The sequence below is a fragment of the Melospiza melodia genome, chromosome 2, assembly GCF_035770615.1.
Source record: "Melospiza melodia melodia isolate bMelMel2 chromosome 2, bMelMel2.pri, whole genome shotgun sequence".
Classification (NCBI taxonomy): domain Eukaryota; kingdom Metazoa; phylum Chordata; class Aves; order Passeriformes; family Passerellidae; genus Melospiza; species Melospiza melodia.
The window spans coordinates 102,391,395-102,679,752 of NC_086195.1; the positions used below are offsets into that span (position 1 = coordinate 102,391,395).

Consider the following 288,358-nt stretch of genomic DNA (forward strand, 5'->3'; position numbering starts at 1 on the left):
ATCTTGGAGGGGACAGAGACTGCTCAGTTTTAAGTGTTTCCCCCCCACAGTCCCCAGCCGTTAGTCGAGGTTCTTCAGAGATATGGCATTTTTTTTCTCTGCAGGTAGATCAATTGACTCACAACACATTTTTGAGTTATTCTAGTACCTACAAGGTCTTAACAGAACCACCCTGCATGCCTCTGCAAAGGAGTGGAAATTACCCTCTCATTACACCTACAGCCAAGAGGATAATAATACATTCAAACAGGGCAATAATACATTCAAACAGGGCAAACAGGAAAAAGAAACATTTTTCCCCCAGTTTATCACCTCTCTACCTTTGTTTTCAATTCATCCAAGGCAATGTGTCTTCATGTGCTCAAATAGAGTGCAAAGGCTTATAAGAGGGAAGGTAAAAAATAAACGGGGTGGGCTCACAATGAACAGGAAGGTCACATACCTTCAAAATGTGGTTTAAGAAAGGCAGTACAATTTTATGGAAGCAGAGACACGCTTTTACTTGGCCTAAGTGTGCAGAAGCTAAATATAAAAACCACTAATGCACAGACGTAGTCCAGCCATTTGTGCACTCCTCCTGTGGAGCTTTCTACAAAATAGCTTTTTGCAAGTGTGCTGGTGTGTTTGAACTGTATGGAAAAAAAAAAAGTCAAGTAACGAAGACAACAGTCAGGGCTAGGACATTCCTTCATTATTCCCTCCTCTGAATTTGTTGACTGTGCAAGACACCACCCCCCTCCTTCCTTCCTTCTGCTCTGTTCTAAGCAAATGTTGAAAAAAATAAAATGTTTACTTGTCTCCTAAATACAGCTAAGGAAAAAATCACTTGAATGTAATTTCCTGCAAAATTTCATTTATCTCACATGTCCTCTGCCTCTTCCTGGTTCAATACAACATTTTGTCTAGCTTTCAGTAATTGATACAAAGAGTCCTTGCAGCCTGCAGTTACCCATTAACTCCTTGGTAGCTCATCACAGAGAAAGACTGCATATGTCTGATCTTCATCCTAATTTAATAAGGAAAGAAATTTAGTCACTGTTGAGTCCTGAACTTTACTCATTGCAGTATCTGCTAGACAAACTTCCATGCAGTAGGCTTAAAACAAAACACAGACAAGCTTTGTTGTTATTACCTACATGTTTAATCACTGTCTGTGGACTTACAAAAATATTCATGTTATACAATTTTTATTAATCAACAATTAGAATAAGGAACACATAAGGACTCCTGATTTTCTTTGAAAAGATCTGGTTTCTGCACATATAGACAAACAAATCACCAGCTTGTTTGGACGTATTAGTATTGCTACCCTTAAAACTCAAGTTTTTTGTTTGGTTTCCTTTTAACAAAATACTTAATTCTTCCATTACTCAGTAGAGGAACTCCTGCTGATAGTGATCAGGACACATTTCAAAGGTTTGAGTACACAGCCAACTTTAAATCGTAACTCCTCTGAAAATTCTCAAGACAGTAAACTAGTATAGTATACATGTCCAAGCATCTTCCAGCCAGAATTACAACATGCTGGAATTCAGGGACATTTAAAAAAATATTCATCAATACTTCTAGAATATCTGACTTGACAAAATAAAAGTCTTTACAAAGGCTGACAACTTTCTCCCCTCACTGATGGAGCAAGCAAAACTGCTAATTGGGTGTTTCCTCATTACCTTCCAACATCTACTGAATTGTTAAGACATGATTAATTAAATCTTTTTTTCCATGCAGCTCCAATGAAGGCACAAATATTTCCAGCTATATGAAGAATTTATGTGCATTAGAACACAGAGGAAGTTATTTGTAAGGCTCCAGCTTTACTAAAAAAAGACAACCTTATTTTTTTCTGGAACTCTTGCATTGATGTAAAACAATTAATTCACTAGGCCAAAGCATGACAATGTTTTCCAGTTATAGCAGCCTTACACTCCAACTTCTGCAAAGTAAAAAACAACAACAAAAGAAATCAGCTGCTCACATCACTTTTCCATACACATTTGTTTGCTCTATCCTTCAGCCCTGAGCCTTACAGAGAGACAAGGGAAGAGGCAAAGGGGAAGTGTGTTCCCAAGAGCATTTTGTGACACTGTACCAGGACCCCAGAAATGAGCGATCTGCACTCCCTAGCCACAAAGCAGACACCTCAGACTTCAACCAGCATAAACAAAGTATTATCCAGATCCATGGACATGGCCAAAAACTTTTGTCAAAGCCAACACTGTTTCACTTATCTGGGCTTCTAATAAATTCCAAGTACTGTTTATATGCATCATGCACAATGCCTAAAATAGGGGCATTCCTGAAAGGATTGTAGCAAATGCAGCACACACAATGTGCTGCACTTTATTTTCATAGCACAAAAAGGCAGGCATAACCTGTCTCAATGACTTTCATCCAGCTCTTAAAAATGTTAATTTAGAAAACAGATTTGACTTAGAAAGTAAATGTAGAGTAGATGTTCACATTTTAAGTGGGCCTGAAATAATTTGAGGAGCTGTCCCAGCAAAGCTGGGGAGTCCCTGCCAGCCTGAAGTTGAAGCAGAAACTTCAATCTGCATATCAGTGTGAATTAGCTCTCTCTAGATTTACTTGTTCTAGTATACCACCAACACACCTGGAGATGCAACAGTATTGCTTTCATCACATCCCACAATATTTGCAGTGTGTTTTGTTTTCTGGAATATTCAAGGAAAAAAAATTAAGGGGCGAGCATGCAAGCGCATTGGATTAATCACTCCCCTTTAGAAATGCCCCCATTTTCAACATCAAAGTCAAAGTTTTGTTGGTCAGGACACCTTCTTAGGGCAACATGCAGAACACAGTCCAGTGGCTGCTTGTTACAGTGCAACACCCAGAGAAATCTTTTAGTGTGGTCCTTTCTCTGATGTGCTTGGCTATCTCTCCAGACAGAATTTTCAGGTTTTCTCTTGACTTTTCTAGTTCAGAGGTTGAAGTGAGGTAACTAAATCAGTATTTTAATTTCATTAGAAAGAAGACTTTAGACCAAAACATCAAGGAGAATGCCACAGATTAACAACGGATTAAATGAAAAAAAACCCAAAACCCATTAAAATACTTTTGAGTTAATTTTCCTTTCTACCTTTAAGTAAAATTAGCCTCTAGGCTTCATTTCAGAGAAGTTTGAAATGAAAAAGTCTCTGAAAAAACTTAATGTATTAATTCAGTCATTATAAGCCCAGGTGGTGGGAAATAAATATTTGAAATCAACAAGCTGTTAGGACAAGTACAGTCTCCAGTTAAAAAGACTGGAAGCCAGATCTGCAAACCCAACAATGCTGTTCTTCAAGAGTAGCTGAATGCCTGTAACTTTATACTCTCCTTATATGTGATAATACTGTTGAGTCCAAGTCCATCCTAATTTTACAGATAAAAACATTAATGTGGGATTTATACTTCTGTCAGTATCTTCCCAGTCAACATTTTCAGATGTCTTTATGCACCACAGAATTTAGTGTGTAGTTTATTATGTGGGTATTAGGAAGTCTACAGAGATGCTTCTCCTTGCACATCCTGATCTTTTGTCTACCAGGATGAGCAAAGCTGGACACGTTCTCACAAACACTGCAGAGTTGACTTCAAGTAATCAAAAGCGCAGAAATCTTCACAGCAATGCAAGGATGATGCTGACCAAGTCCTGTCAAGAAGACAAGGATACATACCTTGCTGAACAATGGCACTTTATTCCCTATGCAGAATGGAAAGTTTACTTGATCTTCCTCCAACATGTCACTGGAAATAAAAGTTCCCTTCAAACTGTTTCAAGAACAGATGCCATTTCCTTGAACTGTCTGACGAAGTTCTAAAAAGCAAGAATTGGGACAAATTTCAGTTGCTTGAAGAAAAGCTCAAACTGCAGTTCGAACTAGTGTGTTAGACAAAAAAATACTGTCCATATTTCTCACTTTCAATGTACAGCTTGAAAATATCTGCTTTCCTTTCTGTGTGCTGGCTGGCATTTGAGCACATTAACTATGAAACCTAAAAAGGTGATGCCTTATTAGCATGGCATTAATAGGAAAAGGTGCTACAAAAGAAAAAAAATAAAAAGTAGCTCTCATGCCATAAAAATAAAAAAAAAAACCCTTTCTCACATGAATGTTTCTACTCCCATCTGAAATAAACCAGACTTCTCAAATGTAGCATTCATTTCCTGAAGTAGCCAAAGAACAAATTATCAAACAGGCTTCAACCAGAATAAATACAACATTTTACAACACCCAAGAATTCAGAATATCCTCAAATTTCTGCTAATCAAATTCCAAGGATCTATTTAAGTTGGTATGATATTCTAGGTGATGTATTGACCCTTTAAACAGGAATGACAATACAAGGGCCATGGTTATGCAAAACTAAAGTTACATACATTCATAGATGGAGACACAGCAACTAAGAGTCAGTCATGATAAAGCAGACTGTTCTCCATTCCTAATCATTAACAATTGTTAGGCTTAAGCCAAGTTTTAGATTTTGAGGCTGGGGAACAGTTCCGTAGATCAAAAACATTCTATGAACTCTTAATATGGCAGAAGGAGAGCTGGCAAGCTCTAAAAGATTTTATGTCTTTGTTTGTTAGTTTATTTGTAGGAGAAATGATCAATTACTGCTCAATTGACATTTTCAGTTAAGTGAGGTAGAACTAAATACTATGAAGTAAGTATTCTGTGTTTTAAACAGTTATTTAATGCTTCCTGTTTGCATGACTGTACAAGTAAACAAGCAGCACAAACAGATGCACCAGGGTACACAGCTGACCCTCCCAACAATGGCACTGCTGTTTTCAGGACACTGAACATTCAAGTAACACTCAGAACAGACCTTGAACTGTGGGATCGTCATTTCAAAAGATTTGTCTGTTATTTGTCCTGAAGGGTCTGCCACTGTTAGTGTCACTGTGACATAGGGGTACTTCAGAGACCTGCAGGTGTCAGAGCTCATCGCAACTCCCAGCTTCCATTTCATATCTACAAACTACAAAGATGAAAATCGTTGGAAACAGTGTCACAGACAGAGATCTACCATTGCTATTCACAGACAATACAGGACATCTAGAGATCTTATCCAAATGGAAAACAAACATAAATATTCAGGTTTTATTATGACGACAAATCATCTGCCCTTCCCTTTAATGGTGAATAAATAAGTAATTTAATAAGTTATTTCACTTTATCTGTTCTCCTTATTCAAGTACAATCAACAGGCAAGTACACTCTTCTTAAAATTCTAGTAAGAGGAGCTTAAGCCACAGAGTTCACCCAGCTTGTATACCAGGCAATCAGATTTTTGACGGTTTTTTTTCGAAGTTTCAAAATCAGAAACTTCTAAGTCTAAACCAAGTAATTCAGAATAGCAATAACAGAGAAAAATTATGGCATTTAATAACTACGTTTTAGATAAATCAAAGTACATAACAGATACATTTCAGACAAGCAAGTTGTAATTTTTAGCCTTTTGTGAAGAAAAGCCTTTAGAAGTTTATATCAAGCCTCAGAAAAAGATTCTCCTTTCCTAAGTCTATACTCATTTAAACTGCTGTCAGAAAAAAAAAATCTTAAAATGTAAACAAATTGCTACTTTTTCTAGTAAAAAGGGGATGCTGGAAATTGACATAAAGTACCTTTAAAAATAATATTTAAATTTAAGGGAGACAAAAAATGAGCAGTCAAGTGGTGGTGTTAACAACTTTAAAGAACAATTTACACTTAAAACAGATTTACATAATGAGCTAATAGAATAGTCTGCCAGACTGACTGCCATTCATCTTCCCTAAGAGTAGTACAAAACATGAATTTTTAAAAAGGCAGAAAATGTGACTTTATAATCCAAACAATGATATCAGAAAACTGTTCAGCGCGCAGACAACCTTTATTGTATATGCTGCTTTAACTGAGTAGGTATTTGGCAACACGTAACTGTGCACACAGGTAGGAAAGCTTTCAGCAGCCATCTACCTCTGCCTGCCTGACAACACAACACAACACACACAGTGAGACACTGACATGTCTGAAACGTTCACCATCAGCTCTGCTGCTCTTTGTCCTTTAGTTACCTGCCCCACTGTGGCCGTAGTTGTTGCATCTTCTGACACAGCGATGGCTTTGCCCTGCTCGTTCCACACGTGCCGAATAACCTGAACCGCGTGTTTTGGCAGAGTGCTGACGCCACTGCCCAAGGAGGTGACGAGTTCCTCTGTAGAGAGGTTGTTCCTGGCTGCTGTGCTGTAACAGATACATCCAGAGACCTCTGCATCAATTTCATTCTCCACCACCGTAATACAATTCCTCATTTCACCCCAACGAGACAGCTTTTATTTCTACCTTATGTGTACTTTAAAACAATTCAGCAGCCCATGATTACTTTTTTTCCAGAACCTTATTGATCTTCTATATCCATGTGCAGAAAACAACAAGACCTTAATATGCCTTAATAAGCAGAGGCCTAGCCTTGCTGGGCTTGCACAACATCCAACATCAAACCAAAAATAATCACCGCCTCCAAGTGCTGCACCAACTGGAAGGCTGAAGTCAGTGAGGGCTGTGTGTGTAGAGAGTTAATCAGTATCGTTATTTTAGAAACAACTCAATTTAATTAAACACGCAGGTGGAATTGAAGCGCCACCAAAAGTAAGGACTTCAAGGTCACAGTATAATGGATACACTAAAGGGAGTCAAATGATGCCACGAACCCTTCAACTGAAAAGGCAGCCAGTCTAAAGGAAAACTGCCTCTTGATTTCCTCTACAGAAACAAGTACACAAAAAATCCTTCTCTGTGTTTGCTCATGCAGGTTCACTCCTCCTAAAGAAGCATCAATACAAGAGAAAGTGAGTTAGTCCTCCAAGTAGCATGGTTGAATATAACTTCAGATATTCTATTTTACAGATGGAAAAGTAGTATATTAAATTTCTACTGATATTTTCCTGATCTGTATTAATGTTACATAAAACATTTAGATACTATATATTTAAAGGACAAGCAAGATCTTGAAAACTTTATCTTTCTAAAAATAGAAACATTTATCAACTAAAAATACTCCCTAAAAACTTAACTCATGGCAGAATGCAATATTTTAAGCTCTGTATCCTTCAAAAAAGCACCAATGCCGATTTCTGATCTCCAAGAAACAAGAAGTTTTTAAAATACACTTTTTCCAGGATGAGCAAAAGCCCATCTGACTTTTGGCTTTTTCCAGGATTGTCAAAAGCCCAGCTGACTTAGCTTTAAAAGTGAGCTTAACTTCCTCTATCTTGCCACTTAGGTCTAGAGCTTGCAGATGGCATCTCAGAACCATTTCCTCTTTTTATTTTTAATTACAAAACGTGATACTATATATTAAGTAACTACACTTTTTAATAATCAGACTAAGCCCAGGTGCTCTTTTCTGTGTACTGAGACTTACAAACTTTTACCTTTTTCCCAAATCAGTTCATTTTATACTGACATTTGATATAATTTTCTCTACCACCATTAAGTTGTGATGGAAGGGAAAGACATGGTGAAAAGTAAATTATTTTGTGCTTACCTAAATAGAAATGAAAGAGTGTTAGCTACTTTTGCCAGGTCACCAATATTAATGTCAACCCCCGATGTTTGAATTCTCTAAAAACAGAATGTTCAAATAATTACAAATAATAAATAATGCATTAGTAAAAGCATCTTTGTATATACAAACACACAAGAAACCCCACATCAACTTGGGAATTCCCAAGGGCTGGTGTGCCAACTTACCTGACACAATTCAGCTGTATTTATACCTGGGATCTTATGGTTCAGATGCTGAATTATTTGTTCACACTGTGAAAAAAACATGTTTGAAGACATAATTTATACAAAAATGGACAAAAAGAGTGTATAGTGCAGAGTAAAGACTGAAGTAATTGAAATAACTGATTTTAAAATTCCATCAAAGCCAAGGAAAGAAAACGAAACAAACCAAGACTTTAGTTTCTACCTCACTATTGCTAATTAACACACCATACTGCTAATTAACACACCAGTTTCATATTAACTGTTCAAGTGCACACTACAGTAAACAAGCTAAATGTTTTTTTAGACGAATTACCTTGGTATAGCATTTAAATGACAGACAAAAATAGATGTTTAGAAGTCTTCTGTGATAAACATAAATTTAAATCAAACCCATTGCTCTTAGCAGGACAGATCTGTTTCATGAGTCAATTCAAGGTTCCCTCTGCATCACACAAAACCTAAAACAGCTTAAATAAAAAGGCTTCCTGGAGTGCTAGAAGCCCTTCCCCATCCCATTTATCGCCCTACTTACCAGCTCTGCAAAAAAGTCTTGAGGTATTAAACGAATCTTATCTGCTGCACCACCACCATCTGAAAAACAGCAGCGATCAGAAGCAAATACATAAATAAAATGTTACAGTAATAAATCCAATCTTTCCCTGAAGAATGCCTAGGCCACCACGCACGCGTTCCCGTCACTGAACTCAGTCAATTTTAACTTACATGTCCCCAGAGAAAGCCGCGGCTGCCCTCGCCCCCCACTCCCCTCCCCGGCTCCCGCCGCCCTCACCCAGCGCCACCAGCGCCCTCGCGAGCGCTCCCGCGGAGCCGCCGGCCATGGCGCCGCGCGCCCGCCGAGCCCCGGCTTCCGCACACGGCGCTCGCCGCGCTGATTGGCTCCCAGCGTCCCCAGAGCGAGGCGGCGGCAGCGGCGCCGCGCTGATTGGCTGCGGCGCGGGGAGCACGCGCTCCTCCCGCCGCGCTGCTGCCGCTCCCGCCCTCACGGAGCGGCCGCGGGAGGGTGGGGAAGGGCAGCACCCCCCCCCGAGAGCCGGGCACGCTCGGCTGGCGCTACACGGTGTGCGCTGAGAGTGGTTTGCTGACAGGGTTTTCTTGGTGCTCGTTGTCAAAGGCGCAGGCACGCAAATCACAGAACCATAGCATGTTAACCGGTTGGAAGCGGCCCTAGAGATCATTCAGCCCAAATCCCCTGCCATAGGTAGGGACACCTCCCACTAGACCAGGTTATCCCATCCAACCTGATCTCCAGCATGTCACGGATGGGACATCCACAACCTCTCCGGGCAAATATTCCAGTGCCTCATCTCCTTCGCAGTAAAGAATTTCTTCCTAATACCTAACCTAAATTTCCCCACTTTCAGTTTGTACCTATGCATTCCCCCTCGCCCTGTCACTACATTTCCTGACGAAGAGTCCCTCTCCGTCCCATGTATGTCCCCTTCAGACACTGGAAGGTTGCCATGAGATTTCCACGCCACCTTTTGCTCTCCGGGCCGAACAGCTCCAGCTTCGTCAGCCTGTGCTGGCAGGGGAGCTGATGCCTGTTCCATACAGGGTGTGTGTTCCACATGGGGTCACTTGGTACCGAATGACCATGCTTTGTACAGGTGGACTCTGCAATCAGCCCATATGCCTTCAAATAAACTGTGTGGTTTGGGGGTGACTTGTGTAGGTAAACTATGTATAGGTAAACTTGTGTAGGTAAACTTCAGCTTTATGGGGAAATAACCACCTTTTGTAAAATTACAAACAGTACTATGTTAAATAAGCGTTTCATACTGATGTTAATGAAGTTTGGACTGTGGCTGGAATACTAAGGCAACACTAACCCTTCAGCAGTTTCCCTTATAAAAATAATACTTTTACACTTCTCTAGTATCAGTTTTACATTTGCTTTTAGCCTTTTTAATATATATAGAAAGAATAATGTTATAATCTCAGTAGATCAATTCTGAGGCTGTGACAGTAGTAAACCATAACTCGTCCCACAGTAGTGCTGACTAAGCTCTATGCATTTTCAGTAAGTGTTAATGAAAGAATTGATGCCTATATAACTTAGATCAAAGTTACAAAGTGCTTATATAGCTTGAGTTATGAGATATCAATATAACATAAACCATGACGTTTTGTATATCCATATAACTTGATATATCTATATGACCTGATATATCTATATAACCTAAATAATGACTTTTTATATGCCTATATAATCTGAATTATAGCTTTTTTAAAATAATGTAATGCTAGTATATGGTCAACTAGTTGCTTGATGCTGAATAGACAAGAAAAAGAAGAAAAAGCTCACCACGTGAGTAGCTTTAGAGATTGGTAAGTATAGCATTAATGAAAAATTGGCTACTACAAAGCCAATTAGCCACAAAAAAAAGAATTTAGACCAGTTCAGACTAGACAGACCAAGGTACACCATAACTGTGCATGCTCCAAAGACAAAGCTGAAAAGTTCAGATGTGAAGAAGACCTTGGAAGCCTTCATCAAAGCAAAGACCCCTGACGACCCTCAAACTGGGGAGACGCAAGCACAGTGCAAAAGAACAATCTAATAACCATGAGATCATACTGTGTAAATTAATTCTGGCGTGCATGTGATGATGCTGTAGTGACATAGTGCCACTAAGCCATAAATACACCCCAGCACTTGACAAAGGTGGGTGAGTTAGGTGGAGAAATCCCCCTCACCACCAGCACTGCAACAAACAAATACCTGCTCTATTAGACATAGGTCTGTGGGGATTTATTTCCAGCCTATCTTTCAGGCATCAAAATCTGTAATATATTTCAGAAAAAGACTAATCATTAGGGAACATGGCGTGTTTTTATGAGCTTTATACATTTATGACCTGTCTGATCTTGGCCTCTCCCTTCTAAAGTATCTAATTAAGTGTGCAAATGATTTTGAGCAGTCTGTGTCTTTACGATCTCATGGTTGTTAAAATACTGGCAATGTATGCATCACTGAGATCTGTCTCTGATGCTGAGGACTTAACAATCTCTTTGTTCTTAACGTACCAAACTCTTAATACATACTTTGTTATCTAGAGAACTTTACATATTACTTTATATTACAATTTCATTAAGTCTCTCAGTAGTGCCCTTAGCACTATGACTAATACTCATTATGGTACTTATCTTTCTTACTTTCTATCTCCAACATGTGGAGATGGGAGCTGAAGTTTAATATCTTGGTGGTTAGGTAATTACAAAATAATTTGCCAAAATTTTAAAATATTTTGGTTTATTTTAATTGGCAAATAAATATGCATTAAATGTTTTAATTTGGAAGTTGGTGAAATATGAATGGATTTTGGCTTGTCAGCCTATCTGTGAAAAAGAGGCTGACCCCAACCTGTCTACAATCTCTTTCCAAATAGCTGTAAAGAGTAATAAGGTCCCCTCCCACCCTGAGCCGCCTTTTATTCCCTGTTAGGCAAGCCCAGCCTCATGGGATGTGCTCTCCAGACCCTTCAACAGCTTTGTTGCTGTTCTCTGGATTCGCTCCAGCACCTCAATGTCCCTCCTGAACTGTGGATTCCAGAATGGACACAGTACTGGAGGTGTGCCCTCACCAATGCCATGATGTGTTCCTTTTAGCCTTTCTGAAATAACTTGAAAGAAGGCATTAACACTAAATCTGGTATGTGTACATATATGAAATGTAATCACACTGTACATATGTTTTAGATTGTGCTTCATCTTAGCCAAAACACCAAGAAATGCCATGTTTAATGGGATGGGAAGTATGATGGTGTTGTGGTGCGCTGTATTGTCCCATTTTGGCCTTCCAGGTCACTTTCCCAGGTGTGCCTATACGTCTCTCCCTTCCCCCTTGCCCCCATGCTGAGTGAGTCCTGTCAATCAGGCTTAACATTCCCGCAAGGCATCATGTGGTTGGTCAAGTTCAAAGGATGCCCCTATGCCCAGGGGTCATTGGCCTGTCTGGGTGTCATCTTCCCCTGAGACCCTGCCCCTCCCACCTGGTTGGTGGCTCACCTGTGCCTCCCCTCCCCCTGTCCCTGAGCTTAAAAAGGTGATCAGAGCATGCGGTCCAGTTTCTGTTGGAGCAGGTCCTCACGTTCAGACCTCTGTAACCATGGAATAAACCTCTGGACATTAAACCCTCCAGCAGAATCCATCTCCTTTTTCTCTTCACCATTGCCTGAAGCTATCCTCCTGAGGTATCGGGGTTCCTTACAAGCCTGGACTTGTTCAGTGCCCAGCTGCAACCACCAGCAAGCCAAGGTATCTCTGCAGTGACACACCGCAGTTGCTGCTTTGGCCCAGCAGCGAGGGTCAGACTGGCCCAGGCACAATCGAACTGATAATATTGGGAGCCTTTTTTTTCCAATATGATGGGATTTGTAGCTACAGAAGATAAATGTTTTTTAATCGTGTTTAACACATCTTGCAGTAATTTTCAGGAAGGTGTATGGGGACCTCACCACCCAAGTCCTCGCTGCTACACTGAGGTCTTCTCAGGCAAGATGAAGCCAGGGGAGCAAGCACTGACCTTTTCTCTCTGGCAATCAGTGCTAGGACCTGGGGGAATGGCCTGAAGTTGTGTCAGAGGAGGTTTAGGTTAGATAACAGACAAAGGTTCTTCATCCAGGGGGTAGTTGGGCAGTGGAAGAGGCTCCCCAGGGACGTGGTCACCAGCCTGGCAGCGTGCAAGAATCGTCTGGACAATACTCTCGGGCACATGGTGTGACTCGTGGGGACGTCCTGTGCAGGGCCGGGAGCTGGATTCCATGATCCCTGTGGGTCCCTTCTGACTCAGAATATTCTGTGATTCTGAGGGGTAATTTAGTGCCGCTGCTGCTCAGCAGTTCCTCTGGCTCCCTTTGTCCCGCCTCGCCCCGTGGCCTGCCCCGTCCCCGGCGAGCGTATATCGCTGAACGCTGCCTATGCCTTCCCGCAGCGGTTCAGCTCAGCTGCTGGAGGCCGCTTCGGAGGGGCCGGGCTGCCGGGGCGCTCGGCGGGCGCTCCCGCGGCCCCGCCGTGCCCAGCTCCGGCTCCGGCCCCTGCCATGCCCCGACCCCGAGCGGCCGCGCCCCCCGGCGGCTGCAGCGCGCCCCGCAGGCCCCAGCGGCGGCGCGGGAGAGGAACCACCCGTTGCCCTGTTGGGAGAGTCCATTGCCGGGGGAGCCAAGAGGGCGGGGAGGGGGGAATCTCCCGGGCCTCGCCGCCCGGAGCACTCCGGGGACGGACGGCGGCCACTGCCGAGCGCGCCGTCCCGGCCATCAGTGCGGAGCGGCGCAGCGGTGCGGGCGGGCGCCGGGCGGTGTTTCCTCCTTCGCCCGCCCCCCCTGCGAGGCGCGGCGCGGTGACGCGGCCCCGGGTCAGGCTGAGGCGCGGCGGCACGGTGAGGCGCTGTCAGAGCCGCGCTGAGAGGTCCGCCCAGCTCCGCACCGGGATCCGCCGCCGCCGCTGCCATGGAGCCCCATCGCTGGCTGCCCCTGGAGGCCAACCCCGACGTGAGTGCCCGGCCTGGGCAGCGGGGCTCTGCCGTGCGCGGGGGCTGCCCGCCCGACAGGCTGCCTGCTGTGGGGATGGCGGGAGGATGGCGGAGGGGAGAGGGCAGAGGGCTCCGGGCCGCGCCGGACCTCATCAGGGGTGGCTGGTGGACGTAGGGATGGAGGAAGGTCTCATTCCTTGGATCCGACTGAGTCTTAACTACCTTCTGTTTTTTGCTTTCTTTTCAGGTCACGAATCAGGTAAGAAGCTTTTATTTGAGATAACCTTTAGTCTCTGCAGCTTTGGGCCCGTCTCCTGTCGTTTTCGTGTAGTACAGGCTCGGTCTTGTCCAAGGAGAGTGCTCCCTTCCTTCCCTGCGCGTGTCTGCGCTCGTCTTCGCATGTCCGACCGTGCTGGAACCTCTCCCGTAAAGATATGTATGAAAGAAAAACGAACAGTAAAAAGAGAATATTTGTGGCCTGGCTGTTACTGTTATGAAATTTCTGGTGTTTTTCAAGGTGGGTTTTAATACATTAATTAGTGGTTAAAACATTAATTTATATATAATATGTGCCAGGTGTGGACCTGTATGTGATGGCTTTGGGCACATTAATTTATACATAACATGTGCCCGATGTGGACCTGTACACGGTGGCTTTGGGCACATGTATGGATCTGCTTGCATCACGGTGTTGTAGACTCATACTTTTTTGGCTGACCATAAAAATAATGTAATTTTACCATATTTGCGCTTTCCTGCTTAATAATGACAATATGTACATGACTGGTTGTTGCTGTTTTTGTTAGCGTGGTAGAACCCACGCTGGAGAAAGGAAGCTTGTTCTAGTACACAAAACAATGGTCCCGCTAAATAAGCTCTGGCTGAAAGGAAATCACACATACTCTAACCCTGCATCATGTTCTCAGTGACAACTTTGAGCATAGTGTTAATGGTCAGTTGTTGATTTCAGCAGGCCTCTTGGTAATGTTAAAGATGGTGTTTAAGCCAAAGGGCTCTGAAACTTCCATCAGCAAAATTGTATTCTTAAAACTATATTGTTGAAATATTTTGGAAACTGGGAATTTCTGTGTGTGAAGAATGTTTTGTTTGGTTTTTTTGTTGTTGTGGTTGCTGTAATGTGCAAACTACATCTGCAGGAGAGTGAAGGGTTATTTGAAACTGGGTCATTTTGTGTGTTATAGTTTCCTAGGGCAAATAATTTTACAATTCTTACAGTGCTGCTGCTGTGGAGCGATTTGAGAAGTCTGTAATCCCAGTCTTCTGAGTTAAAATTGACGGCCTTTCCTGGGAGCCCGTCTTGAACACATGCTATAGTTTCCTCTTTTTCATTTTGAAATTCAGAGGCTAAATTCCAGAAAATAAGTGACTAAATAAATAACTGAATAAATAACTTCCAATTATCTAACTTTTTCTTCTGACTTTCCAGATGGTGAGATGAGCTCATCGTGGTACAAATTAAGACCACCTTTAAAGTAGAAATTGAGGAGGAGAAAATAGTGACATTCTTTCATCTGAAATTTCTTGTATCCCTATATTTTTATGGTGTATGGAGAAAATCCTAAAAGGATGTCAAATGTACAGTTTTAAGTGTGTTTAAAATTCACCTCTTTTGCCCATTGGTGATGGATGTAGCTGTTGTAGATGATCATGGATAATAGGAGTTTGTACCCCACAAGGATTTTCTTGTTACTGTTTCTGTGTAGAAAAGGCCACTTGAAAGCAATTGGATTTCCTCCTTCACTACCAGTCTTGACTGAGCAGGATTGTTATTATCTAGAGAGAGAGATGTATATTAAAAATAATAAATAGGTGGGTGTTGACTATGAATACAGTTTGCATTATTAATCATTGTTCTTTTAATCTCATCAGTACAGTGGTGAACTGTGTAGCAACAGGGCTGTTACTTATAAGTTATTCATATCCTGCTTGTGTTTAAAACAACAATAATAGTAATTAGAAATTCTAATGAAGTTGGTAACTAATTTTTGGAAAATCCTGTTGAGTTAATTGCAAGGATGGGCATTTCTTGTAGTACTCTGTACTGTGCTCTGTAAAATATTCTAGAAGTCTTTAGCATTAAAAACCCCAATGATCTACATCTATAAACTGCAATATTCATGTCCAGTAGTAATTTAATAGATGTTTTTAGTCAGACATCTAGCCAAGTGCCAAGTGTTTCTTCTTGGGGTTTCTTATTTGGCTTTTTTAGTTGAGTGTTAGACTGTCTCTTATGCATACTGCTTTTGTTAGTGTTAAAATTATTGCTAGGAATGGTAGTGAAGTCTTAAACAAAAAAAAAATTCCAGTGACCTGTAAGATGCATAGATTCTTTGTGTTAGATTGTAATTAGAACCATCATCAAGTGCTTACCCGTTTTGATTATTTTGCCAATAGTTTTATTCCCCTCATTAACAATAATTAGTAAGGAAATGTACTAAATGTAGGTTCATTTACTTTTAGTATGTTCTTACAATACTGTGTCTTCTCTGGTTTTAAAATATAGGCTGTAAATTTGAGGCTTTCAGTCTTTGTGGTAGAAATTCTGATGATAATGGGAAAAAAGGGTATTTCTCAGTTAGAGGTATGTGAAGTTGTTCAAAAATATGTCAGAAGTTTTTCTCTGTCTGAAAGTGTTTATATTATAATACAAGTCCAGGAATTTCTAAGTCCTTAATCTGTATAGAACCTCTCTTTGTACATGTGTGTTAAAATTATTTGAAGGTTCAGAAACTGGCTGCTGAGGGTAAACAAGAATATTCTTTCTTATCTCTAAAGATTTCCAGTGGCAGTGGGAATGTGCCACGTGTCTGTAATGATGTTTTTAAGAAGAAGACAGTCATTCAATGCAGCACACAGTGCTGGTTGTAATGAGTGAAGGCAAGAGTTAAATGTACCATACAGTGCTAAGTTATTGTCACAGTACTTCTTTTTCTCCTTCACTTCTACAGTCTGATAGAATGAATTGTTGTCTACCTCTGATACAGAAAGAGTTGATGATTCAGCATTCACAAAGCTCCATTTTGTGTAGAGTGATGGCAGGGAATGAATGGTTTCTTCTCTTTGACCTTCCTTTGGCCAGGGCCTGATGTGACCAGCACTACCCTCCTTCCTGGCTATCTTATGGGATTTCTTGCTGAGAGAAAGCTAGGAAATTGTTTTTCAATTACTATCTGTGTGATGTTTGTTATCTTGTTCTCAGTTTCTTCTGAGAAAAAAAAAAGTAGACTGCTTATAAATTTTTTGGAGTGAAAAGATCAGAACACAAGCTGATTGTTCTTTCTCATAATGTTGCTTCAGTCTGCCTTGCAACCCACAATTGATTGTTTAGGAAGTGTAGATAAACAAAAAGTATGGGTGGATATTTTTCTTGATGTCCCACCATTTTTCATTACCTCTTCCCTTTTTTCATCTTACACATTGTAAGAAAGATCCCTGCTTCTTGGATAAGATAACATAAGACAGCTACTCATGCCTTCATTGGATCCAGATAAGGATAGAGTAATTGAGTGCATCCGATTATGAAGCTCAAGCACTGGCTTCAGAGTTTGACTACTAATTGTTGGCCGTGGCTTGAGTTCTTTTTGCCCCATAGGGCTTAGTTGCTGGTTCTTAGTTGCCTTCCAGCATTATTTGTAGTCCTTTGATCCTACTTTTTGGGGGGGCTTTGGAGTTTTGAGTTTTTTAAGCCATTAAGGTATTGAGAGTCAGCTGCATAAAGAAAATTATTTTAGGTCATGAAACCGTTGACAGCTGTGGCTTGAAAGTTACAGGGACAAAAATGCTCACAAAGCATAGAACAAATGGCAGAAACTGGATACAGCCAGTCTTTATCCATTTATGGAGCACCTCTCTTCAGGGTGTCAGGCAAATACAGAGAAGAATTAAGTATCTTGGAAGCAGGACTTAGTCTTCCTGAAAGATCTTTTCATTTGCTGGACTCTGGAACACTGTCCCACAAGCTTTCCCAAAGAAAAGCTGTAGTGATCAAAAGAATTGAAAATGTGGTGTGCACAATTCCTGAAATGCATTGGAAGGTAGTGCTCATAGATGAGGTACTGAGGTGCTGTCTTAGTGTGAAAGGATGTTGGATGTGGAGAAACACACGTCCTTCTAAAATGCCTAGCTAAGATTACTACTTTTTTTTTTTCAGGTGAGGGAGTGGAGTTTAACTCTTTTGTGGTAAGCAGAGAGAACAATAGTGGAGGTAGTGTACATGCTTGGAAAACAGCCTGTTATTACTCATGTAGCCTCAGAAAGTTGAAGACCAGGATTCAGTTTGTGTCTTTCTGTAAACACAGTATCTCAGAAAGGCTTTCACAGAGCCAGCAAAGAGGGAATGTTGAGCCTGTGTTGCTGCATAGCCAAGAATAAGCACAAGGATAAATATGAAGGAATTGTAGGTGACCACTGTGAGAACACTTTGTGAATGACTTCTTCTAGTTTAAAATATCCCCAACTATGTAGCCCTCTTACTGATGTTTATATTTACCTATTTAAATAGGTAAATCTGTTGCACAGGGAAAATTGTTACTTGTTTGGGGGTTTAGAGTAGTATTTATATGAATAGTTGAAAGGTTGTCTTAGCTCAGTCTTCGTATGTTCTTCAGTAATTGAAAGTTATGAAAAACATATATTTCATTCATCTACTTGTATTTGCCTCTTCTGGTCCTTCTTATGATCTTTTTTGCTCAGTTTTTTAGTTTTTGTTACGAGGGAACCCTTACTGTCTTGAAGACAAAGGGGAAAACAGGTGACAGTTATACATCATATATGTTATCTCGCTGCACTGAAATGCTTTTACCCACTTTGACATTTTCCTTGCTTAAAGAACCAGCAGAGTCAGTAGAATTCAATGGTGGTTTCAGTAAACTGCAAAAAATGAAATGTGTGTAACAGCTTATTTAAAAGACTGGATTGATCCAGCTAATTTCTGTTATGAGTAACTTTTTAGATCATGCAAACAGGTCTGTTAAGTGTTTTTCACAGAATAACACAGTATTCTATTTTGAATCAGTGTCTCAGTATCAACACCTCAGGACTCTGCTGGAAGCATTTTGAAGCTCTTGCTCACTGGTTTTGGAGGAGGCCCGGGTCAGCTGGTTTGTCCAGATTTCTGAGTGCTTTTTTTGCATTGTTGCCTGTGGGATGCCCTGGTTGGATATGTACAGCAGTGCCTGGGCATACTGAGTGTTAAGTTTCAAAACTGCTTTATGGATATGTGAAAAATATATACCTTTCATTTTGAAGAACAGCAACACTAACTGTGAGTTAGTGTTGCTCTTCTAGATACCATGATGTAATGAACACAACTGGAAGGATAAGAATTTTGTGGATGTAAGTTTTCTCACATTTTTGAAAAAAAAAATTGCGATGGGCTGTATTGTTTGAACTTTATTATGGTGTCCGAAAGTACAGAACCTGAGGATATTAAAGTATTTGTAATAAATTTTGATTTTCCCAAAGAAGTCTATTATAATGGGTCATCTCTTGTTTGGACAAGATCACACTTGTTCAAAGAACAAGATCATACTTGTGGCCATTGTAAGTGAGAAGGAGTTGGTAAAGAAGAATAACGCAGCTTATGTAAGTTCCAGCTATCTCTTTGCTCCTGGTGTGCCTTTTGACCTGCTGTACAGAACTGAAGTTTTTACAGCTGCTGCATATCACTGAAATGATGCTGTCTCTAAAATGTACTGAAAAATTACTCCTTCATTTTAATTCCATAAATGTCATGGTCAAAGAATGAAGAAATATATCCTTACAATGCTCCAACAGTAAAATACTGTTTGAGTGGTTCCCTTATTTCTAGAAAGGAATTTCACTTCTCAGAGAGACTTGGTTTTGTTACGTGCTGCTAGAAATTACGTGTAAAGAATTAAAAGCAAAATATTGTGCAATTGTATTTTTAATACAGATTAATAAGAATTGGATACTTTAAGAAATGAATAATTTTCCCTTTCTTGATGATTATTCAATCAGTTACATTTTACTCAATGTCTTACTACAATTTAGGGGAAAAATTACCTTCAATTCAATGAAGTGCCAAAAATTCTTGTGCTTTAAAGAAAAAGTTAGACAATATTGATTGGCTTAATTGGTTTATTTATATGTTGTCCTTCCAGTTTCCTAAAGCCATAGGAGCACGTCATTTTTGCAGAGGAAAGTCCTAACTGTGTTTTTATTGTGATATAGAGATGCTTTAATGCATTCAGCAGAAGTACAATAAAATGTAGATGCTGTGGGTGTTTGGTTTATATTTGTGCTTAGAAGAGGATGGCAGTGGTTGGTTCTTCTCACAGAAGCTCTCTTGACTTCTGCATCTGAGAGTCTGGAAATGTTTGTGCATTTTACCAGTCTTACATTTTCATGGTTCCAACTTTTATATAAATACCACAGTAAGATGTGGAAAAATCCAGGCCTTGAGTATAATGCCTTAGTATTTAAAATGTGACATTGCTGAACTATTTGCAGAAGCTGTCCAACTTCAGTTGCCCTTAAATGTCAAGCTCCTGTTTTGTTTCAGATTTTGTCCTCACTTTGTTTTTACATGCAAGTGACAGAGTAGAAAAGCCCATTGCTGCTTAGACAGTATTTCAGTTGTGCATTTACTACATAAGTTTATAATAAATTTCACCCTTACACTGACTTATCCCACTTACCCTTTCTGCATTGCCATAACCCTGGTACATCTAATCTTCCTACTGGCTCTGGAACTGTTGGCAGAAGTAGGATTTTAAATTGACATTAAAGATAACTGCTCTGTGCTTTTTTTTAGTTAGTAGGCTGAAGTAGTGGTACCAGCAAGGAAAACAGAATAGCTTATACCACATGCTACGTAGGTAGAGTGCCTAGAGGTGCCTATTGTAATGTGTTTGCTGTTAACCAACATTTAGACATACAGATTTACAATTTGTGATCATTTAGAATAGAGTGAGGTAGGCTGGAAGGTCTGGTCTGCAGACCAGCCATACTCTGTTCAAAACAAGTTGTTCAGCAACCTGTTAAGTTCTGTATTTCTCAAGACACAAACTCCACAGTCTCCTGGACAGTTTGTGGTAATATTTTACTATGTTTCTTATTTTTTAAATTTATTTTTAAATTCCTTCCTTATGTAGTTCCATTTCCCTGTGTTTCAGCCTGTTGTTTCTCTCTGTTTTACTGTGTGCTGCTGAGATGAGTGTCTCTATCTTCTCTGTGCTCTCCCTTAGCTAGTTATGAACACTAGTAGTCAGGTGAGAAAGAAGGGCCTTCTGGAATACTGGGGCAAAAAGGATAGATTCATAGCAAATGCAGATAAGGGTGAGGGGTGTGTAGTTGTATCTAAAGTGGCTTTTTGTCTACTAGCTAGCTGAACCAGTGAAAAACCAGAAAGTGTTTTTCAGCAAGGTCCTTTAAAACAAGAAGAAAAGACACAACAAAAACGATGACAACAATCTGTAAAAATAAAGTTGTGAAAAAGTGAATGCTAGATGTGTGGGAGGGTTTGTGCTGCTGTTCTTCCTGAGATCCTCTAAGACTTCTGTAATATAGCCAAGAATTTTTCTTTTTTTTCTTTTATTAGGTGAAAGCTCAAAGACCTATAAATTAAGAATTGTCAGCAGTGTGATAAGCAGTGTCTGAGAAAAAGATTCTGATACTCTCTTGTGCAGATCTAGAGAAATATGAAGCTGCTAATTTATGTTATCTTGCATACATATTATCAAAGAGAAAGTGAACAGCTGAAAATGAGTGAGCCCTCAAAGAACCATAACTGTTCTTTACAGTAGGTATTTGTAGATTAAAATTGCTTGGATAATCTCTAAATAATTGGAAAGGAAAACAGCAGAGATCTCTCACCTTTTTAGACAGTGACGTTGTCTAAAAAGTGTACTGAACTTCCTGCTGTCCTAAAACAGGAATGACTTTGTCTTCCCCTCCAGCCATCTATTGTTCATCTGTTACCCATCTGTCACTCTCTCTTGCACAGGGACTTAGCCTGCACAGTTTTTAAATCTATTTAATAATTTTCAGAAGGATATTTCTATCTTTTTTTCCAGGCCTGAGTGAAACCCTCTTGACGCACAGAGAGATATTTTCTTTGCCTATTTTGAATCTATCCTTAGTATTTTATTTTTGGTTTATGATTCTACAGTAGAGTTAGTCTGGTTATGTGTTAAGATCACTGCTTGTCATACTAAGCCTATGCTCTTGCTGTTCTCTGTAGTGTTGACTATCATTTTTCATTGTCACTCTCATTGTTTACTGGAAGATAAAATTTCTTGGATTGTAAAGTTTGTAGGTGGTGTGGTAGCATGAATAATGAAAGGTGCCCTGTATCAATGCAGTTTTAGTTCTGTTAAATTCTTAATTCAGGAGTTTGAGGAAACCATTCTTGGGTTTGGTTAGCATTTTGTTGACGTTGGGTTTAAAGGGGTTGGTTTTATTTTTGTTAGTTGGTTGGTTGGTTGCTTGGTGATTTTTTTTTTCCCCAGTGGTGTAGAACAGGACAAGAGACTAAACCACTTATTTGTCCAGTAACTTAATGAGATTCTTTATTATTATCTTTCTCTAGGTGAGTGTCTTTTTTATTTTTGGGCATTTGTACCCTTATTTCATGTAATATTGCAAAATATCAAATTATATTAGAATGGAAAATGGATTTTTTTCAGTTGTAGTACTTATCCTGCAATAAAAATGATAGCTTAATCACTGGCTTAATAAGAGAAGTACTGGAAGTACTTATTAATTAATATTTTAATGCACCCATACATGTAATCTCTTCTCTTTTGAACTTTTTTTTTTTTTTTTGGCTATTCACAAAGTGGTAATTATCTTCACAATGTAGAAAGTTAGAATAGAAGTTCAAAGTACACTGTCTTCTGTTTCATCAGTTACTAAATGCTTAACCATCTCTGTGGTCATTGATTCTGCAGCTGTTGTTGAGGTGCCTAGTTTACTTAAGTAGAAGAATATCCCTTTAAAAAGCAAGCATCCAGTCATCAAAATATTACTCCATCAATATATTGCACCATCATAGTTTGAAGGGATTTTTCTTGTAAAAGCTACACTTACTGAAGCGTGTGTCTTCTATAGTTTTGCTCCTGACATCTTTTTGCTTGTAGGAGCTCCAATATGAGCCCTGGTGCCAGGTATTCTGAACTCATGGAGTCACATAATACCATATGGAGTCAAATAATGCCATAAGTTTGTTCATGTGTGCTCTGACTGATGGCTCTGATAATTTCTAGTTAACATAAATATTCAGTAAAAACAGATTCACAAAATCTTCTGTTTTGTGACAGAACACTTTTTAGGTGGTTGAAATGCTTTGATGCTTCAGTAAATAGTGCTGGGAGTGTTTCCACTTCCCTTCTGTAAAGACTATTTAAATACATAAAACATGGGAGTTTGTGATTTATTCAGCCTTAATTATTAAAACTTATATCTCTTTTATTCTCCTTAAATTTTAGAAAGCATGGGTTGTTTTAATGTATTTCACATTGTGGATACTCTGTTATGCTTCTGAAAAGATAGATGTTTGAGTGTTCTTGTTTAATATTATGTTTTTTTTTCCTCTTCCAGTTCCTGAAACAGTTGGGTATACATCCTGACTGGCAGTTTGTAGATGTTTATGGTATGGAACCAGAACTGCTTAGCATGGTGCCAAGACCTGTATGTGCAGTACTACTTCTCTTTCCAATAACAGAAAAGGTAAATGTTTATTTAATAATCAGTTAATTGCTTTTGTCAAAAGTGAAATGGGAATGTAAGTTTGAATCTTGTACTTGGCTGTCATATTAGAATCAAAATGAGACTCAAGCTTTATTTGAGACTTCTTCATTAAAAATAACACAAAAAATGCTTCTTTTGATAACCTTGCATGTATATTTCTGATTTCAAATCAGAATGGGAAAAGCTAATGTAGAAGCACAAAGAAATATGCCTCACACTTTTCTATTACAGGCAATTTAAGGTATTTTTTATAATAAGTGCTGTGAAATGGCTCCATTTGCTAATTTTAGCAGAAAGCTCCAACAGCGTAAGGAAAATAAGAAATAAGGTGTAGGACAATATGCTACTCCTTTTTGAGTTTTTGTCCTGTTACACTGACAGTCCTTCAGTCTTCAATCCACTTTCAGTTTGGTCATCAGTATTGATGTGGCTTTCACTTCTTGGGATGGGATGTACTATTAAGATGAAAGACAATTTTCCCTCCATCTTTCACTGTGTTGGACTTTGATTAAATCTTCAATGTGCTTATTTTGTGTCATCACATGCCTTTACTAGTGTGATTCAATTGATCTTTCAATTTATAAGAGTATTACATGATTGTGATAAGGTCAGCCAAAAAGGTTGAAGTGAATCTGTCCACAATTAATTCTTTTAATATATCTCTCCAAAAGAATATGCAGCTTATAAGGACAAATCACTTAGCTATTGATGCTTAACTTCTGAACACAAGGTGTTTAAATAGACAGGAGTGACAGGTCAGTCTTCCTACACATTATGTCCTGTAAACCTCTGCATTCTCAGTTTCTCCAGAGCAGCTATGCAGGCAGTACTTCTCAAGCTTGATTTCAGCCACCTTGATAGTTTTGAGCTTAAACAGACTTTCAACTCACCTGTCCTCAGGAAATGTCCTTTTTTGTCACCTTTGAGGCATTGTTTTCTGTGTACTGCCATTTCTGTGTGGCTGTTGGAGGTACAGGTCTGACTGTCACTTTTCTTTTGCCTCCCTGCTTGTGCAAACCATTTTTTTGGATCATGCTATGGGAGCATTATCCCGTAGGAAAGAACCTTGCTCTTGTCCAGAAGGTGTATCTGATTTCATCCTAAAGAAGCATATGACAAACAAAACCAGAGAAACAACATTTGCTCTGTTGCATCAATCAGTCAAATCTGAGCACAGGCAAATGTTCAGCATGTTAACCTTCGGAAACATCAGGGACACAAATGTTTCTATCACTGTTTAGCCTGGCTGTGTGAACAGTGAATGTTTCATGGGAGGTCCCAGTGTTATGAAGCTTTTGTTGGTCACTGTGAACTCCACAAGACCCTTGAGCATTATTTGGTATTTCTAGAGTAGTTTTTCCCTCCTCAGTCTCCCTTTCAAAATGGCCTGTAAAATTACACTTTTATTTAATTTATGATTTATTTGTTTCTTGGCTGTGTCTAGAAGGTGCCTATTAGTTTTGCTGCCTATTTATGAAAGTGCCTATTAGTTTTGCTGCCTTTTTTAACACTTTTTTCACTGTCTGTTCTTCTGTCTGGAAGTTCAGTGGTTCTGTGGTTCCTGTATATCAGTTTCCTAGAACTTGCTTTTAGGGCAAGCTACTCTTGTTAGCATTCAGATACTTTTAGGGTTGTTGTACACTTTAAAGGTCAATGCTTTCTTAGTCTGCATAGTATGTTGTAGACAAAGTGAATATTGTGGCTGTTGGCATTGTGGGCCTAATGAATTAATAGATCCAAATGAATCTAAATTTTGGGATATAGCTTAGCTTAGGAAGAATCTGTTGAGATCTGGTCTATCCCTTGCTCAAAATTGTATTTTTGGTATTCTCAGCACTTATATATTTATTTTTTCTGTGGATTTTATTTTAGTTGGGAAGGAATGAATGGCAGCTGTATTGTTCACTTCCCTAGTCTTAACTTTTTGTCTGGTTGAACTCTGTGAAATTTTTATCTCAATTAAGGCTATTTTTTTTTTGCTTGTAGATAAACCAAATTAAAATGGTTTATAATGCTCTTGCTATTAGTTAGCCTATTCAGAACATTGAGGCAACCTACAAAAGTGAAATATGGTGCTGGAAGTTTTTAGTTTTGTTTGTCATGACAGTACAGACACGGGAAATTTCTCAGGAGTTTGCAGGAAGAGTTCCTTGGTAACATTCTGCAGTCTTACTTTACTTTCATCATACTTGTATAAAAAAGCCCATCTACTTCAGAATTCTTTTTTTTTTTGTCTGCAAAATTACCTAATAAAAGAGGCAAAGGAAGAATCATTAACTGGAACATTTGTCGATTTATTTATTTCTTTTTCTGTTCGAAATTAAAATTTAACAAAAGAAAATAAACAAAAATCTCAAACAAATCCAGTAAAAAAACCCCATAACAGAAATCCCCCGCAAAAGATCCAACAAATCACAGCCAGCGACAACAAAAAAAAAAAGCACAAAACTGACACACTATTGCACAGTATAACAGGTTTTAGTCACATATGATCGTTATAGAACAAGTATTTTAGATTGTTCAGTCAAAGCAAATTCTCTTTTTGCTACAGAAAATAAAAGTTTACTTCATGAATATTGCTTCAGAAAGGCCTGTTTTGATGGCTTGGGTGTTATATAGATCTTATTTTAAATTCCTGGGAAAAATGAAATGTAACAGTGGAACATTTAAAGAATGCTTTATGATGATTAATCACCTGAAGTATTATGGCTTTCTTGATAGCACTTTGACACTTCTGTCCTTAAAAAGCCATTAAAGTTGCATTGAGGAGAGATGGTGACATGAGCTCAGATAAAGGAAATACTTTGAAAATTTTTAAAGTTGTTTTAGATTACACATATTCAAAATGATGTTTCAAGTGTGAAGGCATTGGGTTAAGAAACAGCATAGAGCAGTTCAGGTAAGTTTAATACACTTGTTGGACCACATGTGTTAAACATTTCAAATGGCAGTAGTAATTAGCTGTTGTGTTTTATAAATTGTTTTGTCTTGAATGATGAAGCTATTTGTACTATTTGTTGAATAATTGTAACTATTTGTGTCTAACTTTCCTTCTAGTATGAAACCTTCAGAACAGAGGAAGAAGAGAGGATAAAAGCTAAGGGACAAGATGTCAAATCATCAGTGTATTTCATGAAGCAGACCATTAACAATGCTTGTGGGACAATTGGGCTCATTCATGCTATTGCAAACAACAGAGATAAAATGAACTTTGGTAAGATTTTTTTGGTTTGGTTTTGCTAGCTTCTCCCTTTTTTTCCTCAACTGTGGGAAGCCATGGAGGGAAGGATATGTTTTGTACTATTTTCTCTGAATATAACCATTCATAAAGGCTGAAAGAGTGCATTTTTACCTATAATTACAAAATTATTATTTTATACTAATTTACGAGCTAAAGCACTTGAAACATTACAAAGTGCAGTCAGCCTTCTGTGTCTTAAAAATACAGTGCAATTCTATCTTATCTTCAGATCTTTTGTTGGATTCTATAAGCTGTGAATGAAGTTGGAATTAAAACATGACACTAATTATGTCTTTTTAAATTTTTTTAAGAAACTAATTCTTCACTGAAAAAGTTCCTAGAAGATTCATTATCTATGACTCCTGAAGAGAGGGCCAAATACCTAGAAACTTATGAAGTTAGTATCATGTGTTTTTACTTTTATTTAAAATGGTGTAAGAATTACTTGCATGAGCAGGTACTGTCCTTGGGGGTTGACTCAGTGAAGCAGCTAAACAAATTTGATTTTACAGTGAACTTGTGATCAGACAGTTGCTACAAAGGAAACTCTGCTTTGGTATTTTAGAATTTTCCTGCCTGCCCATAGCTCAGTCAGCAGAACGGATTTTGTCAATGTTCTCATCCACATTAATTCCCTGGCTTAGTTTAAAATTACTTTGAAATGCATGAGAAATGTGTGCATAATCTTTTCTTTTTATGGGTTCAGGATATAGTTTAATGGTCAATTTAAGCTGATCTGGGACTATTGCTGAAAGGATAGTCCTTTTGCTGCCTCTTTTAATTTGTGCCTTCTGGTCATATCTCCATGCTCTTAGCAGTTGAGGCACACAAAGAGCTGATTTGGCTGAAATATGATCTCCTTCCCCTACCAAAGCTGATAATGTGGTTAGCCACATCATTAGTGCTGTTTGAAAGGATGTGGCTGAAACATCTGGCCAGTGGTGGCTGGAGGACAGTGCTGTTGCTCCTGATGGTCATGAGGGTCCTCTCTCAAAATGAAAATCTTGATGATTTTTAAGTCAGAGCACAGTGTGAAGCCCTCAGGAATAGAAGTGTTTACATGTGGCTAAAGGAAGTAGTAACAAACAGAAACAGCAGAGATTTATGACATTTTCCATGGAAATGTTGGACACAAAATGACTGATGGGAGCTTCTATCTAAATTATTTTTTCTGCTCAAAATGATAGCTTAAAAAAGCATTTTCTGTGTGCAAAAGTCCCATTACAAACTGAGATATTTGACCTGAATTGACTGTTACGAAACTGAAGGAGTGGTCTTCTGAGATCCTTGGAAGTGGAGACTATCAATTTATTAACTTTCTTATTTATTATAAGCACTGAATAATATAGTTACATCTATGTAATTGATAAAATGAAGTGCAAGAATGGTTCTTACAACACTGAAAGTCTCTCATTTAATGTCTGATTGAAATATATTTTAATTTTAGGCTATTCGTGTCACTCATGAATCCAGTGCCCATGAAGGTCAGACTGAGGTATCCATTTTTTTAAAAAGTCTTTGTTTATATCTACTTTGAGTTGAATATAATTGATGTGAAAGCAATCACATGTTTAAGGTTTTCAGTGAAATTGAGATTATTGCTTGGTTTTCAAATTGTGTCATTAGTCCAAAATTAAGTGACATTGCTGAGGGGGAACCAAACTTGAAGCCTATGGGCTTTTTGTTTGTTTGTGGGTTTTGGAGGTGGGAGTTGTTTGCATTAGGATTTTTTAGCTCTTAAATAACATGAAAGATATTTCTAAGCTTCATTTCAGAGTAAAACAGACAGAAACTTGAGGTTTTCATGTTACACATTTGTAGTAAGATTGTAAGATTCATAGTAACCATACAAGTGTATCGAACATTTAATGAGAGTTTGGAAAATTATAATTCAGGAAAAGAATTAGTCCAATAGTTGGTTTGCAGCTGTGTGTGTGCCGTCTGTATACAATACAAATTCAGATAAATTCTCATGCCTACATACATTTATAAGCATTTATGCCCCAACAGATTATGTGTGATATGGAAAAAACAGCTTAGTAGCTGACAAAAGAACCCTGAAATAGCCATAAACTTAAACATTCAACATTTTTCTGCTTCAGTCATACTAAGTCAGTTTTCCATCCTTCCGGTTCAGATTTCACTATCTGGTTGACAAAAAAAAAAAAAAGATTATATTGTTGCTAGCATTGCTTTGTTTGACAAAAAGAGAAACACTTCTATGTTTGGCTGTGGCTCCAGTGACTCATCCATTCTCTCTTTTTGAAGTGCAGTAGGTAACATTTTCTTTTTTTTTTTGTGCAGTGTCTTCTATACAATGTAGGAGAAAGCAAATCTATCCTTTCTGCTCCCCCTTGCCCTGTCTGGAAATGGAAATGATGAGAATTGGTTTAACTCTTTCTGTTATAGATACTCAACTTCCTTTGTAGTGTTTTATTTAAAAAACCACACCACTCTCTCTTTTTATCTCGTTCTCTAAATTAGCCAAGGTTCTATATTTCAAGAAGAAGGATCAGAACAAATTTGTTGTTTTTTCCTTTTCTAAGTAAGAGACTAAAAAATATGGTCTGTTTTTTTTTTTTTTCTCAAATGAGTTCATTTCTAGATATTCTTGGCCAGCTCAGAAAGAGTGATTATCCCAACAAATTGCTGAAGACTGAATATTTTCCTGAGATCCTTGTGAAAGAGAAACTTGTGTAGTTATTTTGATGTACTGTAAGGTTCATGTAGGGAACGATCTGTCTCTGCCTTCTTCTGGCAGATATTATGGAATGACTGAGAAAGAAAATACAAGGGCTGCTTGTTTTGAGTGTCTTCATGAAGATTCAGGAAGCACCTAAGTGATGATGGAATCTCCTAATAATGGACAGTTAACTTCTTGAACTTCCACTAATTAATTTGTTTCCTGATCGAGATAACCACCATACAAAAGATTAATACTTGCATGGAAAGATGAAGACTTCTTTTCATAATAAAAAATTACAAGATTGTCTTAGCAACCATGCCTCAACACAGATATTGAATAGCCAGTTTCCTTGCCAGTTATTTATTATTCCATTTTTTATAACTCTATCTGTAAGTAATTCAATATGGGTATTCCTTAGACTAGTGAAATGACTTTTTCCTGTCTTTTTGTTTCCAAAGTTGAAATAGTACAAAGACTGAATATATTTTGCAGGATCATTTTTTCAGAATAGTTCTCATCCATCAATCAAGGAGGGAAGAAATAAACAAGTTTTGTTACTGGAACATCAAATTGCCTGGAAATCCTGTCCTACCAGATGGTAGTTAAACAAGGCACCAAGGCCTCCCCATTCATTGGTACCTAAGGACTTGCTTTACTTCAAAGTAAAATTCTTTTTAAGTGAAACAACATATATATATATGAAACATGAATATGCTGAGAAGTGTAACTGAGAGATAAAGTGAGTTAATCTCTTCTTCCTTCCATGGGTACATTTTAAATGTCACTGTGTACTCTCCCTGTAGGGGTTGAAGGGTCTGATAAGCAGCATGATCTTGCAGCTGCTGAAGTTACCATAGGTAGATCATATGAGGTTGTTGCCTTGTCCTTTGGGGTAAGTTGAGGATTTCTAGCACCTTTTGGGAAAGAAAGAAGAGAATCCTATTCCTCCTGCATATCCATTACTTGTTAGGATTACTTTCCTGAGAATTTAAAGTTCCTATAAGAGCACTGGAAAGGAACAAGGTTGCCTTCCTATGACTGTGGTTTTTGACCTCCATGCACCTCCTCCACTGTCCATATAGTCAAGGCATGTTCCATAGAGATCTTTCCTTGAGTAAAGTGGTTTATTTAGTTGCTTAGTGACAGTAAGTGCTGTATAGTTAATGCTTTGTGAACAAAAGCACTTTCTAGATCTTTACAGATCTTTTCTACGTCTCTTATGGATGTAAAGATTGAGAAAACATGCAGGCCTACTTTTTCTTAGGATGATTAGCTTGGCTTGTGTTCTTCATGAGAAAATCCTGCTGTATGGGTGGTTCTGTCCCTTAGATAGGTATTGCATACTACTGTCCACTCACATTTATAGAAAGTCTTGCTAAAACTTATCTGTGTTAGACAGGGTAACTTCCAGAAGTGGGATGGATAGCAGTCAACTCCATTGATTTGTTTAGGAAGGAAGGACATTTCCTTCCACCATAAAAAACACACCATCATATGATCAACATAAATTTTCTGGAATCATGAGCTGCAGAAGGTTTAAAAACAGCTCAGAGTACAGACAGGCTCTCTTCTGATAATTCGGTTTGGTAGGTTTGGGGTTTTTTTTCTATGTTCTGATGTTTCAGATATTTGAGGATTCAATCTTTAATACTTCTAAGTAAAGTCTTTATTTGTTGATTGCCCTTGACAGTCTTGCTATGTCTTCACAGACTTTTTTATAATCTCTATGATGACTTAGTTTTTACAATATGCTCATGCATTTTCTGCTTTTTTCTGTGTCATGTACATAAGTATTTCAAACCTCAAAATAAAGTAAGTCTAGCTAGAGGTAAAAATCAGAAGTAATAGCATAAAGCAGTGCTGTCTTCCTAATATTTCTGTATTTTGTCATCCTGTCGGGTGGTTAGGATTTGTTTCTGTTTTAGTATAATCTGTAATTAGATTTTTTTTCTCCTAAATTTTGTTTGTTTTAAAGAGCTCTTCTCAGGGGGAAAATACCCTCACACTAGGCAAGATATTACTTGTAATGGGCTTCTAGATTCCAGATGATGACTGCTAGAATTTACAGTGATCACTTTGCTTGTGGGATGTGTCATTACTGTGGGATCTATTTGGCTGAACATGAGGATGAATTGATAAGCAAGTGGATTGAAGCTGAAAACTATAGAATGTTCTGCCTTGTTGGGTGCTTTAGCAGGCTTCCCAGGTTTGATAGCTGTGATTCATTTGCTTAGTTAAAAAAAACCAACCACTTTTCTTAAAAGTCAAAGAGATTTTTTTTCCTTCAAGGAGATTAAACTTTCAAGAACTGTTAAGCAGTTTTCATTTTGATAATTCATTTCAAGTGTGCTAATTAAAAGGGTTGTAAATTTGCACTTAATCCTTCAGGCCAGGTTTTGGACCAGGTTCTGTTAATGCTTCTGGGTTGTGTGGCTCCATGTCTCACTTTATTGCTACAATAAATAGCTAATGCAGTCTTACGGGAACTTTTTATGGATACTTCTGTGTAAATAATGTAGGTCTGTTTAAAATTACTTTGGTAGCTAGTAGTAAGACTGGGAATGGTTCCACAGAAGAATTGTCTTGTTGGCTTCAAGAGTGGTTTGATTCTGGTTGTCTGTTCAAGTACCATAATGAGGGCAATTAATGTAAGATTCCTGGAACAGTATTTCTGTTGAAGTTTATGATGATGAAGCTTACACCTTCTTAAATGACAGGTATTTCATATCCAAAGCTGCCAAAAAAAAAAATAAATCTAGGTCTTTACCTTAAAGCTTCATAGATCCAGTGTACTCTTTTCTGTGTGACAGCTCCTGAACTGCAACTATTGTTGAGAGTAGAATAGGTGCCAGATATTCAAGATTCTCTTTATTCTTCCATGAGTCTTCTGCTGAGCATGCACTTCTATTTACAATATCTAGGATGTCTTAAGATGTGGAAAATAGAACCTGTTTCTTTGCCCAACTGTACACACTTTTAAGCTGATCCTTATTTTATTGCTTTTGGCTGAGCCATCTTTGAGTTTTCCCTTTTGTTTTGCATTTGGGGTTTTTTACCTTCTTGTTCTTCTGATGCCTCCTTGAGGAGCTCATAAGCTTTGAAACCCTGTACTGCCACACACCTTAACATTTCTGATACCCTTTTACAAAAACAAAACCACACTCTCCTTTGAAAAACCACAACCCTTCAAAAATATTACAATGACAGATTGTGGATCTACATTAGCTGTCTTATCAGCAGTGATTAATTAAAACTAAGTTATAGCAATATTTGAGGGAGGAAAAGTACCAATTTATAGCAGTGATCAGGATGAGGTTCATCCTTACTTTCAAAACAATTGTAGTAACTATTTGCAAGTAACAGAGCAGAAAATCTATAGGGAACTTTTTTTTGAAAACAGGAAAACGTTATTAAACGAGAGTGACTTCCAGGTCTAGAGTCTTTGCAGAGTAAATAAATTTTGAAATTTGAAATGGGGACGAAACTTATTTTGTATCCTACCCCTCATTTCCATTAATATTATAAAGTTACTATATAGCTGCCTGGGAGAGTAGGAGAGAAGGAAATGCAAAGGCACACTTTGTGTAGAAATAAGCCAGTAGAAATTGTTTAACTCAATTAAACAATTACATGCTTCAGGGAAGTTTTTCCAGGTATAAAATAGTACCTGATTCTTGAAATAATTTACCTTTTTAATATGTGAATATAATAACATGAGTAGAAGATACTTTTGTTCTGCTCTCATATTACTGGCATCAGTATCCAGTAATTTTGCAACTGTGCTTCATTACAGCTCAAGACTGCAGTGAGGAAAATGGCAAACTATGCCACAAAAATCTTTTAAAAATATTAATTGGCCTTTAGGCAAGGAATTAGATCCAGAGAATAATTTGTATTCAATTTCTACATTTCTCAAGGCTTTGACATGCTTAGCTCCTGTTCAGGTGCTATTTTGGTAATACTATCTGAAGTTTTAGCCAGCTGTGTGTATCTGTGGCTGTAAAAATCATTCTAGATTGGCAAGTTTCCTACAGTGTCTTCATGGGCTTCCCACACAGCTTCCTGAAACAGCTGATCCTGTAGCCTTGTAGGAGCTAATGCTGGCACAGAGGGGTTACAGGCACACTCCTGGAAAGACAGGAGAAAGTTTAACAGACTAGACTTAGATCAGCTTTTGTGAACAGCAAATACTCCAATAATTGTGCTGTTAAGTGATTGGTAGGCTCTTTGTGTAACATAAGGTATCACTAGCTGCTGCCAATGGCTCTCCATATCACTTTTTGATGTAAAGTACAAGTGATGGAGTGAACTTTCTGTTATGTCATGTGGTCCTTGTGGCATATGGAACCACTTTTGTGATGGAGGTAGAAGTTATTTTGGACCGGGGAGTTTCAGCAACGTTTATGCATTGCTGCTTAGCAGAATGTGATCTGTGGTCCTTGGGAAATTCACTTGTTTAGGTGTTATTACAGCATGGCTCAAAATGATGTTTCAATCAGGTAAATAAACACAAGTGATATGGCCACTTGAAATACCTGTGCTGGATATTGGTTACAGAGTAGTAAGAACTGTGTTGGATATTGGCTGGAGAGTAATAAGAGCTTTTGATTTTGTTCATGACCTAAATTCTTAGGAGAAAATTAAGAGCTCTGACATTCATGTATTTTCTTTCCTCTTCCTTTGAGGCTGATGAGAATGTCCATCTAAACAAAGTTTACCTACAATGTTTAAGATTAGTTGTTAAGAAGAGAAAGATAGAAGAAAACAGAACTGCAGAATAAAATATATCAACTATTAAGGGAGGGCACAGAAAACACTGCCTTTGTTCTGTAACTCCTCCTGTTTAGGTTATTTTAGTACACTTTGTACATCTATCTCCCATGACAGCTTTGGCTACTAGAACTGTATGTTCTAGTGAGATGAAGCTCAGACTTGAATGGACTGAGGTGCAGCATCTGAGCTGCTACTTCAAATGGAAACAACATTCTTGCACCTCATTAGACTCTTATCAAAAACATTGATTAAAAAATCAGCCTTTGAAAATCAAAACTGGTGTTTATACTGACAGAGTCAAAAATCACAAAAAAGGTCATGTCTCAGATGTTCACAAAAAGCTGAAATACTGGCACACATCAATGTGTTTATTTAGATACTCTTTTGTTCACAAATTTGATCAGGAATATTTTTAACACAGATTGAAGTTGGCAGCCTCTAAAAACACTACCACAGCTTGATTTCTTCTTTAACTCAAAACATAACTGCAAACTGTAGTCTGTAAACTTGTTTCATGTGCCTGGAGAACTATAATCTTGCTTGGAATGCACGAAGTTAGACTTTGATCACAGTAACAGTCGTTAACATTGGCAAGAGCTAAGTAGAATCAATGCACTCTGTTCCCAACTGCTATAAAACTTGAACTTCCAAAGATCTCTGGTCCCCTGGGGCATTACAATTTATTGTTAGAGAAGAAACATAAAGAGCTTCCCTTTTGCTCCTGCCAAGAGCATATGGTGGGATTTTTTTCTTAAATCACCCATATTCCTTGATGTTTCTTCTGAATAATCCATAGTCCTCTAAAGAAACATTTGCATCTTGAGAGAATATAAAATCAATGATGGAACTGTTTCATACATGATTTTTAGCTTAGCATTAGAGAACAAGCATATAATCTCTCTTGTAAAGGTGGTGAAGTTCCTAAAAATTTTAGCTATGGCCTTTTTTTTTTTTCTTTTACAGTCTACAAAGTAAAAGTGTGAAAAAGAGCTTACTGGAATCATGTGAAATGTTTTAGAAATTGTGCTTGGTTAGTCTGTGACTCATTGCATTGCCGTGTTACCTAATGTGTTAGTGTTTGAGACATGCCTTAATCTGATTTCTGTACTGAGCAAATTGCTAAAAAGGTATTAATACAGTAGAATTGTTATTCTGCATCCTATGCTTAGCCATAAAATCTGCATGAAGGAATTCTGATTCCTAGGATGAAACATAACTATAGAGGATATTCGCACCCATAAAGCCACCCACAGATTTAAATAACAAGTTTATAAGAAATAAATAACACAAGTGAAAAAATATTTCTACAGTTTTGCATCCCACATCTCTACCAATCAACTGCCATAAGTTTGTTTGTTTGTTTCTTTATTTTGCTTGGTTTTTTGCATCTCTCCAATCCATAATGCTTCCTGTGCTGTTCTTGCACTATCTGTAAGAGACAGCAAGCAGCAGGTATAGCCAAGTGTGACAGGTGATGGCTGAGGTCACAGTCAGCCTCTTGCTCTTAGGCAGAAGAGAAAATTATTTGGCTCTCTCCTGTTTGTTTTTTTTTTTCCTTTATCATACCACTAATTTGGAAGGAGAAAAGAAAAGAGTTTACAATTCTTAAGACTTGCAACATTTTACCAATATGGCTGAAGCGAGACAGTGGGCTAAAACCCCTCAGAGAATTGATATTGCATCAACTGACTTTGCTCGAGGAAGCACTCCAAAAATACAGTATTTGGTGTGCAACAATGCTGTTCAATTTATTTCAGAAAAAAAATCTTGTGAAGGAAAAACTATTTGAAAAAAAAATCTAGTCATTTAGCCTTTGCAGAGCTCCCTAACCTTTGAAATTTTCTTCTTTTTGTTGTGGTTACACTTTTTTTTGATCACAGAAGTCACCATTGTGATAATCTAGCTTGACTTTTGCCTAACATAGACCATAGAACTTTAAGTCTTCAGGGAGAGATAAATGACCACTAATTTTGGAAAGATTTTTTTGGGGTGCTCTAATCTCACCATTTTTCTTGTCTTTACCCTTATGTCTAGCAAAGTAATACTCTTGGGATATTGTCCATTCTTAATCATGGGTTAAACTTACATGGAGAATACTGTAAATATTTTTTAGTGGCTGCAGAAGGACTAACTAAAATGACTGGCTCAGATGTTGATCTGCTGGCAGATGTAGCCCAGTTTGGTCTGTAATCTCAGTCTCAATAATATTGGTGTTGATAATTGTAATGTTGGAAAATGAGTAGATCTGTGAGGACTGGAGTTTCTGAATCTTAACTTTCTAAGAATTTGCATGTTGGTCAGGTTTTTGTTGCATGTAAGGAATATCTAGTTTGGAACAAGCTTTTCTTGCAATCGAATTGCACACATCTCTAGTTCATGTGAATTCTGTAATGTTGGAGATGAGCTCATGAAGCATCTTCTGCCTCTGTGGAATTCTTCCTTTGTCAGATCCCTCTCCTCTGTCTGGCTGCTTATCTTTTTATAAAAATTTGAAGGAACTTAATGTCTCTCAAGGTTTCACCACCACCACCACCAAAGGCTTGAAATGCTGTTGAGAAATTTAAAACCCTTGTGAAGGAAAGAGGAGGAAGAGGGTTTTTTCAGACAGTGTGATACATAGATTTAATATGCATGTTAAAAACCCCAGTAATGGTAATGACTAAGGAAGAAGAACACTTAGTTTTAACTGTAATACAGACCCTTTAAAATACTGTGTTTAATTCAATAATGAGCAATTATTTAAGAAAAACAAAGTTGCAAAAGGTGGTGGGGAAAAGTGATTGATAGATACTAAATACACCCTCTCTGAGAATAATCTTAAAGCTGTAATAACCCTTATATTGCCCACTTGGCTGGAAAAGTTGTACATTTTATTGTTGCTTCAACCTTCTCCCACCTCTGCTCCAGGGATTACTCTATGGGAACTGTATAATGAGCAGCATGTTGGGAGGAGTCCCTGCATGCTTATGGAACAATGCAACTGGGCAGATGCAGAACATGTGCCAGGGCCTCTGATCCCAGGCTTGTGCCTGTGAAACAATGACCAGGACTGAAAGCTATCTCCTTCTGTTTCCCAAGTTGCCAGACATGTTGTTATGTAGTTAAAGTTCATTTTGTCTCTGTCCCAGTGCAGCTGGTGTTTCTTTCTACACAGTGACACAACCTCAGAATGGAGAAAAAGAGAAAAGCCCCTGTCCCAGCACAGGTTGTGAGCTGATAGGCAGGGAAGCTTCCAGAGAGGAAGGTAGCATGGGCTTGAACTTCTTGCTGCAAGGATGCTCTAGACCTGAGTTTCCAGATAGATGAATTTTTGTGGCCACTAGCAAGGTAATCAATAATATGTATTTCTGTTTAGAAGTGGTCATGCAATACCAGGTACTGCTTTGTCCTGTCAGGTCCTCAGTGCATTACACATGGACTGAAATAATTTGCTGGATTGGGTTCCACAAACAAGATGAGCAAACAGGTCCCTGTTTCTAGAACCTGACAGGTTTGGTGTGAACCAAGCCACGAGCTCTCCAGCACTATCAAACTTAGGCACTTTTAGGTATGTGCAGAAGCACAGCTCTTGGTGCCTGACAAACTTTGTATGTGATTCCTTTTAGATCTTAGATTTTAGTAACAGCTAGGAGTGCATTTTGGATTGGGGCAGATGGTAATTGCCTGAACATTTTCTGGACCTACTCCATGAAGCTTTTAACTTCTTTATAATGTATTTTTTTGCATTTCAGACAATAAACTTTATGTGGTTACTGGTTTATATGACAATAACATTGAATTCTCTTTCAGGGCTTTTGTTTTACCACTTCAGATGTTTGACCTATTATAATTTTCAGCACAGGAATATGCTTCTGTGATCTTTTCTTCTTGTGAAGTCAGACTAGTTCTTGCTTTTCTGCAGTTTCTAGCTGTTAATAAATTTTGTTTGAATAGGGTGTTTCAAGTTAGGATTTGTCTTTCATATTTTAAATTAAATGTGAAATGTATGAATTACCATTCTTTTTTTTTTGAGATGTATATTTAACATTAATTTCATAGTAATGTTAGCATGTAATTCTAATTTAATTTTAATATTCATTTTAAAACAACCTCAGTTCATATAGCTTAATTTGTGCTTATTATTAAAACCATGCATAGAATTTTCTGGTTATTACAACCTTGTTAATTAGTTTGTTAATCCAGTATTAAGTTTGCTTTTTCAGAATTCCTACATATTGTCTGCTGAAATTCTACTCTTACAGATGCAAAAGTATATTTTAAATAGAGGGAAAGTTTCTCGTTCTCTTAGTTGATCTCACTAGGGGACCCACTAGTACAGGAAATAAAGGATAAAAAGATTCAATGAATGGAAGTAAAAATCAGGACAAATACTAACTAGAAATACTAAAGTGTTAGTTTCCCCAAATAGTATTCTATGGTGTAAATTCAGTTTTGAAAAGCTAAAGTATTTCTTGGTCTCATTACATTCAGGCAAGGGGTTTTTTTTATATTTTCTCATTATTTTAGCAATATTGGCCAGAAAACAAAGAAGTACAATGTAGAAGAATGGTAGAAGTATAGACTTGTGGTAAAAATGGTAGCAAAATTAAAACAAGGCTCTCTAAAGAAAATATTTCAATATTGTGGCTATCCCTCTACTGTTGAACAATTCTTAAATTTGGTATTGTTCAAAATCTTATTAACAATTTCACAGTAATTATACAGGGGTCCTTAAAAAGTAGGATTTTTTTTCAGAGCAAAAGTATACAGTTTAACAGCTTCCAGTCAATCTTTTAACTGTTTCTCACTAAAAAGATACTACAATTCAGATTCTTGGAAGACTTATCAATCCTGTCTGTTTTGATGGCAGCACCTTACGAAATTGTAAAACATAAAAGTGTCTCTTGCCTCTTATCATAAACTGTCTGGTCAGCAAAGCTCTTAAACTTCTGCCTGACAGCAGGTTCTAATCTCACAGGTTCCTCCCTGCATTGGAAGGTCTGTGGACTATGAAGAATTGCAGAAGCAGTCTTTTATCAATCATCTTTTAAAATTTCCTTAAGCAAGCTGATAACAGATCATTTCTAAAGCCATCTGATGCATTATCTAAATGTAAAAAGTCTCATTTTAGATCAGTTCTTCAAGTGAAGCATATGAAAAAACCCCAGTCAGTAGTACAGGTAAACTGTAATATTAAGCTATTGTAAGACATTGCTGAATTCCTTTTTATTCATGTAGTTCCATTTTTGGATTGGAGGTTTTCTAGTTTTCTCCTCTTTTATTAGGAGCTGATGAGATGTAGGTGGATCAGAATGCTTGAAATTAAAGGAAAAAACCAAACTGTGACAACCCTGTGGAAAATTGTGTTCTCTGGACAGTTTGAGATTTGGTAAAGTTCCATGTCTTTGAGCTTTACAGTTTCTACTGTACTTGATGCTTGCTCTTCATGAAAAATCCTTAACCCTATCTTCCTTCTTTAAGGTCAGCAATATGGGAGCAGAAAGAACCAATTCATTGTCCCTCTCTTGATAGGAAAAAAAAAAGAGAACTAACATTAGTTGCTTCAAAAATAATAAATAATGCAAAGAAAGTAAATAGTTTTAACTGGCATTACAGTGACTTATTTTGACTAATAAGAGTGAAAATTATTTCTTTTCAGAGAAGCTATCTAATGCTTGGGTTTTCACAGCCCCTACTGCAGTCATTCCATTGAATGCCCCATTTGGGACATACCTTAAGGAATTGCAGTTTCTGTTCTGGCTGCCCTAACTTGGCAGGTCTCAGGGCAGTAAGTGGGGTGTCAGTGATGAGTTAGTGTGTTAGCTTGTGGGTCTCTGCAGAGACTGGTTCTAAGACCTGTACTATCAAGTAGTCTGTCAGTGACATGGAAGACAATAGCAGGGTGACCAGGTTGCAGCTCCCGAGGAGACAGACTATGCAAGGGCTTGTCCTGACAGGACTAAGGGCAGTGACTTCGAACTTGAAGACAATGGGCTTAGATTGGACATTAGAAGAAATTCCTTACTGTGAGGGTGGTGAGGCAATGGGAAAGGTTGCCCAGAGAAGTTGTGGATGACTCATGCCTGGAAGTGTCCAAGACTGATTTGGGTGGGGCTCTGAGCAACCTGGTGTAATGGAAGGTGTCCCTGCCCACGTGGGAGTTGTAACTAGATGATCTTTAAGGTGGGCCCTTCTAATCCAAACCATTATTCTGTTATCCAAACCATGATTCTGTTACTAAAATACACCTCAAAGCTTACAGGCAGTGGAAAAAGATCAGCAGATATTAAAGCACAAGACATCAACACAGGACAATCTGGATCGCCCTTTAGATTAGCTTCAAACAAAGGAGTGTTTTTCTGAGGCCAAATAAAAGCTGTGTAATTAGCACAAAAGATTAACTTCATTTCTTGACAGAAGGCAAGGGGTTCTCTGAGAGGCTCTAGGTAACACTAGGGATTTTTATATATTCCAGGATAATAGTGGATGAAATGTTGAAGATGAGCTCCTGGTTTGGCATCATGGCCAGATGAATGATGTAATCTATTGTTCATGTTATGTCATCATTGAACAGGACTAAGAAGGTTGCATTTTCATTTATTATGAATTTTAGTAAACTGTATGAATATGCTGCTTATTGTCTCTATGTAGCTATAGACAGGATTGATTGAATTTTTTATTTGTTTTGATTTTTTTCAGTAGTTAAAAAATTGTTAAGCTTGAATGTTTGTTTTTGTTTTATGAGTATGCTCTGATCCATGCAAAACTTGAACTTGTTTGGTCCTGTGGCCTGTGTGGGACAGAAGATCAAAACTAAATCATCACAATGGTCCTTTCTGGTCTTAATATATTTACTATAACTTTGTCAGTTGGAGCTGAGAGTCATTTTTAATACTTCTATGGTCTTTCTTCTAATAGTAACAATTTGAATGGTTTAACATAGTCCCACTGCTTCCACGGATACTAAAGGGATCCTGAGTGTTAATGGCAGTACTGCCACTGGCCTGCTATTTTAGAAGAATAGGTGAAAAACTTAGGAAGTTGCATACCTCACCACGGTAAGCTTCCCTTTTCCTTTGCTTTCCTTTTATGTTAGACATGAAACAGTAAAGAAAGACTCTGGGTTCTGTTGCCATAGTTACTTGATTCATCTTAAATCCCAGAGCAGCACAGTCTAGCTATCCCAAATTGCCAAAGAGCTATTGCTCACAGCCCTTGTAGCTGTAGACAAAACTGATTCTTTCTCTTTCTGAAGGATTTCTTCTATTAAATGATGCTTAAATCCCCTCCCTCCTCACTTTCCAACACTGTCTCTTGAATGAGTCAGTTATTTTGTGTTCATGTTGTCAAGTTCCCTGGGTGTGAATAACCTCTAGTTTATCTGTCTGTAAACTTCAGATTTGAACAATGTCTTTGCTTATTTGCAGTGTTCTTTCATCTTTTCATTCAAATTCAACACATTCTTGATTATTATCTGTGTGATTTGAGCAGTTGAAGGACAGTATACTCAATAGTGGACATTTCTGCAGTTGCTGTTTGCTGCAGTTGCAAGGATGCTATTTCAGGTTTCAGTGGGCTAAGTATGTTCTTTTTTAATGTTTATGTAGTCGTCATCGTCCTCGCTGTCTTCACCACCATGCTCATCGCAGCCTCAGGTTAGCCACAGCAGAACGAAGGCCTCACCATTGTGTCACTCAGCATCCCTCTCCTGGGCCAAACGTAATCATGTAGGTCCTGCAAAGGCTCCCAGTCCGTCAGTCCGTCTGCGCCGGTGGCGGCCCTTGATACGCCTTCCATCTGTCGGGCTTCATTCTGTTGTAAGTGTAGTCCATCTTCAGTCTTTTCTTACTCTGACACACTGGCCTTCCGCCATGTAGCTTCAGTCTTCAAGGCATCATGTTTTGTTGGGGTCTTTTCTCAACCATTCCTAAGATTTCTTTCTTCCTGGTTTGTTTTTTTCCCTTTCCACCATGTCAGACAGCAAAAGTACATCATTCCACGCTTTGCTGTCCAGGTATTTTTGATTCCATACATATGCTAAATCATTTTCAAAGCATAAAAGAAGTTTACCTTTCATGAACTGGCACTTTTTTTTGCCATAGGCTCCACATCCAGCCTCTTCTTTTCACCTCATCTTCATGATCTTTCATTTGGATCTGCTAAATCAAGGGGCTTCTAATTTTTTGCCACGTGGTATTATTTCTTCTGTGTTTGAGACCTGGTTTTAAGTTCTCATATCCTAAACCTAGTCTCCTTTTCTTTGCTTAACTCTTGGTTAATGGTCCCTGGGTATTTCAATAATGATAAAATATTTCCTATAATCCCAAGGGGCTGGTTACTTTCTCACTTGACATCTTGTTTCTTCATATAGTTTGTACTCAGACATTGCAGTTGAAAGGGAAGATGTTCCAATAAGAAAAGCTTGTCATCAAATGAAAACTTTATTCCTCCTTCACTCACTGATCACAAATGTATCTTGAAAATCTGGAAAAATAAAATTATATGTACAGAGTAGCCAATGTTTCTAAATGGCCTGATGGCCACCAGCAGAAACATCAAACTGAAGGAGTCTTTTAGTGCTATTTCATCCTGCATTTAAGGAGTGATCACACTTCTAATGCATACATGAATAGAAAAATAAATCTTGATGTGTAGAAGTTAATGCTCTTAAATGCAGAATTGGGACATTGATTTTGTTTTTATCATTCTTTGATACTGATCACATTTCACCTGTGTTCCTGGAAATTCTTCTTTGAGATAGGTGGGTTTTTACAGAGGTGAAATAACTACTCTAGCTGTGGTCCAAATAATTTTCTTTTTCATTCAGATGTGCCTTTGCACATGTGGAAACCCTTAATGTTTTACTGCTATTAAAAATTAGTGTCAAATGCTTCCACTTCTTTATCACTTTTTTATTTTCATCCTGATAAATATCTCAAGATGAGGCCTTTTCCCAGACTCTTTTCTCTTCATGCAAATAGTAATTGCTTTTATTAAGTATCTAGCTCTCATGTAATATTCAGAACTATGGACCATTCTTGATGTTATCATTTGGAGCTAGTTAAATATTTTGGGATCTGAGGAGTTGTGAAGTTAAGTACTGACTTAAATTCTTCCCAACTCATGCTTCTTACCCTCATTTGTTTTGCTGACATTAACAACATCTGACATTTTACCTGGGGATTTTATTGTTTAACAAACCTTGGAAAATTCCATGTCATGTTTCTGTAATTTGAAATTGGGATCATGTTTGAATTTGACTTATCTGTGCTTGTTGTTAAGAAAACTTCTTGAAGGAGACTTGAGCTTGAGTGTGCCTGCCTAGAACAAAAGCATTAATTGAACATGAGTTTACTTCAGCAGTAAATAAGTGATGACTTATCTAAGACATTACAGCATAATCTGTTGTCATTATATCAGAAAACCAAGCTGAGAGTTTTGTTAACTTCAGAAAATGTCTAAAAACGAGTCCTCATCCACTAGTAGTGAACATTTCCTTTAAAAATGTTCAGAAAATTAGTTTAGCTTTCAGTACAACTCTATTTGGCAAAGCAGAAGCTTGCTTCTAAGAGGTTTTAAAATATTATACCATAATTCCCCCGATGTCCTGTCTTCATCCAACAGATTAAAATTTCAAGGCCTATACATAAAGATTCATCAGTGAATACTGATAAATGCTATATAGTCTGGTATGTATTGGTAACTAAATGTTGTTCTCATCTTTGCACATTTGTATAACATGCCTTACAAGAAAATTAAGACCACCTTTTTGTAAATTAGTTTATTATGGAAGAAACCAGGCAGCATTTTTGGCATTAAAGCTGTCTCCGTTGGCTTTGTAAAATTTGAGTGACAAGGTGGTATTTAATGTCCTGTCAACAAGTAGGATTAGTACAGCTCTGATATTCTCCTAGCTGTACAAAGAGGCTGAACTGCTCAGCATTGCATGAGACCAGCATTGTATGAGAAATGTATGAGCACTTCAGTATTGCTTTTATTAAGAAATCTATGCTCTTGAATTTAAAGGGGTGGGAACATCCTGTATATTGTGTTTAAAATATAGTTGAACTTTCTTGTAGTTTTGAGTACATTTCTACCACTAAAACATTGACAAACAAAAAAAATATTGTTTCAAAATCTAGAGCAAAAGTTGTGATGCTGAGAGGCTTTTTCTAGGCTCCTTAAATAAAAGCAGTTTTCCTAGCTGAAAACTTTCCTTGACTTCAATGGTGGTTGACCTTGGCTGGACACCAGATGCCCATCAGGCAGCTCTGTCATTCCCCTCCTTTGCAGGCCAGGGTGGGGAGAAAATAAGAGAAAAAAACTTGTATGTCAAGATAAAGGCAGTTTAGTAAAGCAAAAGCTTCACATGAAAGCAGGGGAAAACAAAAGATTTATTCTGTACTTTCCATCAGCAGGGGATGTCCAGACACTTCCTGGGAAGCCAGTCTTGAGTGTGTGTAGTGGTTGGCCAGGAAGGCAATTGTCACAATTACTAATGTTATTAGTTCCTTTTCCCTTTTTCCTCCTCCTTTCTCTTAGCTTTTATATCTGAGCAGACCTCATATGATACAGAAAAATCCCTTTGGCCAGTGTGGGTCGCCTGTCCTGGCCGTGTCCCTCACAGGGCTTTGCCCGCCCCTCTCCTGCTGCCCAGGGTGAGGTGTGAGACAGGGCAGTGATGCAGGGCCAGCGCTGCTCAGCAGTGCCCACAGCACTGGGGTGCCACAGCCCCTTTCCAGCTACCAGTGCCAAGCTCAGCACTGGGAGGGCTGCTCTGGGGAAGCGAGCCCCATCTCTGCCACACCCAATACATCCTTTTAGAGCAGGTCTCTAGATGAGTTAAGGACATATATTAGGGGGGGGGGGAAATTGAAAATACTGTCCTGAAGCGTTCTGTACAAATCTGATAAATTGCAGTAGATGTGGCAAATTTTTAAGATAAGCTAACAGCATGCTTGTTTAGTAATGTTGACTTTCCCTCCATCCTCATCACTTTCTCTTCCAGATCATCTATTCTTTCAGTGTTTCTGTTTGCCTTAGGGTTGCTGCCTTTTATATGACAAACTCACTGCAGTATATTGAGCATGAATAGAGATGTCACTGTTTTGTGAGAAAAAGCCAGAAACAGTCTTACTGAAAACTTGTGACCATCATTCCAGTGGTCTTTGTTTTAGTTGCAGTACTTTAACTGAGACCCAAATGCCTTTCACAGTCCTACACAGTGTATTTGCCCAAGCACATCCCATGCTGCAAAACAGAAGTTACAGATGTCTGATCTATTCAACAGCAATTGCATCACTTTTTCCATTTTACTTCAGAATTTATTGAATATAAACCTAGTAGTCTTCTTTTTTGGCTCTGTTTTCCTTTGGCTTCTTGTAATATCTGGTGTAGATAAACCTCTAAGGTTTTTTTCTTCTCTTAAAACTGTAGATGCTTTTGTCATGATCTTTCAATTGGATGTATCTGTATTTTTTTATTCTCGAAGGTTCTGCAAAATTGCCCCTCCCTATCAGTCTTCAGTACTCTTCCATAACTTAACAGACTCCTGATGCCAGTTTCTTGACTTAACACCAAGTGACTTTTTCCTTTCCCAGTCACTACCTGTATTGCAAAGCATTCTACTAAACTGGTTTGTGAGGTTTCTTGCTTTGCTTCTCCTTTCAAAAGCAAGCGTAAGGGAATAATAAAAATACAAGATATAGTTGAAAGAAATTGCCTGAAAACTGTCATGTAACACTGCATCTGCTCTTATAATGTGGTCTTTCATAAATACATTTTAAGCAGGCTGTGGTAAGGCTTGTTCAGTGGATCCATGAGAGCAAGACCATTTTTTTTCTCAGTTTTAAGTTTGTCACAGAAATGAAGTTCTTAGAAAAAGAAACCAGTTGCACATAAATTTGACAAACAGTTATGTCTTGACTGAGCAACATTTGAAGATCAAAAGATTTAAAATGCATGAAAGTTGAACACCAGCTTTTAGATTGGGATGATGGTCTAAGTGCATTGCAAGAGAAACTGTGCAGGTGATGAAATATACTTTATTAGACAGGCTGACATGATTGGGCAAAGAGTGATGTGGCATGTACCACTGAGTTTCTGAAGGTTAGTGCAACAACTGGAAAGACTGGTTTAGTTCATGAGGAGAGGGCAGCATGCACTGGTGAAAGGTAAAACTAAAGGAATTTCTTAGTACAAGAAGGCATAGGAAGGGTTATCATTTATATTGTGAAAACTTTGGGAAATGCAGTTTTAATTATAGATTTGATTCCTGCTAGAGGAAGAAATGTAGAGGTTCTGTTTCAACTAATGGGTATTGACCTGAGACAAGTCAATTCAAATTGATTTCTCACAAAGGTCAGCACTTGTTTATTATTCAATTTGAATGTCCAGGTTAACAGAGAAGGCAGTCAAATCCTCTGAAAAACAGGGACTCTGATATCTAAGTACTTTTAATGTGATATCCAGAATTAGAGGGCAGACAACCTTGGCTGTCTCTTTTGTGTGTGCAACTGAGTATTCATGAAAATATTCTGTGTTATTGTCATTGAATGTTACCTTAATTCCTTGGAAAAAAGTTACATTTGAGATGATGTTCTCAGAACCATCACTTTGAGCACTGAACTTATATTTTTCTTCTTTAAATCAGTTTTGAGTCTTCTGGTTTTTATTTTTTAGCATGTTTTTAGTTTGGAGAAGTAAATTGGAAAAATTATATCTACTGACCCAAATTACCAAAACTTACTTCTTATACTATGATTGCAACCATAACAGAAGTTTTGTGAGCTACTCAAGATGCTGGTATTCTTCCTCTTTATGTCTTTCCTGGATAGGAGAGAAGTATACATTTCCAGTACTCAGCATGACAGCTCTTCAGAAGACTTGAAAAATGAGTCTTGAATCCCATAGGTCAGTTCCAAATCCTAATTAGACAATCGCATAATTTATACTCCCACATCTTTCTCCTTGTGGTTCATACACACATGTGGTCCTTCAAATATGCTTTTTTCCTTTTGCACACTGACTGGGCTGTTAAGTGAAAAAAATTAGAGGAACAGATAATCTGAACATTTGATTGATGTCTGTGCTACTGTGGTCTTTGACAAGAAGAGCAGTCAGGAGAAAATCCTCTGTAAGTGTTCTAAGCAATACTTCGTGATTAATGTGCAGGAAGACTTCTTAAAGCTATGCTCCTTGTTCTTTTAAACATTCACATAGACACTTTATTAGAAACTTGAAAACTTGGCCAAAGGTGTAGCTTTTTGAGGAGACCACAAAAGACATCTCCCTGGAGGTGACATTCCCACTTTTTTCCATTCCTTTGAAATTTAAAGTCTTCTGGTTCAAGTGTTAGAATTTTTAGGGCTTCCCAGTGAAGTGGAAATTGGCCTGAGTAGGCTTTTCATGTGGTGTCTGTGTGTGTTTGAGTGTGCTTGCACACATATGGATGTGTTGGGGGCTTTTTCCCTAAGGAGGGGAGGAGTGGAGGGATTTTGAATCAGGTTCATCACATTGGGAAAGATTAATCCAGTTACTTGTTCGCTTAAGTTATGAGCAGCAGATTTTTATGATACAAAGTTTTAGGTCATTGTGACTATTTAGATCTTATTGTTTTGTTGTGCTTATGATTATGCAAATTTTTCTGTCAAAAATTATTGAAATCCTATTTTTTCAAGACATATAAATATCAACTTTACTGCTATCTAGATTAGATGGAAAGAAATCTTAATGGAAGGAGACTGCATACACTAGAACATATGGTAGAAAACTTAATAATGGCATGGCACTTTCATTCTCTCTGGGATTGGGGAATCAAAAATGTAAAAACACAGCATTTCTCACGGTTTATGGCAATAGCACACTGAAAGCATGTTATTTAGATTAGTCTTGTACAAAAACTCAGCAGGATTCTATAGCAGTCTGTCTCTAAGTAAACTTTATGAAAAGTCAATCATGCTTTTTTTGATGGCTTACTTATTCATCTTCTTTCTATATATAGCCTCAGCATTCCAAGCATGCCAATGGTGTCTCTCTAGAGAAAGGGTGTTTATTAGAATTTGACAAAGAACTTAACATCCAAAATGGTCAAAAGGGCAACTATATGTTGTTTCTAAACGTAGTAAAAATCAATTCCTGAACATCTCAAAGTCCTCAGAAATAGTGATGTACTCTCCTGCTTCATGTCACCTTGAGCCCAGGTAGGCTCAAGGTAGATGTAGGCTTTAAATTGTTAAGCCACCTCCTTCCTAAAGTGACACTAACTGGCAGTGGTCTTCTCCCTAACCACGACATTTCTTAAACCCAGATTTCTTAGTTGATATGTTTAATTGATAAGTGAACAGCTGTGAAGCGGTATGTCTATGAAGGGAATTAGGTGACAGTGTGGGATTTTACAAGCCTTGCCTGCCTGCACATTTTTGTAGCACTACAGTTTAGATGTCTGTAAAAAGTTGGGTGGTCAATAGCAATAACAACAATTGGACATTACCTGCTGTCTTGTGTGGTTTTATGGAAACTTCTGGTTTCCATAGTTTGCTACTGGAGTAGTCAAGTTCTTGGGGCTGTTTGGTTTTGCTGAGTCCTGGCTCTGTTTGGCTTTCTGTGAAACAAAATTATCAAAGGCCATTTCACTCAGACAGCTTGAATTTCTGGTGGAAAGATCCTCTTGCCCCTTTGATATCAGATGCCTCATCTTCAGTGGCCAGAATGCATTTTCTCCATTCTAGGCTCTCTGAAACAGTGATGAAACAGGGTGTTTGTGCCTTTCACACTTCTAACTGGTCATGGAGATAAATCTTAAATGAGAGTGAAGGGAAGTTGTGTGGTATTTTGTGTTCTTTTTCTTTTTTTCCCATTTTTGAGCTTGCTGCACAGAATTTCTGTAAGCTGTTGGCATTTCCTCCACAGTGCTGCATTCGTTGGCCTTCTTAATGTATTTGAAGGACTTGTGGTGACTTCTTGTCCTTCACTCTGTTGTTCTGGTTGTTTGCCAAATTTCTTCAATTTATATCATCTTTTAAAGTCTTTTTTCATGGCCATCATCAAAAAGGAAATTTTGAGCCCCGTCTTTAGAAGATGATACAACTTTGAGGTTCTACAGCTTATTTTACACTCTAATCTGTTTTTAGCAAGTTTTTACATTTTTGGAGTCTTTTAGAAAATTCATGCAAGCCTAGCAGTAATTAAAAGATGAAAGAAAATTCATGAAATACATTTTCACACAAGTCAGGTTTTTGATAATTAAGAAAACCTGAAGTCCTTTTTCCCATTTGATCAAAACAATATCATCTTAAATTGTGTTCAGATGCAGACTGGACAGACTGATAAGGAATTAACACCATCAGTTGCTATTAAACACAACAGTGGTGATAGAGCTTTTGGCTCAGAAGTGATGAATGATCTTCTGGCTTACAGGTTCCAACACCACTGCTCAGCAGGTGCTGGGAACGTGTGTTGGTGGAGCACCATGCTCTGGATGCCCACAAACTTCTGCAAAAGCTTTTGCTGCTTGCTGTAGTTGCCAGCACAGTACTGGGCTAGGTGGATCTTTACTCACTGTAACCATTTTTTATGTTGCGTCACTTGATGCTGTCGCTGCACTTCAGTCCTTACTGGGTATAATGAGTATGATGCCACTTGCAAAATTCAGTCTGGGCACCTCTGGCTATTATCTTTCCTCCTCACCTAAGATGTGTTTGTTTTGACTGCCTGTGAAGGGGAAACTGGTTAACTGGGGTTGGCTTATGAGGAAAAAATTATTTTGACCGGTGAATATTTTCAGTTCTGAAATATTACCATTTCAGAGTTGAGTCTTGCATCACTTTGTTATGGGAGATAGATTAGTGAAGGATTAGTTATTTATATGAAAGTCTATTTTTGATGTTTATGTATTTGAGCTGATTTTACTTCTAATTCAGTAATGAAAAATAGAGCTTTTATGTAGAGCTATAATCAGAAGTATTTCCAGATACTTTAATGCATGGATTCTTACTGATGCATGCATTGCAGACAGTTCTTTTGTATTCCAAAATGTTCCTCACCTGACTTCTGCCATTCTGTATAGATCCAGAATTACAATTGCTTCCCAATTGTAATCTCTTTTGTCCAGGTATATTTTATATTATGATGATACATGCTCATTAATCATATAGCAATAAGAGTTCAATAAACACAATTTCTTTCTGTCTTGTTTTGTCTTGCAGGCACCAAGTATAGATGAAAAAGTAGATCTTCACTTTATTGCATTAGTTAATGTAGGTGGTCATCTCTATGAATTGGGTAAGAACACTTTTTATCCACTCTCCATTTTTTAGAAACAAATTCAAGTAGTGATGCTGTTAACTGTCAAAGTTTCAGAGAGATTTCTTGATGTTATGTTGGGCTTAGGTTCTTTTCAGCTGCATCTTAGGGTCTGGGGATTTCTTTCAAACAACTGCAGCCTTCTTAGTTTTTTGGGATTTTTTTGGAGGCGGGGGAGTTTGTTTATTTATTAGGATTTTTGGTTTGTTTTTTGGGTCTTACTGTTTTCCTTCCCTTAACTCCATCCTATTAAGGTAAAATGGTACAGAATACTAGACTGCATCCAAACTTCTATGGGCATTTATAAGGACAGGAAGCAAGAAAAATGGATAAACACTCAAAATTTCACAGGACATTTGTTATGTTTATGTTCCCGAGCTGCTTGTGGAAGTATTAAGTTAACTGTGTGCCAGAAATGTTAGCTGTATTATTAAGCAGCTGTGCTTAATAAGCACAGCATAAGTGATAATGTTTAAACTCAAATTATGTAGTCAGGTTACTAAGAGATATTAACACTCTGCAACTTGTTTGTAATAGTCTGGTATTTTTTCCTTTACTTTTTGTGGTCAGTAGACAGTTAACTGTGCAACAGTAGTCCTTATTTTTTGAAATACACCTATTTTTTCCTGTTCAGATTGTGTAGCACTTAGTTTTGCTCAGATATTCTCTAATGCCTCCAATCTTAAATATGTTGCTGGGCAACTAGGTTTTCCAGCAGGCTCTTCAGAAACCCAACAAGCAGATCAGCATGTAAAAACTGCAAGTCACTGATCTTTCCTAACATAATTTTTGCAGTATTTTATGGTGATAAGACTTTCATCTTTTGAAAATCAGCATGTAATTAAGCAATGCCCTTAACAGGTGATAAGTAATCACAGCATGGGGCATAAGCAATATATAAGAAGTGCTTATGGTAATATTAAGTTGATCTAAGGGGTATTAGCAGGGATAAGTCATAACCAATAGGCACACATTTTTGTATTTTATGATGCTGTCTATCTGTCAGTGGACTAGATCAAAAAGGTAAGTACTGTAGGATGCAATAAATATTTTACGGCTCTAGATTTCAAGGCATAAGGGATGACTTTCACTTGTTCTGGTTGTGTGCTGTGATACATTTTCATTGTCCATGAATTTATGCTGCTTGAAAAGCTGACTACATACTATGATGAGCATGTTTACCCAATTTCTGTAGGTATGATGTGAGAGAAGCGCCATTTGAATTTTTCCTAAAAATAACAAATTAGAAGGAGAAGAGCATTTAGCTCTGATGTACAGTAGAATGTCAATAGTACTATTTCTTATGTTCTTAAAATAACTTCTCTGTGTACCAGTGGAAGGAAGCAAAAAACCCCCAACTTAAAAGTAGTAAAATGGAAGGTTTTTCAATTGATTCACTGGCTTCAGACAGTGTGGGCAGCATGTGGGCTTTGGCATGCAGAAAATGCTAAGGAAGCACATGGATATTAAATATATGTGATGTTTCAGTCATAGAAAACACATTCTTTATAGACATGTGAAATTAAAATGTTGTTCTGCCAGTAAGGACTCAAAAAAGCCCCAAAATTAAGGTAAACTTGCAACAGTGCAGGGAATTCAGTTCTGTTTCCCTGGCATTTTCTGAGGGTTTTGCCTTGTATCTGCAGCCCTGGTAGTTACAATAATGAACAACATCTTGTTCATATAAATCCAAATGTTTTTCAACATCAAATCTATTTTTAGTTATGGAAAATGTAGTTTGGAAGTGTTGTCAACTTTGGTGGCAACTTTGGGGAGGGAAAAGCCTTTTACAGGGAAGACAGAGCCAAAAGGATTTTGTTTTGTATTTTTAAAGAAGTATTTCAGATAACCTGACATAAGTTTTCATACTGTTAACTCGTTGCAAGTAACCTGAAGCATATTTATATGAATGAAATTCTTTTTTAAATGCTGAGAATGACAAGCTTTATTCTATTGGAAATGCAAGGAAAAAAAAATATAAGAAAAATAACCATAGCAATCCTGTTTAAATGCTGTGAAAATACTAAATATTTAGAGCTGTTGGGTTTTGTTTGCTCATCTATTTTAAATGACAGAAACATTTTCAGTGGTGCCAGACTCTTCAGAATGGTGGGTTTGCTACTCTGGTCTGTTGTGGAGTCCCTGATCACAGCTGTCAAACACCACAGACATTCAGTTGTCTGTCTGTGTAAATCCATCAAGCGTAGCTGAAATTTTTCTGTTCTGTTTGAAAATTGAAGTACTATACAAGCACTAAACCAACAGCATCTTACAGTTTTGAAGTTTTCAACTTAAATACTGAAAAATATTTCATTGTTTTTATTGGATTATTTTTTAAAAGCAATAGACTGTGTATAATGATACTGGTAGAAGCAGTCAGCAGTGGAGAGACCAGGGAACATCTAGCTGCATGTGTGAACTTTATGAAAAATGTGATAGCATTTTGGAAAGCGAAGTACAAAAGATCTGCTTAAATAGTTTTAACTGGAAAAAACAAAGCTTTTATAATTTTATAAATGTGTTATTCAATCCCACTTTGTCTTCCAACAGATGGGCGCAAGCCATTTCCAATAAACCATGGGGAAACCAGCGATGACTCTTTTTTAGAGGTAGGGATACAGAACCTCCTTAAATGGTGCTATATGAAATTCTTGCTGTGTTTCTACAAAATTTATAAAGTAGATCTATGAAAATACCTATACAAGTCTAGCTATATTTATAGTTGGATGAGGAATAGAGCAAGTGGGATGGTGAGGCCAAATTAGGTTTGAAAAGAGATACTTTAGAACACTTACATTGTGGCTGTAGATGAGAGAGTATCGTAACATAAATATCATAAGGGTCGACTACAAGATCAGACTGACTTATCTTCTGTGCTTAGATTTTCATATACTCCTGCTCCTTTCAATTAGTACATCTAACAAGAAGTTAGCAGACTGAAAACTTACAATTTTTCATCCTCTTTCCTTTGGTTTATAGTTTGATAGGTGTCATGCTGACAGAAGCTGATTTCCTTTCTGACCCATGCTAATGATCGTTCTTCTCTACTTTCACAGCTTCTTTTGGGTGCTTCTTTGTGTCATGAGCTCAGAAAATAATTAGAAAGGGATACACTGAGTTGGGAGGATAAACTGTCATCCCCACAGAATGATGCAAAGTTGAAGTTGAGAGAAGTCAATGCATAGATCTGAGTTTTATGATATCCAGATTGGATTAGTATTACAAAAGGAAGAAACCAGAGAAACTAAAACAAACAAAATAGAAAATTATTTTGTAGTCTAGAAGCATAGACTAACGTCTGTAAAGTTTGCAAATAATTTGTGCTTGCTTGGACAGGGGAAGAAATTGGATAAAGCTTTCCTTATTCTTTATGTGTCTTTTTCCTGTTTTTGCTGATAACATGTGTTCTCCAGATTGCACCCTAAAGCTAGATGAAGGAATTACTTAAAATCTTTCAATCACCCCACCCAGCTTAGATTCATCTTGAAACAAAGGAAAAATTTCTGAAGACTGCAGTACTAGTTAAGGCAAACTTCAGAGATGCATTTAGAAAGTCAGAAAAGCAACACATCTGCTGCACAAAGTAATATTCAGTCACAAAAATCATCATTGCTAAAGGTCCTTCATAAAACTTTTTCTTTTAGGCTGCCCATATGAGCACTGTAAGTAATCTTGAGTCATGGTAACTCACATCAGAAATACCATTTATGTAGGTTCGTCACACTATTTAGGAAACCTTTATGGAAAAATACATTTTGGGCCTAGTTTGGATAAAGCATATCTTCGTTTTCAGTTGTGTTTTGTTTGCTTTTTAATAACAAATATGATTTATATTGTTTTTCATTTTGGTTTTCTTTGTACTTTTTCCCCCTAGGATGCAATAGAAGTTTGCAAGAAATTCATGGAACGTGACCCAGAAGAATTAAGATTCAATGCAATTGCACTGTCTGCAGCTTAAAAGCCTTTTCCTGTGAGGCAACTCTATTGCAATGTATTGTAAGAATAAAACCATTGCCATATGTTAATAGTACAAATTTTGATACTTCCCTAACATCTTGACTAATTGTAGCATACGTGGAATAAACTTTGCATTTGTCCTTGCTATATTTTGCTGCTTGTTCCTACTGCAACTTTGGGTATTTCTATACAGGCATGCATTTTGTGCAAGATTTTTATGTGGTGGGTTTTTTCCCTTCCACCCCCTTAAAAGTTTTGGGACTTACTATCTGTGATATTTCCTTGTAATAATGATGAGCTGCTTCAGAGCAGGATTGTCATTTGTATCATGCACAGGTAACATTCTGAGTGGAGTATGGTGATATGGCTGAAAACTTGGAGTATGAGGTTATCTCCATCCTTTATTTATAATGGTGCAAGAATACTATAAGAACTTCTTCAGGTGACTCAAGTGAAAAAAAAAACATTTTTTCAGTGCATTATTTTAAAATAAATGTGTGGAAGAAAATAGGCAGAAAAAGGACTATTCTTACTGTTGGTGAGCACTAACATTTTAAAATTATCTTAATGTTTACATTTTGAATAAAAACTTCACTTTGTTTCTCAAGTCTAATAATGTTAATAAATTGTCAAAAACTAGTTAAACCAATGCTTGCTATTTATATTATATGTGGAAAAATGACATGGGTTTTTGCCCCCGAAAAGGCACATTAAGAAATTCAAATGGTAGGACTGTGGAGGGCACACACATTTGAATACAGCAATGTGAAGTACCTCACCTAACTGAAATAAATGATAGAAAAATGATGATTGTTGTAATGAAGTTTGTTTAGCAACAACAAACAGACTGGAGGTTTTAAGGCAGCCATGATAGTCATGTACTTTTCTCCCCTGTTGGAATATGTCTTGTAAGTTTGTCAGGTGGCATTACTGAATGCTATCTGATAGCCTTCCCCTGTGCCATCCCTCCCACTCCACCCACTGATCTTAAGGTACTGTTGACCAATTTCTATACCTGAATCAGTAACATTGTGGTTGTTTTGAGTTTGATCTTCCTGTTTGGTTTTGGGTTTAGTTTTGGTTTTTTAGCTAAGCAATCTTAACACTTTAGGATTCTTGTGAAGATTGGTTTGGGTTAATGTGTGTGGTTTTGACATTCCAGAACAATATTCCTTATTCACTCCTTTGAAGTGGAATTATTTAGGTTTGCTTCCAATCAAACCCACTGCCAAAGGAAACTGAGCCCTCCACGTCCCAGAGGGTGCTTTCATTCTCTATCAATTGTCATTGCAGGAAAAATGAATGGGGTTATGCCAGAAGCATTCTGGCAGAGTTTTCCTTCTTTATAGAAAAGAAAGAGGCCTGGCCTCTGTCTTATCACTTAAGAACATCTCTTGCACTCTAAAGAAAAAGTTGGCGTGTCTGTCTAAAACATGTCACCTGGAGAGTCCAGTAACAGCAACAGTCTGTTTTCTATAAGTGAGCTGCTTGGAAAAGCAAAGGAGAAGAATAACACTAATGAGCTTCTATTTTTGAAAAGCTTTTGCTTTTTCACCCTAATAAAATGCAGTATCATTAAGACTTGGTTTATGTTGCCATGCTCATTAGTAAAGCCCTGAAACTTGCTTTTAAATAAAAATCAGAGGCTTTAGTAACCGAACCAGCTGTGTTGTCTTCTTGCTAATATCAGCAAAATCAAATAAAGGTTGTCACCACTGAATTGGGAAATTGCATTTTTTAAGCTAATGATGACTTGGAGGATTGCCTTTCAAGTAACCCATAGTTAATATAGATAAGGCCCTTTTAGGATAGGGGAGAGGGTGAGGACAGAGAGGAAGTGCAGTTCAAAGCTGTTAAACAAGATACATCAATTGTCTACTCTAGAGAAATGTCTCATCATATATGATCTTCAGTGTTCAAAAGTGGGTTTAAGTAATCAATGGTGTGTCTCTGTTTTTGTGCAGCTGTTTATTGCAAAATCCCTTCAGAAGTGGGGATACCTTGTTGGGTAAAAGGACTGACTAGACAAATTAGGACAAACATGATAAGGTTAGAATAGTAAATTTGGGGGGGATTTTCTGTGGTCATGCTGAAAAATACATCTTGACTCTTAAGTAAAAACCTATAAATAAGAATTCTTAGTATTTTGGCAGTATTGCAGTTTTGTTCAGCATCTATGTAGTCTTCAAATCAGTTGTTCTGCAGGGTAAGGTTTCCCTCTTTTATTTGCCCTGTTAATTTCTGGTTTATTAAAATGTAAGATGGTACATTTTGAGATGCCAAAGGAAGAGCGGTGCACTAGTTTTTGTGCTGAACTGTATCTGCTCACTGCATGGTCTCTTGGAGAAACTGTGAAAGACTGCACTGCAGAAATTCATCTCACCCAACATGTACAGTGTAAGAGCCCTCCAGAGCTTGTGAGGCCATGCTTTGGCACAGGCTTTGGCACTGTCTCAAGGAGCACGGGAAGTAAAGGGATCTACAAGCTGCTGGAATATCTCTCTCATGGACATAACCTGTACAACATGGGTTAAAAAAGCAAAGTATGAAGACTTGGCTGACTTGTAAAGCTGAGCAAGGTCCTGCTAGAGGCTGATAAACCCTGTAGACCCCATGATGCTTTTGGCTCTGTGATGCCCCAGTGTCTGCATCATCGCCTGAGCTGTACAATCTCTGCTTATTAGCTCAAGCTCCGTGGGCAAATAACACTGTATGTTCTATCTTGTGCATCTCTGCCAGAGCCTCAACACCATTGTGTGGAGGAGTGTGGCTTGGCCATGGGCACACAGTGCAGGAAATCCCTCTGCAGTCTGGGCTGCCTGTACACCCCATTTTATGGAAATGGTGTGTGTAGGAGTGAGGAGGTGATGCATGCTCCACGCTTGCATTAATTTTAGCTGAGTGGAGCTGGTGTGCTATTAAGCAGTCAGGATTGTTCAAGCTTTTTAAGTATATTGGTGCAAGTTTTCCTATGTTATTTACAGACATTTTATTAAGAAATGATAATTTAATAGCCAGTACAATGCCCTTTCCTTTCAGTCATGGCCGCATGATTCATTTAAGGGAAGAAGAAGAAAGTTGTTTTCTGACATTGAAATGTATGTTTGAAAATAAAGAGACTTAACAGCCCACACTTACAAAATAAGTACAGTCTTCCCTTAAAGAAAGAAGCCTGCCTTGGTAGAAAATATTATTGTGTCAAATATTTGTAGAACTCTTCTTGAAAAGAATATGACATAAGCTGTTGCTTGATTTATCCCCAGGAGCACACACATTTGAAAGGGTTTATTTTTGTCTGGTAGAACAATATTACATTTGCTACTTTTGACAGCAACAATTAGCAGTCATATCTGGTATATGTAATCTTTCTCTGATCTAGGACTCTGGTGACTTACATTGTTAGTGCAAAGGAATAATAAAACTATTTTGGTTGCTCAGGCTCACATAGATAATTTATCTGTGACAGTTGATTTAAAATTCACTTTGAGGATGAGATTTACATGTTGGAACTTTTTTTACTTAGTGAGGAACTTTGACTTGAAAGTTGCTGTGATCCATGCAGTATACTTAAACACTTAATCAAATTACATGATTACTCAAATTACTTGAATTACTTGATCTAAAACATTAAACTCTTCATTTGTAAGAAAAGTTACTTGATTTGTTATGAAGTGAAATAAAGCAACCAGAAATAAGTGAGAAATGTGATTTTTTTTTTAACATGACCTCTTTTGAAGCCTGTTTTATAGAATTCTTAGTTACTTTCTCCTACTTAGGGACAAGCACTGTACTCTTAAATGAAGTCAAAGTCCTTAAAAACCGGAGAAAGGCTGCTGTAGTTCTCCAGAAAAATGTTTGGTAACCTCAGGTAATGCAAACTGATGTCAGCCAGCAGCAGTAGCTGATACATGTTTTATTTAGACATTTTTAAGCTTTGTAATCATGGATGTTAAATAGTGAGATGAGAGGGTTTTTTCTGATGTTCAGGCTTCCCACTCAAGAAAAATGCAGATTCTTCATTTGTATCTGGTCTTGTGGCTGATCTGGCTTGGAACAGGAAAAAAGGGTAAGAAAAAACCCCTTGAAATTACAGCTTTGGTTATCATATTATTCCTTGCTGACTCCATAGCATAGATGTCTCAAATCATACCATGATGAGGAGCTAACTACATAACTTCTATACATTTGTAACTTTAATAAAAGGCCAAATTTCTCCCGTGGAACTTATTTCAGCAAGAGTCACTGCATTTTCCCTCCTGAGTCTAACACCAGCAACACTGATTTCCATATACCACAGAAACTGATGGTTCATAGCTTCTTGGCTTGTTGATCTCCTAAAATTCTTATTCTCCATTCTGAGAAGGTTTTTTGTAAAACAAGATGTGTTCCCAAGTCAGCCTCTCAGGAGAAGTGAATTTGCGTGTAGTACAACAGCTTTAAGTTATCTTTTCTCAGTAGTCCTTTAAAAATTACATACGTTCTGCCATGGGCTATAATAGCAAAAAATGTGTGCAGCAACTCAGTTTTACTTACAGAAAAGACATGGAAAGAAAAAAATAATACAAAAAGTTCAAGTAGGAAAAGATCATAGAATTGTGAAGGTTGGAAAACACCTCTAAGATCATTGAGCGCAATGTTAAACTAACATTGCCATGTTCACCACTAAACCATGTCCCCAAGTACAACATGCACACTTTTTAAACACTTCCAGGGATGGTGATTCCCCTACATCCCTGGGCAGCTAGTGCCAATGCCTGAGCATACTTGCATTGAAAAAATTTATCCTTATATCCAATCTAAACCTCCTCTGGTGCAACTTGAGGTCATTTCCTCTTGTCCTGTTGCTTGTTACCTGGGAGAAGAGATTGAGCTCCACCTCGCCACAGCCTCCTTTCAGGTAGGAGTAGAGAGCTTAAATACAATGTCAAAATGAATTCTAGTACTCTGAAAATCCCAAATAAACCAAAGCCAAAACACAACAACCTAATCCTGTGGATTAGTATTCTAGAAAACGGCTCTTTTCCCTGATACTTAACTTTTCTGCTTAGCACTTGTCCACTTCTGTATTGGAAGAAAGGATTTCACTGTTCAGCCAGCAAACCATCTCCCGGCTGCCTGCCGCGCTCCGGTTTGCTGCAGCCCCAGCGTGATCCCAACCTGTGGAGCCGTGCTGAGACCGGGCTTTACCTCTGAGCCTGGGATAGCGCGTGCTATGGAGGAGCGGCAAAGAATCTGTTGCACTGAGCCGGGCACAGGGACTCGAATGAGGCAGAGTAATGGGCACAAGCGTGGGTAGTGGGAGCTAAACCAGAGCTGAGGCTAGCGGGGCTGGGGAGGGAAGCATGGAAACCGAGCCGTGCGCCTCCAGCTCAGCCAGGGCACCTCCGCCTCGGTCACTTTGTAGGAAAAGCGCTGGAAAACAGAGCGTGGGTGTCTCACGCCTCCCGTAGCTGAGGAAAAGGCTCCTAACTTAGCCCCCAGACGGGACACGCTGCAGAGCGCGGGGCCGCTTCCCCGGGAGCGCTGCCCGTGGCTGGCCGGGGAAGCCCCATCGGTGCGGAGGTGAGGGAGGCGGCCCGGGCTCCCGGGGCTCCCGCGGCCCCGCCGCAGCGAGGGAGGGCGCTGGGCAGTCCCGGCCGGGCGGGGCGGCAGGTGGCGGGGGCCGGGGCGGCGGGGCCGGCCCTGAAAGGTGCGATTGTCCCCAGCTATTCCTGGTATGCGCCGGGGCGGGAGCCGCCGGGGGCGGCCTCCAGCGGCCGGGAGCGCGAGGGGCGCCGCGTCCCGGCGGGAGGGAGCCGCCAGGCCCGCGGCGGCGCGGCCCCTCCCGGGCGTGCGGCTGCCCCGCGGGTCCCGGCGCTGCCACACGGCCCGCGGCTCTCCGGATTCCTGCGGCCGCGGAGCGCCAGCGAGCTCCCGGGAGGGGCAGTTCCGCGGGGAGGAGGCAGAGGGGGAGGAGACGGCGCGGGCAGCGTTAAAAGGAGGCAGCTGAATGACAGCGGCCGCCGCCGCCCCCCGCTCACTGCTGCTGGCCATGGACGGGAGAGAGGACGCGGAGTACGACTTCCAGGCGGCGTTCGCCGAAGCCCGGCGGTGGCTGGAGGTGAGGCGTCTCTCGGTGCTGCTGGCTGCCGGCCCCTCGCTGCCCCGCTCCCAGCCCGGGGTCCCGCTCAGCCCCGCACGGCGCTCCCGCGGGGCTGCCCCGCTGGCCGGCAGCGGCTCCCGGGACGCGGCCCCGAACCTGGGCTCCCTGTGGGCACATGCGGACTGCTATTTTTAGAAAGTATCGTGGCAACTTGCAGGAGTCTGTCTGTGCAGTATCGCCACCGCCCCCTCCTCGCAATCCAAATTAAAGGCTGGCTTGGTTGCCCTCCTGTCGTTAAGGCTTATAATTTCTTGCCATCTTGTAAATTACTTCTGTAGCGCTTGCTCCGAGACAGTCTGAATTAAAGACACTCCTTCCTGTCTCGAAAGAGTTCAGGACAGAGAGCAACCTGAAATTAACACTCATTTTCTTCCCTCCTATTTTTAAACATGACTGTCTGACTGCACACAGCGCTTGACGTAAATATCCGTGTTTCTGTGTGACTAGCCCGAGTCACACCGGGGCGGTACGTGCCACAGCTTGGGGAGAGAGTTGTTCCTGCAAGTACCTGAGTGCCACCAGGGCAGCATCGGCAGGGCGAGAGAGGCTTGGGAGCTGAGAAATGTTAGGAATACTGAACAGCCTCCCTCAGAGTTGTGGTGTGCTTTTAAAGAGGAGCTTTAGAGTGCTGGTTTAGATGTTTTTTAACATATTAAGCTTATTTCTTTGTTCTTAGTCATTTAAGGTGAAACTTAGTGTTGTCAGCACCACTATCGCAGTAACTTTGGAAGGGGGAAATATTCAAAAAAAGGATGTTTGTTAGTTTTTTACCCCTCATCTTTTAAAGCTTGTCAAGACCTGAGTTCAGGTTTCTTTGTTTCCTCTGTAAAACAATGACATCTAGTGCTTAAAATCTATTGAGGATGTTGAAGTGAGCGCACCAAAGGCAAGGGTATTGTGAATGACCTCCACAAGTGTCAGTTTTGTGTCCTCTGTTAATGTAGGTAATTACAGCAGTCCTGGCTTCCCCATGTGTCAATTCTGTAAGAGCTAGCTGTGGGTTTAAGTAATTAAAGCATTCCTCTCTCACATATACCTTTCTTACATTGCTTTCTTTAAATTGGCAAAGCTCACTTTAAAAAGCTTCATTAAGGTGTAATGTTGACTTTGAAAATCCTACTTTAAGGGGTTGGAGATTTGTTTTAATTATTATTAGATTTCATATGATACTGGCTGGTTGTACCATTCCTACAAAAGGTTTTGTGTCTTTGCCTGCCAGTAGCATGTGGGAGCTCTAGCAAAGTAATGTATGTAGTGTGCACTGTTTGTGTAGGGGGAAAAAACATATGCTCAGCTTCCCCCTTGCCCAGTCCAATTTGTGTGGCTATCCTTTGATATGTGAAAGCTGTTCTTATTTTAAAGTAACTTTTAAACTTCCCCCTTGGAGAAACATTTTACTGTAAAGAGAGTAACTTGCAAACCTTAAGGTATTGATAAACAGGATGCTAGGAATTCCATAATGTTAAAGGAAGATGTAAATATTTATTTCCCAATGAAATGAGGTTTGTGTTTCAGAAGAATTGTTGTGTTTCTCTGCTCTTTACATCCAGATGGATTAAAGAGCCAAGACTAACCATTTCCGTTGTATGGAAGAGTAATGATATTTTTAGGGTAATGAGGCATGTCCCAAGGTTGTGTGTGTCTTGGTGAAACAAAGTGGTGTATACATGACAGTGAAACTTGGTGAGTCCTAATGATTAAACAATTAGTTTTGAAGAGGAGGCAGATTTTCAAATATTTATGAACTTGAACTTCTGATGTTTTGGTAAGTTTTTGTGTACCAGCTTCTCCCTAACATTAGAGGAGATGAAAGCATACAGACACCAGCTACTATGTATTTAAGGGAACAAGCCAAAATATCTTTGTAAACTGTTACTCTTTCCCTTTGCTAATGAAAGCTTTGTTAACATATTTCTGTATTTCAATGGAGAATTTTATGGACTCTGAGACTTTAAAAAAAACCTCCAACCTTGAAGCTGAGGGCTTTTTAGTAACAGGAATGAGCAGCTGTATTTGTCAGATCCCAAGAGGAGTAAAAAGTACCCCAAAACCATGAAAAAATGTTACCCTGTATTTTTTGAAGTTTTTGGTGAGAGGAAACTGTGTCCTGGTCAGGTTCCTTTTCTGCCTGTTCCCAGCTGAATTCTCCATGCTGTAGGGCAGCCACTGGCTCACTCAAATATTTGTTCCTAGTCCTTATGCTACAAAAAAAAACCCCAAAAAGCCAAACCAACAAAAAAAAACCCAAAACTGAATAAACCCCAAGCCTCCCCACCCCCTGCAACCTAAACCTCCAAACAACCCTAACCAAAAAAGCACAAGAGCTTGATTAAGAATAATAACAACAAAAAAAATTGCATCTGATATCTGGTGTTACTTAAAGAAAGACTTTGTTCTTTAATTCAGGTTCATGTTGAGACATATTTTATGATAATGCAGACAAGGAATGTCTGAAGCCTTCACAGTGCAGAGACCTCTTAAACTGTGGTCCCCAACCTCTTGTGTTTCATGTGTTGGGAGCTGGGAGGAAATGTTGCCTGTAACAAGAGCTGGAGTCACTGTGGAGCTGCCTGTTGAGGATGTCTGCTTCTTTGGGGGAAGGAATGGTCATTTTCTGGGCAAAACTCAAGCTCTTCTCAGGTGTCCTTTCTACAGAAGGCAGCAATGTTTAGTGGTGTTGGCTTCTTGCATCTGAGACTTTTGGCACTTTCTGAGCTCTGCCTGGAGCAAGTGGTGCTGATCAAACTCACCCAGCCTTCACCTGGCACCTCAGCTGGCCAGATGGTGCATGCTGAGAATAAAACATTGGAATACCATGACTTGGCAATAGTTTCTCAAAGAAAAGACTGAGGAGAGGCCTCATCACAGTCTCCAAATTCTCACGAGGGGAAACGGAGGGCAGGCACTGATTTCTCTCCAGTGACTGGTGATGGGACCCCAGAGATTAGCATGGAGCTGTGTCAGGAAGGTTTAGCCTGGCTATCAGGGAAAGGTTTTTCACCCAAACGTGGTGAAACTGGAACAGGCTCCCCAGGGAAGTAGTCCCAGCACCAAGCTTGGCAGAGTTCAAAAAATGTTGGGACAATACTCTCAGACACATAATGTGACTCTTGAGGCTCTCCTGTCCAGGTTAGGAGTTGGACTTAATCCTTGTGGGTCCCTTCCAGCTCAGGATTTTCTCTCATTCTATGAAAGGCAGAGCATGTTTGCCAAAGCTAGAAATAGCTGGGTTAAAATGTTTTACTGTGTTCTGTTCCATATTATAACTTCAGCAAGCCAAAAGCTGTTCCTCCAAACCAAAGCATTCTTCCCCCAGCTATTAAATATCCCAGACTGCCGGGTCTGTTTTCCTGCCTCAAGATGTGGGAGGGCAGTCTGCCTCTCCCTTTCTGCAGTCCACCACCAAGTTCACCCTTGTGAATGAAGGGGAGACACAGTACCTCTCCCCCAACACATGCTGCACTGTTTTAGGAGTGATGCCCTTTGAAGAGTTCGAGAGGAAAGAAGTGTATGCTGTTTTCTTGTAAAATGTCTCAGCTTCTGATTCTACTTCTGTGTTTTAATCAAATTCTAATATTCTGGTAAATGTCTATGGTTCGAAATTGCTTGCTAAAGCAACTTGAAACCTGACCCACAAAGTCTGTAAATCTTTAGTTAAAGTGCCTTGAGGCAAATAACGCTTGGATTTTTTTCCCCCTGAAGTAGTCAAATGTACAGATCCAGTCTGTGGAGGGTGGCCAGCGAGCGTGTGCCTGAATGAATTGTTGGAGTGAAGCTGCAGAGCTGTAGGAAAGCATGTGGAGCAACTTCAACAAATCCACTGAAGTGAAAAAGGGGTGTTCAGCCAAGTAACTATTAATATTGCAAATTATTACAGCTCTTCTTGTGAGCTGAATTTCTTTCTCTAATAACTCCTGTGGAGTTGTAAGTCAGTTATTCTGTGAGGTACTAATTTCATCAGAGTGTGTTGAGATTGTCAGAATCAGGACCCTGGAATCCTGGAATTGCTCCTCACGCAGGGACACTGCAGCAGAAGTTCTTCCTGGTGCTAACACTACCCAGTGATGATGGAGAGAGCTGTTTCACCATGAAGATTTCTATAGCAAGATAAGGTTTTTATCAATTTTAATAGACAGTGTTAGCAGAAGGAAGCCCAGCTTATCTGGACAGCGACTAAAGCCACTCCTCTCTGTCATGACCATTAAATAGATAGTGAAATTGTTTAATTATTTATTTTGAATGCTGATGTGTATTGACAGCTGCATGCATTATTGCATTACAGTGGATGTTGGAAATTACTTAGGGCCTTTCTTTTCCAAGAGATAACAAGTTTATATGTATGTATATGTGTGTGTGTGTGCACCCCCTGCACCCATCCTCTCAAACCTACTCAGAAAATTGAAAAAGCAGATTTGCAAAGTAACTTCATAGAAAGAGTCTGCTGGAGGATAAAACTTGAGAATCAGGACAACTTATTGAAATCTTTTGGTTTGGAACCACAGTACAGCAATCAAATTCAGGGAATGGTCTCCGACATGTGGTCACCAAATGTTTCTTTTTTTTTTTTTTTTTAAGCTGTTTGGAGTTTGCATTTCTCCTGTATATTTTCATGGCTTTTGCAAATGCAGCTAGAGGTCTAGCAGTGATGTTTTCTCTGTATTTGCATAGAGATCTTACCTCAGTGATTATTTTGTTTTGTTTCTCCTCCAAGCATGAATCTAATGCATAGAGTCTGGTATGGGAAGAATAACTGTGGAAATTGAACACTAATTCCACTGTTCAAATCCTCTTCTTTTAGGTACCTTTATTTAAGTTGAACTAATCAGTATGAAAAAAAGAGTAGTGTTAGAATAAAAGATGTGTGAATGAGAAGGCAAAATCTATATATTCTGTTCCCTAAACCATGTTTAATACTGGGTAATATTCTGTCAAGTCATAAAACCTGGGTGGGCTGGTTTCTGGAGAACTTCCTACAGCACAGCTGCCAAAGTCCTGGCTCACGTTTACATAAGGGGTGTATTTAACCCTGCTTTAGGTGGATGCATCAATATTTTATTACTGTGTGTATATTCTTGGCAATGTGTATTTCATGGAATACATCTAAGTGTATCTAGTTGATGTATAAATATTAATTGATGTATAAATGTGCATGTTGTGAACTAAATATTGTGGGAATTTTAATCCTGGAAATAATATTCTCTCCATTGCCTGCAGACTATGAAAGTGCTGTGGTAAAATGCCACATAATAGGGCTAGCAACAATGTGTTAGAGAGAGAGGGTGACAGTAATGCCCTTTGATCTGGCTGAACACTTTTCTCTGTTTCTTTGTCCCCTTGCTTCCAGATCTCAGGAAAGGTGTCTGTAATATGTTTGAGAGGAAAAGGGGACTAATTTTTGCTTAGAGAGTAAAATCTATTTCCTGGTTTCTGCAAGGTGGGTTTATATATTTTCAAGTCTGTATTTGGAAATTCTCAGGGATAATCAAAAATCTGTCTTCACATAGTCCTGTGTGATGGGCATGCATAGCTTTGAGCTGAGTTCACAATGCAGTTTCCTTTATGAAGTTTCTCTTTGTAGTTTTGAGCGTTGTATTAAAATTTTGCATGAAAGCAGCATCTGCAGGCACTTTGAGAAAGAATTCACTTGTTGACTGTAGAAGTGGGTATGTCTTCTATACTGGGGAAATGCATTGTAGTTTAAGGGGAACTGCAGACAATTCTGACCAGGCTTTTGTTTTCTTCCAGTCTGTATTTTGTGGTGAGCAGCTAGAGTTAGTTGTGGCATTACGTTGTTTGTTTTTTCTCCTGTCCTTTAGTTTATTTTTTTGTACTGTGTCCTGATCCTTTCTGCAGTTTTGTGGGTCAAACATTTTTTTCTGCCCATAGTTTAGGGAGAGGGTGAGATGATGATAATGATTTCCATGTTTAGCATGCATTGCCCCCTCCTCCCCCGCTACTGTGGACTCACTTTTATCACCTTTTCTTTGTCAGGTGCTTTTTTTGGTCTAAATTTTTAAGTTTATAATGAGCACTTGTGCATATTATGTTAGACAGTGACCTTGCTGAGCTTTGGAAAACACTTGGGTTTTATTGTGTTTTAAGAACCAGATACATTCCAGCTGTTTCTTGTACCTACCACTCCTCCACTTTAAAGTTCCTTTATCCACTCCTGCAGGACATTTTTTAAAAACAAAACAAACCCCGACCTTTTCTGCTTAACAAGACTAATACAGCTCTTAACTATCATTTTCTAAACAGGCTTTCCAGCTACAGCAGTTTAATGAAAAACAGCATGTGCTCCCAGACCCAGTGTACTAGAAATGCTTCTGCTGGCCTAAGGTGTGCTTGACACACCTCACTTATTATCCAAATTATCTTGGGAGGAGTGTTTTGGTTTTGCTGTTTTTCACATTTCTGAATGCTGTCGATCCAAGTGAAAATCTAACTTTAAAGGAATGTAGTGAATAAGTTGCTTTAAAATAGGTTCTGTTGCTCTTCATGCTGTGAGCTTCTGCAAGGTGTTGTGAATTTAGTGTTTATTATTAGTGCTAATTTTTTATTTTTCCAATGAAAAGAAAGATGTATGGATCTGACTCACAGCATGCTAGCTTCCAATTGGATACTTAGCTGTAAAACTTTCATTTGTGTTTTATTGAATAGAGAAACCTAATTTCAGCAGTGTTTTCCATTCGTGGTACAAAACATCTGGGATTATCTTGGAAGGGCATGAAGATTATAAGACTTGCTTTATATTTTTTTGCCAGTGTTGGCACACGTTGTGCAAATGTTGGCACATTTTTTTAGTACCAGCTCATGTGAAAGTTCTCAGTTTTGTTTCTGGATGTGATTCAGCTTTCAGTTGTTACTATTAGAAAAGAACACAATATACTAACTTTGGGCAATAGTTATTACTGTGTTGGCCAAAAAAGTCAAAATCCTTGTAATGTATCACAGATTTAAAGGAGTTAGTGTAGCTGAGATCAGTTCAGCTAGCACAAACAGTGAAATCTGTTGTTTGGGCCGAGCTGTCCTCCTCTAGCAGATCCCACGACAATGTGGTTTTGTGTTAGTGCTGAGATGTTATCCCAGCAGGGTGTCATTGAAACTCCCGTGCTTGGCCTGTGCTTCCCCTGCCTCCTTTTGCTGTGTCAGTGGTGTTCCTCCGATGCTCTGGTGAGCTGGCTCGGGGGAAAATCAGAGTGTTTTGTGGTGTTTGGTATTTGCTTGGCTCCTGAAAGCAAGAAGGACACCAGTGCTCCAGCCAGGGAAGAGGTAGTGCTGATGGGGTGGCCTTGTGGCAGCAGCTCGCTGTTGGGCTGCAGCTGACTGGTGGGATGAAGAGAGGCAGGCACCTGAACTCAGACAAGCTATCTCTCTCCCTGGAGGTTTCTCAAGTCACCTGCTGCTGCCATTGCCTGGCTCTCTTCCTTACATGACTCAGGAGCTGTTTGCTAGGTGCCCAGGGTCGAGGTATAAGCTAGACACCTGGATTAGGGAGGCTGGCTTCTAGCCATAAATAACTTCTTCAGGATGAATTTCATAAGGTTTGTAAATACAGTTGGAGCTGTTTTAAATAGAAACTGCCAGGAGTTTCTGAGCCAAAGCATTTGATATGCCTGTGCACTGACTTCTACTGTGGAAGAAGCAGTCCTTGTGTCTCACTGAGGCTGTGTTGGTTGGGAGATGGTCCTTCAGAGGTACTGGGATATCTCGCCCCTAAGTTCTACAGTCATCATCACCTGCCCTTTGCAGGGGCAATCTAATCCCAAAACCCATTTCCAATGTTATTTGTAAATTCTTTCCTGGAATTGCTTTACTGACCCTGCTATTTGTTATTTGTTTATTATTTTTTCCTTCAGGAAGGAATTGAGAAGTCTAGCTTCTGAAGTTTGATCTGAGATTTTCTGTGTGGTCAAATGACCATGTCAGCTAATAAATCAAGATGTGGTAAAGAGCAGAAACAAGTGTGGGATGTTTTTTCTTCTTAGTTTAAGGAAGTGGATGAAAAAGCAGCCAGTACACCATGGGGCTCCAACATGCCTTTTGTGCAGCTGGTGTCAGAATTTGGGGATGCTGGAAGAGGTGGATGGATGCACTGTGTCAAGTTTTTCTGCCAGTGGTAACCACATAGCCTGGGTCAGTCATGGCAGTACTGTGCCATTTGCTGAAGCCTCTAAAAACAAGTATCCCATTTCTATTCATTTGGCATTGAAAGAAGCAGAATGTTAAGCTTGATGATCTTTAAAAATATTTTCCAACATTATTGATTCTCTGAAGCCAGATGTCAAAGTGGTTGTGGAGGAGGAAAAAATAAAGATCCAGGTTTGACAGTACAGCATTGGAGGAGTTTTGTAGCATTACCTGTTGCACTGCCTTGAAATGTTTCTTTGGAAACTATTTAGGATTAGGTGAAGCAGGGGACAAAGGCATTACTACATTTTTGCTCTAGGAAAAACCTTTTCTTCCGTGTGTCACCATGCTCTGTTTGCCTAAACAGTGCCATTGGCACTTGATGCACCTGGAAATGGAATCCTAAATGAAACAGGGCCAGACATTTGGTTGCAGGTTCTTTTGCAAATATAAGGGGTTGTAAAAAAAATTGACATTTGACTGTCTTAACTAACTGCAAGGGTCCCACCTTGATGTGTATGTGTGTATGGGGGGTGAATTTGGTTTATTGGTTTTTTTTGAATGTCAGGTGGGCATCTTCATTGTGAGTTCTCAATATTGAATAAAAAGGCTGCTTGTAGTTGATCTTATTCAGACTGAATGGAAATGGAGTGAGGATGAAGGCGTGAGCTCCAGGTACAGATGGATATCTTTCACAGACATTTGCCTGATGCTGTGGAGGCAAAAAAAATCCCTGATATAATAAACATCAACTTGATGATTATTCAAGAGGGTATTGCTTCACACTACAAGTCTTATGTGTGGATGAAGTTTTCAAAGCCAAATCCCCATTAAAATGCACAGACTGGGTTGCTCACTAATGACCTAGCTTTCATGTGTCTGATAAAATCCCAAAGTCCTCTGTGTCTTTGGGGTAGGTCTGGCAAAGTGATCTCAGACTCCAGGAAGGTCTGCATGTCAGGTGTCAGTGGAATAGGGCTGGGAGCTGTGCGCTCCGAAGACATGACAGAGAAGAGAGGCTTGGAAAGGGACGAGGAGAAATGTGCACCTGAAGTTACTTGTAAATAACTACTTTTTCCTTCATTAATTTCTCACCTTGTAAGTATTTAAATAGTGAAATTTCATAGAATGTGCCAGCTTTTTCAATCTGTTGTTTTCTGGTGTTTTGCATTTGTTTTGCATTTAGCCATTTAAAAGATTGGGGGAATCCGGTCTCAGACTATTCTAAATTTCTGAATGTGTTACTACACTTATTTTAATTTTTCACATATTTTAAAATTAGTATCTCATCTGCTTTACTTACCATGGAACATGGAAGCCTATTGTTATACCTGACTGAAAAATGCTTATGTGTTCATGCTTACGGTTCCTTTTTTTTTTCTTCTCTTTCTTACCTCCAAGCTAAGAATTTCTAAAATAGTTTTCTTTTCTTTAGTGTGGCAACTGAAATCTTGTGTCATTCCATTTCCCAGTAGAATCTTTGATCTTTCCTTGTGAAAACTCTCTTCCTTTGGCAATGATGGTAAAAACGCGAATGTTCTTTCCCTAAACATACTTAGATATACCATAGTCAAGGAAGATAACGCTGTTGTGTGATTCTCAGTGCAAGGGTTAATTTTTTTTGTCAGAACACAGGGTATTCACTGTGCACATTTCAGCACCAGGGTTTGGCGTGTGCAGGCAGGCAGGTCTCTTGCAGGACCCTTGCAGGCTGTGGCAGTGCAGCGGCGGCTCCCGGCAGCGTGGCAGATGTGGCTGGGATGAAGCTGGCAGCAGTTCTGTTTCCTGTGTCTGCTGCAGTGGTGGCTTAGATCTGATCCAGCCGTGCACATTTCCAGTGGTGACTCATCTGATTATTCTCTCTTCCCCCTGTGATTAGCTGAGGAGGTAGGATAGAGGTGGAAAACTTCTTTGTCACGCTACATTTCCGATATGGGGGAATGGAATGAGGAGAGGATATTGGTGTGTCTTGGCTGTTCATAGAGGTATGCCAGCCTTCCTCACCCTCCTCTTATTTTTGTTGTTTCCTTAGAGTGTTATTTCTAACCCAGCTGTGCTGTGGCCGTAGCTTGGCCATGTTCTTACCTTTATTTTTGCACTGTTCTGGAGTATGGGGACAGGTGAATCTTGTGCACACTCAGCTGAACACACACTGATCCTGGGGGCAGGACGTGGAGATGAAATCTGGATCTCCAGGTTCTTCTCATCTCAACCTCAGTGTTTCTACACTCAAGTAAAGTAGTGTATATGTCTTTTTTTTGGGGGGTGTTTTTTTTGGTTTTTTGGTTTTTTTTTGTTTTTTTTTTTTTGTTTGTTTGTTTTTGTTTTTTTGTTTTTTGTTTTTTTTTTTTTTTTGTTGTTGTTTTTTTTTTTTTTCCTGGAGGCAGGAAATATGTATTCCCATTTGGGCAGGGGCACTTTTCTGCAGACTGCTAGTGGAGGCAGATGTGAAGTGCACCAATTTTACTAATTTTTTAATCTACCAATGCATAAAATGTTGTTTAGGTTGCATGTAGTGGTAGTAATTTTTGATGAGCTGAAAACTGAGACTTCTACATGCTTTGATTGTGTCTGCCTACCTGATGTAGGCTGGAAATTGGAAGCAGCATGGCTGCTGTCACACAGAAGTCCTTGTGAGCCAGTATAGGTCTGGCAAGAATACCCACAGCATTATGCAATATAAATATCCTTTGAGCATAGATTGCTATGCATTAATTGCAGCCAGACATAGCTCATTGTTTCTTCATCTAAAGAGCCTGGATCTTGCTCACTTTTTTTTTTTTTTTTTAATGTTTTGTGAGAGAAGATATGAAATATGAAACTTGCTTCAGTGCTTTTATCTGTCAGGAAGACCTGTTTACCAAAGTACTGGTACACAGGTGCCTCAGCTATTGTTAAAATACAATGGCTCTTCATCCTTTCAAGAGCTTTATAGTCTTAGTTAGGGAATGCATCATCCTTATAATGAGAAGTGTCTGTTGGAAAAGCTGTTCTTGAGAAAGCTGCTTCAAACCCGTTCATGTTTAGAGATTTGTGGATTTCATGTGCCCTTTTCTTTCCTTTATTAGATCTTAATGACATATGATGAGAATTAAAGTCTCTGTGTAAATGTTAGTATTATGTATCCCCTCCTGTCTACTTTTCAAGTGGTTTTAATCCTGGGATTTGGAAGAGAAATAGGAACATAAGGGATATGCACCTAAAAATCCATCCCATGCCTGGGACCACTCTGATAGACAGTGTGGTGTATTGACAATCTTGGTGCACAAGAAGGAAGATTTGAGGTTTGAAGGTTATGGTAGCACCAGCAATCAAGTACTGAACACAGCTGCCCATTAGATGCATGGTGGTGCCTCAGCTTAGAAGTTTTGGTCATCATCTCAACTTCCACCAGCAGCTCCTGTTTACTGGCTCTGTTTAAATGATCATGTCTTTTTTAGCATAGGTTTTATGGTAATGAGGCTCTCTGGTTTTCTGCCAAGAAAAATCTGGTTTTGATATTGAATTCTGAGCTGTGGGTTTTTGGGAAGTGCTTAGAAATAGCCATGAGGTTTCAGTATGAACTAAAAGTTCAATTGTTTCCTGGTTATGAGTTCCAGGACACTTTCTACTTTACAGTGAATTTGACCAGGATCTGTTGCAGTAGCTCCCAGTGGTCACTAAAACATTGCCTCTGCTGCTGTTGTTTCATTGCTACATGAAATTTAAGTGACGTGGTTCAGAATATTTGCATAGTGCACTTCTCTGTATTTAACTTTTTAGCATAATTAGGCTACAGCACTGTCACAAGAACACAGTTTTGGTAATGTGGGATCTTTAATGACCTCTGGAACATTGCATAAGTCATAGCTGTCAGGCTGCAGTTGTGAAAAAATCTCTGAAGCAATGGCTAGTTTCAGGGAGAGCGTTCAGCAGTCAGAAAATTGGCATAATGCTGTTTTAGGCCATAAAACCCCTTGCTTCAATTCATATTTTAGGGTCAGTGGGAGCTTGCTGATGATGCTTGTTGCAGATATCACATGCTGCAGTCACAGACGATGGGGAAACTGCTGCATAGAGCAAACAAGCAGCTCATGCTCTCCCTCTGCATAGATTCATTACTGGAACCAAGTTACATATATGCAGTCTGGAAATACTAGAGGTCTTTGATCTTTAAAACTTAATGTTTGAAAATGTAAATGATGCGCTCCTTTTGATCTGCTTCTTAAATTAAATGGTAATTGTGAAAATTACATTTGGCAGTTTTCCACTTAAGGGCTTGTACTTCTCATTCCACACTATGTTAATTTTAAGCTGTATGTCCTTGCTGGTTTTCTGTCAGTGAATTCTGGTGAGGGGGCATTCCTTATGTTTCTGCATGGCCTAATTGTCAGCAATGTGTGTATTTGGTGCTATGACTTCAACATGCAATTCCTCTAAACCCAGATGCCAGGGATTGCCAGTTGTGCCTGTATGTCCATGACTAGGGCAATGGGAATCACTGAGGCTGAGCAGGAGGGCACTGTGAGGGTTTGAGCTGTGTGTGCCCAGGATGGAGGCCCTGGCTTGTTCACCTAAGGTGTCAGGAGATGCTTGGGCACGTGCTCCTCTGCAGTCTGGTGATGGGTCCTCACAAACATCTGCTGATAGCAAAGTAGCAGAGGCTTTTTATCTGTGTGCTTCTGTGCTCCTGGACTACTTGCCTTTCCAAATTACTGGCATCATCTAATCAAAAAACTACTGGATAATTTAGGGCTCCTAAAATGTTGATGAAGCTCATGCAAAGCTCAGTCTTTTCCTTGCATCAGCTTTCTAGTGTGTAGAGGATTTGTCTCTTATTTACCATAAATGATGATAAAGACTTCTCTGTCTTTGTCCTGTTTTCTTATGAAAGGGGCCTTTGAAGTCTGAGGGCCACATCAAACTGCAGCAAGTAACTCACAAGTTTATTCAGAAACTTATCCCTGTAATAGGTTCTTTTAAGCTTCTGTTGGTTTAAAGCCAACTCAAAATCAGCTGCTGAACTGAAGTTGCTAATTACCCCCTTAGCAAAATCACTTTGTGTACTTTTCAATTATTAATATTTGTTTCACTCTGCAGAGATTAAATTTGTGGGGGAGAAGGTTCAAGGTTGTTAGTACTGAATGTCTGCCACAACTTTAAGATGTATTCATGGCTGGAGGAGGTTTTCTGTGGGTTTTTGTTTTATTGGGTCTTTTTAGGAGGAGGTAAAGATTCTTTGTTTCAGATCCTAAACAGTCTGTGGAGTGAGGTTTTCTGTTTTGAATATCATCATGTGAACCTTCTGCTGTAACTCATGCTACAGTCCCCAGATTTGTCTTGCTTCCCATCTTCTGTTGAATACCTTTAGGGATGTTTGCATTAAGTTCAGCATCATGCTGAATTAGCATATTGCTGATTTTGCTGATTTCTGTTTGTCTGTGTGCTGGCAGATTGGAGCATTCATCCCCAGGAATTTGCATAGGATGTTAAACAATCTGAGTGCTTTAGTGGCGCCCATCAGAGTGAGGAAATTGCCCAGCTGAGGTGAACAGGAACATTGCAACTCAGACCTGCTACAGCAGCCTGCCTGGGAATTTGAATTTTTTCTTTTAAGCCCAAAATAGAAAATATTTCCAAGTGGCGATAAAAACAGTTTCCAGGGAAAGTAAATTTTAAGTATCTTTCTGAGGTTATGGGAAGCATTTACCTTGTGTTTGTGCTTCAGAGTAACCTTTCCTTATTAATTTTTTTAGTAAATAATGAATTTAAAAACCTTCCAGATAAGTGTTCAAAATTAAAATGAGCTCTTACATTTTTTTAAAGTTGGAAATTGGATGCTTGATGCTTAAATTTTACCTCTCTTTGTTGGGGTGTGGAGGATTTGGGATCATACTATTTCAAAATTTGTCCCTCCTAAAATGTTCCTTTGGCTTCTGCAACATTTTAGGTAAGGAAGACTTGTAGAATTATTAAACCCCTTCCTCCCCCCACAATTTCACTTTTATATGTGAATTTAAATTACCCGATGGAAATATTTGTGTGGGAAGCAGAGGGTGCCACAGAGGCCTGCTATCCCTTCCTGCTGTTAGCACAGAGACCCCCACCAGAGAGGGCTGGCTATGAGTGGGACCATGCAGTCTGTGCAGCGCCATTTTAAAGATGTTATTTTAAAATATCATGTGATGCTGAACTTTTTGTTTTCACAGTTCCTTCGTAGTGATTAAATTAATTTGAGGCCTAATTAAAGCGAGTCATTAATTAAAGCAAGGAATTTTTTGAAGTCCAGATTTTTTTTCTCAAACTTGAAGAGCTTGAAACAAGTGAATTTCATAGTTTGAATTTCATAGGTGCCTAAGAGCAGAAAACTTGTATTTCTGGTGAATGATGTAGCCAGTTTTAAACCTCTCTCACTGCTCCTTAAAGGCTAGCCCAGAAGTAAATAAAATAAAATAGAAGACCTTAAGCTTCAGACCAAAGCTTTGATTTTGAATGAATTGCTCAGGATGAAAAAAGAAGAGGTGGGTGTGTTCTGTTTCATGGAATTTAAAAAACAAACAAACACAAAGTAGTGTCTGCAGTCAGGAGAGCTTCTTTCCTGGAGCCAGACATTCATAAACATTCTGGAGGTCTTCACTTGACCCAATGTAATTTCATTTTTAGCCCTGTTTGGGGGGGTCTCACAGCCTCTGCAGAGTGGAAGGTTTTCCTAGAGACCAGACTACAGAGCTGCCATGGCTCTGTAACCCTCAGTGCAGCTCCTGTGCCAGAGCTTGCTATTCCTGTAAAACTCAGTAGGAACAGGATCCTGATAGGACAAGTCTCCTTCCTTTTTAAAGTGTGACAATCCCATTTCTCTTGTAACCAGAAAAATAGATGGTTAAACAGCATTGTGCCTGGTTGTGTTCTTCTTGCCCTCCCTTCCTACTGGCTCTATAGGAAAAGGCTTGACCGTGACATCTCAAGCTAAACTGGCTCCTCAGGGGCTTGGTTACCAGCAGAAATGTAGGTCCTTGTTTGAAATCTTAGGAAACTGAAAGGGCCAAGATTTAGGCTTGCATAAAAATATAATAAAGTTGTACTTATATGATGGCTTCCTGTACCTACTGGAAGCCATCAGATGTCCTTCCCAATTTTATGATAAATAATATATGCTGGGGTTTGGCATTAGATTATAAATAGTGTTTAATTTAAACCCTCATGGTTGGATAAAATTGGCTTAGTCAGGCTCTACTTTGTTTTGGTTCTCTAGAGCTAATCATTTACAAATTGCTGAGCTAAGGGGCACAAATTAATGACATTCCAGCATCTTAAAATATCTCTTACTATGTCATACTGAAAAAATGTATTCTGCATTCAGATGTTATGAATTTCACAGATGCTTCATTTATGTGAAAAATTAGAATCAAGACAGAAGCTGAGTTGCTGTTTTGTGTCAGTTACTTTGTTTATGAACTGCTGTGTATTTTTGAGTAGCACAGAGATCTTTATAATGTTTGCAAAATTGCTTTCTAGTAAAAAGTTGCAAAGAATTTTCTGCCATAGTATTTCCCCCATGTAGGGTTTTTTAATGTTTTTAATGGAGATATGGGTTTCACACGTTTATTCACAAAAAAAATCTCTCGATGTCAAAATGTTTACATCTTAACCCAGTTTCACTTTGTGCTGTTTTCAGATTTGTTAAAGTAACAATGTCTTCTATTGAAGAGTGTTGCAACTTTCCAAGGATTCAGAAGAAATTTTGCAGGGATTTTCAACTTACCATTGCACTGTTTATGAAGGAAATCTTTTGTTTCATAATAGGATGTTTTCAAATAATGTTAAATATATGTTTCAGAATTGTTTTACTGTACCCCTTTGTTTTTGGCTAAATGTGTTTTGGGTAGTTACGTTGTAGCCTTCTTCCTGCATGTAGGTAAGAATGTTAACAAGACTTTTGATTGTTTTGTTGGATGTTATTTAATTTTAATTTGTTTTTTCTGAGTAATTAATGGACGATGGGTAATTTACTTTATTGACCCCAGATTTGTTCTTTGACATCTATTAATAAATCTAATGCAAAGACTGACAGTGACTTTTCACAGCCATATCTTTTGATAGAGATATCCATTGGTATGAGTTTTGTACATTTTAAAGTGTGGCCTTGACTACTACAAATCTTTGTCCAAACAAAACCTTGAAGGGCAACCTCCGAATGTCAAAAGCTAGTAAATCATATTTGATTTTTTTGAGGTTCTGCTGCCAAGTGTCATTACCATGGAATATTTAGTCACCAGGCCTTGGGGTATTTCAGTTTGCCAGGTTTCTGTGTACTTTCCCTGAATTCAGCAGTGATGTTGCCCAGGATCACTGGAAGCAGCAGTGGAACTGGAATTATCCAGGCTTGCAAGTTTTCCAGCATGTGTGGGTTTGGATGAAGGCAGGAGACCAAGGTGCAGCAAATGTCATGTCCCTGTTGCAGACCTGAGGCAGGGTTATGTCGGGCTGTGCTGGGTGCTCTGCTGGTCTGGGCTGGAGGGGATAGGGCAGAAATTAAAGTGGCTCTTCTCATCTTCCCACCCCCCATTGCTCATATGCAAACAGGAACAGCACATCTTCTAGGGTTCTCTACTTTTGTCCTGTGCTTCTGTTTGCACCTCTGGCAGCAAGGCTATGTTCAGGTTTGCATGTTCTCATGTTCTTCCTTGAGGTAGCAAAAACTTGATTTTTTTTAATTTTTTTTTTTTTTTTTAATATGTATCTTAAGTAATACCTTGAGCAGGTGGATTCATGTACCTATAACCAAAAGCTATGTAATGAAGTCCAAACCTGCTTTTACTTTGAATATTTCCTCCCCTAAAAAATAAAAGTTATTTTTCTTATGTGGTTTCTGGAGGTTCTTCAAAGAAGACCCTGCTGTGGTTGTAACAATTCTCTCCACAGGTATCTGCCTTATTCCCACATCACTGTCATTGCAGGAGCCCTTTGTCCTTCAGAGCTTATAGGTCAGTCATTTTTACTAGCTCAAGACATCAAGGAAAGGGAAACCAGTTTTTTAATTTGTTACCTGACTATAATGTAGTCCCTGTGGAAGTGCAGAAATGGTGCACAGGCATCCTCAGCACCACCACCCCCCCATCTCTGCAGGCATCTCCAGGGTCACTGGAGAAGCGCAGGTGGGCCATCCCTAAGCGGTGTAACACTAGTAACCTTGCACGTAAAGACCAACCAGTTTCTTCCTCCCTACCCCCAGCAAGTGATAAGAATTAACAGACCATACAAAAGTATTGATTAAAGTGCTCATTAGAGAGCGTAAATTGGATGTAGCCTTCAAATTATAGTAAATCCTATCTCTCTGTGCATCTTTTACCACAACATTAGTTGCAGAGCCTGGTGTTTGGGTAGTGTAAGTGCCACTTAAATGATGTTCCCTCAGAGTTGGCAAGTATCCTGATCTGAATAATTAAAGATACTTGTGTCAGTCCCTTCCACCATGCATATACAATATTTCTTTTCTGTTGCTTTAACAATGCCATGCCATAGCAGGTTCAAATTTCTGCTTTGGCACTTAAGAGTGTATGTCCTAAAATAAACTGATTTATTTTTTGTAGATTTTTTTTTTACATCTAGGTTATTGTGTGTTTCGAGCAGCTGCTGCAAAGTACCTGATTTCCAAAACACCACCAAAACTCTCCCTGGAACTCACTTTGCTCTCTCTTGTGCCTTAAATCATGGAGATACATCTTGCTTAACTAAGAATTTTTACTGGGTTTGATATTTAGATGATGAGACTGAGTGAGTAATAAGTTCTTTTATGTAGGAATTGCATATATATGCCTCAGAGAAGCTGAGGGGTCACATAGTTCTATTCTTTTGTAAAATGAATATTCTTATACTTGGACCATTCCTGGCATGTCTGTCTGTCTGTCTGTCTGTCTGTCTATCTATCTATCTATCTATCTATCTCCATATATTTTAACCTCTTAAAAACTGGTACTTAACTTTCCTGGTTAACTTTTCCTCCCTGATGCCTGACAATCTTCTTTGCTGTGAGGTAAATCCATTAGTGCAAATTTTACTTTGATACATTTGGAATCCTCTTTGCAATAACTAGTCCTCGTACTCCTAAGTTTTCTTGAAGCACAATACATGAAATGGCATGACCCAAACTAAGAGCAGGACACCTACTGCACCAATACAGACTGGTGAATAACAATTTAAAGCAGAGTCATTGCATAAAAGAGTATGAGGATGGCTGAAGGAAAACTGACATTGTCTGTTGAAAAAAAAAGTTGTAAAAGTTGTAAGAGATGTACAGGAATATCCTATTCATATGTTTGGATGCCCTGTTTTAAGAGCAAGATTTTATAGCCAACCCTGAGTTTTTCTTGCTGAACTTTTGCACCAGTGCTCCAACTTAGGACTTGAACATGGAATTTTTGTTTCATACAAGGTCTCAGGTTGAGTTGGTAAATAAATGGTGGTTGTCCATCACCTAATTCTGTTAAGAACACACTAGAGTTATTTAAAATAGTTTTTCTTGCGTCCAGTTTAGTACCTTATCCCAGTGAACACACCATAGAAACCTGCTCTTGACATGTGTTGTCTTCCAACTTTCATGTCATGGCCTTTTAATCTCCTTACCTAGACTGCATTTCCACAGTCTGCCTTTAAATAAAATAACAAGGGTTTTTTGCAGTTGCATCACTTCAGTTAATCTATTGCACACTTGCTGCTTTTCTTGTGTCAAACCAGTTTATTTGCCAAGGCAGGGAAAAAAGTGTCTTTTCAGACCAAAATGTTCCTCCCTTTCAAAAGTTATGTCCTTGTGTTGGTGATGTGTCAGCAATATTTAATACCCTTCTAGAAGCTAAAGTTGGGGAGAGTAGTCTAAATGTTTTTCTAATCCTTTTTCTGCTTTCTTTCTCATGTCATCATGCCTCAAAAGGGGATCTTTATTTTTAATTTTTTTTTCCAGTCAGTGAGGCCTTTCTAGCCCTTTGAGTTGAAGATAATTGTTAATGGCTTAGAGCGTGCTCTAGAACAGACAAGAACTTTAATTATGCAAATTCTTCCAGGCTTTGCCATCTCAACACTTACACTCTCAGTGGTTGTTTTCCCAGTCCTGTGCTTCTCTGAAGCATCTGCCAGCTCTTTAACTGAACATCATAACCATCTTTTCATTATCTGTTTATTTACTTTCCTCACGCCTGCTCTGTCCTTTCTGTTTCCCCTAGTAGGACCATAGAATTTCTTCTCTGTATGTTGTCTTTAGTTACTTTTTAACCTAAACTTGCCTGACTCCTATTTTTGGTAGTTGTATGAATTTTATTCACTTCTATTTTTGTGAATTGATTTCTCAATCTTCCTGATTAATCATGCTGTACTTTGGCTTAGGCTATTCAATTTCTCATCCTATTTTTTTGAGAGAATACAAAATTAAACTAACCATAGTACTTTATTTTTTCTTTTCAAGGGTATTACAGAATCTGACAGATGTTCAATCAAATTAATAAAGCCTTGAGACCACTTGCAGTAAGCTGCTGGGTGGTCTCTCTATGAAGAGAACGCAACTAAGGCTTCTTCCTTATATCGTCCAAAACTCTTATATTTATTAATAAAATTTTTGGATGGGAAGCTGAGGTGTTTTAACATGTCTTATTTAAAGTAGTTCCATATTTTTAAAAGTCCGCTGTAATGTTAAATCCTACAGCACACATGTGGAAATGTGTATAACTCATTGTTTACCATCCTTGCTAACAGTCTAGGCATCAGTCACTGACATTTTGGGGGTCCACACCGGTTTGGTTTCCAGCCGATGGTGGTTTTAACTGGGACAAAACAGAATGTGTGGGGATGTTTATTGAAATGGGGAGTGTGTGTAAGCTAACAGGCTGTCTTGGGACGTCTGTATGGTGGGACAAGGTGCTGTGCTGGGCTTTAATGGCTGCTTGTTTTGTAGCTGGAGTTGAGGATCCCATAAGAGTGCGTGGTTTATCTGCATTATGCAGTTGCATTTCCTGTGTTTACTCCAGCAAAAGTGTGAAGGCAAATTTCCATATGTTTCTCTCAGTAGAAGCAAAGTATTCAAAGATTAAAAAAAAAACAAAACCAAAAAAACTATGCATGAAGGTGAAAATAAAGTTGTTGCATGCAGAACAATAAAAAATTCATTAATTTCAGTATTGCTTAGAAAGAACACAGTTAATGGTGAAAATATACTGAAAATATCTGAACAAGACTATTTCTTATGTTTAGAACTACAAGAGGTAGGTTCTTAGCATAAATGTGAACTAGCTGATTTTAGATTAGGGTCTGTTCCCTAGTTAGACATAAAGATAAAATTAGCATTTGGTGCTGAAACGCTCCTTTTGCACTGTGTTGCTGCCTTTCTATTCCTTAATCAAAAGGGTATTCTGACTGGGAGATAGTCTGAATTCATACTGCTTATAAATATTTGATCAAGTACTTTATCATCTCTCAAACTGTGGGGAATCAGCAAGTCTGGTGGAAATCATGTAAGCTGCACATGCAATTTTATTTTGAAGTGTGACAGGTGTTACGATAGGAAAAGGAGAGGAAATGTTCTTTGAGCATTTGTGATAAGTACAGTACAGGTTCAAATGTTCAAATTCAAGATAAGGTCTGAGAGGAGACTTCTTATCCAAAGGGAAAGAGAAGTTTAGAAGCAGAGAATCATGATGGACACCCTCTCTTTCTTCTTTTCACCTCAAAGTGTGCCTATAACTTTAAAAAATTGTTTTGCTGCTTTCAAAAGTTTACCAGCCAATATACCATCCTTCATTCACATTCACATTTTTCACTGATGTTAATGTATGGCATATTTAGAATATGATTTCTTTCCTATATACAGGAAAGAAATACTGTCAAAATTCAGTGCAGAGTCCTAGACTCGTACATGATTTAGAGCTTGCTAGGCTACTGTAGAGTATTTTGGTGGTGAAAGTGCAACTGGCACTGGAAAAAAAAAAAGTACTGTCTAAAATTAGTATGAATGATTTCAGATTAGTGGTAGTCTCTGTTTTGGTATGTGCTGGGTGTTTTTGCTGGTATCTGTCACAAAAGCCTAAAACAATTCATTCTCAGAGAGATGTGGGAGCATACAGAGTGTCTAGATCCCAAAAAAACACCAAAGTATGTGTATTTATGTAATAGTCAAATGATGCAGTTTACAGTAGATGACAGGATGGCAGAAGCATGAGGGGGAGGGAAAAAGTATGGAAACTTTGTTTATGTTTTATGGTGTAAAATAAATGTGATTTTCCCATCATTTCTTCTCCCTTGATAATCGGAGATATTGGAAGTTCTTATTCAGCTGAAGGAAGTGTTATAAAGAAAAAAGTTGTCAAAATAAATTCCACTTTATAACAGCAGAGGTCAGAATATGTCAAGAGATATGAGATCAGTTTTGCAGTGACTCCCAGCTGGTGTATGAATTCCCATTTGATACCAACACAGGCTCTCAATCTGAGGCACCAGGCTTGGAGAATACTGTCCTGCATAAGATGCATGAGTTTTTAGTGGGATATTCATGGGTACATGCCTTAGTTAAAAAGGCATTGCATACATTTATCACCTTGGACTCATCACAAGTTAGACTTGTGTACGGGTTCTTCTGGATGCACATCTCCATAGTTGTATAGTGCAAACAAAGACATCTTTAAGCAACCAAGTATTTTAAAAAGCTTGGCATGTCGGCACAGGAGGAAGTGGTGGGTGACATTTCTCCTTTCTGTAATGATTTCTGATGCAAGAGGAGTGTTTATGAAAAGATGTATTGCTCTCCCTATCTGTGTTTTTTACTATTTAATTATAGAGAAGGCTGGAACACCACTGCTCTAAATATGAAAGTGCTGGTGTCCTCCCTCCCCACCCTGCAAACGCGCTGACATACCTGCTACGTGTCACTGCCAGGCTGAGGATGCTGGGTGGGATGGACAACTAGTTTAACTCAGTGGAGTAATTCCTTTGTTAGTCTTTAAATGTTGTGCAAGTTGTGTCTGGATGCTTCAAGTTGAAATTATATCCAACTTCTTGTTCTAACAAATGATCTGAGTATGTATGACCAATAAAAGACATGGTTTTGTGATGCCCCCAAAACCAGAATTGAATCTTGCATTGGAAATAGCATCAGTGCTACCAAGTATCATTCCTTTCTCTCTGGAATTTTGAATTAAAAAATCCACAGAGACATAATTCTGCTTTGATAAAGCACTGGACCTAATGTTAAAGCACTTCCCAATTTTGTTTTTGTTTTTGTTTTTTTTTTTTTCTTTTTTTTTTTTCTTTTTTATGGTAGGAGAAACATCTTTATGAGCTTCAAATAAAATGGTAACATTTTTCATGTAGAAATCCCAACCGCTTTCTAGATCAAGCAGCAGAAATTGGCATAACTTCATGCAACATGTATAGAGTAAAATGTTTAAATTGGGGGCAGTCTGTGCTTTGTCTGTTGCTAGGCAAAGTTTCAGACATTCCTGGAGTTTGCATGCCCTGGAAGACAGCTGGTCACAGAAACCATTGTGGCTCAAACCCGAAATGCTTGAGGCATCTTGTCTATGAGAAAAGAAAATCTCAGTCTTCCAGGGCATAGATAATTCTGTCTATGAAAAAACTGTATGGATTACTGATGGTATTTCTCCATTTAATGCCTTGTTATTTTTAAAGACAAAATAAAGTTAAGCTAAAGACAAAAAATGCCCAAAGAACATGCATCTGTTTATAATCTAAAAAGAAGATTCAAGGTACAAACATACTAAATGTGTAGAAGAGAGTAGTCTTTGAAGACTGTTTTTATAGTTTTCTAGTGCAATTTGCCTGCTTGTGTGTCAGAGCTTTTTTGTGTGTGTTTTGTGGAGCTTTTTTAATCACTGTAGATGTATCATTAGGGGAGATTATGTGAATGTATGTGAACCAGCCCACTGCTTATTGAACACTCTGTTTTTCTACACAGGACTTAAGGTCGGAGTGTGTCTTTGAGAAAGGATGTATTTGCCATATGCAGATAAATTGTTTAGTACCCTGCTGACGTATTTTCCTCTTAATAAGAACAAAAAAAAAATTCATCAACATGGAATTTTCTAATTATATAAAAAGGTGGATATCAAGGATTCACATTTTAAATGCTTTATGGGTTGAATATAGAGACTGATGTAAATTTTTGCCTCACCCATTCAGAATATGGAATTGTTTACAAAGAGTTGCGAACATTTCTGCAAGGATGTCATAATAAATACAAGCAAATTATAATTTTCTTATGTAATCAGGGGGAGATAGACTGCTTTTGACTGGTAATTAAATCCTACCTCTGGGCAGTGTACGTAGCAACTCCGGGTAGCTGCTGTGATAGTCAATCTTATCTTGGGTTCCTCTGCACACCCAAGCAAGGAGGCAAAAGCACTCTGTCAAACCAGTTTGGCTCCTCAAATAATGAAATAAATAACGCTGCATTTGCAGAGGAGCAGTGAAATGGCTGGAGGAAGTGTCATGCTGGAGGTGGTTGAGTAACACCTGGGTCATGTGCAATGCTCACCTGGGTCAGAAGGGGAGTGATGAGTGATGGTGTTGAAGAAGAAAGGGGGATGGGAAGGGGGGAGTGTTAAAAGAGTTTGGGAGAGCAGCAGTGCTTTCCTTCTGGACCTTTGTGCTCTTCACCTTAATTCTTTAATTGCAGTGCAGCGATTATCCCTGCGTGGGGCTGTGTGTGACTGGCAGCTGGCAGTGCATCGGCTGTCTGTGGTTTTGCAAGCCATGCATCAGGGATCTCTGGAGAATAAGAGCTGGCTAGTAATGCTTGGCTTAATAAATACTCCATCAGCTTCACCAAAACGTTCAGCTAGGAAGGACACGTGACAGGGCAATGTGGTGCTTAAAGAGGGACCTTTTCAAGAAATGTTTAATTGTAAAATAGTGTGAAGTCATGATTTTGAGGTTGTTAGTAGCCTGATCCCTGATTTCTGCTAGCAATGACCTTTGATTTTTTTTTGTAAAGGCAATATATCTCAAACAGTGAAGGAGTTTGATTTTTTTTTTTTTTTTTTGAGAGAGTGGGGAAATATATCTATAATTATGAGTAATGTGTGGTTACTGTTCAGGGTGGCACTGTGCCTGCTGTGAGATGATGGAAGGGTCTTGAAGGAGCTGTAGCTACAACAGGATCCTCTTAAAAGCTGAAAGCTGTGTGGTTAAGCCCAAGAACGTAGTCATTTCAGAGTTCTCAAAGTACAAAAACACTTGACTAGCTTGCTACTTGTTCACCAAATATTCTCTTTTATTTAAATGCTCTGATAGGGCAGATTCATATTTTGGAACTCTGCAAACACCTAATCAGTGACAAGCGTTGGGCAGCACAACTTGCTGAGCCTAAACTTCTTTATTCCTTTGCCCCACTGATACTCTGCCTCATCTAGTTGTTCTCCTGTCATCATTTCATATGCACGCCATCCTTTTGTGGCTCCCTTGGACTTCAATTTCCTCCACAGCCATTCTTCCTCCTCTGACTGCAATGATTTAATTTCTGTGCCAGAGGCCATTTCTTTCATGTGCTGCCAAGGAGAAGGGCTGCGCAGGAGCGCAGAGCCCGTGGTCATGAGTCGTTCGGGATGTCTCCCATTAGATGGTGCTGTGCAGCAGCGGCGATGGCCTCTGCTGGGATACAGGAGCTCACTCCTGGCGGCATCATCCCCAGGAGCCTTGGGAACGGGAGCGTTTGAAAGCCTTGCTCCCAGTGTACTAACTTGGTCCATGCACAGTGCTTTCCAAATAGCCCGATATAGTTAGTTGTATGTGTTTGTATTCCTTTCAACTCCATGTCTTAAAATTTTCTAAAAAACACCTAGGAAAACCCTGAAATAATTTTTTTTTCTTGGTGTCACTGTTCTATGTAGCTTCTCTCACTGTCTACCTGCTATCATATTATAAATTGTAAATGTAGTTAAGAAAGTCCCCAGCTACCAAACAGAAGCTTTGAAATCTTGCTTTTATTGTTACTTAGACAGGTCAGATCAGTGGAGTTCTTTTAAGCTAACTCTTCCCCTCAAGTTGTTAAAATTCCAGAGAAGAGTGTAGTATTTCTCCACCTGAAGTCAGCATTAATTTCAGTGACTTCCACCTGATTGTTTATTTCTACATAACTGCTGCTAGATAATATTGACATTTCCAAGCTGCATTGTTTAAGACCTGCAGTTAATGCCAAGTGCCATAGTTTACTGGGAAGTGATGTTGTGACTACTTTTCCAGGGTCTGGACATGCCACTAATTGCCTTTACGGTGTCTTTGACCCCGTTAAACGTTCGCTTCCGCACAATTTCTTTTTTCACTGTCCATCTGTTTCCTTGTTAATGAGCCAAGAGAGCCTGGTGAAATGGCTTGGAAACCAGTGTGTGTAGTAGAGAGAGATGTAAAAGTCAGGGGATGTGGGGGCAGGAGGGAAGATGCACAGAGAAGGCTGTTGGTTCCCTGAACTCCATGTGCAAGCAAATGGGTGTAGTGTGAGAGAGGGGGGGGGAGAGTTGGGAGAGAGTGCTTTGGGCTGCAGTGGACTCAGTGCACGTCTCAGTATGTATGCTGCTCAAAGTACTGCTTACAGTAAAGGCTGAAAAATTTGAAAGGCTTGACGAATCTCTATAATAGCAAGAAACTACTTTTATGCATGAATAACCTTGCTAAACATGGGAAAACAATTGTATCTAAAGGATTTCCCCTCTGTGTGCATTTTCTTTTATCTAATGCCTTTTTTCCTCCTCCTGCTGAATGTCATTTCAAGACCTTGTGGTGAGCTCCCTAGTTTGCTCATGGCGCCAGTGCTGGTCTCTGAGGAGGCACGGAGAAGTATTTAAAATATATGAAAAATCAGAGTATGGAACACACCCAGGATCAAAGCAGTAAACTTGTAAGAGATAGCTGTAGTCTAGGGCAGAAGCATGCTCTGGCTCTTGGCCCTTTCATCTGGTATCTCTGTATGTCTCTGCCATTTATATAAATAATCCCAACAGGGACCTGCTTGCAGGTAGCACCAGAGTTTTAGCATGTTTTTCTTAATCAGCATAAGCAAAGATATTGTTTTCTTTAAGGTCTGTCGCAGACATTTTTCCACAGAAATCCTTTCTTTCAGATTTCTGCATTTTCTGGGAAGCTGAGGGCCCCCAGAAAGAGAATGTAAACAATTGTTATCAGCTGCTGTGGAATGCAATAGGATTCACCTTGATTGGCTCATGTTCTATGTTTGTAATTAACGGCCAATCACGGGTGCAAGCTAGGGACTGAGTCCTTGGACACAACTTTGTTATAGATTCTTTCTTTCTATTCTTAGCTTAGGAAGCCTCTGCAACTTCTCTCTTTATCCTATTAGTATAGTCACAATGTATTATATATTATATATCAATAAATCCAGCCTTCTGATCTAGAAACAAGATTCACCGTCTCTCTCTCACCACCAGCGACCCACTCAGGACGCTGTAATAAAGGTCCTTCCTGTAAAAATAGATGCCAGTGGATTGAGAGCGTGTATTGAAATTTGCAGCATAGACTCCAACCAGGAATTATAACAGTAGTAAAACTGAACTTAGAAAATACAAACATCCAAAGGCATTTTACAGTTTGCATTTATCTTTTGTTCCAAATGAGCAATACCAAATATTTAGAAATTCAATTACAGTGAAATGAAGACATAATTTAAAATACTAAATATAAAAACATTAAAATGTTAGACAAATGTTATTTTATTACATCTACAGCAAAAAGATCTAAGCTGTTACTGGCTTTAGTCCTTTTTTATGTTTGCCTTAGACAAATATGATTTTTATTATCATAACGTTTTATCTGTTAATATTGCAAGTAATGCCTCTATTTGCATTAAAGCTTTTAAAGACTTTTTTTTTCCTTGTTCCCGTGAAAGAAAACTGCTGCAGTTGTCATAGGCCTTTTATTCCCCTCCTTTAGCAAAAGAAATTAGACAAAAATTTTGCACAGAGGCTTTGGGGCAGAATTTTTGACTGCTGCTGTCTGAACTCGAAGTTCTTCATGAAGGCAAGTGACTCCCTGTCCCATTGGTCACATACTGCCTGGCTGCCAGGGCACTGAATCATTGGATCTTTGGGTATGCCAAGCTTCTCAAGAATCTGCATAAAATCTGAATGTTGTCCTTTTCTTATCTGCAGCATGCTGTGGCTCCAGCCCTTCTCTGATGCTTGGCCCCCCTGTTTCAGCTGATATGCTCATTTTTGGGGAGTGGGAGAGGTGGTGGGATGTGTGTGAGGGAGTTACATGGAGATGGGGTTGGGTTTCTTTAAAATATATTTAGTACTATACTGAAGCACAAATGGCCTGGATGATTGCAGGATGCTTCATAAATGCAGACCCTTCACATGGGCTTGAGGAAGAGAGTGGGAATAGAGGGTCTGGTGCAGTTCCAGGATAGCAGGAAGATCATGGCTTTCTCCTGTGACTGGACTGCTCAGCCAGCCATACAAAGCCTTGTGCATCTTAAATCTGGAGGGAGATATTGAGAACAGACTGATATTCTGTCCAGGACAAGCTTTCTTTAAGGCCCTGGTGGACACTACACAGGAGGTATCTGTGCATGTACTCATTTTTCCACCTGCAACAGCTATGAATGGATTTGTCTCTTGATTGCTTATCCCCCAACTTGGAAAGGTTTTAACAACTTGAGGTCAGATAAGAACCAGTGCAGTGATGAATATGTAGATGTTTCAGAAAAAAGAATAAGAAATGGTGTATGGAGAGACTGACTTTTACAGTGGGCAAGTTCAAAATCTGTCTAGCATGAGAGCACATATATTATAAAACATAGTCATTAACAGATATCTAAGTAGTGAAACTGCAATTTCTCCGTGTAATTTCTTCTGTTATCTCCGTTTATGACTTTTCTGGAAACCACTCCTTCATAATTCTTGTTCTCAGGGTATGTTTAACCATTTTCTATTAACTATTGTCAGAAAGAAGCACTGAAGTCTAGTACACCACTGTTTTACTGTGAATTAATTGAAAAAGGCAACTTTCAATAAAGCAGGTTTTTACATACTTATGGAATTCAGTGCTTGCTTTTTGCTTATTTCAAGGGTGAACAGAATGTTTAAATGTCTTTTTCTTCATGAATGCTTTATCCTTTTCTCTGTTTAATAAGGAACATTTATGGTTTAGGGGCCCAATACCACTATTCTTTTACCACAAACTACTAAATTAGTAGGGAGCTCAACTGGAAAATTTTAAAATACTAATGTTAGTATTCTGTTGCCTTGGGAAGGTGAACAAATGCCCACTTTTATTTAACTGTAAATATGAGAAACTGAATGTGTGATTAAAGTTGAAATCAGCATGCATCACTTAAGGTGGCAGTTTTAGAGCTTGTGTGCATTCAAATGGTGTTTGCAGAATTAATAGTTTCCCAAGAAATCAGATGTAGCTATGTAATTAAAAATAAAATGTCAATGATTTATTTTTTTCAGAGATGTCTAGTCATTCAGATTTCACTTTGCATTGGCAAGCTTTGTGTTACTGGAACACCTACCTCCATCTAGTTGATGCCGCCCATATCTGCACATACAGTAACACTTTCTTGTCACACAAAGTAATGTATGATGGTTTTCCCAGTTTGACACCTGTCAGTACAGTCATCAGGATAAACAACAGTAGGCTTATTCATCTTGTTTTCCTTTATGAGATGGATGGTCTTGTTTGTGGGGGAGAAGCTTGATTGAGTTTATGGGTCCCAAATGTTTATCCCTGCTCTCTTTGCAGCATTGTTTCCCCAAGCTAGGCGTTCCGTGAGCCATTGGAAGGAAAATTTTCCTTTCATCCTTCAGATTGTGTTTCCACATGTGGTTTGACAGAAAAGCTGAAATGAGCAGAGTATAAGGATCTGATGAGCAGAGATCTGTGTTTTTCACACCTACTGCAGCAGTAATGCTTTCCCTTCTTGCTCACCCCTTACTGTTTTTCTTCATCTTTTGTAAGAATGTAGCTGTGTGTTATTTCAGGAGTCTTGGTATGTTTGTCCAGAAGGCCTACCACAATAGGACCCCATCATTATGTTGATGATAGAAAATAACAGTTAAGACCTTTTTTTTTTCAATAATGAACCATTTCCTTTTATAAATATCTGTTCTGGTTTGCTATCAAAGGCAGTTTGGACTGAAGACTGAAAAATCTCTACATTCTCTGAAATGTAATGATGCCTAGGGATTTGGGGTATGGGGTTGAACAGGGGAGTACAGCCTTGCATTGAACCAGAGAGAGTGAATTATTCCAACTGAAAAATAGAGATAAAGAGGAGCATTCACAGGGCCCAGCATAAGTGATCAATGGCAAAGATACTCATCTCCTTCCCTTTTCTTACTTTTGCTACATTTATTTGTAGATATTTTTCTTAGTCCAGCCATCCCAGTTCTTTTCCTCAGTGGCAGCATGCCTGTCACGGATTTTAGCTGTGAGTGTGGGGATTTGAGTTAAAGAGCTTTTTTTGTAGAAACCTAGGTCTTGCTCTTGACTCTTGTGTAGGTTAGCTTGGGCAGTGTCATGCTTTCATTGCTGGAGAGCTGACTGGGAGAGCTTCTGGAACACTTGTTGACTGACCCCTTAGGAGTTTGTTGGACTGTGAATTAAATTGTTGATCAGGAGGGAAGATAGCAGCATTTTTCCCACAATAGCAGCATTTTTCCCACAGTGACCTTGCCTGCTTTGGGCCTGGCATCCCTGCTGCTACCAGAAGTGAAATGCCAGTAGTATTTTCCCATGTATGGGAACTGTGAATGCTCATTCTTTCTGTACATTTTCTTGGGGCTCAAAATTCAGGGAGACAGATCCTGCTGACTTCAAAAACGAGCTGCTGTTTTGTACTGCTTGACCTTGAGAAATCCAGTCATTGCTATAGTTGGGCTGATAACTGCAATGTCAGAAGTTTTCTACCCAAATGGCTGATTTTTCAACTTCTGTTCAAGACTGTGTACAGCAACCCTCTAAATATGGCTCCTACCACCCTATGCCCTTTGGGAGGGATTTGGATAAAGAAAATTACCACAGGAGAAAATTGAGGCAATGTTATTGTTTGGGGGGTTTTTTGTTGGCTTTTTTTTGTTTTTTTTTGTTTTGGTTTTTTTTTTTTTTTGGTTTTTTTTTTTTTTTTGGGTTTTTTTTTTTTTTTTTGTTTTTTTTTTTTTTTTTGTTTTTTTTTTTAAAGAGGGAGGAGATTAAAAAATTTGGGAGGAGAAGACTGTATGGGAAGACTGTAAATGCCAGGCAGCACAAGCCATTTACTTCAAAGCATAATGACAGCATTTTCTGGTAGCTACCACATAAGCTGTTCAAATGCAAGCTCATGTACTGCATGGCATTTAAATGGAACTGCAAATAGCCATGAAAAGGGGAGGCAGGACTTTGGGTAGTGCCTCTGAACGTAGAAGAGGGAAAAAATCCTTACTGCCTTTTTGTATTTCTTTTTTTGATGTTGCTCTTCTTCCGTGATGGACAAGAAAAATCTGTCAAGCTGAGATATACCATGTTTTGACAATTGGATATAAAATGCAGTGGACTCAAAATGCTACTTGAAAACATTTTGTGAATCTACTTGCAGACCTGGTTATGCTGTACAGATGCCAGCACACTGGGAGTTGTCTGCATGCGTCTTGCAGGAGCAGTACCATTCTGCACTGCATGAAGGTAGTTATAGCCAAAGGAATTCTGTAAATGGAAGAATGCAATGCTGGGGTTATTTAAAGACAGAGCCATTTGCCATGTAGCCTGATCCAGATTTGTGGTAATGGGTAGGGAGAAGAAAGGCCATTGGAAAGGTAGGAATTCAGACATTCATATGTACATGGGATGATCTGCTCAGGCAGGCGTTGTGACAGGAACTGGCAGGTGTAGCCAGAATTCTGTACTGGGGATGGCACCATTGCATCACTGTTGCATCACTGTCCCAGTTCCCTGCAGAAGACAGCCAGTCCTCTCTTCAGCATGCAAAATGTGTCTTTTCTTGCTGCAGACCATGCTGGGGACCTGAAATTGATAAATCAGTGTTGATCTGATTAATTGCCCTCTGAGTAATTGTTTGCCTCATGGGATCCTGGTATAAGCCTTCCTTCAGGCAGTTGCTGCCATCTGTGGTTCAGTATCTTGCATCTTCCTTCCATCCCTAACCTACGTCCTTGCATCAGGGAGCTGTGTGCTTCTAGCTGATGCAAGCAGCATTTCTCTCAAGTTGAGGCATAGGGACCTTGCATGGTTTGAGGTGTTGTAGTCTAAAGGAAGGGTGGCAGAGGAGCTCTGAATGAGGTGGAGAGAGCAGGCTGGATGGCTGTGCCTGTGCCAAGGCATTGCTGAGATTGCAGGCTGGGCGTGGTGCAGCCCTGCCTCCTTGGCTCTGGGCAGCTAACGCTGTTGTGATGGAGAACTGGTCAGCCAGCATGCCTGGGTACATGGTAGGATTCTTGCATTGGTTGGGCAGAGTCTACTTTGGCTGTTTCCATCACGGCAAAGTTAAATTGAGAAACCTACCAGTCTCTTCACTTTGAGTTTCGTGTGGTGGTAAACATTGACTGGCCTGTGGTAGAGCTGCCTTTTTTGCTAGAGCCATTCAAACTTGTGTAAACCATGGAAACAACTTGATATGAACTCCCTCAGTATTTTTTTTTAATATTAACACTGAAAGAATCTTTTAACTTGGGATAGATTGTAAGGCAAAAGAGCCCTGCCTTATGATCAGCTATATTTGGCCTCCAGTATAGCAAGCCAAAGAAATGTACTCAATGATTATTTTGGTACTTAGACATACAATCAGCATATTGTGTGCTATGTGCTTTTTGTTCAGTTCATGATGAGCTTGATGTCATGCCATGCTCAGAATGGTCATCTTTGGTTATTCTTGATTTGTCTCCTGTTACAGGAATCACAGCAAACCTGAAAATAAACTAGCCCTCTGTGTGTAAGCATTTTTAAAATGTCTAAATTTAAATAGATTTGATATGCATACTCTTTGAAGAAAATTGGTTGGACCTGGCAATTGCAAATTACCTAAGTATTAGGGGACGCTGTCTTTGAAAAACAACATTAAACTGTTTTATAGCAGCAAATAAATTTGATTTTATTATATAGCCTTTAATTATGTCATTGCTCTCATTCTATCAAAAAAAGCAGTGATCGAAGCAAAATATATTCAACTGAATGGAGGAGAGAAAAGAGACCTATAATTTGGAGAAGGATGTTGTTCAAAGATGGATAGAAATCACTCTTGTAAGGTATTTTCTTTATTATTTGGTGGCTCACATGGCTAAATGGTTGAAAAATTGTTCAAAATCAATTATGCCTATTACATAAGAGTACCACACCCAGTATAAGCAGTTTTCATGAACAAACAATGACTCAGAAACCATAGACATAGTTTGAAGATGTAATATCTTAGGGTGGAATTCACTTTGTCTTACTTAGGTTCACCCAGGGAACTCTGAGGCAGTCTGTGTCTTTGCATTTTTTTAATGGTACCTGTTTCCTGGTAGACTATCATAGTTAGAGCTGAGCTTGAAGCTCTGCACTGGGTATAAGCCAGATGAAAATCCATAATGAGATAGTCCTCTGTCTCTGTACAAAAACAGATTTTAAAATGGAGCACTTACTTATGTGACATCAACAAATTCAAGTTGTTGTGCAACTTGGAAAATGTTTTGGTTTCATGCACCAGTGTTAAATTGTTCTTTGAGAATACTTCCTAATTACTTAATTATTAGTTATCCTTTGAAAGTCAATATTAATGAAACCTAACTTGGCAGAACCAATGCTTTTATATTAATATCAACAAGCCATGTAGTTGTCAAAATCAGTGGGTCACAAGATCAGTCTGACAGTTCCATCCTGTGTAGCAAATCAGTGTTGATTGCTGCAGCAGCTGCACAAATAGCTTAGTCAAAATGCTTCCAGTGTAATGTCTTCTAATGTAGTTTTAAGAGGTCTGCAAGTCTAATAGAGGCATTCACAGCCTTGTACTCAAATTGGACTCTTGCTGTTCAAGGAAACAGGATTATGCATTGCAGTGTGGCATTCTTGTGTTCTGGAGGGGCTACTCTGAAGTGTATTTTGTCCCAGTGGCACATGTTTCTTGTCTTCCTCTGAATGATTTTTGAGGAGATTGGGCCTTAGCTACATACTCAATTCTAGGAGACCTTTTTCTTTTAAAAAAAAAGGAGGGATTTCACTGTGGAGGTTGATTGTGGGTTTAGAAGACATTGCAGGCTTGGGATGGGTTCAACTCTTGTTGAAGGGAACACCTTGTCATCATTGCGTGCATGACTTTACAGTAAACTCTCTATAAACACAAACATTTTGACTGTGTAGTCCTGTAGATGTCAGTGACAACTCCACAATAAGAACAACTTAAGGATTCTTAAGAATTTATTGGAGATTGAAGCATAGCTGTAAAGCTAGATTCCAGAGCTACGACCCTTATTACAGTACAGTTCTAATGTATGCCATGCAAATGTCAAATTTCTAACTTGCAGAATGAAGGGCATAATTTTAAACTAGGTATTCCTATTCCTCATATTCCCTATAACCTAGGGAACATAAATATTTATTCTTAAAGTTTCTGTGCTGTTGTTGTGTTACATTGGCTAGCTTCATCAAAATCATTATCACAAAATATACAGGTTTGGAAACAAAATATGCCACATATGAGATAAGGGTAGTTCTCAGATTCTGTGTTTTTAAGTGATTATTGACAATTATATTTCTAAGATGCAACTTCTAGTTTTCTGTAGGAACAGACTGTTGTTATATGAATATTGTATAAAGTGCAGTTCTCCTAGGGGAATCATTATCATCCTTTCTTTCCCTGAATTTTTCTTATCTTGAGTTGCCATGCCATCATTCATTTTCTGTCACTATGTGTTACATTTTAGGAAAAAACCTTAAACACAAAAGAAGATTTTTGTAATATCTAATTTTCTTCTCAATAGGAAGATTGACCTTTTAGCATTTGAATGAAAAGAAAACCTATGTTAAAGCTAATTACTTAATTTTTAGGATTTCTGGTGTTAATGTGCATCCCTCTTGGAATTAAAAAAACCGATAGGGTGGTAATGTAATAATTTTACAGATCCTGAAACAGCTTCATCCTGTCCTTTGCTCTTTTTACCAAGCAATTTCCTTACTTACTGTGATAACCATTAGCTTTGCTCTGGATGCATGCAGGTTCCACAGCACTTTGAACTGTGTGCCTGAACTCCTGCACAGGATTGAGAATGGTCAGGATCCCCAGAGGCTGGCTTATAATTAGCTGGTGGCTGAACATGGTGACATCTAAGCTCAAATAAATACAATTCCTAGTATTTGATTTCTGTTCCCAGCTGGCCTAAAACCTCTCTTTTGGACTGATGGCAGAATTGTATAAAATTCCTTTTTTGACTTGCATGTGGGTTATTAATCTGGGTGTTTGGAAGAAATCTGCCAGATTTGGTCCCTGCAGCAAATGTAGGCACAGGGGGGGATCTAGTAGTGGCTCCAAATGAGTACAGGTTTGAGCAAATGCTTTGTTTTTTGGGGTTTTGGGGTATTTTTTGAAAACTACTTTGCTGAAAACTTGTAGTCAGTTCTTTTGGTTTTGGGTATCTTAAGTCCTTTATAAGACGTTGTTCTTGCTCACTGTTTTTCTCCTCCGAGTATACAAACAAGTCCCATTAGTATAGTCCTGCCACTTGCCAAGGAATGGGAATTGATGTGCACGTGGTAATGCAGACTTGGAATGGTTCTTTAGTCACAGTGCCTTAGGTGCAAGTGGCACAAAAACACCCACTATTAAAATACTTTGTGCTAGATATCATGGGTATACACGCTGTAACATGAAGTAGGAGATAAAAGACTTTCTCTCTCTCTTGCATTTCTGTTTGAAATTTCTTTTATGCTTTTCAATGTGACTGGTATTGCTTCAGAAAATAAGTATTCCCACAGAATTTAGCTGAAGATTGACTTACACTAGAGGAAACTGTTTTAAGATGTTGGATCTGACTTCTTTTGAGGCATAAAGAACCGCCTTTTAAATACTTGCTTCTTTGAAATTAATGTAAGAAAATAATAGTATGAACTAAGCGTTAAATCAGGGTTTGTTTGTTTTTAACTACTACTACTACTAAGATTTTCTTTCTAGTGCTGATTTTGTCTGTGTGTCCAATTAACTCTCAACTCTGATTCTTATAGGCAGTTACCAGGCAAAGCTTTGGAACTAAAGACTTTCGAGCAGCTCTAGAAAATGGAGTCCTGTTGTGCGAGTGAGTATTGGCTTACTTACCTATATAACAACCCTTCAGGTTAACATCAGCTGGCCTCTCTCCTTCCTGGCCTCTGAATTTTTTTCTTTTTTTTTTTTTTTTTGAAGTACCAAAAGTATTTTGTGGTAAATAACTTAAATTTATAATACCCGTTGTTTGTCATGGGAAGTAAAAGCAGGTTTTGGACATACTCTTTCCAGATCGAAATGTTCACTGTGTTGTCCCACACACTTCTTTGTCTGATACTGAGAGGACCGTGCTGTTGTTGATTGGTTATATTGGTTTTGGTTATAATGCCCAGGATATCTCTGGGCTTTTTCTTCAGCTTCTGCAAGGTGGTGTGGCTGTAGCTGGGATCAAAGCACACAGTTACCCCTCTACCCACTGCTGTTGTTTGGGTTTGGATTTCTGTCCTCCATCCCCTGCCCTTTAGTGTTTATTTCATAAATCCTGAAACTACCTATTCCTGTCACAGAACTTTACACTCAGCTTGTTTTGGAGCACTTTCTGTAAGAAGCTTCCTCATGCTTATATATTGTAGGTTTGGCAATGATGGGACTTGCCTGGTTTCGTTGTTAGACTGAGTCAGAGGTGTAAAATGTCCACTCAACAGGTCTCATCCACATATCTGTAATTGGCTTGATACCTACTGGAACAGGTTTCCAGGACTGGAAGTGGTGCTAATCCCTTAGTATTTTAACAAACAGCAGTTGTAAATGTCATTAGAACACCAGTGCAAGAGCAATATCGTTAGAGAACTACCTGGGATGGTAAAAACGACAACAAAACCAACCAAACAAACCTTAAAGAAACCCAAACCCACAAATCTCAGGACCACTCTAAAATCAGTTCAGCAAAGCTGAACTTTTAGAAAATATTTGTGCAAGTTCAGTTGTCTGAGCTTCTTTTCCTATACATAATTTTTTCCTTCTGTGTATATCACCATGTTTTCTGTCCTTACCTTTATTTTGCTTTGGACTCTTTGCCTTCCAGTCTTAACTTTAGAAGCATCTAGCAAGATATCTGTGATATGAGGCATTAATTAGTTTTCAATAATATTGTAGAGCTGGATGCTCTATTTTCATTACTTATGTAATTAAATTTTAATGAGTGTGAATGTGGTAATAAAAATAGTTTGTACTTTTAATAAGAAAGTATATGTTTAGTGGGATGTATATATTGTATTCAGATGTTTAAGAATTGGCTGTTAACTGATACATACTAATCTTCTGGTATCTTCATTGTTGATACTTACTTGACAATAGAATGAGGATCCCTCTGTAAAATGCAAGTCAGTTAAATTTATCTGTAATTAATAATAATGCAAGAAAAAACATCCTGCAATTTCTTCAGTGTCTTGGTTTGAAAAGACAGGTGTCTGCTAAGGAAGGCAGGAGTCTCTCTTGAAATGGAAAACGTAAACCCCTCCCTCTGGATTATTATAATTTTGAAATTAGGGGCTCTCAGGCAAAGATATGGGAGCAGGAATAACTGTTCTTTATTAGGAAAAAAATAATTAATTTATACAAAACAACACTGACAAAGTCAGAATATGACCTGACACCCTGTGGCTCAGGGTGTCGGTAGCAGTCCCATTCAATGGTGGCTGCAGTCCTCCTGCAGTGACAGATGTGCTTCTGCTGAAGCAGTGATCCTGTAGAAGGGTGTAGTTTTCCTCTGAAGGTCCAGTGGTGGTGTTGATGGCCCTGGTCTTCCTCTGGGAATCCAGTGGGAAAAAGCTGTCTCCTTTCTTCCAAATCTCAGATTATATCCAGGTGGGAATGCTTGGCTCCTCCCCCTGGGTGGAGCATGTCACAATGGGGTGATGTAATTTTATCAGGGAGACTCAATGGCCCATTAAGAGAAGATATTTCCCAGAGGGAGGATGGGTTGTGGAAGAGGTAAAGAAAACTGCCCCACCTGGTTTTAACAAGTGGCAGCCACATCTTGCATTGCAACCCAAGACATTCTAGTGACCAGCTTGCCTTAGGAGGCATGCAACTTTCTTTAAAGCAGAAGATGCCTTATTATGTTGTACTAAAATAGCTGTTCTCTTGTGTCATAATTTTCATAGAATTTCTGTGGAAACAGGAAAGAGCAGATGCCAAAAATTTTCACATGCCCAGTTTTCACCAACGACAATATAGTGGAAATAATTGAGACAAACTAGAAATTAGAGCGTCCATTTCCTTGGTTCACCTGTAGCATGGCTAATTTAGGTGGATGTATTATCTCTGTAGATTGTAGATCTGACTTAAACCACAGCAGATAAGACCTGTACTTGCACCACATATTCCTATAGCATTCAGTCAGTTTGTTTGTCCTACTCAATGAGTAAGTGCACACGTTGGCTGAGTGATCAGTAGTTGACAAAATAAAGCCTTTTACGTTTTGCCAATTCTAGTGTGCACACACTAGAGAAAGAAATTTACTGAAATTTTTCTGGTCACATGCTACGTCATGTTCTTCAGTAAAATAAATTTTAAAATTATGCATATGGAAGATTTAAAAATAAAAGGGGAGGAATTCAAACCTTTTTTTTTTTATTCCACCTCAACAGATCACTTTTTTGGGTAGGAAAAGTGATCAAATGTGTCTTGTTTGCTAAATAACTCAGTGTTATTGAAAAATCTCAGGACCTGGAGTTCTTTTTTTTTTTTTTTTCTGTTCCTGCAGGTATTTAGAAATATATCCTTCATTCCAGTGTATAGGGGTCAACTGTTCTTTGTGTTTATTCCGAAGTACATTTTCTGCTTGAGCAAAAGACGCTTTTCCCCCACAGAGAGTTGTAAACTCCAGGTCTTGTCTCTGCACCGGTGTGGGCAGATCACAAAGCCTTGCTGATGCTTTGTGTAGGCTAAAGGGTCTGGCCAGAGAAGCAGCAACAAGAAATGAGAGCAAGTAAAAAAATCCTCAAAGGTATAGAGGCAGATGAAGTCTGCAGGGTGTCCTGAGGTCCCTGTTCTCCACTGACCCTCTGGTCCAGTGTGTAATTTGGTGATCCACAATATTTCAGTAGCTTCATAATTGAAAACTTGGGTATGGACTTGCAAGGAATCCTGTGCCTCATCTTTACTACAGGATAAGGTATGCATTTGGGCATATGTATTCAATAGTGATGTGTTAATCTGTCCTATCTTCTCAGCTTAATTGTGAATTTTATGAGAAGAATGATATCAGGTACAGTCTCTTCTGACTGAAATGGAAAATGACTTGTGCAGGTAAATTGTGTGTGCCAAAAATGATTGCTGCACACAGCATACTGGACTTGGTAGCATTGTGAAAACTGAGATTATTTCTCACCCTTTCAGGAATATTAGTGCTATCACACTGAACTCTGAAAATCAATATTCTGGTACATTTTGGACATCTGCTCAGAACCTTTATGAGAAGAAAAGCTATAAATAGGAAATCTGAATCCAATTAACATCACCACCCTTGTAGTAGAAACACAGATCCTTTTCTGCCCACGCCTCCTCAGGCATTTTCTTTTCTTTCTCGCTTTGCTGTTCCCAGAAACCTCTTTGTGTGTGACTTGTTTCATTTTTGCTTCTACAATCTGTTCTTGCTTGTCACTTCTTGGGAGTGTTAATACATTCAGCTCAAATTCATTCAAATGATGTTACGTTAGGACCACATGCAAAGTATTTCTTAATAAGCATTGATGCTCATGCTTAAGTTCAGTAAAATATTTAACAGAAAATCATATAACTTTTTTTTAGTTTGATTAACAAGATCAAACCTGGCATCATTAAGAAGATCAATCGTCTGCCAACTCCAATAGCTGGCTTGGTAAGTAATGGCATTGAATCTAGTATCTGGCGTATGAACCAAGTGATCTCTGTTTTTAAAGAATTTTCAAAATTTTATCTCCATTTTCTTTTTTTGTTCAAAATTGTACCATTTCTATGTTATCTTAGACCGCAAAGCATACCTAATCTGTCATTTGCATCTGTAACTTCAGTCATCCTGTCACTGCATCAAGCTTCATCATCCCCAGATTTATCAAGCACTGGCTCCTGTGCACAAACCTCTGTGGCATTACTTGTCTCTATTTAAAGGCCACCATCCTGTCTTAACATTTAGAAGCCACTTCTGATATCCCTTTCTTAGGGAATGGGCAAAGTAAGAAATGTTCTGTGTAGTTAAAGTATTTTTAGAACCTGTTTCACTCCACCCACAACAAAGCTTCAGTTGCATTAAAATAACTGATGATGCAAAGATCTCTCTGCAGGCTTCAGCTGAGGGATTTGCCAATGTTTTGGCTGTAAATCACATTGCTGGGGGTAGAGGTGGGAGATGTATGTCATAATTTTTACAGGAAGTGTAAAAGATTTCCTGTGTGCTGTTTGGAAAATTTGCTGCCCAGAGCCTAGATTAAGTTTTCTAGCCATTTAGCATCAGAAACCCTTCTGTGGGCAAAGGAGTTCAAAGAATTCCTTCTTCATCACTTTTTCATTACAACCACCTTGTTGCCTGTTCATGTCACTTAGGGTGTCAAGGCTATTTAGCCCTGTCACAAATGCCATTGGTCTCATATTAAAAGATCCAGGATGAACAGGGACATATGCGTGATTCCTCTGACAAATGAAGAGCCCACCTTATGACAAACATGCAACCTTAACATTAGGGAAAATTACCTGGTTTCTTAGTAGGAGTAGAATGCAAAAGTTCCCTAGATACTTTTATTTATATGTTTTAATGGGATGAGCCAACAGAACATTGGCTTTTGCTGGTCACCCATGCGGCTCATTAGAGAATAAGTGTAGTTAACTTGGCTGGAGGTCATAAGATTAGGTTAAATTGCCATAAGTTATTGCATAAGTTGAGAATGTGCATTTCCACATCAAATGAATGTAGAAAGTGTTAATTGCCTTTGTCCCAGACAAGCTCAGGTATTTAGGCTTGTGAATATGACTGCTGCACATTCTTTTCCTGTGAGGCATACAAAAAAGAATTCAAATGAAACCAAAATAATTCTGGGGAGGACAGCACAGTTATTTGATCAGTGGTTTGATTCTCTATGTGGCCTCTGAAGTAGCCATTAGATTCAAGACAGAAAACCATAAGCTAGATTTCATTTTTGTGGTTAAGTGCTGTCTTGAATCATAACTGCAGGCACTTTTGTTTTTATATGCATTTTTTATTTCCAGATGTAAAAATGCAGAGTATTCACTTGGTGTGTAATTTATATTTTCCTGGTAGTGTATTTCTGTTTTTTGAAGTTGCTTCTACTTCCTACAAGTCTTCAAAAATAAAGGAAAGAGGAAGAAAGGCAAATGTTTCTTGTAAATAGAGCTCACCCAGTGTTATTGTTAAAACACAACTTAAAGGTAGTAATTGAGAGAGCTGATGTTTTCTGTTAACCTGTGGAAAACGTTTTACACAAACACTTCAGTTTCTGAAGACAACAATTATGAAGACCATATTGGGATGGTTTCAGAAGATGGTGCTTATGGTGATGATAGTGGAAGACTGGGTTTTACACACTTGAGAGGAGCCTTCTCAGTTATACCAGCTTTGAAGAGCCCAGGTTTCATCCCAGCATGTAGAACTCAAACTAAAAATTATGGGGATTTGCATTTATAAGAAAGCAGGCATTGATACCTGACAGGCTCAGGATACTATGGTTGAAAGATAGGTTTTAAAGATAGAATAAAACTTACTAGGAAATTCAGTGGTAGGCTTGCTTGACATGTTCTGGAGACATTTTCATTGTTTGTAGGTTGCTTCTGCCACCAATTTGCTTCTAGTATTTTCTGTGGCTTCATAAATGTTACATATACTTCTGTGGCTCTCGCTTCTGCTGTCTTCAGTGCCTTTGAGTCTCACACTAATTGCTCCCTAGCAAGCTTTCATGAGATCTAGAAATCACTGTTGGAAGGGCTGAATTTGGTTGCCATTTTTCATCTTTTTTTTTTTTTTTAATCCAGATGAAAATTTTAATATTGAGAGATGACAGGGTTTTTTTCTAAAACAAAAAGGGATCGGATCATGTTCTTTCTACAGCTTCTTCATGCTCATCTAGACTCATATCCTGAAGTCCATTTCCAAAACATTTTATGCCTTTATTGCCTAATTAGCATCCATTTCTCTCCTGAGTTTTCTGATTCAAAGGAAACAAACCCCCCGTGGTTTTGAGAGTTTTATGGCTGTCTGATTATCAGAAGGAAACAAATGCTTTGAAAGACATCTTGTTTCTCTTCCCCCTTCCCCCCCCAGCTTTCCCCCCCCCCTTTGTTTTTCTTCCCCTCCAGAAATTCCTTGAATTTTGGTTTTGTTCCCTAGGGAGTTAATATATTTCATTTCCATTAAGTATGTTGTTTAAGCATTGTGTTCACTTCAACTATTTGACAGGCTTTTTCAGCTGTACAGAAATGTGGTGTTGAATAGATACCTTTGGTTGAATCTCTAGAAAGGTTTTGTTATGTCACTTCTTTGTATTCATGGTTATTTTGAAAACAAACTGTTTCAGTAAATTAGCAAGTGAAGGCCTATAGGAATAATTAAACATTCTGTTCTATATGGAATATTGTGTGCTAGAGTTCTTTTGCATTGAGTTAATGTGAGGTGCTGCTTTTAATGAGGTCAGTGCATTATTGATTTGTTGGGTCTTGTTTTCTTTTATGACACATTACTTCTCATAAGATCTGATAGGGACTTTATGTTAGTAGGAACATTTTACAGAACTTAGATAAAGCCTTAGCTTTTACCTTTAGTTTGATTGTAATACTGCCTAGTGATTTTTAGGTGTGGATTGCAGTGGTTCAGGTTCATTCTAATCATGACAGAATGGAAAAATAAATAGATGTGTTTTGAGGATTAAATACTAAAATGAAAGTTGGTATTCAGTTAATTAAAAATGCTTAATTGCTACCCGGAAAGTTCAGAAAATTGATTAAACTTTTCCCCCAGTATGGCATGGCATGGGAAATCTGGGCTGCAGCTTGTGTGGGAGGATTTGTAAGAAGTCTTTGGCAAGAAGAGTTGTATCTGGCTATAACTTGATATCCATAAAACAACTTTTTGCTTTAGCCTCACTGTTCCAGTTCTGTCCTGAGGCACGTGTGTGAGATGTAGCCATTGTCTTAGTGCCTGTTCACTTCTGTTCCAGTTTGGAAAATGGAACTTCTGGGGGTAAGGCAAGTACCAGAGTGGCCGTAGGGACGCTGTGGTCAGGAGCAGGTGACTGAAGAAATGTCCATGCAGATTTTATGGTGGTTTCCCGGACAGTGAGGTATGCCAGCTGCAGGGTGCCAACTTCTAACTCCAGCAGTAGTTGCAGAAAGTTGCCTCTTGCAGCAGGTTGATTTTAACAGCATGTGGCAGATTTTGGAGCCCGTGATGTTCCCATATATTTCCTGAAGGGAGTTAACTGGGAGGTAGCTGTTGGGGTTTTTGCTTTAATTTTGATGATTTTTTTAAAATGCCGTTTAGGACCTTTGTGCTAAAATAGTTTCTAGAAAATTAAAATTTAATTTCTGATAATACGTAAGGGGATAGAATATAAGAAAATAAAGATAGTATAGAAAGTAATCTGACCCCTAAGGAGTTGCAGCTGGGCCAATAATCAAAGATTAGGAGCAGGCCTGACTTTAACAGGCCACAGTTGTAACCAATGAGAAGAAGAGTGCTATAAAAGAGAGGGGTGGCCGGTTGAGAAGGGAACTGGGGTTGGCTGGCTGCTGTGAGAAGAAGAAAGAGTCAGTGCTCTGAGGGGTTGACCACGAGAAACCACCAAGAAGGTATGAAACTTTTGTGATAAGGAGACAACAATGTGGAACCCCTGAAATAAGATGACAACAATTATATTTCAGACTGTCTAAAATACGGTTTATATAAAGAGCAGTGCACATATTTTTTCCCAGTACAGCAGAGGGGCAAGCAAACTGGTGGAGAGTAGGTCCTGAAGCCCTCAGGTGTTTCTGGGGGGTATTGGAAGGGTAACAGAAAGGTCAGAGCATTGTGGAAGCTGAGATTTCATTATGTACAGTAGAAAAAGTGCAGACTGCACTTTGTTACTATAAAGATCCAAATTTTTTGGTCTTTATTTGTGTGAAACAGAGATGGTGTTTAAAGAAAATTACTCAAATTGATAAATCTTGCTGGGTTCAGACCCTGCAAAATTATTTTGATTACAGTTCTTGGGTAGTGGGGTGGTAAAATAAATGTTTAGCAAAAGCAAACTCAGAGGAATTCTTTTTTCTCAAAAAATATAGCATTTTCAGCTGGAATCCCAGCATGTAAAGATGGTTTGAATATAATCACAAGGGGAAAGATTTTGTGGTTTGACAACGTATTTTCCAACAAGGCTTTGCTGAACAGTTTCAGAGGTGCATCTTTGTCTGCAGCACCATTGTTCCACAAAAGCCTCCTGTTTTCACCTCAGTTGGCTGAACACAGCGAATCATAACCAGGAGTGAAAGTCACCAGATGCCATGAGACAGCTGGAAGATGAATGAGTTATATACAGTTTATGCAAGCTGAACATATCTCTCAGAATAATACATTGCTTGTTGCTCATGAGGAACAAATGTACACTCTTCAGCAAGGCAGAATTTCAGTGAAGGTATATTTCCAGCCGAGACCAGGTGGTGAAGCAAATTCTGAGGTAGACGCCAGTGTCTCCCTTGGAGAGGGGGAGCAAATGGAAATCTTGCTTGTACCAATTTTTGCCTTGCAATATCCCAATTTGGTCTTCTAAGACCATCTATTTTTGCTTGCAGCTCCTGTGAATAAGATGGAAGTGCAATACTTTGCACTGTTTGGGAAGCTTTTTCTCACATCCCAGACATGAGGGCTGTGATCATACAGCAGGGCAGAATAGGAAGCTATTGGGTTTTTCAGAGCTGTAAATGAAATGACATTAGCACCTTGGTTTCAAGTTGGTCTGTGATTTCAAACAAGGTGAGATGTTGCTAACTCAGTTTTCTCTGTGTGTGCTGGATGAACACAAGCACAAAATATCATCTTCATAAAGTTCTTCAGCTTTGGAAAAGAGATTTTTTGTGAATTTATGTTTCCTGTTCAGACACACAAAAAAAAAGTTGTGCATCTCTAGGCAGCGGCAGGTTTGAAAATGTTGATCTGAAATACTGTAGCGTGGGATTTTTTTTTTTCCTAGTGGGGAATTAGGGTTCCTTCAGGGTGGAGAACATCTTGATGCTTTTCCATGCAGATTTTTTCAAATGTTTGTTGTCCTGATTCAACAGGAAACATATCCTTCTGACAGCTGCTACTCCAGCATCACTGCTTCTCTTTAATGCAATGCAATATAATGTCACTCTAAAATGTGCTTGTTGAATGTATCAGGAGGTATTAATACCACTTGCACCAAGGCAACCACCTGAAACAGTGTTACTGAGGCCATTGGCATATACCTTCTAAGCCAGGAAAGTGGGGAGTAATAAAGGTAAAAAGAGAGAAATCAAATAGAAAGCTAAACTAAAATGAAAGGGGAGATAAAGAAAGGGGTGGAGAACATGAAAAATAAAAATATTTTTCTGTGCCTAACATTTTGCAAACCGTGGAACCGCCCTGGTATTTCCTTATCTTTTGTCATCAAGGAGAGCTGGCCAAAATTTCCTTTTCTGTGGGAAAATTTTCTCACCAGGGTAATGGGGTTTTTTGGTGGTGTGGGTTTTTTTTTTTTCCCTTCTGTAGCAGGGGAATGGTATGCAGATGACTTTTTACTTTATTACTGGACAATTTCAAAACAAATTTTCAGGCAAAGTTCATACTTGTACATATTAGTTCAGTTCTATGCTTTACTTAAGACTTTGCTACAAACTTCCTTTTCTAGATTACTTAGAATCAAATTAGTTGTTTTCTCCACTTAAATTTAAGAAATCTAATGATATATGAAAGGCTTAATTTGATCTAAATTAATTTTTTTTCAAAGCACCACTACTTTCAAAGTTCATTCCTTCATGCTGATTGTTTTCTCTTGCTGTTCACATTCTAGTCTTTAGTATAGCCTTTATGTTGGTACATTCTTTCTGTCTTTCTGCATTATATATTTTTTAAATAATTATTTTTTCATCCTAAACTCCTGCTCTGTGAATTTGACTAGTATGCGCTACAATAGTAATAATAAAAATAAATATTAATAATAAATAGTAATAAAAATAAGAAATAAAAATAGTAATAAAAGATAAAATGCATGTTTAACAAAAGCAAACACAGAGGGAAACTTTTTTTCTCAAAAAATACAGAGTTTTCAGCTTGAATCCCAGCATGTGGAGATGGTTTGAATATAATCATGAGGGGGAGGATTTTGTGGTTTGACAACATATTTTCCAACAAGGAAAAGGTATCTTGTCTGCTATGAGCAATTGATTATAAAAACACTTCTCATTTCCATTCCTCATGAAAAATGAGGAAGGGCAAGTACACAAATACATGAGGTAAGTTATAGAAAAGCTGCTGTTGCTTGCTTTGCTTCACTACAAAACACCAGAAAATATAGACTTAAGTTTCCTGGTTGTACAGCAAAACTGCTTGTAAGAAATAGCCTCATAAATTTTGGTCAAGATCTGACTAATGAGCTGATAAGCATTTGATGTGCTCTGTTTGCTTTTTCTGACCTTTTTCTTGTTTTTTTCTTGGTTTTTTTTTTTTTTCACCGATGAGGGGGTAATACTGAGTGATGTGGAGTGCTGGTATTTCTTCTGAAGGTTTAAGTCACCTTTTTGCAGACTAACAGAACACATCACAGCCAATGTGGGAGCTGTGGGCTCTGCTTCCAGCCCTGCTTCCATGGCCCTGTCTTGTGGCTGATCAGGGTCATGGGGTTTTGATTTGTCAGTGGCATGTACATTCAGAGGTACAGGTGAGTGCACATGCAGCCCTGCTAAGAGTGAAGCTGAGCAAGTCCTGTTTGATGTCATTCTCCAGGAAGCTGATTAGTCTGGTAATGTTTTTCATAAGGCAAGGCACAAGGTGATACCTGTATTATTTTTTTGGTTTTTTTTGAAAGTTGTTAATTTAAACATGTAAACAAAAATAAAGAGGCATCCTTACCTGTTTTCTGGATGGCTATGCTCAACAAATTTTTTGGAAATTCAGAAAGACAAGTATTTTAAGAGACTTATTACTTGGCATAATCCTTACATGAGGGAAAACTTCTGTTTTACAATAGCTTTGTAAAATTTACTTCAATAAATCTAAAACCAAAGAGGAAGAAAGTGAAAGTGGGTATGACCTACCCAAACTCATGCCCTGCATCCAATGTGCTCTTCTTTATAATGCAGTTTATATGTTTAATACAGGCTCAGGAGCACTTTGGATAGTAGGAATGAGGACAGGTTCCTCTTTATAGTTCAGTAGTCTTATGCTGCAGGTAAAAATACTTACCAAAACTTTCCTTTTTCTTGTGGGAAGCAAGAAATCTGTGGGGAAAGAGAAACACTATACCCAGCTTTGAAAAAGGTTGGAAGGAGGACCCTGGGGACCACCGACCCATCAGCCTCACCCCTGTGCCTGTTTAGAGCATGGAACAGCTCCTCCAAAAAGCTCTGCTAAGGAACATAGTGAACAAGGACATGATTTGGAACTGCCAAGGATAAGTCCTACCTGACCCAACCTATTGGATTTCTGTTACAGAGCGACTGCATCAGTGGACAGGGGAAGGAATGTCACTTATCTGGGCTTCTGTAAAGCCTTTAATACAGTCCCCCACAAGATCCTTCTGTCTAAACTGAAGAGAGAGAGATTTGATGGGTCGATGTTTGGTGGATAGGGAATTGGTTAGACAGTTGCATGGAGAGGGTAGTGCTCACAGTTGATGTCCAGAGGGAGATTAGGGACAAGTGATATCCCTTAGGAATTCTTGCTCAGACAAGTTCTGTTTAATGTCTTTGTTAGTGACACAAAGGGATTGAGAGCACCCTCAGCAAATCTGGAGATGACACTGAGCTGAGTGGTGCAGTTAACACACCTAAAGCATGGGATGCCTTCCAGGGGGACCTGGACAAGCTTGAGAAGTGGGCCCATGGGAATCTCAGGAGGTTTAACAAGGACAAATACAAGGTGCTGCACCTTGGGCTGGGGCAACTCCCCACTATTAATATAAGATAAGAAATGAAATCAGCCCTGCATAGAAGGGCTTGGGGGTGCTGGTGGGTGAGGGGCTGGGCATGACCCAGCCATGGGCAGTCACAGCCCAGAGAGCCAAACGTGTCCTGGGCTGCATCCAGAGCAGCGTGGGCAGCAGGGACAGGGAGGGGATTCTGCCCCTCTGCTCTGCTCTGACCCCACCTGCAGGGCTGCATCAGCTCTGGGGCCCCAGCACAGGGAGGACATGGAACTGGAGCAGGTTCAGAGAAGGAACACAAAAATGATGAGTGGCTGGAACACCTCTCCTATGAAGACAGGCGTAGAGAGTTGAGGTTATTCAGCCTGGGAAGGGAAGGCTCTAGGTTTCAATATTTAAAGGAAGGTTATAAGAAAGATAAGGACAAACTTTTTAGAAGGCACTCTGTTGTGATAGGAAAAGAGGTAATAGTTTTAAATAAAAACCATTACCTCAGCTAGATTTAGATTAGATGTAAGGAAGAAATTCTTTGCTGTGAGGATGGTGAGGCATTAGGACAGCTTTTCCAGAGAGATGATGGATGCTTCATCCCTGTGAACATTCAAGGTCAGGTTGGATGGGGCACTGAGCAACCTGATCTAGATGGATATGTCACTGTTCGCTGCTGGGAGGTTGGACTAAGATTATATTTAAGATCCCTTTCAACCCAAACCATTCTATGATCCCATGTTGTTATTATGAGAAAAAAAATCTTTTCACCTGGGAATTGACACAGCACTATATTTCAAATGTAGCCATCAAATAAAGTGTTAAATTTCTTGCTTATTGTATTTTAGTGCGATTTTGTCAGTGTTCAAAAAAATTGCAGTTGGAAATTAGTAACTGTGTTTCCATTGGCAACTGAAACTTCTGAATTTTACATTACTTCAAACTCCTAAGCAGATGTTTCTTCAAGTTTGGGAACATGATGGCCACAGTAACTGGGATGAAATTTCTGTTTAAATAGAAACCAAAAAAAGTTTTGGTCTTTTAAAATGTTTTTGTAAATTCATGAAGCAGTGTAAAAATCTGATTTTTCAATAGTAATGTTTGAGAAAAGTCTTTCTTTTTCTTATATAAGAAATTTTTAATGTGTCATATCTTGGAGTACTCGAAGTTCTTTACCATTGCTTCAGTTCTATACCTAAAGATAGTAGTGTGTGGTTAGTGAGAGTTTTAGTGGCTTTTAGTGCTGAGTCACATAGTAAGTCACAAGCAAATCATAGTAGAGTGGGGATGAAATCTTGACTTTCAGTCCAGTTCTCTCACTGACCACACTGTAAACAAAAAAAAAAAAGGATAAATTAGCAAATGTCAAGAGTAATGCAAGACCTGATAGGAATGCATATGGAACTATAAATCACTTTTGCTACTCTTTCTGCTGTGTGATGGGAAAGAGGAATGTGGCCTGTATGGAAATGCCTCTAGCAGACAATTAAGAGAAAAGGATTGTGTGCTAGAAAGGAAGTATGGTTATTAATAGTTAGAGATGACATTGTTCTGTAGTCTTTCAATGCCTGATAGTGGGAGTATGTAATCTCAGCAGTGGTTTACTGATGTTTTGTGCCCCTCTGCTTGAAAACATATGGTACATTTCAGCCTTAGCTCTGAATTTCCTTTAATTGTTTTCTGTTGCTGCCTAAACACTTTGAAATGTAGGGTGTGGGGAAAGAGGAGGTTGATGCAAACTCTGTGTGAAATTTTTAGTAGCTGCTCGAGACATCAATCAGGCAGAGTGAAATCCAGACACGGGGTTGAACTTGACAGGTTTTTAGGTGAGTGATGGTGGAGCGAAATATGTCTAGGAGACATAAGTGGGGAAAAAGTGTATGGATGCAGACCCCAAGGAATGGTGGTTCAGCTACTTGCCCTGGCCTCTTGTCAGGGGTGCTGTAAGTGCTGTGCCTGCTGGTTGATCTCTGAATCAGAATCAGTAATTTGGGATGCTTTAAATGAGATCAGGTCTTCCAAACCAATGCTTTTAGCATGTTACTGGGATGAGATGTCAAAATGCTAACTAATTAATTATTACTTAAAAATCTTGTCAACTGACTTTAAAGTAATATGATGGGCAGCAAGAACTTTCTAATATGGAAAATTGTTACTCTTTTTCCTGCTTGAAACCAAAGCTCTGAAAAAGTATTACCCTTTTTGCATCAGCTTGCTGTCACTTAAAAAAAAAAGATAAATATGGTTGCCAAATGAGCTCCAAGAAATTTCCATTTATCAATTCAATCAGCTGTACTCTGTGGTATACTCTGTCATTTGTATGCTGGTTTTATTTCTAAAGTAACTGATGACTGTGTCTGTTTGTCAAGAAACATTCCTTCCTAACTGGAAAAAAAATGTCAACCATGTAGAAGAAGTACACACCTTAATTCATACTTGTGACATTTGTAATCTGATTTCTCCTTCCTTCGTGAAGGAAGTGCAGATTTGAGATTCTTTTCAGCACTTAGTGTTTATTTGTGTTAAATCTTCATAAGGTGGACACTGGAGTACCTTTCCCCCCCACCACCTCTGGCTTGTCAGATATTTATCAGCGCCAGGTGCTTAAAATTCAGTTTTCAAAGAAAGCAGATGTTAACTGCAGCAGTGATAACTTTTTCTGTGGTATCCATGGTGGGGCTGTGCAGCTCTGCTATCCACCCTTGTGTTTAGTACAAAATCCTCATTCCACATCTCCGAACGCCTGCCCGAACACCTCCGCGCCCGTGTGTGTGCTGAATCACCCTCCTCCAGTGAGGTGTGTGAAAGAACTATTAACAACAACACCAGCAACGAGCGCTGCCAAATGCAGTGCTGGGAGCTGTTTCAGCTGCACTGACCAGCTTGCTGTCTGCGTGGCAGGAGGATGGGGAGGGCCATGAGGAAGCCTGGCACTGATGCAGGGGTTCAGGTGGACTCCAAGGCAGTCATCTCCAAACCAGCTCATCAGTCCATGGTGCTGGGAAAGCTTGACAGCATGGGATAAGCCCATGTAGGGCAGGAAGGATTACATCTGGTACTAGGATGCTACTCCTGTTAAGAAATAAAAGATGCCTGGCTCTTGAAGGAAGCAAACTTCCAAATGCTCTCTTACAAAGAATGAAGCACTAAATAACTGTCTGAAAATCAGGGGCTACATGAATTGAGGATCTGCAGCTCTGTTTCAAGTCCTGTGTATGAAGAAGCTGAATTTCACCTATATCAAGTTGTTAACCTGTGTGAGCAAAACAAAAAAACCTTATGTATACAAATAAAAAAAGGGGGGAGGAAGAGGAAAGCAAGCTCTGCCAAAACTTTGTGTTTCAAGAACAAGATGTCTTTACTTCTTTTATTACTCATTAGGCTTCAAGGGAGTTTCACCTTTAAGTGGATTACTGTCATTCCAGTTCTGTGTAGTGTGGTGACTTGGCATTGGAGTATTTAGCATACTTTGCTTGCAGAGTCTGTTTTGTATAAACTGTTTGGGGTGTAAAGCATATCACTTGAATTTTTATTTTTTTCCTTTGACTTTGATTGGAATGCAACTAACTGGTGGGAAAGTTAAGCCTTGTCTAAACAAGGAAATAGCCCTGGCTAGTTCTTCCATAGTGGCTTTCCAAACCTATACTTTCATTTCAGTATGAATGCCTCTGAGTGGATTAGCTCTAGTAGCAAGGCTTGTCTGCCAACATGCTGTACTTTAGCCCTTCTCCATTCCAGGTTGCCTTATTTGGTAGCAGTGACATCCCAGAAACACACCTGCAGTTTACAACCTGACATTCACTCTCTTATCAATAAAAGGCTCATTTGGTACACATTGTTGCTGTGATATATGTTTGTAATGTCATAGTGAAGGTTATGCTGTAGCACAGTTAGAGATATGACCCTGGGAGGCATTTTGAGTCATTGACAACAGTTGGTCCTTTCCTATGTTAAACACCTTAAAGGTTGTCAGCTCTGAAGTCCTGTTTAAAAAACCCATCAACCCACATTAATTTCTCCTGTGTGTTTTCCTTAATCCAGTTGCTCCTGTTGTGAAGAAAATGTGGAGCTCAGTGCTGCAAGAGGTGGCAGGCAGTGGGGTGGGCTGAGCAGAGGTGCCTTCTGCTGGCCATTTCCCATGGTGGTGGGCAGTGTCAGGACCTGAATAATAAGTTTTGGGGAAGATTCTTCCAATACATACCTTGGTCTTAGAGATCCATAACCAGCTGCAGTCACTGCAGATGGAATTGGGGTTTGGGAGACAGATTGACCTTTTTGTCCGAAACCAGAATGATTCTTTCCCTCAGGGTGCTTCAAAATGTGGTTTCCATAATGGTTGCAATGGCAAAGGGGAATGTTCCTCCTCTTCCTACAGTTATTGATAGTGGCAGCACCAAGGTAACCGCAAAGTTTGTGCACAAAGTTTCATTCCTGCATTCTCACAGCAGGAGCACCTGCTTTCTGAGAGGAAAGCTGGCAGTGAATCATTAAAGATTTAGTATCTGTAATCATGCATAGAGCTGGAGCAGGGAATCCCTGTGTCAAGGATCACAGTAATTTATTGTTTTACCCAGTATGGAAAAGCAATGAAGGGCGGGCAGAGGGGAGTGGCAAAGCAATTAACGCAATTTCTGATCTTTGGCCAACACAATGCTCTGTGCACTCTGTTATAGGTGGGATAATTTACTGAACAGGAGCCCTGAGGTCACTCTAAGTCAAATTATGTCTGCAGGATGATTGTTTTAACTGCTATTTTTAGTTTTGGGCCCAAAAAGGGAGGAAAAGAGCAGTTTAGGTATCCTATCCACTCCTCCTGCATTTGGTTCAAGGTTGAAACTGTTGGCCTTCAGAGAAACACAGAGAGCAGTAGGATCTGGGATCACGCACTACAGATGGGATGGGTGGGTAATGGGCACTGAACACACTGACATTACCAAGGTGGTAATGGGGAGTTCCTGGCTCCCAGGCCTGTGGTCAGACCACGGGGTTTGCGTTCAGCCCTGTTCCCTCCTGTGCTCTCACCCCTTCTGCCCCAGCCTGCGCCCGCAGCCGGAGCTAACAACCGAAACGTACCTCCGAGGAAGAGCGAGTCACCCAACCCGTTCAGCGAGCTCCTGCTGCAGGCTCCTTCCTTTACCCCACCTCTGAATATAAACAATGTGGAGCTGTGTGGTGATGCTGCTGCCAAATGCAGCTCTCAATTCTGCCTTAAACTGATTTGAGCTGACTTGAGTGGACTGTATAATGCTGTGTCTATAAAAAATACTTTCTGATTTGAAAAATAACAGTTTTTTGTGATAGAAATTGGCCTTACTTAAGGGAATGAGGGTGCTAATAAAGAGGGCTTGTCGTGAATGCAGAGTTGAAAGCTGTGTCTCCTTCAAGATGACTAAATATCTTGATAAATGCAGTACTAAGGAAAAATGCCTGTTAAATGTGGTCTACTCAAATGACTTTCAGAATTCTGTAGCCAAAAAAATGCATCAGTCACTCTTAAAATGTCAAGAGCTTTTGTTGCTAGGCACTATAGGTACTCAGTGGTTTTTGTCTTTTGTCTTTTTTTTTTTTTTAAAGCCTGGAAACTGAAAACCACTTCTGGCGCCAAATCATGGTCTGGATGATGATGTAACACAGTGCAAATACGCTTCATGGCCTTGCAAGCATAGGGTACCATCTCCTTCATACACTGAAAATAACTGCTTAAAATCCTCCCCAAAACCCACCAAAAATACACCCTTCTCCTACCCAACTCTCCCCTCCAAACTAGAGCTTGAATAGCAGTAGAAATAAGGGATTTGACTGAAAGAGTGGGTATTTATATCAGAATAGGAGACAGCCTGGAGCACTGTCTTTTATTGGCTGATACATCCAGGAAAAAACAAAAAACAACATGTTAATTAAATTGTTTTTCTCCCTGTTGCCAAGTGATTTGAAAGATGTGCCGTAACTTGTATGCCTACGAGATTTCACTGTGTTTTGGCGCATACACAGGGATTCAGAGAAACAGTTAACTAGAGAGATCAGGCTTACCACACAGCATGACTGCACCCTAAAGAAAGCAAATGTATTTAAGCACTTGTTTAAATTAATATTCCTGTCCCACCCAGATAATCATGGTAATGTGGGATTTTTTAAAAATAAAATTGCAGCTCTATTACACAAGCTGAATTTAGTGATGTTGTGTTGCATGTAAGTAGTCAAAATAAGATAGTATTTACATGCTGCTATGGGGAGACCTCTTTTAATTAGCTTTTACTTTAGATGTTTAAATTTTTTTTTCTGTTTTACACACTCCACACTCTATGCCCCTTCTCAGGTAGGTGACTTTGGGGTTTTTTTCCTACTTAAGGTCAACCTCTTCTTGATCTTTTTTGCATCTTTTGTCTTTTCTCTTTCTTTCCTGTTGCTCATGCTGATTTTTTTTTTTCTGGTTTAGAAGTACTCTTTCTTTGGTTTATTATGTGTTGAGGAACTTCTGTACTTCCCCACCACCAACACCTCACCAGCGGTCTGTCATTCTTTTCAAATTCTTGCCAAGTTGACATACATTAGGAGCCGATCACAGGTGCAACACAGAACCATGGTCCAGTGGTCCAATGCCTCAATTTTATTTTTTTTTTAGTTGCTCTTTAAAATTGTTATTTTTAAAGGAAGGTGTCCAAATTCTTGTGTTTCCCCATGGAGTTACCAGCTTCTTTCTTCTTTGTGGTCTGGAGGCTGGTGATAGCAATGAGGAGCCCTGCAGCAATGGCCCTGCTCTTTCCCTCACATTCACCTGCGCTGGAACAGCCTCCCTGCTCCTGGCATAGGAGCAGCACTGAGGACCAGTGAGGAAAGATTCAGCTCTTTCCTCTCCTCAAGTCCATGGAGTTGCAGGAGTGAGAGGCAGTTCTGCTCTGCTCAGATGCTGGAGGGAGGGTGTGGACCACAGTCTCATTTTCAGTGTAGAGATGGCATCTTGGCTCCTTCAAAGCATTGGTTGGAGGGAAATGCTTTAACAACAGGAGAGGGAAGGGTTTGTGTCCAGTGGTGCCCCATGGGGACCAGAAAGTCAGGGACAGAGCTGCAGGTGTGCAGTATTGTTTGCCTTTTCCCTGAACAGCAGTATTTAAAAGCCTGCTTGTAGATGACCTGTTTCCCACTGGCAGCTCCGTCTCTCCCATATTACGACTTTGCAGCACTTTTGGGTGCGGTTCACTTTGAAGTTTGAGGCAAAAATGGAATACTGAAGGGTAATAGCTTTATCTAGTGAGTGTTCTATGTTGTGCATTTAATCTAAGTGTGTACAGCATGTGGAAAACTCAAGCCATGCTAGGAACATTTGAAATGCTCTGCTGTTCCATCATGCCCACCATTGGGGGAAAAAACTAGCCCTTCCCACAGTCTCAGTCAAACCTCCACACCCCTTCTCACTAAGACACTTAGAAGTAGAAATAGCATACCAGAAATTAATTACACTTGAATTTTGTGGTTTAGACTTCAGGCTTTGTTTTTGTTGTGATTTAAAACCTGTAATTCTGTCATGTGTATTCCAACTTCAGATGCTCAGGGAAATGCAGTGATTGAGTTCTCTTAACATGAACAAAAATTAACTGATGATTTCATCCCTGTTAGTTCAAGAGCTTTCTCTAATAATGGTCAGAACCTTATGTTTTCTGCAAAAATGTATTTGATCTGTCCACTGATTAATCCTTGCTTTTGAAATGGGCGGCCCCTCTCTCCCCTTCTGGTTTTGCTTCTCTTGTGCTGATAGATAGCACCAGTATTGCCTCTCATGATCCACTTTATTGGTATCAAATTCTCCAGTTTGTCTTAAGTCCCTTATCTTCCCTTGGCATCATAATTCTTTTTCTCTGCTAATTTGTTTCTTTATTAAATTTAAGTGGCCTCCTCGTGTTTACAGAGATTGAGAACATGGTGGAAGAAGAGGGTAGTGGATGCAAGTATGAACCTTTTTCTCTTGAGGACATCTTGTCAGTGAATTTTGTCACCTGGAGATAGGTTTGGTGTGCTGTGCTTTTCCAGGATTTTGAGGTCTGGTTGTTTAAATAGAACTATTTTTGTGAAGTGCAATGAGATTCGGATTACAGTATGTCCTTTGAAGCTGCAGTGGCAATGACCATTAGTCTTGTTAAAGTACAGTTACATTGGTGAAAAGAATGGTGTAATGGTTTCTATATCTGAGTGCATTAATCTCTGAAAAATGTTCCTGTTCACATTTCTAATGATAAATTTAATTGCAAGGTTGATAACTTGTCTTTTTTTCCCTACTTATTTCTGTAGTGCTATTTAAAATTCATCTTCCTATTCATTATTCTGGTAGAGTTTAAAATGGCTGCTAGCTATTTTAAGACCTGTGGCTTTGCTGATTAACTATGATGATTAGGGATGGTCAAGAATAATCAGGCAAAGACAGTATTTAGGAGTGCTGATTTGTTTAAATGATACCTTTTTGTGTCAATCTCCAAACCTGATAAAAAGTCTATTGGGTGTGTCATCTCTTGATGCTGTGAGGGTCATTTCCAGGCCCTGGCTGCAGAACAGCTGGTGTTGGGGCAGTAACCTGTGAGATGGCAGGCATGATCAAACTTCTGGCTTGGGAGCTGAGGGAAGGAAGATTTGGAACCCTGTTTTATCCTGCACGTGAGCACTGTAACTAACGGTGTTCTGCCTTCCATGTTATCTCCTCCTGCTTCCGACCCCATTCCTGGTGGTCTTGACTCCTGTCAGCAGGGATGTTCTCAGGGGCTGTAAGTGGTATTTATCAGGAGGTTGATAGGTTTAATTGCTGAAACACCTTCAAAATTAATTATGTCATGTGCCAGAAGTTTGGTGGTTGTGCAGCCAAGCAGCAACTGGTGAGCAACTCCTCTGCTTTGTTTTTGTTGCTATCAGGGTGTAGACGACATCTGTTTTTCTAAATCTGACTCTTCTTCCTTGTTTACCTGCACAATGTGCTCATTTTCAGCCCTGTGGTTGATGTAACTCATTGGTTTGGGAGTTTGCTCTGAGTTGCTGTGGTGGCTGGGCAGACCAATCAAACCATATTGCCTTCACTGGTGTTGGTGTCAGTTCATTATCTTGGAGTTACTCATTCTTTCTGCTCTGCTGCTTTCTTCTTGTGCCTTACTTGCCAGTTTCATAGACTCCCTAGTCCCCTGAACACTGACCTGGTGGTTGTTTAGCAAGTAGTTCCTCTTCTTGCAATGGGACTGTAGCCTGTGGCTTCTTCCATGCAGAGGAAACAATGCCTTTTCAGGTCCTTGCTGGCTTAGTACTAAGGGGACACTCAGATATAAATTGAATAAAGTTGGCACATCTAGACCACTTTCCCTATATTGTATGGAAAGAAAAAAAGGGCATTGCATGAAAGGAAAAGCAAATGCCCCTTCTGAGGCTGCATCTCACAGCATGAAGCTCTTCCCTGGGCAAATGTGCAGCAGCCCCCTGGGCACTGCAGGGACCTGGGCATGGGCGAGGCTGCCTGTCCTCCATCCTTCCCAGCTTCCTCCTCTCATCTGCCACCACATGGTGTCCCCCATGTTTGCCATCATGTTGCACCCCCCTGCAGCAGAGCAGCCCCCATCATGGCACAGCACTTCAGGCCTTGGGGCACAACCTTCACGGTATGAGACACCTGGGATCTTTCAGATGTGGTAACGCAGAGCCCGCAGCCTGCATGGGGAATACCTTGCTCAAATATTTTCCTTGAATTAAGCCATGTTTACAGACTGATAAGAAATACTAGAATCCCAGGGACCTTCAAAACAGAAGGTTGTGGGGATTCTTGGGTTTGTTTTACTTTCTTTATTAGAAGCAGCTGTCATTTTCTTTGTAGATTGTTTTTTTAAGTGTTTTTTAAATGAAGGAACAACTGTTACATCCAGTGATTATGTGTCAAAAAATAATTTTAAAGCATATTAAATTGCTAAAGCAGAGCTTGTCTATACTGTGAAATTCTGATATCAGCACCTTGACTTACAAACTCTTAATGACAGGCTGTGAGTAGCTTATGAATTAAGTAACTTCATGTACCTTTTCCTTTGGCTTGCAGCTGAAGGAAGCAAGTGCGCAAGAGGGCACATTCTTTTGTTGTTGATAGCATTCCGCTTTAACGAGAAGGAATTTCTTGCCTATTGCCCACTGTTCATGAAGTGGAAAGAGATCACAAGTTGTATAATCTCTGTATATATCATTAGATTTATTCTTTTTTTAACATTTGTCTCATGGGTCAGTCCATCCTGCAGCAGGTGCAGAGAGTGGGTGCTGCTCCTCTATTTTGTGACAGATCGGTGTGAAGTTGAGGAGGGGGTGTGGGAAGTGGAAGGGGAGGGACTCGGGAAGAAACCCCCCCCAAGTGAGGCAGCAGCAGCAGCTCTGAATACAGTTTGGTTTCTGTCTCTCCGGAGCTTTGCTCAGCAACCAAACCCAGACTCCAGGTGCAGTATTCCCTCATCAGTCTGTGAGCATAGAAACGAAGAGTCCCTCCTCTTCTTCCTCCCCTGCCAAGAGTTTCTGGGTGGTGAATGTCAGTAGCTGGAGTTATTTTTAAAGGCATTGAGGTGAGGCTTGTCGTGCAAAGCTAGGAAGAGGGCGTTTGTTTGCTGAGCAGAGCTGACATCAAAGTGGAGATTGCTGCCTACTGGCTCACTGCTGCCTTATGCCAGGTAATCTTTAACATACCCCTCAGTCCCTGCCATCGCAGCCCAGCCTGCTGTGTGCATGAGAAACGAGCAGCGTTTATGATCCAGAAGATTGCTTTTCCAGTTTCATTTATGTGAGCTGGACTTTGACATTTAAAGGCTAGTACTAATCATCTTGCAAAACCTGCTTAGTGCTCTTAACTGAGCAACTGCTTTCTACTTCTCTTTGCAGGATAATATAAATGTTTTTCTGAAAGCGTGCGGAAACATTGGACTGAAAGAAGCTCAGCTTTTTCACCCAGGAGATCTTCAGGATTTGTCCAATCGAGTTACAGTCAAGTGAGTTTTGTGGTTTTGTTTTCTCCTTTCCCTTCTCCCTCTAAGCGCTTTCACAGTCTATTTTTTTTTTTAATGTTTGCCTATGGAAAATTCTTTTAATCTGGTATGAGCAGTTCTGAATACTGTGGTGAGGGTTTAAGCCTTGTTAAAGCTAGAGGATAAGACTTGCAGAAATGTAATTTAAAAGATGAAGTATTATTATAATAGTAACCTTACAAGCAAACTAATTGTTAATGAATATTTACAGCATTTAATCTGAGATGGAAACTGTTCGGCTTATTTTAGACTTGGAGCAAAATTGTTAAATGATATCAAAAGCATCATTTTTCTTTATGATTTGTGATCACTGATGTAAATCTGAAAGGCTGAGGTGGTACTTCTGATACTTATCCAAATGGTTTTGAGGCTTAGGTATAGTGTTCCTGAAGGACTGCTGGTCTTGCCACTCAAGTATTAATCAGATGTTTGTCTCTGAGTGTTACATCCCCTGTCAAGAGATGTATGTGTATGTATGAGTAGAAATCAAGTACTGAATGGCATGTTTATGGAGATGAGAGTTTTCCTGTGAAATAGCAGTGGCTTGGTTGTAAAATATATTTCGTGGATTTTCATATTTCAAGACTGCTCTGTCTCCTAATAAGAATTTTATTACTAGTTTCTGAGAGACTAAGGTGAAACTTTACTGTTAAGACAGGTGTTTTAAGATAAATGAGTCGAGGCAAAAATCATCCTAGGGCACATTGATTTGTTACAGTGTTAACTGTTTATATTATATTGGGACAAAAGGGTGAATTTATTGTCTCCAAAAAAAATGAAATCTTTAGTGGGTTTTGCTGGAAACCTGTCAAGTTAAATGTGAAGGATTGATTCCTGTCTTAAATTGCCAGTTTTATCAAAGAGGAACAGGCAGTAAACCTTCTGCAAATACAAGGAAAAAAATACTGTGAAATGATATGTAGCTGCTTTAATTAGAAAGAAATCTCTCGTAGGTGAGTTGAGTGGTAGCCTGTTGACATTCTCTCTGCCTGGTTTCAGAACGAAAGTTCATGCTGTTTTGAGGTCTGATATGTGAGATGGCAATGTGTTTTCAGTCTTTGACTCATACCCAAAATGTAATTTCTCACTAATCTGCTGTTTAGGGACTTGGCACACTTCCAAGACATTGGCATTCTCCCTACCGGTCCCTACGTCACGCCAAAAGCCGGAGGGTTGGTAACCTCTGCCGTGCTTAAATTACTCACAAAGCCCTAGCAAAAGTTGTTTTGGTGGAGGTTTGCTCCCAGGGAATGGCTGGGAAGGGTTGGAGGCGGTCGGGAGCTGGCGTTCAGCAGCGTCAGTAGCGACAGGCTGGAAGCGTGGGGAGGCCGAGATAGCGAACTCTTGTGCAAGGTATGTTGTCCAACTTGTCCCAACGTGGAACCGCGGCGCCCGGGAGAGGTCAGCCGTGAAATCCATCCAGTGGGTCTGTAAGCCAGGCTTTTTTGGGTCCTTGCAGCACCGCCAGTTCCCTTCCCGGCTCCGTGAGCAGAGAGTAAGGCTGGAATTTGAAGTTGTCACGAGACAACAGTGGTTTTACATCATACCTTCTCAGCAATGCTTTAATTAGTGTTTTTCAAAAAAGCAGATTTAACTATTGAGTACTTCTTATGGACAGCAGTGTGGGGGGTCTGGGTTAGAGTCAAAAGAGCTGCCAGCCATACAGCCATGTTCTTGTAATTTGTTTCAGTATGAGTTTGCTTCTCCACACATTATATATCATGTGACAGTCCCACAGTGTGTATTAAATGCTTCCAGAGTAATTCAAAACTTCTGTATGTGAGCATGCTGTAAAGTGGTGTCCTAAATATACTAGCACTTTTGATGTATTTAGGAGGTTGGAAAGGGATGGGAGGAAAGTTTTATTCCAAGAAATAAAGGATGAAGATAACTCTCTCCATTGAAAAGTTAATTACAGAAATAATTTTATTACCCAGAGGGCAAGCTATTCTTCAGGGAATTTTCAGAGAGATTTATATTTGTGTCAGGAGAGAAATGCTGTCTGATCAGGAATTTTATCTGATGTGTCCTTTTATTATTTAATAGAAATAAGCAGTTTCATACATTCAAGAGGAATTACAAATGTCTTCAAAACCTGTAGGATGCCAGGCCTCAGAAAAGGCGTACTATTTCATGTCTTGCTTTTGTCTTATCCTCTGTTAATCTAGTTTCATAATTAGAAGTAAATAATTTCTTGTCACCAAGAAGTAAAACTTTTCATTTGCTGACTTATTCAAAAGATTGCATTTAACTTTTGGATTTCTAACATTCCAAAGCAAATTCATTTTGCTGCTATCACCTGAGGCTATTTGCCTGCATCTTAAAGCAGTGGTGATATGCTGTGTGGGATAACATTAATGTGTGCCTGAAGCAGTGTGTGTTTTGACACCACAAGAGGACTGCTGTGTTCTGCTGTTGCACCACTGTTAGCACAGGTTTTTTTATCTACCCAAAACAGATTAAATAAACTGTTGCTTAGAAAAGTCAGCTTAACAGGCAGAGAACAGAGTGCTGGTAGGACATGCATCTACTGTCAGGTATGACAAGGTGTTTGATTTGCCTTGGATGTTGAAAACTGGTCAGAGGAAGGTACCATTAAAAGGGTGGGTCTGCTTCTGCTGCTAAGGAGGACACGAGAGTTGGCATCTTGTGTAAGAGCAAAACCAGTCTTTCCCATTGTCTGCGAGGTTGCATCTCTGTCCCTGTTACACTTGTTCGATTGATCTGTCACCTCAGGAGCTGGGCAGGTCCTCAGGAGGAACACCTCCCTTTTGAGATGGATGAGCTCTGTGCAGTGGTGCTCCATGTGCTTCTCCTGTCTCTGCTGCCTGGCAGTTACCTGTGGTATCTCCTTTTTACCTTGTGGGAAGTCATATTCCCTCAGGCTGTTGCCATCTCAGGCTGCCATCCTGTCCCACCTGGGCAGGCTCCCTTCCCAACAGGAAGAGTTATTTTCTCCTTGTACTTGATTTCTGAGTGTGCTTGCTGCCTTTTGCCGTACCTTTGCTGACAGCTGTCTGATGAACAGCGCCGCAAAGCCATTCAGAGTTTCCAAACTCTGTTATGTGGTACGGTGTTCTTGTGTCACCTGAGGTAAGGTCCAGACCCTCAGTTCCTCATGAACGGAATCTGTTCTGAGAAAATAATCTTTCTATCTGGTGAGGAGGCTACAACTTTCACTTGTGTTTTGTTTTCTCTTCTAACTGAGATGATGCACAGGCATGATGTGAAACCCTCCTCTATAATTACTAGAAGTAATCTGGGACAAGAGGAGCAAGAATCCTCTTACATACCCAGACTTTCAGTTCCAAGTGATTATGTGATTATCCTTTTTGTAAAGAAAAAGCTCCTTAAAATTTTATTGTTTAGAAGTTTGTATGAAAAAGACTGGCTAAAATTACTGGTTGCTGCTCCAACCCTTGCAAACTTTATGCTTTGCCAGATCAGCAAGATTAGTAGTTGGGTGGTGTGGAAAAATGGTCCTGGCATGGATGATTTCTTTTCTGCCGGTGAAAATGGGAGTGTGGATTAATGTCTGAGATTTATAGTTCAGTCTTTCTGTAAATCTGCAGAAGTTATTGCTCAGTGGTACAGTAGAGCAATATGTCATGTGTTCCAAGAAGGATCATCCAGATGGACTTACTCCTCACATACCCTGTCTGGCAGTCATGTGCATATCATCTTGTTCAGTGGCCAGTTATTTGTGTAAATGCATATGTGTCCCTCTTCAGTTCTTTTGGTATATTTGATTTTTGTTTCTCAGTGTAGTGTTTTATAATTTCTAGTTGGTGATGTTGTTTTACAACACAGCAGTTAGTGAAGGATTTTTAAATTTATTTATACTAATGCAAGATTGTCTTAATACTTCATTTGATTCTTTTTTGGTTCTGTCAAAGTAAGAATGTAATACAAGCTTAGTGACTCTCAGTTGTCAGCCTGGTTACTATTTAAAAATGTTAAGCACTTCCTCACCCAGCTCTTTAGGGGTGACACACCCAGTTGTTCCCAGCTGTGGAAGGGTTCTTAATAAAATCATACCAAGGAATTATAAAGGAGAGTTCACAAAGGCAGATACCAAGCATCAATTCAGTGGAGTTTATCTCAATTATCAGTTTTAAAGGAGGCAGCCTGAATGCTCAGAATGAGAGTGTAAATTCAAGTTTGTCTTTGAAGAAAATTAATTCTTCTACATGAAAAAATTTATAATTCTGTAAAATGAGATCTCTGGTTGAAGAATATAATTAAATTCTAATATTAAAAAAGGTGGGTTAATAGAGTAAAATATTAAACTAAGAAAAAAAAGAAAATTTACTGCAAAATCCTAAATAGCAAACTTTTCTAAAGCTACCACAGCCCTGACTTATGATGTTGAAGTTTTACCATACTAATTTCATTTTTCAATAATAGGGCAAATTAAAATACTTAGCTGCCACTAATATTGTTACTACATTGTTATATTTAGAGTGTGTCTTGAATGAAACTAAAAAGGGAGGCCCCACCTGGAGCACTGTGTCCAGCTCTCAGGCACCCACCGCAGGAAGTGTGTGGGCCTGCTGGGTGACTCTGGAGGAGGGCCAGGAAGGTGAGCAGGGGGCACATCTCTCATGAAGGCAGGCTGAGAGAGCTGGGATTGTCCAGTCCAAAGGAGGGAAGGCTCCAAGGAGACCTTCCAGCACCTAAAAGGGGCCTAAAAGAAAGATGGAGAGGGACTTGTCACAAAGATGCATAAGATAAGTGGTAATAGTTTAAACTAGGATAGGATGGGTTTGGTTTGGGATATTGGGAAGAAATTCTTTACTATGAGGGTGGTGTGGCCCTGGAATAGATGGAGCTGTGGATGCCCCATCCCTGGAAGTGTTTGAGGCCAGATTGGATGGGACTTTGAGCAATCTGGTCTGCTGTGGAAGGTGTCCCTGCCCATTGCAGAAGGGTTGGAACTAGATGATCTTTAAGGTCTCTTGCAATCCAAACCATTCTGTGTTTTTTTTTTTAAAGATAGATCGAAGTATCTCATCACCTTGCAGAACCTGGTATTTGGAAAAAGCCTTCATCTTTTTTCTGGCCTGCACTTTTCCCACATATTTATTATCAGTCTTGTAATATGTTAGTTATGTAAAGCAAACAGAAAACCCTGTTGGAGAAGCTTTGCTGAAGTGGGACTAAGTACATACATGAGAGGAAATAACAGAGCTATGACTTTGGCCCTGGCATTTCAAAATGTTGGGTAGTTTTTAACTTAATCCATTTAATGTTTCTTTAGCATAATCTTTTTTTATGAATTCCTAAACAAAAAGCAATCCTGGAAAAATTAAAATGCCATTCTTTCTGTAACATAAAGCTCTCTATAACTAAAGCCAACTGGAGAGAAGTGACAACTGTTACATGAATGTTCATCCTTGTGTTCCTGCATTTCAGCTAAGCTTTTGAGACAGGCTCTCTATTTCAGTTCAGAGATAACACTTTCTGAATTTAAAATACCACCCAAAAAAGTGGTTCAGAGAATAGATGCTTCCTAAATAAAAGCTGAGAAAATTAAATGGTTGCTGTGTGGTATGGCTGTAAGGACATATTCTGCACCTGTTGTTCCTTTTGGAGCAAGATATATTTAACGGGGTGCTCTTCTGATTATATAAGAGTGAGCTATTATACCACCTTTAAGTATTTTAAGCATATGTACAGAATCACTACCTTGCATATCACAACTCTTGTCTCTTATTAAGAAACCCTCTCCTTTTGGGGGCTGTCAGAAGGGAAGCCACCTGGCAGTGAGTTGAGCTAAACACAGTGCCCTCTAGTACCTGTCTTCTTTAGCCTGTAATTTAAATTACAGTACTGCCACCGCAAATTACTGGTTTTGTGGTAGGAAGTAGCTGTACACTATTTCCTGATACAGTAGATACTGAATTAAAAAATATTCTTCTTTAATAGTAGTTGATGTTTCTTATGACTTGAATGTTCTTCCTGTCTAGTCCTGGGGAATATGCTGCATTTCCTGATTCCACTTCTGTTTCCTGCTCAGGGTGCTTTTTTTCCAGGGTAAACAAAGGCAAAGTGAAATTTCTGTTCTATGGGATGAATGTTAGCACTGTTGGGCAGACCACTGAAAAAAGCAGTCTACATAAAAATTCCTGAAAATATGATCTTTTGAGTGGGAATTGGTTATCAAGGCTCTTTGGAAATTTTTTGAGAGCTTTAATTGTAAAAGCAATACCACATCTCAGTGTTTGGAGGAATTTTTTAGGTTTGCTTTGCCAGAATCATTCAGATCTTTAAACTGTTTGGCAAATCAGGTGAAGCTGAGGTATACCTGAAAGCCTGAGGTGTGATGATGAGACACTCTTTTGGGACTTGTATCTTATTTTGCCCTTCAAGAAGAGCTGTCGTATTTTGCTCAAAGGAGACCGAGTCAAATACCCTGAAAATGGATACTTGAAAAACCAATCAAACACAACCCCAAATCAACCTCAAAACAACAATGAAAGGAGAGAGAATGCAGATCAATTAGTGAACAGATAGTTCAGAGCTGGTGTTTTCTGTTGATAATACTGAATTTGTGGTCTTCTTTCATATCTATTTGTTACTATATTATCTTGAACTTTTTTTTGCTCAAGAATTGAGTGCTTGCAATAAGAGAGTATGATAGAGCTGAACCTGAACTTGCTGTGCTGATTTTTCTAAGAAACATGCATTTTTATGAGTTGAAAAACTTACTTTCTAATTTGGCCTCATATAAAAAAAACCCCAACCAACTCAAAACACTCACACAACATAGAACCACCCTTTCCTGCCTTTTTATTTTGCGTAGAATAGAAAGTGGTGAGATGGATGAAAGCCAAATGCTTCAGTGCATGAAGTATGAAAATGATTGGACCAAAACTTGTGTCTCCTTAAATTCTCTTGCTTGTACCTATGTGACTGAAAAGTCAATCATCCCAAAAGCTTCAGCATTTTAGAAACTATCTTTGAATTCAAACTGAGGTGGAACAAATAAGAGACAGCTTTTTGTGGGTCTTGAAAATTGAAATGCAAACCATTTAACCAAAATTTAATTAGGACAATGGATGTGGCTTTCTCCATATTTATATTCAGGGAAATAACATTTCTTACACATATGGTTGTAATAGGCCTTTATTGTGGTAACTAAGTTTCCTAGTGACAGTTCCCTTGAAATGGAAAAGTGCAGCACTTCAGACTGACTCTAGAAATGTTTCTACAACTTTGTAAATTTGTAAATTCTCTTTTTGCTATGGGCATTGGCAAAGAAATGTATTTGCTTCCTGAGTATAGCTATATTCTAAATATTGAAATTGCTGTGTTTATTTTTTTAGTGATAGATCTGATTGCAAGACCAGTAATTGCACATGTTTTACTTTTCTTAGTATTTGGGACAATTATATAGAGATAAAGAAAAAATTGTTTTTTTCAGTCTTGTGAAACTGATGTGCTTAAGTGAAAAATATTCGTGCTCATGTCACTAATCTGCACAAACTGTAAATCATTCCAGTAAGAACGTTGTAGGCAATAAAATATGTTCCAGACTTTGGACCATACCTGCTAGAAATTTACCTTCAATTCTTAGGTTTAAAGTCTATAAAGTGTTAGGTGTGGTGCCATTTAATCTGTCTGCTTTATTTTCTGGTCACTATGAATAATATTGGAGATAGATCACTTTTGCTGTTGAGTAATTTAAAAGTTAATAATTTACACTTCCTTTATCAGATTATACTTTTGATAGCATTTGGGGTTTTGTGAAGATGATTCTGCTCTAAGAATGAAGAACTCTGGAGTTCTGTACCTGTACCTGCATGTGTACAGGAGGAGTTTGAACAATTCAGTGTAACAATACAGGTAGCATGTGTTAGTTGTATCAAAAGCAATTCAAGTATCTCTAGTGACACAGATCCACAGGCTTATATTGGAATTCAGGTAGTTCTTCTACAGAAGTGAATGATTCCCTGCAGAAAAATTCAGTAGCTTTCTACAGAATTGCACTGGTTTGTTCAAAGTAATCATATTTGATCCTATTACATTTCAAAAGTATCTCTGGGATAACTTTGGGGTGGGAGGGGCTACAAACCCATTATTACTGAAGGCCTTTATGCTTTTTCAGTGTTTGTTTGTATTAACAGAAGTGTCTCTAGCATTTTATGATTCCCATGGGAATCCATCTAAATCTTAAATACCTGTATTCATTTTAATCCCCTAGCTTCCCAGGATTAAATGCAGTTTATAAAACAATGCATGAGAGGGAAAACAGCATTTTTGATGAGTAGCAGTGAGTACCTTACAAAAGGAGGTAAAGAGAAAGCCTGCATTTTTTGGTGGTGGCTCTTTTTTCCTCCATACAAAAGAAGTGTTTGTGTCTGATGTTGGAAATTGAATGACTTAACTAACATAAGCTTATTCTTTTTCTAACATCAATTACACAGAAACATGTATGCAAGTTCACTATTGTATTATTCTGAATTGTATTTTACTGCTAAATTGCTGAAGTTCAGTTAGTTTTTCTGTAGACAACTCAACAGGAAGAGCTGCTATATTTAAATAGTGGGGGAAGCTGACTTCTTGAAGTTTTCCATGGGTACAGGAGTTTGCCAGTTCACCATACTCTGTAAATAGAGAAAGTAAAGCTGAACAGTGTAGTGACAGTTTTTGATCATACTTCATGCAAAATCCTACTTCTGGCCATTTTTATTCCTTTCAGACATTTCAGCTCTAATTATTATTACTGCTTAATTGGAGCACTTACTGTATCCTTTGAAGTGACATTAATGTTTTGGGGGTTTTTTTGCTGTGAATGTTACAGAATGCAATTGGCAGTGAAATAACAATTTCAAATATTCTTACAAACTGCATTTCCAGAGGGTTACAGGGTTGTTTTCATGCCGTCACTGAAACCAATTAAACAAAATAATGTCTCACCACATGGTTAGATGATAAGAACAGGCGGAGGGTTGGAAATAAAGAGCCCTAGATAGCAGCCAAGCTTAACCACACAAAGGCATGTTTCTTTTAAATGATAGAGATCTGTTGTCTTTAAGAAACAAAAGGAAAAAAAACCCCAACAACAAAAGCAAAAGAAAACCCAACAGGGGAACTGTTGTCCAGACTGAACAAGCTGGATGATCAAGCTCAGGATCTCCAGCCATGCACATCCTGGTGACCTCCACTCAATTTGCTCCAGTTTATCCGTGTCTTTCCTGTACTGTGAGACACCAAACCGGAGACAGCAGCGTTACAGAGGTGGCATAGTAAGTGCTGAGGACAAGGGGGAATGATGGGCTCTGTCAGCCTTTGACATGCTCCATTTTGCACACCCAAGCACCATCTCATTCAGCCCTGGGTGCTGGTGGCCAGTGGTGCCAGGACTGGCTGCTGGCTGAGGTTCGGCCCAGCAGGACCCCTGGGCCCAACTCTTCTCTCCACTCTGCAGTTACAGGAATTAGGTCCATCCATGGGGCAGGACTTGGACTTTGTGACTATTGGATGTCATATGAGGTTCCTGCAGAGCCAGTCCTCCCAACAGCCCTGCCCTCCAGCATATGTATCCCCTCCCTGCCATTCTGTCTGCCCAGGGAGGGAGCGCAGTCTCAGAACCTGACTCAGAAAGCAAAATTCTGGAAGCTGCTGCAGCTGGTTTCTGGGACTAGAGTAAGAAGGTTGACTAATGCTGATGATATTTCCTCTTTCCTTTCCCTTCCAGAAAAAATGTCCTGCAAATGTAAACACGCACACACCTTTGAACCCAGTATGTACAGATATGCATCAACTGACGTGGATTCCAATGCGTTATATGATAAAATATTTAACTGGGGCGGGGAAAGGGAGTCCAAGTTCAAAATACTTCTGCTCTTGCAAAGGCTATTAAATTACAGACAGCCACTTGTTCCCTGTGAATAACCACTGAAATACACTTGTCAGATTTATGATGCAGTAATGTATTCTTTTTAACTCTATGACCTGATGTTGTAAGATGCCCTCAACTGTGATAATTTTCAGAGGTGAGGGATGTACTTGGTAAAGCGCTAGCTAAAAATGCCTGAGCTAACAGAAGGCAGTTTATTTATGTGTAGCTTGACTTGAAGCTGTCATATATTTTCAACACAGATCTGTGCAGTTAGAGATTACTGTACAATTCCACAACTGAATCCTAATGTGTCCACGTATACCAGTGTTAACTACTCTTGTAAACAGCTTTTAGTAGTAATTTTCAGGTTATTTTTTTCAGTAACTGTGCTCTTTTTATGTATAAAATAGAAGGAAATTTGGGTTACTTTAATGAGAACAAGAAAATTTAGTACAATTTTGGTTTTGTGTATGAAATTATGAGTTCTGGAATGCCTAATACTGCTCAGGCCTGAGATAAAGGGCTCAGGGGTTTTGTGAAGGCAGTGTTCAGTGCCAGTCATAAAAACCCCAAACAAACAAAAGTACAACCAACCACATACAAAAAAAGAAAAGGACCCAACCTTATCCTAGAAACAAGTACTAGGAATAGGAAAACCAACTGTACTGCGTTGCTGTGGTTAATCTGACATTTGCTGGTGTTGTAATACCATATGAGGCTTTGGGCTTGGATAATTTTCCCTTTTCTCACTTTCTCACTAGCCCAAATTCCCCCAAAAGCAGATCTATGGAACTGGAATATCTTCACCCTTATGGCACCCTGCAGGCTTAGTTAAGCATGCTGAGAGTCCTGAATGAGAGGTGATGGATGAAGGAGAGAGCTGGACAAAGTTGCAAGCTTATAACAAACAAATAAACAAAAAAAACCCCAAACACAACAAAACTCTAGCAGATGGTGTGGACAAGTGATTCAACTGGTCACTTCATGCAATGTCATATGAATAATCTGCGAAGGGGAAGTAGGCTTCCTTGCCAACAGATGATGTGGATAATCAAAGTTTACTTGCATTCAAGGGATAGTGGAGAAGTTTAAGTAAGGGAAATCTTTTAAGAGTTACTTAGTATGTGGAAATCACATCTAGCTTAGAGAGTCCACAAAGGAGAAACATCTCTCCTGTCTATTTTTGCTCTTCCTTAGGCAGCCACTTAGGATTACATGGGTGGATGAGATCTTGAGCTTGATACAGTTTTTTGATCTGGCCCCATGTGGACGTTGCTGTGTGTGGTTTTGGAAAGGCTGCATACAGTGAAAGCTGCTTTTAACTTCTGTAGCTGTATGGAAAACTCCAAGAAGCAAAACTAAGGAAAATATCAAACACAAATCATATGGAAGCAATTAATTTGATTTGATAAATCAATCAAGCAATCATTTTTAAGCTTTAGCAAATGTGGACCATTATATGTGCAACTATTTGAAAAGATGAATAAAATCATGGTAGGTCTCTTAATCCAGACCAGCATTCTGTATGTGACCGGGTTGTGCAATCACAGGGAAAAAAATGTTATCATTAATTATTAGCAATTTAACATATGACAGTTCTTCATTAAGCCATTGGAAGCTTCATGAAAAACTTCAGAAGAATAATGAATAAGAATGGCTGAAAGTCTGTCGAAATAAGCTGGTACATGTGTTTGCCTTTGCTATATTCAGCATAGTTTCTTAAAAGCTACTTTCGCTTGCAGAAGATCAGTTAATTTAAGAGGTTTTGTTACTGATTTTGGCATGGGAAGTGTAACTGTAAAATCACACATCATATGGTTATGTAGAAGGCACACCCACACAGGTTGAATAAGCACAGAATAAGATGCATTGGTAATGATACTCCACTTGTCCTGCAAAACCCTCTCTCTATGTGCAGAACATTTTATTCTTTGAAATCTGAGCTTGCCTTTGGTATTGAATGTTGGCTGCTGTTGGGAAATCATACAGAAGTCACTTAGTGCTGATGGTTTAGTATCATTTGCCATTTCATAGTGATATTTTTATTCTCTCAAGAGGAACAGAATCTCTTGCAAAAGGATAATTTTCTTTTTATAAACAACATTTTGTCTTTCTGAAGCGTGTTCCTTATAGAGCTGCAAGCAAAGTCCTTAGTTCAATTCTGTTTCCTCTAAAACTGCTTGAATAATTTGTGAATGTATTCAACAGTCTGGTTTGATAAATAACCTATACAGAAATCCCTAGTTATCCAGGTATTGCACTCAGTCTGGCATCATGATCATGACCTAAATGATGTGACTGCATTTGTAAATAACTTCCGTTTTTTGGTCAGTGTTGTTTGTTTCATTGCTAGGATAAGATTTAAATCTACAAGTCCAGGGAATTGTGGCACCGAGTAGGATGAGTCCGAGAGCTTGAGTTTTGCTTGTTTGGGTGCCATGTGAGCAATGGGTGGCTCAGCAGCTGCTCTCAGTGTGCACAGGGCTGCCAGCATGGGAGGACTAAGGCAGGTGTGGGCTAAAGCTGCTTGCTAAAATTCCTTCCTTTAGTGAACAGTGTGAGTTTTATCAGGAGAAAAGCTGGAATGAAGGACTGGAACTTGGTTTTCTCAGAAAGTGTATTTACACAATGGGGCACTGCAGTAAAAGGGCAGACAAGGGGGATGGGGCAAAGTTGCACCCTCAGTCTGCTTGCAGATGACACCAATCTGGGCAGAAACATTGATCTGTGGGGGGTAGGAAGACACTGCGGAGGGATCTGGACAGGCTGGATGGATGGGCTGAGGCCAGTTGGATGAAGTTCAACAAGGTGAAGTGCCAGGTCCTGCTCTTGGGTCTCAACATTCAAATGCTTGGGGAAGAGTGGTGGGAAAGCTGCCCAGCGGAAAAGAACCTGGGCGTGCTGGTTGACAGCCAGCTGAACATGAGCCAGTGTGTGGTCAGGTGGCCAAGAAGGCCGGTGGCATCCTGGCCTGTGTCAGCAATGGTGTGGCCAGCAGGACCAGGCAGTGATTGTGCCCCTGCACTCAGCACTGGTGAGGCCACACCTCAAATCCTGTGTTCAGTTTTGGGCCCCTCACTGCAAGACAGACATTGAGGTGCTGGGGTGTGCCCAGAGAAGGTCAATGAAGCTGGTAAAGGGTCTGGAGCACAGGTCTGGTAAGGAGCAGCTGAGGGAACTGGGGATGTTTAGTCTGGAGAAAAGGAGGCTCAGGGGGACCTTACTGTTCTCCACAACTGCTAGGTGGGGGTCAGCCTCTTCTCCAAAGTAACAAGTGACAGGCCAGGAGGAAATGTCTTCAAATTGTGACATATGGCTAACCAATTGTGTGGTTTAGAATTGGGGTTTAGTAAATTTTTCTTCAATTAAAACACTTGTGAAGCATTGCAACAGGCTATTCTTTGCAGTGGTAGAGTCACCATCCTTGGAAGTATTTATGAGTCTTGCAAATGTGGCACTTGGGAACATGGTTTAGTGGTGAACTTAAGAGTGCTGGGTTAATGGTCAGTCTCAATGATCTTAAAGGTTTTTTCTAACCTAAACAATTCTATGATTCTATTAGGGTTCAGGAGAAATGGAGAACAGCGAACACTCAAAATTTCTTCTTGTCACCTGTTGCCCAAGAATGTGTTTGTGTGTTTCCCATAATTTAAAAGTGACTTATTACTGCCTGAGAGTCACGCGGGGAGAGAGAGGAGAAGCCTGCTTTCATCTCCCAGGGCAGGAATCTTTTTGATGGACGTGTACCAAAGGCACGTGTACATTACTTATAGAAGGAGCTTTTGTTTGCAGAAGTTTTGTCAGGAAAGCAAATATGTTCAAGCTCCTAAAAACTGTTTGGTCAGGCTTAATTGCATGTAGGTTTTGGCATTCAACATTTAATGGAACATGTTACTGTTATTTGTGCATCTGCAGTCACAGGAGAGACTGTCCTCCTTAAGAGCTAAAGTAAGCAGCAGTAAGCACAGTGGAAGAAAACTACTAAACTTTGGAGTTTTTTTCCTACCTCCACATGTGAGAGGGTACTCCAGCTCATTAGTTCAGGTTACTTCAACTCTTGGTAATATGACTTCTTTGTTTATGCAATTTTAAATTATGAAGACTCCCTTCAGTTTCAAAACAAGTGCATTGAGATTTTTCTCTAATTTATTTTTTTTACTTTACCTGTGAAAAACTTCATAATCTGCTTTTACTGTTAATGAAGAGGAGGTAGCATCTGCTTGATTTCTAGTTTCTTCTAGTTTTTAGGTAGTCTGTGTGTCACTGCTGCTGTTATTTGGAATAGCCTTCTGTAACTCTTCAGCTAATTTGGGATACCCAGTAAAGATGCTTTCCCGCTGTTTTCATTCTCTATTGCTCAGATGTCTCTGCCAGGCAACTCACAAAACAAACAGCAACACCAGGTCAGCTTCAAAGAGTGCAGGCTTTGAAGTAGAGAGCAGATGACAGTTATGAAAGGTTAGTCTTTAATGGTATTACAAAAGGTAGCTGTACAGGTTTCCATGCATTTGCTTATTAAAGTGTGTAATGCCCCAATCCTTATGTACAAAAAATAATTAGTGGGTAGTTTTTAGAAAACCTTGTGCTTTCCCTCGTGGTAGAGGATACAACAGAGATTAGTTTATGACCTGAATTTCAAAAGCATGTGACTTTGTTTTTTTTTTAAGGTCAATACAGCAAGATACAGGGACAAAGAGAAGAGTGTAAGACAAATTGGGTATAGATGGTCAACTTAACACTCCTAGAAAAGAGAGGGCAGAAAAAGTTGTCTCGTTAAATGTGGCAAGTTTCAATCCATTCTAATCTTGGTGCCTGCAATAAAATTAATAATTACCTGAGAGAGTAAATACTGTGATACTGTGTTCATTGGATAATTATATGCTTAATTTTTCAGAGACAATTGCTTTTTGTTTCAACGGAAGCTCCATTACTGCTGGTGGTGCTCACTGGCCAGTCTTCAACTTGTGAAAGAACTTTGGCAAGCCTTGGTTGTGCCCCTGAAACACAGGATCCTCTATGCAAGCTAAAATTAGCAAAAATAAAAATCTTTGTAAAGGAAGTGGAATTTAAAAGCAATTTTTATTTTTGTAAGCTGCTCTGTAATCGTGAATGTGTTAGTCAACTTATTTTTGAGGGGAATTGGTATGAAACTCAAAATGAGTGCATATGAGATTTTACAAATTGAAAATCAGCACAGACTTAATTTAAATGTGCATTTATATATTTTAAATGGCTTGTTTACTTCACATGCAATCTGTTGATTTCTGTGCTATCAGCATTCATCAATTTTAATTAAAAGGAGAGGAAGTTTGAGAGTGAATTTGAGATGAGAGTTCATTTTTTTCTTTTTGCCAAGAATGATATCTCAGTGTTTTTAATTTATTTTTCTTTTCCTTTTGGCTTTCCTTTTTGAAGGATTGCACAGTTTTTGTTGGGAGCTTTATTATGCAAAAAAAAGTTCAAATATACTCACCTGTGTACCTATCCTGTGTCAGGGTTTTTCCTTCAGGGCCTTAAGTAATAACTATGTTACTTTTAATAATATTTCAAGTAATTACATGTTTGACATTCTGTCTGGAGTTCATGCAACAGTTCTGGATTTCTTTCCCTAGCAGAAGCTTCCAAAGAATCTTTCCTACCTGAAAAAAGATTGGGGCACATATTTTTACATGTATTCAATGTGCTGTTTTGTAAGGGAAGAGCTTAAAATGCAGTGTGGCAGAAGGCTTCATATCTGTCTTCTTTCTGAGCAGTAAATATCTGACTGTTGGAGCAGTTCTGAATCGGTCTCTCTCAATAAATCAGCATCCAACAGATGGCTGATTTGTTATTTCATGAACTGCTTTGGATAGTACTGATTTCCGTTACTAAAGATGATGCTTGCATAACTTACATGGCAGAATGAGCTGGTTTTTAGTATCTTAGGAAACTGGTGTACTGTCCTACTCTGCCATAAATGCATTTCCTTGATGGTGAAGACTGTTGATATACTGAAGGTATATCTTTATACCTTCAGTCGCTAAGGAAAAAAAAAGTCTACAAAAGGGACTTCTATTAAGTTTATTTTTAAAATATATTATCATAGCAGGTTAAGTGGACCACCAACTGCATCTACACTGAAATGGAGAGAAGATAATACATTAGGAGCAATTTTTTTCATGGTATTTTCCACCTGTTAACTTCATGCAGTAAGAAAGTGGTAGCCTATTGCAAAGCACTTTCAATGTTGTGTGGGCAATGTGGTCAACAGTTTGCTGTCTGGCAACCAAACCTGATGATAATGCTCAAGCTTATCATCCATGCTTACTATCTGTGGGTCAAAGCGTGAAGGTATGTTCACCCTTCTCTTTTCTCCTGTACTTTCTAGGGGTTACCTTCCTGTCAAGGAATAGCTGGGCTTTGCTGCGATTTAGCAACCTATTCCTAAGCCATCAGCAGAGATTGATGTGTCCTCTCCTCATTGGAGGATACTACTGGGCATTCCTCCTCCACACTGAGTTAATTTCTTCTTGTAGTTCTCTTAGCCTGCAGCTGAAAAGAAGGGGAGATCTTGGTAATTATTCTGAGTCTCACTGTTGTAAGGTGTGTGTTGCTCATGAGACCGCTGAGATGACTTTTTGTGTGATTCTTCTGCAACTGTAATTTGTTTCAGGTAGAATTAAGTATAATCAAGAGGAGAAACATCCCATTAATTTTATTGAGCTGCCTTTAATTTTTCATCCTGTCTAGACTATCAGTCCTAATTGCAGGATGATGGTAAAGTCTTGGCTTTTCACTGAATTGTTAAACTATGGATATAGTGACAGCACTGCTGCTGTTGGGATTTCTGAATAAAATAGGGCCAAACACTTGAGATCAAAAGGGATACGTTCATAGACAATTCCAAGGTAACAGGTCTGGATGTAGCAGTTACTAATGCGGCATGTGTACTGTCCCATGGGAAGCTGCAGTTTGTAGTAAACTGGGACTATTGACGTATTTTTCAGTTTAACCATTAGTTTGATAATCTTTCCAATGATTAAATGCAGTAATGATTGTGCTTCTCAGAGGTTTTGACACACCCTTAGTTTTTTGTTAATTTTCTCTTGGTGATAAATAGTGCCTGTTTTTCCTGTAGAAATTATGAGGACTGTTGGACAAAGAATTCATAGAATAACTCTATCAAGAGCCTGAGGGTTGCTTTTGTGTTTTATTTTGGCTCTGTGGTTTGATTGACTTCTGGGAAGGATAGCTTGCAACCACCATGTGTGTTTTAAGGAACCCACTTCTCCAGTGCTTCATCTAGCTGGGCAGCTGGTGAAATTCTGCAGATGGCTAACTGCAATTTCCAAGACTTGATGCATGTAGTATCTTCTTTCTCGTGAGAAGGAAGATTCCCAATTTAGAATTTACTCATGCACTCGTTAAAGATGTTGGGAATATTGCCATGGCCTCACTTGGAGCGGAATCTGATAGTTTTGTTCCACTCCTTCCCTACCATCAGACTTAGTTGTAATAGCTTGTTGGAGCACTTTGGTGATGTCTTAATTGGTGTATTAAGCCTATTTTTTTCTCAGTCATCAGTTTTGTGATACAAATTACATACTTCATGAGTACTGGTGAAAGAGCGGTGTGAGATCATCTATAGTTCCCTGGCTAGGATTGTTTTCCCATATCATTAATTTTCTTCAAGTTTTTATTCTCAGACTCCTCTAACTTTACAACAGAAACTCTTAAGTGACTAATAGCACATTTGGTTTCAGTTGGTTGGGATGGTCAGAATGAATGTAAACTCCAACTTCAGAGGTATATGGTCAGACTAGCTTAACTTCTCTCCTCCCCCCACCCCTCTTTTTTTTTTTGCCTCCCACAAAAGTTTTCTAACATTCTGGCAAAGCAAGTATTTGGACTTTACCCATTCTCTCACTTTACAGTAAAGAAGCATTCATTTTTCCAACATTAAAAACTTGGCCAGAAAACCTGGCCCCAAAACGTTAATGTTTTGAGCAAATGTTTAAAATTACCCTCTGACTTGGCTGCTCCAGGCAGCCTTAAAGCACTGTTTTCTTTTGGGATGGAAAAATTGTTTTTCACCCAAAAAAGCTAATTAAAAGAGGTAATATTTATCCAGTATTACTGATAGCAACAAATTGAGTTTATATATTTCAAATATCATAGAAATAAATCTGAAACCATAAGGAACCTGAATAAGAATAGCTGAATCCTTAAGGAACTCCATTAATTGTGGATGCTTCAAGAGCTGAGGATAGGAGGTGAGAATTGCAGGAAATGTGGAAAATAATATATACTTGTCTTAGATCTTGTCTGTTCTCTAAAAGAAAAGGGACACGTTTTTCCTTAAGTGAGCTACACTTGGTAAATTTTTCTTCATTTTTGTATCTTGTTTTTGGTTTAAATTTTGCTGCTACTTCACGCCACATCTGGGAGAGCTGGTTCAAGGCAATACATCCTTTTTCAGTGTTTTTTTTCTGTTAAGCTTGCATAAATATTTGACTTTGCATTAATTGAGGAGCTCTTTCCTGGCTCTAAGTATATTTTTACAAATGCAGACAGATCAAGAAAACATGGGAAATAATAAAGTTCCGTTGTATCTGCATATCTCATTCCTTTTGGACATATTTGATCACCTTAAGTTAATAGAGAATGGACTTTATTAGAGAGAAGTCAGGTTCAGCCTGTATTTCATACTCTTGTGCTCTGTGTGATGAGTGATGATGTTGTGCTCTGTGTTGCTAGGGTAACACAAAGAAACATAGAGAAAATACGGCAAAATTCCAAAAAGGAAGCATTTTCTTTTTTTTTTTTCAGTGCTTCTTATTTGCTCATGAAATATTTTGCCAGAATATTACTGAGAAAACCCAGTAGTTTTTTAAAGCTTTTAGTCCGAGTGTACAGACTAAATGAAATTATTCAGTCATGCAGTAGTGATTTACTTAAGGACAAATGCAGCATCACTTCATCTTGTTTCCAAAATCTTTATCATGGACTAAGCTGCTCTTACCTTGTACCTCCATTTCTTCATCTTTGCTCTGCATCTCTATCAATAAATCTAAATTTTTTTATCACTCTTTCCCAAAAGCTTTGCTTTTAGTAGTCCCCCTTTGAACTGCAGAACAAAAAAGCATTTGTTTTTTAATAATGTAACAAAACTTTAGAATGAAAAGAGGTCTGGCATATACACTGCCCCTATTCTCTGTTCTCCTGCGCAACAGTTTGGCCAGCACTACACTGGAATTGCTCTAGAGGAAGAAATGAGCCATTGGAAATCTTTGAAATGACTCCCAGGTGCTGTAAATTCCCTGTATCCCTAAAATGCAGGGGGTCTGCCTCTTCTCCAGAAGATATAACTATCCCTCATATATATACGTGGCATTTATGGGTCTTGGCTTTCCTGAGGAGATGATGACTGAAGTGGACTGAATCCTGGATTACTTTTATGGGCCTAGAATAGGACATCTGTAGCTTCTGCTGGTAACTCTGAGTCACCTGTGTGCTGAATTGTTTTCTGAGTATGTGTCGTAACAACAGCAGCCAAGCAGATGCCTATTTAGACTGGTGAAACTGGCTGTAAGCACAAGTGTGAACACAGCAATATCCAGTACAAGTTACTGTCAGTCATCTTTTTTTTTTTTTTTTTTTTTTTTATCAGAGGATATGTTCATTGCCAAATATCTGATATAAATTATGCAGCATAGACTTGAGTTCTGGGTTTTCTTTTTTTTTTTTTTTTTTTTTTTTTTTTAATACCCTGAGGAATTGAGTAAACCTTGCTTTTGAGTGTTATAAGCTGTGGTAAACTGTTTTGCTTATACACAAGGCACTTCTGCACCATTGCTTGTTTGCTTGACACAAGAATAACAAAGGATTACATTTACTGGCTCTTTCCCTGGGCATGAAGGGAGGAGATTGAATGAAGGAGATTGTTGGGGTGGATTTTTCCTCTTCCCTGTGTACAGAGGCTATAAAAATATCTCTCTCTGAGCAAGCAATGTTGTATAACCTGCCAAATCCTAGCTCTTCCCAAGAGACCACCTCTAAATGCTTTATCCAAATTGAACAATTGTGTTAATCCTGGGGGTTGAGTGTAAGAGAGTGCACATAGGCAGTTGCTAGGAGTACTTGGTAGATGGAAAATTTTTTACCCTAACTTACCTTGCAGTGATTTGTTTATTCATACCTGGAGTTGGTACAGACAAGTCTCATCAAGGCTTGGTGGGAATTAATGTGGTCAGTATTGAGGGCTATTCTAAAAGTTTACTTCTGGTGTGTGTGTGGAAACTGGGGATGTTGAAATATTCCAGTTAGGTGTGAGAGTTGGGAATAAAAAGGACAGTTGCTTTGGAAATACTTAATAATGGCAAAGAGGCATTAGGTAGTAGAGAAAATGAGTTTTGGTCATGTCATGAAAAATAATGCTGTGAGTTGGCATGGTTGCTGCCGCTTAGCTGAAGCAAATAATAGACTTTTTACATAATTTTTTTTATAATGCTCTTGAACTATTTTTGAGCAAGCTAGCAGCTGCATGTTTTTGTGGTTTTGAATATATTTCTAAAAACTTACAGGATTGCTTTTAATTTTCTATTTTGATACTTACTTTTCAAGTGACTCCCCAGATATACCATCTATTTGTTTTGGAAAGATTGTTAGCCAAATTATACATTCCTCATCTTGACTTCTCTTGAAATTAATGTACAAAATTTAAACAACATGGTCTAGATTTGTGTGGGAGGATGAAGGTCAAGGATCTTAAAACTAAATGCAAGAGAAGTTAATGTAGATAATGATCCTGATGATCAACAGGATGAGCTCAAGTATGTTGATTCTTGAGGTACAAGGAAGGAGTAAGGTAGAAAGGGGGGGGGAAACATTTAATGTAATCCTTGTGCAAAGGTCAACCGAAATATGTACAGGCTTTTAAAAAAGAAAAAAAGGCAGCAGGGAGATAAAATGAGAGATTCAGCAAAATCATATGCTCCAAATTCTAAATACCAAAACTTGGAAAGAAGTAAAAACCTATAGTATATGTAAGTACTGACATTATAGCTATCTATCAATTGATCTAAAATACTGTGTGCATTAAAGTGTTTTTTTTTTCCTTGAGAAGGAATTAATTTCACCTGTGAAATTAAAAAGTCTTCTTGAGTGTGAACAAAGTGATTTGAGATTTGATTTCCTAACACTCTGTGTGAGCTGAGAGTCAACTGCACAACTTCTAATACTTTGTGCAGAGTCCATCTTTTCTTATAAAAGTCAGTGGATGTTCTTATGTTTCTTGGCCAAAGTGTATGGCATGTGACCACTAGATTTCAGAAATAAAATGCCTGCTGGGTTTTTGGTTTTTTTTTTTTGGTTTTTTTTTTTTTTTTGGTAAGTGCCAGTCTAGATCTGGAATTGGAAGTATCCAATAAAGTTTGGCAAAGCATTCTAGTTTTTTCTTGAAAAAACAGTACAAGAGACACACAGTTTAATTGTAATTAGTTAGTGAAGCTGATGAATTTTTAGAGCAGGTTAGGAATAGAGTAAGAAAAAGTCACAAAGAGGGACCAATTGACAAATCTACATCAATTATTATCAATTTTAGGACAGTTTGTTTTGGAAACTGTCTCAGATATCATGCAGTCCAACTTTAATTTTCTTTAATAGAGCTTAATATTTGAGCAGAAGGTGCACGATCCTATCAGCCTCCTTTTTGCCACTGCAACAACTTGCAGCGTGTGCTCCACACCACTTGCCCTGCTCACCACTCAAACAAGAGTGCTCAGGTTATCATTGAGGCTCTTCTGCTTGTTTTTCTGTGGGATTTATTTTTATTTTTGTTTGACAGGCGTGCCTTCTTCCCTACAGGATGCTAGTTTTCTCTTTGGGAGGACCTCTAGATTGGACTGGAGTATGAGGAAACTGGCAGAGATGGACCACCCAGGGAGGGGTCGGAAAAGAGCATGAGGAAATGGATAATGTTATCGTCTGGTGACTTGCAGGGGTTGATGCACTTTTCTAGAAGTGCCTGTTTTTGTTTTGATAAGGGATTTCAGAATGGTGTGGAGGCATAATGGGTGAGATCAGCAAGGAAGCACCGTGCTCCAGAGGCAGTGTGAGAAGACAGGCTCTGAAGCCATGGATGGTGATGTGTTCCCACGGAGGGTGTTGGCTGGCTCCGTTCCCTCTCTGCCTTTTCCTTCTTGAGCATTTCTCCTCCACCCCTCAGCTTTAGGAGGTGGGGGAACAGGGTGGAGTCAGGCTGCTCATTCATCAGGGCCCACGGAGCTCCTTGCTGTCAGCCAGGGGTTCCGTAGGGGCACGGAGAAACGCTTTCTGCTGACATTTTATACCTGACTCTGTGCTGCTGTGATGTGAGTGGCATTGGGTCTGGTGGACGTGTTGCTATGGAAAATGCATGTGCTTTTTATAGTCAAATAGAAAGGTGTGTTTCCAAACGCTGTTCTCTAACTCTGCAGCCATAGCCTGGCTGGTTTATTTCCAGCATTCTCAGCAGTGAACTGTGGCTCTTGGGGTTGAATATCAATTTGCTAAGAATCCAAGTGCTGGAGGAATGTCCTCATGTTTCTGTACCCATGCAGCAACCACATCTTCCACTGGAGCCTTTCTATTCTCAGCAGCATGTGGGAATTCAGTGAAATCCGATAACAGCAATATTAATAGCAGCTGAGTAGGTGGCCAAAGAGGTTGAAATTTAGCACGAGCCCGCTGCTAGTTGGACAGGCAGCGTTCATCTCCTGCGCAGCAGCACCCGGCGGGGGTGCGGGAGTCCTTCAAATCCCCTGACATCCTCCTCAGAACCGTAAGTGCAGCTGGTCAGTGTAGGGCTGGAGAGCCAGGAGCTCAGCAAGGAGTGGGGAGTGGGCTTTTGTGCAGCCAGCTGGTCTGCTCCAGCTCCCAGGCCAGGGTATGGCTCTTCCAATCCCTTCAGAGGGCATCGTGGAGATGTGTGACTGCTGCCTTGATGGATGGAAGCTCAAAGAACACCAGTGCTGCTTTTTAAACAGCAATGTGTTCAAGCCTTGTGTTTGTGAGTACTGTAGTTCAGAGGAAAGGACAGAAAACCAGATTGGCAGCTGTTTCTGAAGTATTCATCACCAAGGGATGGGTTTGGCACTGGGCAGGGTGCATTTGTCACTGCCACATTCCTTTCTATCAGTGGGAGTGTCTCTGTTCCTTCTTTCTCCCCGTAAATGGGTTCAGATTTGTCTTATCATTTTGGACAGGACCACATGTATTCTTGGCAGCTAACCCTCATTTTGGGGAGAACAGATCTCCTTTCAAACTTGCTTCTTTGTTTGTTGGTTTTGGTTTTTTTTATATTTTAAGTCTTCAATCGATAACTATATTTAAATATGTTTCTATATGAGAAACAGACCCTTCTCTGAACAGGATGCTTTAAAATTATCTCCAGAATTTTGCTCAGACTTCTGGTATCTTGGATGTGGTCCTGAGCTCCACATTGTTCTTCCTGGAAAATAATAAAGTGAAGTGTTAAAGTAGATTTGACATCACGAGTTGCTAGTTGCTGGAATTTAATACATATAAGGATTTAGGCAAACAAAACCATATCCTGTGTCAGAAAAATAAAATCCAAACTATTGAGTTTATTGTTTAAAAAAAATTGAAATAAGTAAAAAAAAAATCTAGCTTCTTAAAATGCACTGCTCTTTTGTATTGAGGCACTGGAGTGGTGTCTGTAGATGTCAGTGGATGTGTTTTATAATTGGTTAAACTCCAGTTCATTATTTCTTAAAAGTACTATGGCCTGCTAGCTCCTCTAAGGGTGTATGATTGTCTACAGTTTTAAAAAAATATTTTAAATGCCCCAAAATGCATTAAAATAATCTCAGCAGGCTTTCCTCACTCCTTAAAAATGGGAAGCACAGAGCACCTCTGTCTCAGGGTCATCACATGGGCGTTCTCACGGTATTGGTGTCTGGAGCAGAGTCCTCCTCCACCAAGCCTCCAGCCTGCTCCTCTGCCACGGTGCTGGTGCAATTGCTTGTATGAGCATGATATAAAACAGATCAGCAAGCTAATTTGGGGGTTGAAAATGTATATTAAGAAAAACCCACAGAAACAGGTGTAGCCCTCTGGCAGCATGGAACAGCAGTGTGATTCAAGGTTGTGTTGGCATAACCACGGGGGCAGCAAACAGGAGTGGCTGGAAGAGAGAGGGGACGAGGAAATCCTTAAGCTAGAGCTGCTGCCAAAGCCTTTGTATTGTCAGGCTAGGGCCTTGGTGACTAATTCTGCTGTTTAACCTTGAGCAAACAGTGGAGCTGAGAATGAATTCCTTGAGCTGTGGCTCAGCCTTGTGCTGATCTGCCATGTCACTTTGCTTTATTCTTGTAGAGTGGTCTTTGTTGGAGAAACATGTCAGTCTGGAAGCGATGTTTGTCAATATGTATTGTGTTCAAATGTAACAGAGATGTTTTGTCTCTAAGCATATCACACATCAACAAGTGAGAGCTATTCCTGTCCCATTTGTCATTCTTCTGTTTGCCCAAGGATTGACGTAGATGAGATGATTTATACAGAAGGCATTATTTCTCCACAGGTGGTTGTTCCACATCTTTTTTCATCAGTGTTCAACTCAGATTTATGCGGTTGTGCTTCACAATTACTGTTATAATATCCCCCACGTGTTGTAGTCTCGTGGCCTTTAGACTTTAGAGATCTTTTCCAGACTGGCTAATCTTGAAGTTGTATGTAAACTTTTATTAATACTGCTGCCAACATTTAAGGTTCCTGCTTTGTGAATCAGGATTCTACTTTTACAATTTTGAGACCTCTTTGTTAGCTGGAATTTGATATTGAGGTTAAGATAAGCAGATTGGTGTTGGGGGTTTTTTTGGGCTTCAGAATCAATGCTTAAATGCTGAGATTGTGGCAAGAGCAGACAAAGTATTTACAATAAATTTTTCCAGTAAGATCTTAACTGCTATACTTAGCAGCTTTCTTTGCTTAGTTCAGGCGTCTTTAGCAAAGTTGTATTGTTAACAAAAGGAGATAAAAAAAACCTGTGGGAAGACAGAGAAGTTAATGTTTAAAAATACACAAAGTGATTTAGTAAATAGTGTTGCATTGTCATGTGAGGAGGAACTGAATTATTTCAGCAGATTAGTTTTAAGATGCAGCCTTGGCTGTGCCCTCCTGGGCAAAGCTGCAGCGTACATAAAACTTTCAGTACAAAGGTATTCACCTATTCAAACCAGAAATTGGATTACACCAATATTCATAAAGAATATGATTAGCATCCACTGGGCTCTATGACATCTTTGAATGAAAACAGGAAAAAGCAGACTTTCACAGTAACCAAATGTAGTATTGGCATTTATTTGCATTGACAAAGATACTTTAGCAAGTGAGCTACCCCATCCCTTCCTAAGTTAGCTGTTGTGTGAGAAATGTCTCTGCAATCAGTTATGTGTGCATTTCAGTGCTATAGGCTTATGTTTTAAATAAGGCTATAAGTGTCCCAGAGTGTTTGAAAAGCTTAAAAACTACATTGCTGAAGTTCTTGTACTCCATCTTCTAAATAGTTTATTCAAATATAGTGTGAGAAACTGGGTGTTGAAGCCCTGTGTATTTAGAGCCAGGATTGCAAAGGGGAGTTGGATGTGAGAGCAGGAGCTTGCTGTTAGGTAACAGTTTGTCAGAAGAGTTGTAGGGTCATGCCTACTCTTACAGCAGCAAAGAATTTGCTATGCTTGAGGCTGGTGACTCCATCTTGTCCCCTCCTATGAAGCATAATTGTTCAGAGTTATACACAAGACCCTAGATGAATTATTTGCATAGATTGCACAGTAGTTATTTTATTTTTATAATACCTCATGAAGAATTTCCGTGTACTGAAATTATTCCATTTTGTGTTTTCATTTACTGCAATTGAGTTAAAAGCCTTGGTTTTTCGGTTTTGATACTCACAGGGAAAATTAATTCATCCTAAAAGCTCTTCAGTTTGTAGCACACTTCTAACCAATAAGTATTAACACAATATATATTTTAAATTGAGTATCCTGGAAGGGAAATAGGCAATTGCATGTGCAATTAAACACAGATGAGCTCGGACAGATTGTACATATAAAAGGCTTTAAAGGCTCTTATTTCACACAGAGAATGTTAGCAAGCAGATCCAAACTACATCTTCTGCAAGTTGCGTGTCTCAGAGAAGATGTAACTGTGAAATTTGTAGGTCAGAAATTAATTTTAAGACTTTCCAGTTAGGTAACAGCCTTGCTTCTTTAATCAGGATTTTTTGACAAAAAAAAAAAATTATATACCTATCATTTAACACAGATTATAGGACAGTACATTCATCACTCAGAATCATCCTTTTCCTTGGTTAAGCACCATCAAATAATTAATACACACATGTAAAAATGAAGAACAGTGTTCTAGATCAGCAGGGTTTTTCTTGGATTTTTTCCTCTCCTCTTCTGCTCAGGCTGTGTCTACTGTGGCAGGTTGTTGAAAAGGTTTCGAAACCAATAGATGCAAGTTTAGAGAAGGAAAATAGTAATGCAAATGAAGAAACTTTATGAATGAAGAGTAAACAACTTGTTTGCTTGCTTCTGTTGTTAGCAGAGTAAACATGAATGAAGCAGGGTCTCTCATTCAAGTCCGTGAAATATCTCCCTGCCTGCATTTTTGGTCTCAGGCTGTCTTGTTTACCTGAATGGCCTAAGTTTTGTTTTGGTTTTAGTCCAGATACACAGGCCTAGTGTATTTATAGTTATTTCAGTAAGAAAATTTTATTGAAATATAAAGACAACTAAATATTGCTCCTGTTGCAAAATGGTTGACTGAAATTATCCCAGAGAACTCAAGGAAAGCAGAAGTGGATATCATTGTGTTCAGTCTTGTAGCTTTGGCCTACTTGAAGGCTGGCAGCCTTTTGGATACATGCTCCTGCCAGCTAAGGGCAGAGTTTTCCACTCCTCACTGGGCTGCTCAAGTTTGGGAGCAAACTTTGGGGCATCCTTAGCAAGGGTCTATGCTTTTGTAATTGCAAACAAAAGCAGAAATTCTAGTAACAAAAGGCACTGAGGGTAAAGAATGCTAACCTAAAGAATGCTCTCTACTGAGTATGAGAAGTGTAATGTTGATGTAAGAAAAGTTTTCCATTCTCTGCTTGGGAAATCAACCTGTCTCTGGTAGCACATTAGGTCACAGCTATGGTGTGCCCTGCAACATGGATACTGGCAAAAAATTTAGCTTACTGGAAAAAAAAAGTGAATTTTTTTTTCTTCAAAAATAGTCTTGAGTGAACAACGAATAGCAATGGATTTTGGAAGGGATTAAAGAACAAACAAAAAAGTGTAAATATTTCACATTAAAGGAGGAGGGTTCTTCCTTATCTGTGTGAAAGAGGTCACTGGCTACAAAGCCACAGGCATCTCTGGCATGAGATACTAAGGAAGCTTCAGGCAAGGACTGTGGAGGTCAGACCCGTCTCAGGACTTTGTGTTCCTGATAGCCTGATTTCTTTATGATCTGGGGATGGGCAAGGCAATTAGAGCCACTGAGTGGGAGCGGGTGCTCTCAAAATAGGAAGAAGGAGGAGGAGGGAAGGGATGGTCTGTGTCCCTGATGGTTGTCACGTCTCATTGACTATTCCATTTCCGTGAAGAGTGACCAAGCCGTGTCCTCATTACACTAACTCCTAACAGTTTCCTTAATGGTTTATTCTCCTTTTTTTTCCTGTAACCTTTGGCTAGTGTGTTTCTAGACAGACAGAAATGGGATAAGTACCTTGACACATTATTGGTCTGGCATGTTAAGGAGTTCTGAATAGGTTTTTCTGCTACTGTATGTGAAGACTCTGCTTTTCTGTTTGAACCCCTTTGCTGTGCTGTGTGTGAAGTTTGTAGCTGAACCAGCTCCAAACCAACATCTGGGGTAGGTGAAGAGTTGTTTGGGTGTATTTAAACCATTTGCTCTTCCATAACTGCTGTCACTGCATGCAGCAATGTTGTTAAACCACTGTCTGCAGTCCAGCCCTGAATATTTACATCTGGGGACTAAGAGACTTTTGGAGCCTTCCATTTGAGAAGTTTCTTCTTTTTGCTCTTAAAATGAGTGACAGGAGAACAGGAGTGTCCGTTGGTACACTTCCAAGGTGTGCTACAGGCTGGGAATATATATATAAATGTTCCCTAATCTTAGTGATTGCATATGTATTTAATATTTTTTGAAAAACATGTATTTGTATAAAAGAACCCAAACCCATCTTTTCAGCCCTACATCATCTCTCTCCAGATGTCCCAGTTTCAGTTTCTCATTTTTTGGTCTGAAAAGTTTACTCTTGACTAAAGTGCTTTCTGTTGTCTAAGGCAAATACTTTAGAAAACAATACAATTGGGGGAAAAGTTACAATTGAATCTCCTTTCATATGGAATTGACAATCTGAGGGCATTCGGGTTGGAAAAGAGAAGGCTCAAGGGAGACCTTGTAGCAGCCTTCCAGCAGCTAAAGTGAGCCTAAGGAAACCTTGAGAGGGACTTTTTACAGGGATATGTAGTGATAGGACCAAGGGAGAATGACCGAACTGAGAGGGTCAGTTTATATTGGCTAATGGGAAGAAATTCTCTACTCTGAGGGTGGGGAGGCACTGGCATGGATTGTCCAGACGAAGTGGTGCATGCCCCATCCCTGTAAGGGTTCCAAAGCCAGGCTGGATGGAGCTTTCAGCAGTGTGGTCCAGTGAAAGGTATCCCTGCCCATGTCAGAGGGATTGGAAGTGGGTGATCTTTAAGGGCCCTTCCAACCCCAACCATTCTGTGAATCTGTGATCTCCCTGGCTAATAGAAGCTATATTTCCCAAAGTCAACAGCTTGTTTTCTACTTCTGTTTTGTTGGTAACTAAAGGAGAGCTAATTAAAAAGGCCTAGAACCTTCCTGTGTACCTCTCAGAACAGAAACTGTAATAGATTGACTAGCTTCTCATTTTACATGTAACAATTGAAATAGTACAGAGTTATGACTGTATTTAAAGCGGAATGCTTCTTATTTCTTTTGGAACAGTCATAGTTGCATATTTTATATTGACTGATAATTGGTCCTGAAACTTTTTATGCCTTGAGTAATAATTGAATTTTAAGCCAGCAATTTTAAACCATTTTGTTTTCTTCTCTTTTTCTCATTCTCTGCCCTGCTTCAGACCAGAGGAGACCAACAGAAGAGTGAAAAATGTAAGAGAGTTGCACATTAATTGTGATTAATTATTTTTGAATGCTTCTGTTTATGGTACTATCCTATTTACCGTTCTTTTCAATTGTTAATTTATCTGATGCAAATTAGTGCCACTTTACAATGATCTCTATGTGCAGCTAACTTTCCCAAATCATTGTAATAAGAGAAAACAGTACTTGTATCTGCTTGCTTGAGATATACGAGATGCATCATGACACTCTTTAATTGGTTTTGGTGGCAATCATGGCAACTATTGTGTGCAAGACTTTGCAGTGCATTGTAGAAACATCTCTAACAGCATGCTGAGATTCTTTTACACTGGCACATGGCATGAGAGGAAAGTAATTAAGTATGTATTCAGGGATTTTTTTTTCTGTTTGTTTTTAGGTTTTGATTACATTATACTGGCTTGGGAGGAAAGCTCAAAGTGACCCTGATTATAATGGTCCATACCTGAATCTCAAAGCATTTGAGAAGTTATTAGGGCAAGCATTGAGTAAGGTAAGGAATCCAAAAAAGGAAACTAAATGAATAGATTGAAGTTTATAGTTTGTTATACAGCAGCAATTCTAAACAGTCTCTTGAGGGTTTTGTTTTCTTAGTTTGGAGAACACAGTAATTTGTTTTGCTAGCTATCAAGTTCCATAGGAAAGGAATGATTTTTAGCTCAGTTCTTCTGCAACCCATCTGAATTTCAGAATACATCTGCTCTAATTGATGTGGTAGATTGGGAAGAGCCCTATCTCAATCCTCTTTGACTGAGATGAAAGAAATTTAACACCTTTTGCGAAGTCTCCTCTTCAAGCTGTTATATGTACTGTTGTGTATGTGTTTTAGGGTTTTGCATTAGCCTTTGCTGAAGTTTGTTTGTGAATTCAAAATGCTCATGAGTAGCATTTGCACCCTAAATTATTGGAAAAGACCTTTTAAAAGTGACTCTTGCAGGCACTCGAAGAGTCCAGCCAGCCAAGCAGAAGTGGCAGAGATAGTGGGTACGGCGATATTTGGTACGTTGACCGGGGAGAGCCTTTCCCATCTTCAGTTACTCATAAAAGAGACGATTCCTTTGATAGCTTGGACTCTCTTGGTTCAAGGTCCTGCACGAGCTTTTCATCAGATATAACCTTGAAAGGCGGCAGTGAAGGTATGTTTTTCTCTCCAAAATATTTTGTTGACATGTATCTTATGAGTGTGGGATAAGACAATGTATGGACCTGGTACTCGGATGCCCAGTACTTAAAGTCAGTTCTAGTTGTGTGACTGCTGCAGTTGCATTTTGCTTAAGCAAATATTCACCTCTAACAGTTGGTAGGAAAAAAGCATTGTTCGCACAGTTCTTCCTGGGAGGGGTTGCTGAAATTCTTGCTCTCACTGACACGTTAGGGGGTGTGTGTATGTCCAGGGTATTTTCCCAGAGTTCTGTAAGGGAAATTCCTAGAAATTAGATCTGGATGGGATTACCTAAAATTCACCAGTTGCACAAGTTGCTTGCCTTGTTCTTAGGGTGACTGTGTCAAACTGCTATGTCTTTACTTCATTTGTGAATATTCAATAAGGTTTTTCCCACCTAGGTTAAATACTGAATAGTATTTGTTGCTTTTAATAGTTTTTCATGAAAATAAAGGGAACAAGAAGATAGTGACACTGGATCCCTAAAGCAGCACTCTAGCCTGTGTTTCTCTGCTGGTTTTAAAGTTCAATGCCAACTTGTAGCCCAAAGTCACACAAATTGTAAGGTGTTGGGTTTTGTTTCATGTGAGTAACAAAATCATTGAGCAGAGGCTCCATGGAGCATTGGTGATCTGTGCAAGGCAACATTTAGCTACATTACATACGTGATGTACCCTGGGCTTCTACTGGATTTTAATCTGGTGAAATGAGCACAATGCTATATTATTTGCTGTTTATTTGTCTTTGTTAGTAAATTTATCTTGCAGATACTATTTAATTAAAAAATTTCTGTGCTGTTTTTTGTCTTTAGTATGGAGGCCAGCACTTTGTTTCCTGCAGGGAGCAGTGATAATGAAAGAATGGAACAAATGCAGGAGGATCATGCAAACCAAATTGAGTTTAATGGATCTTATCACAGCTTTGCCACAGACTTCTAAAAATACTTCTCCTAGTGTCCTGTCAGTAGATCAGCAAATTTTCAGCTGAAACATCTAAAATACAGAGATAAATTGATTTTAGAAGACTTAGATCCAAGTTTTAGCTACAAGCACATGTCTAGAGAATGATGTTTGTATCTTTCCTTTTTATTTCCACTTTCTTCTAAGGTTGCGACAGTGACATAGACTCGGAACTGCCTTCCAAAATGCATGACTCCCATAAAGATGACAGGTCTTACCGCAGGATTTCGGTGATTGAACCAAAACCTACCACTGACTTCAACCGTTTCTTACCCAACAAAAACAAGCAGACAGCATATGTGCCAGCACCTTTAAGGAAGAAGAGGACAGAGAGGAATGAGGACAACAGGAGGAGCTGGGCAAGTCCTGTTTTCACCGAGTCAGATGGAGCATTTTCAAGGTACTGGTGTATGGTCTCAGTAAAGTGGGCTTTGATGTAGAAGTTTTAAAATAAGTTGCTTCTCTATTAGCTTAAGAAAAGCTGCTCTTGCTGCAATAAAAAGTCAAGTATTTGATTTTCCGTGTTTTATCAAGGGGGACATTTTGGTGTGGTTGTGTGGTTTGGTTTTTGGTTTTGGTTTTTCACATTGTTTCTTGATGTTTGAGTAATGTTTTGAAGCTGGCCAGACTCCAGATGTATTTAAATGGTCTTAAATGCAAGTTCGTGAGAGATAGACCTATGGTTTTGACTGCTTGTTAAAGTTTCCAAAATATAGTGATGAATTTCAGCTGTCCGGCTTCTTGATGCATACAGATGAGATTAGTGGGCAGTTCTTGAGTTTCACCATTGCCTTCGTGCCTTCACTGTCTCCATTCTATTCCTGTCTCGGTCAACCTCAGTGGACGTGAAACGAATCCTGTAGCTTCCTGCCAAAATAGCAGAGCAGAGTGTGGGCTCACAAATCCAGCTTCCCTCCAGATCATCTATGAGTATGACAGTGGCTCTGATTCAGAAGATGAAAGAAGGCTGCCCGACGTTGTTTTGGATGACTTAGCAAATCGTAGATTTCTAGTCAAAAAGAGCCCTGTAAGCTCTGCTGCACCTGGACATCATTTCATGTTGCACAATGACTCTCCTAAATCTTGCTCGCGAGAAAGTTGTCCAGCTGGTCCACCAGCTGCAATGCTTGAACCAATGAGGTCAGAGATACTAATCCAAGATCCAGTAACTATTGCATTACCTAAATCGCAGCCCTTAAATAACTCCATAAAGTTAGTCTTCTAATTGGCATTTTAACACAGCTGATAATTTGATATGCTTTTTCTGTCAAATTTTGTGGTTTTCTCAGTGGAGACAGGATGCTGATATAACCATTTAACGTCTTTTAAATTTTTTTTTAATTTAATCTATTTTATTGTTTCTGGTGCTGCAGTGCTGAAATTGAGAACTAATATGCTTCATTCACAAGGCTGAGCTCCTGAGCCAAAAAGCATGTCTTTTTGCATTGCTTATGTCAAGTTGCTCCTAAAATATCTTAACTGATTGGATATTTTGAACAGTACCCAGAGGAGGCAGAGGCAATTGGATACTAAAGGCGAAAACAAACCAAGAGTTAACAGTCCTTCACAATTATCTGGGTATTGTGATGAGGACGAGGAAGAAGTAGGCATCCCAAACATTGAAAAAGATGATCTCTATTTTCGCAAGCTAAGTTCTTCAGCGCCAAATACAGTTGTTGCTTTTGACAAATTTCTTCCTAAGTTTTGGACTCCAGAGGAGGAATTGCTATGGAAAAAAATCAAGAAATCCTCTTTCAAACCCTGGTATAAAGAGATTCAAGGGTTCAGGTGCGTTTTCATGCATGCCTGTTTCTCTCCTGTGTGCAACACTTAAATAAAGTGTAGTTCTATGACTCAGAATTTTTAAATTTTGACTGCCGGTGTAGCAACAGGATATTTTTTATTTTTTCTTTTTTTTCCTTTTTTTAAAAATAATTGAAGTATTATGAAGTACTGTTGCACCTGTTGTACTGTTGCCACTGTGCATTTTACTCAGTGAGTATACATTTCATGTTTTTTTTTCTTTCTCCTCTGCTCGTTCTTTCTGCTGCTGCACAGTAGAAAGAGATCAGATTCTGAGGATGAGGAATTTGCTTACAAACAAAGCTGTGCTATTGTTGCTAATCAACCAAGACCAAGTTTTGACTGGAACAGTAGCTGCAGAAGGGATCAGAGTTATAAGCCAACTGCTGAATATGTGGGAAGCTCATTGTCACAGATTGCAGAAGGAAAAATCTTGGAGTCTCCTGATCAGCCCAGGTTGATACTGCTGCATGAGCTATTCTCTTGGTGCATCAGAAAGAGATGGCTGGATATGCAACAGCTAAATGAAATTAAACCGTGTCCCGTGATGCCATGCTTTTTTGGTTATTACTATTTTGCTGGTTTGTTGGGTTTGGGGTTTTTTTCTCTTTTAATGTAGTTATAGGTTGCTGGCGTTCTGAAATATGTAAATGTGAAAGTGTAACATGCTTCATAGGGTTACTGGCTTTGTGTGTGAGCATGTAAGCGTGATGTTTCTGAGCAGGTTAGGATGCCGGGATACCTTTGCGTTGGTTGGTGTGTGCTGTGCTACAGTCAGTGGTGGTGAATGCCAATGGTGTCGTCATTCTGCTTGGGATACTGCAAGTCTAAACCAAATGTATATTGCAATACGTTGTGATCTGCTTGTCTCTTGCTAGTTAATGATATTTTTACTTCCCTCCTTTTGTTTTATATGCTTCAGTCAGTTTTCGTTACTTCAGGCCCTGCAAAAATACACTGACTACGTGTCTTCTGAAATGGAGACCAGAATTGATCCCACTTCTGGCCCTAGGCTCATAAAATGTAGAAAGAATGTTTCCTTTATACCAGGAGGCAAGCAAGGAGATGAGGAGAATGGATATCTATATCCAGATTTGGAAAATGATGATTTGTTTGTTCGGAAAACTGGGGCTTTCCATGTGAATCAAGTTGTTCTTCAAGACCCCCGGTATTTAAAGAAATTGGCTGAGCAGGAGCCTCCTCTAGAGGGTGAGATAATTCTGCAACCCAGAGAGGGCCAAACTGTGATTCCAGATTTGGAAAAGGATGACATGATTTTTCGTAAAGTCCTCTCTCAAAAAAAAGAGGTGCCTTTATCAGGTGCTCCCGACAAGTATCACCCAGCACTGTTTCCTGATCCGTGGAGTCTTCCAGAAGAGATACGGTCCAAATTTCTATGTTTACTTGAAAAAAATGCGATACCAGAGGAAAGGAAGAGCAATGGCAGAGTGCTGTCACCATCTTTACACCATAAGAAGGACGATATGCTGACCCGCAAGATTGAATCTTGGAAAGTGGGAAGCAACGTCCAGCCAGTAAATTTTATCCCAGGTCCATGCAGTGAAGAAGACTGGAAGAAGTGGGAAGCAATCAGGGAGGCCAGCAAAGTTAGACACAAGAAACGGCAGATGGTGGAGAGGTCAGGTTGTGTCCTGCACAGAATGAGTGCACTTGAACCCTTCCCATTCAGAAAAGCATCATCCTGTGCTGAACCATTCGTAGAGTGCCAGTCTGTTTGTTCGTGTCGTCCTCGAACAAGCTTTTCATTTGCTTTGAATAGAAGCTCATGACTGCAATACCATATTTTCAACAAAACATTATAAAGTTTTCTAGTTTTAAGCTGCCATTTTGGAGAAAATACGCTATCATTCCCTCAGGCTCCATAAGAAACTTATGCAGAAGTTTCTTTCCATGGTTGAACAGGAATAGTGATTATTCAAATGACTATGGAGGCTAGAAATATTGTCTTCTATTCTGCAAGATAATACATAAAAACATTTCTGAAATACATGAATGCTTTAAAGACAAATTCTGGAAATGGGCATTCTGATATTCTTGCTTGCACCTAAGTTTAAAAATGCTTGTAAACTGTCCTACCACAGTTCTGAGATGATTACATGAAGTGAAAAAAAAAAAAAAAAGTGTTTCGCCTGCCCAAAGTCATGGTGCATGCAAGTTGTGTGTCTATGTAATATTAAGTCCACCATGGCATATCTTATTCTGCCAATACTATTCTCCTACTTTCATACAGTCTTGATTCATTCTTTCCCCTAATTCTTTCCTGTTAGCCTCAAAATTTCTCTTGTCTGACTGAATACTCTTTCTTAAGTACTTCCTATCTCTCCTTTGAATTTGTATTTACTGGGGGAGAGTGGGGTTCTAAATGTTTACTTAGCTCTGAAAATACGGCATTGCAAGTTGCAGATCTCCCAGCTGTGCATCATTATTTTGTGACTAAGAGACTTCTGTGTTCCAGTTGATATTTTGATGTTGCTGCATTTAATTTTTAAGCTTAATGCTGTTAACAATTTTCAAGCTTCACTGAGAAATATTTCTAAAGCGCTTGGAAATATTGCATGTTTTAAAAATTAATTCAGTAGAATTAAATAGGTATATTATAAAATACTCGTATTCAAGAACACTAAAAATCCTCTTGAATTGCCCTGGATTAAGTGCATTCAGGGATTAATATGCTAAACTTCTATTAGGGTCTTTTATTCTGATACACATCAAGTATTACTTTCAGTTAGTATCAGAAATGGTTGAAGTAACAAGAGAACAACCTCTGTAAACCTCACTTTTGTTGGTACTCAAGCTGGCATTAATTTTATTTTCTTGAAATAAGTCTCTTTTGAGCATCATGCTGTTCAGCAGCACTGGAATGAGTAAGTGGTGCAGAAATAACACAAGGCTCTATTTGTGCAGTATTGCTAAATGAAAAGTGTTGGAAACTTGCAGGCAGCCTTATTCTGACAGTTCTGCCCGACTTTGCCCATCATGCAAGTCCTGGTGTGTTTTTTGACTGGTGTCCAGTTCCTGATGTGCTTTTCCATGCTGGCTGGTTCCCAAGCTTTCAGTTTCCCCATCACTTAGTGAGAGTGCTGGTCTACTAATGGTGTTAACGTTGTTATCAATATCTAGACACTGAATCTCTTTTTTTTGGTTTCTGATTTCTCAGACTGTTTCAAAAGCTTTCTGATGAGCAAGGGTAAGTTTTATAAAAACTTGAAAGATTGGAATGCTAGTTTTTTTGCCTCTTCTCATCTTTATGCATGAACAGTAGCTAAAAACTCATGCTGAAAACTTGTGCATGACGCTTTGTTGTTCTGTTCTTTGCAATTTATGTAATGAATGTGAGATAAAAGCTATGTATATGGCAAAAGTTCTCTCTGCTGTCTCATGTATTAAACTTATGGTTATCAGTCACTTTGAAAATCAGCTCTAATGTTTTATTCCTGCTGAAGTGAAAAATTTGTTGTTCTCTATGTCATTTAGGCTTTAAAATATTCAGAAAATGTAAAGGAATATTAACAAATATTTTATTTTGAAGGGTGTACAGCTAGAATCTGAAAATAATTAACAGCAGTAGTATTTATCATGGGATTGGTGAATGGTCTGGGGTTATTTTATATCTCCCAGGTTATTGAATGCTCCGTGGTACACTTATAGATTTGTGTAATGGGAACTTAGATGTTGTTTATAATCTGTGACTCAAGAGAAACTGTGACTCAAAGAGAAATAATTTTTCCACTTATTTTGTGATGGCATGTTAAGTATTTTGGAATGAATGGTGTTCTACTGATTTTTTCAAAATTAAAATTTATTTATTTATATATTTGCTTCCCTATTTTTACTGTGAGGCAAATTTGGTAAATTACTGAACATTTACTGAAGTGCAAAATGTTTCAAAATTAGGTGTTAGGAGAGGGAGACTCAGAAGACTCAAATCACTAGTTAGGTTTTTCAGTTTAGACTGAAATTTAAACCTAGACCCAGTTCCATGGTATGAATATAGCTTTTCTTAGGTTATAATTTCTTTGAGATTTTCCTGTTTTGTTGCAGGCAGATACAGTAAATGTAGCTATGTTAGTTTTCTTGAACTCATCTGAAACAAATTTGATACAGCCTTATATAGTATTTGATTACCCTAAAACAGTTCTACGTGTGATATAACTTAAGCATAAAAAATGAGGAAAAGAACTGTACAGGAGTTTCTGCAATAGCAACCAGGTGATTCTTGCTGAATTTGGCACTCTTCTCATTCAGAAAATAGATAAGAGAACAGATATGAGGAGTTAATGCCCCTGCCTTTATTTCTAGGGGCCAGAGGCCAGTCTCATGTTACCAATGAAAGTGAGTTCAGCCACTTGGGAGGAAGTGAGAGTCTGGTTTGTTAGTTCAGAGATCTCTTGGAATGCAACAGATTAGAGCAAGGCTCTGTGCTGAATCTATTTTGGTTTTAATCTTGTTTTCCATCATGTAAGAGAAGTGCTATATCCTACTGGAACTTAACTGCATCCCTGTATATAACTAATACTTTGGATAAATGGAAAAAAGGTACTTTTGAATACTAAGAAACAAAAAAACCCCCAAGCCCTAGAGACCTAGCTTTCCCTTTGCATTACGCCGTTGAACCTTATGATAAAACACCTGCATTTTGCTTACTGTCTCATAGGCTTGTGGTCAAATCTCATCAGGAGCCTTGTCCTATATCTAAACTGAATGTCCTGTTATGTTTATCACTGCAGTGTGAAAGAATAAAGGAAAAAATAGCATGTGGTAGGGGAGAGCATGAAAGGTGAGCTTTGAGGAAATTAGGTTAAAGGGAACTAGCAAGTAGGAGTTCCTGGGGGAAACTGTAGCCACGTTGAAGAAGTTAGCAGGAAGACGGCTGTGTTAGCCATCCCAACTTTAATGGAAAGCATCTCAGAGGTTGGGGAGGATCAGCATAGGCTAGTGGGGCCTGTGATGTCCATGAACTGAGCCTTGGGCCGTGTCTGACTCTTAATCTTCTGCCAATGGGCATCAATAACTGATTTGGAAGGAAGGAAAGGACAGGAGGTGATACAGAAGGTGTTACAGGAGAGAAGTCCAAGGTGGGAGTTTGGATTTGGGGAGAGGGGATGCCTTTTGGGTCAAAGAAAGAAACAAGATCAACAAAGAAAATAGCAAGTTAAAACAGAAGTAGCAGTGTTCTAGGAGGGAGCTCAATGTGAATGATCAGCATGGAGATGTACAGAGCTGCTTATTCCCTTAACCTGATTTTATTTGCTCAAATACCCAACTAATGACTTGTGTGTTGGCCCTACAGCACATCCCATCGGCTGCCCATGTGCTTCCTGCTCCATTCAAAATAACACTCATGAGCATTCAGTTGTACTAATATAAGCCTTTTTCTCTGACTGAAGGTTTCACCCATGTAAATGAGGGCTAGGATGTTATAAAGCTGAGTTCTCTTTTCCCTTTCTAGGAGTAAGTCTTTGAATGATGTCAGTGCAGAGGAGCTGCAGACACTGCGCAAAATCCGTTATGAAGAGCTGCAGAAGATAAAAGAACAGTTACAAGAGCAAGATCTAAAGTGGCAAGAAGTAAGGACTCCTCCTCACCTCTCCTTGTGCATCCTGCTTGAAGGGGTGGATCTCACCTGCCTTCAGTGTCCCTAGTAAAAAAACTTCGGCATGTGTGCAGCAATTCATGGGGCTGTCTTCTAAAACAATTCATCTCATACAGCTGTTACAGTTTTTGCGGATGCCTGTTTAATGCAGAACTGAAATTATTTTAAATATCCTCCTAAGTTTCTGATTAATGCTTCAGGATAGAACTTGTATGTATTGTAATAAAGCCTTCAGGCCTGATTTCTGTGGACGTAAAGAGAAGTTAGGACATAGTTTCTTGTGTTATCTGCAATTTTTGAATACTTCTTTGGAGTAATGATTGGAATGTCTGAGTATTTGATCCTCTGGGAGAAAGTGGAATAAATAATACTTCCTTGTGCAAATTCTTGAGGCTCCTATCCACTAATAATGCTGTCTTAAATCCAGCTTGTAAACTGCATGGTAGTTTTGCACAGTATCATAAGCATTTCTAAAGACTTTTCAATTTATTAAAATCTCTGCTTGACAATGAGTATCAACAAGAAGCCAAAATTAAGAACAAACCCCAAGCAAGAAGTTCACAGTTGTTTGTTTAATGCATCTCAGTTCTAATATTCAGTACTTCCCCTTTACTCAGCTCTGGTATTTCATGGACAATATTGCCAGCTCACATTGCGGTTTTACAGAAATGAAGAAAGTACAGAAATATCTGTTTTCAGTTTAGAATTTAAGGCATATTTATTCTCAAGCTAGTGAATCAGTCTAACATAGTAGTGATTTGGAAAAATAATGATATCCTAAACTCTAAAGCCCTCAACAAAGAAATTCAGATTGCATTTGCATTAGTTTTCAATTATGTGTTTTAGAATAAAATTGAAAATGTTAAGAGGAGAAAAAATGGGCTAAATAGCATATAGTCCAGTAATTGCAATTGTTAACTTAAGGAGGCAGTGGGCCTGCAACCCTAAATAGAACATGACAACCCCTTTATAATTTAGGGGAAAGGTACATGAAAATGTGGCTGTGATGCAGACATGCAAATAAAACCAGGCCAATAAATAGCATGTAATGGGATGCCTCTGTAAGTCTATGAGGCCTTGAGAAAATCTAATGGCTTATATTTGTGTTATGCTAAACAGGATCTAGCAAAATGGAAGAGTCGTAGAAAGAGTTACACTTCAGAATTGCAAAAGAAAAAGGAAGAGAGAGAAGAAATTGAAAGGAGAGCCTCTGAGGTTTCTGGAAGGAGTACCAAGTCACTGAAGGAAATGCAGCAGGAGAGGTAATAGTCCTAATGGGAATATTATGTGTAAGAACATAAATCTGAGCATTTTTATTCCTTTAAATTTTTGAGCCACTATTACCAACAAGTTGCAATTGATTCTGCAGAGATCTTGACAATTTTAGTTGCAAAATAAAATGTAGAAATCTAGGCAATTGAAGGGCTGAATATGGTTTTCTAATGCGCTGTTTGCACAGAATGTTAAGCAGTTTTCTCTATAAATGATATTTTACTTTGCTATCCATAAATAAAATATTGAGAAATCAATATTTGCATTCTTTTTAAATGAGTTAAAACAATAGCACTGAACTGGATAGCTGCCTTTTTTACTCATGGATAAAGTTAACTATTTATCTTCCTTCTTCCACTACATTTGCTATTTTTTTAGCCATTGTTGAGAACTGCAGCCAGAATTTTAATTTATGTCACAGAGCTAAACTTTTACTTGATTTCCCCTTCATCCCTAATTTTTCCTCTTGATATTTACTTTCTGAAGAGCAAAAAGTGTGAACTGCACAGTACCATCTCTAGCGGTGACAGTCTTATTTATTTATCTGTTTATTTATTTCAAAAGCACATATGACTCAGCAGAAGGTAAGATATACATGACATGTATTCATAAAAAAGTCTAATCTTTTGGATTTCTTTAATTTTTTACTTATTTGTGAGGACAAAAATTAGTTGCCTGAATAAAAGTGTGGATGGTAATTGTATTGACTATTCAGTATCAATAAGAATCCTGTAACTTATATTTTAAAGGATATTCTTGTAGTGGTTGTTCATTTATGACAAAGGAATGAGTAGCAAAAATTAATAATTAGCTAAATTTCAGGGCACTGTCTTATTTAGGTATCTAAAATTCAGCATAGCATTTCAGAAACATTGAGCACAGTTACACAGTTCAGGCAGTGTTATGGGACTATCTTATTCCTGTTCTTTCCTAAATAAATCTGAATTTCTGAGGATGTGTATCTGTATCATTTACAGATGTGCAGCTAGATCATTTTATTGGCAAAGATTTCTGTCATGGTGGCAGCCTGATAGTATTATGTCTGAGTGCTATGAGAGTGCTGAACTGGGGAGAAGGTGGAAGAAGATAGATTAAAAATATATGAAAATATTAATGTATTTAAATTATGCTAATAATTTTTATTTAGTGGAGAGGCATTTTTGGCTTATGCTCAGCCTTAAACATTTACTAGTTGCAAGACTTTAGGCCTGCCTGTTTGTCGGGTCACTTTGGTATTTTAACAGGCTCTATTCCCTTAGGGAAGAGAGAGATCAGGAGTCCTATGAGCAGCAGAAACAGGAGCACAACTGGGTGTCCTCACTGAATGATGATGTGTTCAGTGAAGACAAAGCACCTTCCACAGCAGCAGAAGATTGGTCAGCAGCCAAAGATCACCATTTGGAAGAAGATGCTTCCCACAGCACTAAGGACAGTAAAAGTGTGTACACCACCCAGCCTCCCAAGGAGAACCTGCCGGAGAGCTCGGCTGCTCGAGAAGCTCCTGCTCCTCCAGAGAGCCTGGAGCGGGAGCAGAGCCCGGCGCTTTTGTCCACTCGTTACTCAGTGAATGCTCAAACTGGGTCAGCTCAGGTTTCAGCTTCTCTCCCGAGAACTTACCAGAAAACTGATACCTCCAGGTTAACATCTGTGGTTACACCAAGACCTTTTGGTGTCCACTCAAGAGGAATCTCGTCACTCCCACGGTCGTTCACGGTAAAATTCTGCTTCATTCCTGAAGTTTGTAAATTTGGGGTCTTCAATAGCTGGGGGAACAGTAGTTTTAATGTTTTGGTTTTGTTTATAAAGTGCCTCCTGTGTGATGAAGGCTGTGTTAATAGAGCAGGAAGTTCTCTCGTACCTTTAGATGTTTACTTGTGTTTCTGTGCTTAAACACACTCCTAGAATTAAAGCCGGTAGCTACATTTAGTAAAATATTCTTTTTATTACTAGTAGTAATTCTCCTTTGGGTGCTTTATCAAAAAAATGTCATTGGAGGTAATTATCTGGAGCCAGGTTAACATAATTAAGTGTTAAAGATAAATTTTTCAGGTGATAGAAGTTTCCTCTGCTCTGCTGACTTTGTTGAAATTTTATGCTAGGCTAAATTTTGTCTGCACTCTAAAGCACTGAAACAATTAAATTAATTCCCTGCCCCATTACTGTGATGATTTTCATAGTTTTCTCTTATATCCTTATTTGTTTCAATTTAAAAAGTGGCAAGAATATAAATAATTCTAAGCAGATTACTTTAACAAGTTTATCTTAAGTCGGGACTATTTCAAGAAAAAAAAAGCATTTCAAGAGGAAAAAAAAAATTCTAAGTAGGTAGTTAACAATGGGCACAGGAGCCAGAATTTGTTTCAAAGACGGAGGTGGTTTTGTTAAATATAAAAATCACTGAAAGATTCAAGGATTTCTGTTTTAAAGCACTTCTTTACCAAGCTGTCATTTTTCTCCTAGATGGATGATGCTCAGAAATACAATGGAGAAGTAGAAAAAGCTAAAAGAACTCAAACTTTGTTCACCAGCTTTTCACAACCAGACTCTGCACACCCTCTCTCCACTGGTGTATTCAGAAGCAGAGGTGAGGAGGAAGAGGAGGAAAAAGGTGTTCAGTCAACACCTCCTCCCAGTTTGGCATTACCTTTAAAGTCCCAAGACCAAGATGCTGGATGTAGTATTCCTAAGCCAGAATATGGCATTCCTCCTGATTCTCTTTCACTTGCATCTTCTGCAGAAACTGCGACTCTGACAGAGCCTAAGGATTCAAAAGCCATGGTAAGTGTGGAAATAATGTGATTACTTGGCTTAACTGAATGCCACAGCAGAATAAAAAAGAAAATAACTAAAAGTACATCTAATGCAAGCATTTTTCTGGTAGTAAGAAGACATCTCAGAGACTTGCTATTTCCTTTGATTTAACTTCGGGGAAAGAGAGTATTTGGGGAAGAAAAAAATATTATTTTGCTGAATTTTCCCCTATCCATTTTGTCATGTGCCTAATTTTATTTATCATTCTAATTCAGAATAGTTATTTTACATATATTTCATGTTGCGAAGTTTTTACTATTCTCCAAATTAGCACACTGTTCATATAATCAGGTGTGACAGTTAGATGAATTATCTGAGCTGCTGTAGCATTCATTTGCACTTTTAAACTGGTGGTGGAAAATAAAGATCAGCTTTTCAAAGGCTGGCCATAAACATCAGTATCACACTATCCTTTTTTCCATCTGTTGTGACTTGGATTTTTTTTTGGTAGCTATTTACTTGAATCTAATTAATGTTCATTAATTTTGAAGTAAATCACCATCTCTTTGTGCATGTGCTTGTTGGAAAAGGGGCTGGGTCCTTCAGTGTTCTTTTTGAAATATGTATCTTAAGTGCTGTTTCCTCCAACTGATTGCATGTTTCACCAACAATAGCTTTAATTTTAAATTACTAAATACCTTGCTGTACTATCTGATGATTCAGTTCATAACCCTTGACAGATTTGGATTCCTGATCCTGCTGTAAAACTTAATTGTGCCAGTTGCTTGGGTGAAGGTCATAAGACCTTGGATGCTGATTTATGAAATAGCTTCCCATAACAACTTTTTTAAAGTTCATTTGCTTCCAAACATTCTTCTTCCTAATCACTTTTGGAAAAGAAATACATTGCAGTTTAATACCCTTAATGCCACTTGGCCATTTTAATGAATTTATCATAATTATTTGAAACTGTGATTGCTGCATAAGGAAAAAGACAATGAGATAATAATCTTTTTTTTCCTTTGTTGTAGCAAAAACTGGCAGAGGAGTTTCTGTTTTAATCAGTGAAAACTGACAGATTTGATACAAGTTCTTAGTATCTGTTTAAGCAAGGCAATTGAGAATAGCATGTGCTAGGTCCATTTGTTTTTCTCCTGTCATTAGTTAAAAGATTATAAATCTTTCCTCCTACAAGTGAGTAATGGTGGGGGGCATTTAAAAGATATTTTTAAAAGTTAAAAAAAAAATTTCAGTTGTATTATGTAATTTACCAATCTCCAAGTAAAGGAATGCAAGTTCCATTTGATGTGTTTGTAAATCATTGACAGAGAGATTGATATAGCTCACTAGTCATCAGGGCCATAGCACCAGGTCTGTGGAGCACTGCTTTAGAGATGACCTATTAAAGTGTTAAAGTTCAGTGTACGAAGTCACATCACTCCTCTGACAAGAGAGAAATCTGAAGAGTCTTGTTGGGATGGTGAGGAAAAAAAATTAAGACCAGTAGTAGTTTCCAGGAACACACTCAAACTCGAAAGGTTTGTATGTTCTCCAGCCAGTGTGCTAACCTGTTAAGTAGATTCATTTTTAATATACTCACCTAAGGATTTGGGTTGTATGGGAGCATTTGCAAGCCAGTAGCTGTGTTGTGAAGAAAAGACTTAATTTCTACCCTGGGCTGTAATGGGGAGTGTTCTCCCAGGAACATTCCTGTAACATGAGGTGATACCTTGGGATGATGCCGTGCTCTGTTGTTTTCTTCTCTATCCAGTACTCCGGTACTGCTGAAACCACCTCTGGCTGCACCTCCCTGAGGCTGGCTGGCTGCACCTGCTTGTGCAGTGCTGGCTGGAGCTGCCTGTTGCATCTTACAACAGAGGAGCTGGGAGGAATTGGCATAGGTTTCTAGACTTTTAAATATTTTAAGTTAGGGAAAATGAATCCGACTCTTCAGGAAGGCTGGGTCGCTAGGGAACTAAAATGTAGGCGTACATTCAATACGTGTGTGAAAATGTGCAGGGTCCCTTCCATGCACATTTTGCTGGAATATATCCATCTTAACATTGTTTGACAGAGAATTTTTTTCCTTTTATATCAATGTCAGTGTCATGCTGATGAAGTGTGTAGTGTGCATTTAGGTTTTTAATGAGCTCACCTTAGAATGTTAATGTATGCAACACATGCTCCAAATATAGCGTGGGATTGAAAGCAAGTGTTACAAAATGTTTTCCCATTCAGATATTCTTGTTGTTTAAAATGGCAAGGTTAGATTTTGATTCAGATTCTGAAAGCATCTTGAAAGTCCAATAAAGATCTGGATTTAGCTGATTTTGGGATTATTTCTATTATCAAAGCCCTCTATTACAAAATCCATAGCAAGCTGGTAGTGTTTCACACAAAATCAAGAAGATGATTGTGCACCCAAGTAAACCTAGTTGTAGCATGAGCCTAAACTGATGATTCTTATGGTAGGATATGCAAAAAAAAAAAAAAAGTTTGATTACAGTTATCTAGCTTTTTCAGATCTCTGATGCTCACTGAGGAGGCAGTGCATGTCACAAATGCACAAGACAATCCACGAAGAATGATTTAGGTGTTCAGTTTCCTCCAAGTTCTTGAATTTTTTTAGCACTGTGTTGCAAAACATCTAAAATAACAGAAATGCAGAGTGAAAGATACATGTAGAGAAAATATAAATGCAAACTGAAACACCTGTTGGACTAAAAAGCAAATGAGTTAGTTAACTGACTTCAGTACTGTTTCCTTTGTCTGTGATGCTAATAATAGATGATTAAAGTGCACATCCTCACTTATTTAGAGGATAAACTTTCCCTCATTTAGATTCCTGTGATACCAGATACTGTAGTGTCATGTTTTATTTTACAGGAACAGTACAGTGAAATGAGAATCAGTATAAACCAGAGACCTGGCCACAGTCGCAGCTTTGGGTTTACAACAAATTGGAGTTCTTCAGGAGCCATTGTACAGACAGTTGAAGAAGGTAAATGTGTATATATTCACAAATTTTTGTTCTTATGTTTAATTTGCAGAGGTTTCTCAAGGCATTTGCTGCTAAGAATGCTGCAAAACATCAGGTGCAGAACTGAAAGATCACTATTTAGTTTGCTAATGTATTTCTGTGAACCCCCATCTCTTGAAACAAGTTGAATTCAGAAATACCAAAATGCATTTTCCTAATCAAGGAGGGTATAAACATGCGCCTCTTACAGAACAGTATTTAGGGGCAAACGCAGACTTCCAATGTCCAGACTGTTTCTTACAGCTGAGTTTGAAAGATTTCACTTCACATGGTTTGTAAACACTTGCAGAGGAAACTTAGGAGTTAATACTCTTTGTTCAACTTCTCCTTTCTTAGTCATGCTGAATTCTGGAGACAGCTCATATTCTTAAGTAGCTGCAACTTCTAAATTGATTTCCAGTGTAGTTTTTTTTTCAGTTGTTTAATACTTAGGGAAAGCAAATATTTTTGTCTTGAGATGGCACATATATAAAGTTCATTTCTAACCTTTAATAGTCTTTTGCAGAGAATGAGCTTGATTTTCTAAAAAAAAAAAAAAAACCAAAAAAAAACCTAAGCAAATCACATATAATGCTTGTTTTCTAAACAATGGTATTTCCCATTGCCAGTAATACTTGAGGAATATTGAATTGTGCCCTTCTTTCCACCTAACACAAGATCATCCTGAGAAAGGAGAAATAGCTGGAAACTATTTATTTAGCTAGCTCTGTATTATGCTTTCTTTAGCTAACTTTTAATTTAGTTAGGTCTGTATTATGCTTTCCAGAGAGGAAACAACACTGTTTAACAGCAGTTAATGAGAAGTCTTGGATTTCTTTTTTCTTTTTCAAATTCAAGAAGCGAAGCGGCCTTTTTCCACTATATCTGAGTACTTTTCATAATTGGATTTGCTCTAGGATAACCCTCTTTGAGCAGGGAGGATGAACCAGATAAACCACTGTGGTTCATTCTAACCTGTTTTGTTCTGTGATTCTGGAAATACTAATATTCGTTTTGCCTGAAGAATAACTTTCCCTTTGCTTTTCCTGCTGCTGGGCTTTGGGTTTAATTTCCATCCTTGGAGGCAGGGGTCTGTCCATTTGCACTGCCAGTTGAAAAGGAGAAACGTGAGGGTAGTGAATATTCCTGCTGGTCATTCACAAAGGTCCACATGGGCTCTGTCCCAAGGAGAAGGTGAAGGCCTTGTGGTTTTTTGTCTTGGTTATGCTTTATTACCATTCTCACAGGAAAGAGCACAAAGTATAGATTTAACTATACTTAACTATAAGAATGGGCTGCCTCTCAGTGCTCTCGTTTGTAGCCTGTGTTCAGCACTTTTTTCTTCCAACAACTGTCCCATCTTGTATCCTTACTCAAAGGCTGTAGCTCCGTTTAAAGAAGTGAAGGATGAAATATTTGGATGACCCATTGAAAGAGTAATATATGATTTCAGCTAGGCACTTGGGAATGTTGTATTACCTATTTTTAAGGATAAGTCATAGGATAATTCAGCTTGGAATATCACGTAGAGTAATGTACTGCTCAAAAAAATGTCAAGATGGAATTCAGGCTAAGTGGCCTAGGGCTTTTTACCCATGGGGGTTTGAGGCCCTCTGAGAATGGAATCCACGCAGCCTCTCTGGGCATTATCCTCTCAGAGAAAATTTCCCCTACATACCCAGCCAGACCGATCTTTGTCCCTGTTTATAACCACTGTTCTGTGTTTTCCTGCCATAAATTTCAAGGAAGAGCAGCTTTCCCTTCTCAGGGACCTCCTGGTATGTACTGGGGGGGGGAACTACTGTTAAGTTCTTGTGCAGCCTCTCTTCTCCAGGCTGAACAAGCCCATACTCTTCAGCCTTTCCTCGCAGGTCCATTGGTCCAGCCCTAACCATCCCAGTATCTTCCCATTTAACTTGCCCCAGTTTATTGATGTCTCTCTTACAGAGGAACACCAAAGCTGGACACAGTATTGTCAGTGTGGCATAAGAGGTGCTGAGTGAATTGAACGGCCACTTGTCTTGACTTGTTGGTCATGTTAGTGTTCATACAGCCCCACCACTGCCAGGGCCCCCAGCCTTGCTCTCCAGCCCATCAATGCCCAGCCTGTAGCATCACTGGGATTAGTCCTTTTCAGGAGCAGGACCCTGCATGTGGCCTTGTTGAGTGTCAGGTTCCTGCTCTCAAGAGCAGCCCTGCCCTCCATTGTACTGGCCACCCTCTCACTTTTGGCAAGGTTTGAGAACTTGATGAGGGTGTGTTTTCCTCCTTCTCCTACTGATTGCTGAACATATTAAACAGGGCAGGTCCCTGATACATCCTCATGAGATCCACTTGTGAGCAGCCTGCAGGCAGAGTAAGAGCCATTAACCACTTCCCACAGAGCCTCACAGCCCAGCCAGTTTTTCACCATCTGGTCGTTCTGCCCTGGGGACAATCCCATCCCACTTTTGATACCTGGATACTGTGGAATATCATGTCAATGGTCTTGTTAAAGGCAAGGTGGATTGTAACCACCTCTCTTCCGTCATCCACTGAGATCTAGCCAGTTTATCATTGAAGATAACCAGGTTGGTCGAGTGTGATTTAGGCTTGGCAAATCCAAACCAAACATTCTAGTCACCCTTTTCTCTTTCTTAAGCCCAGAATAAACTTCCAGGAATACTTTCTCCTAGCTGTATGATGTTCTTGAGATGATACCCAGCATGTATATTTTTTGCTACTTAAAGACGACTCTGTATTCTAAATATGCTATTCATTAGAAAAAAAATCCTCTAAGAAAACTACTTGGTAGGAAAAATTAACTTGTAAGTGTTCTCAAAAACCTAAGTAAGAGTTAAGCTTGTAACACATATTTCAGTGATACCCATTTACTACATATAAAAAAGGATAGTTCTCATTTTTTAAACGAGTCTTCAACCTTTACACTAAAAATTAGATAAATAGCCTTAAGTCATTAATCTAGACATTGTTCTGCCAACTTCCCCAGTGCCATATAATCTTTATTGTTTCAGTCCTTCCCCTTTCACTTTCCCTTTGCAATAAATTTTTTGAGATTGTGTGCACAGGAGTGCATGTCTGATCAAACGCTTGCAGTCATGTAGGGCAAAGTAAATCTGATCCACATCCTTCAAGTTTTTTTTTTTTTTTTCTATCTTTGAAATAGTGTTTATCTATTGTAATAACAACAGATGGAAATAGGTTAGAGATAATTTAGAGCATATGGAAAATGAGTATTTGGTTGCTTTTGTTTTTACTGGGGACTAGTAAGAAAGAAAACCCTTTTACCTTCAGGAAAACCTATGGCAAACATAAAAGCAGTTAGGTACATAAAAGCAGTACATATTTTATATAATGAAAACTAAGTCCTTTATAGGAACGTACAGAAATTAACACCTATAGTCTTGTAGGAGCTGGACAGGGTAAGACAACTGGTAGCATACAACTTTCGGCAATTTCTGGTGGCTCTGTGGGCTTCTCTGGATGTGAATCAGAGCAGGAGCCCACTGTAGGCACCCTTTTGTCCAGAGACTGTGGAGGAAGAGCTGCTGGCAAAGTTACAGGCCAAAAATTGAGCAGTGTAAGTTGTTCTGGATATTTTAGGTCCAGATCTAGAGACTGCTGCTATTCATTCAATCTGAATGGTTGGAGTATCGTCTGCATATACCTTTCTACTAATATTATAGGAGGAACTGTGAAATCTTCAACTCCCTTCCTTTCCTAAAACTGAGTCAATCGAGATACACTGTTCACACCTCTGAGCCTGGTCTCATCCCTGACAAATTATTTGAATAAAATCAACACAACATTTTTTTGGTTACTGGGGGTTATTCTGTCACAAGTCAAGACAGAAATTATGAGTGCTAATGACTCTGCTGCAGCCTGAAGCTTTCCCTGTATCATGAGCATAAGCCTTAATCCAGATCTGGTTAAACTACATGGTACTAATATCAGACGTGATTCTGAATGTTACATGAAGTTGTTGAAATTAGTAACTTCAGTATTAGTATCTCTGATAATATTCTTAGTAGTACCTTCCATTAACAGACTTGAATATCCATAATTCTTTAACATCTTCTTGACCCCTGGAGATCCATGTTTTTTTCCAGTTAAACTGTTGCCCATATTTCTTCCTTCAGATGAAAACCCTACCTTTTCTTCCACAATAGAGTTTAAAAGCAATTAGTATTGATAACTGCAAATTAAGTTTTTAGTCCATATTTTAAGAATGATGCAGAACAATATAGTATGGAGCCATGTTCTTCTAGCAGAGAAGCCAGTGGAGCTTTTTAGTGAGCTATGATTGATCATTATTTGGTGCAGTACTAGGAAAAAGAGCATTTCTTAATTTCTTAACTTCCTTGTGTGTCAAGCCATCTGAATCCTTAGTGGATGAGCCAGACTTACAGCAGCATTTTACTAACGAGTCAAAAGACACTCAGGATTAAGCATGTGGTGTCTAAATTTTTCTGTCATACTTGTCCACATTTGTTTCTAATAATGTAATAGGGCATTGTTCTTGGTATATATTAAGTAAGATGTGTGTATTTCACTGCTTACTTTGGAAAATCCTTCCACTGTTTAATTCAAACTTGTTTTATTAACATGAGAGTTTATTGTGCAGTCCTTAACTATATTTTTACTTGGCTTTTCTATTTTCTGTTCTGTTAAGGGAATAATTCTTAATGGAAGAACCATTCATATGTAATCTGTAAAATCTTGCTTGGAGAGTCTGAGTTTCTCAGCCTATCCATTTTCTGAATTAAATAGAAAAAAAAGTTTATGAACTGGTCTTCTATGTACTCTGTCCTTAGTCTAGTGAGATTGTCTGCCAATGTGTAGCAGATGAAAAAAGTATAAAGTGCAGCTTGTCTTGCAAAATATCAGTAGATTCAAAGTCCAACTTGCCATAAAATTTGCTCTTAATAGATAAAATAAGTAGAATCCAGAGAAGTCTAGTGGGACAATACCCAGCAATATCTTGAGTCCAATTACCAATCAATTTAGAGCTAATAAACTATTCTGGCAAAGCAATAAAGCATCATGCTCTTGTCAGTAGAGGTCAGAAAATGTAAATGAGAATACAAGAAAGCCAGCTTCTACTGGACTTAACAAAGTGCAGGCTGTTTATTTGGGGTTTTTTTTTTTTTTGACAAATAAGAGGATTACCCAAACATTGGCTGAATTTCAGCTAATCATTGGATATAGACATTGTGCTGCCTCTCTCTCACTAACTATCACAGATTATAAAGGTGAGTTAGTGAAGTGAAGACTGAACACAGAGGTTGTTTATTAAAATGGGGGGACCATAATCTGAAATTTCCAAGTCCGGAAGACTGATTTCTTTTTTGTTCTCCTAAGTTCTAAATTGAAAAGCTGCTTTGATACTGAGTTTACTGAGCTTATGTTACAGTGTAGTGAATTTTTCTAAGACTTTCTAAATATGCACCACTAAGCATTTCTTTCAATGATTCCCCAATCCACTCTCTTCCAATCTCAACTGGGATAAAAAGAAAAAATATGGAGACATAATAACATTTTTCTTCTGTTTTCTGCAGGCAGCCCTGCAGCACTTTGTCAGCTGCATGTAGATGATGAGATCATTGCTGTCAATGGCACAAAGGTTTCCCATATGGACCACAGTCAGTGGGAAGAAGCCATCAACAGAGCACTAGAAACTGGAAACCTGGTCATGGATGTCAGACGATATGGAAAGAATGGTGAGTTGTTTCGTCAGGCAGATACTGTATGCTCTGTAAGGCAAATAAGCTTTGTCTCTGCTGTGCCTGACAGCTGAGAGTCCTTATTACCCTTACAGCAGTAATACGTGTCTAAGCTGAGTAGTTTGCCAATGTGTCTGTTGCATTTTAACACAACTTGGCTTTTTTAACTGCTTGACATTAGAAATGTCTTGACAAGCAAATCTGCAAAACATTGAACTACTGACCTCACTCTTGTGCTCTGGCCTGTTTCTTAGAGGGTGGACAGGTAAAAAAAGCGTGCAACCAGCAGAAAAAGGAATCTAACATTTTCTTCCCTGCCATACCACAAGAATTAAGAGGGTCTGATCTCTAGGGCATCACTAATTTTTAAAGGCCCTCTCTCTCAATCACCAGCTCCCTTTCTTCCGGGAAGGAGGATCTTTTTTTCCTTTCTTCAGGGTGTTTGAAGTGAGGTATAAGCTTGTGGGTGATGCAGCACCTGTGTGCTATGATTCTGGCCATTGACCCAAATATTGTGGTGCTGTAATCTCTCTAGAGTGGTCCTACCTATTCTGGGTAGGGAGGGTTTCCATCCTGGCTTGACAGCCTTGTAGCATGTCTTGACTTGCCATGATTTTAATCAGGAAGCCCTTTCAAAGTTCTAGAAGAATTTTTGCAGAGTTGAAGTGTGATCAGTGACTTCTTTCACAGTATAAATACAAAACATTCTTTTAGTGGGATGCTAGGTAAATAAGTTACCAGCAAACTGGGGTAAAAACAGTGGGGTTAGGAAGAGACAAGTAACAAATCACTTTATAGGACCTAATACAACTGAAGACTGAGATTAGTGGCAAAAAACTAATTGAATAAAATTTTCAGTAGGAGGGGTAGGGAAGGGAGATAGGATGGAGTATGTGAGAAGAGCATCTTTTGTATCTGCCTCATCAATTTGCCACTTTAGTTTAGGCTGCCTTTTCTTCCCCCTCTCTGTGCTTCCTGATGAGCATGGACATGAAAATCCTTCCCTGGATAGTGTATGAGTCTCATTGTACCTGGAGTGAGTAAAGTCAGAAGAATTTTCTCAATCCTTACTAACACTAATGAAATAGTGTCCAATGAATGCTAACTCCTCTCTAATGTTCAGCTGCTGTAGCACATATCAGCAAAACATCTTTAGTTTTGGCAAACTTTTACCTGGCTTATGACTAACACTTTCATTTTTGGGGAAGGCGGTCTGCTATAAATGCCCTTTTTCCTGTCTTCACAAATTCCACCTGATTTGTGTGTCCCCTCTCCTGTTTTTGTGTTATTTTAATGTTTTCACTAGCTATTGTTCTGTTCTTTGACGTTACTGTCTATATTAATTTCTCAATCGTCCACATACCAAAAAGACTGGGGCAAAGACCTGCCTTCCCTGCCACATGTAAGGCATAAAATCCTCAATCTCACCAGTGTGGCTACCAACATTATAGGTACATCTGAAAATAAATGGATTGATGCAACTTCGGGAGAAAAAGTTTCAAATGCTTCCACCATATCCACAAAAAGAGATTTCTCCAGCAGCCTTCAAAGTTCTGTGAGTATGTTTTTGAAGGTTCATGGGAGATGAGGGGAGGAAGAAAAAAATGTAGTGTCTTGATAGTGGGAGGATGGAGAAAAGAACTTGTGAATCTTCTGTGCCTTAAGCAATACAAGTGTAGAACCCTTATGTGAAATATAAGGTAAATAAGATGTTTTAAAGACTTGCTACTGTCTATTCATGAGAGAACACTGGTGAATGATAAATATTAAAACAGGTGCAGACTGTCTTTTGATTAAAACCATATATAATGTTTGTTCTTCAGAGAAGATTTTGACCGGAATTATTAGCCTAAATGGAAGTTGCAGCCCCAAAGAACAGGTGCATATGTGCTTTCAAATTACTTGCAAATAAAACCTGCCTGCCAAGGAAGATCTTGGCCTCTGGAATTTTCTTGCAAGCTAATGTGTTTTATTTCTGCAGCAGTTCACAGCTGGTTATTGATTCCCTCAAATGCATGCAGTAGCTTTATTATAAATTACACTGAGGAAGTTTTAGATTGTTTTGTATCTTTCTACAAAATATTATGAAGTGTTTCATGACATATAGTTCCTGATAGGAAAGATGCGTAGTTGGATAAACTTCCACAAATCTAATGAGCCTAAGACATTTATTTATTTATTTATTCATTCATTTATGTATTTCAGGATACAGAAACAAAATTGATAAATGGAATGCAAGGAGATCTTGGCTCTAATGAACAAAGAGGTAAACCACTGTTGCTTTTCATCTGCTAACTGTGTGGTTTGTGACAAGAACAGACGCTAAGCCAGTAATGACTGAGAGTGTTATACAGTGAGTGAAGTGAGACCTTAATGAACCAAAAGCCAGACAGATATCACAGAGATCTTGTTGCATCCAAACTGGGTTTAGCTTGCTTCCACAATTTGCTAGGCAGTTTGAGAACTGACAACAAAGCTGCAACAAAGCCCCGTCTGTGCATTAATGGTTGTAAATTTAATGTTTGGTAGGGGTGAAAGACAAGAAGGCACACCATTTATTGTAATTGCTACTGCATTGTATGGTGACTGAGTTAGTATGAGTATTGACTTATTTCACTACCCAGGAAGAGTGTAGAGTACTCAACTTTTTGCTACTTTTTCCTGCCTCTTTCAGTTGTAAGGTTTTGGGGTTAGTGTCTGTTTTCACTATTATTACTTTACTTTTATTCCTGGAGAACAATATTGATGATTATGATATGAATAATAATTGCATATGAGGCTATGAGTAGTTATAGCCTTACTTGACAGCAGTGAGAGAAACCAGGTATGTATACTTCCTAATGGAATAATATCCTGAAGTAGGAACTTTGTGTTTCATTTTAGCTTGAATACACATGGCAATTAATAGAAAAATTCCTCCAAGATATCACTTGCCCTCTGGAGATGTTTTCTAATGGCCTTGAATGGTCATTAAGCTCCTCATTTCAACTTTGAATCCTAGTCAAGGATGATTAAATTAGACAGGGAGAATCTGAGTCTGAGGTTGACTCTTGTGCTGTTTTTATTGTTGGACATTGTTACTGATAAAATGAAATCCTAATTAGTGCATGATGTAACTTCCTAAGGTTTTCCTTTGCGTTTCAGGGGCTTTTTGCTTTCAGAAGTGATGTTGCAGTGTATGGGAGGTCTAACAGAAGTTTCTTATCCAGTCATTATAGTAATTTAAAAAAAGGCACCTCATTTTGATTTGTTTGTATTCTTTGTATTTTTCAAATAGCATCTGAACCTATTTCTTTGAAAAACTTAAAAAGGCGGTCACAATTTTTTGAACAAGGTAAACCAAAGAGCTAACATTTCATGTACTTCCATGAAATTGTTCCTGCTGCACACTCTCCCTAACAAGTCTGGTGCTGGGTGCTCTACCTCTTCAGTGTTGTTTCTGCAGTTACAATGAAGCAACATAATTAATTTCCCTTCTTTCCCCAGGGTCATCAGGTTATTCTTACAATTCATGGGTCTACCTTTGTGGTAATGGGTCTTTGCGTGTTCTCTTATATCTATAGCTGTTTAAATCTTTTCTGTGTTGTTCATACTTTTTTTTCCCACTGGGTAGAAGTTAGAAGGGTGGCACTCTCTGTTCAGGTTTGCTACTACCTACAAAACAAGAATGATGGTGAATATTCCAGCAAAGGTTTAGAGAAGATCTCAGAGCTGTTGATGAAGCATTTAACTCTGGATTTGAGTTTGAGTTGCAGCTCTGCTTTTGCATAAATTGGTATAAAAAGGTACATGCTGGCTTTCCACTATATGGTGATGTCACCAGATCCCAAGAAGACCAATATAAATTTTGAATTTAGTATGCCAGAATTTTTTAAAAAGGCAATGAACGAGGCACTCAATTTTGGTTTTGTAGGTTGCTTTTTCAGCATTTTGCATGTCACAGCTCACATACTTCCACTAATGTTTTGTGTCTTATGCTGTATTTGGGCTATGTATGCCTTTCTGTTTTGCTGTAGCCTGAAAGAGTGAAATTCTGGCCTGCTGGAAGCTCAGTTGAGTTCTGCCAATGACTTGTGTGGGGCCAGGATTTTGCTTTTAGTGGTGCTGATTTCTGTTTTTTGCCAGAAGTGATATGTGAAATGCCACAGTAGATACGTGTTTGTGGTTCTGTTTGCTTTTTAAATACCTCTGCTGTATCTGCAATATGGTGGTATTTTGTTGGTGGTTATTTGTTGGTGTTGGGGTTTTGTTGTTGTTGTCTGATTTTTATTTTATGGCTGGCAGAAATTAGTTTTTTCTTTTAAATATTTCCATTACAATATTTGAGGTATTTCACTTGTGCTTGAGGGGGAGGACAAGGTTGTATTTCTGGAGTGCATGTTCAGTACAGCTTGTTAATTTTAAACTTTTGACACTTCAGCTTTGCAATTACATGAAGATTCCTGTGGAGTTCAGCATAAGCTTACAGGGGTGAGAAAAGAGGGGAGCAAAAAAGGTCTATGCTTCCCTTTAATATCTCCTGGCACCACTGCAATAGATTAAGCTGATTGCCTGATTTTCACTGTGGCTGTTGTGATCTGACAGTGACAACAAAATTGTGTATATATAGAACGGATGCTAACCTGTGACTCCTTAGAGTCTTTTGCATCCTAAATATGAACTTTTTTCCACTTCATATGGTTAAACTTCAGAATAATGTTGCAATTTTTTTTTCTTTTATGCCTTTTTTTAAAATTGAAATTTGGACAGCTAAGTAGCAAGTACACTGTCAACAAACAAAAATAGTGACGGTACTTAAGAAATTATTGCATTTTAATTTGTGTTTCTCCCCATTTTCTCAACTTGTAATAAATTAGTATAATACACATCTCTCTCTAATAATCATCTTGTCACAGGATGACAAGGCCAAGTGTGATAGCCTCAAATAGCAAAAGGTTTGTGGTGAGTGGTGACCAGTTCACTGAATTCTAGTGTGCTTTTGGAAGTTGGAAAGAAGGAAACTTGGAGAGCAAAAATACATGGTTTTGTGGTGGAGGAGATGCCAGTGGATGTCAATTGCTCTTAATTCATGCCAAGGGCAGTAGACTAATAGCTTCTCTACCATTGTGCAGTGTTCTGGGTATTGGTCATGCTAAACAGTTGGGTTTCACAACAATAATAATAGGAGAGGTATAGTGAAGAACCTTTGTGTTGCTACAGTGGAAGGTGTACTGCTAATTCAGGCAATTGCTGGTGGCACTTGTGAGCATGCAAAGCTTTGAAACAATTGTGCACTTTAGTTGAAAGCACCTAATAAATTCTGCCCTCGAGAAAGTTCAGCAGGGCAAATGCAAGCATGTCTTACTAAGGAAGAAAAAAATAGTCTGAAGCTCACAGACTTGCCACAGTTACACAAGTCTTGCAGTAGTTATGTATGGGTCTAATGATTTCTCTTTTTTGCCTTCCAAATCTCCCAGGAGGCCCAGAGCCTGCAATGCCTGATGTAAGTACTACTTGTGAACTACTAGTTGGTTGTATAATCCTAGTCCTTTCAAGAACCTCTCTGCTTTCTACTGCTTTTTATACTTCTTTACAATTTTGATCAAATCTGAGAGTAATGACTAAAATTTGCTTTTTCAAGGCATGGTTGCTTTCTGTCCATTTGAAGAAAAGACTAATTTATGTCCTTGTTACTATAAAGCTCTAGCGTTGGTAATGGTTTCTATTTCTCACTCTAAAAAAATGTTTAGAAATGTGGAGTGTTGATTACATGGCAAGAGGATAATACAACTTCATTTCTGTGCTATTTTAGCTCCCAGTGCCCTCCATCAGTGCTCCTAGCCGTCGGGTTTGGGATCAAGAGGAAGAGCGAAAACGACAGGAAAAATGGCAAAAAGAGCAGGACCGTTTGTTGCAGGTATAATTCATCTTCATATCATGGGCTGTCAATCCCCCGTGTGTAGCAACAAGGAAAGAAAAGTAGCACGTGATTTCTGCAGTTCTTCTTACTGATGGCCTGAGGAGACTCTCAGGTGGATTTTGTGGCCTGCACAGTTGCACACATTAGGAGTTATTCAGAAAAAAGAGGATAATGCTTTAGTGAGCATCATAAAATCAAACACACAATGTGTATTCACTACAGCCAGAAGTGCTCAACCTTCCAGGCTGGTATATTCTTAATGGCAACAGAATTTATAGGTTAAGTGAAAAACTAAGGGGTCTTATGTTTTGAATATTAATTGTATTTTTTCCCCTTAAGGAAATTGCCTCTAGCCTGAGTTTTACCTTCAATTACTGATACTGCATTGTATTCATAAATGTTGAGGAGGCAGCCAGTACCTGCTGGTTACAATCTTGTCATTTAGCAGTCAGCTAATCAGTTGGAATTATCTGGTTCCCAGGACCTCTGAGTCAGAAAGCTGAATCTGCTAATGCAAAACCACCTTGATAATCACTAGCTAGAGCTGGAGGGGGGTGTTGCAGAGGGAGGGGGCATTGTTTGTAGTCTTACGGTAGCAAAAAAACCCAAGCATACATTTCTGCAAAGAGCTCCACTCAATGATGTGTAAGCACATTCAACCATGTTCAGAGACACATCTCTGCGAATGAAATCAAAGTTTGTTGTCTGAAGTCTGATGGCTAGGAGAGACGTCAGTGAATATCATTTATTCTGCACAAGCCCTCTTTGGCTGTATTCAGCAGAAAACTGTGATGTCAAAGTACAAGCATAGAATCTCTCTTGCTTTTTGAGTGTTGTTCCTTGTAGCTTGCACACTCTGCAGGACAGCAGCTGTACCTTCCTAAACTTACCTGTGGTCTCCGTTATGGTTTGGATGTTCCATTTGATACCTGAAGAGATGGCTTTAAAGACTATAAACCTTGGCTCCCCTTTCTTGAGAGCTGACTCAGCCATCTGCTGTCACTTTTCTTTGTTTCTCCTTTTTTAGTCCTGAAGTGATAAATTTGACCAGAGTAATAATGATCTTTCTCTTCCCCATGATCCTAGCAAAATATTTTCAAATAACACAAAAAAAGGAGGCAAAATCTTTCTTTGCTTATTTCCAGCATCTTAGAAGGAATAATTTTGACATCCTTAAATATTTTGCTTTTCCCAAGATAAAAGTAGTGATTGACAAAACCACCAAAACATTTGCCATGTGCTTTAAGCAATACTTTATATCGATTTCATCCCAAATCTAGTCAAAAGACAAATTTCACGGTCCAGAAATTCAGTTTTGTTTAGGGTAACATTTCAAAAGAATGAGAGATCTTACTATTGCACTTAGTGATCACTTTTTTACAATATTAATGTGCCTAGTTCCAAGTTAAATACAACCACTGTGTTTCTCCAGAAATACCTTAGATAGCTGAGTTTTTTTTGTTCAAATGGTAACTAAACTGAGGGACAGAGACTATGAAGTTGGGTGTTGTGAGACTTGGAGTGTAATAAGCCTGGAGACTCAAAAATCAATTACGGAACTCCTTTGGATTATATTTGAGCCCGACCTAACGTTCTAGTGGAGCTCATGGATGTTTTTTGTCTGGTCTGTTTGGTCTGTTAAAAAAACACATTAAATTCCAGTGTGCATTTTAATGAAAGTAAAAAATACCATGTTTCTTATTTGCATGTTTAACTTCAATGTAACCTAACAGGAGAAATACCAGCGAGAACAAGAGAAACTGAGGGAAGAATGGCTACGAGCTAAGCAAGAAGCGGAAAAAGAGAGCTCCAAGTATTTTGATGAGGTAGGCTGTGAATAAAGCTTTACTGACTAGTTTCATGAGGGTTTTTTCCCCCTTATACTAAATGGATGAAAGCAAGCAAAATATTAGGTTTTTTATGTCATTTATCTTCTCATTTTGGAAAATAAATTGTTGTCTATGACTTGGTAGAGAAAAAAATAAGATGGAAAGAGTAGATGGGATGTATTGAGATATGTTGAATTTGTGTCTTCCTTATGAGCTGTTTAGGTAACTAACAGGAAAAATATGTTGACAAAAAGTCACAGCATGTATTAATTATTGTGATCATAAATGGAGACTTTTGCTGTTTATTTACCACCTGGTGATACTTGTTGGAGTTCTGCTTCAATAGTTTATCAGGAAGCATGTTCATAAGTGTCTGGCTTGTTATTGGCAGACAGTTCATCTGATAAATTTACATACCAAATCAACTTTAGATTTCCAGTTATATATTTTAAAACACTATATGTGTGTAGATGCTGACTTCTGTGGCTGTTGTTTATGGGAAGATGAACAAGTTTTTTCCTGAGTATGGGAGCTGTCTGAGGTGTCTCCTCTTTACTGCTAAGTGAGTGTTGCTTCAGGCATCCAAGCTAGATCAGTTGTGTTTACACAGTCATGAATGAGTAGACCATAATTTAAGGCTTAGAACTCCAATAAGAAAGCTTTTTGAGCTGTTGGAGGACTTTGTTGTACAAGAATATAAACCATTTTGTATTTTTTCTGTCATAAGAGATTTTGATGGACCCATCAACATTATTTCTTTTCCTGCAACTAAAACATCTTTTGACCACTGAAAGGCCTTTCCTCATTTTTGAGAAAAGAGTCATAGAGTGATAGGTCTGAGGCTTGACTTTGAAATGGTAGGAGAATGGAAGAGAGTGGGAGATGCCTCCACATGAGAATTCATGTGAAATTCATCAGTCTGACATAGATTGCAGTGTATATCTTTGTGTATACACTTTTAAATAGGTCTCAGGTTTCTAAGTCAAAACAGTAGGGAGAAATGCTGGGTATCATGGAAGGGTTTGTTTTCCATGGGTATTTAAGTGGGGAAGGGATGGTTTGACATGTAAACGATACTTTGGAAAGCAGAATGTTTCACATAGTTGTGGCCACGCTGCCTGTGGTGCTTGCTAAGGCTGGTGTGTGGATTGAAGCTCTTGAATTAGGAGAATGTGCAACCAAACTGTGCCCTGCATCTTGCACTGGAAGTGCTGGGGATGATTTTTATACATGCTTACCTTATAGAATAAATTACCTTTCCTCAGGGAGCAAGAGCAATCTATTTAAAAAACAGATCCCTTCCCTAAAAACATTATTTTTTTTTTCTTTGCTACAGGAGCAGACTGTTCTAACCCTAAATACAACATCTATCACTTCTCAGGCTCCACCTGTGTCCAGCTGGACAGCAAGCCCAGAAGCAAATGCTCCCAAGGAGCCAGAACGAGATGGAGAAAATGAGCTGGCAGCGAGCTCGCTGCATGAGGAGGAAGGAAGGAGGAGGCTTCAGGAGGAACGGATGATCCAGGAAGAAGCAACCAGGCATTTTGAGCAAGAACAGGAACTCCAAGAGCTGGAGCTGGAGAGACAGCGTAAAGAGAGGGAGCAGCAGCAGGCTGAGGAGCAGAGGCGGCAGGCAGAGCTGGAGGAGCAGAGGCGGCAGGTGGAAAAGCAGAGGGAGGTGTCAGTGGAGGTGCCTCAGTACCAAAGGTGTGCACTTGTGCTAGGATGTACTTTCTCTTCCTTCTGCAAATTCAAATCCGTGTCCAACGGGGCTGTGTCTGTCCTGAATGTATGAGGATGTTCATGTGAGATTCATGCTTCAGTCACTAGGTGCAAAATCCCATACCATAGTCTTTCTTTCCAAAGATGGAAGGATCAGGCATAACACAGTCCTTCCCCAAGAATCAAGTGCTATATTTCCCTACTTCAGCTATTTTTTTGTTGGGATGTGTAAGTACTGTAATTACAACCAAATGAAAGAGGATCTGAAGGACTTAATGAGAAAATTTTGTAAGAATTGTGCACAAGCCAGTGACTCAACGTGACAGCCAGTGACTCAACATACAGGGCTTCCAGAAGAAATACAAAGTTAACACTTTTTCAACAAATGTATGGCTGATTTTTACAGATTTATCTCTCATTTTAATTCAACAGTGTTACAATAAAGCTTAATTGTAATTTAACTACTGGGTTAATTTGACAGGTGAGGGATATCATGGTATATGAGTGAACCGTTACTTGCTTACATATCATAGCCTGTTAGAAATATCCACTGCAGATATGTTTGTTCCTCTCATTACCTTCTTCAGCAGCTTGATTTAAAAATCAATCTAACAAACAAATCCCCACCTATTAGTTATCAATTTGTGTTCTTGCCCAGAAGTTTTCAGACTACTGTTACAGGAAAATAATCTGTCTGAAAACAGATTAAACCAGTAACCTTTCATTATTTTGTCTCCATTTGCCTTACTGCCTTGTGTATGACTTTTGGCTTCTCTTAAGGTTTATCTCTTTTCCTATGTAAGTAACAAGAGATGACTAAAGAGAACACGTAGTATCAAGCTAAGCCTTAGGAGAAAGTAGTATGATTTAAAAAAACTGCATATATTTGCAGAAGAGGTTGTAAGACCCAGAGTTACTTTAGTTTTATCTAAATGACTGCTGCTTGATATGCCTGCTGAGCAAAGCAGAGATACAATGCTACAATGGCTGAACAGGTTCTTCCTGACAGCAGAGCCAGGATAACTTTACAGTTTTAGCTTGTCCCAGTTGCAAGATGATAGGACTTTGTGTGGTAACTTATTAAGCTGCTGTAATATCTGCATATCTAAATCCCTGGCACATTCTTTGGTCCACAGGGATTTCATTGCCTCTGAGGTTGCTGCCAAAGGATGTGTTTTGCTAAACACGGGAGGTTTTGCTATTAGTAAAGGAGCAAGTTCAGTGAAACTGGGCTTTAAAATATCTGGTGTTAAATATTTGCTATAAGATGATACCCAAAGATAAGACTTGAAATCTGAAACCTTATATAAACACCTGCAAAGGCATGATACTTGCTGCAAAGGGAGGGAGGGGACAGTCAGCTAAAGAGTGTTTTCTGTGGAACTTTGTGAGTTTATAAACTGCACCTGTACACTCTTCTGCAATAAAAATGTAATTTTTATAGAACACCTGTGGTTTGACAAAATTTTCCTCCTGGCTTTGAAATGGGTGAGATAATCACTGTTGTATACTGATGCTTGTAATTTTTGCAGCACCTTAGTCTTTGGGATTCTTTTAACAGAGCTGAACTTTCTAAGTTTTCTCTGGGGATACTTACTGTTTGCTCAATTTCTAGAATTTTCTTTTAATATGCATTTTATCTTTATTTTGCTTCTAGACATTACGAGCGCTATGAAGTATCTAAAACAATAGAGGATCGAGCTGGCCATCCTGTCATTGACAGGTAATAAGAAATTGAATCAATACACAGTTGAAACATCTTTAGCAATAACCATTCTGGCAGGCTCATGTTTGGTTTCCTTGTCACTTCACAAAAATGTAAATTCAGGCAGTTTTTCTGTCAACTCTTCTTTTTCTGCCTTCTTTTATCAGTTGTATTTCTGACTGTTAAATTAAGACTTCTTAGAGCTTTACTTGTATGGGGGGTTTAATTTAAACTGGGTTTTTCTTTTTTTTCCTTCAGTATCTATTTTGAATATTTGCTTTAGGAACTATGTGTGTCTTTTTCTGTATGTGAACATAACGTTTCTTTTTGTTCCAATAGACATTATGAGCGTTATGAAGTTTCTAAAACCATTGAGGCGCAGCCTGGCCAGTCGTTTGCTGACAGGTATGTCCAATATTGAATCTCAACATCAACTGTAACATCACCATTTCTTTGTTAGAAAACTTTTAACATTCTAATAAACTTTAGTCATAGCAGCTAAATGGATATGTTGGACTGCTGCTGTGTTTTGCAGTTTTTATGGCATGTTTTCATATTGAAAAAACAAATGGCCAAACTTTTGTCAAATTATACACTGTGTTGTAAGCAACAGTTAGTCAGTGGGATTCTACGGGGAGAAACAAAACTGTGAGGAGGTAAATATGTGGGTAGTACTAAACTGGCTGGAAAACAATTTCAGATCTCTTGTGGTTGTGTCATAGCATGCTCTACAAACTAAGGTGCAATCATCCCAATTCGGGTTGTGCAACTTGAGAGAGTAAACAAGAAGGGAAGTGAGAGGCAGCAGCAGGATATTTATCAAGGGGATAGTGCATGTTACTCCCGTAGTTTACACAAGTTAATTTTAAGGTACAATCTCTTGCTTTACAAATTAAGCCTTTGTTTTGCATTGCATCTCAGTAGTTCTGAAAGGTGACTTCTGCTGTAGAATTAATCACTTCTTGTAGCTGAAGTGAGCATACCTCTCTTATATAATGAGGAACTCCAAAAATTACAAGGTACATTTAATGGGTCTGTTACTAATGGAAGATCTAGATCTAACTTCAGAAGGAGCAAGCACTAAATAGTTACATCTTGGATATATGTGTGAGGAGGACACTGCTTTTTTCTTCACTACAAGCAGCTGTGAGAGTGTTGCATCTTCTTAAATAGATAATAAAACAGGTCCACACCATAGGACAGACAGTAAAAACTTAAGGAAGCAAGATGTGATGTAGTTTATGCTTCATTTATCTCTACATAAAAGACAAGATTCTTTCAAAATGTGGCTGTGCAGCCAATGCTGTTATGTGTAAAAACATTAATGTAGCAGCTTTGAGTTGGGACCAAGCAAAGGATTTCTTTTAAAATCCTTTCTTTGTGAGTTATTTTAAACTAAAAAATTGGCTTTACTACTTGAGACTAATAATACAGCAGAGGTGTTGCTGAGGCTTCTGCTCTGTACTGTCAGAAAACAAACTTTTTGGCTTTGTCTTCCTGTATATGGCCTTTGTCGAATGCCATTTCTTGGCTAAAACTCATTAAAAATTATGCTGCTAGGTATAATCAGTGAACAGAAAATTTTTCCTAAAGCAATCTGCATGCAGGGTTTTGAGAGGGTGTTTTGCTTGCAGTTTAGTAACAGCGCTGAAGTATGATTTCAGTTTCTCATTAGACCAAAGAAATTGTAAATCTGCTCTGAAAATTCTTGCTTCTTTGTCTGACTGCAGTCTTCACAAAGCTTCCACAGGGAAGAATTTGGTTTTTGAAATTGTTTTTTTGAAACAAGTACAATGATCAGTTCCTTATACCTGAAGCATTGACAACTTTCAGTGCAAAATTTTAACTTTTAATTGGTGGCTATCTATTGAGATCTAAGTAATAATTTTTTTCCCATTTAGCATCCTCTTGGTCTTTAGTTATTTTTTGCCTCTTGTTTTAAGTATAGCATAAATGGTTGATGGGAGGAATAGTGAAAAAGAGAGGACTGGTTCTGTCATCTGCAATGATAAGAGCTGTGTCTGTAATGAGGTCTTATAATTAAGACAGATGTTTTTATATCCTTAGAAATAAGTCAAAGTCAACTACAGAACTGAATGAAGTCAATACAATCAGAAATGGTAAGTAATGTCTAATTTCCATTATATTTAATTTTTTTGGGAGGGAGGGAAGTAGGAGGAAAAAAACGTGTACATATAGTCACCCTAAGAAAATTAATTTTTAGAGTATTTTTAATAGCTGCATTGTGAATTCATACTATGCCCCAATTTAATGAACTTTCAACAGCAAGAGGAAAATCATACAGTCAACATAAAAGCTGAGGACAAATAGGATTAATTACCCATTTGAAGACAGTGATTACAAATGGCTCTTAGATGCCTAAATTTTAACATAAGATTTTTACATGAGATAAAATCAATCATGAAGTTTTATCATTGAAGATATGTGTAGTTTTGTAAAAAGAAAAAAGCTGCACATACCAAGATGATGAACGTATTTAATACAACTTTTTGTCTTCTTAATTTCAGTTAGTGTGGTAATAATAGAGCAAGAAGTCAGCTCTTGATATGTCACCATGGCATATGTGTCCTGGACTCTAGTTCCGATATATGACTTTGGTTATATTAGAAGAATTATGTGCAAAGCAAACAAACCAATTTTATAAATATGTTACAGTCAAAAATGCCTGCGAGCTACTTTTATGTCTAAAACACAGTTTAAAAAAGTAGACACAAGTAATCAAAGAAAAGTAGATGTATTAAGGGATATATTGCAGATTAAAAATGTTGCTTTCATACATTAAAGCACTGTCATTGAAACTAAAGAGAAAGTAAACTTCCGCAGTATTTTACAATGATAATCTATACCAATGAATCCAAGAGCTAATCTACCGTCAGAGCAGCATTTAAAATGATTGAAATTTCAATTGAATGACTTACTGCTGAGTAATTTTCTTAATTGTTTTTTTACTATGAAGAATATGTACTGAATCTAGGAAATAAAAAATTGTTCCCTTCTGATATGTCAACACTTATTGGAGAAAGAATGCTTCTTTGTTTCCCCTTCCAAATTCTCAAAGACCATCTATACCATTAATTCCATTTCAACTGAGTAGTTAACACATAATCCAATTAACTGAAAGATTTACCTGTCCCCTTTGTATCTATATAAAACAATATAAAGCAGTGTTTTTAGTGCCTTGAAGAAAGAAAGAAAGAAATTCTTGTAAACAGAGACAACTTACAGAAGAAAAGAGTATGAACTTTTAAAGAGAAAGAATGTATCCTGTCATTTAACTATGCATTTTACACATGTTTCAGTTGTATTGGAGGAAGAGTCTAAATTATGGCTCTAAAAGAGGTGATACCCTTTTAAAAAGAGTACAAATGTCAATGCATATACACTTAGGAAGTGAAGGAGAATGTATTTAAATTAAGCATTATGTAAAAGGCTACATTAATGGAAATAAAACAAAAAAATTTTAGTAATGCTGTATCGGGAACTGGAATAACTTGTGAATGGAATGATGAACAATAGCTCTTGGAATTGTAGCGAGAGTGCTGACAGGACCATAACTGCTTCTGTGCCCTGAGGTGATGTTTGCACATGTTGCCTGCACAGGTACCCAGAGCAAGTATTCAGAGAGGTCCTGGAACATGGGTGAGTCGCAGAAGAAGTCTCAGAAGGAGCAAAACCTGTCTGCAGCAGAGCTGGAGAGACAGCAAATCCTTCAGGAAATGAGAAAGAAAACATCTCTACACACGGACAGCAGCTGGATTAGGCAGCGCAGTGCCAGTATACATAAGGAGCCCATTAGTCTGTACAGCAGTAGTATGAGGAGGTAGGAATCGCATTAAAAATTAACTCTGTCTCTCATCATACATTGTGCTTTGGTTATTCTGAACTTTAGCCTGTATTACAGAGCCTAGAAACAAATTGAGTCTGTGAAATGCTGTAAGGCAGACAGCATAGCAGCACAGATAGAAGAAGGTATCTGTATTACAGCTGGGATTGAATGGGTTGTTTTGCAAGTAAGGAATGTGGATGTGACCTGTTAGTAACTCAGCTGCTTATTTCTTGGTTGGTACAGCAGCAATGGAAATCAATGGTGTGCCTTGTCATTGACAGATGCATTTAAGAGTTTCAGCATGGCAACCTGTTTTGGAAATGAATTCTTGTGGTGAAGAAGTATGCCTTTTTCAACATAGAAATATGTAATAAAGTTGGGATAGTTTTTTTGCTTTATTTAATGTATGAGTGTTGAATTTGTCACTTAGGAAACAGCCAAGTTATCAGTCAGGAGAGTGTTTGATTATTGGGCCAACACCTTGTACCTGGGTGATGCTATCCAGTCTGGGTGGATTGTTATTTTTGATCTGGTATCCCTTGGAGAAAACATAAACAAAGCTGGTATCTGAGGTCTGTTTCTGCACTGTGGATTTTGATACAGCTCTCCCTGATAAGGCTGCAGTGAAGTGTTTTGCTTTTGCCTCGCCTTTTTTTTACCATGAGAACTATGCCTGGACACAAAGGATAATTTCCTACCCATACATTTTAAATCTGTGCAGGAAGAATATTGCTCAATATTCTCTCAAGGGTGATCAAACAAACATATTAATCCCAGAAAATATTAAAAATGCAAGATTAATGGCTTTCTCTTAAAAAAGTCATGATATAGCTCTGTTGCTCCGTCCGTACTGCCTTTTACATTTGAGGTGCTTGTATCTCTGTTACAGAGGGGAGTCTTTGGACAATCTTGATTCTTCAGGAATGAGGTCATGGAGGCACCACTCACGGCTGAACCAGTCTGCATCCTCTTTATCTCTATCTTCTAGTCAAGATTCTAGCCGCCCAGTGTCCACCTCAAACCGAGCCTACATGTGCACCCCTTCCTCCAGCAAAGCACCTCCTGTGGCCACCTCTGCAAGAGCCCCCTCCACGTCCCAGACAGCTCCCAGGGCTCAGTCTCCCCTCTCTGCTTCCCAGTCAGGGTCCCAGACACGCAGCAGGTGAGTGGGTGCCCTTCTTCTGGGAAGATAAAAATGTTGGACAGCACTGAAGGGCAGACTGTGTGTATATGCTGGACTTACAGCATATGTGTTATTCTTGCCCATAACATTGATTAACAAGTACCTGGATTTTTCTAGCTGGAGGAGACAGTGGAAGTACGGGCTGGTATTACCTCCCTCCTCCAGTCACTCAGAAAATTCCCCAGATTTGTCATCACTGCTTGACATTGGTTAAAAAAAGAAAGGAATTTGAATAATCAATCTGCAGTCTCCGAGCTGTGTGTTGGTTACCAAAATGATTAGCAAAAGCCTGTTCCAGATGGCATTTCTGACATTTATTTTCCTTGGTTTGTTTTAACAAAAGATTCCTGAAACCCACGCTTTATGACCCTCATCTTGGTCTCTCCTCCTCACTTCCTGGCATGTGGTCAATATCATCTTGAGGAGCACTCAGGAATGCTCATAACCCATGACCCTGGAGAATTACAGAGTAGGATGTTGATTTTAATCTAAGAGGAGAAAGCAAGAATTGCAACATATTTTGAAACAAAAATGGAATTCAACTGTGGTAGGGTAGATAACTCTGCTGTTTTATGTACTTAAAACATTTTAAAAATACCTTGGGATAGTACTCCAGAGAATCATCCCACACAGACTTACATGTGTTATAAATAACAGCAGTGAACACTACTTCACTAGCTCTTACACTCTCAGGCATTATTGATAAATTGACCGCATTTTTTTTTAAGCTAATCTTTTATATCCTTTATGATGTAAGAAAATTACCTTCTTAACCATATTTGCTAATTTGTTCTCACTTCCATTTGCTAACACTTTGGTAGATCTATGGAAACTGACCTTCATATGGTTTATGTTCAAAGAGTTAACATAATATTTTATGTCTAGAGCTAGCCTTCTTTTATCTAACCAGGTGCAGATGGTGGGACTTGGAAATGGTGCTTGCTAAAACTTAGCCTTCTGCATAGTTCCCCACAACTAAGAAGGCAGGAACACAAAACTTTGTTCTTACTCTCCGAACTATACAGTACGCTTTTTATTTGTAAAAGCTATTTTGTACAATGAGATATGTGCCAAGAATGTCACAGAATTTCTTAACTTGTTCCTATTTAAATTTGATGTAAATTATAACACTTCAGCTTTCCATGTCTTTCAGATCTACTCTAAATAATATTAATTTTCAGTATACTTTCTCCAAGCAGCCTAATAGTCCAGTTTTTACCCATGTGTTTTTTATTTTTAATCTCAAAAAGTATTTTATAACTCTTCTTTGTCTTTTAAACATTTTCAAGCTGGTTTTAAGGTTTTTCGTTCTATATTTAGGTCAGTCAGTGGGAAGAAAATCTGTTCATACTGTAATAACATTCTGGGCAAAGGAGCAGCCATGATCATTGAGTCTCTTGGTCTTTGTTATCATTTACATTGCTTTAAGGTGAGAGCTGGGAGTCAGATCGTGAAGGAACAGGAACTAATCAGGAGCACGCATGGCTACTCAGTGTTATGCTCACAGGGGTTCTTACTAATCACCTGCTTTGCCTTCTACTCTTGACAGCCTGGTGCATGCATATTTCCATGAGGCAGTCCCATTTGCAGGCATTTAGCACTCTACTCTAGAGGTGTTTCTTAAATTCCAGAGCTAACAAGTAGGACTTTGAAAAGCAAGATGAGCACATGGACTGTGAGATCGAAGATTTCCTTCTTCGAATAGGTGGCAAAATATCGGAAAATGCTGAACTACTTCTCCCAGAGAAAGCAGCTCCTCTAAAAAAAAAATCTCAACCTGGACCCTGGCAATTAAATCATTTAAGATGGCCCGTCCTTTCTAAGCTAACCTTAGCAGAGAGTGTTTTCCAATTAAAGGCATGTTGGAAGAGTTCAAACTGGCAGGATAAAGCCCAGAAAAAAAGCAAAAGGTGTGTTTAATGCTACTCAGCCCTAGTCACCAGCTGAGTGTACTAGCTTATGCCCAGCACTGAGACCTAGACCTACTAACATGACTTCCCATCAGCTTGGGGCATTTGCAGAGCTGAAAGAATAAATATTTGCCTGCAAAAGACAGCAAAGCAGTCCCATTCCCTTGCCCTCGGACTAGATGTGGAATTAGACTGGGACTTGGAGATGCTGTTGGACCCTGCTTCTTCCCTGACTTCAAGAAAGATATTTCTGTGTGTAGTTCAGAACAGTTGTCTTCCATGCCCAGCTCAAGTGCATCACCTGGAGTATTACTAGGGATTGACTCCAAGCCCTTCCTGGTTCTGCCTCCCTGAGCAGGAGAGACAGCACTAATCCACAGTGATCAGTTGCCATACCCTTTTCTGCAGGACGTGTATTCTGTGTGAGACCATCCACCTGTAGCTCATAACCTACATAAGAAAATGCCAAGTTTCTGTTTTTCAAATTTCTGAAAATTAATGAGCTGTTGAAAAGACTGCCATTTACAAGATTCATTACTTGGTTAAGCAGGGAAAGTATCTGTCCTTCATAAATTCAGTAAGGGGAGTATTATGTTTTGGATTACATTCCTTCCAGATGTGGTCCATATTCACAACAAGTACATGTTCAGGCTACCATAGCTAAATAGTTTAATGTTAGCATGGCAGTGGGCAAGCCCCTTATGTGTTTATGCAAGAAAAATTAAATCAGCCCCCTCTATCCAAATCAGAACTTGTTCCAGTGATGCAAGCCCAGGAAATTGGGAGTGCCTGAGTATTTTCTGCTTTGAGTGCCAAGGGACTGAGGACACCAGCAGCATGTAGTGCCACATGGAAATCTGCAAGTAGCACACCCAGGTGTTCTGTGCCAAAATTCCTGTTGCCATCTAGAGAACAAATTTTTCTTTGTGCCAAACCAGTTTTAGTTTTCAGAGAAACCAAAGTTCAAATTAGATTAAGTGACCTAATCTCTAAAAACCGTCTGCTTTATGTTTGCTTACTTGGTGTAGCATTTCTGGTCTGCTATTCATTGTCCAGTCGTCGCCTTAAAATACTTCCTTAGGGTTGGTTGCATTTTGATCTACTAATCGTTGTACATTTGCTTCTAGTGATTGTGGGGTTATGGTTCAGGCTTTGTTGAGCTTAATCTGAGCTGCTTTTGAACAGCATTTTTGTTTCTTAGTATTTTGGAAGGAGTTGCTAATTATTCCTGTGTGATACAGTGTGTTGCCTGTGGATGCGACCTTGGTGGATCCCGCTCTGGAGCTGAAGTCAGGATCCGAAACAACAAACTCTTCTGCAATGACTGCTATATCAGATTTAAAAGTAAGGCAATCCAACTGCAGTGTGCATGACTGTAGCTCTTCTCTGTGCTGTACAGCCTCAAGTGTTTGCACAGCTGAGCCACTTGATAGCTTTCATGTTTAGCTTTAAATTAGCAAATAGGTTCAGCAAGGTTTGATTGCCAGTTTCTGTCTTTTGTAGGGTAGTCATTCCTAATTTCTAACTCACTGGTAGCTGATTTTACCAAGTTGTTATTACACAGTTTCAAGCAGACAGCATGGTACAGTCATCTTCCTTCCTTTATAGATCTAAGAAAGTGGTGTCAAGGAGCTGTCAGGTGCTAAACAGGCTTGTCTTGATAACAGAGAAGCCTTTTGAAAAAGTGTCTATATTTTCTTAAAAAGTAAACTGAAATATGTATTTAATTCAGTCCTAATACATATCTGGAAAGCAATTAGTTTATCTTGTGCAGGTGGCACAAATGCTGGTTTCTTTTTGTGATGCTATTATTATTGGAATTATAGGTCTGTAATTGGTTATTCGTTTAGGTACAAGTTCAGGAGGAATTGATTTACTTACAGATCTTAATTAAAAGGTGCAGTATAATTTTTTTCCTTCTTATGGTTTGCAGAATTCTGATTTACTGGAGCATGATGTTAAGGCTTTGTGTAGTGGTTTTTAGGTCTTTTTTTCTGCTGTCATAGATGATGGTAGACAACTTCCTAATTTTGATAAGTGTCAGGAATTTTATATGGCTTTTTTTAATGTAGCAAATGTGGAATTCTGTAGGATGGTAAAAATCAGGGGAGGGAAATATTTTCTGAATTACTTCCTGGAAAAATGTCTGTGTTTCTTTATGAGCCCGGCACATTCTTCTCATGGTGGATTGGAAGGCAGTGAAGGGAACAGGATATTCATGCTACAGTGTTTGAGCAGGAACTGGGCAGCTGCTGGCTGTGGAACCTAGCTCAGGAAAAGAGAAGCTCTGCATCTGATGCCATTGCTGTTTGGAGGCTCTTTTTGACTTCCATGAAGAGAAGTCACAAAAATGATGATGTGGTACCCGAGCTAAAACCAGAAAGCGCAACACCTCGTGAGGGTAATGGCGCATTCACAGAGGCTCATGTGATCAGTGGAAGGAGGAAGAGAATCACTCCCATCTGGAGGTGATCCAGGGCACTGGGTCATACCATGTCTAATTTAAAGTTTGGAGAATGTATCTCCTTGTTGATGACAAGACTACACTGAACTGTGTTCCTATTTGAAGCGCCCAAATGTGTGAGAGACTCATTGTGGAGTGTGCTCACATTATTTTTTAATCTGTCTTTTCTTTTGGGGGGAAATATTGCTGGATGAGTTGGATAAGTAATTTTATTATGGATGAATTGCTATTTAGTCTCTCTTTGACATTACGTCACAGCAGTGCCTTTCAGAAGCAGAGCTGATCTGTGAGGAAATGTTTGTATTCCCTTCCCTTCAGACTGCATCTACCTGGGCCAGTGGGCACCTCAAAACATAATTCTATGAGATACAAGTAAAATCAGGAGTTGTAAGAACTTATAGGTACAGAACACAGTATTCAAATTAGTGATTAGTCATTGAAATCAGCTGTTTGAATAATACAAAACCCACCTATGCAATTTCTGCAGTGCAAATGTATTGGCAGCACAGCACTGCCCTGTGATGTGAATTCCTGTTTTTTGCAGTTGGCATTTGACATCAACCTGGCTAATTATTTGTTAATTTGGAATGTGAGCATGTTGGCTAAAAGGTTTGATAAACTGTAGGGTTATTAATACTCACTTTGCAATTTTATGTAATGTTATGTGATATTTTTGCACATTTTTGTGTTAATTCTGTGGTTTAAACTTGGAACGTTCTACTGTATTGACAAATACCTACAAAGGTATGCAGAGAGGATAAAAAAGTTCTTTATATTGTTGCAGTAATTTAGCAAATTTTGCATTATTGAAAGGTAAATTTAGAGAAACTATCACTCTGTCTCTGTGCTAATACTAAAAATAAATTAAGTAAGTTAAAAATAATTCTTGATAATTTGGTAAAGTGCATGTTCTGTGGAATATGACTTGGCCTGAAATACTTGCAGTGCTATAATTGGATTCAACTCAAATTTGTATTGTTCATTAAATTTGGATTGCTTGATTCCAAATGTATACATTAGTATGTTACCATTTTCAATAAGTCTTTGAAACTTTAAAATGTTTTTTGACTATTAAGTGACTGTTTTAAACTTTAAAATGTTAATTGTTGACACAAAAGTTTTTCAGTAACTAGACTTTACTTACAGTTTCTTTTGTCTCTCCCTAACAGCTGGACAACCAACCTGCATGTGAAGCAAATGAAGATATGAAACCACTGTTGCAGATACAAGAAGAGGTGATTGCTGCTGATGTAGATCTATAAATATATATATTGTGTGTATGTGTGGTTTTTTTCTAAGAGTAACTCTTGCTTGTCTAGTCTTCATAGCAATACCTTGTATTCTTCATGTAACTATTTTTATTTATAAGAAAGTAATTGCAGTAAGGAAATAGCTGGGAAAAATGCTTTCACATTTTCAGCTTCAAGTACCGAGAGCACAAGAGAGAATAAGTATATTTTCAGTAATAACTTCAAAATATTTTTGAGGCTTATAATCAACTAGTTGACTTTCCAATGGTATATGAAGAGGGTATTTTGTTTCTAAGCTCTTGAAATGAGCATTAGAGAAATAGCTAATATAAATATATATTTGCAATTGCTGTCTTTATTTTTGACATATACTGAAAGTGAATTCTCTAGGTTAATATGAAGCTGCATTTAAATGCACACAAATGTGTTTGCTTTCCATATGCTGGTTTCTAAAATTATGTGCTTTTTTGAAACCTAAATACAAAGAATAATCTCAGAATTTGCTCAGTGGTTTTGGCATAATATTCTGTGGAATCCATTTAAGAGAGAGAGTTTTCTTTTCCTGTTTGGAAATGTAACTATCACTCTTTCCTCTGCAAACTGAGTGGAGAATGGTTGTTGAATTACCATATATTTGTAAATAAAAAATTGGATGTTGCATTTATTAGAAGTTTTTGTCCTTTCTGTTCAGCTAAACATGTCTAAGGTAGTGTGTGGAAATATAAAATTGTTTGATTTTCATCTTGGGAAAAATATTTGTTCTGACAGGATTAAGTTGTTCACATAAATATATGCAAGAACAATAGTTCTTTCTTTTCTCTCTTCCTTTGTAGTCAAAGTCTTTGTACAGCTTTTTCATCAATCTCCTCATGCTCTTTCCCTTGAGTATTCAGTACCAGTGGTGAGGCTATATGCCCATCCCTGAAAAAAATTGAAAGACGTGGATGTTCCTCAAAATTTCTCTGCTATTGCTAGAAATAAAGTGCCAAAAATATTTTTGGGTTAGGTTCTGCTCCTCTTGAAAACACAGCTGGAATGTGCTCTATGTCTCAGTGGTGACTTTCAAATTGTTCTGGTCAGTGGCTTCCCCAAATCCTTTCATGCCTGGTTATGTACCCTCCTGTGTCCATATCCTTGGAGGCAGTGAAAAAACATAGGAAGTATATTGGAATTTATACATCACACCGCAACAGGAGTAGATCAGAGGAATTTGGGGGAGCATTTTGTGGGTAAAACTGAGGAAGAGGAAGCTAGCAGGTGTAGGAGAGCTCTTGAGTGTGAGCTTGTATATGGCACCATGAAGAGCTGCAGTGAGGCTGCAAAGCAGCTTAGGGTGCTCCTTGCTCTCAGGGGATTTTGGGGGTGTGGTGTGTAGGAGAGCTCACAGATTGGGAAGAGAGATTGTGGCTGGGGGTTGATAGCTGGTTGATAGCTGGGGGCAACAAGGAGGTAAGATTGTGCTGTTTTGGCATAGTGGGAGAACTTCACCTGTGCTCCTCTAATTTCTCCTGCTTGTGACCAAATGCTGCTTGCTGAATTACAAAGTGCCAAACATTAGTTTTACTTTTTACCTTAAAAAATTATCATAAAAATCTAAAATGTATCATCTGCCAAACTTGACTCTGGTTTTTGGTATTCAGTTAAAGACTGGTAAAGTGTTTAATTTGGTTTTTACTGTTGTGGTAAGTAATGACATGATAGAACACAGATGACAGCACTGCAATGTGAAGCCCCTGCTTGTCAAGTACAGACTGTAGTCACACTGCCTGCTCACACAGCTCTCTGGAGTCCTCTCTGCTGCTTGTGGAAGAAGCTTGCTTCCCTGAAAGCTATTCAGTATCTGATTTAGGTACTGTGCAGATCCGGCTTTCTCTTAAGGGCACATACCTTGGTGAATATGGTGTGATGGCCCTCTACATGGTAGTTTTCAGACTTCGTTTGTTGTAGACAGCATCTACAATAATGAACCAATGAGCCACTGTCCTCCTGGCCCCCAAATTCCAGATATCTACAGTCTCCACTACCAGCCCTGAAATACACGGAGAGACACTTTTTTTTTTGGTCACAAGTCAAAGTTTCTCAGCCTCTAATCAACAAATTGATCTTAGCCTGTCCATGACTCTCCCTCTCCCAGGACTGTGTTGTGCAGCAAAACTGTGAGAAAATTTAGGGATGGTGATGCTGTTTTTGCATCTTGAGCCCAGTCATGTTTCCCTGTCCATGGGAATCATTCGGGCATGGAAATTAGCTGGTGGTGAAAAATGGAAAGAAAGAAAATTTAGCAGCCTGTGGTCAGCAATGCTGCCTGACTCATGTCCCACAGCCTGCAGTGGTATGCTCTGAGCCTGGCTGGCTTCTCCTACATGGTGTTAAGTACTTCCATGCAGGTTCCAATTTCATTTTCCCACAAAATGTCTGCAAAAAGGCTGGGTTATGTCATTAGCTTCCTTGTGTACAGTTGGGTGGGATTTCAAATTTAGTGGGCCTCAAAGAGCTAAAATTGAAACTCTTGAAGAGTTGAAGCTGAGTTTCCACCCATGATAAAATCCTGGTTTAAACAAGGCTCCTTCAAATCTGCATTTGTTAATTCACATTGGCAAATGTGAGTAACAAAAATTCCTTTGTCCCCTCCTTCCCCTGGAGGGAACAGGCAGAGGAACCCACCTAATGAATGTTATTTGCCTGTTTTGATCCTTGCTGAAGTATTTGTAGCATGTTTGGTTCTCAAGTTCAGCAAACCTGGTTATTGACACAAGATGGCAGTGTGGAAGTGCACCTTGCACATTAAAAAGCCCTTTCCATTATTGTAATCTTGTACATAGGGTTTTCCTAAATGATGCTAAAATTATGATGTTAGAGAACTTTGTCTTAATCTTGGCCCTTTCTCCCCACCTGGCATCATGGAAATGTGATGTGCAACTGAATCTGAGACATCCTCTTGGGTTCTTTTTGTTTGTCTTTTTCCCCTATTTCATTCATTAGCTGCTGCTGAAAGCACTACAAGGTAGGGATAGTGGTAAAGAGAACAATTCCAGTGGAGAAAAATTAGCCAGATGATTTCTAGTGGAGGTTTTTGCCGTATTTTGTTGGATTATTTTTTAAGGTAATGTTCAAGGAAGAAGAACCAATTGCTCTCCCTCAGTTCATCAGCTGCAGAATTGCTGTTTAAAGTTACAGCCTTCAAATGCATGGGTGTACAGGAGAGCTGGAACTCAGCACTGCTGCTAAACTCTGAGTACATTTAGGGCAGTGTGCTCTGCTCAGTATTCCCAGGTGCAGGGTGCTGCTTGGGTTGTTGTTGTCTGGGACAGCCAGCCAGGGCTGGTCTGGATATGGTGCAAGCCTGGGAGATACTCCTGCAGCAGCCAGGGCAGGTTGTGCAGGATGCTGTGGTACTGTTGAGAGGGCAGCAGAGAGGTATGAACAAACAACTGAATGCACATCAGCCCCTTACAGCCAGGGGTGCAAAGCTGTGATTCCGTGGGCTGGTGGGAACATGTCCTCTGTTAGGGAAGGTGCTTGGCTGTCTAAGCTCCACTGACATCAACAGACATGCAGACTGTGGCTCACATGTAGACACCTGCATTATTGTACACCTGTTTACTTAATGCTTATTTGGCTTAAAAAATTCCAGAATTATCTGAGAACTCCTGAAATCTCCCCTCTCTTTAGGCTTGCAGGCTGTCAGCTAACTAACTGCAGTGTATGTTTGAATGCAGCTTTGGAAGTGAGTGCTCTATGGGTAACAGCTCTGTGACTGGTCAAGGTTTAAATAGAGTGGCACTTCAAAAATATAAATGTTATGTCTAATACATAAGAACAAATCAGGCATCTTGGAGTACAATTCAAGGTACTGGATATGTTCTTAGTTTTTACGAAAGTTTCTTTTAGAGTTTTTAGAACAGGAGATTTGTCAGAAATTTCAGTATGAATTACCTATGAGTTCACCTGTTCAGGCAGGCTGTCACACCACAGGCAATGCTGATCAGTGGCAGGATTTATGCAGTAAAGCACATTTTTAGAACCTGATGTCTGAGTTTGGAGTTCACACTGACACCAGAAATGGTCAGAGCCAGTCTCGTTATTTTCAGTAAAATACTTTTCAGGTGAATCCCAAGGGAGGGTTCAAGTGATAAGTTCAACACTTCCCTTAGGTAAAAGCTGTTGTTGCATGGCCCAACCTTGTCACTTATGGAGGGCGAAAGTGTTTGAAATCTGACAATGTGAGCTCAGTGTGAAAAGTGGTATGCTTGCAGCAGTGTTTTAAATTCCAACCAATCATTTGTAATGGATTAGCAAAACCTGTGCCATGGCTGTAATGGAAGGCTTATTAGCAGCAGGCATAATTACACAAAAGAGCAGCTTCATGCTGGAAGCACTTTAGCATTTTCATTTTAGCGCTTCATGGTAGCTAGGGGCACCAACATAAAACAACATATGAGGACGATATAAAATGCTTCCTCTCAAAAGGGATGTTCTAAGGTGAGCAGTGGGATATCAGTTTATTAAAACTGCAGAATTTTTTTTAATTGGTTCAACCAACTTGAAACAAACTTGCCAGTTAAGTACCTGCTGTAGGCAGCAAACACTCCACAGACATGCCTTTTTGTGCACTGGGAATTGCTGGGTTCTCCTTAACAGTTGGTGTTGCATAAAGAACCAAAACACTTTTTAAAAATCATGTCCAAATGTGTATGTACCTACAGTTTCTCTTTATTGTTTGCAACAGAAGAAAGAAAAAGCTCAGGCCATCAAATGGGCAGCTCATGAGCACAGCCCTGTGAGAGCAGGCCTGTGTCTGGCACAGTGTGCCCTCCTAAATGGCCTTCTGCAGGTACCTGGGCCAGAGCAAGCGTTTCTGATTCCCTGAACTGGAATTTGCTCTTGTCCTCAGGCACTTAACCACATGTGACGTTTATTGCTGCTTCACCTGCATATGGCCCTTCTGTGCTGGAAATCCACAGATTTCAGGGTCAGACCAGGCTACTGAAATATTTGGTCTGCCTGTATTGCTGCAAAGATCATAATCTCTCATCCAGCAATTCCCATATTGAACACAACGTTGAACACTGTTCACTGTGTGGACGGTGGTGTTCTTTGCTGGAAAGAAGCTCTGTGTAGATCTGAAGTATGCAAATAATGAAAAGTGTCAACATAAATTGTTCCAGTGGTTAATCAGTACTCTTAAAAATGTTAATTTTATTCTTACTTATCTTAATGAGCTTTCTAGCTTATGATTGTATTTTTGTTTGTTTAAGTTGATTTAGACTTCTAGAGCTAGATTAATTCTCTTTGTTCTTTCTTAGATTGTACATATGTCCTTTTTTTGGATTTTGTTGGGTTTTTGGTTTGTTTTTTCTCCTCTTACCTGTACATAAAGCCTTATTGCTCACATTAAACACAAAATGCAAGATTAACTCCATGGGTAGACATTTTGGATTGAAAGGCATTCTCTTAGTGATCTGCAACACAAAACTTTCCCAGGAGAATTTTTATAACACAGGAGAAATAATCCTGAAGTGCATTAAAAAAAATCTGAGGCTGTAAAAGAATTTATTTGCATAAGGCAAATATTCAAATAAGAGCTAATGTCAATAATGGAATTTTGCGGCATAGCTTTTCTGGCATAATTACTAAGGTTTTGATTTGTCTTTGTTGGAATGACCATGCCCAAAGTCCTGTGTGATTTTGCTAAATTTTCCTGTCTCGGAGGAGCACCTGTAAGAGATTTCCAGGCTGATGTGTCTTGACAGACAAGGGGACAAGATGACATTCCATTTCTATTTCTCAGCATGAAGTGTCAGTTGCAGAAAATACAATTAGTGCCTGCTATGTTTGGCAGATACTGATGTGAAAGGTCCGGCTTGTGGCCTTTCATCAGACTCTAGCCCTGCAAAGATAACAACTGCTGGCTCTTGATGCCCATGTAAACAAGATTCCTGCAGAGAAACACTAGTTATCGTGTGATACTTGAAATAAAATTAGTTCCTGCCAAGGTAACTGTCATGTCTATGAGATATATGTGCTGCTTGCTATTAAAGCCAGGGGCTCTACCAGCGTACTCCTGTCTGCATACATCAGAGGAAAATCCCAAGACAGTTTAGGAAAAGCCCCACTGCAATGGAGGAAGTTGGGGGGCAAGCAGCTTCAGCCAGGCACAGCTCCTGTGTGTGAATAAACCACAGCCATGGAGCACTGCAGAGTGGCAGTCACAAGTTGTGCTATTCTCAATACTCTGTGCAAAATGCATATAACTAATGTGCATGTGTTTCTATCAACAATTTCCATGCATACAAGTACTTCTGTGTCTCAACAAGTAAAAAAAAGTGACAGATCACTTCTTTGCTCTTTGCTATTGAAATAATTGGATGTTTTTGGCATTTTACTGGTGGAGTAAAAGTGTTCTTTGAAGCATTCTGTTGCCTGTGATAGTTCGTGGCATGTCTAGCACCTGCTAAACTCAGTATTTTGTGTTACCCTCCCTCAGTACTGTGTCAACTCAGCCATAAAGGAGAGGTAATTCTGAACTAGGGGTTGCCTCTGTCAATGTACAAATATATTTAGGCTGTTCAGACCTTCGGTGTTACACCAACCACCTGATTTCACTACCACCTTACCCTTTCCAGTTCATCTGCTTCTTCTAGTGATATTGTGCTAAATGGAAAAAAAAAAAAAAAAGTGGGCTTATAAATGCCAGTTTGGGGCTGAAAATATGGGCAGACGGCAAAAAGGGAGGGATATACAGGCTGCACTATCCATTTAGCTTTATTACACTAATGCCCTTTTTGGTTACTCACTATAGCACTTTGTAGCTACACAGTGTTACCACCTAGCATATTTCTGGTATCATATACACCAAATGTCCTATTAAATCCTATTTCTCTGTAACAGCTTTGACTTGAAGCCAAGAAAGCTTCCTATTCAGAAAAACTGTTTATATAATCTTTTAATCCTCATGTCTTTGCCAGATCATGAGTTGTTCATAAATCTGGATTGTGTAGAAAATGCCAACTGAAGGTGCTGACTTTGTTAAGCTTGTAAAACCAAAGTAAAAGGTGTAAACCCTTCACTTGGCACTAGAGAGCATTTGAATTATTCCCTTCAGTTTATCAAGGCTATGGTCTCTGAAATATGTCCATAAAAGTATCAAGAGATGTAGAATCCCAGAAGATACAGGGTTAATGTGTATGTCTCAAACAGCGGTAGCTGATGGCTGTGGAGCCAACCATGGATCATTAGTAATAACCTGCTGTGAGAAAGAACAAAATGTGGCTGGAGAAGGGACCCATGCAGAGGTAGTGCAGCATTTCCAGGATAAAATCCTTGTCCTTGTTCCTGAAGATAAGCACCACACAGTACAGTGCAAGTGCAAGAACAAGAAGTGGGCATGGACTGTAGGGAGGGATCAAGATCACCAAAGAACCCTGAAGCCCTTGGCCCATTTCCAGAGGAAAGGGCTATGCATAATAAGAAATTTACATAGAAAGTGAGAAATCTCTCTTCAGGGCAGGGAAATCTATCTATAAGAAGCTACCCCCACAAAACCCAGGCAGCATCCCCAGGACCCTGGGCTGGACTCACACTGAAACCAAGACTGGTTCTCTCTCCTTCTTTCTTCCCTCTCTCTTCCTTATCTTACACCTCTATCCAAAACCCACCGCCATGCCCACTTGGCATGGAAAATGGTATGTTAGTCCCTGACCTATTATATAAAAGGTCAGGGACTAACATACCATTTTCCATGCCAAGTGTGTAATTTACTAATAAAACTTCGAGTTTTTGCAGATGCTCTGATTTTTCCAGACCCTCTGATTTTAGTCATTCTTTTTGACCATGGGCATCTAGGAATTTTGGGTGTTCCATTCCTCCCAAGGCTGGGACATTACAATAGACAAGGGCAAAAATGCTCTTTGGTCATCCCTTAAGAAGCAGATATTTACACTCACTGGTTGTTGAAATCAAAATAATAATTTTTTTTCTTCATCTGTCCTGCTTCACTGGGTTTTTTTTTCCATGATAACAACAATGGTTACACTATTCAGCAAGTGCATTTATCTTCTGATCAGGCTCGATGCTGAGGCAGCAAACCAGGTGTGTTTGTAATCCTGTTGTCTTGCGTGTAGATTGACTGCAGCTCTGATTCCCACAGGGCCTGGCTGGTTTTATGCAGAGCACTCAGTGACCATGAGCCTGGGAGTCGGCTGCTGCCTCTTACCTCCCATGGTGGAACAGGCTCTTTGCACCACCACTGCTCTTCTCCAGCGTGGGAAAAGGCCTCCCTGTGCAGCCCAGGGGTGTGTTCTGCTGTTCAGTAAACCCCAGCAGCTTGTGTGAAAGGAGAGCCTGCTCTGCTGGAGATTTATTTCACTGCTGTCCAGATAGAGCAGGAATGTGACTGAGATCAGCAAGGCCCATTAGTGAGGCTGTGAAGGGATAACCTTGGCTGAGCTGGATACAATAAAGACTTTGCTGCTGTAGAGCATCAGAAAGATTAGCAGAACTTTGCTGGTTTGTCTCAGCTGGGAATGGTGTGCATGGTGCAGGTTAAATTGCAACTACCTTGGCATTCTGGTCTGTAAGTTTTTGCATGGGTGCTGAAGAGGTCTTGTACAGGTATCACCAGGGGTTTTCTGGAAGTTTGAGAGACAAGCTGGAGATTCAAGGGAGTGATGAAAACAATGTGCTGTAATGCTGGGAAGATGTTCAGTGCTGGAGTATTTTGTTGGACTAGAAATTTTCTTTGTGATGTTCCTGAAGCGTCTGATTTCCAGCTAAGTAAATGGTAGTTTTTATAAACCTGGTAATTTTTTTTCTTCTTAAAACAAAACAAACAAAAAAAAGACCAGAAGAAATAGTTTAAAAAAAAAATTACTTCTGTTTCTTCAGCTAATAGAGTGAGAAGAGTCTTTGATTGACCCTGAGATTAGCTCACTTGTTTGGAGCAGGGCTAACAATGTCAAGGTTTGGGTTCAGTCCCTGTATGAGCCATGCACTTAAGAGTTGGACTTGAAGATCCTTGTGGGTCCTTTAATCACAGAATATATTCTGTGATAGATGATTACTTCACCAAAAGATGTTCTGAGGTTGAATTCTTTCTTAAATTATGAAATTGAATTTCAAGCTATCAGCTCATCCTGGACTCTTGAGTGATGGGTTTGTGATTCCACACAACTTTTAAAAAGAGGCTGCGAGTAGTATTTTCCAATTTTTCTAGTTGAGTGTTTGCAAAATGGATCTGTGCAGCTCTATTGATAATTATTTTCCACATGAGGACTTAAGTTTGAATTTTCCACATGTATTTGTAGCACCCATAAGTTTCAGTGTTTAGCCTATCAACCTGGGAGCAGAATGCTTATAAGGATAATACATGTTTCAGTTTTGGTTTAGTTCTAAGTTTGACCAAAATTTGAACTTTTTTGTCTTCAGCACTCAGTTTGTCTGTGTGGAAGATACTCATGGTATGGGAAGGTTGCACTGCAATACATCATCTCTGCCAGTCCTAAAATGTTCAGTGATTCAAACTTCTTTCCAGACTAATCCCTTTCTACTGAATTAAGTCAGATTAAAAGGAGTAGTGGTTTTTCTCTGCCCATATACCAAGTCCTGAACCTCTGAGACATGTTCCAACACTTGGAATGGGTAGAAAGTGGCCTTTATCTGCCAGCTTTTCAAAACAAGACTAGGCAAATAACAGCCAGTGCAAATAAATGCTGTACAAGTTCTGCTGTCCCAGTTCCTCTGGCATTGGAGTATGAACTTTCTTCATTCTGCCAGTATGGGATTGGCCCTGTGGGTTGCCTTGGACAGAATTTGATGTGTTTGCCTAGTTACCTTCTGACTGGAACAGCACCCTTCTGTGCATTTTCTTCACTGCTGGTTATGGCCAAGGGGCTGGACACACCCTGTACTGTGGCCATTGGTTTTATCTTCTCCACGCTCACGTTCCAGCACTAAAGTCAGATTTTTGTATTCCTGACAAATTAAATGGGAAGAAAACTGATGTTCAGCCTCTGTCAGCCTTTCCTTGTAATGTCAGTAATTGATGGCAGGGTTTCACTTGCCAAGCAGCGAGCCTTGGGCTTGTTGTGACCATGCTGGAGAGGGAATGTGGCAGTCTCATCACTTTCCTACTCACTGTCAGGCTGGCTCAGTGATTATTTACTGCCAGTCATGCTGCTGGCAGAAGAAGTGATGTCTCTTTGGCAGCTAACCCACAAGTGACTTGATAGTTATCACTTCTTTCTATCTGCCCAGCTTCAGCAATGCTTTACAGATTCAGACTGGGGTCAGGTCTCATTTCTTTGTTCTATGCTGAGGGGATCTCTTCCCCATTGATGTTATAATTAAGTAAAGTTGTAGGTTTTGTAAATCGCTGGCTTTAAATGCAAAGAATTGCTGTATTTTCCTGATTTCCACTAGCTGTGTGGTCTTCCACCATGCAAAGGAAGTTATTTATTTTCAGCAAAATCCACTTCTTCTGTCAGAGACTTCCAGGGGGCATTTAGAGTAATTTAGGGTAAAGGCAGTACAAACATACATCTGTTTAAACTGAAAGTGGAAGATGTTCTTTATTGTGAGGACAGTGATGCACTGGAACAGATTGCCCAGAGAAGCTGTGAATGCCCCATCATTGGAAGTGTTCAAGGCCAGACTGGATGAGTCCCTGAGCAACCTGATCCAGTGGGTGGCATCTCTGCCCATGGCAGGAGAATTGGAGCCAAAGAGTCTTAAAATCCCTTCCAACCCAGACCATTCCATGATTCTATTAACTGCTTAGCAGGAGAGCTGTTCATCCCTTGTAGCCCATCTCCAAGAAGAGTAGAAATATGGGAAACTGTATGAAGGGTTACTTCCTGGTTTTGGGTGGTACTGTGGTTAGTGTGTTGGTTTCTGTGAGAGTGGGGTGTGATAGTATATGCTGACTGCAGGAATTTGAATGGCACAGATCACAGCAGGAAGGGGCTGCACCCACAGAAGTGAAAGGCAGCTTTCAACGTCACTGGCTGCAGTCATTAAAAAAATATTTTCCTAATCATACCTTGAGCTTTGCCTTTGGTCATTAAGGAAAATAAGAGACAATGATACAATGCAAATTCATGTTTTTGTGCTTTCTGACAGGTAAATTGTCCTGGTTCTTGCCAGGACAAAGTGAACTTTTGCAATAGCTAGGAGAGGGCAGGGCTACAACCTGGATGTTATTTGATACCACCTCACCTCCTTGCTTCAGACAGGGGAAAGGCACACTCTTCAAGAGAGAAGGGGTTTCTTCAAACAGGGAAAAAATGGCAGAGAGCCATTCAGTGTGGTTTATTGTTGGGGGCTTTCTGTGTAAATAGTTTGTTTTTCATATAACTTGAGAAATCAAGAAATTGCTAGAAATAGAAAGACAGGAAATGACACATAAAGATATTAAATAAAATTTTAAAAACCAAAAAGTTCTAAAATTAAGTGAAACCAATGAAAATATTTGGCTCAATTCAATGCACTGCCTTTCCCTTCCATTCCATTCCATTGGGTTCACTTCATTTCACTCTTCATTCATTCACAATTACATGGATTTTCTCACTAAGCTTTGACCCAGCGTGACGCTGTGGCTGAGGCTCCCTTCCCTATGCATGCTTCTAATGTGAAAGGTGTTGTGGCCTTCCATGATCCTCTTGGCATACATATTCCAGCCACAGTGTGCCTGAAGCTCTAGGCTCTCTTGCCGTCTCCAGCCTAACTGGAACCCAAATGGCATCTTGTCACTGGGGCTGATGAGCCCAGAGCCCATAGCCCATGGGTGGTCCGAATTTGAAAGGTGTAGAAACAGCAATGTTGTGGCCTTGGCATGCCTGTTCCAGCCCTGGTGTTCCTGGAGCTGTAGGCTCTTTCATTCCCTCAACCCTAAGCCTAGCCATAACCCTAACCCTGACTCCAATGGCAGCTGGGCACTGTGGCAGAGATCCTCCTTGCCATAGGTGGCACAGCTTAAAAAGTGTGCAGTTGGCAGTGTTGGCACCCTGTCCTGATGCCCTTGCACTGCCTTTTAGAGTGCCAGTGTCCCAGGAGCTGTAGGCTCTGCTGAACCCTGAGCAGAACCCCAAGGGCAGCTTGTGGCTGCCGCTGAGAGCCCCATCACCATGGCCAGCCTGGATTCAGTAAGTGTAGATTTTCTCCCAAGTTTCGTATTTAAGCTCTCTGTTTGGCTTTGCATTCCTTCTGGCACTTGAGGCAATGCCTCAGGCTTTGCAGACATGTAGAATGATTAAAGAGTTAGAAATGCCTTTTAATTAATTTTTAATAATTTTTAGTTTATGGGAGGAAGGGGAGAATAAACACAGAGAGGCAGTACTAAGAAGGTGAAATCCTCGTTCTCCTCTCAGCTAGCTTCAGCTGTTGTTATGTTTTAGAATTTCAATTGCTTCAGCCTTTCTAGTTCTGTTAAGAGCTGGCTTTGATACTCAGCTTTTTTCTTGCATGAGTTCTTCCAAACTCATGCAAGTAGTCTTTCTCCTGTGTGTCCTGGTCTGATCCGAAACTCAGAACTCATGGCTAAGAAATCCCAGCCCAGAGTGCTCACAGAGTGTACTGGCCACTTCTGGAAATAGTTAATATTAAAAAAATTTTACAAGACTGCATCAATTAACACAAACTGATATTTTATTTCTTTTTTTTTTTGACACCCTTCTTCACCCTCAAAAATCTTGTCAGTCAGCATGAGTCTTCCCTGTTCAGGTTAAATTCATTAAAACCATTTTGTGAAAGGTCATGTTCTTTTCCACAAATATATTTAGTGAATGAGCTTAAAGGTTGTTCTTTAAAACTACAATACTTAATCACTATTTTATGCTGAGAAATGGTAGTGTAGTCAATGAACATTTCAGTATTTTATTCACTTAAGTGAACATACCAGTTTCTCTTTTATTTGCTACCAGTGTAATTGGAGTTTTGTTTTCCTTTTAGATTGGATTCACATAATCATCAATTGTATTTTCCTTGCATACACTTAGAATACTAATAAAGTGAAGGGGAGCAAACCAAGTCTTCTGAATGATATTCAAAATGCAAGTTGTAGCTCTTATGTGGTTGCTATAATATACATAGATACAGATGGACAGCCTCACATAGATGCCATGTGAGGCTGTCCAACTGTCACATAATTTTTTGTTAATAATTCAAAATGCTCTGTGCATGTCTTAATATGATTGCTTTTTCTGAGAGATGAGGAAGTGGAGAGTTGCTCTTTAGCAGGACTAGAATTAACTTTCTTTTCTTGATGGTTTCTGAGGCACATTAGTTTGGCTACAGCTACTGCTCTGGGTAGGGTCTGCTGGTCCTTATAAAGGCATTTGTGCATTTTGCAGGTCTGAGGTTTGTCTGTTGTCATCACTCACAGGATTGACTGGATTGCCACTCTTGGAACTGGGACAGAGCCCTTCCCAGCCTGGATGCCTGGGATTTTGCCCACATATGGGATCCACTAGAAGAAAAAGGGAACTTTACAAGGCCCATTCCCTGTCCCTAGCTGGGTTAAGGACTGCAGCAATTCTCTTGATCTTTTCTGATCTATGTCTATGGCATGTTACATAAATTCAGCTCCTGACTAAATCTGGGTGTTAGATACCTATGCAATAGGTCTTTTTCACTTTTTTTTCACTTTTTCTATCTAGTGGAGACCTACGTCATGTAGTCAGTTTTGTCACAGCTGCCCCTCCCTGTGGCAGTGTGCTGCCCTCTCTGTAATGCAGTTGACTTGAGTTTTCTATGACCACTCAGTCATAATTGCCCCTCATTACTGAGGCCACCTGAATACCCCTCCAAAATATGTGTAATTGTGCTCAGATTTAATCTTATCTTTTTCCAGATCATTTAATTCCTTACACCACCACAACAGTCTGAAAAGAAAAATTCTGTGGCATCTAAGAGTAGCCTATTATTACAGTTCTTCCAGTCTTTCAGTTCATATCACAGAAAGCCAATATGAGTTATTTTTTCAGATGTGATGGTAAGATACAATATTTAGAGTTTTACTAAAGCACTATACTGTATGAAGCCTACATTCCCTCTGCCTGCTTTCTAATGGTCACTTCTATCTCTGTGTACATCATATTTATTTTTTTCTTTTCAAAATGTACTTAAGTGGCAAATTATGTTGAGCTATAAGCCAATGAAGCCTATATATGTGCATAAATATACTCTTATATTTTTCCTGTGCCATATTAGTGAAAAGCCTGGGTCAAATCATCAGCTTGCTTCCTGACATATTTAAAAGTGGAGGGCAGTGAATGTTTCTTAATTTTAGGTAATTATCCTAATAATTCAAGTTTAATTATTTGCTGTATTAGATATAATTGACAATGAACATATATTAAAAATAAAAATACCTGTTCCTATATTTTATAATTTGCGTATTAAATTGGGCAAATTTAAGACTTTTTTTAGTCAGTCTGTGAGATTCATCCTTCAAGTATTTTGTCATGGAAACGATTGAAATGCTGTTTCCTAAAAAATTTACACTTGCCAAATTGTTGCATGTGCATCACAAAGAGAGAAATTGGGACTTCAGTATTAAAAACAACAAAGGTTTTCTGTTCCCTGTTGTCCCACATTAAAGGGCAGCAGCTTCTGCTTAAAATGAGCCTACTTTTTCTTTCTTCATGCACAATTAGAGGATCTACTATAAAAACTGATGGATGGTTTTGTCAAAAAGGATCTGGTCCTTCATTAATTTCAACTCAGAGAGATTTTGGAAGGACACTCTTGATGATTTTCCAAAAGCTTCTTTTTCTTTAACAGTTTGACGTGAAACAGGAAATCAGCCCAAATGTTTTTATGCTACTCTATGAGTAGCATATTAAGCCATCCATGAGCATTTTGTCAAATTTTGCAATTTTATATATGAATCCCTGCATTTCAGTTTTTCACTTGCCTATTATTTGATGATGCATCTGATGTTCACTGAGATTCTTTTGTATTTCTTTGGAAGCAGCTGACCTACTCTTCCCTCTTCATCCTGACAGCTCTTGTAAAAACAACTCTATTGGGCAATAGGATGCTTTTTAAAAATTCTGCTGGTTGACTTTCAGGCAAAGTAAACATCTGTGCCACCCAGGTTTATCACAGAGCATCTCACTAAGTCTTGTGGAGGAGTTGCACCTGTGGAAAGAACAGAGGATTTGTTTACAGTGTGTAACCACCGTGCAGATAATGTATGGATTTGTTCCCTCAGATGTTACCAGGCTTTCTTTTATCCTGCAGCTGTACTTAGGAAAAGATAACAATCATGCTTAGGTATGGACTCCTCCTGTAAATGGGAATAGTTCACCCGTGTCACAAACATCTTTGCTATGAGGGTGACAGAGAAAGGGAACAGATGGCCCAGAGAGGTTATGGAGTCTCCTTCTGTGGAAATATTCAGGAGCAGTCTGGACACAACTCTGAGTAAAGTAGTCTAGTGGTCCCTCCTTGAGCAGGGAGTTGGGCTAAGCTGGCTGGATCTTCACTGATCCTTTCCAGTCTTACCCATTCTGTGATTATGTGGGCTATCTGAAGAGCCCTTCTCAAAATACTCACTGCTTAAATGGCTCAATATTATTCTCAGTGGAGTAGTAGAGGCTAAACCCACGTGGCAGCTTTCTGAAGGAGAAATGCATGACTCCAGTGAAATATTTGGTGAGCAAAGAAAGAATGCTATCAAGTGTCTCTACTCTAAATGTCCAGATCGGGCTCTCTGCTGGCAGAAATATGACAGCTCTTTGGAAAGTGTGTTTCTGAAGACACTCCAGCAATCAGATGTCAGTGGGTTGCAGCTGTTGTGCACAGGTTCAGGTGTGCTGTGCTGAATGGACGCAGAAAATGGGAGTCATAGAGGTCTTGTGTGTGTAGGAGGAAACCTCTCAGAGGGACCACAATGGAGAAAACTGCAATTTCTTCATTTACCAAAGAAGAAGAAGAAAAAAAAGCTGCTAGTTTGTTTGCTGCCATCTGCATTTATTTTTTTTTTTTGACTAATCTATCCACTAAACACAACTGCATTTTCACAGCATTTTTCCATCTGCAGTGTAGGCCCACATACATCTTTGCTGTGCAAATCCAGACATTTCTGGATACAATACTACTGCCAACATCCCCTTGAAAAAAGTGGTTAACTGTGACAAAGAAAAGCTCTGCAAGCTCACAGTCATTTAGTTCAGCTAACCTCTGTCCTATGCACTTGATGCTGCCTGGTTTTCTTCATATGAAGGTGGGTTGAGCAATAACTTGAAGAAGAATATCCTCTCATGACTGATATCCCCCCAAAGAGTTCTCTGCTCACAAAGCCATTATCTTATTAGTAGGTAAACCACATCTTAGCTGATCACTCTCTTGATACAGTTTTGTGGTTTGTTGTGCAGTGATCCCAGAATTTGATAATTCCTTTGTTGTCTCTTTTTTATTTAAAGGTTTTATTTAAAGTTTATTGCCATATAATTCTTTGTAGATCTTGCAAACAAGAAAACAAAATTTAGGGTGTGAAAATACATCTCAGGATATCCATAATTAAAAATATATAAAACTTTCATTTATGGTGTTCAAAATCTGTGAAGAGTTTCCCTCTTTTCCTGCATAAGGCAAAAAGAAAGGGAAAGGAAAAAAAAAAAACAAATCAAGAGAGTTTATATAAGGGTCATAATTACTGCTTGCGCTGAAAATGTGTGCAATTCTGTCTAAAAAATTGGGCTGCTCGTGGCATTTAGGGATCTCTAACTCACATGGTGAAAAGCATCTACCTTATCCTGCATCCTTTTCCATTTCCATGCCATTTGGTCAGTGTCTCCTTGCTGCCCCCACCTCTGTCTAGGTGTTAAGGACCGTGACATGCAAAGCTCCTGTTTGGCATGACTGAGGAAAGGTGTGGGTGAAAACAGGAGAGACAGCTTAAAGTCAGACCCAGGCCCCGTGATGTGGTCTTGAGAAAAACCTAGACAGAATTCCTATGGGTGCAAAAAGAGGGCTGGATCTGTAAGTAGAGAAATGCCACCTGGTCTTTTTTAGTCTGAAACAAAACCAAACCAAAACCAACAGAAAAGTACTAATTTTTAAAGCAATTTTCCAAAGGACTTTCAGTGAAACTATAGACAGGAGCATTTTGGGTCTACATTGGTGGTCAAAGAATGTGGAGAGACAAATGCTATAAGGGTTTGTCTCAGAGGTGTGGTAGGAGGGAACCCAGAGAGTCCTACCAATCCCTGGATTTTCTTTATCCAGCACAAGCCCTGTGATCACAAAGCCACTGAATATTCATGGTAGTTTCTGGGTCTTGCAATTTTTTTGAAGCCATGGCACTATTTTTCTTTAGAAAGGAACAACTGCTGAGAAAACAAACTTTCCCATAATTGAGAATTGTTGTCTGATGAGCCAGGCTGCTGCCTATTGCTGTCTGACTCCTGTTGTATCCAGGGAAACTGCCTTTTCTCTTCTTTGTGGTACATAGCAAGGCAGTACAGTGATACTGGATGTTGACACTAATTTCTCCTTAGTGACTGTGACTCCACTTTAAATTTTACCTGCCAGCCTACAAGAGGATTATTTTTCTCTATTACTCTTTCTTTGTGTCTTTTGCTGTTTGCTTTCTGATTTGTATGTATTTTTCTTCTTGAATCCATGGTTGGGTATGGTAGATGTCCTTGCCTTTTCCTATAGAAAAATCCAGAAAATCCTGGATAAGCTATGAAGATTTACAAAGGTAAATCTGGGCAATGCTTAGCAGACAAAACCAAACAAACAGCATTTATGCTGATGCCATTTCTTTTGACATGGCTCTTACTCTTTCTCTGTGACATCAGTGCACCAGAACCCATAATTTTTGCTTCAGAATGTGTTCAAAATAAATATTTTTACTGGGGGAAGTATTCTACTTTCAATTCACACATCCTCTAGAATCAGTGAAATAGTAGTTGCTCCCCATTGACTCAGGAAATACCTTTGAAATCTGCTTTTTAATGCTTTCCTGTGAGTAGCAGGTTTCTTTGATTGTACTGTTTCTTTCTGTCAGGCTTTTGTTGGCCAACATCTGCTTAACATGGCAGAGATGTGGCAATCTCAAAACAGACACATTCCTGGGGATTCTATGAAAATGCCAAGTGGATGGAAAGGGCCCAAATCCGTGCCTGAGCTGAAAGCTTTAGATGAATTGAGATGGATCCAGGCTCAGGTGCCACATGCCTTGACTGGCTTGTGTTAACTGTGGATCTCAATCACCCCAGTCTCTTTATGGAGATGTTGCAGGGCTGGTGGGTACCTAGAGGTGAGACACTGGAGAGGTTTTGGGGGCAGAAGGGCAGCCAGCAGTGGCACCCTGCTGCTGCTTACGGAAACTGTCATTTTTGAACAGACATGGAAATAGCTTTGCAGTGTATTGTAAGGTCTTGTCACATTGTTAATGCTTTGCTGCCCATTTTTTAGGGTTTTTTTTATCCCCCATTGTTTTCCCCTGCCTTACGCCCCAGTTCTTGTTTAAACCTGCAAACATTGTTTCTCCTTTCTACAGCTTAAACAGTCTTGAAGCCAGATGGGATAATGTGGAAAGCAAACTCCTTTCAAATGACCTTTGAAGGTGTGTCTGGACAGTATCAGTGGCTATAGCTGGCTAGTATCACTGCACAGCTGATGTCAAGCAGAGAGGACAGCAGCTGTATTTTATCATGGATGTGAATACTTATTTAGACAGGTGTTCCAAATTTTGAGGTGACATTAACCTGTGTTAAAAGTACCTATATATATGTATAAAAAGTATGCTAACAAAGAGGACACATGATCTGTATCAACAGGGTCCAAAAGCAGGAAAAAAAAAAAAGAAAGGAAAATATATAGAGGGGTTTTCTTAATGCCTGTCAATACTTTTTCTTATCTTCCTCACCAAAGTAACAAGCAGGTGGGTGTCATAAATACTAGCAATCAATAGTTGGGGCTCCAATTCTGTTGTTGCAATATATATATCTTATACTGCTTGAACCAGTCCTGGCAATCTGAGGCACCTGCATGGACATTATAGATGTGAGGTGACTGACTGAGACAACTGGATTGCATCCCTACATCTGCTTGCTGAACTGCTCTTCTGCTGCCCTTGGCTACACAGATTTCCACTAATACCAAGTGTGGCCACGTCTGCAGGTATCTACATTGGAATGTCGAATCTGGAGCTGATTCCTACTCTCAAATCCCATTTCTGCTATGTGCTTCTGCTGTTGCTGTGTATACCCATTCCCTGACATTAGTTCACTCATTTCCATCTCATTTTTCTTGCAACCATAGAATTTTCTTCCTGCTTTGTTATCCTGGAGATGCTCTATATAACATAGCTGCCTTAAGCCATTTCAGCTAAGATTAAAAAGTTATGCTACAGCAAACTGTCAGAGTGAGAATGAGGAGAATGAGCTTTTAATGACAAACATTAAAAACTCCCACAAGAATCTACAAGGCTTACTTGTGGGGACATGAGATAGTACTAAAGTATCAATGTTGGCTTTGGGATTAAAAAAATTTCTACTGCCTTTCTTACTTATGAAGAATGAAATTGAGACCTGGGCAGCACTTAGACCTGGTTTTTGTGTACATGCTATGAAATCCTGTCACCAGCAAAGTCAATGGGCATCTTACCACTTATTTTTAAAGAAAACATGACAGCACCCTACTGCTATGGCCTTTATGTATCATGTACTTCCTAGGAGGCCTTGAGTTTTCTAATTCTTCAAAAGGCTCTTCTGGAAGGAACTGCTTGTAACAAGGGCACCAGCAAGGCAAAGAGCTGCCTTGAAAAGAAATCAAAGTACAGGGAGACTCCCAGCATCTGGAATCAAATACAATCAGCAAAAGCCATCTTCAGAAGGTTTAGCAGGTGAGACATTTAAAGGACACATGTAAAGATTGATTTGTTCAGTATTTTCACCCTTTTCCTTTTATCTCTGACACTTTTCTCTCTTGCATGAGGTGGAGGGAAAGAATAAATGGCACATCTCTGTATGGGTAACACAGGGAAGTAGATGTTGATTATTAAAATTGTCAGGCTGACTTTTGGAAAATGACTAAACCCTGGGTGCCTCCATGCTTTTTTTGTTTGTTTGTTTTATATTGCTGCTTGGTGGGTGAGATAATTAAATAATTGCCTTTACAATCCAAGCACTGGAATATGTTACTTTCAGAGAAAAGCCCTTGTAAGTAAGCTGGACAAAGATCAAGGAGCCTAATGTCGCTAGTTGCATGTGAAAACACAAACCTTTACCCTTTAGAGAAAATGTCTGAAAACAATTGGTAGGAATGGAGACCAGTGGTCCTGGCATGTGAGGAGCCTGGTGCTTCCACCCCTTTTGCACTCGGTGTGGTTAGAAAGCAAAGGCAGAAGGGACGTGGTGTGGCTTTTTGGCTTTAGCAGCCGCTGTGTGAAGCCTGTCCTGTCTCCACCTCCGCAGGAGAGACAGAGATGCTGGGGAGCGCAGGGCAATGTCAGGGCAGCTGCTCCCTCTGCAGGAAAAGGCTGCAGGGAGCCGGTCCTCAGGGCTGGGTGAGAAACAGCGTGCGCAGAAACACGGGGGAACACGGGGGGACACAGCACCTTGGGACAAGTGATGACTACATGACCGAAGGATATTTTACATGCAGGCAGTCCATGCAACTCACAATTTGCTGGAGTGAGATCTGAAGCCTCTGTGAGCAGCAAGTCTGTCTGGAGGAGCAGCAAGCAGAGACAGCGGTATTCAAAAATCACCCTAATATGGGTTACAGGGTGCTGCTCTGCTCCTTTCTGCTAGCCCAACCACACAGTCCCTGGAGTCTGCTGAATGGGATTTTATCTGTCTGGGAAAGATTCTCTTAGAGCATTTCGAGGGGTGACAGCTTTGGCTGTAAGTCAGGGTGATCTGCGTTTTGCTGAACTCAGGCATCTTGTCTGGCTGTTAATCTCTGAATGTGGTCTCATGCTTTCCACCCTGATCTGCTAAAAATAATTCAGAGTTGGCCCAGTCCAGCAATTTTCAATCAGTTGTTGGACATAAGCATGTTTCTCTATTTTATAGAGATTGTCTGGGCAGAAGTCTGTGTTTTTCATATTGTCTATGTAAAAATAATTAATGGGTGTTCTATGGTCCATTTAATACTAAAATTATATTTAATATGGATTTTTAATTTTACAGCATGAAACAAGAGCTCTGAATCTCCTCAGTTTTGTTAATAAACATTTTATGAACTTAGTGAATGTATCTCTAGAGTAGATACTGAAAGTTCAAACATTTAATGAACCAGGTTTTATAAAATCCCTAAATACATGTTTGCCAAATTTACTATTTAAGTACTGCATATACAACCTTCTGTACAAACCAAGATAGAAATGGGTTTTGTCTACAGATTTGCTTCCAATCTTCTGGTCTTGTCAGATATTAGGAATTTTTCCATATGATTTGGTGAACAGTAGATGTTCTTCTAGATTCTGTTCTGTTCTATATTCTCCTATTGCTCATGAAAGTAGACTAAATAAATGCAATCATGTTTTCTGGCCTTGACTATATGAATCACTTTTTAAAAAAATACCCCAAGCCAGTACACACCATTGATCCCAAATGTTTGTCTATTAAAAAAGGATATTACAAAAATTATTATATGTCTTATTAATTTCTGATTATGACATACTGAATAATTGTACATATTAACTCACTGGTGGCTATTCAGAAATTTATTTTTTTTTTCAGGAAAAAAAGGGAGCAATTTAACTGGCTTATCTAATCTTAAGCAGGAAGGGATGCTGAGAACTGATGTTTGGGATCTTGTGAAGGTATTCCCAACATTCACAGTAAGAATATTTTAGTTGCTCAGTTTAGGTTACAAGCTGAAATTCCCTGTAGAGCCATGGGAAGAGTTAACTCCAGAGAGTAATTTGAACCACTGAGATGACATATACTTTTGCCTCCCTCTTTAGATGCTTTCCAGATGCTTTTCTTCCTTCACTGATTGAGGAGTCAGGAGTCTCCAGCTCAGCCTTTAAAATTAGATGATATCATGTCAGGAGACATTTCTGAGGGACAGTGGGCAGTTTCAGTATCACTCTACTCATGATTCACAAGGGCAGGCTGCTGCTGCTCCTTATCCCCCTGAAAAAAGAAGTACATATACAATAAATTGTGTTTCAAAAGCTTTTAAAAGAATATATATGTATATAATTATGCATACATGGAATTATTTCTGTAGAAATATTAGACTGGAGGGCAAATGAGTACTAGCATTTTTGAGGTAATCCACAAATATGGAATTCTTTTCACAAACTATCCAGACTCCAACTTACAATGAATATGGGAAAAATGCCTTTTCTTCTTGGAGAGATTTCTTTCAATACATACTTGAAGGAGATAAGAACTTGAGAAGCAACTTTTCTGTTGCTGGTTCATTTCCCTCCTTGGTGCAGAGCACTGAAGAAGCCTCAAGCAACCCCAGCCTTAGCAAGCCCAGCAGCTGAATGAGTGGTGTCACTGCAAGTCACTGCTTTAGTGTTAGGGCACTGGAAATGGATGAAAAGCACAAAAGGATTTGCTCCATTTGTGCACACACAGAGGGCACTGCTTACAGTGCTGGGCTGGAGCACTTGTTCCTGCTTTTGGTTTTCCACTTCAGAGTACCCATCACCAGTGCTAAACACAATGATTTCAGCTGCTGCTTTGCTGTAAAATCCCAAATATCTCTTTTGCCTCCTTCCCTATCTCTTTCTTGAGATTTCTCCTGTTGTGGACTTAGGTACTGAGGTTTGAGATACAGCAAATGCACTGAGATTTCAGACTGCAGGAATCTGTGCACGTTACTTTGCATAAGTTTTGAACCAGGTAATAGCTAATCTCTTTGGGGTGGGACTGAAGAAATTTCTGCTTTTTAATTGTTATTTACTGTTTTGTCATTATTAATCAAATTATCCAGACTCACTAATAATCTTTTACTGTTATTTGAGAATACCCTCTTAAATCTTTATGTATGGAGCAAGCAATTCCATATGGTGTATATGATTTATATTTAAATTCTATATTGGTTTATCAGCCAAAGGAACCTTCTCTGGCAAAACCAGGAGTTACCATGAAGTTCTTAGAAGGATATTAGCAATTAACTTTTTGTTTGTCTTTTCATGGATATATCCTAGAAAATTTTATAATTAATTAATAAGGTACTAATCATTGCTAAACACACATGAAATTGTATGCTGTAACATAGGAAAGCTTTTCATTGATTTGAGTAAGGCTGAAATCAACATCTCACCTCAGCAAGACTGAAGATATTAAACAGCTCTCTACTCTTCATGTTGTGGACAGCTTGTTTTCCTTACCTCCACTTTACTCATTTTAAGTACTAAGGGGTTTTTGGGGGTTTTTAAAATTTGTTTATTTGGGGTTTTTGGGTTTTCTTTGGTTGTTTTTTTAAATGTAAGTTTTATTTTCACGCCCTGTGTCTGAGGAAGCTTAGGCTGCCACAGTGCTGTTATTATTTGATAACTTAAATATGTTATTAAATAACATATTTAAGCAAATATGTTATTTGCTTAAAACCCATCTATTTCTGTAGATGTCTTAAAGCAAAGCTGACCATACACTTCCCTTTTTTTTCAATGTCTAGATTCTGAAACTGAATTCTGAGGGAGTAAATCTGAGTTAAAAAGTTTCCTTTAAATCCTTGCCAAACCCACCTTATCCCATTTTCAACAAACTTGATTTTTGGAACTTCTCCTTGTTTAGGCACTGGCTGTCTATGGGAGAACTTTCTGACAGCTGATGGGGAATAATGGGATATCTCTGCTTTACTGTGAGTCTTCTTGAAAACAGCTTTGCAGCAGAAACAGAATCTTTTTTGTCTTCCTGCTTTTTCAGGCTGATTTTAAGTCAGTTTGTCTCTGCATGTTTTTTGTCCAGCCTTGGTAACAGTGTGTTTATTTTCCTCAATCTTTTTGCTTTATTTGCAGTGGTGGTGTTTAAACTGTGTCTAGGGTGAGGGGCGACCCCCATGCAAGTTTTGCAAAGGAAATTAAGAAAAGCAGTGGGTTTAAATCTAGGCTGTGATTGTCTGTCACTTCTTTGGAATCTTTTCACAATCAACATATGAAGAAAATTTCAAACCACTTCTCAGTGCCATACTCATATTGCATCCATCCTTTTTGCATGGGTAAGGATGACATAAGAAACTTCACAAGCAACTACATATGCTCTGAATTTTTCTGCACGGAGCTGGACTCTGATCCTCCTGTCCCAGAAGGGCCTGCAGCAATTCATATCTGCCAAGCACTAGTGCCAAGTAACTGCCAGGGATTCATTTCTGCTGGATACAGATGTGGGGGAAATGGGTGGCACATCAACATGAAAACAGCTATCCTGATCCCCCAGACCCTGCAGAGTATATATTGGCTTCTTATTACAGTAGAGTTTAGGACTTAAAGTGTATACTGGCACTTTTTTTTTTGAGGATCAGCTGCAAAACTAATGTAATCAATATTCAGCATTCTGAATCTCCATTAGATTGCTTTCAACATAATAAATTCACCACAGTTGCACTAACCCTAAGAACCTCTTCAGTGTGTAAAATAACGCACGCTGGTGTTTGGTTTCGTACGGTTTTGTTTTGTAAATTATTTGAATGGTTTGGGTTTCTGATGTGTCCTTGACTGAGAATTGAATACAGGATGATTTAAGCTGCTCTTGTAATGGATGCATTGTAGTATCTGGGTTGTAATTCATGCCATTGACCATTCTGCATTACTTAAAACACACAATAATGTGAAGGCTCAGAGCTGGGAGCTGAAGGTGTGTGAGAGAATGTGTTCACAGGCTGCCAGACAACAGCCTTGTGCCAAGATGGTAGTTTCCTTCTCTGTTGGCTTCTCTATTGCTTTGCTTAATTTAAACATATTGGAGGTATTTTTCTTTTGCTCTGTGTGGGATTAAAAGGCAGGAGAGCCTGGAAAGGCAAAATTGTCATTGTGCACCTTTTTGTTTTGCAGAGCTCCAAAGCTCTTAAAAAAGCTGCTGTCAGAGCAGAGTATTTTTTAAATATCTGTATATCTCAGCTGCCATCATAACTATGGCAAATATCAGTACTTTGGCCTTGAGGTGACAAGGGAGCAAAGATTGAAAGGTATTTCGTGAAATTATTTCTTTTCACTAAGCTGGGCCCATGTAATGTTTTTTGGTTTGTTAGTTTGTTTGTTTTTTTTTTTTTTTTTTGAGGATGAGCCACAATACCTAGAACAGCACTTCTCTAAATTAAAATAAGGCTGCCACCAGAATAATTTCCTGCCTTTGTACTGCAAAACCTAGATTGATAAAGTATGTACTGCTTTTGAGTTATTTTGCTCAGTATATAGCCCTTGCATTTTTAAATTTGCTTATGGTTCATTAGTATTGCATTTAAACCAGTAGATTGAATGAATTAGGTGCTAAGGCCTGTGAGTTCATTGAGGAATAACACTTTCACAGTACTTGCTATAATATATGATGTACTAGTCTACATTAAACTGTGAGCAGGAATGTGTTGAGGAGAGATTTGGAAAGCTTCAAAAGTTTTCTGCATTCGATTTTATGTCTACATTAATCCATTTGAAAGCTGTCTTCTTTTAAACTCAGTCTTAAAGTAGGGAAAGATTATGAAGTTTCATGCAATTTCAAAACTATTGCTGAAAAGAGCTTTATTTCATTTCCTTTCAGTGTTTGCATTGCAAAACATCACTGTCTCTTGAGAGGAAAAAAAGAGTACAAGTACCCAGTTACATATTCTGCTCCACTCTGCCTTTTGATCTCGTCTGCCTTTACCATTTTCAAAGTGCTCCAAGAGGCACACTTGAGACTGGGATCTCAGTTCTTCTCGCATTTAAAACAACTTTTCTGCATTTAAGTAATTTAGTATGTATAGACATAGCAGAACAGAGTTTATTCCTTTGTGTATCTATTTCTTTTTGGGTTTTCTGTTAAATCGAGAGCTGACATGATGAGTGTCCAAGTTGCCTCACTAAGAAAAAAAAAAAAAGTGAATTGAAGTCAGGGGATTGAAGTGAATGACAGGTGAGCAAGATAACTCAGAAATAGCAGTTTAGGTGAGTGACAGGTGAAGATTAAAAGATATAACTGAAGGTACTGCCAACAACCCATAGAATCTAGGACACAAGATGGTGCAGAATAAAGGAATTTTTGAGTAGAAATCAATTCAGACAAGGTGAGAGTGAAAGGGGATCTGCTATAGTATTTCAGTATTTTTTCCAATAGGAAAAAAACCCATTTTAATATTTGATGGGGAAGGAGAGGAGAGGAGAGGAGAGGAGAGGAGAGGAGAGGAGAGGAGAGGAGAGGAGAGGAGAGGAGAGGAGAGGAGAGGAGAGGAGAGGAGAGGAGAGGAGAGGAGAGGAGAGGAGAGGTAGGCTTCTCTCTGACAAACAAACAAGAAAAGTGAGAAGGAATGAAAGCGAAGTCTTTGCAATAAAAAGGAGAGTTCAAAGGGTTAAATGTTTTTTTCAAAATAAAATAGAATTTTAGTTGGTATCTTTTGAGGAGGCAGGATTAGGTGTAGTTCAGAGGCAGAGGCCTTGGGGGCAACCCAGAGCTGATTTTTGACTACGTTTGGTGGTGTACTGAGCAGAATTCATTCATTCTTCCTCTGTTTTCATTGACCAGTCTGAGTGTTTCATGAATCCAAATGTAAGATTATATATATACTTTATATATATACTTCTGGTAATACACTTGGGAAGGCAACATGTTCCACTAACACAAGTGTAAGAATTGTTAAAAAAAAAAAAAAAGGTGCAAACGAAGAACAGGTGACAGATTTGAGGGAGAACCCTATCCTCCAGCCCTGCTCCTTCCCTCCTTTCTGCCTAGGCCTGACAGCAAACTCTAGTTAGAAACTGAATTAACACTTCTTGGAAGCTGTTGTCAGAAGGTAGAGTTGATGGGCTGCTTATTGGCAGTCTCATTTAGGCAATTTTCTCAACACGCATCTGGGCACAGCCTTTGGAGAGCCCACACTGGAGCAGGGTAATCCTGAAGGACTGCCACTCATGGAGAGGACCCATGTCTGTGCAGCTTTAAAGGACTGGATCACATGGAAGGGACTCCATCCTGGAGTAGGGGAAAAGTGTGAGGAGGAAGGAGCTGCAGAGAGGAGATATTATGGACTGATTACAAACTTCATCCTCCTTCCTCCTGCCCTGTCTGGAGGGGTGGAGGAGGTAGAGATATTGGAATGAATAAATAAAGTTTAGCTTGGGAAAACAGGGGAGCAAGGGTGAGGTGCTGTTTTACTTTTGTCTCTATTTCTCACCATCCAACTCTATATTAATTGGTAATGAATTACATTAATCTTTGATTCTGTTTTGGTCATGATGGTATTTGATAAGGGATCTTCCTGTCTTTATCTCAGCCCATGGGCTTTTCTATCTCATTTTCTTCTCCATCCTGTTGGGGAGGGGGAGTGAGAGGGCAACTGGAGGTGTGCCTGGCAGGTGCCCAAGATTCACCCACCACAGCTACATTGCCTGCAAATGTTGTGAGCCAAGAGAAGACATGGGGTCAGATCCTTACCTGATGAGACTTGGCAGAAGTTGCTGGATTTCAAGAGTGATTCTGCTGACAGAGATCTTAACCTGTGATTTTTAAGTCTCACACACAGTGCAAACAGTGATATTTAGTTGTTTGGAACAAGCTACATGTAAAAGTACTCAGATGAAGTCTGGGGTGTTTTGGTGGTTTTTTCTCTTGAAGAAGTAGAGTTGTAGTGGAAAGCTAGGCCTGGTTTTGTTTGCACAGCAACAAACTCAGGTCTTCCCTGTGGCCTCTCCCCTGTGATTATTAATTCCCTGAACCATTCTTCTGACTAAAACTTAATACTATTCTGAAATTTTCTCTTTTCTGTTTGAACTTAGAATCAACATAGTAGGATACTACTTTTCAAAATGAAGTACAAACACAAAAGTGAGGAGAGATAATTTTTTTTATTGTTCGGCAAGAATATTTCTGCCTCCCACCTGCCTTCTTTCAGCTTCTCTATGCATTCTTTTCCCCTGGAGATTTATGGCACCATAAATAGTAACCTTTTGTTAGCTGGCATTGTAATGTTATTGCTAGATTTCTTTAGTTGCTGGGTTTCTGGGTTTCTGTAGGTGTTGGACAAGTTAATGGCTATTTTTTTTCCAGTAGGAAGCTCTGTAAACTTGAAAGGAGACATATAATATAAAGGGAGTGGAAAACAGGCCAGTCAAATGCAGAATGCATGCTAGCTACCCCTCAGCCATTTTAGAAGATTGCTGCAGAAAAGAGCAGCAGCATTAACTAAAAATCACCCTCTCCTTCTCTGCAGTCACCAACCTCATGTGTTGCTTTTGAGAGCTGTGCAGGCTCAAGGGTGGATTTGCATGAGCGGCAATTGCATTTTGAATGAGGAAAGCTGCATTTCTTAGTTCATGTCTGGAACTTGTACCACCAGATAAACCTCCTCTACACACATGTGAGCAGGTAGTGTGAAATCCAGGTTCGCTGAAAACTGAACTTCAGTCATCAATTAGCTTCTGTAATTTCTGACCACTGCCTTTCTGATCTTCTTTGTGATGAGAACATTAACTTTGATAAGTGAAGTCCTGACACTTTTTTTGATACTGAGGGGATAAAAAAGGATCATGGCAGGATTATAATCAGGGGTGGAACATCGCACAACAATGATAAGAGATATCCAGATCTCAGCTGTGTCCTCAACTTAATAAGAATCACAGAAATGCCTCCAGGAGAGTACATGGTACAAGTAATAGAAATGGATCTGGTCTATTAAATACAGCACAATGGATGTGCTTTTAGCTTTTGAGGGCTTTATATTTCCCCAACAGCATTTTAATGTTTCCATCTGTTAAGGCTCTCTCTAGCTGTATGCATGTTACCCCCAAACTATTTGTTTCACAGTCAAGAAAAGCTAAAAAATGTAACTGGATCCTACTAAAAAGTGGGTTGAGGTAGGGTTTGACTTAGCTACTCAGAGGAAATGTTTTCAACTCATTGGAATGGGAGTTTCTTAATTTGTGGTTGCAGCCTAATGGTGATAGGGGTTGTAAATATTACAGTGTATTTCTGGAGTAACCCAGTGGGACCACTGACCGAATACTGAACTTTTAAATTATGGAAATACCTTTTGAAAAGTATAAGTAATGCAAATCTATGCAAATTAGAGTGAAAGTTTAGCCCAAGATGTAAGAATTCCTTTACAACCTTTTGGTTAATTGATTGGATTATCCTCTCAGTTACACTGCAGTAACTCAAGTTTCCCTTCAGTAACTTAAAGCGGGTGTTTGTCTGTGACGTGGTTGGACCTCCTGTGTGAACAACAGACTCAGACCTTGAGTCCTTGATTTTACTAATCAATCCAAGCCCCAACTCTAATTTAACCATGTGAAGCAAAACCAAATCCACCAGACATAACTCTAGATAATGCTCAGACTTTTCTTTTTGTTGTTTTTGCTGAAGAGATGAAAGAGCTCCATGAATTTCTTTAATGAACAATAGGAGATTGTTTCAATAAATGCAAGTCCTAAGTAACTGAACTCAATCAGGGCCTCTTTGTAGCAGACTTTTCTTATAAATATACAGTCTACATACAGTGCACTCAAAATTTGCTAGCTCAGGGAGAGCCTTAGATTCACATTACAGTATCATAAGACAGGAACACACAATTCAGAAATTACCACAATAGACATAGGTAGTAATTAAAACCTCTAAGCAAACGCAATTAAAAAAAAAAAAATTATTCACTCTGTGTGATTATCTGACTGCTATTAAAAGTAAGCTTGAATCTATTTGTCTATTCAGGCTTTGCAAACTCACCCCATTGCTATGTTTTTGTCACCATGAAATTTACCTGATGGTCTTTGGTGGTGGTTGACCTTGGCTAGACTCCAGGTGCCCATTAAGCCACTCTATCACTCCCTCAGCAGAACAGGGTGAGGAGATTATAAGATGGAAAAAACCTTCTAGGTCGAGATAAAGGCAGTTTGCTAACACAAAAGTGAAGGTCATGCTCTCAGAAACAAAGGAAAAACTCCAGAGGTTTTATTCCCTACTTCCCTTCAGCTCCAGCACACTTTGCAGTTGCTCCAAAAGATGAATGTAATTGGTATCAAATGTTGGCCTTTCCTTCTCCTTTCTCAGCTTTTGCATCTGAGCTGACACCATGGGGTATGAAATACCCCTTTGGCCAGTGTGGGTCGCCTGTCCTGGCCGTGTCCCTCACAGGGCTTTGCCCGCCCCTCTCCTGCTGCCCAGGGTGAGGTGTGAGACAGGGCAGTGATGCAGGGCCAGCGCTGCTCAGCAGTGCCCACAGCACTGGGGTGTCACAGCCCCTTTCCAGCTACCAGTGCCAAGCTCAGCACTGGGAGGGCTGCTCTGGGGAAGCGAGCCCCATCTCTGCCAGACTCAGTGCAACCTTATTGATATTCCAGCTGGGAAAAACATATAGAGAGGAGATTCATGCAGAAGTACTTCCTTCCAGAATAATTTTTCTAGGTTTCTCAAGCTTAGCAACCAAGGTCATGTTTATAACCTTAGCACCAGGGCCATGTTAATACCAGTGTTGTGGTAGTCCTGTGACTGGCTGTATCTTGATTGAAGCAAATGAAAGATTTCTGTGGTTATAGTTCCAAAATGGCTATTCTTACCATGTGTCATTCTTACCATTCTGTCATATAACAGACATATATTCTCAATTTAATAGGACCTGAAATCATAGTACTATTTCTTCATAACAAGATATCTGTCAAAATTACATCACTCACTGCAAAAAGGTTTTCCTCTGGCTTCAAGAAAAACACAATGCCTAGAAAAGAATTATGCATAATTAAAGGGGGAGAACAACAGGTATCCAGTCCTCTGGGAGGATCTTTCTGCCTCTCAGATGATACTCAATATTTTTCCATTCCAAGTAAATATTAACATATTAATATATATTAATATTAAAATATGACTGGCAGTGCCAGGTGCTATCCAAATAAGTGTGAAAACATAGTTCGTACTCACACACGTTTAGAGACAAGCTGCGAAAAAACCTGGAGTGGGAAGGTGTCAAAGCTTTGCTTTTGTGACACTGAGAACTACAGGAAGATTTACCAGCCAGAGGCAGCAATGAAGCATGGCTAAATTAACAAACAGATGCATCCCCAGGTCACTTCAGTTCAGTCAGGGGTGGGAAAGCATCCAGGGAACAGGTTTCTGGGCAGGTTCAACAGCCTCCTGCTGCCCTGGAGTTGCCCAATGGGCAGGATTAGTAGCCACTGAAGACTAAAAGGAACCCTGTTAATGCAGAGCCACCTCACAATGGGGGACAACAGAACCAGGCACCGGGCCCTGAGGTGGATTGACTTTTTGAAGGATCCTGCCCCAAACCATTTAGCAGCAACATTTTGGGTTTAAGTGGCCCTCAGCAGCTTAAGGGTAGCTAAGAAATAAGCGCATGTGTGTTTAAATAAATGCATGTGTGCATCTATGTCTTTAAAATAACTTTCTTCAACTCTTCTTCAACTTCTGTACTTTGTCAGTGTAAAAAAATCTGCAAGTTTAGGAGCTTTTTGTCATGAACAAGACAAGTGTATTCTTCCCCTGAGCTTTCCTCCAGAATTATCTTGTGCAAGTATGTAAAAAAAATAGTTTTTGCTAGGATGCCAGAAACCATTCAGTTAGGGCTCCAATACAGATCCAACTATTTCACCTGCTCTTGTTCCTGTTTGTATTCATTTGAAGGATTGAAATCATATTTATCACCCAGAGCACATAGGGGTTAAATCCTGCTTTATTTATTGAAAGAGTCATGTGAAATAGACATACTTGAAGATGCAGAGGATTCTGGCGTATATTTCATGTACTCATCATATATAATTAAGGTAAAGGTATTCTTTTCCTTCTGCTTTTTAACTCATAAGACATCTCTGGCCTGTATTGCCAACATTTAAGCTGGTTTTGGGGCAAAATTTTTGCCCTCTCCATAAATTCCCAATTAGCACAGGTTTTTGTGTTAAAAATCCACAGAACTTTACATAACTTAAAGGTCTCCTCTTGCTCTGTAGGCCCTAGTGAGATCGTGCTGGGATTGAATCCTTTGATAAACATTTCCTTTTCAGGCAGGGCTTCATAGCCCTGGGTGCAGAAATCTCAAAACTGGACACCCAGCTGTGAGTTACACATCCTGCCAGCTCCTTTTAATTTCTGTAGAGTGGAACAGATTTTTTAAGAGGGCAATTTGTAAGATCTCTGTTATATATTCCCCAAAGACATTGTATGTCATCCTAATAAAGATATCACAGGGCATTTGGAAGAAGCCTTGCTTTTCTCCATAAACTACAGAGATAGATGATTTATGAACTATTGTTTGCTCTTCCTTCAGGCATTTGAAAATGAAAAAAAATCTCTGTCAACAGGTATGGACACTTGCAAATTTTGTTTAATTTAACCCATTGTGTAAGGTACAGTGTAAAATAAGTATTCAGGGGCTGAATGGTAGCTATTCCTTGCAGGAATCTTCATCCATGAATCTCACAAAAACAAACCTCTACCCAAACCTTCCATTTTAAGCAAGGCATTATTTTTTTTAACTTAACTGGTAGCATTTTTGCTGGTAAAGAAACAGGAGCAATTGGATGATGGTCATTCTCCTACCCATTTTTTCCCCCAGATATGAGTACAGAGTAAGTTCAGAGAGGATGCAAATGCAGTAATATGTATCTCTACTGTCGTGCTGGAACTTACACATTCTCCTGGGAGTCCTTTATTAAAACTCTTTTAATAGATTGAAGAAATTAATTTCCATACATCTGGTAGAACTCAGCATTTATTCCAGGCCAGACATGACCTGTGATTCATAAAAATACTTCTGCAAAACAGCTTTTATTCTTTGGGACAGAATCAGTTTGCCACAGGAACGACAGTAGAAATACACCAACAGCAAGGAATTTCAATAGTTAATTGTATGCATTAACTATTATAACATAGCTCTGTCTTTAAGTAATAACTGAAATTGTGTTGCTCACTCAAATATTGTTAATGTGCTCTCATTAGCCATGTAGCTGCAGTGCATTTTCTTTCATTGGTGGGTGACATCGAGAATGTGCTTCATTAGCCGGAAAAATTGTTGACAGCTGTAGAATCTGTGGAAGAATACAAATATGCATCGATCAAATTCAGATTCACAGGCTTGAATAGCATGCCAATAAAAATAGCCCATGCTGAGGAATTAAAATGAGACTGAAAGAAATTCTAAAGTAAGAGTGAGATTATCAAATGAGTTTTGCCTGTTCTAGTTTTCCTTGCAGTGTGTGCACAAAAAAATAATTGGAAAATTACAAAAGAAGATTTTTTTCCAAATTAATATTCAAAGATTCCTTTCAGTAAGATGCAGCAGTGTGGAGCTTACTCATGGGTGAAGAACTAAATAAAGAGAAGAAGCGTAAGCAATGCAATTTTCTTTTTTGATGAGATTTGAACAACGTGAAGACATTTCCCATCTTTCACTATTTTGAACTCTGCTTGTTTCCATGAGATCCTCTATTTATGAAACCAAAATGAGCAGGCGAGAGAAACTGGGAAGTTTTCCACTGCAGTTCCAGATGGCTCACCAAGATATAGATACTGTGGCATGGATTTCTTGAAGACAATTTTCAAATTAGGGGATCCTAGAAATTTTAAGTTGGGATTTTTCTGCATTTAAGTTCGTGAGTGTTTATGGAAGTTTGCTGTACATGTGTACTGCAGAGAGAAAACTGCTTTATTATGAGCTGTCACAGTATTAGCTGACACTTCTTTACAACCTCATTTATTGCCAATGCCACAGAACTTTATTGTGTTCTTTGGGTCAATGACATGTACAGAAGTTCTAAAGGTGCAATATATGATACTATAGATGGAAAAAAACAGCTGTTTAATGTTTACTGTAAGATTTTTTCTGTTGACATGCAGGCTGGCAAGAGGAGGTGTTCAGGAAAAGAAAGTGAACATTTTTTGAGAAATATTCAGCTAACATTAGAGAAAACTCTTGTGAATCCTCAAAATATCACAAAAAGAAAAGATGCAGCTGAAGTTGTGTCGAGAGACGGAGCTTCATTTTCATACATAATTCTGTGTGTGAATGCATAAAGAAAATAAGTAAAGAAAATTATTCAAAACAGATGAAATCATCAGAGATTATCTTGGAAATGGTAGGAGAAGTACTACAATTGTACATGCATAGAAGTTCTAAAAGCTGCCCTCTAGTCCTTTGACAGGTGGGGACAAAATATCACCCTATCCTATTTATTTTGTGTCTTTGTAGTTCCTCTACTTGCCTCCAGGTATTCCCTACTGAGGTCTGTTATTCCTGAGGAGACACCAACCCTCGGTGCAGTCACAGTGAATACATGCATAAAAAAGATAAACAGATGGGTGGTTATTTGAAAACATATGCTCTGTTTTCCCTGATAATGGCAGCTTTGCTGTTCTGGCATGCTGCAGAGGGCACAATGGTGCACGTCCTCTGTAGAACTGCCTCACTCCAAGCTGAGCACTCAGCAGGCCAGTTTCTCCCAGAAATCTCAGGAGGGATTTAAGCTGTCCTGGGATAGTGAAGCTGTTACTTAACAGGGGCAGCACAGTCTCCTGGTCTTCTCCTACTCTAGCTGGGCACTGTGTGTTTGGCTCCTGTGCAGTGACAGAGCAGCTGCTCAGGACATGCTGGAGGCCAGGAGTCTTCTCCTCCAGAATGCCAACTAAGAAAGGGACAAACTTCTCTACATCCAAGTGTATCAAGATAATCCCTGAACAATAATCAGTTTCTCTCATGGCAGAATGGTGCTCAGTGTGGAGACGCCTCATCTGCCTCCTGCTTCTGAAATAGGGAATATGCAGGAACACGTGGCCTCCATTCTTAATGATCTGGGAGATGTCAGGATGTAAGTACAAAAATTTTGGAAATGCACGCATTCCTCTTAAAGGTGGAACAGGCAGAATATTGGGAGATCTCATGGAATAGACAGCATGCAGCAAGCATTTGTGTCTCGGCCAGCCCATGTGAGAAGGGAAGTACTGCTCCTGTTGCAACATTCTCAAAAGCAGCACTCTAGACTGTGCAGCAGAGGAATGACAGAGGGATAGGGATAAAAGCACAATAAAAAACTTCAGCAATAGTGATAACTGCTTTACCTGTCTAGTTACCTCAACCAACTGGGTTTCTTTTTTTTTCTTTCTCTCTCTTTTTTTTTTTTTTTTCCTTTTTTTCTGTTGCTTTTCTTTCTTTTCTCTTTTTCTTGAAGATTTAATTCAGACCTGTCTATGGGTCCAGCTCTGTTACTTGGCCTTTAGTGTCTTCTATATCCCACAGGATGCCCTCTGGCTCTACAATGTATTTTCTGTTTTTATCTGCTTTTTCCCAGCTCTATGTCATATTTACTGTTTTACATGGTGGCTTTTTCCCAGTTCAAAGTATCTAAAATTTCAGATGGTTGTGGTATATCTCACATGTATAGTGGCATTTTTCTAGCACAAAAATAAAGTAAATTTAATGTGACATGAGGGCTTGAGGAAGAGTTGAAATGAGTAGAGACCACTGAGATAGTCTTGAAGGAATCCATTTTAACAAAGGAAAAATATTTGATGAAATTTCAGCAAATTTCTGTAAGAAGGGTCTGCATCCTTCAGAGTCCCACCTGAGGTCAGGTGACTTCAGAGTTTCAGAATTACAAAACTGATTTCTGTGCATTCAGTACAGTCCCATATCTCAGACAAGGTCTGCAAGATGTGACACAGGGGCTTCACCAGTCCCCTGCTCCAGGTTTCACTAACAGTTCTGGAAGTTACTAAGTTTGCAATTTCAAGGTCAGCAGGGAGAAGCAGGTCTCAGCCTTCATAAGAGGTAAAGTACCCTAATTTGTCTTTCTTTAAGGTCTGCCTTCTACCTGGATTATTCTTTTCCAATAAATTTTCCAAGTGTCTGGACTAACTTTTTTCTGTTTGTCTACATATCTATATACCTGTATCTATGTCTAGATCTATCTATAAAGTTGGTTTTGTTTGCTTTGTCACCTTGTCACTTTGGATCACATGCTGTTAGCCCAGGTGTAACAGTCATCCACATGCTTCTTCAGAGTCACAGACACCAGTTTTATTAGTGCCTAATCTGCTTTTCCTGGCTGTGTTGACCTGTTTCCCTCTTAGATGCTGAATTTGGTAGTAATTCTGTGGAATCCAGAATTGTCTAGGAGTTCACGTGGCTTTGAGCTGGTCCACAGTTTGTGGTTACAAAATGAATGAACACTGCAGTTTCACACAGTCTGTAAAATCCAGGCATACAGAGAAAACAGAGCTGCAATTTTTTGACGGAAGGTCTTTTGAGTTTAATTTTAATAACACTCTGTTATATCCCTCCCTACCCTGGCCCCAAACTCTGAAACATAAATATCAAAGATAAGCCTTATTATTGTCCTTCTTACTTAATGTTAAGCTTCTTCTCTCCACCATTTGTACACCCCACCTCCCAATAACTTACTCTTGATTTTAGTAGGAGGATTACAGTCATGTTCCTTAGAGAACCTTTGCTACTGTATAATACAGATGTGAAGAAATGCAAATATTCTGTAAGAAGTTCTTCCTTTTTGAGGAGTAGTGGATAGAGCTCAAACTGATCATTAAAATATTGTGTTAAAAATAATTGTAAAATATTCATCAGTAAATGTGCACTATTGACGCTGAGGTCTCTGGAATTTTTATAAAACTTCACAATTCAGTACCTATTATTTCCATGGAAAATCTAAAACAAAAAAAGGTAATATGAAAATGTTAAAAAGCAATTTACAGTGCATATGCTGTCATTAAATACCTAATTTTAAAGGGAATTATTGGATTTCTTAAGCCTGTAATTGTGATCAAAATACACAGGCCTGGTTAGCTGACATAAACAGGAAATTAACTCATTTTGAGACCTTGTAAAGGAGCAAGGAGATATTTTTTCCCAAACAAAGACATTCATGACATTCATGGTCGTTCCCACACAGATTTCACTCACCCTCAGAGCCCTTTGAAGGTCCCTTCCTACCCAAACAATTCTGTGATTCTGTGACTCACCACCACAAAGCACAAGGACTTGTGTCTGAGCGGTCTGTCCAGGGTCACTTGTGTGTGACAGGGAAAAGGTACCCCAGCAGCTGGGTCCTCATCATTCCACATTGTTCTTCTCTGGCACTGTTGAAATATTTTTACTTCTTTTTACAAGGCTTAGTGTGATTATTTTGCCTCAGAAATTTTTTTCTTAAGCCTGCCTAAAACACAGCAAATTTTCATCAGTATTTCTCCATTTTGGATCTTCTCACAGCACTACTCAACTTTCCTGCTGGGATAAGAGGAACTGGATAGCACACACACTGTGGTATCACCTTGTTGTCACCTGCCTGTTGTTAGCATGCAGATCTTCTGCTGAAAGATAATGTGTGCAGTGGTTTTATCAGATTATAGACCTGTAGATCGTGATGAGAGTGATGAGAGCTATTCCTGAGTTTTAACCAGTCCATTGCTGTCAGCCATGTCCTTGACTATTAATGCATGCTTTTATTTTGACCTTTGTTCTCTATTGAGTTTTTGGTACTTTCAGATATTTCCATCACTTCCTCCTTCAGACCAATCAATATTTCTCTCAAAATTTCTGTGCTTGAATGGTTTGGATCATTCTCTCTAGTTTTGATGTTTGTTGTCCTTTTTGCAGTATTCACGTTCCCTGTTTCCATTTCCCCTGAAACTCCTTGACTCTCACTATATATCTGGTCTTTAGAACAGCTCACTTAAATACATGGTTCCAAGCAGCCTCTTTATTCCAGTAATTGATAATTTTCTTCATTTCCATCTAGCAGGCTCACCTGATGTCTTGGAATTTTTTATTGCAAAAAGCTGAAGTTAGCATGGAAGTCAGCATTTCAAGGCACTTAGCATCTTTTTTTTAATAGGTGTATAATAAAATGTGAGGTGTATAATTGGCAGCAAAAGCTTTCAAAGTAATTAGATATTCCACAGGTTAACAAAACCACTAAAAGGTAGGATATATTAACAACTGGATCATTAGTTACTTAAATTTTTCTTAAAATGTTTAGTAAAAAACATTTTTTTCCACCATATCACTGTTTGGAGTACATTCTTGTTCAAAATAAGTTGTTGATTCAGAGCTCATGTAATATTGCATACTAGGGCTCTCTTCTTCTGGATCATTATACAGGAGCAAGAACAATTTATTTTGTTGAACAGGATTCTTATACCATAGATTATCCTATGTCTTCTCCAGTAGCTCCTCCAATATGGACCATAAGGTAAAAAATACCCCATGCATAGTGCAGTGTTTGGGGTTTATATTTGCAATTTATATTGCAAGTTCTTAAAAAAGGTTGCAGTTTAATATTTCAAAAAGGATCCTGCTCTGAATTAGTGGATTTAGTCACGTATTTCAGCAAATTGTCTGTCAGTTGTGGATCTTGTCATGTCAACACAGTCATGCCAAAGACATTTTGGTTAAAATGACAGCAGAGACGATGAAGGGGAACCTAAAATAATTAAAAATTTTTAGACTTTGATCATCTCTAACATTTCTATTGCACACATCCCACCAGTAGTTCTATATACAAACCACTCAACTGCACAAATAATTATTCAAAGTAACTGAAAATAAGGGAAGAAAGTTAGAAACTTTACTTGAAACCACATTGAGTTAACCAGCTGTGTCTATGTCCTTTTCAGTTTAATTTATATGTAAAACATTGAAAAGGCATAAAGTCACTGAACTACAAAGCAAATGAAGACTCTAATATATTGCCAAGGAAAGCTGGATGCAATATTTTTAATGGAAAGCTGTTGCTTCAGCAAAACAGAAAGAGTTGCTGAAGCTGTATGAATTTTACAAAAATTTACATGAGGAAGTAATTGATAGAGAATGAAAAGCAAACCAAGTACTTACATGGAGTGCAGTACTTCTATTTTTGACAGCAAAAAGTTGGATATGTTTGGATGACTGTACAAAAAATGGCAAATTAAATTTTGCATAGACAAGTGTAAAAAAATGTACATGGAGAAAACCTGATCTTATAATTGTGTAAAATGCCTGTTATTACTGCTGTAGAGAAAACCTCTGGAGTTCTGATAGATAAATGAAAAGATAATCCTAGTAGCTGATTAAAAAAAACTGATTAAACACTAGGAATCATTAAGAACAAAAAATAAATCAATTTTTAAAATCCCGTCATCTTATTGCCGTACAAATATCTATTTTTTTCCCAGCTGATGCTCTAAGCAGATTTCTGATCACCATGTATTTGAGGGAGACTTTACAACTGGAAAAGGGTGTGAGAAGTGAGAATAGTTAAAAGATGGAGAGCGCTGTAGGGGGATAGAACATAAGTAAATAAATGTAGTATAGAAAGTAATCTGACCCCCTAAAGAGCTGTAGCTGGGTTAATTATTTAAGATTAGGAGAAGGCCTGACTTTAACAGGCCACACCTGTAGCCAATAAGAAGCGTGTTAGAAAAGAGTGGCTTGGTGGGACCTGGAGTCAGTTGGTTGCTGTGAGCCCAAGGAAGAATCAGTGCCTAGGGGAGCTGCCTACAGGAAACATCAAGGAGGTGTGGAACTCAGGCAATATGGACCCTTTGCAATATAATGACAACAGAGTGCCAGTACAGCTTGGCAGAGGTCTGTAACCATTGAGTGGCACAGAAAGTAGAAGTCTGTTTGCTTCCTCCTCCATTGTGAGGCCAAAGAACCATGAAATGTAGCCAGACTTAAAACAACTGTAAGGAGTGGGTTCTTTGTGCCATGAGTAGTTGACCTGTAGAACTTCTTGCCAGGGACTGCAGCCCTTTGTACCTATGCATCAGCTGATCTTGGCACAGATAAATGGCATCTTGCCATTGTTATGAACATTTACTCTGCCTGTTCTCACTACTACAAATTGGCTTTTCTTGAATCAGGTCCTTTATTTTTCAAACTGATTACCTATCCCAGCTCTTTCTGCTACTATAGTGGAGTTATTTGTCTTTGCTCTTACTCAATGCTTTCTACAGTGAGATGTCACACATGTGACTTGTATTTCCAAGTCTGAGCAGTTAATGATTACAGTGGTGGCTTTAAAGCAGAATCAGGAGGTCAGGGTGACTGGCTTCTGTTTGCAATCTAATCACTGAGCTAAGGCAGTCAAATTACTCTCTTACCTGCACTCACAGTTAGCCTGTTTGTAGATAGATGTAAGAATAATCCTCGAAGTGGGAGAACAGAGGTGTGCTGTGTGCTCAGGTTTTCCCTGTTTTCCCAAGGTGTGCTCACTACTTCTAGGGAAGGAGGATTTTATTTAAAGTCCAAGCAGAAGTTATGTGGAAAAGGCTGCTCTTGCACTAAGCAGGAGTTGTGGGATCAGCTGGGGTTGTGAGGTGCTGTGCCCTGCTGCCTCAGGAAGGCTGTATGTCCCTGAGTTGTGCATCCATAACCTCTGGGCAGCAAGAGGAGGTCACAGAGCCCCTCTGCTCTCAATACCTACAGCTCCCAGCACCCCATATCAGCTGGATCAGGAATACCCTCCTGTGGTGAACCTCTTGTGGGTCCTGGGTAATTGCTAGAGTTTCGTGGGTTTGAGTGTCTCTCTGCCTATCACAATGCCAGAATTCTGCTCCCATGAAAGTGAGCCATGCCCAGGGCCTGCTGAGCTTTAACACATTTTATTCCCCTGAAACAGCACTGAAATCACACAAGTGGAGCAGTAACAAGTCTCCCACATGAAAGCTTAAAACTCTACTGTAATAATTCTACATATAAAAGGTGGATTTGATCCAATAACCCAAAGTAGAACCAGTTGAATGGGAAGCCCTTTCATGACTGTCAGAGCCCCAAGGATACAGCTGACAACTTTGTTTCCCTTTCTTTCTCTTTCTGTCTTTGTCAGTAAGCTATAAACCTCTTACTGTGCTGTTAAAAAAAAAATCAGCAAAGGCTGAAATGAAATGGGGACTGCCACTGCAAAGCAATTTAAAGAGTGCCCTTGGTTCCTAGAGCTAACCCATTACAAATTCCCTGGATTTTTTTTCACTCTATTCTTGGGAAACCACACAAAGAAATCTACCAATATAAATACTAATTGTTAAAATTTCTTAAAGCTAATGGATCTTCCTGGCTAACTAGGTCTGCCAGCTTGCTGAGCTTGTGTCTAAAAGAGTAAATAGAGCTGAGTCAATAGACCATTAAAAACTTCAAGGACAAAAGCCTGAGAAAAGTTTTTCTTTGAGCAAAGGAACAGTAGGAGGTGCTGTATGTGAGTCTTCCAGCTGAACATATACTGAAACAACACTCCGATACTTCAGCTGTTTTCTACTCCCTGAACTCCTTACATGATCACACTGAGCTGTTTGAAGGCCACACTGATCATTATTCCTAATGTGCCCCAAGTCTTTCTTATGGGGAGGGATGACTTTTGTTCTAAGACAGAATCCAACATGCCATAAGTTTTGCTTTCTGTTTATTTTGGTTTTGTTTTGTGTGTTTATTTTGGTTTTTTTCCTTTCTTTCCTTTTTAATAAGTCTGAACTTTCCCCCATGTTTTGTTTTTTTCTCTCCCATGCTGAAAATTCCTGTCCAAAGCTGTGCATGACTCACCAGGTATTTGCAATAGTGGAGATGCTGGCAGCCAACAAGTCTCAAGCTTAGAAGATGATTGGCAAAAAAGTATCATAGTGAAATCAAACCTTAAGTCTTACAGCATTTCTTTAGAAAGATGGGTCCCTGCATGAACCTTGAAACAGTAGCTAAGTCTGAATTGTGCTGTTCACAGCTCCAAACCAATATTTCTCAAATATGTGTCTTTCCTCAATTATTTAAACAAAACTCCTCAGGAGACTCATGATATACCAGACAGTATCTCATCTGGAAGCAGAGGATTCAGAATTGCTTATTAGTGGTGGCAAAGGAGTCTAAAAGGCTTATACTCGGTGAGTTTTGAAATGTTTAGCAAGGACAGAGAAATTACATGTACTGTGGTCTTGAAGGATTTTGGTTTTGGTGGTTACAATCCTTCACATGACTGCAATTTCGTGATGTTCAGTTCTAGTGATCTGCTGAATTCTTCTACCAGTTCCAAGAGAAAAGGCTAATGGCCTGGCTTTTGACCTAGAAAAGTCCTGTAGCTCATCTGAAGGCTACTACCTAATCACTTTATCAAGACACGTGCACAGTATTACTGAGGAGTCAATGTTTTGCCTATTAAATGAATCAGACTGAACTGTAGTAAGCCTGAGTTTTCAAACAAATTCTCAACAGGAGCAGCTAGAGGTGCTCTCAGATCACAGGGTATCAAAGTGGAGACCATCCTTTGGGTGTCTCTGGAAGCAATAAGTTAGTAAAACCAAAGCAATTGATAAATCTGGAGCTAATGCATTTTCACCTGAGGTGTCTTCAAACATACATGTTTCTTAAGCAACATTGAAGTCATTCATTAAACAACCCATGGGCAAGAATTACAGGATAGTTCTCATGGTCTTTGTGCTGTTTCTGAAGCAATGAATCCTAAAATAACTCGTTCACAAAGCTCAAAGTATTGGTTTTAATCAGACTGATTAAAGAATGAGAGCAAATAGTAACAGTAAAGAATAGGAGCAAATACTGCATGTTCTTGCAAGGCCTTTGTCTACACCCTGTCAGCTCAGAGAGACTCTGTAATTGAGCCAATCTCAAGAATATATAGGAAATAAACTTCAATCTCCCTTTCCTTTGATATGTGACTTAACTAGTGAGTTCTCTGTAGAAATTTGGAGTAGAGTCTGAGCAGAGAATGTAGCAACAGCAGTATTTGAGAAGAAAATTATTGCCCCTGTATAACATAGCTGTGGATTTATGACAGTTGTTGTTGGTGTGCACTTACTGACTGGAAGTGATTACTAGAAACCTGTAGGGGAACAGCTAATTTCTAGACCCTGAGTGTTGCTGGACATTAGTCAATTGCTGAGAAACTCTCACTTTGAAAATAGTGATGTCTCCAGGACTAGGCAGCAGATAAACAGACACTTGAAAAACTACAATTTTGAGCTTAGGGGGCCTAAATTCTGCCTAGGTTCTGGCTTCTTTCATTTTCAAATTAAGTTCATGTCAAATGATAGCTATTCATGCTCTCAGGAAGTCCCTACTGTGAGAGTCCACTCTCCTGGACAGTTCTGGTGAGCCAGAAATCTTTAAAATGGGAAGAATGATGGCTTAGAAGTTCCTGGTCTGAATTTCAGCTAAACCTGCATTCTCTGTGCACGTGGCATCAGAAAGATTGAGACAAGGACCTACCCCTAGTTTATCCTGTCTATGCCATGGATTATCATTCCTGTTCTTGTCCACAGGTGTATTTCTTTGACTTTCTACCAATCAGTTTTTCAGGACACAACCTAAAAATCCCTGGCAAATGCTAATTTTAGATGACTGCCCCCCTTTTTGTCTTTCTGTATTTTCTGTAAGTTTAATAGAGAATTTTTGGGGTCAAAATGAAAAAGTTTTACAACTTGCTTTCTGTGTCAAGATTAGCATGAGGAAAGGAAGGACCTTTTTTTTGTTAGAGCTCTTTGTTAAAATATTGGCAGCACATCACGAGACAGCATGCATCTTTCATTGATCTTTGCAGTTTATTTGTAAAAACAGTGCTTATTATTGTAACAGAGTTGTAAGCCAAATTTCTTTTCTATACTTAACTATAAAGTTTTCCCTATAGGGTAGAACAGATGAACAAGTTGATGTTATTTCCAGGACATTTGTTGCTGAGGAGAAAAGGTTTTGCAGACCTCGGTCAACTCTTAGTATGGTTTCTATATATAATTGCCTTTAATATTCATCTTGAATGAAAAACTCTCAGGCAATGTGTTGTGCCTCCAAAGGATCTGTTTATGAATTGAAACTTTATTGGGAGAATTCAGTCCTGAAAGATGAGTTATTGTGGCTCAGAGGAGAGTATTGTGATAGGCAGATAAAAGGGAATCAGTATATATGGTTTCAGCAGAGAAAAGAAAGTCTGATTGCTTTGCTTGTTTGAACCATAACAATTTATTTAGGAGTATTATTACTAGAATAGCAGTCCAGTTTATTTCAAGCTGATTGGAGTTGTTTCAAAGGTTTAGAATTTCTTTTCTTTATAAGTTTTATGTAGGTTCCAGTTCACACTTGGGCTGATGCTCTTGCTTTGTGCTTATTCCTGATGCTGCCTCACTTTCTTGTTTTACTGGGATAGCTTTCATAATTTCTTTTCTCAGGGAAGCATCATTTTTTCATCCAGCAAATAAAGTCTCCCAGTATGTTTCCTGACAGCTATAAAATACAAAAATCTCCCACTGATGCATTTTCAGACACGGTCCCTGAGAGAGCTTTTCTAACTTAATGGAGAAGTAAGGTCATGATTACACCAGGGCTGAAAGGTCAGCCTGATGTTTCCATACTGTTGCAATTATATTTCTTATAAGAAAGAGCCAGTTTTAATGAACTAGTACATATGGAGACAAAATAAGCTTAATTTGTAAGCAATAAAGAAGTTAAATAATCTAACTTGCATTTTTGTACGGTCCTTATATTCTTATTTGATTGACTAATGATATTGTTACAGAGTATGTCAGAAAAGAAAATCCTATTTTTCTAATTGGAGTTCTTTAAATAGGTTAAAGAATGGTTTTCAGCTGTATGCTTAATAGAAAAGCAGAAAAAGTGTGCACACAGCCAAAACTCCCACTGTTTTGGGCAAATATTTTCAAGTGGTCACAAGCACATTTTTTGTGCATTTGTTTTTTGGGGTTGTTTTTTTCCTGTTATTCTTGTTTGAGCAGCTGTTGGCTTTCCACTAGCACCAACATTCTTTCTTAAAACTGTTTTCTCTTCCAAAAGACATTTATCTCATACTGTGGCTACCCTCTAAATATCTATTGATCTCAGAGCCTCTCCTGATGGCCATAATAGGTTTCTGTAGAGCAGTCTGATCATCTTCTCTCTTGGTGAGAATTAGGTCCATCACTTTTATTGCTTTAAATGCTGTGGGGAAATCCACACTTCAATTTCCTTTATTCACTCCATCAGCTTTCTGGGGCAAACCATGCATTGCAGTTTGCTTGCAATGCTAGTATCAAAGTGATAGCTGCCATATGAACAAAGTTTGCTGCCCCTCTGGCAAAATTGCTTTCTATCTTGGGGAAATTACAATTAAATAAACCCAAAATGTTGTGTCTTCCATGCTATGTTTACTTGGTGTTGCTCTCAAGAACATAGATCAGTATGTAGAGTATCCTAGTTGCATAGATTGACCCAGCTGAGAGTTTCATGGTGATTGGTTCCTTCCTGATGGAGAAGGTGCAGAGGAACAGGGGAAGGAAGTTAGCATCATGCATGAGAATGAAAAGAAAGGTAAGTGGCTTGAACTTGTGTCAGATCAAAACAAAAGTTTGGAGGTGAGTAAGAAAAAGATCAGACTAAAGGGCAAGGATGTTGACTCTCCATCTGTGTGGGTGTATAGGTAGTTGGACAGTTGATAATGTTTTGCATGAATTGTGTGAACTGTAAATGCTGAAAGAGGCCAGGGAACAGTAAGGAGCAGTCAGCTACCTGGCAGAGTTTACTTGACCAAGTATTTACTAGAGGGACAGAGGGAGAAAGTCAGATGTGCAAGGCAATTTACCTAAAAGCACTTCTTGGTGGGTTGGCTGATTTTTTTTTTTTCCTTCCTTATCTCACTGCCTTTCAATGATCTGTCTGACTTTCCTTTTTGAAATCATGCTTCTGTTTGCCTTACATTAATATTCATGTCTTGTTCCTCTGTGTTATGTTACCTTTGAAGTGCCTAAGCGTTTGTGCTTCTCATAGAAAGACTTAGTACTGAGAAACCTTGGTATTAGATACCCTTGAGAAACTGCCAGTTCTCTTATTTGCCACTTTGTTTATGACAAAATATCACTCCAGTTCTTTTTATTTTTCTTTTTTTTTTTTTCCCCAAGCTAAATAGCCAGGTCTTTGTTTGTGTTCTAGAATCAGGTCACATCAGATGCATCCAACATCTCTGGCTGTTATGCACCATGCCCTGTCATGCATCTCCTGAACTGTTCTTTTGCCTTTTGCTGTTTGAAGTGACTGTGTCACCCTGCTCTTAACACAGTGAACATACATAAAATGTCTTGGCTCCTTATGATGAAGAGAAGCAGACAAGCCCATGCCCCGGCAGCAGGCTTCCTGCAGCGGTGCTGACAGCTTGTTTTCTCCCAGCTAAGGGAACTGCAGGGCGTGGAGGAGCAGTACCGCACTGGAAAAACAAACTTGAGATGAAAAAAAAAAGATTTACACCTGTGACAAAGGAGATCAGAGAAATAAGACAATGGATAAACAGGCAGCCATTGAAAACACCCCAAACAAACATCATCCCATCCTCTAAAGCAGAAAAGTGGATATGAGAGCAGTGTCTGAACACAGCAGTGCTCAACAGGGCTCCAAACCCAAAACCTGGGGACTGCAACCCAGCATATTCAGAGGGGGTTACTTCTATAAACGCCCAGATAAGCAGCTGTGCATGGCAAGCATCAAAGGAACGTGCTGCTTTTCTTTCACTCCTGCCATTCATGATTCATGGAAAAGACCCCCTCCTTCAGGAGATCAGAGTAGTGTTTGCTACCAGATACCTTGCTCACATAGGAGGAAACAGGAGAGCTTGGAAAAATCACCAGTTTTCTTATGTCCTGCCTAGATGCATTCTTTTATCTTTTTTTTTTTTTTCCTTCCAGGACAAAGAATCAATGACTTAAAAAGCTAAGAGATCAGTGGTATGTTGAACCCCAGACACATTTTTACACATTTATGAACGCTACTAAAATTTGAAAGGTTTACAATAAATAAAAAATAATGGCTCTGGTGTCACCTATATCCTCTCTGTGTATATATAGGATGCAAATATTTGCTAGAAATAGTTACTTGAGAAGATAGCCAGAAGTCAAGCAAGGCAAGACTTAGATGCTGTGAAATAAAGATAGAACATCTGCCTGAAATAAGTATCTGTCTTTACTATATTACTACTTTAGTAGGAAATACTCCAAATGTAAGACCCAGGTTCTGTATTTCTCCACAGAGGAATTGATATTTTTTTATAGATAAAGACTGCCAGAAAGCACTTGTAGTACCCTTTGAAGCCTTTGTATGTAACTTTCATATTTCAAAATCCATAAAATTTATTGCTTTCCTGCAATTTCAGATCAAATGGAGTCAGAGCTACATTTAAGAAACTCCAAATATGATTAGCAATCATCATCACTCATACATTATTTATGGCACCATCGTTAATGTGACAATTTCAGGCATTGATACTCAATTTCATATGTTCTTCTCAATTGGCAACTGATTTTAAATTATAACCCTTAATTTTGCACTCTAGGAGGTGAAATGAAAGAAAAAGTCTCATCAAATATCTGTAATCTATGACTTTTTGCCAACAGAGGTCATCCTAAAATTTACTTTATCCACTGGTGCCAATGGAGTTTGCTCAGCAAATACAAATGATGTTGAATTCCCCAGGACTTAATAGACAAATCCATTGACTGTTAAGTGACATGCTCAGTTTAACAGTCTGAAGATGCTTAGGATGTTCAAAATAGCACTAGAATTTGATTTATCACAACAACAGATGTGAGCTATTTTACTTAGTATTTCCATTATCTATAGTAAAAAAAAAAAACAACAAAAAAACCCCCCTAGCTATTTGACTATAGGAACTACTTTAAAATCAAAATTAGTCTTACCTTGGAACATTTTTTGCATCCAATACTTCTGTGTATCTGAGGATGGATTTTTGTTTAACCTGACAGCAACACTGGAAACTATAATTTGCAACCGTGTTTTTTAGGCATAAAAGTCTTGACAATGCCCCTCAAATTCTCCTGTCCTTCAGATTGGAAGGAAATAATTCAGTAGGCTGCCAAAAATTCTCTTTCCAATGTGTTTATGGACCAGGAAAAGTAGGTGGCACTTTAGGACAGCCTAATTCAGTGCAGATCAGACTCAGTGAGACCTACTGTTTTTTATAAAACACGCCTCTAGGGTTATAAATAGGATGTTCTACTTAGAAATAACCTGTCTGCTTATTTATTTAAGGTGAGATTTGCATCTAATTAGCAATAGACCATACCAACTGGAGTGACATGGGAGTTTCTTAATTGCTTTCCACTACCTGGAAAATAACTAGCTGTTCATCCTATCTGCTAATGTGACAGCTCATTGTTGTTGTGCTGTTAGGCTGGCAAACTCATTTACAGATGATGTCAAACCCCAGCATTTAAATAGCAGAAATGGAGCTGTTTCCCCAACACACACAGGGGAAACAAACCTTTTATAATGGAGCTTTGGTGGGGATTGTCTCATTGCGTGCATGCAGAGCTGCTGCCTTGGACAGCTTCGAGTGAATATTCTGTTACAGTGTCATGGGCTGTTTCTTCCTCAGCTGCTGAAGTGCCTGAGAGCCAGGAGAGAATCCTGCATCATGTTATTACTGCCGTGTGAACAAGGAAATTCTTCAGAAGGTAAAGAAGAGAATCTGGCAGGCCAGAAGGCACCTTCTGGATGTGTTTCATCCAACTCCCCTGCTCAAAGCCAGCGTCAGGATTTGCTCAGAGCCACATCCAGATATCTTTTAAGTATTTCTATGCATGGAGATCCCACAGCCTCCTGAGACAACCTCTTCTAGTGTTTGAGCACTCTCATAGTGAAAATCTTTTTTTATAGCTATTCACATTTTCCTGTGTTCCAATTTCTGCTCGGTGTCTCTTCATAGATAACCATGCACCTATTAGAAAAATCTGACGCTGCTTTATCTACACCTTCTTATCTGGTATTGTTATATATATATGTATATATATATATATATGAAAAGAAATATATATATTTATATATATAAAAACATTTATATTTTATATTACATATAAAATATATATTTATAACAATAATATATATATTTAAGAATATATCTATTGTTATATATATATCTGAAAATACTGTATATATATATGGTATTGTTATATATATATTGGTATTGTATTATTATTATATAGTCCTCCCTTCTGCTGGCTGAACATTCTCAGACCTGACCTCCTTCTACATCATGGTATCCTGCTACAAAGCTGCCTGGTGGCCTCTTGCACTTTTACCTGCGTGTCATTGTCTTCTACTGGGGAGTCCAAAACTGGACACAGCATTTCAGATGTTGTCTCACAAGTGCTGAATATAATCTCTTCCTTTAACCTGATAGATTAACTTCTTTTAATATAGTCAGGATGCCTTGGTGTGATGCAAAGGTGCATTGGTGGGTCATGTTTCAGCCTTCCAGCTGAATCATGGGGTCATTTCCTTCAAAGCTGATCTCTAGTCTGCCCTGACACTTGAGGTTATCCCATCCCACATGCAGGGCTCTGTATTTACCTTTTGGTTCAAATTCAGGAGGCTCCTGTCAGCTCAAGAAATTGAGAAGAATCATGTTAAATTTTAATTGATTTGTGTATTTAAGAAGAGACAGTAGAACTAAGAAGCTGGCTCCAGCAGAGATTGCATAAGTCCTTGAAGACTCTTATTTGGTGTATGCTGAAAGCCACAGGAAATTTCACAATGCTGTTAGCTTCCAAAAACTTTCAAGTTTTCAAGTTTCCACTTGAAACTCTATTCTCTTTTTCTGAGAAATTGCAAAATATGTGCATGCAAATGCAAACACCTACTTACAAATGCATATACATAATAATACCACCAAGTTCTCTACTTTCCACTGAGATCCATGAGAACACTCAAGCCAGAAAGCAAGGGAAGACCCTTTCACATAAGGAATTATATCCATTCTGCAAAGAGCTGTAGAAAACACAAAAGTATAAGTTCTGTTAATTTGACGAATATCCTCTTGATTACAGCATCATGATTGTGAGGCTCAATTATTGCAAAATTCAACTGTGTTATTGGCTCATTTGATAGTCAGTTACTCTGCTGTGCATCTTTTGGAACAAAGAAAGTTTAACGTGGCTTGCAACCGGGGCTCATGAGACTTTTAAAAAAGCTGGTGAACAATTCAGATGAAAATTTAAAGTACTGATAAGACTTTCTCTGAAAAGTAACAGCCACAAGATGGAGGTACACACTACAACTGGAATGATACTCGAGAATTTCTCTGAGAATATGGTCAGTATGGAGAGAGTTCCATGTCCTCTACTTTCCACTGCAAAATTAGTGGCACTGTCCTCAGTCTTAACTCACTGTGGAGAATATGTTGAGCTCATTGCGGGCTGAGGAATTTGTGTACCAACACCAGGATATATTGCTTGAAATCTTGAACCCAGTGAAGTCAGGCAAAAATAGTACTGATTCAGACAAGGCTGGCTTTTATTTCTAGAATATTTTACGAGTGCTTGTCTCACACATGTTTGCATAAATGTCAGCTAAATAAAAGACCCAATATCTCTTCATCAGCACAGGTTCATTTATCTTACACGCTACCATTGAACTCAATAAAATGTTTGTGTTCTGAGCTGTAATATGTCATTAAATGATGTTTAGAGCTCAGGAAAACAGATGTAGAACCTTTAGGGCATGTCAACTGGTGAAAATAAAACTATAATCCTACTGCAATGTACAGGTTGTACACGACATGAAGTTACACAAAAACTAGAATTTGCATATTAGCATGGCTTCAAAGAGGATTTAATGTGTGTGTCTTTGTGTATTTGTGTGGCTGAAATATTCATAACCTGACTGAGAGCATAAAAATATATTAATTTAAAATTAGTGTCAGTACAGAAACAATATCTGTGCAAAGCAGTGTCCTTTTAAAATGTTCTGGGGAGCTGTAAGTCAGGTTCAGAAAACCCACTGGCTTCCAGAAACTTCATTGGATGCCACTGATGGGAATGGGATGCCCCCAGCCTTCCATGGGTCAGGATTTGATATGCTGTTTGCAGTGTTAAGGCAGCATCTGCCAAAATCTGCTGGCAAGTGACCTTTCATCACAAAACCCGGCAGATGGCAGCCTACAGCCAGTATTTTTTACTGTGCCGTTTGCTGCTGTAATAAACAGAAGCTCCTCATGAGAGGCTTTTGTAGGGAAGCTATGATATATTTAGGTGCATGGAAATATGAAAATGGGTATTTGTACTGTTCCCTCCTGCCTTGCCTCTGTGCACAATTGTGCTCAATTCTAATTTTTGTGTGGAAGGAATTCTCCATTTTTCCCCCATCCAGCTGGTGAAATTTACTGCTGCAATGTAGTCAGCTCCTCAAAGAAACTGAGCAGAAGCAGCTGATCTGGGGACAGCAGGAATGGAAGTTTTAAGCTGTGGGAAGCTGCTGATTACAATTTCTGCTGAAGTCAAGAAGGTCCTTATGAATTTTTTTTACTTTCCATTGAGCTATTATTAGTGAGGTTTAAAATAAAAAATGGTGAAATTACAGAAGTAGCATCTCCCCTCCCCTGCTGCTGTGCTAGAACACTGTGCTGTGAAATGCTAAAGATGGGTGTGTATTTCTCAACTTCGGGATCTCCATCCTGCCCTTGTAGCCTAAATGCAGCTACGTTAGGCTGAGTAAGGTATATTAGGAAGGTACATTAAGGTACCCTACCTTAGAGTAAGCTATACTTACACTCCAAATGGCAGAGGGCCTGAAAAGTTTATTTACTGTCACAGAGTGCTTTGAAAGCTGATTTGAAAGCACTTTGAGCTATGTGCAGGGAGAGCAGAAAGCTGCATGTATCCATGGCTCATATTTATCCATACACAGGAAGGAGTGGCCTGCAATGTAAACACAGTTGCTCAGCCTAGAAAATATGATCCCAGATCTTGGATTTGCTTTTTTAAGGTTTCAAATTGCTTCAAGTGTCTGGTCCTTTCTTCTCCCCTGTTCTGGTCTCCTTTGCCATCCCCAGGACCCAAGCAAGGGAGCATAGGGTCTCAGAGGAATTAGGTGTCAGGTTTAGGTCAGATGCTAGGAAGATGTTCTTTACTGTGAAGGTGTTGAGCCACTGGAATAGGTTGTCCAAAGTTGGAGATTCCATATACTTGAAGGTATTCAAAGCCTGTTTGGATGGGGCCCTAACCTGATGGGTAGCATACCTGCCAATGGTGGGGAATTTGGAACTAAATGATCTTTAAGGTCCCTTCTGACCCACTTTGATTCTGTGATTCTATGGAATGCCCATATGGGGCTGCCTCTGCCCACAGAGACAGGCACATCTTTGTGCCCTGTAGCACTTTGCAGTAATTCCTTGCCTTGCAATTCTTGCTTTGGTGTAGTAATTGGGATGTGCAGGTTACAAATGTCTTTTGTGCAAAAATATTTACAAAAACAGCTAATACAGTAGTTCTTCTAATACTCAACTGACCAGAATGACTTATAAGTCATCACCTAAGGATATCAGAGTAGAATGACAGTCAATTTGTAAAGGATTTTCTTTGGATCAATAGAGAGAAAAACTGAATGTTTTAAAATATGAGCTTTCACCACGATTCGATTTTATAGACATGAAGAGAAGTTTTATGTATATTTATCAGGTGAACTATGAGCCAACTTCTTTCTTTAACTTGCTGAAGAAAAATCTGACCACAGAGAGGTTTTTAACAGTATTAAAAAAGCCATCAAGAACATTGCCAAAAGAATATTTCATCAATAATTCAGGATATCTTTCACAAAATACAGAAATATTTCTAGGACTTCTAAAATGGAAAATTACTTAGTTTCTAAATCCTGTTTCATAGGAGAAATCCAGTCTCATCTCAGTCGCAATCCATAAGAAAAAATGTGGTGGAAGTCACCTTTGATAGTACTCATGGAACAGAGTCTGTTTTTAATGTGAACTCTCACTTGCCCTTTTCAGCCTTGGGATTTGCCTCCTTTCATCAGAAAATACAAAAAAATATCATCTTGGAGCCTCAGTTTTGTCCCTCTCTTCTGTATTCTTGTGGTGGGTAAGTCCTGGCCCCACCCAGTCACTCATTCCTGCCCCAGCGGGATGGGAGAGAGAATCACAAGAGCAAAAGCAACAAGACTGTGCTCAAGATAAAGGCATTTAGTAGGTGAAGCAAAGCCGTGCAAGCACAGCAAAATAGGGCATTCATCTGCAATTTCCCATAGGCAGAGACATGAAATCCCATTGGCCACTTCCCTGAAGGTGCTGCCTCAGCAATGGAATGCCTGCTTGGAAAGACAACTACCATGATCACAATGGTCCCTGCATCGTCCTCCTTCTCCTGAGCTTTCATGTTTGAGCATAGCATTAAAAAGCATGGAATATCCCTTTGCTCAGTGGTCAGCTGGCTCAGCTGTGTCTACTCCCAGAGTGTTGTGCTCTCCCCAACCTCCTTGCTGGGGCAGAGGATGCTGGACAAGCACTGCTCAGCAATAGCCAAAACATCGGTGTCTCATTGACTGCTTCAGTCACAATCTAAATCCAAAATGGGGTGCTATAAAGAAAATTAACACCAGTCCAGCTGGACTTGATATATCTTGTATTCTCCCCTTCTTTTGACATTGGATCATCATTACATAGACAAGAGAAGATCAATAAATTCAACCTTTCTGGTCTCTCCAAATGTGTCAGCTATTCAGACACATATGGTATATTCTTATTTCAGTTGCTTGATGATATCTCCTGTTCTGTAAGATTCTTATTGGGAAAAAAGGAGTTAGTCTGCATTTGAGAGGGGTTTGGAGCTGCGGCGGGGGATGCTGGGCTTTTTTTGGGTGGTGATAGGTTGGAGTTTTTTGGTTCCTTTTTGCCTGCAAGGTGTTAATTTCACTAGTTGTCATAGGGTGGAAGTTGAGAGTATAATTAACAGCTTTACTGGAGAGTAATTTTTCCCTTAATTGTTCTTATAACTATGAAATAATAGAATCAGAAACAGGGAGTATTAACATATTGCTGTTAACTTCTTTTAGTGGCTGAAGTGTGACTACAATACAGAAACAAATAATTTATAAATTCTCTAGTCCTGCAAAAGCAGCAGCTCAAACCCAGACCCTCTTCTTGAATGGCATGGTAAAGCTGTCAATCCCCTTCAAAGAGCAGTCATGTATGAAATAAATGCTCTGTGCCTCACAACCCTATCTTTGGATGTCTCCTGTCCTCCAATGTGTAGAACTCCAATCTGTGTGTTAGGGTCAGATTGTTAGGGTTTAGGTAAATACCAAAGTTATTAGATTGCATCCTTCCTCATTCTTCACTCTCTTTCTCAAATCATGATTGCTGTATTTCATCTTGCTGTAATAAACTTTAGCTAACAGGACACTGTGTTCCCTAATTGGCAGCATATCCAGTAATGAAGAACTGAATTCCAATCAAATATGGTTGAAATTATTAGAGCAGAGGTTACAAGAAGGTTTTTAGTTTGTACTGGCTAACCTCTTTGTCAAAGCAGGCAAGTCAGTGTGCAAGGGATATCAGGAGGAAAAATGGGGAAGAGGAGTGAGAATGAGGAATGAGAAGGGTAGTCTGAGAATGGCAGACATTATTAAAGTTGAAAGGGACAGGTTTGTGCATGTGCAATTTTGTTGAAGATTCTGAGTTTTAAATTTTCTCGTGTCGGTGCTGATGCGAAATTTTATGTAAGGGAAAAAGAAAACACAAGTACACACACCCCTGCCTCACTGCAGAGACCTGCATACAGGGTTTCAACTTTTGGATCGTGGCTGTAGAGGCTAAGCTTTTCCAATGTGCTCTAGCAGAGTAGAAACTTGTTTTTATAGTTGTTGACAAAGCTGTTTGATAAAGGCAAAGAACTTATTTACCTTGGGGAAAAAATAGTAACAACATAATGGTATTTAACCTTAAAACTCAGAAAAGAGATGTGCTAGAAAAACAGCTCTTTCTAGCAATTACAGATTCTGACTAAGCGCTGCTGTAGATGTTGTGGTGCTGCCCTGTTTGTTAAATGTTACCTTTTAGGAAGTACTATTTTCTTGTTTTAAAATATTTGTTTAAAATGAGTGAGCAACAAATATATAGCAGCAATTTCTTAAAACTTATTTTTGTTTCCAAAAATTGACCAAAGAGGTTTTTTTTATTTGCGTGACATCTAGGGACAGACTGTTTCTTATATTTGTACAATTAGTAAATTGAGAGTTTACATGCCAGACACAGTGGTGTGTCAGTGAGATCAGTCCTTTAATGTAATAATATATGAGGCTTTGTTTCTGATGTCTGTATTAATCTATTTCATGTTTCATGATTTAGTGACAGTGCTTCTTTCATTACCTGCATTTCTATGGTAACCAAATATCCCATAATGGCTCTGTTATGATGCCAAAAAATGTTTCAATTTAAGCTAATCTATTCAATCTTAGATCATTATGCTGCAGTACTAGCAAGGATGACATTACAGCCCTTTTGGTTTTCCCAGGCTTATTTTGGTGCTGAGAAAAGGAAAAAAACAACTCTAAACAGACTGTTGTAAGAAGCCCTGGGACGTCCATGAATTCAGAAAAGCTTTTATAGCTGTCTGGCATCTAACTCAAACATATTTTGTGATCTTGTGGTCCTCACAGCTGTATCCGACAATTGATTTTTTCTTTGAAAAACAGCAAAGTGCTTCTTTGATTCTTGTGTCCTACTTTGATTCTTGTGTCCTTGCTCTATCTCATATGGATTTTGGATATCTTAAGTTTCCTCTACAAGAAACAAACATGCAAGCTTTTTGTAGCATATGATCTCTTATGTTTAAAAATATATACTTTTTATTCTTATTGATTAAATAACAGTTTGATTGTGATAATTTAATTGATAGACAGACCTCCACTTCTAGTGGCAATAATTAGATGTAGCATTATGTATCTGTGGTCTTAATACTGAAGGACTTGAGTCACCAGGGCTCTTGCAATCACCTGTAATTAAGCATCTGCATAACAGTTTGAAGAATCAGGCACCAAATGTAATTTTTCATTCTGTTTTGTCAAATCAGTGAGTGAAACAATGGGCTTATGAAGGTATTTCTCAGCACAGTTCCCTCTGGTGCAAAAAGAAGTAGCTAGTATTTCAGCAGAGTGCCTGGGAATCAGTAAGTTATATGCCTATTTTTTCACTGTCTTTCTGCTCTGTATTCCTCCTAATTTCCCCTGAGATTTTCTCTCACAGAAAAACTTCTGCCCTGATATGAACAAACTGATGCAGGAGTTATTTCACTGTTGTATCCCTGCAAATTCCTGTTATGAAAGTACCACCAAGCCTCCTGATTTGATGAAATTAAGCAAAGCAAGAAACCCATTTATAATTCTCGCAACTGCAGCTAGTAAATGTATTTTGCTACTAGAACATGACAAGATAAATGCCAGCAACAAAATTGAAGCCGAAGAACTGAGAGAAATTGAGTGACTTTGCCTACATTGAATTAAGGAGATATATATTTTTTATAGGAAAAGAAGATGAAATAAACAGTGTGGATATATGAAACATACTCAGTGCTGTAACTACAATAAGGGCATACAGTACCCAGCAGATTGATTGTTAGAGAGTGTGCAATGGGGGCAGACTAAGTCACAGCTGGGGAGTGTGGCTGATGGATAGACAGTGTCACTTGCTCTGCTGAGAAGGGGAGAGGCAGCATGTCTCACCAATGCTGCAGGATATACAATGCTCAGCTGGAGTCTCTGGCCTGGCAGCTGAGCACAGACAAATGGAGGCAAATGGTGGCTAAAATTTGTTTTGGAAGGGGAAGGAAACAGAAGGGAGGAAGCTTTCTGCACATACTGCTTGCAGTGGGAAGTAGGTAAGTACTTTGTATTTTTTCTGTTCTAGAACCCCTGCCTAAAAACCCAGTCTATTGCTCCTGACCTTTCCATTATTCCATCCAAAACGCCCTTTCTGTCCCTTTCCCTATCCTTTCCTGCCCTCAGGGATGACTGAGTTGGCTAAAGAGACACTATGCCCTGCACCATTGTCCAGCTGTTTCTGCATGAGGCTGCAGAATTGCTCCTCTCCACCAATGGTGCCAACCATCAGCACTGATGGTGAGAGCTCAGCTGTGGAGGCATCAAATCGCAGCAAGAGCATGCAGACACCAGGCAGACCAATTCTGATTCCTGTCCCTAAATGACACACCAGAAAGAACTGAACTGGTAAAACTATTTGCCTCAAATATCCCCCATTCATTAAGTACCATATAATTGTATTAAGTTACAGAAAACTGATAAAAAAACAGAAAAAATCCCACACTATAATATTGAGCCTTATAGGCCACTATTTCTTTATATGTGGCAGGGACTGGTACCAAGCTTTTTTGAATGTGATAATCAGTAATGACATACCAACCTTAAGCAATAGAGATGTTACATGTCACATGCTGTAGCTAGCTCTTCTTCAAAGTTCAATGGTAAAAGAAAGCAAGGAGATGGAAACAATTTTGTTATGTTGACATTGCAGCATATTGCAGGATTTTATTGCTGTAGTATCTGAAAATATCAAGAGTCAGGAAAGTGTAGCTGTTTATTATTGGATATCTGAAAATGAACTTAAATTCATGATCAGTAGCTAAAGAATGTCATCACAGAACAGACTCTGATTTCCTGTTCTGTCCAGCTCTATTCAGTAAAAAAGCCACAGTTTCTGTCAGCTGAGCATATAAGCAAGGGCCTTCACATGGCTCATCAATATTGTGCCATTTTCAATCTGTTATGAGAGTACTTTTCTAAAACAGAACATTGTTATTCTTGCATTGACCATTTCTTGTGACTCGGTGGGATGCTATGTTTTTCCTGGAAAGAGAGAGCACTGGTAATGCAACATTACAAAAGACAACTGCAGAAGATTCATCCGTTCAAAGTCCTTTGAAACCCATCCAAGTGCAAAATTAACTAGAATGTGCAGAACAAGATAATGAAAGATTAAATTTGTATTCTTCACTATCCTTGACAATTAAATACTGGCCTATTTATTGAGAGAAGAATGCTGTTAGTAGAGCAGAAGCTTATCCTTCAAAGGCTGCCTTCTTCTGGCCAGCATCCCCTTGTTCATCAATGGAAAACAGGCAGAGCTCTCCCTGTCTCTCCCTTTTGGCTGGACATTCATCTTCTGTTTATCCCCTTAAGCCACAAAATTTAATACTGTCAAAATTCACTGCTTTCTTTATAAGACAGCGTGATGCAACAAGTAAAAATACTTTCAATTTTAAAATCTGACAAAGAACGAGCAGGCAACTCAAGCAGTGTCTGCACAATGACCTGAACATGTTAAAAATGTGTGCTAAGAAATATTCACCTCTCCTGCCATTTGTAGCATGTGGTCTGCTATTTTTAAATGTATGGCTCTTCAACAGCTATACCATTTCCCTCATGACTTTCCACTGTCCCATACTGCACTATTTGGATGTAGTGTGGTAATTTCAATTGTTAGGCTACAATGCTCATCACAAGTGTAATGGTGAAGAGCTTACACTTAGGTTCACAACAAAAACACAGTTTCCTTCTTCAACTTAAGTATTTTGCTGCTTTAATACTGAAACAAACAGGAGGAGTTGAAACTTCTAAAAACACACAAAAAAATCACTGAAGGTGTTTCTCAACACCCACTGAAGTATTTGTGTGCAAATTTGTTTCTCTTTTTTGTAATCCCGGATAGAAAAGGAAGGTGACGAAAAAGCTGGTCCCTATTCTGCAAGTGAAGATCTGTGATAAAAGCAGATAACCAGCAAAAGACTGTGTACTTAACTATACTGTAGAGGTGAAAATAGGCATAAACGAGCTGCTGTCTGATCCACACATTTTCTGTTTGTCCTGTGAGCTACTGTCACAGCTGCTGCTCAGGCTCAAAGCACCCAAGCAGCTTAGAAAGAGGCAAATTTAAGATGATGGTGGATTTTGCTGGACCTTCATCAGTCTCACCGTGCCTAATCATTTTACATTGTATGAGCATGAACTATTATCAGAACATAATACAATCTTTGACTGAACTTGCAACAAATATTCAGGGGGAAAAGTCACCTGGGTCAACAATGGGCTTAGTTCACTGTGTGGTTGACATACTACAGACATATACAGGATCACAGAAAACTCTGGTTTAGAAAGGAAAGAGGCCACTAGAAAGAGCATGAACCTTATGTTCACTGATCCCAGTTGCAGTATAATAGAGGGTTTGCAATGAGTCTTGAGAGTTGACTCACAAAGTGAAGTACTTGCAGTAGTAGCTGTACATTTTTCTCCTGAAACTTGATAAAGTTTCTACCATATACAAAGCACTGTTTCATTCCTGCAGAAGATGGTGAAAAAATTGAAATATGTATTTAAAAAATGCATTGTAAAGTCATTGATTGCAGTATTGCATTAATGGGAAGTGCCTGACCAGGTATCATAGTGTGGTGTCAATCTTACTGAATCATCTCCATGTAAATAGGCCCAAAACCACTCCTTGGCTCTCTTTTCTGCCAAACAGCCTTCCTTAAGCCTTATCTTTGTCATTGTCAGAGAAAATTCACAATATTCTGACTCCTTGGGACTCCTCACTTATTTTAGACATCTTTAAGGTGGATATCTGGCTCTCAAATTCCCAGATTCCTTTTAAAGTCACTAGAGAGGAAGGGTCATTTTGGAGACCATTGCCCACTTCATTCCCAAGTGGGTGTATGTTTTTAAAGTGACTACTTTACTGCCCATCATTCCTTCTGTCATAACCCAAGCATGACCCTGTATCTCTATAATCTCTTGTTGAGATCATATACTGCTATGGCCAGAGACCATCTTTTGTTTTTGTGTTGGTAGGGGCATTATCTGAATGGGATCAAAATTGAGGCTCTGCATGTTCCAGTCATGGGCATAAGAACAATAAAAGAACAAAGTACAGAATATACTTCCAGATAATTATATATCTCCTATCCGATGTCATTCTAGTAATTTAAGGGTGTTTGTGTTTCCAGATGTAAGATGTACACATGGTTCAAAAATAGGCAGAATTCAAACACCCGGTGCTCCAAGTCCTTCGTTCCTGTGACATGGCCACCACAATTGCAAATCTGTGAGCAGGAAGAGGAGACTCATTTATTACAACCTGCTCTGCTATGGTTGATGAAAACAGCTGTAAGGTAGAAATTCCTGAAACTCAGAGAAGAAATAGTGGCATAAAAGAGTTTTTTAATTTTCTGGGTAGACTGTAATGACTAATCGTATGTCAGTCTGGCTAAATAATGAAAAAACTTTGTTCTCCTCAGGAAATTTGAATTTTTAGCCTGTCCAAGAGAAGTTTTATGAGCATACTTTCAAAACATTAAAATGCATTCATGCAATCCGTACCCAATATTACATGCAGTCATTCATTTTAGTTTTATAGCATTCTTCCTACAAGTGCCACAGAGAGTTTGTCTGCAAAGCACATTTAATTAAAATACAGCTAAGTAAATAGGATTGGATTTTATAAACCACAAGACACCTATCATTTTAATCACATATGGAAATGTGGTCCATACACAAGAGGCATGCTCGAGGTTGCTATCTAGAGTAACTGCAAAAACAATTCTGCTTTTATTTTTTCTGAATTTCACCAGCGATACTAAAAAAATTCAGATTTCCTATATAAATATAGAGTGTTGGGCATCTGGTGCTTAATGTTCAGATATCTGAATACTGAAAAAATATTTTATGTGTGTAATAAAACAGGCTATAATAGTGGAGGGTTAAAGCCAAATGTCTATTCCTCTTTCAGAAAAAAGAAAGAAAGAAACGTTCCAAAAAATATATGCTCTTCAACTTGGAATCTTCATCAGCACAGTAATATTGCCTTCTCCTTTTTTTGTTTTCACAGGAATTATGTTGGTGTTTTATCACTCTGCTACTTTTCTGGATATTACATTTATGTATTCAGTGTGATGCACAAGAAATGAGCCAGATAATTATGAGTAAGCTGAACCAGCTGCAAATGCTGATAAAGTACATTCATTATGTTATAATAAGAAGACTGTACGTATATGAAGGTTTGTATACTGTGTTTGTGTCTGGGTTTTTTAGCTGTGATGCCTGTACTGTGAGACATGCAACAAGGTTTTCATGCCTGTCAGGCTGCTATTGCCACGCTGGACTCCTGAGTGCCCCCTGCTAGTGGACTTCATGGCAGGGCTTTGTGACTGCAGCTGAAAGTCTGCTTGGAGTAGCAAATATCTCACAGCAAGACCATGAGTGCTTAGCCACTGCAGCCCTGATCCTAAGAAAATTCATCTTGCTAAGATTAATAATTAACACAATTTATTAAATGAATGTTTCATGGTTCAAATGACATTTTGAATATGAATTACAAACCCTATAAACAAAACATAGGCCTCTTGACTATGAATGGAAAAATATTAAAACTACTGATTAAATTGCTTCTTGAAAGGTGAATGGGAAGCTCAGTGCATTTGCACTTGACAGCTACTCTTGTTGTCATAAAATAATTTTGACATTTAAATGTCAAAAGATATCCTATTCTTACAAGACTTTAATTGCCTTTGATTATTCTGGTATTTCTGTCTGTGTCTTTCAATGCTTTAATTTCACTGTGGATTTATATCTGATGCACTATGTCCAACATTAACCCAATATACTTTGCAACCTATTGGAAAAATAGTGATCCTTGCAACTTCTTTCCTTGCACACCTTCTTCCTTCCCTGACTTCCTTTCTACCACACCTCTTTCCTTCCCCTCTATTTCCATGAACTTTGTCTTCCAACACAAAAGTGAGAGTTGTGGATCACCTCAGATAATGAGTGTTATCACACCCTTTTGCCTTGTCTATTTAGGTTGCAGTTTTTCAGTAAAGACTGCAGGTTACCTTGTCTTGCTCTGTTTCATCCTCCGACTTTATTCCAATAAGCAGGATTATGAATGCTAAGTAGTTTTCAGAGTTAAATATAGCATAACATTGTTTTGACAGAGATGGGTTTATACATTCCTGTGGGGGGGGAAAGGTGTGACTTCAGTTCATGGAATGCTTGGTAAGTTCCTTAAAGTGAAGTTGGGTGAATTCTTCTTCCCATGTAACTTGGGCATCTAAACAGCCAACAAAGGTGTACTTACCTTCATGAGTGAGCAAAATGCTGAAGGTTACCATGGATGCCTAAAGACAGGTGAGAGGGATATGACCCAAGGTCCCCATCCAAAAAGTTGTTTTGGCTGGTTTTCTGTTTTGTGAGGGGTTTTCTTGTTTGTTTGGTTGGTTTTTTTGTTGTTGTTGTTTTTTTCCAGAAAGATTTGAAGAACAACTAGCTCTATCACAAATTAATTTCGGAAACTGTGCCATTTGTTACACTTTCAGGGAAAGTAAATTTCTGTCTGAGCTAGACCTGGGGTCTCTCAGATGCTCAGGAGGATGCTTTATTTCTTTATACTTTTTCTTTCAGTACTTTTAAAAACCCTTAATCCAAGAGCCTAAAAGGGAAATATATCCCCTCTAATGTGTTCTCTCGTTAGTACTATTTATACAGATTTCACCAGCATTTCATTCCACTTCATTTAAATAAAATATGGCCTCTGTAACCAAGAAGATAATTAGTAGCTGGTGGAAGCTCATTTGTAATTATATTGAGTTGAAACTGATAATTATTACATTACTTTATATGTACAATGTTTTCCTTCCAAATCCCCTCTGATTCCCTCAGAGATGCCCATAAATTTTGCAGCAAATTTGCAATCACTGTTGTGGGAAATGGACGAGATTCCAGCAGGTCCTTGTTACCTTTCTTTCACTGAACAAAAAGGAAATAATTCCTCAGCTTGTGAGGGAACCATCCTTCTCTAAATTATATTGTTTAATCAGAGGCAGTTTATTACTGGGTTTCATTCTAGAGCATTTTGCTTTGACACTGACAGAACTTCCTTAAATGATACAGGTTTGTTTTAACTTTGTAGCAATGGAATGGAAATTTTTTAGTAATGGAATATTTCCCCAGGTCCCCTATAAGAACCCTTCAGTCTTATTAACAATTTATGGTGATAAACACGGGGATGAGCTACTAGTTGAACTTCTTACATGGCTTTGGGGGAGAGTGGCTATTTAGTGAAAGATGAAAGGAAAGCCCTGCCACCAAGATGCACCTCAGCAAAGCTCTGCTCTAATTGACACAGTGTACTCTCCCCTAAAAGGCAGATTTTGCCTCTTCCCTCTCAATGCATTCTCCACGGTCTCTGAGGTTTCATGCAGAGCCTGGGGACATTTCTGGGGGTTACACTTTGATGTGTTAGCACCACTAAATAGTGTCATAAGTATCGCAGCTACAGGGGGGTGATTTGCTCTTCTACTCTGGCCCCCTGCAGAAAACTGCTTGTTCAGCAGCAGAATGAATCAACCTAGGGCATCTCTGTGAAAAAGCCAGGCAAGTCTAGGCTTGAAATTCCCTGCCTCTATGTGCTAGCTTCTCTTTATTAAGGGAAAACAGAAATTATCAGTCCTTAAACATGGCATCTCTCTGAATATTTTCCTGATACTTTACAGAATTTTGCTGGCAGAAATTTTTTTCCATGTGAACAGGTGTGGAAACTGACAGCAGTGCATGAGAATATCTTCCATGCCTTCTATTATTTTTTTCTAGACTGTGACCAGATCTCTACAAATAGCTCTCTGCAAAATTCTTCCCCACTTGTCACTGCCTTCTTTAAAAATGTTGATAACAGAGCTCCAAAAGATTTTGCAGATGGTATGTGGAGAGGCAACAGCACCTTCCTCCTCCTGTTTGATACCATTTGCCCTACAAGCTATCACATTGCTCTCATTCATTACCATGATGCACAATATTTTTTTCTGTCTCTTTACATTGAAGGAAAAAACTGGCTTCACGTAACTGTGGTATCAGTTTCTCCTTGAATGTTTCTGACAGATGGGATTCATTTTGAGATTAAGACAGATCAGTCTAGACTGATAAATTTAGTGCCCAGTGGTGTCTGTGGAGGAGAATTCAGAGTTGGTGGAGATGTGAGGAGGAATTCAGTGGACCATCATGAAGGATATGGTTCATTCACAGGACAGGACATTTATGCCACTTCCCCTGTCCTCAGCATCCTCATCTGGTGCTGCTCTAGAAGGGCAGCAGTCTCCCAGAGGTCCCTATGACACCAAGCAGGCCTAGAGACATACCAAATGCAAACCCACGTGTGGGCAGCTGACTCATCCTCTAGAAGTCTGTTTCACCATCAGCTGAAGCGCTTTCTGGGCTTCATTGCCTGTAATAGGATTTTAGACATCTATAGACACCTACATGGAGACATTTAAAGTTTCCTAGTCTGAAATTGACTTGGGTCCAAAGGCTCAGTTTAGTTACCTGAAAGCAGATATTTACCAATTCTTCAGTCTTAGGTCAGCTTGCCCTACATTTTTCTCTAATTGCTGCTAGGGCCACATGATGGGAAACTGAGCAGGGAGAGAGACTCTAATGGTTTTGATACCCTTAGGTGCAAGAGGCCTGCAGTTCCTCAGTTTGAGAACATTTAGCTTTAACAGTTAGCTTGTAATACTTACAAAGTTCAAATTTTTCAGACTTGCCAGGGAGCTAGGAGCTATTCCATGAAGGCTGGAAGATTTAGTACATCTTTCAGTTTTCCCCTGAGACAAGGACCTCATGTATCTGTTGGATGCTGCTGCCTTCAGATCTTCATTGCTGTGGTGTCAGAAGTGTCTGGTGTCAGGACCAGTGCTGGGACTTCCCTTGCCCATGGTATGCTGTATAAATAATGTGTCTTGGGTATTTTAGCCTTCCAGGTACATGACTCTGGTCTTCAGGAACACCAGTGTGATCATATTCTGTCTTTTGAATCAAACAATTCTGGTTCCCTGTTTCTATATCTGGGACCACTAATGCAGGTCTATACAATAGAAATCAACTTCATGTCTCTCTACCAAATGCTGCCATAATCTTTGGTCTCTGTGGTCTTATTAAATATTGCAAAATTACTTTCTACTCCTCTCTCAAAGTTCCTTTCAAAATAATGGCAGTGAAATTCTTAAGATTAATACAAAGATATACGACAATCTTTTACTTTTTGCTTGGACTTGAAATATTTTTATTTAGATTTAGATTTAGAATTAGGAATAATGTTGAATTCAGATTTACATGCAGTAGAAACACAGAACTTGAGAACTATAGGATTTGGATTACAACTCTCTTTCCTAGGTTTTGAGATAATGTTCTGTAATGTTTTACAGACAATTTAATATATTACATGATTTTATTTTTATTTCTGCAGTTTATTTGTTGAGATTTATTTATGAATGTCTAAAACCAAGATGCTTGAGTGCAGGCAAGATAAAAGCCATTGTCATCAATGCTGCCACACATTCTCTTCCATGTTATATCATAGGCTCTTTAGGACATAAAAGCATGCTGAAAGGGTACTGTAAAGATGTTGTATCTGATGCTTCTGCCATTTCACATAAAAGCTTATGGGCTGTACAGCTCAGCTGGTGGTCCCAGGTGCATGTGAACTTCATTTCCTGAGGTATCACTAAGAAAAAATTATTACGGGCCTAATAATTGCAGGAGAAAAAACACTGCTGTGATGGGAACTGCAGTATCATTAGCTTCTTTAAATTATTTTTCATCCAAGTTGTTGTCTTAATAGTGCCTTTCATAGATACATTAGATTAGCATACTCATGGTGGGATCCATCTGCCAAAATGTAAGAGTCTAAAAATTAGACATACAATTCCAAGTTAATCATCCTAAACTACACTGCCTTTTGAGAGACATACACACCTACAGAGGAATATTCAGATTTAAGTCTTATTTTATGATAGGCTGAATTACTTTTTAAATGTAGCTATCCCTTTTTACTCCAAAGGGAATGTACAAGTACAAGTTTAGGTTCAGGTATGTAATTTTAAGTTAACTGGGATATTTAATTTGGGCAAATGGATACTTGGTTGACTGTAACTAATGATTATTTTGTTTTTATAAAAACTTTCCCCAAAGAATTTATTTTTATTTATATAGCACAATAGAAATTAAATTTTATCATTTATCCCAGGAATAACAGAGATCCAAAATACAGGAGTTTTATGGTATGGCATCACACTGGCAAATGACCTGATCTCAAGGATTTTGTCCTTGATCAATGTCACGAAGGAAGAGAAGGAAGGAAGGCATGCTCTTTTCAAAGGGATGGAATTGGCTGTGCTTCTCCTAGGGTTATGGCTTTGTGAGGAAGCCCAGCCCAGAGCTGTTTATTTGGCTCCATGGCTCTGCTGGGGCGCGTGGTGGCTCTGCAGGACTAAATGCCATCTCCTGTCCCTGTGGCTGCTCTCGGGTGTCTCTCACTCTCCTGATGAACATGCAAACTGTTTTCAGGAACATGAGGCTGGGGAGCACATGCTGCTGTGCCAGGCATGCAGTGTAACAAACAAAAGGAGTCATTTCCTTAGACACAGAGGGGAGATGTGAAATTCTGGCAGAATAAGTGCTCTCTTGCACTGATAAAAATCAGACTATCTTTGTCCTCTGTGGTTTTACATATTTATGGAGACAAGGATCTTGGTTCATTCCTTTGCACTGTCAGCTACAGTTAGCATCCCTAACTGACATTATCTTATTTTGTTTTCATGCAAATAGACAAAAGCATGTTCCTTCCTAATAAGCAGCAGCAATTATACTTTAGATGAGCCTTGAATGCTGCAAATTGTATTTCTGTCTGATTTTTAGGTACAAGTCACAAATAGGCTAAAGAACTTTGGCATTGGTTTTGAGACCTGCAGGCAGGAACAGAGAGTAAATACAGGCACCTATGGCATGTCTTAGGGCAGGGAGAGCTGTCTGTGAACTAGCCTGGGCCCTGCTGAGTTGCAATGTCTGCTATAGAAAGCCTGAATTCTGCTCTTTTTTGAAATAGTTTATAGGGATATTGGTTTATTTTCAGTTGTTTGAAGTGTGTTGTCATAGTTGTGTAGTGAATCATGCTGCCTAAAAATACTTTCTCTGTATTAATGTAAGGTAGTTTCAATCTTATATAATGTTACATAAGGCAGTTGAACCAACATCTTCAAACTCTTTACTGCTTCAACTGTTTACAGATAAGCTGTTTGAAAAAAACCTTTTTTCCTATTTTTTGAATTTTTTAAAGCAAAAATATTAGGATGGGGTGTTGGCTTACTGCTGCCTGGAGAGGCCTGTGCTCTGCTCTGCCTTTGCCAGCACCATGGCATTTTAGTTGCAAAACTGAAATCAAATACACACTTGGCTCAGTGAACCGGGAACAATTCCAAATGCCCAGGCTGTGTAGCATTAAATTTATGCAAAGTGTTTGTGATGGTATCTAAAATATTACAACCTTTACTTTCATTTTCCAGAGACACATCATCATGTTTCTCTGGAAGCCAGAATACCTTTAATTGTTTCTGTGTAAGTATTTTTGCAATATTTGCTCCATGTCACCCAGGAGGTAGAAGGTGTAAATTAAGCCACGTCTCTCTTATCACAAACTAATATGTTTGAAACAAGCTAACTTGCTATCCTTGAAGGCATTTTATGGTCCCTTCTGTGAAAGCCTTAGAGACAATTGCAATCAAATACTATACCTATGTCTTTAAATAAATCTTACCCTGGTTTACAGCTATAAAAGGATGGAAACAGAAGTTCTCTTAGTGTGAGAAGTATATTTACCCTGAGATAAAAAAATATTTTCACTTGACTAAAATGTACTAAAAGTAAGGAGCTGCCTGCATTGGGGACACCACTGTAGCTGGAGACAGAAAACCAGCTGTTTAAAGGGTACCTCCAACAAGTGGTTTGCCACACTGTTGTGAGAACTACTATTTGCCACCTTACTGATACATTTCTTCTTCTTCTTCTTCTTGAAAAATGGTGATGAGCCTATCCATGCTGGTGCATCCTTTTCCAGGGGCAGATGATTCACTCATCTGATTTCCCCTCTGAATATTGCTTTTAAATCCAAGTGCTCTGATCTCTCTGAAACAACCTCCCCTAGGCTTCAGGCTCTAAAAGGAGCACAGTGATCCTCCCTTTATGGTAGATGATACCTCTGATTTATTTTTAATTTTTTTTCTGAAGATAAATATATATTTTATGATAAAAATAACTCGTTAAGGTTGAAGTTTGGATAAAAAAATCCTAGCTGTGAAAACCTTCAAGTAGATCCAGGAGTTTTTATAAAGTAGGAAATAAAAGTGCTTGTAAAGTAATTTTTGGAACCAGCTAGTCCAAACAAATTTGGCCTCCTTTTGTTCAGGTCCACAAAGCAGTTTTTTGCTTTTTAAAACAGTATCCCATTAGTAAAATATTGAAAGCAATGTTCCTGGACACTGTGTTCTCTCAAGAGCCTGATGCCTTGAAGTGAGGCCAGCCTCATTTGTCTAAGAAACTCAGATCTGGTGCTAATAGCAGTGCTACTTGTCTGATAGATTCTGCTTTTCTGTTGCCTCCTGCTGTTTTATGTTCCTTTAATCAAAATCTTTTGTAGTTCTCCTTTATTCCTCCAGTAGATTCTAATAAAAACCCTGTTCTTATCTAAGATGGAACTACTCATGTTTTGCTGTTGGCTGGGGAATGGCCTGAAGTTGTGTCAGGGAAGGTTTAGGTTGGGTATCAGAAAAAGTTTCTTCATTTAGAGAGTGGTTGGGCACTGGAAGAGGCTCCCCAGGGATGTGGTCACAGCACCAGCCTGGCAGAGTGCAAGAAGCATTTGGCCAATGCTCTCAGGCACGTGGTGTGCCTCTTGGGGATGCCTTGTGCAGGGCCAGAAACTGGACCCAGTGATCTTTGAGGGTCCCTTCCAACTCATCTTATTCCATGATTATGGGATTTTTCAATGATATGTGACTTTTACTTCCCAGCACAAACCTCCTGCCTCCTGGAAGAAGGATGTCTGCCACCAGGTTCTTTCTTTTTTTGGCCTTACTATTGCAGTCAGTTTACCAGCAAGGACCTTCATAATCTCATATATGATGATGCAGAGAATTGTCAAGTGCATAATCCAGAGGTACATACTTGTCACTCAGAACAAATAAAAGAAAATGTGCCTGGCTGACTCCATGCTCTTAGAAGGCTAATTTATTATTTTAAGATACTATATTATAGTAAAGAATACTAAACTAAACTGTACTAAAGGAAACAGAAAGAATACAGACAGAAGGCTAGAAAGATGCTAAAGAAAACTCGTGACTCTTTTCAGAGCCTTGACACAGGTTGGCACTGATTGGCCATCAAGTAAAAAACAATTCACATGCAACCAATGAAACCTGTTGGGTAAACAACACATTCCAAAACAGCAAAACACAGGAGAAGCGAATCAGGTAATTATTGTTTTCATTTTTCTCTGAGGCTTCTCAGCTTCCCAGGAGCAAAGTCCTGCGCAAAGAGATTTTTCAGAAAATATGACGGTGACATGCAAGAATAGTAGAAAAGCAGGATTTTGGGCAGAGGGAAATCTTTGTAATGCTGTATGAGAAACCCACTTTAAGTTCTGGAGTTCAGCTTGAGTGACAGCTGTAAGTCCAGCTTTCAAAACTTATGATGTCTGAATGCAATGATCACAGAAGATGAGCTCTTAACTAGTATAAACGAATGTTATTTGTCCCAAAGCTTCATTAGGTATTGAGGCAAGTAAAGGCCATCTGAATATAGGATAGGCTTCTTCAGATGTAGAAGTGGGATTTTAACATCTCACCCAGCATGGCCCCTTGCAGCAGACCATGTCCTGGATACAGCTGTGCAGGGATCTGCTGCTTCTCCCAGCCACTCACAGGGACTCATTTGTTCAGCAAGCATGTCTGGGAAAACTTATTTTGGGCCCTACAAATGGCTCCTCACTGCCTGCTGCAAGACACACTAAAGGATCACACCTAGAACTCTGAAAGGATTGTCCTGATCTCTCTATCTCTTTATAATACTGGGAATTCATGCCTGCTACTTTGTCAGGGAATAAGAATTCCCTGACAAAGTTATTTGGTCAGGTTTGTTGGTATGAAAAACTTTGCGGGATCACACTTCAGTGAGATTCTAAGAGCAAGAAAGTGGAACTAGATAGTTTTTCATGCGTATCCTTTTGTCGTGGTATCACTGTCTGGGGTGCTTGCCATGTCCCAGACATTGCAACATGATTCACAGGGTGACTAAGCAAGCTGCCTCACAATTCACTGAAACTATTGCTTTCTCTTTAGAGAGATTGTTTTCATATTATAAATAATTAAACTGCATGATTCATTGTCACATGATATCATGGAGGCCAAAATGGGTTCACATCCCTCAGCATCTGTTAAAATGGTTATCTGGATGCAGTATCTGGTGTAGGAAGTACACTCATAGCATTCAGATATCTCAAAGTTACAGGACATCGTGCTCTGTGACTTAAACTTTGTGGTCCATTCAAATCTTTCAGATCCCTATGCATACCCATTCTCCCAAGCATCTTTTCAAGCCACATTTCAAGACAGGCACTTGAGCAGAATTGATCTTTGGTATTACTCAATTCGGCTGATTTTGTGTTCTTATCATTACAGGATCAAGCTTAAATGCATTTGACAGATATTATCCAACAAAATATTATTACTGACATCAGGCAGAGTTTACTTCTCCCAGCAATTGTATTTTATGAGTTGCAAGGCCTACATAGAGTGAAATGGCTTAAGTCTTGGATGAGCTTCAGCTGAATTTCTTAACATAAATCAATATATTTCAGAGATCTGAGCACTTTTTTTGGTTCATTTCTGATCTCCTAATTTCCTCTGTTCTTTGACATTATCATGAAAGAAAATATTTTGGAGGACCTTTCCCAGCCTCCATCAGAGGAATGAAGTTCTGTCCCGATGCAAAGCAGCAGTTGGTCAGATAAAGATTTTAGCTGAAGTCCTGACTGTTTGCTTGGTTTCAGAAGACAAAGAGAAAATTATGATTAATTTCTATGGACTCATCATTTAATCATTACTTTCCAGGCACAGCTCTCCCACTAATCTCCTATCTTTGACCTTGCAAACATGGATAAGTGGTTCAATGGTTAGGAATTTCTTAACTTCATTATGTTCCAGCTTCCCATCTTGTTAAGAAGAAGAGATAGAAAGTTTATTTCTGTAACAAATTTTGGCTCCTCAAATGAAAGTTGGTGTAGGAAGTACAATATAATCTCCTAGAGGAAGAATTATATTCTCACAATTCCTAAATGTGAGAATTAATTCTCACAATGCCTAAAGCAGGTATATACAATACCTGGCCAAGCAGGTATTGTATATACCTGCGTTAGGCATTGTGAGAATTTCATTAGGCAGCATGGGGGAACTTCCCAGTTCCAAGTGTGAGTTTCTGCCCTGATTACAGCTCCTCACCCTTTTCCTCCCCATCTTCTTCTTTTCTGTGTGCTTTCTAAAAGGAAGCTTGAACAAACACAGCTGCGCAAGGAAGAAAGAGGGAAAGTCAAGGAGAGAGAAGGTCTGGTTTTTCTCTTTGTTTTATGTGTGTATTTTTCTAAATCTTAAGATGTTATAGTATTTAAGGGAACATTTGAAATTTCTCTTGTCTATTCTTTGAGTTTAGGACATACAATGTATTCATTTATGACATGAAATTGTCTGCAGGGGTCTCTTCCTATCTGGTATATAGGATAACAGGGCACCAGTAACACAGGTACACAGGGAATTCTTGTAATTAGGCAATGAATCCAACAAATATGAATAGGGTGATGGGCTTTTTGCCTTCATTATTTTCATGGTGGGAACATAACTAAGCTAACACTAGAGCCTTTCCTTTTGTCATTCCTGTTCATGTTCTTCACAGCCAGCCTCTAATCCTCCTTTGATCTTCCCTCTATTTATTCCAAGTCGCCCACAGGGCTCTGTGATTTACAGCCAAAGTTTCTAGGGTTTAATTTCCCAGAAGGGTCCTCTCCAAGGTTATGAGTAGAAGACCTCTTTTGGAGAGGAGACTAAATGTAATCCTGATGCAGACAAATTTCTGAAAAGCAAGAAATAGAACACAAAATATGTTTTCTTTCTCACATTTTATTAAAGTGAGGGAGTTCTCTGTTCTTTCCAGACTAAATTTTTTTCTTCAACAAAGGTGACAGATGGAGAACTTGAAGAGTATGTATTGATGGCAAATATAGTAAGTATTTTCTGAGGAACTAGTGAGTCAAAAGAGGCCTTTTCGGCAACTTCCACCGAAAAGCCATCTGAGAGATGGAAACATGCAGATAAACAAGCTCTGAAACTAAGTTTGCTGCCCTTGACCGTTCTGTGATAGACACATCAGTCACATTTTTATTTTTGCATCATTACCTTTCTAGAAAACCTTTGCTGCACTTGCAGATGCCTGCCCACAAAATCTTTTAATCAGAGAAGATGACATGACAGATTGATAGGTCCTGTTTCAATGGAAGCTCTTGCAGTTTCAGCTCTGTATCTGTGCAGTATTTACTGGCTGTATGACTGTGCTTTCAGGTTGACAGCATCAGTCTCACCTGACAACCTCGCTGTTAGCTTCACTGCCAAACAACCCTTGAAGTAATAACTTGAATATAATATATTCTCACAGCAAAATGGTAATTTATAAAGGTTTAAGGAACTGGTGACTTGTTGAAGAACAGCATTTAGAGCTGGGCATTTTCATTGTAAGAGTAGCTGCTGAGATTGGAGAATATGACAATTGTATTTATTTAGAAGTGTATTGCAATTTTATTGTTATAGTTCAGGTAGATACTCTGCTGAGGTATTTGAAAAGGCACAATTTGCATGTTGAAAAGATCCAATTTGCAAGTTTATGAGGAGGTTTTTTATTGAAATGACATGGATAATGGCTTAACTCTTTATGTTATCAAAAAATACAAAGGGAATGTGTCATGAAAGTACCTTGAAAAAGAAGAAAATAGGATAGTGAATCACTCAGCACCATTTCCACAATCCACTGATCAGTTTCTGCTGCTCAAGTTCACGTGAATTAAAAAAAAAATAAATTGAAAGGTAATACATGCTTATCCCAACTAAAATAAAAGATTTCTAAAGCTATTTACTACCTAAATAAAGGAACTATAAGGCTAAAATAATTATAAGGCAACATTTCTTTAAGCCCATAATTAATATAAGATATGAGTAGAATATGTAAACTGCTGCCCTGTACAGCTCCACACTTTCAGTCTTAGTAACTTCTGTGGGCTAACCAATTAACACAAAGGTCATTGTTCTCATTTTCCCAGTATCAACAGAACATTATAGCAGCACATCTGTGATTGTGTTGGTAGACAAGGGATGCTGCAGCTGAGATGAAATTTCAGATTCTCAAAGGCTAAGACCAAAGTTCATAAATTTAGCAAATAATGTACTGCGAACTAAACTTTACTGAAAGAAGACAAAAGGAACCATCATGAAAGTGCACAAGCAGGGAGAAGTGGAAATAAGGATGGCCTTTATATTTTGATCAGAGATGCATCTAATACTGATAATATAATTTGTGTTGAGGAGTTGGTAGCATGAGTCAAGTGCCAAGAGTTGCAACAATAATGTGCAGATGCAAGTACAGCTCAGCTGGTTTCCTGTTGGGTTGCTCTCTTCCACTACCTGAAAGGAGCTTGCAGAGAGATGGATGTCAGTCTCTTCTCCCAGGCAGTGTCAGGATGAGAGGAAATGTCCTCAAGTTGTGCCAGGGGGAGTTTATACTAGATTTTATGATTTTTTTTTTCTTTCATGGAAAGGGTTGTAGATCATTGGAACAGACTGAACAGGGAAGTGGTGGAAGCACTGTTCCTGGAAGTGTTCAAAAAACATGTGTGGATAGGGCACTTGAGGACATGGCTTAATGGTGAATATGGATGTGGTTATGGGTTCATGGCTGGGCTAAGGTGACCATAAAGGTCTTTTATAGCCTTAATAGTTCTGTGATTCCGTATGACCACTGTATTGTTGATACTTAGCTTAACTGGGAATGTGTCCTTTTGGACAATGCTAGCAGGAGAACTACATTCCTTTACATTTTGCTCTCTTTATCACAGAATCCTAGAATGGTTTCCACTAGACCACGTTGCTGAAAGCCTCATCCTGCCTGGCCTCAAGCACTTCCAGGAATGGGGCATCCACAGCTTCTAGGGACCATAGCTGGGTTGACATGCACTCAATAATGCAGAGGATTGTATAAGAACACTTTAAATTTTTTCTCAGGTTTCTGATTGCTTCTGCTTGCATCAGAAATATAAGACACAAACTCTTTTTTTTTCATCACCAAATAATAATTTTTCTTTAGATTTAATCAAGAATAGTGCAGTGCTGATATTAAAGAAAAGGAGGAATTTTTTTTTTCACTTGAGTTTGGGCTTGAATAATGGCAGGAGGCCAAAAGGGTTCTTAATTTAACTAAATAACTTCTCTGTGTCCTCCATGTAATTGACTTCTAATGCCATAAGGTAAGATCCTTCTCACCTCTTTTGATTTCTCATTAACTCCATGTAATGCAGACTTTCATATCCAGGAATTACTGCATCAAATGTAATTTTTGATTGAAAGGAACCATATCTCAAAAAACTGGCATTACGCATAAACATACAAGCCAAAGAATTCAACAAGGAAATCTGATGCTCGAAGTTAGGTCCTGTTGCATAAGGATGGCCAAAGACAACTTCAGATGTGTCTGAAATAGAAAGAACAGAGGTCAATTAAGGTACTCCTGAGTTATCTATTGTTGAGAGAAGGAATGAGTGCTAGAAACAAGTCAAGCAGTCTACAGATTTGTGACATGGGTGCTGGGCAAATAAACCATTGGGCTCAAGGAGCCAATGGTTCAAAGTTTAACAGGTAGCCAGTGGAATAAACTATTTGATGGGTTTATTGTGGGGTCCAATGCTCTTCATGACCAATCTGGACTACATTAAGGAACATATCCTCAACAAATTAAAGGTAGACACATTTGGAGTAGATGGCTGGTAAGAACATCTGCCATTATTAGGGTCCTTGACCAGCTGGAGGAATTGGCTGACAGGGACCTCTAGAAGTTCATTAAAGATGGATGCAAATTCTGGAGCTGGAGCACAACAGCCTCGTTGAGCAGTTCAGACTGGGGACTAACTGGTTGGGTCAGAGCTTTGCTGAGAAGGGCCTGAGGTCCTCATAGACAGCAAAATGATCTGGGCCACGCTGGTGAGAGAATGAGCAGGAGAGCTCTGGGTACCTGTACCCCTTTGCTTGACATTTGTCAGGCCACATCTGGAGTTCAATTTGCTTTTGGACTAGATGGTCTTCAGGGTATTCTTCTGACACAGATTCTTCTATGATTGTGAAAAAAAGGAATTTTCAAAGTAACACTTGAAAATATTGTTTGGCATAGCTCCGTGACGTATGGTGTTTTTTTCTAAAAAATATCTCTGTACTTCATAAATGGATTGATTTCTGCTTCATTATGTTTAATAAGATTTTTAGCTGAGGACATGAGATTTTTTTGGGGATGGATAAGCAATGTGATAGCCTTAAGGCAGGAACTTTAATATGAAGCCATATGACATTTTCTGAGATAATGAAGAGAAAGAAGAATGTGAAGAATTTATTTTTCAGTTTTGGAGTTTTCCAAGAAGAGAAGCTGCTTGGCTTTAAACTGAAGCACAAATAAGAAACATAACTTCATATTATTAACTGTATTGGAGTGAAAATTAACCTAGTATTAATGCCTAGAAATGTGCAGAATTTACAGAATGGTGTCAGTGTGATCATGTTTTCAGATACTGTAGCAATGTTAAACCTCTATTTTCAGCTGGCTTATTTTGCGTAATTTCTGATTGTTTCAGCATGTTGACTTTCTATCTGTATCTTTGCATCAAGAAAACCATCTAATCAAGAAATCATCTTTGGTTTTGCTACTAGTATAGAATAAGCTGTGGGTTTGTTTTAAGCATGGATTAAATAATGAAAATGGTGGAAGAGTAATTTTTCCCCGTTTATGCTGAAACTGGCAGTTGATTTTGATGGGATTTGATTACAATGATGTTTTAGGTTGAGATACTTATGTAGATAGAGAGATATAGAACCATAGATTCTTTAACAATTTTATATGGAGTTTCAAGAATGTGCTGCATTACTTCAAAATCAAACCAGATTTTTTTAAAGTGAAAGACTAGTTAAAAAAAATAAATAAAAGAACACCCAATGAAAATCAAAATACCATATCCAATACTTCTCCAGCACTGCTTAAATAAAGTTTTTTGGTTGCCAGAATTTATCTTAGACCTGACTTGCACAAGTCATCTAAGATACCTTGCTGTCTCACTATTAATGAATCTCCTATTATTTAGAAACCACTCATTCTCTTGAACTTTCATTGTTAAGACTGAGTGGGTGTCTAATGGAACTTTTAAAAGAATATGTTTAGACTGTATTTTCAGGAAGTTTGAAAAATAAATTAAAATTGAATTTGAACTTAGGGTGTTAGATCAGCGGGACTTGTTAGATTAGACAAGTTAGATCAGCTTGTCATACACTGATGTTCTCCAGCATATATCTGATTAATCTGTTTTCATACAAAGCACATTTGACTCTGTTAAATACAGAGATGAAAAGTTGTTAAGTTAGGGGAGGTTAAGTCCTTTCTTAACTGGCGATACCCCAAACATAGTTTAAGTCTGTCAGTCTTTTTAGTCATTCAAACTTCCAAATACCTGGATAAAGTAAGTGATGACTGACCCTGGGCAATCTAATTACACCTCTCTGGGGAAATTCTTATGTATCAGGAAAAGGATTCAGCTTGTTCCAAACCATTCTGAAGTACAACAGAAGCACCAGACTAATTGCTCATATGTGAAATATATTAGACACAAGCAAGAAGCTCCATTCTCTAATGTTTCACAGAAGGAAAGAAAGTAAACAGAAATTATCTTTGATGACATAATCAATGGGTGAAGGAGAATATAATAATTGTGGCTCTTTCCCTCTTTCGACTTGATATTTATGCACCCCTTAATTACATTCTCATTTTTTAATTTCTGTTGCTTTTTGTGAGAAATTCCTCAAAGTGCTCCTTTCACTGGCAAATTTAAAATGCTAAAAAAAGCAAGTGGTGAAAAAAGAGAGTCATTGTCAAGCACTATCCAAAAGGCTTGGTATTATTTGTTTGAAAGGACATCTTATTTCAAAATTTCATTTGAATTTTTTGGGTTTTTTTAATTTCAAAATCAGTAAAAAAAGAGAAGACCAGATAGTAGTAGTCTGCTAACTCTCTAGAACTTACTCTTCCTAATTCTTTTCTATTTAAGCTAGTACCCTTTGTTTTCATACAGCCTACGCATGTTAGAATTGCATAATCCTCTCAAAGATCTAAGTATATACCAAGAATATACTTGGTACCCTGTAGGTGTATCTGTATGCATGTGTATAAAGGGTAGGTATGCAGACATGTAGGAAGCTGAAAAATTTCATGCAAAAGCCTCTCAGATTAAGTTTAGCAGAACATATTCCTCCTTGGATACTGCAAAGGAAATAAGCCACGACATTCACCATGGGAATTGTTCACAGCTGTGTCGGAGGAGGTTCAGACGTGATGTAAGGAGCTATTTCTTTATAGAGACAGTGGTTAAACACTAGAACAGACTGTCTGAAGAAATGTTTGATACCTGCAGCATGTTCAAGAAGTATTTCGACAATGCCCTTAACAACCTGCTTTAATTTTTGGTCAGCCCTGAATTGGTCAGGCAGTTGGGCTAGATGATTGTTGCAGATCCCTTCCAATTAAGATGATTCTATTCTATTCTATTCTATTCTATTCTATTCTATTCTATTCTATTCTATTCTATTCTATTCTATTCTATTCTATTCTATTCTATTCTATTCTATTCTATTCTATTCTATTCTTCAGAGCTGTAGCAGACCGAGTTATTCCTATTCCCATCGTCCACTATGCCACCATGTAGATTCCCATATGAATGTGCTAAATTTAGAGACAGCTTCATGTTTTCCAATGTTCATCTAGTAGCTGCACTTCCAAGCCCAGGCTTGAGAGGGAAATGCATTGCTGCACAGCTTGCATATGTTCATTTATCCTGTGAAAAGAAATAAATGCATGGGAAGAGCAGACCCACTGCTGGCCTGTCTAGTTTAGGGGATAATATTTAGGGTTACAGGAACTTCCTTTAGAGTCCTTCAAAGTTATCTCCCTGTCTTCATTAAATCTCTAGGAAACTTCAACTCTTATTTTGGAAGGTTGTTTTGCTAGAAATTGTTCATTGGCTTGCTGTGCTTGTAAGACAGGCTGACTGGATTTCAGTCTAGATGTATCTGGATTTCAGGGATGGTTTACTTTGCTGCATTAATTCCTGAAGTTCATTCTTACCTCATTTGTCTTTCTTGCCTTATTATATTCAAATCAGGAGGTCAAAATTCCCTGGATAGGCTGTGCTCTCTTTCATCCCTTAGTGGTTCAGATGCTTAAACTTTTTGATAAAAAACCCCAGCAGCTTGCAGCTGCTGGTAAAATAATTAAAGATTTCAAGAAGGTCCAGACCTGAGTAGTCTTCTGATGAGTGCTATAGGATTCAGCTGTTATGTGGAAGGCTTGTTTTATCCCTAGCTGAACAAACAAATACCACTGCAGTAGCTCAGGGGTTGGATTCCTCCTGCAGATTTTTGACTAGGCTTCCTACATGTGGTGAATGTGGGGCGAGTGGGATCTGAGAAGGTGCCACCTGAACCAGCTAATACAAAAAAAGCAAGTACAGGGGAATCCTGCTGCCATCTGAAGGGTACCCTCTTGCCCTCTGTGTGTCTAAATGCTCAGGTTAGGTGCCCAGACTGTCAGAGCGATGTGCACTCCAGCAGTGCACACAGGGCTTCCTTCCATGAGGAAAAGTACGAGAGTGAACTGACACTTTGGATGCACAGACTTAGGAGCTGGAATTCCCATCTGTGCTAATTTAAAATTATTTGTTGCTGTTACTGCAGGCAGAGTGCTGTGAGGGGCTGCAGGGTACCCTGAGTTTGCCCATTGCCTTGTAAAATTTGTGTTGTTGAAAATACCCAGGATACCAAAGGCCAGATTGCTCAAGCTGGACCTTGGCCATAGTGCTTCCAGTATTTAGTGTGCACAGGGACAGTCCTGGCTTGTGCTTGCTGTGGCAAGATGGTGGCTATGCTACGTACTAAGAATGTAGATGTGAATTAGGCAAAATCTGCTCACACTATGGAAAACAGAGAAGGAAATAATCAAGGGCAGGACAAGTGTCCAGGGAAATTCAAAATAAAAAATCACTTTATCTTTCATATAAGGTGAAAACTGGAGATTTGATTTCATATTTAAGATTTCCTTGTTTTGGTACCTGAACCAGACATATTTATATATTTTGGGGTTTAGTTTATGCATTTCTTTGAACAAAAAGAATCAAACATTTCTGATTCAATTTAGCTGAGAGTATTCAATTCCTTTGAGATTCTTTTAAAATTGGAAGTTTCAAAAGTCTATGTCCAATTACAGATTTATATCAAGCAGTAACCCTAAGATACATCTGTGGTCCAAAATGAAAGTAATTTGAAGAAAAGTTTTTCTTCTCTCTTCCTGCCCCATCTTTTCCATGCTTGTGGAGTCCAGTGCAGAAATGGTAGCAATGACCAATTTAGCAATGCCCATAACACGAATTTCTTTTTCCCTGGAAGTTAGGTATGCCCAGATGGATTGCTAGTTGAAACAGGGAATGCTTTGGTAAATTTATCTCCTTGGTCAATTGAAAATATCCTGCAAGCAGTGGCTGCTCTGTAACTGATAGGAATGAGTTGCTGAAACAACAGCAGTGGGTGATCTCATCAGTCAGAATCGTCAGTGACATTGACGATAAGGCCACATGGCATCAATTACTATATAAATAAAATGTGGAGAAGGGAAAAAATGTCATGAGGATAAATGCATAAAATTTCAAAGAACTTTTAAATGACAGATCTGAAATGGCAGTATATTTTTTTATTGCAAAAGACTTTAAAAAGAAATAAATTATCGATAAATGAAATGTGTCACATCTATCTCCTTAATTCTCTTGGTCTTGATATAATTATTCACTCTCACAACTCAATTATGAATTTTTAATATGACATTCAAGATATAATCTAAAATTGCTACCCTTGTCAAATCTGTGGAGAAAAGAACAAATGCTCTACCCTGATTATTAAAATGAAATATGTGCATTAGGTGAGACCCCTGGTCATCTGGGAAAATTCACTAAAAAACAGAGTCAATGCAGTGCTTTTGTACAAGTTATGTCACATTTCAGTCTGGTAAACTTTCAGTGACATCAAGAATAGCAGGTCAGGTGAAAAACTTTGAATTAAAATTACCTACTTTTATCTCTTCCTGAAAGCCCCCAAATTCTTAAAGTCTGATGTGATTTTTAATAAAAGCAGCAAAGTTTAAGATTCAGACTTGAAAAGAATAAGCAATACAAGAACTTTTTATTAGAGTCTCCTTGCTTAGGTACTTTCATGAGAGCTGGAAGAAGTCTGCTGCTAATGAAATGACATTTTGAGTAACCATTAAGAACTCAGTTTAATGTGATGTATGAATTCAAAGGGGACACTCAAATGCTAAATGCAAATGCTGTCCACCAGCTGAAAGATTGCAGACTACTTTCCTTCTGATTTTGGCTTCAAACTGTACTGCCTTAAATTTGCAATTGGGCTTAGTTTGGTAATAAGAGCTATTCAGGTCAGAGGGCTTTCAGTGTGTGCAGGGGTCCACAACCCAGGATTGCTGAATCCAGTGCTAAATGCACACAAATACCCCTTTGCTGGATAAAATGACTTTCAGTAAAAGCCTTTCTCTAAATTTATTCACTAATTCTGTGATTAACAACTTCTTTAGAAGCTACATTTTCAAGAGGCAGAATCAGCTTTCATGTGCAGCATAGATTACACCTCTGTCTGCACAATAATTTCTTTTAAAAGGAGCTATGCCCTGAGATAACAAGCAACTATTATTTCTACAAAGCTACATGTGTGATTCTTAGAGAAAAATTGGACTCTGAGATAACTTTTAGTTATGGAGTGAAAGGTTACTTTCAAAAATTGTCTACAGTGTTAAACATCCCTTTCAACAATCTTTTAATTTGGAGAAAGAACCAATTGGTCAGAAAATTAATGGTTTCCTATTATAAATGCACTAGTTTAATACTTTTTGTGCTTCTGGGCTCTGGTTTTAATTTCATGTGAAAGCACTACATTTTCAAATTTATATAGCAAAAACTCATGGCATTTTGTTGCTATGGCAATATAGATCCCTATTTCTTCATTTATGAATAATAATAAAAATATAATTAAATCTAATTACATTTTTGTTCCAAAATTTCCTGAAGCGAGAATTTCATGAAGACATTACATACACTCAATTTAAACAACTTTATTGCCTTCTCTAACAGGATTTTGCGTTCTACTTCGCTTTCTTTTTTAAAGCTCTAAGCATTGATTTTAGCTTATGCTACCCCATTGGCAAATATTAATGCATAAATACAAAATATGGGGTGTTTAATTAGGACAGTCAAGCAGTGGAACCTGTTGCCCTGACAGGTTGGGATAAACTTCACTCTTGGGTTTTATCCCAGCAAATGCTTCTTGAAGCAAGAGGCTGGACTGGGACTATTCTGCATTATTTTCCTTTGGGTCCATCTTACTTGCAGCTCCCAAGAGCCCAGTTTACATTAGCTTGGAAACATAAAATGAACATTTTTTTCTAAAGTCTCCTGTATCTAGTTTAGGAAGGTAGCTGGCATTGCTGAGAAAGTCTCTTCTCAAAGACTTCATCACCGTGCCTCATTTTACCCTAATGTTTTTACTAGTTTTAATTTTGTCTTCTGTACCAAATGCAGTCACACATTGACATTTTCCTTGGACCATTCAAGGAAATTCTTAGACCTGAAAGATACCACATTTTGGTTCTTATTAGCCTTTACTTCGAACTCCATCTAGAAATCAAGTGTTGTAGTCTGATAGTGACATATGATGTTATCTCTTTCTTCTCAAAGGAGTCAGACTCTCAGGTTTAGGCTGAAAGACTTTCTAGGAACACACTCAGGTAGAAAGACATAATGAAATCAGCCTTTGACTCCACAGAGTATGAGCCGAGCTCTGCAAATTGTATCTATGGACCAGTGGGCACTTTGGAAAAGACCATTTATCAACTGATGATTTTCTATTTGTGTATATATATATGTATATATGTATCTGTATATGATGCCTATATTGTATTGATAAAACAGAAAAATCTCTGTTGTTTTATATATATATATATACACACCTGCTGGAGAATAGGGCCTCAATATTTTTATAATGACACTGTTGTGTAAATTGTTATTGTATGGTGAAAATTTCATTGGACCTTCAATTATAATATGTATCGTTCATATTCCTAAGTGATATTCCTAAGTGTCCTATTCAGGTCAGTTAACTATAAAAAAGCTAATTTTCCTAAATTGTATTTTATTTTCTGTCATAGATATTCTAGATTTAAAAATATGATTCTTGGTGGTCTTAGTCTCTCACTGTCATATATATATTTATACATATATATATATATCTGTACTACAAAAATAATTTAAAAAATACTATATATCTTTACTATATGCCCAAGAAATGTATGCAGAAGTGCACAAATATATATATATATGTGGGTATATACACACCATACAGAGAGCAAATTTAAGGGCCTTTTTTGCACTATGTTCTGTACTTCTAGGATTCCAGACAATTATTTGAGACTTTCAAATTAGAAAGATCTGTTAAAGGGGAGTTTGTCTTTATTATTCTGATCTGTCATTTCTTTTATGTAACAAGCCAGCTGTTATTTGAACAGCATCATTCATTTCCTCAATGGAATGATGACACTACAATCAGCCTTCATTATCTTCACATGCTCTTATATGAGAACTAAGTGCAGAGGAAATACTTTGTAATTACTCTAGGCAGATTTCCCACATGTTAGAGATGCCATAGATGGGATTAATGAATATCACTTGAAAAGGTTGAAGTAGACAAAAACAAAATTAGGCTTCAGTAATCGCAACATGCAGATGGGTTGAAATGCTAGTGGGAAAAAATCCCATCAGCAATTAAACTTGCTTCTTGGAACAGCAGATGTGCATAGTCTCTTTACTGAATGTTGAGCACACTTGAAAGGAATTTGTAGAGGAAGAATGCTGAAATACACACAGATCTGCTCAGGCAGGGCTGGGACAAGTGACAGGCTTGTGCTTACTTTATTTAGTGGGCATCATGACTTGCCCCCATCTCTGCCCAAAAGAATCCCAAAATTCTGCTTGTCAATGGGTGCTCTTCTTGCCACTTCTGCTGCTTTCTGTTCTGGAAATCTCTTCCACCATCAGAGACCTATTAAAGGACTGATCTAGGACAGCAATGATATGGGACAGATTGGCTCTTTAATCTCTGAGGAGTATCATTGGTTCTGCAAAGGAGACATTTCTCAGGGCCTATTTTACAGCAATAGCAGAAAAGTGTCTCTGTTGGCTTCCTCTACAGATAATCTTTAAGATTATGTACTAGTGAGAAAAATACAGCTGAAAAGCCACCAACACAGCCAATTTAGCCACCTAGAGAACTTGCTCTGAATCACCAAGCAGGGAATTTCGATGTAGAGAGGTACATGCATCAGTCAACAGCACAAGTATTGGACCAGTTGTTTCAGCTTGTAGTGTCTGGTTCCAAGCCAAATCTGACTTGCAAGGTCCAAACACAAGGACCTTGTTTGGATAGCCATCATTTCAGGATGCCTCTTGTTACAACACCTGGGAAAGTGGGAAGGGTAAATGAGCAAAGAGGCATGCTCATATGGATTCCACTTATGTGTATTTTTCATTGACAGCTTTTATTCTTATATATGCTGCTGGTCAGTGTGTAGAGTGACCTCAGAGGACTTGAAGAAGGTACTATAACTCCTCAGTTACCTAAAAGTGGACTCCAGTCTCTTTTGGTTGTAGCAAGCAGAAAGAATTTGACTATTACAGAGCTGTCATCTTCCACATTGTATGAAAGTAGTCCTTGACCTGACCCAGTGGTTAAAAATACAACATTTACTGTGAAAAAGAGCTTTTCTTCTTTAAGGCTGAACCTAAGCTTCCTTCTCCATCTCCTGTGATGGGAAGAGAGTGGTTTCTGGTGTTCCTAGACCACAGGTAGGTTTCAGGCTGGATCCAGAATCTGGCACTATGGACATGATAGATAAAGATGTATGCAGCCATGGAAGCATAAGCATATAAAGAGGTGCAGCATTTTAGAAATAACCAGTTGGACCAAGTCTTACCTGTGATTTGATCTCAGAATCTAAAACAACTTCAGCTCACATCTTGCACCTAAGAGTTATGAATTAAGAGCAATCTTTTGGAATTGCTTAGTTGCAGTCCAAAAATGCTTATCTGTCCCTGTAGGAAGCCAGTGGACTGTTCTTGATTGTAGTTATAATATGAAAAATACTATGCTTGTCACTAAAAGATCTGTATGTACCTACCTATCACTGTTATTTCCTCTTTGAAGGATATGGGAAAACATCCCTGCTGCTGTTATATTTGAAATCTTCCTCGGAACAAAAGAGAACTTTATATACACACATATATACCTACATATGTATTGTTAGAATAATCAAAATTATAACAATCAAGCCAAAATACAGATAACAGTTACTCAGTCAATTCCAATACTATTAACCATTATAATCCAAGGTAATATGGAAAAACCTCCTCAGTAACACCCTTAAAATTATTTTAAAAGACAGCTTAGTAACATCTACCCTTTTTCCTGGAGCTATGCTCACTGTTGCAGTGTCCCTATGGCCTTTACAGCAAATAGCTCCAGTTGTTCTCAAGCAGAGGGGTGTGCATGGAGGGGCAAAGTCCATGACCTAGTGGGTGGTATCCCTGCCCTTAGCAGAGGGGTGGAATTAGGTGATCTTTAAGATCCCTTCCAACCTAAGCCATTCCATGATTCTGTGGGTCCTGGACATCATGCACCCTTCAGGAGGAGAACTACAGCGATGGTAAGGTTACATTCCTCTTTGATCTTGGGGTTCATCTGTGGCTATTTTTACATGTTTTGTTAACAAGTCCTACTTTTACTCACTGAGCATCACCCCAGATCCTTCAGCAGCTCTTGTGAGCATGAAGGGCTGTTGTGCATCACACAGTGGCTACCTGGGTCTGTTGGATCTTCACCACACAGAAAGCTGCCTTCCCAAAAGCTAAAATCAGGCACTAGACCCTTGACTATTGCTAAAACTGGCTCAAGCTCAGAGAAGTCCTCAGTGCCTTCAGTGTCAGTTCTGTGTCAAGCTTGTGGTTTTGTGTGACTAAATTACATTTATTAATGCACAATACCACTTTGTTTGTGGTTAGTGGTGGTGAACAGAAGCTGTTAATCTATTCAGCAGTGTCTACTCAACATGTGAAAAATTATGTGAGAGCAGTGTAAAGCTTACCTCTGCCCCCCAAATAAAATCATCTTCAGTTTTTATTTCCTTTTGGTTTGTGCAGCACCGTTCTCCCCACTCTACGGTCAAATCTCTTTTCATGTGAACACAAATAGGCCATTCCTAAATATTCCAAATGCTACAACTTTGTGAAAAATATTTAGAAATGAGAACTGCTGTGAGCTCACAGCAGCCTGGTTTGGATTGAGACAGTGCATACAATAAAAAGCCTGCCAGCTGATGTCAGGGATTGATGGAATTTTCCACAGGAGGAAAAAAAAATCCTGTATATCCTTTATCAATTTTCTGTTTATTCATCAATTTATTTGTAGATCAGTATATATTAAATCATTAGTTCAATGTCCTTTTTTGAACCCTTATACTTTTCAGAATCTTATTCTTAACTACTGGTTTAAGAATTAAACCACAAGAAATGTGCTGTTAGCTTGATGACAAGTTGCTTCACAAGAAGCTGATCTCCAGTCCTGGGAAAGGTCTTCATTGCATGGCAACTGGATTCCTGTGAGTGGAACCCTCCAAACAACTGCCATACCCAACTTGTTTAGTCTGCAATCTCTTACACAGCTTCCCATCTCTGCATAAGTCTTTCAAGCATAGATAAAGAGTTAGTTGCAGAGATCAGCAGATGGTTTTCATTGTTATTATTCCTACTGGCACCTAAAATGCTTAAATCAATGAGCAGGCGTTGGAACGGTATTTTCTCTTCTATTTTTCATTTTTGTTGTCAAAGTAATTTGAACATCTCCAGATTTCCAGATTAAACTCTGTATGTGGTTTATCTGTTTCATCAATACTCTTACAAAGAAAATATTTCTGCTTCGACCTGTGCCCCTCAGTCATTTCTGAAAGGCTTGAACCTAAGTGGGCCTCTCACACCTTGTTATCAGATTGTTGTATACATTTAAAGAGCGATGATAATTTTAAAATGACAGAAAAATAGTAGATTTGTGGTTGTTATTGTCAGTTAGCAACCAGTATGCCTTATGATTCCCATGAGAAGACTTAAAATGCTTACAAGTCTTCCTTGATAGGGCTGTTCTAACTCAAATTTTCAAAAGTCTGTTTCTGCCCAACAGATTTATTTATTTTTAAATCAACTTGTAAATGATTTGATAACATTAATGGAATGGAAATATACATTTCTTTTGCTTATGTTAAAAAATTCAGCCTGGGTTTTTTTCTTTTAGAAGACCCATCATGCACGTGTGTTTTGACAAGCAAGTGCCTTTTCTCTCCATGGAAAAAGCTGCTCAGCTTTGGCCTTTGAAATGCCACAGTTAGCTTATGTTCCAGAGATATCTTCTCCATACAGCTTTTCAGGATAAAGCCTCCCAAAATCCCAGCTGTATCCTAGCAGGTCTATCATGTAGTTGAACAAAACTATGCTTCAAAATCTTAGTTGTGACCTATTCTTATCGTGCCAAGTCCAGGTTTTGGGTCTCAGAGGTCTTTTCTCTCCTTTGTGTTTGGGAGCAACTTTCTTGCTGGGCCAAGAAATCTGGAAAAAATACTCTAATTTGTTCATAAACCAAGAGGTTAAAATAGCATTGGAAGGTAGGGATGACCATGGAATGGCTCATGGACACAGGGTGTGGGGCATGGCATGGGATACAAGGTTGAAGATGGTGGAAGCTTGTATTGCAGGCTGTGGGAAAAGTGGGACTGGAAGTGGGGATTGAAATAGTGTGTTTGTCAAGGCAAGACATTGAGGGTGAAAGTGGAAGAGATAATATAGAAGAAGGAAATGAAAGCCTACTATGGGGGAAAAAGAAAAAAAAAGAAACTGCAAGATCATTAGGCATCTGGATAAGTGTGAAATTGATAACCAGTGTCCCAAAGGAAAAGAGGTAACAGAGCAGGTAGACATGCCTTGACACTGAGGCAAGGTTGTGGGGTAGGGAAAACGGATCTGGGTGTGGTAGAGCCATGGATGAGGAGCTAGATTAAAACAAAATCTGGCAAAAAGTCTGAGCAGTCAAGATTCAGTGTTGCTAAAAGGGCAGTGCTCAAAATGTTATTGCATGGCTGTGGGGTCAGGAGGTGGTCCTGGTTGTTTAAATGGGGAGAAAAGAATTGTTCAGACAAGGAGATTTTCACTTTTATTAAAAATTGGAGAAATGGGACAGACAGCCTGGGGCTATGATGAGAGTGAGTGACAGAGAAGGGAAAGGTGGTGACACTTACAAATGGCAAAGTAAAATTAAGTTAGAAGAGAGTCAACAGAACAGCCTGTATACAGGCAGAAAACTCCTACTATAGCCTGAATTTGATAAAAAGTTCAATCAAAACTGCACAACCCATGACCATGTATGCATTCTGTACCTGAACTAATGTAAATTTGCAAGCCCATAGATCTCTCTGGGCTCCTTCATTTGTGCTTGTCACCAGGAGGTATTAGGCTAGGAAATGTACCACACTAACAGTTATGATTCAGTTTCCTGATGCCTTTGCTAGCTCAAATATTTCTATTTAACATTGCACAGTGCTTGGTATTATCCATGTTTCTTGAGTTCCAGTTATTTTCTTTTCTGTCAAACCTACGTGAATCACCACTATTGCTAAATGCTTGTTACTTCAAATTACAGACCTGGTAACATTCTGATTGTTACAGTTTACTTTCTTAAAAACCTAGAGACTTCTACTATAAAAACACTCTGCACAAAAATAGATAAAAAGAACATTTTTCAAGCTTGAAAAATCACTGTATGTGAAAATGCTGCTAAGTACCAGAGCAAAAGCTGCTCACGCTGAAGACAAACAATCTTATTTTACATGTCTTTGCTGAAGTGGCTGAGAGATTTTTGCTGTACTGTGCCAATATAAATTTTACCCATGAAAAGATAGAGCCTCAGCCTAACTAGAGACCTGAGCACAGAACAAGTAACAATAATGTATGTTATCAAGTTTTCCTTAGGAAAAAATGTTTTGCAGATTAATTATTATCTCTTTTCACCTCTGTGGTTCAGTAGTTGATCAGATCTGGCATTTAAATAGTGCTCTCATTCTGAAATTAAAAGACTGGGAGGAATAAACTAGTGAAGCATTTCCCTTTCTATCTCCCTTTTCTTCTTCTACTATGCATTCCACAAGCACAAGGTTTTCTACAAGCTCAGTAAAGCAGTTGTGAACCAAACCAGGATAATTTGGTTTTGAATAAGGCATATCATTAGGGTTTCTTTTTTTGAAGAGTAAGGAAAAGTAGTTTGCAGCATGACAGCAGATGCAAAAGCCAGGCTGAAGCTGTCAGCATGGATGCAGCAGTGCAGCCTCTTGCTGCCTTTGTGAAAGGTCAGTAGAATATGCAAACAGCTCACACAGCATGCAGATGCTGCGAGGATTAGGGCAGGAGTGTAAGTACAACACAGAAGCAAGCAGAACATGCAAGCACAAAATTCATAAGGAAACAGATTCTCCCCGTGACAAGGGATGTCAGCCACAGCAGACAGTGCCTGCCAGTTGGGCAGGCCACCACACCTCCCTCCCTCCCTCCAAGAGAAAGAGGATGGCTCACCTCTGCAGGCAGCCCACAGGGAAGCAGAAGCTAAAGCCCACTGAAATCAATCGAAGCTCGTTTACTTCAACGTGCTTTGAATTGGATCCTAAGACAACACATCCCTCTGGTTTTTGTGTTGTGTGTGCCACATCCCCCAGCAGGCTGGGATGAAAAATCCCTGAGAGGCACTGCAGATTTAACAGAACTGCACAGGATTATGTTTATTCCAGGTCCTCTTAATTTCAATCAACTTGTCCTAATTTCAACCAATTTGGAGCAATAAGTAGAATACATGTCCCCTGTAGTTTCTCACAGAGAAATCCTAAAATAGATTTAGCCAGTTTAAGGGCTGAGTCACCTTTGTTGCTGTTGGTATGTCTACCAGACTCTAATGGAAAGCAATGGCTCCTCATTGAGGTGTCTTCTTTGGGTCTCTGAGATCTGGTAGAACAGGGAGCTACAAAGGCAAGTCCATGCACATCTCATACTGAAGCCTGAGATAAAGCAGCAAAAAAAATCTCTAGTTATAATCTGGATTAAACAGCCCAAGAAAGGGAGGGGTGATTTGAAAGCTCACTGACTGCTAAGGGAAGGAATGGAAAAAATTACAGTTCCAGAATGTTTTCTGTCCTTTGACAGCCACAGACAAAGTATGAAATTATCCCCTTGGGACATATAATCTTTTTTCACATTAAGAAAGGTTTGCCCTCTATAAAGATCTTTTCTATTTTACATTTTCAGATGTCATTGCATTATTATATTGTTCTCTGCTACTGTGGCAATCTCACCCTATTAGCCCTCTGGATATATTACCAATGCTAAAATGTCATTTTTCTCTTGTGATACAGTTGCCAAGTAGACAGAATTCCTTTTAGCTCTGGCTGCAACAACCACAATGTCTAATTTTTCCTGTAATTTATGTTAGTTTCTTGCATGTTTTGACTTTGCTTTACAGGCAGGATCAAAGTCATCAGTTTCCTTCAAGGAGATAACCAAAAGTCATCCTGTGATACAGAAGTACATCCAGTAGTACTGTGCATAGGGTAAGTACAGATTTTACACGGTCAGTTTCCCCCTCTAATCCAACACACTTTTAATTTTTTTCCAGTGGATTTGATTTTTTTATTTTGCAACGTCTTTTCTCAATGTACTCTTCATCCCACGACAGGTAAGAGAGATTTGTCTGATTTTTACAAACTGAGAGTTTCTTCCCTACTCCACAATATCTTCTTTTTTTCTTATATTTTTTTATTATTAGTCTCCTTGGGTTTTAATTCCAAATTAATACATTTTTACTTTAGTACATTTTTACATTAATACATTTTTATCTTGACAGCCTGACCTCTCTCAAATAATCACACACATTTTTTCCTCGGGTACTTGTTGAATATAATACAATTCCAGTGGATTTTTATTCATTATGTAAATGCCATTATTTACCTCCCATTTGCTCACTTAGTGGAAATTGAAAATGCTAAACTACTAGCACCACTTACAGCTTTGTAGTCAAAGCAAAGCCATCCACACAGCAATTATTTCCATAAACATGAAGGTCTCATTCCAAGCAGGAAGCAGCATGCCAGTCCATCACTGTGCTCCCCAAAGGAGTGCAGAGGAGCAGTCTGCAGAGCTTGCAAACAGAGAGAGCAGCAGGAAGGAGGGGGGGAGTGGGCTGTAGGAAAGCCAGGGCAGAGAGCCTCATCAAAAAACAGGGAAGGCAAGAGAGAGACATAACCAAGAGATAAGTAGTGAGAAACAAAGCCAGAAAGGAGAAAATCAAGGAGAATGATAAACAGAGATGGGAGAGGAAAGAATGGACGATAAGGTGACCAACAAAATCCCTGAGGAGATAAAGAATCAGCGTATTAATCAAAATGTCCCCTACTTATTGAATCTAAAGGAGCATTCTTTCATGTGAACATCCTAGAGCCTACATGAATTGGAAAGGAGTAAGATAGGATATCAGTCGAATGTGTAACATCAGAATTTCTAAGGCCACAAATTTAGGGTAAAGGAAAGCCTGTCTTCAGGTTCCAGTACCAGATCAAAATGTTACAGCTGCTAGGAGCAAAGTGTTGATCCCATATAATTTTTCAGTGCTGGCTCAAATTAACGCAAAATTTCTAGTATGTGTTGACTGATTTTTATCCTGTTACCTGTTTTTCCACAGCTGACATAAAGTCAGCATACCAGCATAAATCTAACATAAAACTCATGTTGCACTCTCTGGTTAATTCAACAGAAATGTATTCATGTGTTCATAATTATCTTTAAAGTGCTGTTCCAGGAGGGCATAAAATCGGTAATAAATGGTCTTGATACATTGCAAATGTTGTTATGAGCAGAGGGGAACATACCATATATTTGAAACTAAGCATTTACTCTTAATCAAATTAATATTTTAACAGTCTTAACAACTAGCTCTGTTACAAAAATATATGCTCATTGTTCAAATTAATACAGAGATGTGTCATCAGTAATAGCCTTCAAATCTTTTGTGTCTCCTTGGTGTTATTTCATATGTTCTCTGGCAAGAAGTGTGAAAGCTGAACAGAAGCCTCCATCTGCCCCACCTGACACAAAGGGCTGTTCTTTGCCCCAAAAATGACTACCAAGATTTGTCAGGCCTTTGCCTCCTCATGCAGTACCTCTGCAAATGAAGTTATAAGTGGAGAGGCATTAGCCAGTCCAGTGACCACAACACAGTCATTGAAGCAAGCTAGGGTCAGCTCTGGCAAAAGCAAAGCCAAAAACTACCTAGACCCTGAGCCATCAGGTCAGCCCAAAGGTAGCAGATTTTTACTGATAATGAAAAAACCATGTTTATGAGGGTACAGATTCAGTGTTGTGTGTTGCTTTTAAATCTTTTGTAAAGTTGTATGATGCTCTCTAACTCTGCTTTATGTCTCTGGTACTTGAAAAGATGTTCAATAGGAGTTTTATTTTGGTTTTCAGCTGACAAATCTCTGCTATATATTTGTGAACTCAACTATCAGTGTTCCAAAGACTGATGTTTAAAATGATGGAGGTCTGAACTTCCATGCTTCTATAGGAAAAAATATCCATTCTCTTCTCCAAAAAGCATTTAGTTTAGCCTACCCTGCAGAAATCACAAAAAACATTGGTTCCATCTCAATTATTGCAGTTGGATTCTGTTAGGATCTAAATTTATTTCACAGCAGCAAGTATTTGTGTGTTGTTAACACCTGACTGCTGAAAAGTACCAGGCTTATTTCAGCAGGACCTTTGAATGATGTTTTCTAGTTCCTACTAAAAAATAGTGGCTGGGCAAACAAAACCCCATGAGTGAAGTGCTGACAACATCTGCTGTCCTTACCTTTATCTAGCTGCAAATTTTGGCTAGAAACTCTTCACACCCCTTCCTTCCCCTCCTTTTTTGCAGGTCTGCCAAGCATGTATAAAGAGATTATTTCAGCAGATGGTGTTCCTCATTGTTATTCTTATTGGTATCCAGGGATTTTTGAGTCCATGGGCACAAGAATGTTCTTGCCCACTGCGGTTGTAGTTTCACTTTGGCTTTAATTTCTAAGAGTCTGTACGGCCAACATAATCTGTGATACCTCCTAATTAATAACACTTGGCACCCAGCATTGCTCTTGATGCTTTCAAAATTGTAATTGTATCTATATATTAACAGGTTACTTGTGCTGCATTCTTTCAGGAGAAAGAAGAGCATGCAGGTGATTTTTATAAGCTAGTAAAAAATACTGAATCATAAAAGAGGATATACTAACCCCTACATGCAAGGAGAAAAATTTTATTAGATTCTGCCTTGTTCAGTCCCCATGCTTCATGGTAGTCATTGTAAGAAGTATTACTTTGCAAAAGATTTTTTTCAGAAACATATTAAAGGCAGAAAAAATGGTGAGGTTTTTTCCCCTATATGACTTCCCCAAGTCAATTTAAGCAAATCTGAAAGCAAAGTAGCTCTTCTAGTTTCTTATGACCTAGCCTGTGTCTTCTGCAAGTTCATATCTTCAACAGGTTTCAAATTATTTATGTGAGAGTGTGTGGCAATATGTGTCTGTAAGTGAGTTAGATGTCTAAATTCCCACTGTAGTCATATTAAGAGATCTAGAACAGCATTCAGTTGCATAGAAAATTATCCAGTTCCATGTGGAATATTCCTAAGGGCATCAATACATTCCTATTTGACTGCTGAATTTCTCTGTAAAACAGAGAAAATAATAGCTGAGAAGCAATCTACTGATATCTTTGAAGACCTCCAATAAATGGACTACCAGGGATAAAAATAATTGTCTTTTCAGGAGTGTATGAGAGAAGTGACAGGGACACAAGTTATCAGGAGTGTATGCATGAGAAGTGACAGGGACACAAGTTATCAACAAGAATAGAAATTACTGAATAGATGGAATGACCACATCATATACAGTGCGAGGATGAGTGTTTCTTTAAAATAGATATTTAATACTCAATCATAATGCATATGTTGCAGTGGTAGGACAAAAAGGGATGTTTCACTAAAGGATATAAAATCTGAATACTGGATTTTGTCTCTGTTGCAAAATCGCTATTCCCTCAGTTAAATGTATGGGTTATATGTTTAGAAGTTGGCTCTAAAACTGTCATTTAATGTCTTCTAAATAATGCAACAGGCCTAAACTTTAAATGTTTGGCCAGAGGCATATTTTGCCTCCAGGTAAGATGAAACAGCAAATGAAATTAATTTGATTTATTTATCCTAACATCCTAACATATGCAAATGAACTCTAATACCCCTCTATTATAATATTCTATTGAGAACATAAAATCATCTTGGTTTTAAAGGTGTTAATTTAAAAAATTTATGAACTGTTATGATATCAAGTATATATCTTTGGTAATCATTTTCCTTCTCTATCTTCATTCAGAGGTTGCACAGCATTGCATCTAGCCATATGCAGTTGTGAAAGGGAACTGGATTATGACATATGGTCTATAAAATGTGGCATTGCTGACTGAATCAAATAAAATAGCTGTGATAGTCTTCAGGACCTGACCTTGCAATCCATTATTCAATATCCAAATGACTGTCCATGTGGCTAAACCATCTAATTGCTAAGGAAGTTAACTTTCTAATTCTACATTCTTAGAATAGACTAAAAAACTAAGAGCTCAGACCTCCTCAGGTCTTCACTTATGGAAGAAGCAAAAATTATTCTCTCCTTTCACCTAAACCATCCTGACAGATAAGTGAAGAATTATTTTCAAATCTTTCCATTTGGAAATGACAGCTACATTTCAACACCATTATCTGCCTTCAAGCTGTGTTCCTCTGCCTACCCAAATCTTTGTTCTAGGTTCTGTCACATTTTCAGCAATTCAGGGTGTTCATTTTAAAAGATGCCAGATTGGGCACAGGATGTTGGAATTCATGATACTGGACAGGGTGAAGGCAAGAGAATTTTGAATTAATCCTTTTTCTGATTCAAAATTGGAATAGAGAAGACAAATCTTAGCAGTCCAAGATCAGACTGAAGTATCTCACTGTAACATATGTATGCATGCATATGTGTTTTGCACATATTTCATTGCAGAATGTGATTGGTTGTTTTTAAGACTGTGTTACTTTTTAAAAGCTCTGAAGGTATTTCATTTACATACTAGGGAATGTCTTGCTGTTTATTCCAGGTATTTGCATTGTGTGCAATGGAACTCCCCACAGGCTCTGAATTGCTGGGTGTTAAGTGGAGCAGTCCTTACGTCCTGCCCGCATGCAGAGAGTAATTTGTGAGCAAGGAATTAAAAGCCTGGGTTCTAATATAACAGCTGGCAAATCAACATTGTGTTTCATTCATTCAATTAAACTACACAGTACGATTTTGGACTTGGTCCAAGTCCCACCCTGGAAGAATATGAGTCTTTCACTGAGAGTTCCATGCAGTCCTCAGTGACTTGCAGCTATCAAATAAACCGCAGCTCTCACAGTCCTGGAAGATTTATGACCTTCCCTCTAAGCTTGACTACAGCTGTTAAGCCCAGAGTTTTGGAGGGCTGAGCCTCTGACACTCATTGAGTACATGGGCTGTATTTGTCAAGCTGACTAATCTCATATAGAGTTGATGTGAATCATTCTTCAAAGTACTGTTAAAAGATGCTGGATGTCAGACATGAAACAGGTCTGTCATCACTTGCTCCAGTGACAGCCACATAGGAGCAAAATACTCTGAAACATGATAACAACTTAAAATATTGGCAGGTACAAGAAGAAGAAGAAGAAAATTTACTTTTTCTTTCTCCACACAAACTGAAATGACACATATCAGCATGCTATGGCAAGTGCCTCTTCTTCCCTTATAGGTCAATAAAAGAATTTATGCTAAATGATCCTGTCTCTTTATGATCCAAAGGGACTGTCTGACTTTGTCAGAGTCACCTTCTCTATGTGGACTCCATATTAATTGCTTCAAGGAATTATTTATCATGTATTGCCCCCAAAAATAATCTCAACCCAAACCTCCTAGCAGCATTGTTGCCCAGTATTTTTTTTAGATGCTGCTTTTATTTTTCAAATTACTAGTCTCATTTCTCTTTGAGATGGTTTGAGACAATTTACAAGCTGAAGTCTAAACTGACTCTGTGCATATGCCTTTTCATTTTCCCAACATATTGTTAAGGCAGATCAAGATATGATCTAGAGGCTGTATTTCAAAATAATTTCATATATTTTTTAAATCTGGAGAGGTTTCAAATATAAACTCTTCTGTATATAAACAATCCAGTTTTCTTTCACATACTTTAAATAGATTTATAGATCCCTTTCATGTTTCATTATCTACTCCCTAGAATTACCTACCTGTTGTTGTATTTTCAGTTACAGGTGAACTTTTTCTGTACACATTGTACATACATCTGAACAACAGATACTTTCATTGCTGACATACCTGCCAACATCTTTGTTTACTAAGATAAATAATCAAACATCCAATCAAGCATAAGTTACTAGAAGTACATGAAGAAAACAGAATTTGTTAGTCTGTGCTAGACAGAAGCCAGTTTTTGGGCCATGACCAGATTTAAATGATCCTATTAAATTTAAATTTCCATTAATATATGTTTTCTGACTCCATTATACATTGTCAGAGTACACGCAGACATTGTCATTTCCATGGGAATACAGAAGGAAAAATGAAGACGGTCCCATTACTATCAGCCAAACTTCTTAGTGCCCTCTCAACCTATGCCATCTACTCTTTCAATTTCATAAACTTGTTTTTCACACATCATTTCTCACAGAGAAAGAAGGTACAACCAGGATGTGGATGGAATATGATGAGAGCTTTCTTACCAACAATAAGCAAAAAGCTTCATTCTTTCATGCTTTTTCGTGAGAGTGGACTGGTTACCTGAAAAAAAACCTTTCCATCTGTTTTATTACCTGTTTTATCTGCACTTCTTCATTGATGATAAGAAACTGGAAGCAGAGAAAGATCTAACAGCAAGAGTTGTTAGTGATTTTTAAAATACACTAGGAAAAATGTTAATTTAAAAGTCATGATTAAAACATCTATTTTCATGAAAGGAGGAAGTTGTCAGACCTGCCTGATTTAGCTTTGATTTATCTATGTGGTTTGTATAATAAAAGTTTGGTGTGGTTTTGCATAATAAACTCTAAATGCCTTAAATTTTCAAAACTATAAGATTGGACTCCTTTAACTAATCTAATCTGATCGTGCAGTGAACTTGAGAGTTAGATGGATTTGCTTTGTTGTCATCCCTTCCGTTCTTGCAAGTTCTTACTGTGGCTGTTTGATTCATTCCACAGTAATTTGTATTGACATGAGTCATTGGAAACATCAAGGGAAAAATGTGAGAACAGGGAGGAAGACCCCTCATA

At 38.9% G+C, this 288,358-nt stretch overlaps 3 protein-coding genes across 23 annotated transcripts; 2 read left to right on the plus strand and 1 right to left on the minus strand.

Annotated features, from left to right (window-relative positions):
- Window positions 1-1,118: 1,118 nt before the first annotated feature.
- Window positions 1,119-8,611, minus strand: COMMD6 (COMM domain containing 6). Its single transcript, XM_063149444.1, has 7 exons — window positions 8,554-8,611; window positions 8,296-8,354; window positions 7,743-7,808; window positions 7,537-7,613; window positions 6,065-6,233; window positions 4,834-4,986; window positions 1,119-3,817 (listed from the first exon to the last, which is right to left on the minus strand). The coding sequence occupies exons 1-7, from the start codon at window positions 8,600-8,602 to the stop codon at window positions 3,767-3,769; spliced, it is 624 nt and encodes a 207-aa protein (XP_063005514.1). The 5' UTR covers window positions 8,603-8,611; the 3' UTR covers window positions 1,119-3,766.
- Window positions 8,612-13,141: 4,530 nt separating this feature from the next.
- On the plus strand, window positions 13,142-54,731 carry UCHL3 (ubiquitin C-terminal hydrolase L3). Its single transcript, XM_063149445.1, has 9 exons — window positions 13,142-13,273; window positions 13,502-13,513; window positions 22,837-22,965; window positions 26,044-26,200; window positions 26,539-26,624; window positions 27,675-27,722; window positions 49,871-49,946; window positions 52,518-52,576; window positions 53,842-54,731. The coding sequence occupies exons 1-9, from the start codon at window positions 13,232-13,234 to the stop codon at window positions 53,923-53,925; spliced, it is 693 nt and encodes a 230-aa protein (XP_063005515.1). The 5' UTR covers window positions 13,142-13,231; the 3' UTR covers window positions 53,926-54,731.
- Window positions 54,732-59,882: 5,151 nt separating this feature from the next.
- Window positions 59,883-192,312, plus strand: LMO7 (LIM domain 7). 21 transcript variants are annotated; one of them, XM_063149454.1, is made up of 35 exons: window positions 59,884-60,024; window positions 95,374-95,444; window positions 99,167-99,236; window positions 118,342-118,448; window positions 147,497-147,527; window positions 147,916-148,029; window positions 148,474-148,535; window positions 148,623-148,672; window positions 149,805-150,057; window positions 150,498-150,797; window positions 151,158-151,445; window positions 151,716-151,916; window positions 152,383-153,099; window positions 154,639-154,668; window positions 156,931-157,048; window positions 158,194-158,336; window positions 159,606-160,059; window positions 160,807-161,124; window positions 163,984-164,098; window positions 169,675-169,836; window positions 171,210-171,394; window positions 172,045-172,105; window positions 173,117-173,173; window positions 175,296-175,321; window positions 175,631-175,735; window positions 177,472-177,564; window positions 178,904-179,274; window positions 180,947-181,012; window positions 181,334-181,399; window positions 183,062-183,114; window positions 184,616-184,835; window positions 185,731-186,003; window positions 187,345-187,453; window positions 189,176-189,278; window positions 191,568-191,731. In XM_063149454.1, exons 1-35 carry the CDS (start codon window positions 59,914-59,916, stop codon window positions 191,588-191,590), a joined length of 5,526 nt encoding a protein of 1,841 aa, XP_063005524.1. In that variant the 5' UTR covers window positions 59,884-59,913; the 3' UTR covers window positions 191,591-191,731. The 21 variants fall into 21 exon arrangements, with proteins under 21 accessions (XP_063005520.1, XP_063005524.1, XP_063005516.1 ...); XM_063149455.1 differs by having other exon boundaries at window positions 59,885-60,024; window positions 148,474-148,672; window positions 160,807-160,930; window positions 161,084-161,124; XM_063149446.1 differs by having other exon boundaries at window positions 148,474-148,672; window positions 191,568-191,757.
- The last annotated feature ends 96,046 nt before the right edge of the window (window positions 192,313-288,358 follow it).

Excerpts from the sequence above, each read along its gene's own strand:
- UCHL3 (XM_063149445.1), top strand. The coding sequence starts at position 13,232 with ATGGAGCCCCATCGCTGGCTGCCCCTGGAGGCCAACCCCGAC. Across the intron at positions 22,966-26,043 it reads TCTTTCCAATAACAGAAAAG|TATGAAACCTTCAGAACAGA; the intron begins GTAAATGTTTAT and ends CTTTCCTTCTAG. Across the intron at positions 52,577-53,841 it reads GCGATGACTCTTTTTTAGAG|GATGCAATAGAAGTTTGCAA; the intron begins GTAGGGATACAG and ends TTTTCCCCCTAG.
- LMO7 (XM_063149446.1), top strand. The coding sequence starts at position 59,914 with ATGACAGCGGCCGCCGCCGCCCCCCGCTCACTGCTGCTGGCCATGGAC. Across the intron at positions 95,445-99,166 it reads AATGGAGTCCTGTTGTGCGA|TTTGATTAACAAGATCAAAC; the intron begins GTGAGTATTGGC and ends ACTTTTTTTTAG. Across the intron at positions 169,837-171,209 it reads CAGACGATATGGAAAGAATG|ACTGGGGCAAAGACCTGCCT; the intron begins GTGAGTTGTTTC and ends CATACCAAAAAG.
- COMMD6 (XM_063149444.1), bottom strand. The coding sequence starts at position 8,602 with ATGGCCGGCGGCTCCGCGGGAGCGCTCGCGAGGGCGCTGGTGGCGCTG. Across the intron at positions 6,234-7,536 it reads ACTCTTTCATTTCTATTTAG|CACAGCAGCCAGGAACAACC; the intron begins GTAAGCACAAAA and ends TATCTGTTACAG. Across the intron at positions 4,987-6,064 it reads CTACGGCCACAGTGGGGCAG|TTTGTAGATATGAAATGGAA; the intron begins GTAACTAAAGGA and ends TCATCTTTGTAG.